Genomic DNA, 271,362 nt, shown 5'->3' with positions numbered 1-271,362 from the left:
TAGTTCTTGGGATAATCCATTTACCGAAGGGTGGAGTTTTTTGAGAAGCTTGGAGCATTTATTTTGAAGCTTCACAGAAGAAAAAAGGCATCGGGTTTTTTGAGAAGCTTGGAGCATTTATTTTGAAGCTTCACAGAAGAAAAAGGGCCGAGATGAAGAAGCAATCTGTCCGACAGCTACATTTAGCTTCTTAGACATTAAAATAATTTCTTTCTTTCTTTCTTTTTTCTTCCTATGTTCTAATTAACCACAGTAGATATTTTATGGGATTATCTCAAAGCATTGTTAGGTGTGGAGCTTAATTATTTTCCTGATTGTTTAGAGGTATCACCGCGTTGGACCCCAGCCCCTAACGGGGGCAATGCAGCCCCCTCTCTCGTGGGGTTCAGGAGTGCCCGCAAAGCTAAAAATAGATATAAAATTGCCTTGTAAAATGTTGTAATTTCTTATTCAATCTCAGTGGTTCATTAGGCGAATGATCTAAGGCCAGAAGTTATGTTAATTTCAGGTTTTTTTACATTAGAAGGCAACCTTCAGTTTATATGAGGGAATTGTATTGTGGTTGTGGATCATTATTCTGAGCAAGAGAGTGGACGAATCATTATTCTGAACTAGAGAGAGGAAGTTGTGTGACAACCAAAAACCAAGAAACAAAAGATCTGATGTAGGTTGTATCTCTTCATTTTGCTAGATAATATAAAAAGAATGATTAGTTGTTTCTTCATGAATGTAACCAAATTAAATGAACCATATATATCTTTCTTGTTTTATATTTTTGTTTTTTTGTGATCTCTTGTTTTATATTTTTCTATATTTATATTTCTGCGATATTTTATATATTTCATTGCTCAATTAAATAATTTCTAACAAACACACCATAAAATTCTTATCCACTAACCAATATTTTTTAAAATTCAATCCAAACCCATAATTTTTTTTTTTTTATCAACTATATTAAGTCTACTCCCAAACCAAACAATCCCAAAAATTAAAAAAGTAAAATCATATTCATCACAGATTGCGCAACAATCCAGCTGAGAGCCTACGGAAGCAACTCAGTCAGAAATCGAAGGAGCGAACGTCAACATAGGTGAAAGTTTTTTCAATTGGAGTAATGTAATGGTTAACATATCCACCGCATCGTTTTCTTGTTCAACTGGAAATGCAGGAACGGTCGACATGTCCGCTAGATGAGGCAAATGTTTTTTTTTCATCAAATTGAAATTGATTTTGATGGATGGAAATAGGGATGATATTGTATTGAGCCCCTCCAGTTTGTGGCCTCTGGGAATGACAGGCAGGCGGAAGAGGAAATGGAACCAGTGGTTGTTACACTTCCACTTACGCACTAACTAGAAAAAAATATTTATTATACATGGTAACCGAAAAGATGACAAACTTTAATGAAATTACAGCGGTGGATGAGGTTATACAACCAGGTATATTCTACAGCGGTGGATGAGGTTATACGAGCAAATATATTCCACTATTGTTTAATCATGTTCATTCATTTATTAAAAATTTAAATTTTCCCAAACCCTCATCCAATCCAGAGCTTGAAATAGGCATACCTATCTAGAAATATTAATATTTATTATTATAAAATCTAAGTTTCAAAATATTATATTTTGCTATAAATTCGAATAGAGTCAATTTTAAGAAAAATAGGGAACTTATTAGTAGTAATTACTGATATTGATAATTATAAAATGTAATTTCTAATATAAGATTGTACAATTTGTCATTTGATGGGTTCCAAAAGAAGATTGTACAAGCACGGAGAAAGCATTTTCTGGATGATCATGTATCACCCGCATTCGTTAGAGAAAGGGTGATAGTGGAGGACACCGGGAAGAATCCAAATGCCATTGTTAAAGCCAACTTGGCCTTTGCAGGTGCAACAAAATCAAACATTCAATGTTTGACATCTGAGAATGAGCAATTGGCATAGAACTTACAAACTGTCAGGCAAGAGGCATAACAACTCTGCGCAACAGCACAAAATGTAGTTTCCACACAGGTCTACTTGGAGGAAATGAGAGCAGCGATACTTGTTGAAGTATCAACACTTGGAGAAACCATGCGAAACCTCTATGAGGAGTTTTGGACCGTACATAAAGCAGTGGTTCGTCTGCATGGCCTACAATAACAGAGCAAAGATTTTGTTAAAACTCTTAAGAATGTACAAGCTGTTATTACCTATGTGCAAGAATGGACAATGTGATACAAAGGGGCAGCGCTTAACTTAGGGAAGAAAATGAAGCCACAAGCAGGGCTGGAGAGAGCGAGAGTTCGGATGTTGATGCAGAACAGCAAGCAGCTTGCCTCATTTATTGGTAGCATTCAAGCCTCATATATACGATTATTCAGTAGTTTGGATGTCTTGGTGAAAGCACACAAGATCCCATCAGTTGGTTCACTCACCAAAGCCAAACCTAGGAACCAAGTCCAACAAGAGATCGAAGATTACTTGGAGAAGCTACGACAGATTGTCACCAAGGAAGATTTGGAGCTGAACAGGCAAAACATGCAGAACTACATCGGTGGTCCTGTCCAAATTAGAACAATGTTGCTCACGCTTCATAGGGAAGTTGAAACTAGCTCTAAGTCATTATACCTGGATGCCATGGAGGCCAGAGTCTGCTTCTAGCCAGACACCATCACGCAGTTTGGGGATGTCATCGCACAATACGAGACTTGACACCAATATGTGACTAAGAAGCATCAAGTGGAAGTTGTTGAGCTAGAGTTTTCCCAAACTCAAGCATCATAGTATTTTGCATTGTTAGGTTGTCAAGTTGTCTCTACCCTATTTTGTCTTATATGGGTATGAGTGTAAAATGTAATATTATTTGTACTTATTTTGTAGAGTGAAATTCAAAGTCTGAATATTGGACTGTGAAGAGTCATGATGTAATGTAATGAGTCATTTGAAAGAAGTTGAAGAGTCATGAGGGTAGTCCAAAGGTCACAAAGGGGAATTGAAGGGTCACCCGCCCCCTTATTATAAATAGAACCTCATAACTCGTGTAAGGGGCTTTTGGGAGCCAATATTTTGGCTAGGCTTAGGCTTAGGAATAGCTTAGGAGTTTTGTGAGAGCCTTGGCTTCTCCATAGCGTAGAGCGAGTATACTTCTTTGGAGGAGCAAGTGTTCTTAACTTTAATGTTCCATTATTGGGGCTAGTGTTTTGTAAATGGTGTATGTATGAATGGAACTTTCACTAATAATAAAACTCAGACTTGGCACGCTTTCATGCATATGTTGTGAATATAGTAGGACTATTCTTGTTACCGTACTTCACTTTGCATGTTTTCACAGTGAAGGCATACATTACCACCCACTGTTGGGACTCCTACTCCAAACGGTGTGAGGTCTAGTTGGAACTTCATATTGGGGAGATCCCATGAATGTTGGCGGGTCCAACACTATCAACAATGTCATAAGCCAAATCTTTTATATGTCATTATGATTTGTTATGGATGTACACATGTTATATGTGGTACCAGGATTTTAGAAAAGCTTATATACTAGCAAGCATTGGTGTTCATATAGCACGAAATATTTGTAGATATGTGGTCAAGGATATGTGAATAACAAATGATGTATTTTAAAGGCTTGTGGCAGTAAGGATTACTTGATAGGTTTACTAAATTTGGTATAACTCTAGACATAGACTTGCCTTCTAAAACTAGCATATAAAACAATCCCTCTAACATTCATAGGAGGGGATGTTAGTGAGGGCCTTGTATAAAGTATTGAGCTTGTTGGTATCTTCCTAATCATTTCTTTTGAACCTTGGGTCATATTAAATCCCCCATTTAAAATCAAAGGGTTAAGATGGGGCCATGTTGGAAGGAATGCGCGCAAAAATGTTTTAGGAGGCTTGATGATGAAGAGCGAAGGAGGTTGTGATCGAGAGGCACACACATATAGTTATAAGAATTCTGGCACATGGTGAAGGAGGGGGCCAAATGGTAGGAACCAAATTGGCCAAAGAAAAACCAATGAGCAGTAATAGGACCAAGAGGGACAAAGAGACTCCTCTGGTTGGTCTAAAGGTGTTGGGCCCTAACTAACCAAGAAAAGAATTCAAACAATAAAAAAGAAGGGGGGGAGAACTCTTTTCATTTTATGCGGGTGGTGTGGCTCATTTTTAGGGTAGTGACCAACAACTGGAAGAGAAAAAACTAGCTAGTACTGGCTAAACAAAGCTTCTTAGGTTTGTGTGTAGTGACTTCATAAGAATTACATTGGGAAACCTATAGTCGTGGTACTATGTAATATTCTTAGTGGCTCCTCCCTGTTGCATTATACGAGGGGTGGGAATCTTTAAACAGGCGTTTTGTGATGTTATAACCAGGTATTATCACTTTATTCCCTTTATTGACTTAGTTGTAAATAAACTCATGAACTGTCCCTCTCCAAAACTCACTTTCTGATATGTTAAACTGATATTAATGCTTATGATCCTCCTCATTTTCATCATCATTCAAATTTTTATTAGTCTTGAGTAGATTTTGGGATTAATATAAATCAATCTTAGTGGTTAGAAGAAACTTTCTTGTTGGAAAGAAGCCACAATGTGTGTTATCTGGATTAAAATCATGAAAAATGTATCTACAATAGTGAGTCACTCAACCATGTGACAAAATGACTCACTAAGAAATACACAGTTAAAATAAGAGTTTACTGTGATGTTGAGACCCTTTTTACTAGTCAAAAGTTTACACACTTGATAAAGGGGTGGAGGATTACACCTCTGGAGTCCCCATATGTAGAGAGGGTTAGGGCATAAAGCTGCCCTAGTCTAGCCTTCTTGGTGGCAACCTTGCGACTTCAGTACACTTTGGATTCATTACATAAGGTGGAGTTACTGCAGAAACATCCATAGAAGGGTGGAGATCAGATTAGATCTCTGGAGTCCCTGTATCTGTACACTGTTATACCCGAAGGGTGGAGGTTGGATTAGATCTCTAGACTCCCTATATATGTACATTGTTATGCTAGAAGGGTGGAAGTCGGATTATATATTTGGACTCCTTGTAACTGTACAATGTTATGTTAGAAGGGTGGAGGTCGCATTAGATATTTAGACTCCCTGTATCTGTACATTGTTTTGCCAGAAGGGGGGAGGTCAAATTAGATCTCTAGAGTCCCTCTAGTTGTACATTGTTATGCCAGAAGATTGGAGGTCGAGTTAGATCTTTAGACTCCATATATATGTACATTGTTCTACCAGAAGGGTGGATGTCAAATTAGATCTTTAGATTCCTTATACATGTACACTGTTATGCCAGAAGAGTGGAGGTTGAGTTAGATCTTTGGAACCCCTGTATCTATACATTGTTATTCCAGAAGGGTGGAGGTCATATTAGATCTTTGGATTCCCTATACTTGTACATCGTTATGCGAGAAAGGTGGAGGTCATATTAGATCTTTGGACTCCCTGTACCTGTACAATGATATGATAGAAGGGTGGGGGTTAGATTAGATCTTTAGACTCCCTGTACCCATACACTGATATGCTAGAAGGGTGGAGGTAAGATTAGATCTCTGGAATCCTTATAGGTTTGGCCATTGGGACAATCTTCTTAAGCTAAGGAGTGAAAACTGCAATAGCAATCTATCTATGGTTAGGAGGAGAATTATGAGTCTGATCCCAATGCCTAATCTCAGTCACACACTATTTAGTGTTTTACTGATTATGATGTACCTATTTGTGCAAGGGTATAAAAATTGCAATGTTTTACATTTAGGCATTGATTGTTGAGTGTTTTGTCGATTGTGGGGTACATGTTTGTGCAAGGGTACAAACTTGCAATATTGTGTGTTTTTGGCATTGTTGTTAATTAAAGAAGTGGACTAATGGATGGAAACCTGCAATGTCTTGTCAACTCAAACATGATAAGTTAGGCATTGTTGAATTGGATGGTTATACAAGCCTCAGTCAAACAATATACAAACCTCATTGACATTGACATGATACAAGTGCTATGAAGGTCTCGTGGCTTCTTCAGTCTAGTCCACTAGTTATCAAGATAATAGATTGACATCTCCATAGACTTTATGTATAACACTTGCATGGTTTTATTACCTCGAACGGTGTCATGGTACTTATTGCATGAATGGGAAAAGTTAGAAGTGATGCCTAGCGTGGTTATGATGTCTTCATCAACATTACTTGTTTTATGGATAAATATGAGTTCATGGCATTTAAATATTGATGACCTACAATATCTCTATTATAATATTCTCTTTGACATAAGCCCTGCCAATTCTTTGCACCATCATTTGGTTCCATATATGGGAATGAACCCTAGTCAAGAGAAGCTCCTGCACATTTATTTGGCTTTCGTAGAAGGAAGTTCATTTGGAGCCTATTGTAATGACAACCGATAATTTTTGTACTTAAGGGTTAATGGTATAAAACATATTGCACCAGCATTGCATATTATGCAATATGTTGCCACGTAGACAACCCATGCCATAAACCTAATGCAATTGTTGTCGTTAATGATTATGTAGTCGGGCATGGGTTACACACACAACACAACGTTTCCCATCTCCTCAACACATGCGTTGAGGTTGATCATATGTGTATGTGCGTGCATAAAATACTTATGTGAACAGGGAGGGTGAAGGGGTGTTAAGAAGTTTTATATTCACCTTAAGTATTTGTCGTGTTTAATGTGAAGTTAGACATGGCCTACTTGTAGTTGGGTCGATGTTGTTCAATGTTGACCATATAGAAAATCCTGCCTATAGCTTATAGGAAGTCAATGCACGTGTGGGTTTAAGTAAACAATTGCATGAATTGTTATTGATGGTAATTTTGGAATGGGTTGCAGGCTAGAAAGAAAAATCATTTTGGAACTACCAACAATTGGAAAAAGGTATAGTTAAGCATCCAAATTCCAACTCAAATACAAGTATGACTTACCTTTAAAACTACTTATATATAACATAAGACACCTTTTAAAACTACCATATGTTTGATCAGTATGGCATATTTTTATATGAAGAGAATCCACCCCTTGTGGCTAGATTAAGTTATGTTATAACATTTTAACAGTGGATAGTTGATAGGTATCTACACTTTATATACCTAGCATTCCAATATAGTTGATGTCTAGACACCCACAAGCATGTTATCTTTAGAAGAAGCATGTAGTTGAGGGAACCCCATTTGATTATAAGATCAATTTCTTGAACACATCTTAGCCAAATGCTATATTTTGCACCCTAATAAACATAAACAAATATTCATCAAGCGTATTGCGGTCAATTCAATCACTTTTAGTGCTTAGTTCTTGGGGTTATACAAGTTTCCATTTTTGTGCTTCCAGTAGAGCTAATTACTGCATCAATGACTGGTTGGAAGTCTCAATGATCTTGATGGCTTACAGATTTTGTGAAAAACCTAGGTGAATTTGGCATAAAAGATACCCATTTGTTGTGACACCTAAGCCAAAAGTAGGCCACTTGTTAACAAGGGGTCATTTATCAATCAACGAAAAAAAAGAAACAGATATTTTACCCCATTTGGATAACTACACCATCATAGTAAGGTAACACATTAACCACCTCCAATTAGATAAGGGGGTGTGTTACAAAAATTCTCTTCCATTGCAAACCCCCCATTGGAAGGAACCTCTGCTTTTCCCTCTCCTTTGCTAGAAGTCTTAGCGCCCTAGGATAAATTTCTACTCTTGAAGGCTCCTTCGATATCCTCCTAAATTTTGTAGCCATTAAACCTTCGAAAGGGGCCAAGAAGCCCACTTTGATGCTTCGGTCTGTTTATAGCCTACGAACCATAGTAAAAGAGAACGAAATATACCCCCCTACTTGAGGCTTAGCCCTGAACCTGCCCCTTCTCTCTAAGCCCGAACGCAAATCTCTTCTCTCGAAAGCACATGAGAAATCCTCCATAGATAATATCTCAAGATGTCAAAAAACCATCCATGGGGCCTGTTTAGTCAATTTACTGTCCTAAATTGCTTGCATGAATTATCAATCGAGGTTTGTATACTAATGAAGTGTGATGCACTATATGTGCTTAGTTAACTTTTCTCTTACTTCGTTGTTTTGTATTTTTATGTTTGTTTTGGGGGTTTCTATTCTTTGATGTCTAAGAATATACAATCTATGAGAGATTTACACGGATCTAATGAATTTTTAAAAGAAAGGAAAGGTTCCTAAGTTAGTCTAATCTCCTGAAAATGGACCAAGAACTGTTTAACTAGTTAAAACCTAATAAGAAAAACAGAGCATCTATCTTATCCTACCATTTAGTCCTAATCCATGGATCTAATTCTTAAAACCAAAAGTGATATTGATGCAGAAGGTAATTCAGTAATTGCATTCATTTAACCATTCAACCATTCAATTTTGGAATATGATGGAATCAATCTCCCTAAAATGATTTTTTGGAATGTCAAGTAATGCAACTAAGTAAGGACCTGAAAGAAGAAAAGAAAAGATAAAAGCATGTAAAACTAAAAATGTACTAAGTAAACTCAATCACTACATGAATTAGATATTTAACCATTTAAGTTAGAATTATCATCATTTTGAAATGGCTTTGAGAACATCTATTAATACAACTAATTGACAGTTCTATGCTAAGAAAATGAGTAACAAAACAATAAGAAACTAAGCAACTGTGTATTCTTATTCAATCTTCATCCAGTCATTTTTCATAAAATATCTCAGAAGAACAAGGTTGTACGGTTGTGATTTTTATCCTTACACTATTGGTTACAAACTGAAATGAAACATTATTCTAAATTAGAGAAAATAGAGTAATAGAAATTAAACTGAAAACAACAAGTGAAAAACCTCCTTCAATGCAAGGGCCCTATGCAACTGATGTGGCTGGATGCTAGCTAGTTGTTACACAGTAATTTGTCACCGTCCCTGTTATCCCTTTCCCGCACTTTGGAGGACTCATTCCGGGACCTGTGAGAAGTGACATAACTTGAAAGCACTTGCATTATGTTCCCCTAAGTATGGACTTCATATGCCTTGAAGACATCTCCTGCAGAATATCCTTTAAAAGTCCCCTTTTTTCATTAGCGCGGATCCACAGTGTATCACCCGCGCCAATGGGGGAAATTCTCCAAAGAGGGCGCGCCAGTTGGCTCTCTATCTCAGAGTCTTACCCGCGCCAACCAAGTTAGGGAAAGCTTTTTAACAAACGCACGCCCGAAAGTTTTTTCCTTTCGACTCATGAAGCTTTTCAAGGATAATGCCAATCTCATAGATGTCGAGATTCATCGTATCTCTATCCATAATAGCTTTTCGAGGATAATGCCAATCCCATGGATGACTGGATTCATTGTATCTCTTCTTCCTCCTCCATCTATAAAAGCTTGTTCTGTTGCATTTGACAAGCTAGTTGGAGCATAGGGAGAATTATACTTTCAGAAGTCTAAGAGATTGTTGTAAGAGTCTTCTTTGCATTCATAATCAAAGAGAGAGAGGCTTGTTCCCAATCCCGACAAGCTTTGCAAGACATATGTAGCTGATCACCTAGCCAAAGGAGGATTTGACGTCAGAACTATTGTTGTATTCTTCTTTGTTGTTTATCAATAATAGATGACTATCATTATGGTTCCACTCTTGTTGTTCATTGTAATGATGTTTGAGTTATATCTTTTCTGACCGATATATAATTGCATCTATTGGATTTTATGCTTGTATTCGTGTCGTTCTTTGCATGTGCAGGTGTCCATTCACGAAGATCGTGAGGATCGTGACCGGTCGGAGCAAAGGAACGGGAGTGTCGACTCTTCTACAACACTAGCGTTGGAATCCAAGTAGGCTCTCATCATTTACCTTTAATTTGCAATTAGGAACCTGCGTGTTAGCATTGTTTGATTTTTGTTAGACCCATTTTGGGCTAGTGGGGATCGCCTCTGTCCGCAGAGGGGATTTACCTCGCCAACAATTTGGCGACTCCACTGGGGAGTTAGCTTGTTGTTTGATTTGTAAACTTTAGACGGAGCCTGAAGTACGGCCAGATAGCCTTCGAAACGCTATTGCTTTGCAATAGCGAAGTAGATCAACGCCACTTCAGTCAATCTCCGGTTTGGTTTACGAACTAAACAACTTGGAGTTTGTCTTGTCTCTTTGGTTTCTCTTGTTTTGATTGCTTAGATAGCTTTCTGGGTTGGATCCTCTGTTGTCTCTTGCTTCTTGGTCTGTCTGGGTACTGCTGGCCTAGTCTTGGATTGCTTGTTTTTTATTTTAGCATAGCAAACTTGATTGGCGCTCTTTTTTGCATGACAGTCGCGCCAATTGGCGCCACTTGTCAATGTACAGCCCGCGCCAATCCTCAATTGGCGCACCTTTTAGCCTGAAAGTTGCGCCAGCCCAGGGAAACTTTTAGAGTTTGCTTGTTTTGAGCCTTCCAAGCTTGGTTTTTGTGTCTGTATACTATCTTTCAATCACTTGAATGTGTTAGAGTCTTGTTTGATTGGTTTTTGGCCTTTACCCTTTGGGTGTTTGTTTTTTTCTACTGATTTCACATTTTAGCCTTAGGGCATCTAGTGGCTTTGTGCAATTGAGCCTTCCTTAGGAGTTTTGGTTCTCTATTGGTCCAGTCAACTTTTTGGTTACTCTCTTGCACTTGTTCAGTGATTGTTAAGATTTTTATTGCGTTATTCGAGTGATTCACTTCTTTTTCACTTGGATTCCGCTTGGCTTCGTATTGGGCTTAGATCACATAGCTCATTGAGGTCTTCGTGATTTTTCTTGGTATGAAAGATTGCCTTGGTGTTTCAGGGACTTGATTGTGTTTTCATTGAGTGAAATTTGTCTCTTTTACTCTTTGTTATTATCTCTCAAAATTTGTTTAGTGCACTTTGCCATTGAAAAGAAAACGAACAATCTCTTTTGCTTTGAATTAGTTAATGGAAATTAGAGCTTTTCGTTGTTGTTAGTGATTAGTGACTTTAAAGAAAAGTTTCGTTTATTGCCATTAGCTGCATTAGAGTTATTGTTGATTGTTTTATGATCATTTTGTTTAATTGAAAGATATCAACTCTCCCGTAGCTAGCGTTCATCGAATGAAATGATATATTTTGGCATATAGCTTGCATTTAGGAAATTGTGAGAGATTACATACGGTAGGGCCTGGAAACTGAAACCTAATCAAAGATCAACTGTAAAATGAACTGAATGAATCTAAAAACGCATTGGAACTTAACGCATACATCTAGAGGTCTAGGCTAGAGACGTGTTCCGGCGTCGTTAAACCTAGTCACTGTTGTTTCACATAAAGGTTGGGTGATTCCTCCTTTTGTGACTCAATAGTGTTCTAGCACAGATTTGTGCTCCCACGTACCGTCGAGTATATGGGGAGACCCCACTAGGTTATCATCGTTTAGCCACAGGAAGCCGTGTCTGCCGCCTTACAAGCCGTAACGCATCGAACACAGCATTCGGGAAGATTGACTGCCGTACGGAAAGTCCTTGGTTTTCATATGATTGCCAAGGTGTATATGCAGTTTTACGGATTGTCTGGTAAACCCTTTGCCTAGTTCTCCAGAGTAGTCACTTTTGATCCTTTTCAGACTCCCTAAAAGAAAAGGCTCGGCTGAGCATTTTGTCACTTCGGGCTCATTAAACATTCGAAGGAGACTAGAGTCATCTTTTTGTCCTTTTCTCGACTCTTAAAAAGTGAAAAGGTCAAGTTCGGTTCCTTTGTCTTAAAATTTATTCGGCCACGATTCACATTTACCCGGTTAGATCTTGTTTGCGTTAGCTTGAGTAGGCTTCTTTTTCGATGGCAACTTTTCCGGGGTTCACCAACCCAGGGATCCCCTCTGACGGAAACCCTGGTCATTTCGCTCCTTCTGGAATGTTGGTGCTCCTTACATGGCAACGTTGTCCCTCCCAGGGTTAACTGTTGGGTTGCCTGTTTGGTTGTTCCCAACCTCTTTGGTCCCTGCCATCTCAACTTCTGGTCAATCAGTCCCTCCACCTGAACAACATCATGTTGATTCTAAGGTGGACCTCTCCCCTTCTTCGCCTGCTTCTACGTCCTCATCTTCTACTTCGCCTGGTGAAAGTCTCAATTCGAGTAACCAGGTGGCTAAGAAGAAGAAGAAGAAGTCTCCTAAGGGAGAGGCTAAAAGTGCCGCTACTCCTCCGAGTCCACCTCAAGTCGGGCCACCTTCTGCTCCTCCGCGGAAGGTCAAGTTTCCTTGTAGATTGTGCAAGGATGACCACCTTCTTCGCGATTGTCCTGGCATTCCCAGGGTCTTAGAAGTATGGTCTCGCGATCCGGCCCGCCCCTCATCGTCCTCTGAAGTTCACGGCGATGCTACCCTATCAGTTGGAAATGGTAAGGGAAAAGGGAAGATTCGAATCCCCTGTAGACTCTGTGAAGGCAATTATCCCCTTCACCTTTGTCCACTCATGGATAAAGCCTCTGTTGTCTTGGAAAGTCTCACAGCTCCTTCACCCCAACTACCTGTTGGCTATCAACGTCTCTCTGCAGTCGTAGATCGTTCCCTTGCTGACAAAGAGATCGACCAAGATTCCTCTCTTGTCCAGACTCAAAAAAGTGACGCAAAATCCACAGAAGACTCCTTGATCTCCTTGGGAATGTTAGAGTTCCAAGATCAAATGTACAAATGATCTCTAGAAGCATCAATTACATAGATTTGGGCAGATTGGGGTTTATGACGTGTATGCCTAAAATCAAGGAAAAATGGACACTTTGCGGAAATTTCTAAAAAAGTGACTATGCAGCCTTTGAGAAACTAATGATGAATCCCTATTTTCTATGGATTTCTTTTCTGCTTTTTTCTGCGTTTTTGCTTTTTCATGAAACTTTCCATGCACATTGCCAAGGAAGATTGCGCAATTACGAGGAACTGGGCAACTTCTCGTCTCAGTGCATTGCACAGTTTCTGAGCACAAGGGTTGTATTACACATTTTCTGAGCTTAATGATGGGATTCCATCCATGACTGCGTAGTTCTCAAGATCAAGGCTGAGTTTCTAGTCAGGATTGTGCAATTTCTATCATCAAGTCCTTCCATGATTATGTAGTTTCTAGAGGCAAGCCCAAGACTACTGCAAGGTCAAGTCAGAAGGTTAGATTGTGACTTAAAATATCATACAAGTATGAAAACAAGAAAATACAAGCACATATGAAAAGAATAAGTGTTGATAAAATCATGAATACTTGACGACAATACAAGATAAGCTCCTGTAGACATAAGGGAAGGCTCGAAAATCACGGCATAGGCAAAATTTTGGAGGTTGTTGTAGCAGCTACAACAGAACCCTCCAAACCAAGAAGAAGGGGATGCCTCGGTCCATAATAGAAATTTAACCCACAAGCATAATGGTATAGAATCAGAAGTAATCCAAGAACTAGGACAATAGAAAAATGTGGCACACAAAGAGAATCGTATGGTGGGCACAAAGAGATTTCATGTTTTGAAAGTTCAGATTTATACAAAAAAATCTCACCGAAGATAACTGGAAGTGATTTGGCAATGGTTCCAGTCGACCCCAACTCAGGGAGATGGTAGTAGGTCCAGAAAAAAGAAAGGAAAGAAATATAAGTTAAGTGATTATTGTCACACTTAACTTCATAGGTTTCCGTTATTTTTTTAGTGATTTATTATGCACATAAGCCAAGAGGTTGCTTGTACTGAATGCGGTGAGGATTTTGTTCCTTTTTTAGATTTGAATAAACTTATGGGTTTTCCCCTTTGGAAAACATTTAATGTTTTTAATTTAATGTCTTCTTAACCTTTTCTATATTCATTTTATCCTTTAAAGTAGTTGCAATGGCTCATAAATTCTTAGTTGATGCAGATTTTTGCAATTGCTTCTTCAAATAAATATGACATTGTACTAGTTTAAGAACTAGCAAAAGAGGAAGACAAGAAAGATTCCCCCTTTGATTTAAATTTTTTTCCCTATTGTCTTTAACTACTATTCTATTGTGCATTTCAACATAAATGTACTTGAATGCATTTCTATAAAAAAGAATATAACTTAGCCAACAAATGTGAAAAAAAAAATGCTCTTTTGGTTTGACTATGCATGCTTCTTTTTCTTGAATACTTCTCATGTATTATTTGCAAAATACTAAACAGAGGAAAACAATTCTTTAACTTGTACTCTTATTTTTCCAGCATCCTACTCAATGCTCCTTTAGAACATGAAGTAATAGAGACAACTACTAAATAAGCAACAATTCCTAATAAGGAAGATATTTATAATTTAATTATCAATTAACGTCTTTTATCTTTTTCTCTTCTTTCTTATCCCGCCAAATAATAAAAAAAATAGCATGCATAAATAGTAAATGCATTTTTGTCCGAAGACCATATAATACTACAATGATAACTATAAAATATAGTTCAGCATTCTAAAACACAACCCCTAATAAGTGTGTCACCTTGGTAGGATAAATTAAGTTATCTTCAATGAAGAATGTAATGGACAATTGGTTAAGGGATAACGAAGACCGTATTAAGATTGCACAAAGAATGTTAGATGCTTTAGATATATTTGCTAACAACCCTAAATTTTCACTCCAACAATTACCCATTTAGATTTTCCAACATAGTTGGATCTCTTATACACAACTAAAGGTGTCAAGAACAACCAAACTCAACAATTTGTACGCTTTATTCAACACATATCTAACCCCTTGACATTTCTAGTTGAACTTCAACAAATTTGGACTTGAAGATGTGCAGAGATGTTTTAGTCACCTCTAAGATGATTTAAAAATGGCATGCCTTAAATTATATATGTGCCAACAACAACCAACAAAGTTGTGTTAGGCATGGTAATGACTTCTTAGATAACAACACAAATATATAACACAAGATTTTATATGATGAAGATAATATGTGATTTATAGTTCATTTATAGAAATCAACATAAAATGCATTGACACATTCCTGTATACAAGAAACTCTAGCGCCCTTATTTTATTTTGAGTGCAATTTGAGTTGGCCTTACTATGTGTAAGTATCAACATTGTTATTGACATTGGATGAATTAACCTACACTTATTTCTTTTTTGCAAGTCAATTATTGTATGATGAAGCAAGTGTCTTTGTCCATGCCAACTCCTTCACATGCACGTAGAAATTTTAAATTGTTTTGTCACCAACTTTTAGTGTATTATGTTAACCTCTTTATATATGTAGTTTCTACTCTGCAATTGATCCATGTGGATATTAGCGGCCACCCACATCTTCAAATATCTCAATAATTCTCTATCTTCTTGGTAGTTATCCTATGATTTTTAGGACCCAAATTTTTGGGGCCATTTTGAGGCCTTAAATGATGTTTTTTGGCAATTCAAGGGGCTAGGCTTTACCATGGCATATTTTGGCCCCAATAAAATGTTGTAGTCCTCATATACTTCTTTCCAATGGGAATTTTTGCACACAAAACAAATATTGTATGCAAAATTTGTGGCCCTTAGGAAGTTTATAATACAAACTAACCAACCCAGGGCTCATAAACCTTTTGGTGTTTTATCTTTTAGGGTTAGGTTTTTCGATCTCGAGAGTTCTTTCTTAATGTTAAAAGGCCATTCTTTTGGCCTTTTTTAATAGCTTTTTGCAAATGCGCATGGCCACCATCTCTCTCTATTCAAAGATAACTTCCACCATTCTATCCAGTTTATGTTCTATAATATTATATAATTTCATTTACTAATAGAAGTTGGGTTTTCACCATATTATTGTAACGTCGACATTATTATTTGTGTGTACTCCATTTAATTTCTCATATTATATTTCATTCCTTGTACAACCCAGATTGATGGTATTAGAGCAATTTGCTCCTTATTATTTCTCAGTGCATGTCCTTGATGAGGTCGAGGTAAAAAGAGTTCGATTTCAAATGATCACTCTTAGAAACCCATGTTACCTCCCATGGTGGAAGAAAAGATATTTCATGGAGTAGGTAATCCTATCAAGTTTTTTGTCAAGGAAGCACTCGTACGATAGGGGAATGAGATGATGGACGATTTCACCCAGATCCTTTAATGATTGCCAACAATGACAAAGGCACCTTAGACAAGTAGAAAATTTGGACGTGCGACACCATTCAAGCTAAACGTTAACTTTGATATCTCTTTATTCAAAGGAAAAATAGATGAAAATGCTTTGTAGAAATGGTTAAATTAGTTAGAGGGATATTACTCTATACAAATTTTTTATGACAATGAAAACATCACCTTTGCGTTATTGAAAGTTGTTCCCCATGTCAAAGATTGGTGGAAAGGTTATCAAGAGAGACACAATGTAGATGAGTCTATGATGTTCAATGAAGGAACAAATTGGGCCACTCTGTTGATTCTATTAAAGATAATTCCACCCTATAGGGTACTATGATGACTAGTACATGAGATGGACAACTCTGCAATAGGAGAGAGACTAGACAGTGTTGGTACACCAATAATTTCCACCTTGCACTCAAAGTGAGGTACCAGAGACTACGAGTGACACCTATTCTTGAAGTACCTAATGGCCTACATAGGTACATCAAAACGAAGATGGTTTTCGTAGACATCTCCTCACTATGAGTCTCTTCTTGATATGTTGCCAAAAATGAGTAGAAATTGAAGAATTGTAATAATTGGAATCTAGGGTCTACAAATTTATCATAAAAAAGGCCTGGAAAATGCATCCCTAACTCATATGACATGGGAAAAAGCAAGGAGATCCGACCTAAATACAATCAGTCAAAGTCGCAGGCAAAGAAGGGTAATGGGAAGTCAAAAAGGACACTAGAAAGTGGTGTGAGTTCCACAAAAACCCCTAGCATAACACTGATGAATGTCACTTTAAACAATCTTTGTTGGAAGAGCTTAAATAAAAGGACATAGAATGTAGATTTTATTTTAATTTAGAATAGGATAAAGGAAAGTAGATCATGGATACAAAACCTAATTCTACCATTACAATCACAAACATCTATCCAGATAAGCTTGAAGAGGGGGGGTGCCTCTTCCATTTATAGATGTGGGTGAAAGGGATGCTACTCCATTTGATTGTTGATAGTTGGAGAAAAAAGAACCCAATATAAACTAAGGTCATCAAAATATTGAAGTTATCGACAATGCCACACCCCCAATCATACATTATTGGTTATGTTGGTGCCAAAATGCACCACCAATAAGAAGTTGCTACTTATGGTTTCAAAGCCAAAGGAGGTTTCAAGGGAGCTTGAAGGACAATCTAGGAAATGCTAAATGAGCCCAAAAGGTCCAAGGTGAAAATTTAGCAAAGGGCCCCAAGAGGGAGCTCACAAAGCACACTCGGGAGGAGGTCCCTGATAGGCATGACAACGGGCACCAGAGTGGGAAAACATTGGAAAAAATGTCAGCCAATAATGCCAATGGCGAGCATCAGGGGGCAAGAAACAAAAACAACTAGGATCAACCAACAAATGAGCACAAACTAAGTTGCAAGGCTCCAGGATTGTACTGTGAGATTAGGCACAAATGTGATGGCTCGGAATCTCTACACCGTCGAACCGCACACCAGTTAATGAGCATGGTGGGTGTGAAGGAGGACACATGTCACTAGAATACGCCCTTTTAACCTCGACTAAACTTTCAACTGTGAGTCGCGGGGGCATACGAAGGGTGCCACCCTAACCCACCACGCCATGTCAACCCTCCACCTCACCACCAAGTCATCTCTCTCAATCAACCATTGTCTGCCACATGGTTCCACATTGGTGACACATGGTAGGGTCAACTACGTCATGCTAAAATCATCATGACATAAACATGAAAACAACCCTAAAATGGCCCAATGGTGTCCTAACATGTGTCAAGTAAAAGTGTTATAAAAAGGCATGAGAACCATTTTTGTTTTTATTTTATCTAAGTGGTCCCCATGTCACACTCTTGGCACACCCATGAGTGTGACAAGCTTGAATCTGACCCCTCCAAGCTCAAACTCATAGCCTTGAACAACCAAGAGATTAAACCCTTATACATCCTAAGAAGCCCCAAAATTGGCAAATTCAAACACAAAATTCTCTAAATCTCCTTAATTTGATACTCACATACACCTAAGCGAGCAACGACTCACCAAGTTCAAATTAATTTTCCCTCCATTTTAATAGTCAAACTTATTGACCCGCGTGGAAGTTTCATATTAGCCAATAAAATCCATCTCATAAACCTAAAATCTTCCGGCCTCTTTCATTCCACTAAGCCAACCGATTTATCCTCAAAAAAATACCTTGTATTTAATGGATGCACCACCAATATCGAGTTCCTCTAATGTTCCAATGGATGAAAAGACTAAAGATCATGATTTTTATGACTAGGATGTAGATGTTCAAGATATCGTCATAATGACTTATGACATGAGAAAGACCATATAATTGGTACACAATGCCTCTAATTCAATAGGGGGTCACAATAGCCTATTTGAATCGAACATGGTTCTGGCAACGTTCCCCCAAGTATACCATTTCCTAGAGACGGTGAGATGGTGTGCTAACTGATATCTACCAGATCAAAGAGTCATCATTTCTACTCAAGGAGATAAGGCAATCATTAAGGTCACAACATAGGCTATTTATGATATGTTATCATTCCTGGACAACGCAAGCATGTAGAAGTTGGACAAAGAAATATTAGAGCAGCAATGGAAGGGTCTCTCCCCAGGGGTCAAGTTGCAGATGATTGATAGAAATGTCAAAGAAAGAGTATTTTCCCCTTCCAAGCCTCCTCCCTATCCTATCATGATATTTGACTTTATGCCCAAATATATATTTTCGTGATTTCTCAAGTCCTTGGTCTAAATATTGATGTCCAAGTAAATTAGTTGGACCTAGGTTTCCTGGTTACTTTATGTCATCCGATCACTAAGGCCTGCACAAAATATGACTTCCCTAGTTCTTAACTAATCAAATCCATGCCTAATTCATAGATTTTGAGGAAGGGAGGTCTAAGTTGATATCAAGCCTATCTGGTATATTTGTTTATTCACCAAAATTATTCTTACCTTGCGAAACTAAAGCCCAAAATGGTTAATTAACAAAATACCATGTTACCCGTCTTTGAGTGGTTTCCCATGGTGAGGAAACCAAAAAACAATCAAGGCTTGTCGAGGTATGTATCATCGTTAATGTTTATTATATATACTTTGTTGCATGGTGAATCTCTACCTATAGACCCTAAGTTACTTAGGGATATATTATAGTTTAGTGTTGACACTAGGGTGGGTGACTAATACCTCTTTGATCAGTACACAATCATAAGGATATATGGATTTGAAGAAAGACCATACTAGTTGCCAAGATTTCTGACTTTGTGCATCTTCGCTTTGAAGTATACAAGGTGAAGGTTTAGTAGTGACAACTTACACTTCACTTCTAGAAAAGCAGTTGTCACATTCAACCTCCCTCATGAGGTGGGGCTATTTGTGGTCAATACAATGAGTGTCCTAAATGTATTGCAGAATATCCTCAAAAGCTTCAATTTCCTACAAGTAGGGGCTGGAAATATGACCCCCAAAATATCATATATGAAATAAGAAAGGATAAGGAAAAAATAAGTACATAAGCATGACCCCAACCCTATAGTGGAAGAATGTTCAAATAAATCCACATGGGAGGGAGTCAAGGCCACTATAAATCATGTAGATTCAAGCACATTTCGCCTCTCGAGAAAGAAAAGAAGCACATTAGAGCCCATGGATATAGACGAAGGAGAGGAACCTAGCTCCAAGAGGACTGACGGAAGAGAAGAAAATGGAGATGAAGAAGATTATGAAGATATAGAATCCCAAGCTTTGGTGTTATATAATAGCCTACTAGAAAACTAAGCAAAGCCAACGTTCAATATTGAGCACATGACTTATGCTATGTCGACATCTAAAACAACAGAGTCGGGTGAGGTCCCAAAGCCTGGCCAAATGTCAGTTGCGGAAAAAATTTCAAGCAATTATCAAACAATCAACGAAACAAAGGAAAGGGGATATAAGAATAGTTGAGAATCAACCACTCCCCAAAATGCAAGTCAAAAGTGCTTTAGATCATGAGAAGGGGATTTTCAAATTGACATTTTTGCAACATAAATCAGATATAGTTAGGTCCATGGAGGATTATGAGGTCCACCAAATGTCCCTACTAGTTAACCATGTTCCATCCACATATCTCATGGAACTAGACATGTAGGGCGCACACATGATGCGTAGGAAGTTGCACAGGACAAATTCCACAACAAGAAAGTTGCAAGAGATGTACAATCAGACAAGTGGTTAACAAAGGTACAATAGAATGGTGTGTATATCTAGGAAAACCAAGATAACGAATCTAGAGGATAAGATCACTCATCTAGATACATATCCTCACGACTTCAAAAAATGGAAATCTATGTTAGATGATAAATAAAGGGCGATAGTTTCCTTAAAGAAGCAATTGAAGATATTGGATGCAAATCATGTGTAAATTAATGAACTAGTAGAGGCAGAAGGGGAGAATCAAGAGATAAAGGAAAAGCTCTATGATATGAGAACAAATAATAAAAACTATAGAGACCAAATTGTATTACTAGAGGCACAAGTTCAAGGAATGAAAAAAGAAGTAAGGTGAGACATCTAAGTCCCACCAAAATCCTAATACTTTGGCAAGGCAAGTTGAGTCAATGGTGGTGTCAAATGATGCCGAGGAATTTCATACTCTACTCTCTATTCGAGAGTAAGTATTAAAGAAGAAAGAAGAAGAATTGGAGAGTAAAACAATAGAACTATACCAGAAGCAAGAGGATTACCAACAAATTGAAGTAGAGTTAGATGTGTTGAAAATAAAGCACCCACGTAAATCCTCATTCAAAGTCGTAAAAGAAATAATTTGGGATAGAATTTTAAAGATAGTGGAAAAATGTTGGAATCACATGGAGCTACTTCAAGAGAATATATATATACTGTCAAAAGGGATAACAGAGAGATGAATGTAATAAAGGACAATATTGGAGACTTCCCCACCAGAGCTCTAATAATCATAGATTTCCTCAATATAGGTTTTAACCCTTTACAGAAATTACCTACAAACAAATTATTAAAATAAAAAAAAATATAAAATGGCGAGAACATAAAATATACACAAAGATTTTCTCCTGGAACCCAAACCGAGAAAACTAAATTGATTTTTCATTATATTTCTTTCAATGTTACAATACATTATATACATGTCGAAGCATTCATAAACCCCAATCCATTAACCCTATATTAGAACATAATCGTAGTTCCCTTGATCGGATCTACAAAATACCATGGGAAAAAACCATCATGCCCAAAACCATGCGCGAAAACCATGTGCAAAACCATGGGTAGGTCCGCCCACCATCCTTGGGTCCACAGGAGTGCACAAGTCATTGATCTCGAGCTGCAATGCCCATTGTTTCTCTACACCAACTTCTCAGTGCTCACATCCTTTGTCAATGCATTTGCAACATTCTTCAAAGTGCCTACCTTTACCAACAACACCTTTTTTCTTCAACCATATCCGTCACAAAGTGATAGTGAACATCAATGTGTTTTGTCTTCAAATGATAATCAGGGTTCTTTGCCAACAAAATTTCACTTTGGTTGTCATAGTCAATCCTTTTATCTCACTAAACCAACCCCATACTTGAACACAATCTCTACAACCAAACTGCTTCCTTGCTTGCATGAGTGGTTGCCATGTATTCAGCCTCTATAGTTGAAAGTGCCACCACACAGTATCTGTTTCTTGTCCAATTGATTGCTCCTCTAAATAGGTTAAGGACATACCCACTTGTATATATTATATTATCCATGTCTCCATCCCAATCTACATCAACAAATCATGGTATGTCCAACACTCTATCCAATCCTAGTCTTCCTTTATAACACAAACCATAATCACCAGTGCCATGCAAATACCTGAAAACCTGCTTCACTATTGTCCAATGCTCCTTCTTTGGTTTTGACACAAACCTACTCAATACCCCCATTACATATGCAATGTCTAGTCTAGCGTAGACCATTGCATACATCACGATACACACTTCACTCACATATGGAACACAACACATGTCCTCTTCTTCTTCCTATGTCTTAGGACACTATTCAACAAATAACTTTACACCTACAGGATCAGGAACCTTCGTCAGTTTTCTATATTGTATATTAAAACTTTGCTATAATGTCATGACATACTTCCTCTGGTTTAACCAGAGCTTCCTCTTTGTCCAATCTTGTTTAATTTCCATGCCCAAAATATATTTTGCAGTACCAAGATCCTCCATGTCGAATTTAGAGGGCAACTGGGTCTTCAAATTCTGGATAATTTCGTTGTCATTTCCAATCAGCAACATATCATCCACATACAAGACTAGATAAATAAAATTGTCACCAATTTTTTTAAAATACACATAGTGATCCACTTCGCTCCTTGTGAAGCCAAGTCCCCATATATATGTATCAAAATTTTTATACCACATCCTTGGTGAATGTTTTAACCCCTACAGAGACTTTTTTAACTTGCATACTAGTTATTTCTTACCCTTCAGTGCAAATCCTTCTGGTTTCTTCATGTATATCCATTCTTCCATATCTCTGCGATGAAAGGTTGTCTTCAAATCCATCTATTCTAAATCAAAATAAAAGGCAACAACAACATATAAAAGTAATCGCAAGCCTCATTTTTGTCTAAAGGTGTCATTTCTTCAACCATGGCCTCCTTCCAAAGTTTTCCATCTTCTGAATCCACTTCCTCCCTGATAGTTCTGGTATCATCATCAGTTATAGACAAAGAAAAATTTGAACATAAAGAAGATGGACAATACCTCTTTGGTTGCCTTATCTCTCGAACTGATCTCCTAAAAAATGGAGTGTGTGACTCTTCCTCTTCTAATTCTTGTTCTTCTATTGAGTCTAATTCTTCCTCCTTCATTTCAAAGTCTATCTTCTCTGGTTTCTTTTCCTTTAGCAGGACTTCATGTTTAATAACATCTTTCACCTCTCTAAACACTAGATCTTGGTTGTACATTACCTTCCTTGTTGTTGGGTTCCAAAGCTTATAACCTTTTAAACCATTCTTATACCCAATAAAGATGCACCTTTCATATTTACTATCCAACTTGGTTTTTTCTCCTTTGGAACATATACATATGCATCACAGCCAAATACCCTGAGATGTGAGAAAGAGGAATTCTTATGAGTCCATAACTCATGTGGAGTCTTATCCTCCAACACTAACAAAGGTAATCTATTAAATAGATAGCATGCAATATGTACTTCCTCCGACCAAAATTCATGTCCTAACCCGACACCATTGAGCATGCTTCTTGCCTTTTCCATCAACATCATGTTCATTCTTTCTGCGACTCCATTTTATTGAGGTGTGTATGGAGTAGTCTTATGTTGTGCTATATATACCACACTTCTTACATAACCCTTTGAATTCCTTCTTCCATAACTCTCCAGCATTATCTACCCTCAACACCTTAATATTCTTCTCTGTCTGATTTTCCACAAGAGCCTTAAATTCTTTAAACCTATCAAAGACTTCATATTTCTTCCTAAGGAAATACCTCCATGTATTCCTCAAGAAGTCATATATAAATGAGACATAGTACATAGACTTACCCGGTGATGTATCTGACAAAAGTCCAAACACATCACTGTGCACAAGCTCTAATATCCCTTTCGCCCTCTTAGCGCCAGAGGGGAAATTTACCCGATTCGACTTCCCATATAAATAATTTTCACAAAATTCAAAATCCAGAGAGAAATTAGACATACCTTCTACCATACCATTACCATGCAGTATGCCAAGGCCCTTCTATTTAACATTTCCAAGTATTTGATGCCACAACATAGTATTTTCTCCATAGACCACTAGATTTTCTCCTCCACTTTCAGGAACCACAAAACTTTTGCACCCATCAATAACAATTCCACCCATAAGCTTGTAGAGAGTTCCAATCTAAACTCCCTACATCATCCATCTTTCTTACAAAAAAAAAATTTATAGGCAGAGTATGAATGTGCATTAAACCATAAATGATTCTAATCCTTCCACCTTGTAACTTAAACTTGACTTTTCCACGTCCTATGATTTTGGCCTCCCTATCATTCCCTAGGAAGAAATCACCACCATCATATTTATCGTACTCGCAGAACCACTCGTTATGGGGAGTGAAGTGAAAGAATGCACCTAAGTCAATCATGCCTCATGATCTACATGTGTACTTGAAGAAGAATCCAAGTACACATCCCCATCTTCATCTGAGGTGGTTTTCACCTCTGAAATAGCATCATCAAATCCCCTTCCTTTCTCAAGAGTTTTAAATCCACATTCCTCCTCGTAGTGCACTTCTTTTCCACATTTCTAGCATACCTTTATAGGTTTTCCTAGAGATTTAGATCCCCCACTTGAGGACTTATTTCTATTTCTCTTATGGGACTGTCCTTCTTACAAAAATTAAGTTTATAGTGAGAGAAAGAATGTGCAGAACACCAAAAAGTGTTCTAATCCTTCCACCTTATAACTTCAACTTGACTTTGCCACGTCATATGATTTTGGCCTTCCTATCATCCCCTAGGAAGAAATCACCACCATCATATTTCTCGTACTCATAGAATCACTCCTTATGGGGAGTGAAGTGAAAGAATGTACCTAAATCAATCAACCATGCCTCACGATCTATGTGTGTACTTGAAGAAGAAGCCAAGTACACATCCCCACCTTCATCCGAGGTGGTTTTCACCTCTGCAGAATGAGCATAATAAAATCCCTTTCCTTTCTCAGGATTTTTAAACCTACATTCCTCTTTGTAGTGCACTTCTTTTCCACATCTCTAGCATACCTTTATAGGTTTTCCTAGAGATTTAGATCTCCCTCTAGATTTAGATCTCCCACTTGAGGACTTATTTCTATTTCTCTTCTGGGACTGTCCTCTTACAGACAAGACATCTACATTCTATCTCTCCATATTTTTTCCATCTCATCTCCTCAGACAAAAGGGATGAGAATATTTCATCAAAGTTCAAGGAAGTTGTATTGCTACCTATAGCAACAACCAGACTGTCCCATGAGTCTGGTAGTGAACACAATAGATTGATGCACTTATATTCATCTAAAATTTTAAAATCAACAAATAACGACTGACTCACCACAATATTGAAGGCATTTAGATGCTCTGCCATCGAGCCTCCATCCTTCATCCTCAAGTTATACATATTTTTCCACAAGACTAGTTTGTTCACGTGATGCATAGATTGATATAAAGTCCCTAACTTGCCCCACAAAGACTTTGATGTAGCTTCCCCTAATACATTCAACAATATTGAATCTAAGAGACACAATCATAGTGTGCTCTTCACCCTTCTGATCTAGCTTTGTGGAGTCTTTTGTCGACATTCATACTGGTGTTGTACCTAGATCTATTGTGATCCATTGATCTCTATCCACCAACAGATCCTCCATCTTGACCTTCCATGACTCAAACTTTGTCCATTGAATTTCTCGATCTCTATTTTTCCACTTTCGCCATCTCCTTTCACCACAAGAATCGATCCTGTAGATCTCCCATTGTAAAAAGGTCTACCACAGGCCCGAGAAAAACCCATCAACCGAAAAGGTGTCCCCTTCAAGCTGAAATAACTCTAATGCCAGATGTAGGTTTTAACCCTTTACAAAAATTACCTGCAAATAGATTCTTAAAACATAAAAAGTTTGTAATCTAGAGAAGATAAAATATACGCAAAATTTTCTCCTAGAACCCAAACCGGGAAAACTAGATTGATTTTTCATTACATTCCTTTTGAATGCTATAATACATTATATACATGCCAAAGCATTCATAAACCCCAATCCATTAACCCTGGATTAGAACATAATCGTAGTTCCCTTGACCGAATCTACAAAATACCATGGGAAAAAACCATCATGCCCAAAACCATGCACGAAAACCATGTGCAAAACCATGGGTAGGTCCACCTACCATCCTTGGGTCCACATAAAAAATAAAATCTCAAGGCGTTGCCACCCCCTCGGCTGCACCCAATGCAACTTAACAATTCCTAGGTCTAATCGTGGAAAGAATATAACACATTACAAACACTCAATCACATGCCTAAGGAATGCATCACAAAATTAAATATGGATAAATCTAGTATAGTGGCAAGAGTAAAATACATTAAGAGGAAACAAAAGTTGGTGACAGTGGTAGATAAGAAAGCAGGAGTAATCACAAAGGAGATACATATCTTCAAGGATAAATGTGAGATTCTAACAAAAATAAATTCCCACCTTTCTTTGATGGAAATGGAGACTTGTATCCCGAATACTCTCTTGTGAAGAGCTTATTCAAAATCATAAATGATCAGAAAGGATTTGGAGAATAAGACCATGCTCTATAGTGAAGAGGCATTCACAACCTTTATGCAGATTATTTTGAAATTTTGTTCATTTTAAAAAGCATTTTAAAGGAACAAGGCGAAGTGGATTATGAAGCAGTCACTAATATGGAGGGATCCATTTTGGATACACAAATGTTTGACATCCCATGTTATGTAACCATATCATAAAATCAGAAGAAAATATAAAATAAGCCTCTTTGAGGGGTCAACCTCCTTTTACATCGCATAAATGAACAATTCTTGGATGATTCAAATGATAATACCTCCTTGGGATATATGGGAGTCCAAAGGGTCAAAATATAATTAGGGCTTACATAAAAATAATAATGTAAGGGCACAACAATAACAATAATGGGATTCTATGGGGTAGAACAATAACGATAGTGAGCTCTATGGGGTACAACTATAACAATGTGGGGGCTACACTAGTATTATAGGGACCTAACATTGAGGGGTCAACCTCCTTTTACATCGCACAAATGAACAATTCTTGGATGATTCAAATGATAATACCTCCTTGGGATATATGGGAGTCCAAAGGGTCAAAATATAATTAGGGCTTACATAACAATAATAATGTAAGGGCACAACAATAACAATAATGGGATTCTATGGGGCAGAACAATAACGATAGTGAGCTTCTATGGGGCACAACTATAAAAATGTGGGGGCTACACTAGTATTATAGGGACCTAACATGCCCCTCTCCTTCAAAAAAGTGTTTTCCTCAACGCTTGAGTAGTTCTAGATTCTTCTAAATAAAATACTCATCCTCCCATGTGGAGTCTTCAACAGGTAAGTTTTTCCACTTAATGAGATACTCTGAAATTGATTCTTTCTGTAGATGTCAGATTCTTGCTTTTGTGATTGCTTCAGTCTCCAATATGATTTTTCCTTCCTTGTCAAGTTCTGACAATATAGTTTAAACTAGAATCTTGTCACCTATAACCCTCTTTAAGCATGAAACATGGAAAATTGGGTGTACTCACGAAGATGCAGGCAACTCCAATTTGTATGTCATAGTGCCAATCTTTAGCAACACCTTGTAAGGGTCGTATTACTTGGGTGATAATTTATTATCCTTCTTGGCTTGCTTAACAAACATTTGTTTGTATGGTTGTAGTCATAAAAATACCCAATTTCCCACATCAAAACTTCTTTCATTGCAATGTTGATATGCATGTTGTTTCATTTGATTTTGTGCCAGAGTCAGATTATCCTTTAATAGTTGTAGAACTTGTTGTTGATGCTCGATGTGATCTTCCACTACTTGAAACTTAGAATTGTCTCTTAAAGATAATGTGATGAACAGTGGATGATATCCATAAAGCACCATAAATGGGTCATTTTTGTTGTGGTATAAAAGGAAGTGTTATACCACCATTCTGCCAGGGGTAACCACATGATCCATTGTGTTTGCTTATCATATACAAAGAAACAAAGATATCCTTCCAAAAAGGTATTCACTATCTTCACTTCCCATTAGATTGAGGATTATAAGATGATCTACAAGTTAATTGAGTACCAAGACAAGAAAATAATTGTCCAAAAAATTCTAGTGAGGATCTTTATTACTTACAATAATATTTCGGTTTCCATATAGCTTTTGAACTATTTATATAAATGTTGTAGTGATTGTACTGGCTTTGAAAGGATGCTATAGTGCACAAAAATGTGCATACTTAGTAAGTCTATCAACTACCACCATGATGACACACACTCTTTTCTTCATACTTGTAAACCTATGATAAAATCCATTGAGACCTATTCCCAATGCTGACTTGGAATGGATAATGGTTGTAAAATACCTGGGGTCTTAATTGTCTCAACTTTATGCAAAAGGGGAGGTTGAAGGGATTTTAAGGTCAATGCAGAAGGATAAGAGCCTAGGCCCGGATGGATGGACTGTGGAGTTTTTTCAACATTTCTTTGATTCCATTGGGGATGAACTTACAGGGGTAGTAGAAGAATCCCAGGTAAAAGGATCAATATACGAACCTTTCAATGCCACCTTTTTGGCCTTAATTCTGAAGATGGAGGATCCTTTGTCTTTTGAAGACTTCAGACCTATATCCCTGTGTAATGCATTTATAAAATTATTGTAAAAGTAATAACAGTTAGATTGAAACCTATTCTCTCAAGGAACATTTCAAAAGAGCAATTCAGGTTTTTGGATGGTAGACAAATCCATGAAGCAGTGGGAGTAGCACAGTAGACTTTTCATAACATCAAAAAGAGTCAGAGAAAAGGAGAAATTTCCAAAATAGATCTTTCTAAATCATATGATCGAATTAGCTAGATTTACATTAGAATTCTAATGACTCACCTGGGGTTTAACATTGGGTTCATAAACTGGGTGATGGGATGTATGACAAACATCAGTTTTGCAGTCCTGATCAATGGGGCAGCCACATTGTTTTTTCAGAGCCAGAGGGGCCTTCATCAAGGATGCCCCCTCTCACTACTGTTTCTCCTAACAACAAAGGGACTCAATAAAAAGATATTAGAAGCAAGGAGAAAAGGTGATATAAAAGGCATTGAAGTGGCCGTCAACCTTCATATATCTCACTTGTTGTTTGTTGATGGCATACTTCTCCTCAATGATGGAATCAGAAGTGAAACCCGTAAGCTAAAAGCAATCCTTGATCTATTTTTAAAAGCCATTGGAATGTGCAATAATATTCAAAAATCCTCCTTGATACTTGAAGGTTTCTCAAGGGCGGAGATTAGAAGGATATCAAAGGACCTTCCTTATGAGGCAAAGAGGATGTCAAACAGTTTCAAATATCGGGGGTTCCACTTAAAGCCAGATACTTACATGATACATGATTAGTTTTGGTTGGTGGCAAAAATCGAGAACAGGGTAAAACGCTGGAGCTACAAATGGTTGTCGAGAGCAGGAAGGTTGGTATTAATTAAGTCAGTACTCATGGAAATCCTGGTTTACTAGATTGCCTTAACATGGGTGCCCAAAGGAATTCTTGTGATGGGAAGGAAAGTTTGCAACAAATTCTTGTGGTTCGGTTCAAAAGAGGACTCAGTCCTCCCATGGGTGGCTTTGGAGAAGGTGGCAAGACCGAAGGAATGGGGTGGGGTGGGGTATAAAAGACCTCTTAGCCTCCCCCCCATCTTTAGTATCAAAACTGGGATGGAGGCTTCATTGGGGGAATTTTGAGGTCTAAAAAGAGCCTCTTAAGAAAAATGTACAACCAAAATAAACTTTATAAGAACCAATAGGATTCAATATGATGATGTCAACCATGGGGGAAGATTCACCATTTTTGGAGTAAAAAAGTAAAAATTTTAAAAAATAATAACATAATAAAACTATTTTTTCAACTCATGTTTTCAACTTATCTCCCGAAGAGTTAAATCAAATTTCAAGCGGAAGTACTCGTTGGACACAAAATTTAATTCCTCATCCAAGAAGTACCCATGTTGCATACTATTGATGGACCCTGCTACAAGAAAAATGAGAAATACATGAAAAAACGTGGTTGCAATAAGTTTTTCATGTATTTCTCATGTTTCGTGTAGTAGGGTCTATCGAAAGTATGACACATGGGTACTCCTTGGACGAGGAATCAAATTTTGCATCCAACATGTGTTTCTGCTTGAAATTTGAGTAAACCCATAGGGAGATAAGTTGAAAATACGAGTTGAAAAATAGTTTTTTCTTTTTTCCCTCTAAAATTTGATGATGTAATCAAATCTTATTTTATTATTTCCACTATTATTTTATAATTTCCTTAGGAGGCCCATTTTTACCTCAAAACTCCCCTAATGATATCAATGGAAAATCTATGGACGACGGTGGTCAAAAGGAAATATATTGATCCGATCTCAATGGATGAGTGGCTCAAAAGGCCAGATAAGAGATACCCCCAAGCCTCTGTTGTGTGGAAAGCAACACTAGATTTGATCAAGATCATTGGACAAGGGCTCTCCTGGCATGTTGGGAATGGAGAGCCAATAAGGGTGGGATAGGATCCATGGGTGGAATGCAAAGAAGGATATGCCCTATCTCGGGAGATCATCAACCATTTGAAATTGAGAGGGGTTTATAACCTGTGCCAAATAGAGAAGTTAGGACAATCAATAAGCTGGCATCAAGCCTGGATTACAGGGAGGGACTTACATCTGGAGCCCCAATGGGTTGAGGAATGGCAGAATTTTATCAAGGAACTTCAGAGATTGAATGTACGCCTCAGAAATCGTCCAAACAAACTGAGATGGGTTCATGCACCCACAGGAAAATACTCACCAAAGTATGGATACTACTATCTAATGTTAAAGAAAGGATGGGCCGAGCCAAAGTTGTGGTCTAAATCCATATGGAAATTAAAATGCCCATCCAAATCAAGAATTTTCTTTTGGTGTATTCTGAGGAATACAATACCAACATGCGATAGTCTTCAGAAAATAAATAAGATGGGACTAGGCTGGTGCTCGTTGTGCAAGAAAGAAGAAGAGTGGTGCAACATTTGTTCCTAAAGTGTCCTTTCAACAAAAGAGTATGGAATGAGACTTTGAGGTTGACAGAGAAATCCTAGAGGTGGGATGGAGAAATTATTAGAGAAGTGTGGCAAAAATGGTGGAATGACACTCCGGAGGAAAATCTGAATTTTTTTTACCTTTAATAATATCTTGGGGCACTTGGCTGGCCCGAAACAAGAGTATATTCAAGGAGCTGGAACCATCACATGAGCACATTGCGATTGAATGCGCTTCAATCTATGAGAGAATCCACTTACCAATCCCAACAAAAAATGAGAGGGGGATTAGGGAGGAAAATATCAAGGGACATATACCTTGGGCATGTTTTGATGGTGCCTATGATCATCGGAATATATGTGGGGCAGGAATAGCAATCCATATAAAGGCACAAAAAATCTTAAAAGCCTCGATGGGTCTTGGAGCAGGAACCGAAAATTATGCAGAACTTCAAACCTTGAAACTTTTACTATGCTAGCTTATACACCTGGGCTTGAGATCAGTTCATATTTTCGGTGACTCACAAAATGTTATCAAATGGTTTAATGGAGAATTTAGATGTCAAAACTATATGTCGAGTCCCTTGTTAGAAGAAGTGTTAAATTTGAAACAACATTTTAATTCTATTACTGTGTGCCATATTTACAGGGAACAGAACACAATCGCAGACCTCCTATCTAAGGAGGGTTTACAACAGGCTGTGGACGGCTGGAGCATAAAAGAAATATAACTAGATATGATCTGTGTGTTGGATCAAGCACCGTTTTTGCTTTGAAGCTCTATATTCAGTTTCTCTTTTTTGTTTTTTCATGGTCCTCAGTATGAAACTATATTATGGTTTTGATCGAGATGTAAACAAGGATTTTTAAAGAAACAATTAAAACCCTTGTCTTTTACTATGCATTTTAAAAAAATAAAATTTTTGCAACATGACAGTAACTACTTCGTTTCTTGTTTGGGTTGTTTTCCTCACATATAAGGAGGCCCAGGAAATTGAATCAGCGCCTTTTTGCATATATTGGGGTGGTAGAAGTATGTTTATTTGCTTACCAACCCAACTTTACACTCTATGTTTTGTCGATGGATAGACAGTATTCTAAATGCTTCAGTGCATATACTATGTAACTTTTCATTGCCTTAATAGAAAGTTCGATTTTTTCTCTGATTAAAAAAAAAAAAAAAGAGATAATGGTATATATATCTATTTGACAACATATAATAGGGAAAAAATGGTAAGATATTTGAATCTAAGCATTTTAAATTATCTAATTATAATTCCTTCATTTTAAACTAAGTTTTGTATCTTTGTGACAGAGATAACTGCTTATTCCCAGTGTGTCGCCATTGTTGTAGTGAAAACACAACACGCCCATTTTATTCTATCACAATAGACATGGGGACCCTTTTTACATTGTATGTAGACTTTGAGTGTGATTACTTCATTTCAAGTCTAATTTGCCTTTTATTTACACTTATTTTTTTATTATATATTTTGCCTAAGTTGGATTAAGTTTGTTTGTTGATAAACTTTGTAAATAAGTTTATGTTTAAAACATCTTAGATTAATAAAACATAGCCCCTGAGACCAAGATCTTCATTATTATTATTAGTGGCTATATTTTCCAAAAAGTGGCTTTGGCTTATATTATAAAGTGGTTATAACATATCGAACCTTGGAACTTATTGATATCGGAAGATTCCTTTCAAAATCCCCGATATCATAAGTCCTGGCCCCATTTATCAGTGGTTGTAGTTTATTAGATGGAGAACCCAAATAACACATACCATGTAATCCTCCTCCTCTCCTTTATATCGAAGAATCCCATATCAGAGTTTTGTTATGTGTCACCACTCAAAACCTCTGAGCTTCGATATACGATAACCATTCTCCTCCAACCTCTGACTTCCGATAACCATTCACCTCCGATATTTCTAAAGGCCTCCACTCTGATATGCCGATATATCACTCTGCCAATCTCTGATCTCTGATAAGCCTTCACTCCAACCTCCGACACGATATTTTCTCAAATATCTGGATCCAATATGTGTACTAACGTTGATTAATAAGAATATCGTGTCTGTGTATCTAATCAAAACAATTGTAAAACCTCTGATATTTTGGATTCGATATAGTCATTACAACGAGTTTAATATGATTTCGCATCTGCTCCATATCGAAGCTAACCAATATCGCAAATACTTTGTGTTGTCTCATTTTAAAAGTTGCGATGAGCTTTTCTCAGATACCACATGGTTCTTGCCACATGTCACTCCTACTATGGTCGCTATTATTATTATCATAAAATGCCACTTAATTAAAATTAAAAGGTATTAAGGCATATTAAAAGTCATATGTGATTTGAGTCTTCCGTTATTTTTGAATGGCTAATTTCAATTTCTCTGTTACAGGGAAACACTTGGGCCAAATCTAATAGATCATTCGATCAACAGCCACTCAACCACATGTCCAAATCCAAACCAAAATAGATAGTGGAAATCAAAGCAAAAGCTTAAACGAAGACTATTACTGTGAAGAGCGTGACCTTGTCAAGCAATCTGCTCAGTGGTCATTAACATAAGCAGACACCTAATTATTTTGCTTTTATTATTATCTCAGTTGTTGAGAGATACATGGAGTTGTTGTTATTTCCACGATTTCACCTTAAGCTCTCTATAAATACAATGTCCTCGACAGGAGAAGGGGTTGCGATCACACACAGGGTGTTCTGTAATAATTCGATTTGTGCTTTCGCACTATCATAGAGTGGAAAAAGTTTTATCGTAGAGATTGTAGAGGAGTTAGGGCTCTGCTATAATTGCTTTGCACTATTGCAGGCAATTTTATTAAGGATCGGAGCTACTCTCGGAATTGTGGTAATATAACTTTGACATGGTTTTAATTGATTCTTGTTCTTGTGTACTATTACTGGAATGTAGGATTATTGGCTCACTGTTAAAGTTTCATTTTTTGGTTCTAATCTTTATTCTAAACAATATTATGTTTTTTCGATATTATGCACTATTGTTGTGTCATTGATATTTTGCTATTGAAACTTTGTTAAAGCTACCTTTGCAGGGCAGAATGAGATCAAAGTCAATCTTAATTCATTGAAGTATTCATGTGGTGATTGATAACTATTTATCATTCATTTGTAGGCTTATTTTGTTTTCACTTGTATTAGTTAATGTGAACTACTTCCTTTAATTAATACAAAATCACATGATGAATTATGTCAGTTCTTTCCCCTTGTTTTAGTTAACTTACTCTTGGATTAGGAGAAGGTTATGCCATTATAGTTCGAGATAGGTTTTTCATGTTTTAGATTAGTTCTGCATCTACATCTTAGTTTGCATGAAGTCCTCTCTCAAAGAGGCAAACTTTAGTTGTGGCTTGGCTAAGCCCTAGATCAGCTTAAGGATCACTTTCTTGCCTGATCAGCAAGAGGACTGATTTGATGTCTCTTCTCTATTGGTAGGTGAAAGTCATATTTTAAGTCAGTGGAGATAGAGAGAAGGTAACTAGACCTAGTTTAACCAGCATGCATCACCATTTCAATGGAAAAGGAGCTACTCTAAGTTCCTGATTGGGTGGTCTCCCTTATAGTGTTGTAGGTAGAGATTTTTTATCCTTCAACACCTTCTAAAGTGGCTTGCACCCATAAGTCGACAGCCTGATTTAAGTCTGTATCAAGTCTGTTATATGGGATTTACAATTATGGACAAAAGTATCTCCCCTAGATCGGTGACTAACCTAGAACAACAAAGAGACAAGGAACTCAATGCTTTTCCTTAAAGTATAGATGACAGAGTGAGGCCTACCTATAATCCTTCGCACACTTTTCTCTTTTAGCTTGGAAGCTCCAATTCCAACTATGACTGCCAAAATTAGAACCTGAGCAGTCAGATACCACAAGCCAAGAAACTACGAGATTTATGCAGTATCATCTAAATACTTCAATAAATAGATCAACGTGGTATTGAAATATATGAAATAACAACATCAGGAAAACAATGAATTATTTGCATTAATATAAATGGAACGATATTACAACGATAAGTAGTAGTGGATCTTGTAGAAGAGCTCCTCCAAGTTGTTGAATTGTCCTATCCTTGTCACAATATGCACCTCAAATCACCCTAAATGCATGAGATAATAACTACTCACTACAACAGCATGAGGGCAAAATCACTCTCCAAAAGCCAGCCCCCAATCACATATAAGGTTCGGAAAATATAAAGAAGTAGGGTAAGTTGGGGGTTCTTATCTAGTTACCAATCTAGGGTTTGAGATCCACCTTTGATGGAGGGATAGGATCAAAGGATAAGTGGTGAAAACTCCAAAGTAGGGAAGGATAGGATCTTAATTTTTTATCCAAGGTAAGTAGTTAAAACAACTTCTGGAAAATTATAGAAGGGGAAGCTTCCATAATATCAATCAGTCTCCCAAATTTCTAGAACCAACATAGGTGCAAAGGGGGGAAACCTGCTAGTGACCAACGCAGGCCACAATGGAGCAACCTGTAGCTGATCGCACCCTAGTAGCCATACAAGGAGCATTGGTCCTAAAACTAGCTCAGATGATGCAGTTTAGGGCTGAAATTCTGAGGGATGAAGGGAACATGCCTAGGGATCTGTGCAATATGGTGACAAGGGGGAATAGGATTTTGATTGATCCCATTAGGAGGCTCACTAATTGGATGTGAAAAAATGGCCTATAACAGAGTTGGTGTAACTCAACGAGGTCAACTTGAGTTCAAGTATGAGGAGATCTACTCTTGTTGTCAGTCTTTTCTTTTGCATACAACCTTCGGCACCAATTGTAGAGGTCCTTTGGCAATGTACACCATAATATCTCCTACTAATCACTCGCAGTCTCTGCATACAAAATTTATTCCTTCACTTGCTTCACATTTTTGTGATGGAGCTGCACTTGTTGAAAGGTAAACTGCTCTACTTGTTCATGCCACCAGTCTTGTAGACCCTTCTTAAAAATCCTCCACACCATGTTCCAGATTCCTTTAAAGAATTTCAGTTATCAACAATGGAACCATTTGTTGGCGGAAATTTATGAAAGGGTAGAGAACCTGGGGTTGGGCACAGGGGCCAACAAAGGGTCCATTGTAGTCTAGTGTAATGATGACATTTTCACCTTAATCAAGAAGAATAAGGCGTCCCACTCGAGGCATGTCGCGACCTTACTTAGTTAGGCGATTAGAACCAGACATCGAGAGGAGTTGCGCAAGGACTAACAATTCCATTTAACTTAGAAATTATGACATGAAATGTATAACCATCGCAAAAGGAAACAAGCAAAGCATTAAAAGGAAAAAAGGATATACACATTTATTAATAATAATTTTTTTAAAGATCCCCATAAAACCAACACATGAAGATCCATAAACAACCCCGCGAGTCCTTTGCATTAGCTTTGGCCATTAGTACATCATTACATTCAGGCTTTGAGGCCTTTCAGATAGGAACAGGAAATCAAAACATAAACTAACTCAAAATCAAGTAAACACAAAACAATGTTAAGCCCAATAGAATCAACAACAACATCTTTTTCTTGGTACACAAGTCTTCTATATTCTTGTTTGCTTTTTTATTCAGCTTTTATGCACTCTACTCACCTGAACTATTGGTTTCTTCCTCAAATTCCATGCCATTTCCTTCTCAGTTGCTTCTATGGCTCGACTGTGACTGCTTCCTCTCTTGTTGACGATTGTTTCAGATCATCTGTGGTTGCATGTCTCCCTACTTTCCATTCGCTTACCTTCTGTGATTGACAGATCTTGGCGAATTCCTTCTCTTTCCTCGACTGCTTTCTCCACAACTTCCCGTTGGTCAAAACATGTCAAAAACTTTGTCCCCCCCCCCAAAAAAGGACCCAACACTTGGTGCTTCTTTACCTATTATCCCAATAAATAGATGCACTCTCTTGGAGAATGAGGAAATAAAGCATTAGATTCATGAGCTTATCGAAAAGGGATACATTCAGATGAGCTCCTCACATTATAAGAGTTCCATTGTGTTGGTGTAGAATAAGGATGGTACACAAAGACTCTATATTAATTACAGATCCCTGAACAAAATCACTATTAAGAACTAATACATGATCCTTAGGATTTGGAATCTTCTTGACCGACTCAAGGGTGTTGGGTTTTTTAATAACATTTATTTGAAGTCAAGATACCAACAGGTTCCAATTGAACAAATTGATGTATGGAAAACAACATTCAAATCTAAAGAAGGCCTTTCTGAGTGGTTGGTCATGGCCTTTGGCTTGACTGATGCTCTATCAAGGTTCATGAGGATGATGAATGATATCATACAACCATTCACAAACTATTTTGTGGTTGTATATTTCAATGACATCCTCGTCTTCATCAGAACTTAGAAGGAACCTTTGTAGCACATTCAGTAGGTCTTGAGCACCCCGCGACAACACATGTTGTATGCCAATATGGAGAAATTCTAGTTTGTCATGCAAATAACCAAATACTTGGGATACATTGTCGATGACACGAGTTCTATATGGACCCTACCAAGATCCAAGTTGTTCGGGATAGGCCAACCCCAATGACTCTAACAAAGCTTTGTAGCTTCGTAGGCCTTACTAAATTATATTGAAGGTTTGTGTTGGAGTTTTCTTATATTGCTTGGCCCTTAAGTAAAGTGACCAAGGGTGGAGAAAAATAAAAGTTTTTTGGCCTCACTCATAGAAGAAATCACTTGGATATGATACACTGCCTTTTCTTTGCACCATTCCTCGCCCTACTAGACCTGTAATAGCCATTTGAGATTGAGATAAATGCCTCTAACTATGTTATTAGTGTGGTCCTCACTCGACAAGGACATCTAGTGGCTTATAACATTGAAATATTCTTTGATACAATCCAGAGATACCCCTTCTATGACAAGGAGATGTGAAGATACCCCTTCTATGATAAGGAGATGTACTCCATCGTGTAGGCTTGCCGATAATGGAAGCAAATTATATTCCGAGGAAGGAGACAATAATCCACACTAATCACAATCATCTGCAATTTATTCAAACACAATGAAAGTTATAGAATGACTACCACAAAAATGGTCCACATACCTCCAACAAGTCCATTTGAACATCAACCACAAGAATGGTAGGACAAATCCTCTCGCAAACTGCCTCAGTGGACCCTTAGTTGTGGCACTAACCACAACTCTTAATTCTTGTGGGCACGGTACTTCTAAGTGACCACAACTATACAACAATGACTTTGACTTCACAACCACCTACTAGATGTTTATTGTAGCTAAGCAAGTTCTAGACTTCCATCTCCAGGATACGCTCTTGTGTTACCTCAACCACCTTTATGTTCCTTCATGTGAGCATGCCAAGCCAATCTAGGAGGTACATTACAGTTGAGTAGTAGGGCATTTTGGTGCGGATAAGAAAACAACAATATTTCAAAAGTATTTCTATAGGCCATAGCTTCAACAAGATGTCTTGTTGTATACCAAATCATGCATTACCTCTACCATTATTAGACCAACTATCAAGAAGAAGGGGTTATACACTCCTCTACTACCCAAGACAAGCCCCATGAGTTAGTCTCCATTTATTACATGTTTTCCATTCACCATGCATGGTAATGATTGTGCATTTGTGGTTGTCGACTGGTTCTCTAAGATGGCCATTTTCGCACCATGCAAGAAGAGTATCACAACTGAAGCCATTGTTAAACTCTTCTTCAAGAATGTTTGGGTTAATTTTGAACCACCTCAAACAATTATTTCAGATAGGGACAACATGTCCCTCAACACCTTTTAGTTCATCCTATGGTCTCTCATGGTTACCAAGTTGACCAAATCAACTACCTTTGATCCTCAATCACATGGCATCTTGTACAAGTTCGCTCTACTAAACCTTTCTTCCTCTTTATGCATCATAGTAGAGATTTATGAGGCCTTAATGAGTGTATACTTTTATTTTTTTTGTTTTTGAGGCATTTTCAACTAATTAACGATATCTATGCTTCATTATTCCCTTTGAATCACTTCAAACTATTTTTTCAAACAAAAGTTACACAATTTACAAATACACACCTTTTAGAGCTTGATTTCGAGCTTGAGATAAGTCTGAACTTGAAACTGTTGTATCTCTGTGATTTAGCCTTTCAAGGATTTAAATTGTGTCCCGTGATATCCCTTTGTGTCTTCTTTCAAACCCCGCCAGTTACGTTGAGATTGTATTCTTCAAGTTAAAGTTATGTCAATTCTCCCACAATGACCTAGTTATGGATAGGTTCAGTGGAGATAACTTGTAGATGATGTCACGTGACATTGTTTTAACCTTAAACCATGAAATTGATACAAACAAAAAACTGAAGCCCGTGCACTTTCAGTCACTTTTTACGAAATTGAAATCCAATGCTCGAAGAGAAAGTTATGACGATTTTCCCTGGGACACCTATTTGAGACTAAATTTTGGAGAATGTAGAAACCCTAAATTCCCTCGACGATATCTCTGAAAATGTACTGAAACAAGATAAAAAAAAAATTACACGAATTTCACCAAGATTTCGTCTCCACGTGGTAAAATTTTTAGCTTTTGAAGCCTCGCATAAAAAAAAATGATAGCGAAAATACCAAGATGTCTTGTTTGAAGCAGGAAAACCCTAAGATCCAAAGTTGTTATACCAAATGTTATGCAACCAGGAAGGAAAAAAAAAAGATGAAGCTTTTAAAATAAGCCTCTTGGAGGGGGAAACCTCCTTTTACATCACATAAATGAACAATTCTTGGATGATTCAAATGACAAGGCCTTCTTGGTATATATAAGAGTCTAAGGGGTCAAAATATAATTAGGGCCTATATAACAATAATTGTAACAACCCTGGTGAAAATTCCATGTAATAAAAGTTAAAAGCAATAACCACGGATGAATGGGACACTTATTTCAAGCTGAATGTTGGGCAAGACACCTTAGGGGGTGTTCATTTGGTTGTTTATGGCTAAGGAAATTAGCAAAGGCAATGCCTAAGGCTTTGGAAAGGCAAAATGGCATTTTTGGCACAATTATTTATGAAAATAATAGAAATTAGGAGAAAAAAGAGGTGAAAGGTGTTGCATGTGAGGAGGAAAATGAAGGAAAATAATGGAAAATGAAGAAAATAGAGGCCTCATTCATAAAAAGGCTTCTAAGGATCAGTTGGTAACCTTTTAGCTTTGGAGCTCTTTCATTATTCTCTCTCACTTGTACTCTTGGAGTTTTCTTGGAGCACTTTGGCATTGGAGCAAGAAAGGCAAAGAAGGAAAGGGGAAGCAAAGATCAAGTAGAGAAAGGCAGGATCAAGAAGATATAGCAGGCTTCATTGCAGGTATCGACTTGCATGTGTATTTTCCTTACTAGATTTGACATGCATGGGATTGCATGTGTTTCTTTTCTACCATGGCATGGGTTTTGCTAGGTGTGACCGTATTTTCAACCTAGCCTTGCCATTTCCTGATAGCTTTGATGAGATGGGTTCTCTCATTCGGTTTATGTGGGATGGCCGTACTGGATTCGAAGATGAGTGGGGTGGATCTTCGAATTTGAAAAACACGTGGTGTAGTGGTCCCTGAACCGGACAAAGGATGCACGAAGCCACTGGCCTAGTAACCCGTGAACCAGACTATGGATTGCGGTAAAGCCAGATTGTGTGCCTCAGTGGGCCTAGGAATCCTTGTCGGTGAATGACAGGATATATGGTAAAGCCAATAGGTGGATTTTCTCTCCGTTGGGCCTAGTGATTCTAGGGTTGGAATGCATGGTAAAGCATGGATAATATGTCTTGGTGTAGGGTCTAGTGATCCCTGGATTGGACTGCGGATGCACGGTAAAGCCTGAGAGACTAGGAGGTACTCAAATTTCTCATGGTGTAGGTAGAGAACTTTGGTAGCATCCACATTGATTGGTGTTTTTGATGTGTTTTATGAGTCCCGCATTCATGCTTGGAATATGGCATGGGGGTGATTGGTTGAAGAGAGACTTGGCTCAGCCAATCTATGGTCGGGTGGAACGTGGTAGTCCCATCTCCGGTTGGTTCATTGTATTCATTAATGAAAAATTGATTTCCTTGATTTTCATGTGTAAATGTACTGATGTATATATGGATTTTGATGGCTGATATTTTGATTGTATTTTTGTTCCTATTATGTTGGATATATGCACATTTTATGACAGCAGCTATGTATGGCTCTCAACATGTTTTTACTTGTATATGAATGGATAATGTATCTATGACCTAATAGATGAATATGCAACAAATGACATGAGGGAACAATGGTTTATAGCGATTCTAAGATAAGTATGAGATCCCTACACTTAATTCTGTTATTTACACCTGTAGGTTACATGTTGATGATATGTTTGACGAAATGCCTGTCATGGATAGTAGGGTTTTGGTTAAGGTCTTTTTGATCTTTTTGCTTTTGAATCATTATTTCCCTGTACTTTTCTTGATTTCAAGCTTTCATTCCATTCTGGGCAGTGGCATGGGCTCTGGGCCTGAAAAAGTGGCTTAAATCTTGGGGTCACTGGCACAAAAATGGCAAGTTTGGTCCACAGTAGCTGGCATTCAAGCCTATGAGAGCGACTTTAGGTCTCTGGTCTATCCCTTGCCCATAGCATGAGAGGGACTATGGCCTCAGAGGTCCATAACAACAGTGAGATCCAGGCACAAGCTATCTGAGTGGCTGACTTGTCTCCTGAGGGTTCTGTCGATGATGTTGGATGACTGTGTGTGATATTTCGTCGATTCCACTTTCTTAAGGTTACCTAGGAGGTCGAATATGATCATAGTAGCCTCTCGTCTCATGTTTACCACGGTTGGCATGGTTACTTGGGTGGATGTGGGAGGAGGGTGTTACAGAGTGGTATCAGAGCATGGTTCAACTCTTGGACTGGATGGGTTGAATGTGTTAGTCATGCATGCATGTTAGTTGCATGTGTGTCTCTTACGCTTATATACTTGTTGCAATTTCTTGATGTTGGATTAGAGTTATAGTATGGTTATCATGGAGAATTTGATGTTGATTTCGTGAAGAGTATTTGGCATGAGTATGTGACTGACTGTATATGGTTATTTGTCACTCACATGTTGATTTTATGTCAACTACTTACATCCTTGTATGTTACATTACATTTTGAATATTTTGATTACATGTATCAATCTTGTAGGTTGATTGCAGGAACTAATCGATTATGTCGACTACATGTGTTTATGCCTATTTGTAGTTGGCTAGGCATTGCTTATGCATATTGTCGGTCGCATTTAGCAATGTGTATAATGGAGTAATGGTTGTTGTTATGCATGAGATCATAGCACACATTGTTGATATGGCCTTGCATTGAGAACTAGATCCTAACTAGAGTGATGATTATGTGTTGATACAATTACTTGTGAATGTCTATACATTGTTATGATTATGTTATACATGTATCAAGTTGATTTGGTGATCTTGTAGACAAGGTGTCCTCCCCAAGCTATACTAAGGTATGTTGGTTTATTGTGATTTGGTTTATCTGACATATTATGCATTGCAAGAAGAGAAAGATGAAATGGCTAGAAAGGTGGTAGATTATGTAGAATCTCCCTATGCATCATATGAGCAACATGGTGTGCGGCATACTTATGATTTGGCATATACATTGGGAAACTTGAAGGAAGAGATAAGGATTTGTAATACAGATAATGATTGGATCATACAGGCACAAGAGAAGTGAGAAGAGGTCAATGCTATACTTCTTCAGAGTTTTTCAGAACTGCAGCGACAAGGGCTGCTTCAGATCAGCCATGCACATGAGGATGGGACTAATGGAGCATATGGCAGTAGATCTCTTGGTAGACATAGGTCGGATAGATCTGACACAGTGAGAGATGCCAGGTTGTTGAACACTCCGGAAAGGAGAGATGACGAGTAGATGTATTATTATAGTTCAAGTTTTGATAGACATCATGATTGTCATTGCTATCATCCTTACAAGAGGAATGATCAAGGATACTTGCCATATTAATTCAAGAAAGAAAAACCACCTACTTTTGATGGAGATGTGAAGAAGCTGGAAGATGCAGAGGCTTGGATACTTGGGATGAACAAATTATTTGAGTTGCATGAGTACACAAATAACATGAAGGCTAGAATATTTATCTTTATCTTGAAAGGTAAATCAGACATATGGTGGGAAGATGTTAAGCGGGTTAGAGACATCAAGACAGATGACTTGATTTGGCGAGAATTCAAGAGGATTTTCAGGAAGAAGTACTTGTCGAAAAGGTACTATGACAGTAAGGCTAAATAATTCTATGAGCTAAAGATGGGATCATTGACAGATGAAGAGTACATGACTGATTTTCTATAACTATTAAGGTATGTATCGTATTTTACTGATGAGAAGGCTAAAGTTAAGAGATTTGTTAGTGGTTTTCCATTAGTATTTAGACATCGGATTGAGTATGATAAGCCTCATTCACTTGCGGAAGTTATTGGGAAAATGAAGCATTACTATGAGCAATCAAAGCGTAAGAATGAATCTCAGCATAGATGGAAGGGAAAAGACAAAGGTAGAGGTAAATGGCAGCCTAAGAGGACAAGGTCTCAACATGAAGATGGGAAAGAAAATGTGGCTCCGCAAAATAGATTTAATGCAGCTAAACAAGGACATGGGTTACAACAGCAGCAACATCAACATAGAGGTGAGGGCATTGGTTAGTTGGAATATTGGACATGTGGTGAGGAACACCTTAGGAGAGATTGTCCATAGCATTAGGGTGGAAGGCCCAAGATATACAATGCATAAGAGGCGCACACTGTTGGGGTTGTTGGCCAGAGTATTCCACGTATCTATGCAGTAGTGGACAACGGCAAGTAGAACACTAGGCATCTATCATTGAGATGGACGGTAAGCTCTGTGATCAAGTTTTTTCTATTTTGATTGACCCTGGATCTAATTATAGCTATGTTAGTCTTGGCTTGGTGGATAAGTGTGGTTTGAATAAGGAATTGCATGCAGAGTCTTGGTTAGTGAAGTTGGATACAGGTACAAAGAAGTGAGTTAAGCTTGCACATTTGATTTAAATGGTATGCCTACAACAACATATGTGAATGTGTTACCATTAGGATCATACAGTATGTTGTTGGGCATGGATTGGTTGTATCTACCTAGAACTAAGGTTGACTGCTATGACAACGCTATTGAGTGTGTTGATGACAATGGAGAACCAAGAGTCTTGCAAGGTAAGAAGAAATCCACATCAGTTAAGATGATGACAGCTATGCAAGCAAAGCGTAGCCATAGGAAAGGGTGCAAGCTATTTACAGTACACATTTCTAGCGATAAGGGTAAGGAGGTTGAGGATGCAGATGTGTTGAACAAGTACTCAGTTTTGTAGCAGTTTCAGGATGTATTTCCTAAAGATAGTACAAAGTTTCTACCTCACAAGGAGGTAGACTTTTCTATTGAGTTAGTGCCTGGGGCAGATCTAGCATTGAAAGCACCTTACAGGATGAGCACACCTGAGTTGGTTGAGTTAATGTTGCAGTTGAAGGAAATGTTGGACAAGGGATACATTAGGCCAAGTGTATCACCTTGGGGTGCACCGGTCTTGTTTGTGAGGAAGAAAGAGGAGTGCGAGGCTAGCTTTGAGCAACTTAAGTAGTTGTTGACACATGCGCCAGTACTATAGATTGCAGATCCGGACAAAGAGTTTGGGGTATGCACAGATGCTTTCAAGAGAGGGCTTGGCATAGTCCTTATGCAGGATTGACAGGTGGTATGTTATGAGTCCTGGAAACTTAACAAGCACGAACATAACTACCTGACACATGATCTTGAGTTAGCAACGATTATACATGCACTAAAGATGTGGAGGCATTATCTTCTTGGCTGGCGGTTTGTACTTATGAGTGATCACATTGGGCTGAGGTATTTGTTTGACTAGCCGAATCTGAACGCCAGACATGCTAGATGGTTGGCCACGATCATTGAGTTTGATTTCGAGATCAGGTACATCAAAGGTAAAGAGAACATGGTGGCAGATTCTCTCAGCAGATGGGTACATGTACATAACTTAGTTGTTGTGAGCTCCTATGGGACGAACTTAAAGGACATGATCTTACAGGCAGGTCAACAAGATGCCAGGTATATGGAGATTGTGCACATGTTGTGGCAGGGTGATAGTATAGGTACAGGTACAGGTCATGGTACATATATAGGTACAAGCACATGTAGTGGTACAGGTGGAGGTGCACAGAGCATGGACTATCATCTTACATCAAATGGATTGGTTAGGTTTTGAGACAGGATATATGTACTAGATATCAGTGAACTCAGGAAGGTGATTTTGAGGGAGTTTCATGCAAAACCATATTTAGGTCACCCGGGTTATCAGAAGACACTGAAAACAGTGAAGAGATATTACTATTGGCTGAATTTGAAGAGGGATGTAGTAGAGTTTGTGGCTAGATTCTTTGATTGTCAGTGAGTGAAGGCAGAGTGTAAACATCCAGGTGGACTGCTACAGCTGATTGCGATTCCAGAATGGAAATGGGAGGTCATTTCCATGGATTTCATTATAGGGTTTCCAAGGACAATGAAGCAGCATGATTCCATCATGGTCATTGTGGACAAGTTGACAAAGGTTGCATAATTCATTCTGGAGAAGTCGACGTACTCAGCTAGCGATGTGGCACAAGTATTCATCAAAGATGTGGTTAGACTACATGGCATTCCGTAGAAGATTATGTCAGAAAGGGATGCAAAGTTCACTTCCAAGTTTTGGAAGGAATTATTTGCAGGTTTGGGCATATAGTTGGCCTACAACACAACTTATCATCCGCAGACAAATGGATAGATAGAGAGGGTCAACAGTATATTGGAGGACATGTTGAGGATGTATGTGATGCATCAACAATGAAAGTGGGAAGAGTATCTCCCTTTGGTAGAGTTCACATATAATAATGGTTATCAGGAGTCATTGAGGATGGGTCCTTTTAAGGCATTGTACGGGCGGAGTTGTAACACTCCCATCAGTTGGAGTGACCTGGTTAGCAGAGTATTGATTGGACTAGATATGTTTGGAAGACATGGAACAAGAGATGCATATGATCAAGAAGAATCTAAAGGTAACACAGGATAGGCAGAAGATTTATGCAGATAGGAACAGGTTGTTCAAGGAGTTCCAATTTGTGGAACAAGTGTACTTACGCATCAAACTGAAGAAGAGCTCCTTATGGATTGGCTCATGTGACAAGTTGGCACCACGGTTTTGTGGACCCTTCGGTATCATTGAGAGGATTGGGCCAATAGCCTATCGAATTGCATTGCCTCTGACAGTGAAAGTCCACAATGTTTTCCATGTATCTTTTCTTAAGAAGTATGTTAAGGATGTTGATCATGTAATTGACTGGTCTATATTGCAGGTGGAACTAGATGGAGAATTCCAGTCGGAGCCTCGGTGTATATTATAGAAAAATGTGCGCATGCTCGGAACCGAGCAATCAAGTAAGTTAAAGTGCAATGGAAGAACACTGGGCCTGATGAACCTACATGGGAGATGGTGGATCATATGTAGGCCATGTATCCTTCCTTGGTTTATGGTTGAGGCAAAGCAACTTGCCATGGTGGTTTGGTATTTGCTTATGGTGGTTTGGTATTCACTTATGGTGGTTTGGTATTTGCTTATGGTGGTTTGGTATTCACTTATGGTGGTTTTGTATTTGCTTATGGTAGTTGGTATTTTCTTATGATGGTTTGGTGTATGATTTATGGTGGTTCGATATATGCTTTATGATGGTTTGATATATGCTTTATGATGGTTTGATATATGCTATATGATTTGTTGATATGTGCTTAGATATGATGACTAATATATGTTTGATATATGTTTTGGTATATGATTTGGCATATGTTTTAGTATCTATATTTATGGTGATGTTGCTATATGTATCCATGTGTATGGATGTAAATACCACAATGAGCTGTGATATAAAGCTTCACTATGCGATATGTTGTCATGATGTTTTCATTTTGAGCAGTTCTTTCATTGTAAATAATGCATCGAGATGTGTTATAAAGCTCCATGAGTAGTATGTCTTCTTTCAGCGGGTTGCTGAGGTATATGTGTGATTGAACACCGAGGACGGTATCCCCCAAGGGGGAGGGTTCTGTAACAACCCTAGTGAATTCCACGTAATAAAAGTTAAAAACAATAACCACGGATGAATGGGACACTTATTCCAAGCTGAATGTTGGACAAGACATCCTAGGGGGTGTTAATTTGGTTGTTTATGGATAAATAAATTGACAAAGGCAATGGCTAAGGCTTTGGAAATGCAAAATAGAAATTTTGGCACAATTATTTATGAAAATAATGGAAATTAGGAGAAAAAGGAGGTGAAAGGTCACGGGTTGCATGTGAGGAGGAAAATGAAGGAAACTAATGGAAAATGAAAAAAATAGAGGCCTCATTCATAAAAAGGCTTCTGAGGATCCATTGGTAACTTTTTTTCAGTTTAGCTTTGGAGCTCTTTCATTATTCTCTCTCTCTCTCTCATACTCTTGGATACTTAGAGTTTTCTTGGAGCACTTTGGCATTGGAGTAAGAAAGGAAAAGAAGGCAAGAGGAAGCAAAGATCAAGCAATGAAAGGCACGATCAATTAACTACAACAGGCTTCATTGCAGATATCAACTTGCATGTGTATTTTCCTTGCTAGATTTGGCATGCATGGGATTGCATGTGTTTCTTTTCTACCATGGCATGGGTTTTGCCAGGTGTGACAGTATTTTCAGCTTAGCCTTGCCATTTCCTGATAGCTTTGATGAGATGGGTTTTCTCACTCAATTTATGTGGCATGGACAGATTGGATTCGAAGCTGAGTGGGCTGGATCTCTGAATTGAAAAACACATGGTGTAGTGGTCCCTGAACCGGATTGAGGATGCACGAATCCACTGGCCTAGTAACCCCTGAATCAGACTGTGGGTTGCGGTAAAGCCAGATTGTGTGCCTCGGTGGGTTTAAGAATCCTTGCTGGTGAATGGCGGGATATACGGTAAAGCCAAGAGGTGGATTTTCTCTCTGTTGGGCGTAGTGATTCCAGGATGGAATACACGGTAAATCATGGAGAGTATGTCTCGGTGTAGGGCCTGGTGATCCCTGGATCGAACTGCGGATGCAGGTTAAACCCTGAGAGACTAGGAGGCACTCCTCATGGTGTAGGCGAAGAACTTCGGTGGCATCCACATTGATTGGTATTTTGATGTGTTCTATGAGTCCCACATTCATGCTTGGAATATGGCACGGGGGTGATTGGCTGAAGAGAGACTTAGCTCAACCAATCTATGGTAGGGTGGAACGTGGTAGTCCCATCTCCGGTTGGTTCATTTTATTCATTAATGAGAAATTCATTTCCTCGATTTTCATGTATAAATGTACTGATGTATATATGGATTTTGTTGGCTGATACATTTATTTTATTTTTGTTCATATTATGTTGGTTATATGCACATTTTATGACAATAGCTATGTATGGCTCTCAGCATGTTTTTACTTGTATTGAATGGATAATGTGTCTATGACATAATAGATGAATATGCAACAAATGATATGAGGGAACAATGGTTTATAGAAATTCTCAAATAAGTATGAGATCCCTACACTTAATTATGTTATTTACACCTATAGGTTACATGTCGATAATATGTTTGATGAAATTCCTGTCATGGCTAGTAGGGGTCTGGTTAAGGTCTTGTTGAGCTTAATGCTTTTGTGTCATTGTTTCCTTGTACTTTTCTTGATTTCAAGCTTTCATTCCATTATGGGTAGTGGCCTTAGCTCTAGGCCCGAAAAAGTGGTTTAAATCTAGGGGTCGCTGGCACAAAACTTGCAAGTTTGGTCCACAGTCACTGGCATGCAGGCCTATGAGGGCGACTTTAGGTCTCTGGTCGCTCCCTTGCCCATAATATGAGAGTGACTATGGCCTCAGAGGTCCATAACAACAGTGGGACCCAGGGACAAGCTGTCTGAGTGGTTGACTTGTCTCCTGAGGGTTTTGTTGATGATGTTAGATGATTGTGTGTGATGTTCCATCCATTCCACTTCCTTAAGTTTACCTAGGAGGTTGAATATGATCATAGTAGCCTCTCGTCTCATGTTTACCCCGATTGGCATGGATACTAGAGTGGATGTGGAAGGAGGGTGTTACAATAATAATGTAAGGGCATGACAACAGTAGTAGTGGGCTTCTTTAGGGCACAACAATAACAAAAGTGGGCTTCTATGGGGCACAAAAATAACAATATGGGGGCTACGTTAGTATCATAGGGACCTAAAACATATCTTGTGCATGTATAACTCTAGGAATTCATGTACATGGAATGAAAGCGTTCCATATGTTTAACATAACTACAATAGATCCCTCCCCAAATATATTAGCCATAATCCTTTTCAGGCATGCTTGGGGTTCCGACCATTGGCTCCAATTGATGTAGTTATTCCCATTGCATTTTCACCAACATATTCCTCCCACACTCAAGTTGAGGTGGATAAGGTAGCCAAAATTTTGAACAGATCCAACACCTCCAATAATAGGTCCATGACATCTAGTATAAATTCAATTCCAAGTACAAGTAGCGACATGACCAACACAAGGTCCCACATAAGTTTTAGGTTGTAGATAAGGCATGGTTACATTTATATAAAGAGCGCTTCATAGGCCCCCATAGGAAGCTCAAAACCACGTCGGTATGACCTTACACAATCATAAAGGTCGTGGATGAAAATACTTTTGAATTGAGCATCCCCTCTTTAATTGGCTTGCACCTAATATTTAGCGTGGAGCAGCCTTGACCATATTTTCCACCTTTGTTGGATGCCTCACAAACAATCGAGCAATTGCTCCCCACAAAAGTCAATATTGATTGCATTAAAAAAAGTAAAACATAATAAATCATGGACACTAAGACAACAAATAACTGACATCAACACATACAAATCTATTGAGTTGTCAAAGTAGGGAAACTTATTCACCAAGGTGTGTGGCACACCTGGAGCCAAATTCAACAGAAGTTTTTTCCATATGATAAGGGAAATTTACACAATGGAGACATTTCTTCCTAAGGGGGGAGGACCAATTTAGGTGGATATCAGTGACCACCCATCTCTTCCACTGTCTCAATGGTTTTTTGTCTTCTTGACAAAATTTCTATGATTTTTGGGTCCCAAAATTCTATGGACGATTTGAGGCACAATTGGATATTTTTTTTTCGCAATTTGAGGGGCCAGGGTTTGCCATTGGATTCCATAGTCCCATTCAAAACTTGTAGTCCTTGAATAGTTCTTTCTAACGATCTATCGTGCACCCGAGATAGATATTGTATGTAAAAGTTGTGCCCTTGGGAAGTTGATGTACCAACTAATCACCCCGAGCCCTACAAACATTTTGGTGTTTCATATTCTATGGTTAGGTTTTTGGACCTCCAAGGTTCTTTCTTTATGTGAAAAGGCCATTATTCGACCTCTTGTAATATCTTTTGGTGAATGCACGTAATCGCCATCTCTCTTTGTTCAGAGGCAGCTACCACCATTCTAGCCAATCTGCATTGCAATATTATGCTATTTCATTTATTAATAGAAGTTGGGTTTTCACCATATAAATTTAATCTATGCTATATTATATATGTGTTTTCAATTTACTTTCCTACATTTCATTTCATTCATTATACAACCCAAATCAACAATGTTTAGCTCCTCATCTTAGCATCTCCAAACTATTTTTCAATACTCAAAATAAAACACCAATGTTACAACACTTCAATTTGACTCATCATTTATTCATGGTTCCCCACTTTAGAGCCTACTTGTATTGAGTTGCTATACTTTGGAACATCAAAGATAGATAACGTTGAGTTAAGTTAAGCACTCAAGACAAAAGTGTTTCACACCTTTCTACACTCAAATCATGCATCGATCCAAGCAATTGATGGATCCACAAATGCTCACACACATTCATTATGATGTTATTCATTCCTTCTCCAAATGGTGTTAAAGGGATGAAACATCTACTTCTATAATCTCATGCTTGCTTTATGTATGCACAATAGAACCAAAGTAAATAAATATGGCACTTTTAGATATGAATTTAATAATAACCCCCATATCAAGATCCTCTTTTACTCTTCCCAATTTTTGTTGTCCATTTGATCCCTCTTGGGCGAGCTTACCTTGCCCTTATATCTACGATGGCTACACTATATTGAAACAAAAAGGGTAAAGATAGATCGTAGATCACTACTAATGTAGTTGAGCTCATGGTAATCCAAAACACACACACACACATACACACAATATCTATTTCGAATTAGAAGGGGATCTAAAATTAAACCCATGAAAGAAGACAAGTGAATCACCATGTTGGGTGTACCGTATGGGTATGTGGGGGTGTAATTACCACTAGAATAGGGATTTACAATAAAAACTGTTGAAAGAGAATTTATTTTAGCATATCTAAGGCTTAGCCTAAAGCAACACATAGATTATATATGAGATTACCCATAATGGACACCCCCTACAAGCCTTAATAAGGGGTGTGTGTCAATTCAAGATTGTGAAAGGAATTTCCCTTTAAAAAAACTTGATGTGATCACTTACATTTATGGCACTAGCCTATGGACCTAAATATTGTGACTTTTACTAGATGAGGTTGTAGTATGCCTATCACTATTGAGTTCAAGGAAATATAGTGAAAGCCTCGTATTACATTGTGTCATACTTGGACTCTATATTATTCATTCATTTATTTATCTTACAACCATGCATATTTGTGTGTCATACATTTGATTGGTTTTCACATATTTGAAATGGGGAGTAGTTTCCTTCCCATGTTAGTTTAGCACATAGAATCAATGACTAGATTATCATTAGGCTATGCATTTTGATTTAATTAAGTTAGTTAAATATCTATTTAAGATGAGTTTCCCATCATAAATAGTATTTATAGAGATATTTAATGCACAACATGTTTTTTGATGTAGATGTACATTTACAAAGGTTGAGTTTGACATTGGAATCCCTCTAGGGTCTTTGTTGTGCCCATACCTTGTAAGCTTGATTCTCCACAAGGATGCATGCTTATCTTAATGGGGACACAAATTTATATAATGAAATGTAAGCACCTCAAAAAACCTTGACTTCATTGGTGCATTACAGTTAAAATCCATTTTTACCATTATTAATAGGGTCTTGGATCAGTGATTAAGCAGGAGCGGTGATATCACCTCCATGAAGGTTTGGAGCTCCTAAAAAGACATGTTTTAGTACTTGTGGGTTGTCTCCTAGTGCAAGCAGGCCAAAACATGTGGTTTGGGCCAAGAACAAGTCTTGGGTGACTTTGGTATAATACATACCCCCAAATTCTCAGTTGAAGGATTCTTCATTGAATATTGTAACTAGAATACACTTCGTTGCACTTTAAATATACATTCCTATATAGAAAGACACATTCCTTTATACAAGACACTCTAGTGTCTCTAGTCAGTTTTTAGTGCAATTTTTGTTGGTCTTACCATGTATAAGCATCAACCTTATGATTGACCATGGATGAATTAGCCTATAATTATTTCTTATTTTACAAGTGAATCACTATATGACGACATGGTTGTCTTTATCCATTCCAACTCCTTCAAGTGCATGCAATACTTTTGAGATGTTTTGGTCACCAACTACAAATTTATTGGGCCATCCTCTTCATATATGTAGTTTTTTGTAATGTTCTAATTGGTCCACAATGTTTAGTTCCTAACTGTAGCATCTTCAAACTACATTCGCACTCAAATTACAATATCCATGCTATAATGTTTCAATTCAACTCTTCATTTGTTCAATGTTCCCCATTCTAGAGGCAAATGACATTGAGCTGCATATGCTTCGAAAACAGATATTTTTTTTTTGAGTCACATAATGTTGAACTAAGTTAGGTGATTGAGATAAAAGTGTTTCATACCCTTTGCACCCTTGAACTATGCATGAATCTATGCAAATAAATGGATCCACAATAAGTCTAAGTGCCATTTAGGAGAATTGGTGTGATCACCTATATTTGTGGCATTGAGCCATGGACCTAAATATTGTGACTTTGACTAAATGAGATTGTCGTATACATGTGACTATTAAGTTAAAGATAATTGAGTTAGAGTCTTATATTATATTGTACTATACTTGGATTATATAATATTTATCAAATATTATTACGACCACACATATTCGTGTGTCGTGCATATGACTGGTCTTCACATATTTGAATTAGTGCAGTCATTAGCCTTGTTGTGCTAGTTTAGTGCATAGTTGCGATAAGTAATTGAGGGTTAGGTTATGCATTTTGATTTATTGTTAAATATCTATAAACTGGGTCTTCCATGATATATATTAGTTCATAAAATATTCAATCTATACAATGTTTTTTGATGTATATCTATATTTACAAGCATTGAGTTTGAGATTTGATTCCCTCTAGGGTATTTGGTGTATCCATGTCTTGTAAGTTTGCTCCTCTACAAGGATGCATGCTTATCTTAACAAGACACCCATATGACTAGGTTGAATGGTGGACTCTCGCATTGGGAAGCATTTGTTAACAAGTATTGGGGCCTCACCTAGGTTCGAAACTTAATTTACCTACCTGACATGCTTATGGGCAATTGCATTAGGCTGAAGAGTATAGTGGCAGTGCCTCTTACTCGACCTTATTCCTCCTTGATGAAAGGCGACAAGACTTCTGATCCTCTTGCGAAAAGAAGCACCTCATTGAAAACCTCAACTTTGTTGGTGCATTATAGTTAAAAGAACCCCTTTTTTTAATCCGTTATAGTCTAACTATTTGACATTTTGACTATTTTGATCATAATCCAACGATATATTTTTTAGCGAAATTATGATTTTTCATTGTTTAAAATGCATTTTTGAATGCATATGTGGATTCAACTACCTTAAAAACCTTGGGGCACTCAACTTGTGTAGATTAAATAGGTCGAACTTATAATTCCAACAAATTTTTGTTGGATTTTGAGCAAAATCAACCATAAAATATTTCTAGAAAAGGGCTAAAACATCGAGGAGAGACTACTTTTTCCCCCTATCAATAGGGTCTTGGTTTTGTTGTTAAGTAGGGGTGATAATGTTACCTCCATAGAGGTTATACACCCCTAAAAGACATATTTTGACCCTTGAGAATTGTTTCCTCATGCAAGTGGACCATTTAAAGTGGTTCAAGCCAAGTACAAGTCTCGAAAAACTTTGGTAAACAATACTCAAAGTTTACAATTGTAAATAATTTATTTCACTAAAAATGATTTACACAACATTATTTATAATAGAGTTTAATTGTTCTAAGTTTTTGCCTTTGTTATCTAAAACTTATACAATTCTTGGTGAGATTGTAATTTTTTATTATTTGAATTTCATTTTTAAATCCAATAGATAGATTGAATATCCTGAGAGATTGTGAACAAATTGCTATCAAATTCTGAGTAAAATTCACTGAAAAAATATTAAAAAAAATCATAAAACAACTAAACTAATGGTCAATCAACCATTTCTAACCATTATCCACAAATGCTAGTTGACACAAACCATTTTTAGTTATTAAGAAAAAACCACCCCACTTGAATTAATGGCTAATGGTCCATAAAAGGATAAACTTTCAATCATACAATATCTTCTTTTTTTTGTCGTTCAAAAAACTTTCATTAGATTTTCAGGAAAGCATAGCTTACAAAAGCAGTCTCAACAATCCTCTTTTTCTCATTCCAACTAGAATTATTGAGATTAGGGACTGGAGGATACCATAGAAGACACTTTACAACTTTTATTTATGGGAGATATTGTAGGCATAACATACTAGGAGAAAACAAAAAAGAGACCAGAATTGACAACAACATACCAAGGAGGGTGATGGAGGGCGGGTGGGGGGGAATACAGGGAGAGCTGCGAAATAACCAACACGATCATGCATATGAAATCAATATGTTCCACTCGCACTTCCAAGCTGCGGAGGTGGTCATTCCTGCGATGATGGCTATGACAAAGGCTATCCAACTGTTCCTGAATTTCATTTTGGCTATATTGAATATCATTGAGATAAGCCACAATTTCGATGCGGTCTTTGTACCCCTGGTCCGTGACAATGTCTATGTTGATTTGGATATTTCGAACTTGCTTTGCAATGGACTCCATAGAAGCATAATCCATTATGTTATCTTGATAGTGAGTTGGAGAGAGAACTGCAGCATCCTCGGTTTCCCAATTGACCGAGTTGTTAGAGGACGAGTTATGGCTTGACACATGACGCCTTGCATGGAATTACTGACTGCCTCTATGGCAAGGTCAACCCTGTTGGCGGGGCATAATATGTTTGGTAGGAGGTGATAGACGATTGATAAGTAGGGTTGAGGGAAGTCCTTCATGAAACCCTGACCAAGACCAAGAAAATGATACCTCGAATGGGTACTAACCAGAATCCAAAACCCACAAACTTTGAAACAAGAAGGGAAAGAGTCAGCCCAGGCCCTAGACTGAAGAGCTGTCAGGGACATACAACACCCACTAATCAATTGACCCACTGAAACAAACGACACGACCCCAAGTGCCCAAAAAAAGTAATTCAGTAACACTGACCCTGAATGGGCACCCAAACAACCAACAACACTGACCAGAGACCGATGTAGCACCCCCACACGAATAGAAACCAGAGGTAACTTCCGCCCAGGAACTAACAACGAAGCAACCACAAATAAGCAATGATGGAGCCCTCCAACTATAATGACATACATAATAAATTATGAACACTGATACCTTACCCCACAAAACGAAGGTAAGATCCAGGAGCTTCAGCTTTTTTCTTAAAGGCTTGTAGCAGAATGTCCCGAAAATGGCATGGAGTCTACTCGATACCTTGTCCACAAGGGTACCCAGATCCCAGAGGCAGGTCAGAAGGTCGAATCCAACCCAAACCGAAACAAAAAGGGCTTCCACTTCGTTGCTCAACCAAGGCTGTGACCAAAGTGATCCTCCATGGAACTTGTCTCACGCACCTTCTAATCTCATTCTGATCCAAATTCATCGCCCAAACTTCCAAATTAGAGAAGAGCGCTCGCATACCCTAGAATTTAACTGTTGAATATGCTAGGGCAATCGTCACTCAAGTGGAGTGAATACAGGAATGACACATAAATGTTGTTTTAATGACCGTGTGAAAGAGGAGCGAACCCCAAAAACCTCTCATGTACTAGGTATGTACACGATTAATCACCCCATCGAGAAAATCATACCATATCTTTATCTAAAACCATAAATCTATTTCTTTACCTCCAATCAAAATAAAAATTTAGTCAAATAAAAATAATTCTAAAAGATACTCAAATATTATCTATATTAAATAATTTTAAAATAATAACATAATTATATGTTTAATGTAAAAAATATAATATCCTCTTTCACTATTTACTTTTTGCCCATGAAAATATAAGCACCATCCCCTCCCCACTCATGCGCACTCATACCTCATATTTTGTGGACCTTTCTCAAACTATTAGCCATTAAAGATTGTCTTAATGGTCATGCGACATTTCCTTTAATTGCGTTTTGTTCCCCAAGATTCTGGCTCATGGCTCAAGATTTACCTTTCTCAAACCATCAGCGGTTAAGGATTATATAGTGATGTGACATTTCCTTTAGTTGGGTTTTGTTCCACAAGATTCCTGGCTCAAAGATTTACCATTATATTGTCCACGTCATGGCATCTAAGCCACTTCCATGGGACTGCTAGTATACGGTGTAGCCACGTGGCAAACTTATTAACCGCTTGCATAGCGTGGTAAAGAATAGCGTGGCAAAAATATTTTTATGAAAATAGTTGATGGAGAAAAGAGACGTAGCCGAGCAGTGTGCTCGTTGATATTTATGGACTAGATGTTATCCTGGGTCTTTACGGTTTAGATGTTATCCTCGGCTTTACGAGCACAGCCAATATATCAAATTCGTACTAAATCTTCAACCTTCCATAGGGTTTAGACATTATTTGTTTGCGGTCATCCCTTCCGCTTTCCATCTCTTTGAATTTCAATTGTTTGATTTAGGCTCCCTGTTTACTGTAATTCATGGTCGTGTGATACAAATTAAGCTAGTTGATGTGATATGCGAGCGGGGACGTAATTTAGGGTGCAAAAGATCGAAGGACCCTCGAGTCTGTGAGGTAATTTCAATCTCAATTTCATGCCTGATCGGTTCTTATTTTTGAAATCCTTTCAATTTCTGCGTTTTTGGTGAGTAAAATTTCCGAAATTCAATTTTATGAAATATTGTGATCTTTTCAACTATTTTTCAGTGTATGTCTATGCCATATGATCATGCATAACCATGGACACACATTGTGAAATTAAGAAATATTATGATGAATCAGAAAGCATATGTGAAAATTTGAGACCACGTTCTTGTCTATGTATTTAATTTATTATGTTCAACGTCCATTTAAATCTCTGATTGACTGTAAATTGCCGAGATCAGTGTGTGAATTTGGCAATTGTAGGTGAAGAAACTTTCTACGAACCCTTGTTTGTTCCATAGAGCCTCTAGAGCCACTGTGCACGCACTATACTAATTAGAACAAACTTGTTTTCTTACAATTTTAAATTTAGTTACTTCTCCACAAGCTTTCTGAAAGACCTCAAAACACTAAGCACGCAAAAGCAGGAAGGAGTTTCAAGTAAGCACGCAAAAACTGGAAAGTTCGTTACAAATGGTGTTTAACAGAATAGTGTGAGAAAATTCAGCGTGAATGCCGAGTCGATCTGCAAACTAGATGCCACCCACGAAAGGCTGCATTGAGCTGTTTCATAACCGTAATTTTGAAGCGTGACCCAATGTATTGTATATACAGACCTCTTCGAAACACTATGGGGTTATGCAACCAGAAAAGAGAAAAATAGAGCAGCAAGGGAAATGCAAACAGTGCCAGAGGGTTTTGGGATTTAAACCACTCCCCCCGCCATGCATATCTGATCCTCAGAATGCATCACTGAGCTATGTCAAAAGTAATTCGACTGGCATGCACATATTAATTGACCCTACCACAAGGATATGGATATATATATATAGTATATACACCTTTGGAATATTCTGGTTCTAATTCTCAATACCAGGGTTGAAGCCATCACATCAAGGCTAACATATCATTTGTGGAAATTGAACTTGGAATTCCTCTCAACCGCTTGAATATACCCAATTGAAGGTGTTTATATATATATATATACCCCTTCAAATAATATAAAATGAAGGCACCACAAGAGAATGCACGCAATACATCTCCTAACTATGTCTAAAAGCTTCTGGAGTTCTATATGTTGACCTGCCTAAAGATACCAGAGGGAACTGCACGGAATATTTGACCTATATACCTTCAAATAATATAAAATGAAGGCACCACAAGAGAATGCACGCAATACATCTCTGAACTATGTCTAAAAGCCTCTGGAGTTTTATATGTTGATCTAATTAAAGATACCAGAGGGAACTGCACGGAATATATTGACCTCCATAGGTGACAGTAAGTGTTTGACAGGATTAATATCTGCATTTTTAGAAAACACAAGAGGGAGCAACAGAGACACCTCTGAACAAAGTTTTAATCTGTATTGAACACATGATACTGATAGCTTGCTAGTTGGATATAAGGCAAATCGGTTTATAATTATATAAAATGCAAGGTTTCTTCTGTTCACTACAGCTGGTGCTGGTACAGTGTGACTGGGATAAGTTATCGATATGGTTTCCATCTCAAATGGTGCATCCTGGCCATGCTCTATGCTGGTTAAGATTATGCATACAGGCCTTCCAGTTAATCCTAAAGAGAAGCTCTGAATTTAATCATCCATACAAGTATTGTTTCAGGCATGCAGTTATGTGATATGTCTCATGAGATTACTGATGTGATGGAGTTAACTGCGGATTCTGGATGTTGAATTTTAGGCAGCTACATGCAAGATTTATTTGAGATGAAATTTGTCTAGTTGGATTTTAGGTTGCTACCTATAATATTTTTCACCAAGAATTTCAGTTGTAAATTGAAAAAATCCTTTTTCTTCAAAAGCCAACTAGCAAAATGTTCATTGAATCCTCATTCAATAAGCATGAACGACATTATGCCTTGAAGAGGGCTTGAACCTCCATGCTCTTAAGCATGAAATTTTGAGTCTTGTGTGTCTATGGGATCTATACTGATTCTAGAGCTGTATGGCTGGAAGATCCCACAAGATTCCTATGTTAGTAGGTTTGCAGTGGACATGTATCTCCTTGGGTACTGGAACGATAGAAGGAAAAACGTTCTAGGATTTCAACAATTTTTATTACAGGAGCTTAATTATGCATTGCCTATAAGAGCATGCTTGAACGCTTGTTTTGAGCATGAATGATAATTGACGAGACCTAATCTTTAAATATTTTATGATTAATATATAACTTGTGCACAAGGTCCCTTGCCATGTATTTTAGCATCCTAGTTTGAAGAATATAATATATGAAATGAAGTTTATTTTAGGAGTTGAAGATGACCCATATTTCCAAAGCTTACAATGTATGTATAAAAGATGACCCATATTTCTCTTGTTGTCCTTTCTCTTTTGACATGTATTTTTTCTTTTTGAAAAATTGTAATTTTTATTCATAGCTGGATGGATATTTACATTCTTATGGTGCTCACTGCAGTCTACCCAATAAAACAGTCTCAGAAATATCTGCTGCTACTCAAAACTCAGGATTACCTGAGAAAAGACACATAATCTGTCTGAAAAAAATACGTCCTGATCAAAAAACTCCTACATATCTAAACTATTAGAGTGTTCTGTCCAGTTTCCTGAACTTTATACAAGTTATATGAAAAAGGATATATGCAGATTCCTCCAAGGAAAACTAAATCAATAGTAAAAGCCCTATAAAACTACAGTTTTGACTCCAGTGTTTCTTCCAGTTGTATAACTCCCACCACTTATTGTACCTACATTGATAGTCCACATGCAACCGTGTTCAATTCTTGATAAATGTGTTAAAGAAATGCTTTGAAAAGGACCAGAAATGTCTTTCAGATGATCTGCTAGAAGTCTTAAGAGTCACATTCTGAATCTGGCTAGCACATCTCATCCAATCGATTACAAGCAAAGAGTCTCCAGATACCTGCATTCTTTCTATCCCTTTATTGTTTGCCAATTTTAATAGACATCTTAAAGCTGAGAGCTCTGCTGAATTGTTAGTACTTGACCCCAGACTTGCTTGGAATTTAATAAAATGCTTGTCTGTGATGAATAATATTCCTTTGGCACTACAGAAATCATAAGGACCCCGTTTAGCCTCATTAAAGAAACCCCATGGATATGTTTTGCCTATTAACAGATAACCAATTTGCCTTGGCACTCTATCCTTCAGCATCTCTTTACATCTCTAATATATACCATAGACCTGTGAGCACACTTGAAATGTTGGCCCTTAGTTGTCATTAAATAAGCTATAATTACAGGAAAGCCAGATGCCCCATAATACTAAACTGCAATGCCTGAATGCTTTTAACTCCTTTCTAAATCATTTTCACAGACACTGCTGAATGGATGTATCAGTCGGGAGATTGGAGATACCAGTCAGCTTCTCAACATCCTTCCAAATTTGACCAGCACAAGGGCAGTGAATCATTAGATTGCCTATATCTTCCTTTACTTTCCCACACAAATAACATAGACTCCGGCCACTCTTACCCCTTTTTTGAATCATATACCATGGTGATACTCTTTTTAAGAGCCAACCATACTCTGGCCATTCTTACCCCTTTTTTAAATCATATCGCATGGTTATACCCTATTTTTAAGAGCCAACCATAAGAAAACCTTTCTTTTGGGTTGGCTTTAATTTATAGATTTTTATCCACCACCAGGGCTCTAGTTTTTGACCCCCTACAATTAATACTTTGCATCCAAGTCTAGCAGAATACATCCCTGATGCATTATCTTGTGCCCATGGGAATGAGGCAGTCTCATTCTATTTCTTATGTAGCCGTCCACTGATTCGACGTGTTCTTTATACTCTTCCCGGGATTCTTAATCCAGTCTATGAAAGATCCGGGGGGATATACTTCTGTTCGGCAGTTCTTTCCCAAAAACTGCCTTTAGTCAACAAATTCCATGAACTTTTTGCAGCAATTTTTTTTCCAAACAGATGTGTATGCTGTATAACCCACCCTACAATATCCTTTGGTTTAGTAATATCTAACCATTTAGCTAGATGAATTCCTTGTGTATCTTGCCTGCCTTCCCATAAGCAATTGTGTTACTTAACTAAACTTTCCAGGACTCCCTTATGAATGGAGGCAACTGAGTGTCAATATACGGGGATTGTTTCCAGAACAGACTTAACCAAGGTTAATCTTTCACCCCTTGAGAACCATCTATGATACCAATGCAATATTCTACCGTGAATCCTTTCAATTAGCCATCTCCAATATTTTTTACCATAACTATTCGGCTAAAGATTGAAAACCCAAATACTGTATACCTTCTTGGAAATCTATAATTCTGTAGGGAAACAGAGCGACTAATATTTGAATTTTTTCCTTCTCAATCTTCAGTAACTAAATGAAGATTTTTGTACATTTACCTCCATCCTAATGGCCACGCAGAAAGTATTTAGTATGTCCTTAACCTTTCTGGCTTACCTCAGTTCCATTTAAAAGTAACAGAATATCATCCACAAATAAAAGGTGGTTTAAGAGGATTGATCCTATTGGTATATCTTGTAAGTTTCCCCTCTTTTTGGCTTCCATGACAATTCTATTCACAGGCTTGAAGTATTTTGAAGTTGCCCCCTTTATTAGTAAAGAAAAATTCACAGATGACATACAAACCAATGTTGCGAGCATTGCAATCGGGATTAAATCGGTGAGGGGAAAAAATCGGAAAAATTGGGAAAAAATTGGTAAAAATCGGGAAAAAATCGGCAAATACAAAAATATTCAATTTTTTTAATATTTAAAGCATCTACAACATAAAATAAATGCATTGACACATAAATATGATAAAAGAACTAATATATAAGATGTGGAATATCATTTCTAATGCTACATCACACATAACAGTGAATCATGTCTTGACTCTTGAGTAGTAAGTCCTGAGTCCCAACTCAGCCTCAAAATATCAACAAAGAATATAATAATGTATCTCATATCATGAGTCATAATGTCATATACAATGAAATGAACCAAATAACTAATAAAACTGATTTCCTTTGCCTCTCTTGCGACAAAATGCAATAGCTTTCCCTCTATATGTGGATGGCGGTGGAGTTGGCAGTGGACTCCGCTGTGCTTTAGAAGTTGAAGAACTAGGAGCTACAAGAGGTAGACCATGTCCTCTACTGATGACAGGGGTAGCATGGGTAGGTGGTGTCACCTCCTCCTCCTGTTGCTTCTCCTCCTTTTCTTCTACCCCCTCCACTACTTCCTGCGCTAACCAATCAATGACAGAGTCCATGAGAGGCCTCTCGGCCTCAATTTTCCATGCGGCAGTGGTGTCAATCCCATCCAATGAGATGGGCTCCATATCAGGTCTCCTCTCAAGTTGCCTCAACCACAATCGAAGTTTGTAGTAGACGTAGACCATGTCATTAAGTCGCTGGGACTCTAACTTGTACAAGGGTCATAAAATAATAATCATAAAAAAATATTATTTAATCATTTCGAAAAATTAATTGGAAATTGGAATATTTTAAGTTTTAACCTGTTGTGCTTCTTGGTGTATATTTTTTTAAATACACTCCAGTTGCACTCGCATCTTGAGGAGCTACATGTTTGGCTGAGCACTCGAATGGAAAGGCTTCGTAGATTGGGTACTCTGCCACCATAGCTTCTGCACCATACATCTATAACAAAATTACAAATAAGATAAACATAAGAAGAAAATGAAATTTGAAAGTTGAAGCAAAGTATGAAGTTATGAACTTGAAGAAACAATGAAATTTGAAACAAACTAGAAAATACCTGGCATTTTAGTCTTGCTATCAACCACAACCATGTCAAACCTAAATGTGCCACTTGCCATCCTGTATATCTCCATTTCTTTGGAGATTTATGCACATTCTGTTGGAGATAGCACCATCCTTTGAACACAAGTGAAGAATCCATCCATGACCTCAACATCAAATAAGAACCCACAGGGGTAAGCAAATGCGGGGTTTAGGTAGATCCCTGCAGCATGAATGGGACGATGGAGTGTGTTGTTCCATCATTCAATCACTTCCCATAGGAGGAGTTGTTTCTGAAACCCCTCATCTCCCTTATCATCATAGTAGGTCCGAATGGATTCTTTGGCCATGTCCATGGCCTCATACAAGTAGCCCATTGTGGGCTTGTCACCATCAACTAATCGAAGAATTTTTACGAAAGGTTTAGTAATACTGCACACCTCCTGCACTCCCGCCCAGAAACTTTCCTGGTATGAAACTAATTTGCATATGGCATCTCCCTCTGGTTTGCAACTAAATGCCAAAGCATGCTACTGATATGAAAGAAACATTCTCTTCACATCCCACATAGAATTCAAGAGAAATTGAAGAGATATGAAACTGGTGGCAAACTGTGTAATGGCAAGGCACACTAACTCCTTGTTATTGGTGAATGTTCTCATCAAATGAAGCATAGATGCATGATTATATATAAATTTTGTAATGCTTTTTGACGTGTCAACAATATCTTTGACAAAAGGAATTTTTCCTATGTCCTCCAACATCAAATCAATGTAATGTGCAACACAAGGTGTCTAAAATAAAGTAGGATGCCTCTCCATAAGCATCTTGTCGTCAACAACATAATTTGTAGCATTCTCTGTTATGACTTGGACAACATGTTATGGACCCACCTCCAAAATAAACACATCCGACAAATTACATAATAATCGTGCATCTTTGATATGTGTAGATGCATCAACAGATTTCATAAACATTGTCCCCTTGGGACAATTAACCAAGAAGTTTATAAGGCTTCTACCCTTTTGATCGGTCCAACCATCTGACATCACAATGCATCCTGTGTGTGCCCATGATGCCCTAAACTCCTCCAATCTCTTGGTGCAGTCAACCTTTTCATTTTGAAGAATGCGGCCTCTAAAGTCATCATAAGAAGGGACTTTGTACCCTGGGCCAACAATTGCAATAGCATTAGTAGCAGGCTGGAAAAATGGATTATTCCTTGCAACGTTGAAAGGAATATCACTCCAAAGAAGAAACTTGCCCAACAACTTGTCATAATAACCATCCCTAATCATATAGTGAAGAATCTCCCGTGATATACCAATGGATTCATGTATTTGCCTGCCTTTGTGGAAACAAAACTATTTTGTTGATATCGTCCCTGACAACACACCTTTGAACCTTACTGTTAACACTTTCGCTATTATTTTGTAGATACAGTTGTAGAGTGAGATGGACTTGAAGTGATCAAACAATCCATTCTTTCTTTCTTTCTTTTGAATGAGTGCTATGAATGTTGTATTAAAGCACCTTGGCATTCTTCACCTTTAACAAATTTTCCTTGATCAACTCATAAAAACCAAGAAAAAATTAAATAGTCCATCCATCGGGGCTTGGGATTTTGTCTTTTTTTGAAAGCAGGCAGGGTAGTCCTTAGCTCCTTCTTATAAATTTCCTGTAAGAGCTCCTCAGTTTGTTCTCTCACACAGTTAGGCTCTTTGTAAATATATTGAGAATGCCTAACCCTTACTCTAGCTATCTTCCCATGACTTCTTATTCAGCTCCCTTCCTCATCCTTCATGTCTCATATGGTGTATTGCCTTTTCCTATAATCTAAGAAATGAGAAAAAACTGGTGTTCTCATCACCATTTTCTAGTTAGACTTCTCTAATCTTCAATTTCCATTCAATTCTTCTATTTGACAACAACCTCCTTACTTTGCATTTCAGATCATTCAATTCATTTTTTCTTTGTTGAGGACACCCAAAATATATTCCAATGCATCCTTTTGAGTTCTTTCTCAACATCTTGTAAAGCTTTGCCCCTAGATTTATGTCTTTTAGCTGCCTGGTCCATCATAATGTCCCCTCGACTCACTTTTAACCAGAATTTGAAACTCACCCTCCTCCATCTAGCTAGAATTGAATTTAAAAGGGGAGGGTGGTTAATCATTTCTTGATTCAACTGAATAGATATTAGACAATGGTTATAGATTCCACCCTTGCCCACCCATAATCTAGATTTATTTATCTTCACTTTTCGCTATTGAGATATGCAAATTTTGCCCAACCACATCGAAACATTGTCATTTATAAGTGTTATTTGTCCATGTTGTAATGATATTGACTCGTTCAACATTAGTGAAACCTGCCCGCTCAAAATTGTATTTGAAAAAATCCCCTAATCTGTCAATTCTTGCTAATGAACCTTGTAGTTCTGACCTATTCCAAGTGAAGTTTAGGTCTCCCCCCATAACTTTAGTCTTATTTTGGTACATTAGGAGCAAAATATCTTTACCAATACCTTTTTTTGTCATCATATGGCCCATAAACGTTAGGACACTTTCATTAATACCCAAAGCCTTGATTTTAAAATTGGTACTTCATCTTGAAGACTTGAATGAATTGAAAAAGCATTTGTCATAGTCACACTTGAACTTAAACTAGTGACAACACCACCTAGCAAGTCAATCAACATCTAAAATTTGGAAATTCCTAATTTTATAGACATGGTTTCAACAACCCTTTAGTCTTATTCCTAAACCCCATGGATTCTTGAATAATGATAATGATTGGCTTCTCGAATCCCAAACTCTACTAGCTTAAACAAGGCCAACTTCTAAGGGGCATTGCCAATCCTTTAATGTTCAAAGGCATCACAATCATTTTCAACTTTTTTTAAGGGTTTGGCTATCTCTAAGTACCCCTATGATTTGTCTTTGCCATGAAGAGAATCTCCCCATGCATTTTGATGTGCAATATGGATATTTGATTTTCTTCCTACATAATGGTGCTCTTAAACCCTAACTTTGTTAAATCCCAAATCCTGTAAAACCTTTTCCCCTTGGTACCTCTTCTCTCGTCCTTGGTCTCAAATAATCGGTTTGATGGCTTTTAAGAACCTTCTAAATTTTCTGAATCTTCGAGGGAGGTTCTTTGGACTCAAGATTGGACAATGCTTCCAAATCTTCTTTCCCACGAAGTCCCATAAACTAGATTTTGTCCACATGGTAAAATTTCTCTTTTTGGTGTTCCAGAAGGATTTATGGTTTTGTTTGTAAGGTTTTGCGCAAAAGACCCAAAACCAAAACCATTTTTATTAATATTCTGAGTGAACTGGCTAGAAGTGCATACCTTTTGCTCCTCCTAAAGCCTTAAGAGGAATCTGTACAGGTACCTCAGGCTCCTCTATGTAAACTTTTCTAGCTTAGGTGACTGTTGTCTTGATGTTCTCTCATTAAATAACTCAAAATATAAGTTATTTAACATTAAAATAAACTTTAGGGATTTAACCTTCTAATAAGCTTTTCATTCCTTTGGTCAAAGCTTACATGATGACCTTTGCAGCCTATTTGAACCAACCACTGCATGGTCAATAACATCACCTCAAACAATTGTGTACAACTTGTGTAAAAGAGGTTACAACTACAATATGGTTTCTTTGCTTTTGCGATTCCTAGATAGAAAATCATTCTGTCTATCTTCTCAACACTGAAGCACACTCCAACAATCTACAAAAGATTGTATCCAACCAAAGTTGAGGGTGTATTACTTATGCATAATGGCATGATAGCTACAATAGTGGTATGACCTATATGCCTTGTTGTATTTGTTGGTCATGTTGACACAAAATCTAGCAGGCCTTGGAGAGGGGTACCCTACAAGACCATAACTAGACCAAGTGACAATAATGGGGTAATAGCCCACTATCACCATAGCCAAAACTCCTTGCTCTTTATGGACTTTCACTAATGGAAGGAGTCCCAGTACGTGTCACCTATGATGGATATTCTAAGAATAAGGGTATTTGGACGACCAAGAGGCTTCTAAGGGAAAGACTTGACTTAAGTACGAAGCCCCAATCAATGAATGAAGGCAATTCACTTTCCTTAGAGGCGCCAATTTTGTACAACACAAGACCTAGGGCTTGATTGATAGGTTGATGGTTGGAACTTGGGATATCCCAAGGTCAAGATGCAAAGAAAGGGTTTCCTATGATGTATTTTAACAAGGATAAGTCACATGAAACCCTCCATAAGCCCCCAAGTTGAAGCTAAACCAAAACTAGGGTTTACCCTAGGGAAAGAAACTAAGGCACGAAAAATTATGGACAAAATTGAAGTGAATTCCTACCAAAAAGGAATGATTTTGTGGCAACCATGCACTCTTGGTATTTAGAATTTTCAAATTCCAAAATTCCTCTTCCCAAGCTATTCGTTCCAAGTCTTGGTTGGCCACTTGGCCTTAAGAGGGCCGAAATAGGCAAGAGTGAGAGAAGGGGAAAATTTATGTATAAAAGTTTGTTTGATAACCAAAGGATGGCTAGTGCCTATTCCTAGGGTGGATGGAGTCCATGGATGTTTAAGGTTGGCTAATCTTTGCAAAGGAGTAAGGATATTTTGATGCCTTGGTATCAAAGTCTAACTATTATCTTTGTGAGGCACCAAAGGCTCTTGCGAGAGCTAAAACATGAGTTCCGAAGGGGAATACCATTCACATGTTATATAATGAGTAATGCATGCTAATGATATCTAGCTTCTATATAATTAATTTTTAACAAATTAGGGCACAATAGAAAAACCTTAGACCACCAATATATTCTATGCATTAGACATAAAGGAAAGTTGATCAAATACAAGGCAAGTTGATCAAATACAAGGCTTACTTACAAGATAACATGCATGAAATAATCCATCAGTGGTTCAAGATAACTTCTCCAAGGACGGAAATAACTCCAATACAAATTTCATTCCATAGGTCACATTTCTCCCACTAGTAAAGAAGGCTGAAATTCTCCTAAGAGAGGTCGGAATCTCCAAGTGATGATGATGAGAATGAAAATATTCCTCTCCTCTATTTATATGAGGAGAATAAAGTTTTAATTTTTCCTAGAAGCCCCTAAAGACAAGTAAAATCATAATAGAACCTTGGGTTACAAGCCAACCCAACTAGCTTAGACAATAAATCAAGTAAGATCCCACATGTGTGAATTGTAGGACATCATAAAGCTAATGTCATCAAGGAAATGAGCTCCAATAGGCATGCATTAAGGCTGTTGAGTGCTAAACAAGGTGTAGAAAGCTTGAGGGTTGGCCCTCAACCCTTTGTCAATATTCCTTTGTGGACCCCAAAATCCAACTTGGGGCAACAAAGGTGTTCTCATGGGTTTCCAAATGGTCATAGTGTAAGTATCTGCTCCAACTTTGAGAGCTTCCAAGGTGTTCCTAGCCCTCCCATGTCTTAAGGGGTGAGACCATCCTCATCTGGGCTTTGGGTCAATTGGCACCCCTCGTAAAGTGATAAGGTCGGCCTGGGGCCATGCTGAGTTTAGGTGCATCATCCCAAAAGTCATCAAATGTAGGGCAAAGTGCCAGAACATTTTGGGTGTTGGAGGTGTCCAAGGGTGTCTGTGATGCTTTTTTGTTGCTTGGAGTCCCATGGCTTTCAACGCTTCACCTGTGGGTGTCAATATACTTCTCAAATGGATTGGATACTTGTGGGTAAGGTGCCCAAAGCCTAGGCTACAGAACCACCTGGCAATTACAACATAAAGTCTAGTGAAAACAACCGGTCATTAGGTACACTAATCATTTTTGCATCTAAGTAAACCAACCTTGACTATAAAGGGCTATTTGACACTTCAAATAATGCTTTCCTTTCAAAATTGAGGTTTTGAACTTGCGATGGTGTTTTCTCCCTCGGTAGGAGTGGCTAAAGGACAACTCTATTATGTATTTCCAACCTCTTAGGGGAAGTAACATTTCCTCAGTCCACCCTTCAATCAATAGGTGTTATGTGAATCATAGTGGCAAGAGAGGGGAGAAGACTTCATAGCCAAGTGCCATGGTCAAAGGGACTAGCATGATGGGGATCCACATCTTGAGCGTATAGGTGTGAGGAGGGAGCAATCATGGATGCATGAGTTACCAACCCGACCTTTGTTTTTCCACCGCTCTTGTGTGCCTTTTTACTTTTGGTTGATTTTTCTTTGTATTGTTGCTCATAGCTCAAAGGGTTAGAGCTTGCCTTGTATGATGATTAACAATCATATTGCTCCTTAATGATGAGGCACCTCATCACCCATTGGTGTTGGAACATGTAAGGTTTCTTTCATGATTTATACGAACAATATAGTGCTTAGGAATCGGGTGATGGCCATAACGGGTGAGGTAGAGCTCATGTTGGGATTTTTCCCATGTGCTTATGTGTATGTCTCGACCATCTTTTTCATTTTGATATTCTTTCTTTTATTTTTCTTGTGGTTGTTATATGCTTTTTCCTTTTCTTTTAGCTGCATCAACCTCCCAGGGCACAATTTCGGGCCCTACCCAAGTATGTGGATGTATGGGTACCAAATCCCAGATAACTAATGGTCAGTTGAACCCAAAGAATGGAGGTGGAATAAGGGCTTGTAATATAATATAGAAAGTGTTAAGTATGGAATAGGGGAGGTCCCCTTGGACAAGGATTGGAGATTCACCCCTCGTTTAAGGTGAGGGAACATGATCACGGTCAAACCCCTCCTCCTTCCAGGTCACCCCATAAACCATCTCAAAAGCCCGAATACAAACAAGCATTAGCATCCAATTGCAAAGTGAATAAAATGTCGTTTGAAAGGAAGCCCACCTTTGTCCATGTGCTCTTGTCAGATGGGTGAGAAGGCAAATGAATGATGTAGGTGGTGGAGATAAAAATGACATGTCATAAGCTAGTGGTGGTTGTTAGGGGTTGTTGGCTGGTCGACTGGATGTGTAGAATGAGAGAGCAAATTCCTCCTATGGGGTCACCCACTTTTGGTGGGTAATAGATCACTTGAATGATACACTCTTCTCCTTGAATGCAATCTTCCTTTTTTAGCTGTCTTGCTCTCTTTTCATGTATGATGAACTTCTCCTATCTTTTCCTCTTTATGTTTAGAGAGAAGATACTTATCTTTCCAATCCTAGTTGCCACATATCTCACATATCTTCCCTTTCTTTCACTTGTTTTCACACTTTTTGCAGGGTTATTTTCCATGTTTTAGAATGGTTTTAAAGCCTCCTAGTTAGAATGTTGTAGGACATATAGGTGTGCTTTGCAGATTTATCATATTCTTATGTTATGTTTAACATTCCTTGGTTGAGTTCTTCCTTATGACATACATGTTGAGGATTATTTTGGGGGTTGTTTGACCTTGTTTTGACTACACGAAGGCCTAGTATTGGAGTGCCCAAGATATTTTGCTTGGTTTCAGACTTGGATGATGATTATCTTGAGATATGCTTTTGATATATGTGGAATGCTCTCATATGAGATCACCTAGACATCTGCAATGAGTGACTTCTTCCAGTGAGTAGCACAATAGAAGGTCTAGATTTTCCTCCAAATCTTCTTCAGGGGATCATTCTATCTTGAGTTTTCTTCATGAAACCTTGGATCTTAGGAGAGATAGATGTAGTCGTCCATGACCTAGTCCGTAGATATTTTTTCTTTGTACAACCCTCTCCCATTGTGACTGCTTGCACTTGGATTCAAGGGTTTTTTCATGTTTTAGAATATGGAATTCATGTTTTCACTTTACTTCTTGTTATTTATGTCAGAGACATTTTGGTATTACTACTTTGTACTCAATAATCCCATCGACCTTCTTTTGTGGTCATTTGTTGATCACTTGGATGACTGGGTATGGATGGTGGTACTTGGCTTGTTTTGACTAAAACAAAGCCCGTTTCAGATTTGCTCAAGAAGTATTAATATATTCAATGGGACAAGGGGGTGACAAGCATTTAATGATATCAAGCAATCCATCTCAAGTGCCCCATTGTTGGTGAGTCTAGACTATGATAAATATTTTCAGATATTTTCATTCACTTCCAACTATACTTTGGCACATTCTTGAAAACATTGGCATTGACAAAGACTCAACTAAGGTCTAGAAAACATCTTCTCAGAGACATTGGTGAAAAAATTGGTAAAAATCGACAAACTGTGACAAATATTAAAACCTACAAAATATATTCATTTTTACAAATTTAAAAAATTTGGAAAAATCGAGAAAAAAATCATGATTTTTTTTTGGGCCAAAAAAATTGTGATTTTTGGCACATCACAAAAAAATCGACGATGTTATCAACATTGTAGTGGTAGGAATTCTTCTCTATCAAAATAAGATTATTATAAAGGACCAATTGTCTTCATGAGTAAGGGGTTGATGAATGCTTTATTAGATTACTCACTCATGGGGAAGCCATCATATGCCTTGGTCAAAGCTCTAAAGCATTTTAGAGATTGCATTTGGAATGAAGGGTGGTTTCTTATGTTCCTTATGTAATGGTGAAGGGGATACTATCCTAGCAAGAATTAGATGGAGGTACGAGTAAGTGGATCACAATGATCTGGGAGTATGGTTTCAAACTTTCAAGCTAAAACCAACCAAGTTGGTTATAGGTAAGGGTTTTGCTAAGTTGATGGCTGATCTGATCTTGCAAATTCTTGATTTTGATTAGGCTAGCATTGAAAGTTAGATTGTGGTACTCAAGTGTCATGATGAGCATGATATTACCTCTTATTTGTGCAATATTGCTTTGCTACCATGTTAATTTTTAATAACAATGGTATGTTCTATTCTTAGCACAAGTTACTTCAATGTTCTTTAGTAGCCCATGGCATGTTCTATTCTTAGCACAAGTTACTTCAATGTTCTCTAGTAGCCCAATAACAATATCCAATTATTTCCATTAGCAATCACATCAACCATTAATCGCATTGATAGTAAATGTAGATAGAACATAAAAAACACAAGTTGAAGACAAGCCAAGACAAGAGGACATCGTATATGGCGGATGCCAGGGAAAAAACCCAATGTGGGGAAAACCCTTTGATCAAATCTTTTTATTATTATTCAATATTTCAGCAGAGAGAGTACAAAAGTCATATAGACTAGCCCAATACAAAGTCAAATCAGCGCTGTCAAATTCTACAGTCAAACTTCAACCCTAACCAGAAAGTCAACATTGGTCAAATCAACAGCAAAACACCTCCTTTGAAGCTCGGTCAAAGGTAGTTCAATTCGGCCTCCAGCAAAGGTCAAAGTCAACCCAAAACAATCCCACAAACTCTGGTCAAATTTGGTCAAACAATATGAGGTCCTATGGTCAACGTAGGTCAAATAGTCCCAAACTTCTCGATTTTTGTGCCAATCAATGCAGCCTCAAGAAAGCGAAATTATGCCTCCAAAAATGTAGTCAAATTTGGTCAAAATAGTAGTGGTCAACACTGGTCAACAATCTGAAATTTTCGGTTCTGTTTTAGCCCAGAAAATCAGTCCTCCTAGCTGCACGTGAGAGAGAGAGAGAGAAGATGCCCAAGCTGTACAAACCAATCTGATGAAGAGAGAGAAGAATGTGTGAGTGAATGATGTCCAAATGAGGTGTGAGGTCTCTTCTATTTATACACTTTGTTGTGGGTGAAGAGACACATCTATTGGGCTTCTTGAGCCTACATTAAGTTGAGGCCGACCTGAACAATTTGTACATGTGAGAGAATAAATTCAAAATCACACTTCTGCTTGTCCGAATGAGATGATCTTTATATCAATCTTGGACCTCTCGAAAAGAGGAATCCAATGCAATAATCATCTCCATCATATGAGTTGTCCCAAGGTGGAATTTGGCCCTAGTTGCCAATGTTATCACCATCTTAATGAAAATCAACGGCGATCTTTGAACTTGTAGGCAGCCGAGTATTTTTTCATTCAAATAGGTATAGAATGGAGGATTGTAATTGATGTTGTTGAGAAATCAATGCTTATAGATTTCGGGTTTGATTCCTCTTTCTTGATAATTACTTATGAATTATGTTGGCTTCTTTTACTTCTTTATTAGTTTATCTTTCATCAAGCAATTACCAAATTATATGTATATGAAGACCACAAGAACAAGAGACACAAGATGTAGGCACTCAACCAGGGAAAAATCCCTACAAGGTGAAAACCAATTCCAACTCTTCCACTAGTAGATTCAGATCAAGATGAGACAACCAAGACTTCTTAGACCTAGACGAAGACCTCTTCCAACCACCAAGTCAGCCCTCAAAGTCTCAAAGTGACAGCTTCCCAATAGCAACTTCAATCTAGAATTTCACCACCCAACAACAGATTTTCGACCCCCAGCTCCAGAACTTCAGACATGCAGCAGACTTAGAATTTTGGCCACAGCAAATTCCTAGAAACTTTAGATGTGTGAGAAATAGATAGCCCAAAAACTCAGATTAGGTCTTCCCGGCTGTTTTTGTCCTTCTCTATTGACTTTGCTCCTTTTCTGCTTCTATTCCTTCAAGATTGAACTTTTTGAGTGAGTGTAACAAATAGGTCGAATTGCCTCTCTATAGCCTTTATGTTGGGTCGAATTTCCCTAATGTAGGTCAACTTCAGGGAGACAAAGCTGACTTGGGGTGGAGGTGAAAAATAACATTTTTGGCTCAAAAATAATTCTTTTTACATGATACAAAAGCCTAATAAGGGTCTAATAAATAAAATTGATAATGACTATTGACTCAAGACAAAACCTAGATGCCTTCAATGGAGGCTTTGACCTAGAAAATGATGGCCCAAGCATGAAACCCATGCTTTAATAAGTCATTTTCTTTAATAATAAAATTTCCTTTGACAAGTAAAATTATGAAGACCGACACTAGTTACATTCTTTAATGCTCTCTCTTAACTAGGGATGTAATCATAATTACATACATATAAGAGTACATGGAAGATCTCAAAATGATATGAACTATGAAGAGTTCTAGCACACGCAGTGCTACAGATTATATACCTGACCAAGGTATTCTAATCGGTTGGGACTAAGGTGGACTTAAGCTATAGTCACTATAGGTACCATCAGAGTTTTAAGCTCTACCACCAACCCAGGGATCTAGTTGCATATCCAAGGTCGGAGTTCCATGACCAATGCCACCTGTTAGGATATTCTGACACAGGAAATAATTAAGTATAACTTGGTCTAGTGTATAGTTAGGTAAAGTGTGTTTCTTTAGTATATACTTTTTGTAACTTACAATTTGACGGTCACGTATGTTCTAGACATGAAGTGATCTGACGGTTCATTCTCTTCTCGGTATTACTGACACATGATTAGTGGCTTAACACCCGATTGGTCCATGATCTCTATTTTTGGATCTAGACATCAACACATAGGTCGACTAGATGTCCTCTCAAGCATCTTGCCATAAGATGCTTCACCTCTCCCTATCAACTAAATCTATAACATCAACCGATCCTAGCATGCTTCTAAAATATTCAAACTTATTATTCGGAAGAGATTCGTCAACACATTGACTACCTGTTCATTTGTCGGGATATATTGTAGCTTCACGACCCCATCTTGTACCAAACTCCTAATGTAGTGGTACTTGTTGTTGATATGCTTCGTCCTTGCATGAAATACGAGGTCTTCAGACATCTTGATGCTGCTTTGATTATCACAATTTATCACCGTAGGATCTAGAGGCTTTCCAAACAAATTTGACAATAATTTTCTTAACCAAACAACTTCTTTTCCTACTTCACATGCAGCAACATATTCTGCTTCAACACTACTTAATGCAACAAGATCTTGTTTTCTACTCATCCATGAAATCATTGCAGATCCCAAACTGAAACAACCACCGGTAGTGCTTCTTCCATCAGTCTCACTACCACCCCAATTGGAATTGGTAAAACCTGTTAACTTGACTTCCTTTCCATCATACTTTAGGCAGTGATGAATTGTGCCACATAGGTATCTCAAGATATGCTTGGCAGCTATCCAATGGTCATGACGAGGTTCCAACTGAAATTGACTAAAAAAATTTACAACAAAACATATATCGGGGCTCATATTCACCGAGTACATCAGAGAGCCAATCAACTTATGATTGCTAGCACGATCGATGAGACTAGAGTTGGAGCTTCTCAACTTCTTGAGATTTGTGATCATGGGAGTAGTCAGAGGCTTGGAACTGAACTTTTTTAACATCTTGATTATGTATTTACCTAGACCAAGATATATCTTACTGGGTTTCTGCCAGACTTCCAAGCCCAAGTAATAGTGCATGAGTCCTAGATCTTTCATTTGAAATTCTGATGCCAACATTTTCTTGCATTTTAGAATTCTGCACTTGCTTCTAGTGTTCCAAGAACCATCAAATGATCATAAATTACCACTGTTTAGAGTATACAACATAAGTGTGCTATCCAGGGAAACAGTGATCCAATATGAATTGACAGTGAGCAAATCTTATAATATAAATTGTGATCAGTCAACAATACTCAGAGAAGCATAAAGGATATCAATAGTGAGACACTTTTACCACTGTATATAGAATAGATTACCACTAATGAAAGATAACAATTTAGAGTGCTCCATATAGTGAAGAAATAAAATGCTAACAATGATTATCCAAATACTCATACAGTGTGTAAACTGTATAAAAATTGAACCAGTAGTGAGAGGATATTAAGCTTAGTCGGCTATACTTAAAACATATGTTGGCTCCTTCCTACCAAAGACATGATGGTTCAGGAGGTTTGACTACTATAAATTAGAAGCTGTCTTTCCATTTGGCATCCAATTTAGTGAAGGAAAAAAGCAGATATATGAACCTGAGGCAGAAATGGTTCATAACTTGTGAATCTTGGAGCTAATAAAGAGAGCAAGACGTGGACCTTTCTGTTGGGTTTTTTATTTGTCATTTCTGTTTTGTGTTAAGGATTTTGGTGGTTATTTCTTGTTGAATTTAAGTCCTTTTTGTGGCATATTTTGGAAGTTATTTCAGCCTCCTTCTAACCTTAAAACTCAGCCTTGTTGAAAATCAGACCTTCGCCACTTAACAGTTATCCTGTAGCTCAACCATGAGACTGGAAGTTCAGTCCTAAGCTTGAACAAAACTTTGGCCCTAAATTGCAGGTTCCTCAGAACAGATTTTCAGCCCATTGTGGCTTGGCTCTAAGGCTTGAACAAACCTCATATTTCAGCCCTTTGTGGCTCAGCCTTGAGGCTAGAACAGACCTTAGATTTCGGCCCTATGTGGCTTGGCCGTGAGGCTAGAACAAACTTCAGAATTTGGTTTTTTTGTGGCTCAGTCTAAAGGCAAACAATCTTGAACAGAACTTGGTCTTTTGGAGCAAACCTTGGTAGATCTCTGGGTTTATTGAAACAAGGAAGGGGCAGTGTTTTTGGGCTTATTGGATCAGTCTTTGTGAGAAGATCTACTTTGTCTTGGAGCATATCTTATAAACTTGTCTTGAACAGACCTGTTTGACCTAAAAGCAGACTACTACTTCGCCTCTCTTGGAGTAGATGTTTGAGGGTATTTCTGAAGCAAATAGAAGGTCCCTTGGAGCTGAGAATTGAAGACCTTGAAGCCATTATTGGAGTAGCTGTGAAGAGCCTTATTGTGTTGACTTGAAGATTGTGTTGGAGTAGACTTATTGTGAAGATCTGAGGCAACCTTGAAAGCACTATAGAAATCAATCTTGGAAGCATCATTGGAGACAACTTGGCACTCTATTTAAGGCAGTCTTGAAAGCATTATTGGAGTTAAGCTTGGAAGCAACTTGGAGCAGTATTGAATGTTGTTTCGGAACCACTGTTGAAGGCTGTTTTGGAAGCACCATTGAAGGCATTCTTGGAACATTATTGTTGAAGACACCCTAGTAAAGCATAGTTGAAGATCAACACTTGAAGACTTGTTTTGTTGGAGTAGTCATCCTTGGAGCATAGTTGAAGACCAACACTTGAAGACTTGTTTTGTTGGGGCAGTCATACTTGCAGTATAGTTGAAGATCAACACTTAAGACGTGTTTTATTGGAGCAACCATAGAATTCTTGCTGAAGCAGACTTGAAGTTTTTGTAGAGGTAGATTGGAAAGGACTTTGTAGGCCTATTTTGGAGACATTTTGCAGAAGTATTTGAAGTTTTTGATGGAGTCTTGAAGCAATATTGAAGTCACTTTGCAGAATTAAAGTAAATTGAGAGGGTTGGAGCATTAGAGGATTGGAGTCCTCATATGAGGTTGGAACCTCGTTGAGACCAAGTAGGAGTCTAGATTGATTTTTGAGGATTGGAGTCCTCGTAAGAGGTTGGAGCCTTGTAAAGACGAGGTTGGAGCCTGGATTGAAGTCCTCATTCATGATTAGAGCCTTGAAGAAGTTAGAATTTTGTTGTATTGCTTTGAGCCTGGATTGTTGAAGAGGATTAGAGTCCTCATTGTTTTTATTAATAAAATTATTCTTTATTCTCTGTCTTGTGTTTTGGTGTTATTTGTGAAAATATCTTAATCAAAATAATCATTTGTTTGTCAAGTGGTCCGAGTTCATCAAAGATTACATCATGCTTGACCTGTGGCTTGAGAAATTGTCATGCCCCTTCCAAAATTATTTTGGAGTAGTATTAATTTCTACATCTTAGGGCTAATTTTGGAGGTGATGGGGGCTCGTTCAATTTTTTTAAGAGGCTAGAGTTAGGAGAAGTTATTTCGAAGTGTTTAAGTATACATGGGGGCTACCAATACTAGGGGAATACGCATTCCCTAGTTCGATTTTCATGGGTTGGAAATCGATGGGAAAAGTGCTCCACGAAATCTATATAAGGAAGGCAACTCTCCTCATTTGGATATCTTATCTTTTGACATATTGAACTCAATCTTAGTTGCTCGAGCTGCTTAGTCGGGTTACTGTACTGTTTAGCACACGAGTGTCTTTGAGCGGAGATCTCAACCCTTGCTTTGGTGGACTTCGAGTGCTAGCCTTAGAAGGGAGTTCTTCTTCATCTCAGTTCGTAGCAACAACAAAGGAGACGAGTTACAACAGGTGTAAGTCGAGTACTAGCAGTAAAGGGAGTAACAACAACACAAGGATTGCACAGTCACAGCGTGAGGCGCTCTGGGAAGTTGGGGAGATAGAAGCATTCTTCATCATTTTCAAGAGTATAGAGGGCAACTACAAACAAGAGGACCATCCTACACGTATCTCTCATTTCATCACACACAGGAATGCGTCATCTCCTCCATGACTGTGTGCAGTCATTGGAGTGAGACTCTTTAGGGCAGCACCATTCGGGGGAGTTTGGTTCTGGGACGCTGTGAGATCATTTGGAGGGCCATTTGAGGATGATTATTGGAGTTGGTAGAGCAGAGATTGACAAGATCAATCACAACAACAAAATTCGAAATTGGAGGAGGGCCAAGCTGCGAAGGGTCAATTTTTGAAGGTTGGAACCAAGGGAAACCCTTTCTGGGTTTTGGGCAAGGATCACACTTCTAATTTTATATCATTTCCTGGGCATATCTAAGGGGTCAAACAAGGGTCCCAACTCAGCCAACAACTAGAGAGCTAAGGGGAATTTGGGCCAAAATTCCAAGGTCAACATTTGGCCAATCCCTTTGTGGGTTATTCTGGGTATTTGGTGGAGAGGCCGAGGTTAATTTCCCGTAATTTTCTGAGCACCGGAGGTGGGGTTTCTAGTAGAATATTTGTAATAGACAACACAGTTTCACAAGGGCAACGCAGGGCTTGATCACGTTTGCCATTGAAGCAAGCCCAGGTGCACCACTTCCACATTATTGTACTTTTCTCCCATATTATAATAAAATGGTTCAGCTGTTCGTTATTCCTAGACTTTTGGTGGGTGTGCACTGAATGTTTCGATTTTATGGTGTTGTTTTTATTCTTTACTTTGCATAGCACTATTTTTCCTAGTTTGGAACATTACAGAAACCATGACCCAGGGGCATCTACGTCGTCAAAATCACCCGAGGATTGCACTCAGCTTGGGACCCACCAACCCTTAACCTGACTAGATTTTTGACCACGGAGTTTCGAACCGGTGACATCCACATCACAAAGTGACTTAACAGTACACCCCATCATCATTTATTCTACACCCTGTGGGCATCTTGACTGGAATAATCTAACAATTGAAAGAAATAGTGATTCCCTCCACTGTCCTCGCCCGCCCCACACTATTTCCAACACACTTTTCATTCTCATTTGGCTTTAAGAAACTGAAGAAGAGATGCTTTCAAAGCTAGACTACTCAAATGTGCAATTTCATCCATGACATAAAGCTAGACAATTTATACTCAACAAGCAATGACAACATACACTCAACACTGCAACAATGACATCAATGACAATGATAATAACGTCAATGACAACATACACTTGGCAAATCTGCCAACACACTCAAAATCTTGGCATGCTTGCCTAGTGTGCACCCTTTGCATATACCATGCTGCTCAATATTAAACTTTAGAAGACCTGTAACTATCTCCCTTAGAATATGCAATGCCCTATGATGTAATTACTTCATCCTCTTGTGCCACATCTCACATAAGTTTTCATTGTTATGTGTCAAAGCTTGAATAGGTTCACCTTGCAACTTGTACAAATGACCTTCTCTAACCCCTATTACTTGCACTATATTTGGGTTAGAATTCTTCGGCCTAATGAATACTTGTTGGTTCTTGAAATCCACTGCAAAGCCGTCATCCTCCATGTACAAAACTGAAAGAAAATTCTTCCAAAAACATAGAACATACAGAACATTTTCAAAATCTAAAGAATTACCTGACTTGAGCTAGAAGGGAATAGTACCAACTCTTGTTACTAAGTGCTTGGCATCATCACCAAGCTCAACATGTACTCCTAATTCTTGCTTGTTTAGAATAGAAAACAATTGTTGGGCTGATGTCATATGTCGAGATAACCAACTGCACACGTATCATGCATCCCACAGAATCACACTGGTAAAAATGTAAGATATCATCGAGAAGTCCTTCTCGAACTTGGTAGCAAACTTGCTCATCTAAGTTTTTGCGGAGACTGCCACCTATGCCTGTTGCTGCTTCCTTTATTCTTTCTCTGGACACTATGATGCATAATGACTATGCTTATGACAAATGAAGCACCTGATTTTACTCAATTCCTTCATTCCTGACTGTGAGGTTGAATCCTCACTCTTTCCCATACCCTTGCTAGGTCCTTTACCTTTGCTATTAGTTGAATGATCAAATAGAGCTAGGTTCTCATCACCATCCTTCTTGCTGGCCTTTGATTCCATCTGAGTCTTCTCTTGGATACAATCATCCCAAAGCCTCTTAAAACTAAAAATGTCTTTCTGAGTGCAAATACCTTTGACAAATGGTGCCTATGAAGATGGAAAACCATTCAGTGCAAAGTTCACTAGATTAGCATTTGCAGTCTTCTCCCTAATTGCTGCAAGCTGATCACAAATGTGTGTGATCTTCATAAGGTGGTCATCGTGTTTGATCTAGTCGTCTCTATGGATTTGGGTCTCCCTCGCAATATCATTTCCCTGTTAATGTATAAAGCATCGAGCATCTCCTTCGTCGTATTCTTGTCAGATGCATAAGGTATCAGATGTTCCTTTATGGCATCCAAGATTATTCACTCGGCCTTTATGTTGTGAGCTGCCAAGACTTGCGGATCTGTAGACGGAGTCGCAATGCCCTTGTCAATATTTTAGAGATAATTATCTTTTTGGAAGAGTGTAACTCTTACTTTTCATGCTACAGAGTTTGAGGCACCATCCAATTATTTTTCAAACTAGAGGCTTGCTGTTGCCATCTCTGAGATCTATTGCACAAACTCCCAAATTAGAAAAAAACTTTGAAATTCTCTTACCTGCTGGTCCTTATTTCAAGCAATAGATTCACTGAAACAAATCCCTAAGAATCTCAATTAGAGATCAAACATTCATACCATATTAGAATTTCGTGCCCTAGGTGACTAATGTCCTCACAATCTCAATCAAACAAGTAGATTTAAATTTAATTAATGCTGAAATTAAATTTCCGACCATAGCATCAACCACACAATGGCTAGAATATAAACAACATAATCATAAAAATTAATTTCACACACATTTTGGTAGTCACTCCTTCGAATCAGCTTTTCATTTTTGCAGGTAATTGATTAATCGTATGGCACAAAAAATAAATGGAAATCGATACAATATAATGCTGAAAATTAAAAATCAGATCTAGAGACGTGTTAAAGCTCCCATTAAAAATGGCAAGAAGAGGCAAATCTAATGGTCAGTGCAAACCCTATCCTAAATCTTGAAAAACAAACAAAATGGAAGCTTAATTTTCTATACTTGCCTAGGAGTATGGAAACATTTGATTGGAATCAATCTACTCTACAATCACAGCATTAATGGTGATGAAAACACTTGATTTCCCCTCCTTAGCTTGGTGAAAGACGGTGAGAAACTCCTCTGCTGTTGACACCCTCTGTTTTTGAAAACGAGGTTAAAAAAAGTGAAAAGTTGGATCCTAAGGGGTTAGTGATGTGGACCTTCAATATGTTCCTCTGATTTGGGATATTTTAGTAATATATCATGATATTTTAAAATTTTGTGAGATTATCATAAATTTGAAAATATCACAATATTTTGAGGCAATAATATCTCCACCTTGGAAGTATTGTGATGTGGCTGATATCTTCGTGATATTTGCAACAATGGTTCTATGTGATTGAAACTGATCCACATCCATGCTTTAGTTTCTCAACTTTCATTTAGATCCGTAGCCCTTGGGAATTGTATTCAGTGATCCCTGCATCTTTTTTCTTGATTTCAGTGTTGATTGTACTGAACTGATACACTTAATTCCATGTGCATTAGTATCAAGTTCATAAATTCCCTTAGTTTTTCCTGTTAAGTGTCAAATACTAGTTTATCCTGTTAAAGTGTCAAATATTTATCCATCTCTGTTATTTGAGTTTTCCACGTCATTTCCTTTGTTATCATCATGGTTACTATTCTCTGTCGTTTTGTGAATATTTTTTTCTGGGAACTTCATTTTGTGCCTCTTGTGGGAATGCAAATTTATAGGAAATTTACTGTGGTTAAAATGAGGTAAAGAATGTCTGCATTGATTGAAAATCATCCAACTGTTCTTATATGGCTTTTACATGAACCATCCTCTGGAACTGTTTTATGCCTGATTTACTTCTGTTAAGACATTTTATCTGACACATATTTGAAAATTTCCCTTTGTGAGCTGTGCATTTTTGGCTCTCTCATATCTTCATTGATATAATCCATTTCTCTTTTATGGAATGACTTAAGAGACAGCTTCTTGTCACTTGTTTGTATACTTGAGCAGTCTTTGAATCAGTTGCTTACAATTTTGGATGTTTTCTGTAGGTAGCTTAGCTTGTTTTGGATTTTATTTGTGTAGAAACTTACAGTTCTATTTCTTGCATTTTGACATATGCATATTAGTGTATTTCCTTATTGGTTGGCCAGGTTTGCACATGTGGAAATGGCTTCAAGGAACACATGTGCTATGTCTGGTTCAAAGTCATCATCTAAGGGCGATGCTAGAGATTGCAAGGTATGGTTAGAAATTGTCCAATGTGGCCCATTGTATTCACTACATATATAATCTTGCTTTTTGTTTTTTAAATAACCTTGTAATCAGCTGTTGTTTATACTTTATGGCTTCAGCTTTTATATCTTCTCTTTGTAAGTTACTATTGGTAATTTCACTCTAAAATGATCTGGAGAGTTGCCTTAGGAAATGATCTGGAAAGTTTTTTTTCTAATATTTTAAAGTGACTTCAAAGATAATTTGCAGCCAGTGTATGACTGGAATCAATCAAAGTTCAGAAAGACCATTTAATGGATAGCTCAATTAGATCTAAATATTCTTAGCACAAAACTTGAGATATTGCCAGCAAATTTCAGACTTCATTTTTTTTCTTCTGTTTTTCTTATTAATCTAACCTTTTTCCCTTTTTTATTTTTTATTACTGATTCATGTCTTAATTTTGCAAAATGTCGTATATTTCCAAAAAACTTTACAAAAAAGACTGGAAGGCTATATACAGTGGTGATTATTTAAAAAATACAAAATACCACACTAGTTGTAGAAGATATGAAAACATGCATATTTATTCATAAATCAAGATATATATGGCATCCATTGTACATCAATGATTAATTATTTGAGTATCAACCATCTAGAATCTAGATTCCTCTCCTTTTGTCTAGCCTTTGCCTCTACTTTGATTCTCTAGGGATATTAATCAACATTGGCTCAATTTTGATCAAACAGCCTAATCCAAGCCTTATAATGTGGTAAAGAAAGCTTAGCATGCTTGATCAATGATTTTGACTTGAGTGAAGGTTACAGTTTTGCTAAAGCCATGACAAAGGAGTTCAACAACCAACACCACCAACACTGGGGTACATATAAGGATTGGTGCTCTTGATTAAATGACAATCACATACTCTCATACATGATATATTATAATGAAATGCCACAATCCCATTGATCTCGAAATCCTGAAAACTGTTAATTGTGCTGAATCTGGAATGGGATGTGAAATTCTATTTCTCCATATGAAGTTTGATGAGGTTGGAACCACTCTCAAACATCCGGAGTCATTTTATGTTTATGTTAAAAATTTAATTAAAGGGATGCATCTAGGAAGAATTCTAGGGAGGAAGCATCTAGGGAGCATCAAGAGGGCACCTTAGGAGTGTTAAGGAAGAATAGTTCCTCACATAACAGTTCAAAAATTCCAAAAAAAACCCCACATAATTGTGTGAGAGGATTTTGGTACCGCTACAGACCCGTGGTTTGGGCTTGTGGAATTGTGTCGGAATCATCACGATTCCAAAAGCCCAAGAACCACGAAAAATGGGTGGAACCACGGTTTCGCCTAAGGATCGTTGACGGATTCGTCTGAGACACAGATCCGCCTCCTGAATTGGGGGGAGGGGGATGGTTCCTGCAACATTGCTTTTTATGAGGTTCGATGACATTTGCTGAACATATTTACATCATTCGCACAACTTGCCTTTTGTTCTGTTGCCTCTCTTGACGGGCAATTTTTTGGATCATGTCTTGATTTTATCGTGATTTTTATGATATTATCATGAATTTTTCGATTGATAATTGTTGATTTTTATTGGCGATAAAATCAGCGAGGGGTAAAATTGATCAATGCGTGGTTTTTTTTTTCAAATTTATTGTGATTTTTGTAATTATGACAAAAGGAATTTGATTTTGGTGGGTGAGGCCTACGCCACTCATATCCACACTAGCTTTGGGGAACAAGCCCCATCCTGTACATAGCAAACACCAACTTTGTTGTCATTAACTTTTTATTCAAAAGACCCCCAAAAATGTTGTTGAGTACACACGTGGGGTGTGGAAAGTGGCTCGGCTAGTCTAGTACAGGTTGGGTCGGTCCAAGCCAGTCTGTGTTAGCCCTTCATATGATAAATCAAAATTTTGCTAGATTAGCATAACCTCACATTCATGACAAATGCTCAAGTATGGCACCTATATTCTTCCAACGTATTTTTCTGCAATAAAATTCAGCCAGTTAAGGCTGATTTGTGGCATCCATAGTAGCCCCCATTTCCTTACATTCTCATGCATTTGTACACTTTGATCTATGCTTCCTTCACTTTCAATTTTGGAGAGCTACATCTATTTGCATAGAAATTTCAATTTTGGAGAGCTACATCTATTTGCATAGAAATCAATGTATTGTTGGCACGTTGACCAGAGTTGATGCAAACTTCAAGTGCAGACTTTGACCAAGTTTGACCGTTGTTTTCATGACTGTTTTGGGCTGACTTTGACCACTTAGAAGTTTGAGTTTAACTGGGTATGACTGAGCTGCATTGAGGGCAATTTGCTGTTGTTTTGACCAACGTATAATTTCTGGTTATGGCTGTTGACTGCTGCAAGAAAATTTCAGATTTGACAGGGCTGCTTTGATCATCATTTGGCAAGTCAATTTTGACTTTGTTGTACTTTCTCTCTCTCCCTTTGCTGAACATTTGATATAATAATAAGAAGAATTGATCAAAGGGTTTTCCCCATCTTGGGGTTTTTCCCTAGCATTCGCCAAATCTGGTGTTCTCTTGTCTTGGATTGTCTTCTGCTTCTTATTGTTTTTGTTCTATCTACAGGTACTGTTAATGTGATTGCTATTGGAAACTAAATAGTAATTGTGCTAAGCATAGATAAGGTAAGATAAGATAATTTTATTAATGTCCAACAAATGACCAAAATAGATCAATGGTACTGTCGGTTACAATGATTACATCATGCCAAGCCGTTGGACCAAATGGTCCCCTTTAACATTTCTTTTAAAAAGAAGAAAGTACATCTATAATCTAAGTAAATGTAAATGTAGAAGCTAGAAGCTCTCGGCTTCGAAACAAAGCACTGCGATGAAGCAGAGAATGAGAAGAAGAAGAAGGAAATAGGGGGGAAGGAGTCTCTTGCCCAATTCGTACTCTTAACATTCGAGGTCGAGAGAAGAAAATTGAGAGAAGCTTGTCCAAGTCTGTTGTCCTATGGGCATACTGGGCTGTCGCCGCTGTCGCCTGGAGGTTCTAGGGCGCCTCTTAGGGGTGGATCCAATCCTGGAACGTTGGTGCAGTTTGGTGGGTCGGCCCCCCGGGACCGCACTGATCTGGTCTCAGTGTCTGTCGGTCGGTCAATGGTTCTTTTGGTGCCCCGTGCTAGTGGTAGCGCCCTAAAGAAGTCCGTGATCTTCTGCGTGGTGTCCGATCTGGTGGGGGGTGAAGAAAACGGGCCCGAAGTCTGAAGGCCTCCTGGAGATAAAGTGCAAGGCATCTTTGATCAACATATCTGAGGAAGCTGGTCAAAGTCTGAGAAGACCTGAAGAGACAATGGAAACGACCTTGAATCTCGTAGTAAGCAGGGCATCCGAAGATGAAGTGTGTCTCTGTCTCCATCTCCTATAAGTGACAGAGTTTGCAAATCCTGTCTGCCCTATCGATGTGGTGATTTGTCTCCACCCGGAGTCTGTGAGACCCAACTCTAAGTTGCCCGAGGAGGATTCTATGAGCGTGCATCCAATGCTGGAATGTGTACTGGGGTCTGAAGCCCATCCCTGATCTCCAGGGAATGCTCCACGTAGAAGGCCATTTTTGGATGCAACCCATTGGGAGGATTGGTCCATGTATTCTGAATGTACCGTCTATAAATATCCTCCTTAATGATTTTATTCAGCTCTTGCTGATTGGGAAGGAGGTGGCCTGGAGCATTCAGGGAGTACTGAAAAGGAGTGAGATGGTCAATCTGGATTCTTGAAGCCTCCAGAAGCTCTGTCACACCGGTGTACCAACATTTGGATTGGCCTGTCTACATATGGGCGATGTTCTCCGAGGAGCAATATGATAAATATGGGTATCTATCACGACCCTTCCTTGTGCCTGCCAGGCCTCGGAGCCTGTGCAGGAGCGACACTAACCTGAATATCACCTCCAGGCGAAAAGGTTGAGCCCCAAACTCTGCTAGAATGATGTGCTGAGGAACTGTTTGCTTGCACCTAATGAAAGAGCGCAAAAGGAGTGTCTGGACCCACTCTGCTGAAGCCCAATTTGACTCTAGAAGAGAGGGACCCAAATCTCTGAGTCGTAAAGCACTGTGGGGTGAATCAAAGTGTCCATGATGCTCATTTTGGACGAGATGTCCTGGAAATGGTGTCGGAAACACTGCCTCTCCAGAAGGGCTAGGGAGCCATACCCTTTGTTGATCTGAGGCTGAAGGGCTGGCCGCACGCTGAAGCGAGGCCCTGAAAACTGAACTCCCAAATATGTATAGGTGTTCACAATCTTGATCTCATCTCCTTAAAATAGCAAGTGGAAGTCTGAGGTTTTCTTGACTCCATTGAAGGTAATCACTTTGGTTTTACCCAAGTTCACAGTTAGATGCCTCCGGTCGCAAACAGCTGCGAGAGCATCCAACTGTCTCTGAGGGCCTTCTTGGGAGGAGGCAATAAGGGCAATATCGTCTGCAAAGAAGAGGGTGGAAATCAGGACTTGGTGAAGAAGACACCCATCTGTATCTTGGATATGTTCTCGGAGGAAGGACTCAAGCTCATCGATATAGATCCTGAATAAAGTAGGAGAACATACCATTGTTAACTAAAATTAACATGGTATCAGAGCCGAGGTGAAGACAAAGCCCAATCAAGAGAGAGGAAAGCAATCACTACGAGATCTGTTGGACAAGACTATTGAATAAGTCTCCATGGCATCTACATCTTACTTCAAGACTGAGGACAAGATCAATGAAAAATTTGATTATCATGCATGGAAGATGACTTTGGACTTGACTTTCGAAGAGCATGAAGTATTGACCTGTGTAGAGAAAAGTGGTGGAGCCTCCTTGAAATGCACCAGCTGCTGCTAAGCCAAAGTATAGAAAAGGTGAAGTCAAAGCAAAGAAAATTTTGATTGACTCCATTCAAAAGCATTTGGTTGCCTATATTTCTGATTTGACATCTTCTAAGGAAATATATGATAAGATGGTTGAGATGTTCAAAGTGAACAATGCAAATCAAATCCTCTTTCTCAAAAGCAAGTTGAAGGATATTGAAATGAATAAAGGGGAATCTATCCAATCCTACTTCATGAGAATAAATCAAATCAAGAATGACTTGCTATTTATTGGAGAAGTTATTTCTGATAGGGAGCTCACTCTCATTTCTCTTGGAGGTCTTCCAAGACCATGGGATGTATTTTTCACTACCATTCACAACAGTGATAGGATTCGATGAGTTATTAACTAGATGTTCTCAAGAGGAGACTAGGATGTTGGAGAGGGATAAACCCTCCAATGGAAATGAACCTACAACCTTCTCTGCTCATGCAAAAAGGAAGAGTAATGTTGGTCCAAGGAGACAGGGTCAAGGATTCAAGAAGGGATTCAAGGAAGAAAAGGAAGGTGCTACAATTGCAACAGGTTCGACCACTATGCTAGAGAGTGTCCTCACAAGAAGAACCCTCCAAGGGTACAACAACCACAAGAATTTCAAAGGCAATGGCGGTCAAAGGAACAACAGGTTCAACAAGGAAGGAAAGAGGAATGCTCCTGCTTGAAATGGAAATGGTCGATTTCCCAAGAGGACAACAAATGCCAAGTATGATGAAAGTAATGTTGTAGAAAAAGAAGATAAGTTTTATGTTATTTCCGCTCTATCTACTACCTCTCCTCCGAATACATTGGATCATTGGTTGATTGATAATGGAGCCTCAAGACCAGCGTGGGTGACACAAAGGGTCTAAGGGCAGACGCAGAGGCTAGCAGAGTTGACACAGGGCCAAGAGGCAGCGTTGGGAGGATTTTCGTGGGGCAGACTAGGTGCTGGTGAACCGGATTGGGTGACGCAGTCCCTATCAGAGTGACACAGTCCCTATCAGAGTGACGCAGAGCAGTGGAAGCTGCAATTGTTGCTGCGGGATCGTTCATCCGATGATTATTCAGCCAAAATATTTGTCTTCGAGGAGAGGTACTACTGCCGAGGGAATTCTCTATTGGGTGAGCCATTTCTGGCACACTAGTTGTATTCTGAAAACTGCATAATAATAAAACCCTTTGAATAGCTGCACCGGTTTTCCCGCATTGGGTTTTTCTGGGGACATTGGTCCAAAAATAATGGTGTCACTTGTGTGCTTGTTTTCTTTCAGTTGATGATTTGCAAATGTTGATACTGTACTTGTGTTTATTTTTAGTATTTACATGGTAAATAACTTGTTAAGTAATTAAACAAGTAGGCAGAAATAAACTAGATAGTACAGGAAGAATTTCTAACAGGTAAACTTAGAAATTCCAACAGTTACAATGATAAATTACAAGCTTGAGTAGTGACATGAAGTTATGAGTTTTGATTTATGGACCATTGTTGGCTATGAGATTCAATGAGGTTCGCCGAACCTCAATTTTTTTTTAAGGTTCGTCAAAATTTGAACCTCAAGGTTAAAGTTCGACGAACCTTGTGACATAGCTTGGAACCCTCATGATCCTCCTGAATCCATTGAAAATGGGAATGGACTTGAGCTCCATCTGCTATATCATCATGGAGAGTTAAGATCCATCGAGAATTCATCACGATGGTCCCATTTTATATGCGTCCAGGCATTTGCATTTATAAGGTTTCCATATAGAGTGAGTTTCATCAGATTCCAGAATGCTGCTATTTTTATTAGTTTGATTTTTTCCAGTATCCAGGGATTCGGAGCCTTATGTTAGAGATGATTACATAGTCATGATCCTTGTTAAAAAGGGAATCCAATTAGATTGCTTTTGTTCCCATGTGAGATGATGACTTTTACTTGCTTTTTCTAGAACATAGATTGATGCTTCATCTCCTCATGGTAAGTGTTTCCCGCCTTTTGTCTTTTTGCCTTTTTTGTTGTAAAAACTGCTTTCATGGGCATGTCTATAATGAGCAGTTTCTATGTATAGCATGAATTGAATGTCATGTTTCCAAGCAAGCAATGGTGGTGTGGTTCTAGGTTTTATTGGTATAATAAGTGAGAAGATAAAATTATTGTTGAACATGTTGTTTTTCCCATCAAGTTGACACATGGCAGTTGATGGAAGCTTTCCCTTGCAAATAAATTCCAATATGGGCAAACCTAAGTTGAATTTGTTGTAGTTGAGTTAGGGAAATTAAAGGTTTGAAATCAAGGGCGAAAGGTCAGCTAAAGGGAGAGGGTTTGATTCGTTAGGCTGGCCATTTGGAGACAAACTCAATTTTTTTGTATTAAATATCTTATCAATGCATGCAATGAAAAGGGTTAAAAGCAAACTGCTGTTGCTAAATATGAAACAAGGAAAAGTCTCAAGCTAAAGCAGAGGTTGCTTAAAGAGCAAGATAGCAAGGCTAACTTTGATCATATCTGTTCAATATCATCTTCGAGAGGATTATTTCTTAGCAAATTTGTGTCATTGTGTGTCAAGGGGATTTGCTCTGCTGAGGAGATAAATGTGACACTTTATAGGCGGTGACCAGATCAATTGAGGTCACAATTGATGGTGAACTAGATTTCAACAGAAACAGCATGAAGGGTGCTCTTCTAAATGATCATTAAAAAATGTCTTTCATAACTGTTGATAAAAACTGGGCACAAATCTGGACTAAACTTGACATGGCTGCTGTGCCATTGGGACCGATTTCTTTTACAGGAAGTTTATAGCTTGCAGATACACGGATACCAATTTGAAATCATGATGTGCAGGCAGCCTGAGCTCACATATTCTGCATGAATGAAATGAGAGGTAGTGGTGGTACCAGTATGAGAAAGGAAGACCATCATCCTTTTTGAATTCTTCCTTAGAGGCATGGCTGGAGTAATTAACTGAGTTCTGGGTAGGAAGACATTGTCGTCAGTGAGCTACAACGATCCATCAATGTGTTTTTCTGTTAGTTCTTCTACCAGATTTGGCAAGGGATGGCTCAGAATTGTTGCAAGTGATCTACCAAATAAATATCATGGAGAATTGTCGACTCAAAATGGCTGTCATACATACTAGGAGATGCATCACAGATCTGATTTATGGCTGCTGGTTGTTTACCTTGTTGCTGTAGCTGATTGGAATGTTTCCTTAAAGAGTTCATGCTAGTAAGGTCATTGCAGACCATAAAAGGAATCTGTTCATAGTCATTCAAATTCCTTTCTGGTAGGTTGTACTTGTCATATCAAAGGACTTACCCATAGCACGATAAATGCACCGGCAAAGAAAAAGATAAGTAAATGCTTCTAATCTCAATGTCTAGGACACTTCTTTTGAGGATAAAATCTAATCATTATATTGAATTTGCAATAAATATTCTTACCTCCCCGAAGAAAAAAATTCTTCTTGCCATTGCTAAGCTCCCTGTGAAAATTCGAGAATCCCACCTGAATCAACTAGTGCAGCAGCTGATTAAACTTCACCTAACTGTTAATTACTGAAACAAATTATTCGTTGTTTCCTACAGTAAATATCGAAGCTATAATACAATTGCAGCCTTCACTTAATTAATTAATTTTGTCTAAAACAAGAACAGAACAATAGAGAAAAATTCACACAAATGATAGTTGTTTTTGGAGAAATGTCCTTGGAAAACCCCAATGCGGGAAAACCAGTGTAGCAACTCTGAGGGTTTTATTATTATGCAGTAGTTTTTGAATACAAATTTGTATGCCCTTTCGACAATCCAGTTACAGAGAAAATAAGCTGGCAGGAAAACTTAGTGAGATTATCTCACTGTACATGGCAATTCTCTGCTGATTCGGCAACTGAACCAACTGTCCCCAGCTATCTCTGCGTTGGCCCCGCATCAGTCTCAAAGGCTTTGTGTCAGATCTGCACTGAATCTACTTGCCTCTTGGAGCTCTGACGTCAACCCTCCTGGTTCAGATGTCAATTCCTTGGAAAATCTCGGACTTCTGCTAGAAGACTGCGCTTCTTCTGCGTGAGCCCTTCTGGCCAACGTCAAGCTCTGCGTGGGCCCTTCTGGCCCAACGTCAACCCTTCGCGGGTCTGCGTTGCCTCCTCCTGGTGTCTCTCTTCCTCTTTGCTGCGTATCTTGGGTCCTGGAGAAGATACTGCAACCCAACTATCCCTGCCCCTCATTGCAAAAGCTCACTATCGAAATTCTCCAGGCATCTCCTCTGATCTATCATAGAAAATTGAACTGCTGAACTCTCTATGTGTGTTTCCAAGTGACCCTCAAGCCTCCTTAAATAATCTCCTCGTTGACATTGAATGGCTCAGATTAGAAGCTAATCAACGACTAAGATCATTTATGGTTGATCCTCGTCTTCTTCTAGAAGTTACACCGATGATTTATATTAATACCCTTCAATTATTTTATTTTCTTAAGTTTAGACTTAGGGTCCCATAAAAAATAATTAATTATTTTAATCAAACAGTTTTTGGGTGGAATTTCCCAAAATGCTTTATGGGTTCTTTGGAATACATGTGCCCAAGCCTCCCTGCAAAATTTGAGACTTAGAGCACATCCGATGCTACCAGAAATCAACACTCCCTCTTAGCGAGGAATGTGCTCTAGCAATGTAACTCGCTAAAGCATCACTCTGTTCTGTAAGATTTCCCTCTGTGCTGCTGATGTCTGACATGCTGTCCACCAACCACTGCGCAAATGCTGCATTTCTACCGCTATTGACCCTGCCACTCTCAACATTGCATCTGTACTACAACTCCCTCTAAATTTTTGCATTCGTTCTGCTGCTGGCACTGCCACTGCCAAATACCTCTGCACTGCAAACTGTTGCGGCTACTGCATCAACAATGGAAAAACATCCCAAATTACTGAACTAACTGTGTTTAGTATGATACAATGTGAATGCTAGAGCCTGACAGCTACTAGTCTCTGCACCGATCCTCTGAATATTCTGCGCTACTGCTAACCTTTGCTCAGTGCCATCTGTATTGCTGCCAACTCTGCTCTGCGCTGTTCAATCTTTGGCGCTCCTAGCCACTGCAACTGTCTCTCTGACATTCCTCGGCACGATCCGACACTAGTTCATCTTGCTACTTTTGATCTAGGCTCTTGTAGCAAGGAATTGATCCAAGAGGTGGGCACCTCAAGGATCTTGCCCATCTGTAGCTCTTTCAAACTATAACTCCAAATTAGCCCTTTGAAAATCTGAAAATTCAAGCTTACTCCCTTTTCATCCATTGAAAATTGCTTACTTTTTCAGATTTGAGAAATTTCATGATTGAAGAGAATTTGCTGCTTTGCTTGGAAGGCATATGACCCAAGGTTACTTGGAAGCAGGAGCTGGGAGCAACATTTTCAAAAGCTCTTGGTTTGGGAGCAAATTGGGAGCAAATTTTTCTATAATATATATTTTTATATATTTCGATGCATATATGTCAACAAAAGCATGTAGAATGATGAATTAGATATAAAAAGCATAAAAACATGGATTACAGCATATAAGATCAATCATCTAGAATTTATAATCTTCATCAACCACGTCCACAAGTTCTCATTTATATAGCATGTAAGGGTGCACATAACCAAAATTGCATCGAGTGTAATCCATCTCTAAACTGAAAATACATCAACAAATAGGCTCTAGATGGCCTCTAGCATCCAAAAAAATCATGCTACAACAAATAGCTACATATCATCAAAATTATTGCCTATCTTGGGATCTTTGTCATTAATATCACCCTCTAAGCAATTAACATAAGATAGAAAAAATGTAGCATGTGAAGTCAAGATTTTGTTTGAGTGATGGGTACATTTTTAGTAGGGTCATGATAGAGGAGTTCAACAACCAATGTCACTAACATGAAGGTACATAGAGGGCTTGGTGCTCTTGATTAAATATGAGTTCCATACCCTAGTACATGACAAAATCCAATGGAAACATTGTAATCCCCCCAATCCTGAAATCCTGAAAAATTGATAAGTCTGTTGGATTTTGAGTGAGATCTAAAATTCTACTTTCTCCATATAAAATCTAATGAGGTTGGGACCACTCTCAAACATCTTGAGTCATTTCATGGTAATGCTAAAAATTTAAGTAAAAGGATGAAAATGAAAGATAAAGGACAATGTCACTTTTACTTAAAATTACCATGAATTGCATATCAATACTAGGGCCATAAGCTTGAATATTAGGTTGCCCTACTCAAAAATCTTGTTTCTTCGAAAAAAATTGCGTTTGGAACATCTTTTGGACAAATTTTGGGAAAAAAACTAGGGAGTGATTTTTTTTTTATGGGAGCACGACGAGAGCGAATTTTGGGAGCTCGCTCTCGATTAGCTCCCACTCAGAGAGCATGCTCGGAGCAATTCGAAGGGGAGGGAACCACTCCCTTGCAACCCTGATACGACCTACCTTCCATTTGGAGTCATCATATAACTGTTGTTATATGAGAGGGGTCGATTAGGTATAGAGGCAATTATAACTAAATCCTTAAAAGCAGTTACAGGAAAAGCTTAGAAAGCAGTCAAGGGAGGAGTAAACAACAAAATGGTTATAATTGGTAAGAATCCAAAACCTTTCCAACTTGACAACCTTGCTTTCCTCTTTTTAGAAATCTTCTCAAGGCGAGTTGGCTTCGAGGGGGAGAGTTTTCTATTCAGTTTTAAAAAGGGATTGAGAGGTTAGCTAGTTCATTTTGGAGAGAGTAGTAGCAATGGATAGCCTCTTAATCTTTCACTCACTAGATTTTGACCACCAACTCCACTGCAGGCAAGGAATTCATTGGCAACCTGTCACCTATCACCAATTATGATCCACACAATCTCTTGGGCAATACGTGGTTTGATATAATTATGCTTTGTTTTAGCAGTCTAAATAATAAATATCTTGGCTGTATTGATTTAATTGTTCTCATGGTATAATGTGGTCTTTTGCGCATTTATTTTGAATTTTATTCTGCACTTTTATTCTTGCCGTAATCATTTGTTTATGTTGTTATAAACATCTTTGGAATATGATCATTTCAACCTACCCAACTCTTGATTGTTTATGGATAGTTTGAGAGCGAGTTTTTTCGCGCGATGATTTTCATGGAATATGTGTAGATTTATTTATCAGGTGGAAACATACATTCATTAGGGAATACCCCCTTGAGACTAAAATAGTACTGGTCAGAACATATTGGCCTTCCAATTGTGACAGTGGTTGGTTTTCCTTCAATTGTTGGAAAAACTTTCTTGTAGGTTTTCATGATAACATGTCTTTATTATTGAATTAAGGCTTTTGTGATCCATATCCAATTTTTGAGAGATGTTTTTGGCGATAATCACATCAAAATTCATTTGTCGATGCGTTTCGAACCAGCAAGTGTGGTTCATCGTCAGGACAAGATGAAGAATCAGATCATGGTAACCAATTAAATAGAGAGGTCGACCATTCAAACGGCTAGAAAGAAACAACTATTTTTGACCAAAAGAAACGACTACATTTGACTGGGCTTCAGCTACAAAAGACTGGACCAGGAGTTAAGGGACATTTTTAATTAATTATAAAATAGTTTATTTATTTATTTATTATTATTATTATTTTAAATTAACTAAATTTATATATAACCTTATAAATATATTAATTTTTTTATATATACATATAAATTAGTTAGATTTTATTTATATTATCACTCTATATAACTAAGAAACGTATGCTTATCTAAAAATACCATGTGTTAATTAAATAAAAACTAACTTAAAAATATATATTAGTTAAATATTATGTATTTAAACGAAGAAATTAAACTTAATACATAATTATTAAGGGGAATTTTTCTTCTTTTTCGTTAATAAAATGTATATAAACTTATCTTAATACTATTATAGGAATATTATGAGATTAAATCATAATAATATTAATAAAGATAATAATAAATAGATAACAATAATAAATACTAAATAAATAAAGGAAAAATGGAAAAACAATAAATAAATAGAGAAGGGAACATAGAGGAAAATCAAACAATTCAAGAGACGAGGGAAAAAAATCAAAACCGTAAAACAACAGACAAAGGAAAAAGGAGATAAGAAGTTCGATCAAGGCAAGAAGGAGACCTAATGAAGAGCACGAGGAAGAGGAGGTGAAACAAGCAAAAGTAAATCAAAACCTTTGGATCTGTTTTGGGTTACATCTCTTCACATGTGCGAGATCTAGGGCATCACCTTGCTGTAGTAAGGATGAGTTGCAGAAGAAGCCAAAGTTTGGGTGACAAGAAGTTAATTTTGCAAGCCAAGTAATCAAGGAAGAAAAGGCTGCCCTAGCGAAGAAGAAAAGAGGCAAAAATCACCATAATTCCCTCACACATACCACCTAGGGTTTTTTTAGCAAGGGTTGAAAATTGCAGACCGAAATTACAGTCAAAAGTTGCAAGTCCGAAATCTTGGTCAAAGGAGAACTGGATGCTGTTGGAAGGAACATTTGACTTGGGTTGACTTTAAGAGAAGGAAGTGCTTCAAGGAGAAGTTTGACTTGGTCTTCGAGGAGTCTTGGTCAAGGGTCATAGGTCTTGGAATTTGTCGATTGAAGTTCTATAAGAAGAGAAGAATTCTTGTGGGTTTTCCTTTCAATAGGAGAGGTTTTGGCCCTCAATGATAGCATATATCTTGTGTCCTCTTGTCTCGTTGTTCTTTATTGTTTGGTAGTTGTTTGATAGCTGTGTCCTCTTGTCTCATTGTTCTTTATTGTTTGGTAGTTGTTTGATAGTTGTGTCCTCTTGTCTCATTGTTCTTTATTGTTTGGTCCTTCCTCCAGCGCTTTCCTTCCACTGTTAGTAGATCTTCTAGAAGAGATATTTTATCTTTTGTACTTGGTGATATCCTTCACCTAAGGATACTCCTTTCTTCTCTTGATCATCCGAGTTACTTCCTGATGTATAGTGGTGGGCTTAGTGTGACAACACTGCAGCCCTAATTCTCGCATGTGTGAGAGGTACCCTAGAGAATTAGGGTCCTTTTCCTTCGCTAGAGTGATAGGTTTCTTCGCTTGACTTGGGAGGCCTTGTAGGCCTAGTTTCAAACCCAAACAAGACTAGTTCATGGAATTTTTGTCCTTGCTGTCATACCCACAGACTTGACCACCCTTTCTTTGCACGTGTGACTATTTCTAGCCCTAGAAACAATCCTCTTCACTTTGGCTTTTCTCCTCCTTCCTTCGCTGCACTAGGAGACCTCTTCTTTGTCCTTCGTTACCCTTTCTCTAACTTCTTTTCTTCGCAGATTTCAGAGATGTTTGGTTGACGTTGTAATGGAGTGGACAACTTCTATTGATAGAGGATTGTCTCTCCTTTTAGGCAGACTAGAAGGACGACTTGAACACTGTTTGCAGGCCGACTTGTTATGCTTACTTTATATGGCTTCTTTGGTAGTGTCACATACTTGGAAGTTGGAGGAGACTCTTTGATGGTGCCTTTGCTATGGAGGAGACTTGACTTTGCTTGGAGGAGACTCTTTGATGATGCGACATGCCCTTAAGGTCTTCAACATTTTTTTTGACTATTTGACTCACCTATAGCACTTTAAATTGTGCTTGACCTATTTCAACGAGTAAGAAACTCATTGACATATATTATAAAAATAATATTTCTTTTCTTGAATAAATACAAATATCAAAAGTACATTTATGAAGAATGAACCTAGTTACATTTCTTTCAACAACCGGCTGCCTAAGAGCTAGTCAAAGGGGTGTTTGAGCAAAACATGAGATTCTTCAGAAGGCAGCTAACCCAGGAGGAATTGCAGAGGATTTGTGGTGACCAACCATGCAACAAGAATGAGCTGAAGAAGAAGTGTCTTTGCTTCTTCTACAAGGAAATTTGTGGACCTGATCAGTCATGCATGAGTGACATGGAGGAGATGGCAAAGTTAGAGAAGTAGGAGGTTCTTTCTGACTCTCCAGATGAGGACTCTGCTTTTATGGTTGAGTCCATGGGTTCTTACGAGGATGCCTATGAGGAGCATGAGTAGCCATATGGGGTTGTTGATAGCGACCCGAATATATATTCTTGTGTGTGATGAGCAGTCAGTGGACCCTACGGGAGACATTCAGGGAGATGAGTCACCAGTGATGATTCAATATGAGCAACATATGTTGAGGCATGAGTCAGATGAGGAGGATGATATGCATAGTGTGCGGGATTGACCATTTTTGGAGGGTCAGCTAGTGGCTTATGTTGAGCCCATGTTGAATGAGGATGAGTAGTCGTCCTTTGGGCCAACCATTGGCGAAGATCAGGCAGATGTACAGACAACCAACGTGGTTGTACTACTTGCATAAACTTGTTTTTAGGAGGTGCTGGATCCTGACAGAATAATTTTGTGGGAGGTTGGAAGACTGGAGGAGCATGGAGTTTCCAGTCAGATGAGGGAGTATCTTTTGGAGATGGTAGTGCATCTATCTTTGGGCCTACCCATTGATGAGGAGCTGATAGGTGAAGTGGCAGCCAATCGAGTTGTAGTATTTTCAGGCAATAGCCTCCTCCAGGAGTACATAGAGAGCGCTTGCAACATAGGTGATCCGCTTTGGTCTATTACAGAGCGAGAGGCAGGATTACTTAGACAGATCAGGGTGGTTGACCTGGCAGGGTTACATGATTTGGGCACAATACAACATAGGGGACTTATTCCATATACAAGTTTCAAGACTTATGTGGCATTGGGATCCTGGCGGATCTATTCATGACAGATTTAGTCAGAGGTGGCTTTGGGATCTAGGTATTGAGGGATCCAATCAGGTTTGGTTAGCATTGAGGCATGGTATCACCTAGTGGTTTGTATGGGATCTCAGTATTGGTTCTCAGTTGTACTAGACCTCCAGATTAGTCGATAGATATGGATTGCTTGAGGGAAAGCAATCTTTGGGTGGGAGGATTTGTCATGTTCCTTTTTCAGGGATCCCTTAACGCTAGTCAGGATGGACTTCCAGGGTTGGAGGCAGCTAGGTCACAGGAGCAGGTTTACTCCATCAGCGGGCCCAGGGACTTTTGGAGGGATTTTGAGGAGTTTTTATGAGGTTTATTGTCATTCGCTCGACATATTCCATCATTCGCACAACTTACCTTTTGTTTCGTTGCATTCCGACAACTTTAAGAAAACAGGGTTATTATGGAACCTAACTCAATTAATTACGCTTAAGGAGGCATTCCAGGAGGAATACTTGACAGAACACCTTAGTGCAATAGCTAGTTGGAACTAGAACGAGATCTACAGGATGAGATGGTGGGAAGTGACTTTCAGATGCTTGAGTGATGGTGGTCGATTTACCATTTTCCTGAATTAAAAGGATATTTTAATTGAGTAAAGGAGGGAAACTAAGTGATTAAATAATAATAAAATAAAGGCTTTTAGAGGGGGTTGATGGGATCTATACAAGAGGAAGAGGAGACCATTTGAGGACATCTTGGATTTATGCATGTGGTCTTTAGTGAGGTTTGGAGAACCTAGTTCCCAACTTCTATAGCCCTAGGACAAAAAGCCTCGGGTTTCTATTATTTGTTGGACGAAAACTCAACACTCTCATGGTGCTTCAGTGGAAATTTTGGAGAGCAGATCGACAGTAGTAGTTTTGTGCATTGGAGCGGGGATCACACAAAACTCTAATTGGGGTGATATTTTTAGTTATAATTTGGAGGTCGGGTTAACATTGAAGCAAATTATATGGAGACCAATTTATTCATCTAAGCTATGTCTATGTAATCTTAATTCCTAGTAGTAAAATAAGCTGAGCTTGTTTCCATTTATCGTGTTATTTGAGATGCCGTGTTTTTACTTGTCATATTTTATTGGCAATTTTCTATTAAATGGATGCAATTTATTTCTATGAAGAATGTTGTTGAAAATTAGCCAAATTTTCCATGTGGGATATTACAAGATGAGGATCATATTTGTTCTTTCTGGTAATTCTAGTGGTCTCTGTTCCAAAAGTTGTTGAAACCATACAAAGTGTCCTAATGAGTAATACAATTATCTTCTAATAAACTGGATGAAGAAAGTTGATATGCAAAGCCAACATTATGAAGAAGTATAGGAGGTTAGAACAAGAAATGGTTTAGTTATGAAAGATGGATAAAATCAACAAGGGTCTGGAAAAGCAACAAATCGTAAAAATAGGGAAATATTGGTAAAAAGAAACAAACATTGGCAAAATTAAAATAATACAAAAATATTCATTTTGTTTTCAATTTCTATAACATCTAAAGCAACAAAAACGTCCAGTGAATGAATTGCCACATAAATATGAAAACAAAAGTAATATATAAGATGTATGCTACTACATCACATATCAACACTGAATCATGGATCCCGACTTGTCTCAAAATATCAACAAAAAACATAGTAAATATATCTCATCATCATGTGTCATCTTCAACGAAATTAGATACATAAACTAGTGGTTCCTATTGATTTTTGTAGCTTGGGAGGTACTCCAAGCCTTGAGGATTGAGGGTTTGGAGGAAGGAGCTCCATAAGTGGCTTTGTGGACTTGAAACCAGAGCCTGGGGTTTTGTGCCCATCGGTGTTTGGGCCAAAACTATGACGAGACATTGACATGTGATAAAGGGAGATGATAGAGGATGTTGAGACGAATCCAACGGATCGAGAATCATCGAATTCCAAATTGTCAAAGTGGAGTTACGAATTTTTGAAGTTTGTGTGTGGGCTTGCACATGAAGAGTTCAAGTCGGCCTAGTGTTAAGAAGGCCTAATGACAATTGTTCAAGCCCTAAAGGATAGACGTTGGAGCCACATGAGTTAGTATAAAAAGAGATCATGTGTGGAGTCATTTGATCATCCAAGAGAGCAACATAAGATCCAGTGAAGAAGGGCAGAAGGAGCTCGCATAAAAGGGAGGACAGTTTTGTTTCGGTTTGCAAGTAAAGGAGCAACCAAGCGAAGTTTCGGTTTGCAAGTAAAGGAGCAACCAAGCGAAGGAGGAGAAACCTATGCGTGGGGCTTCTCCATGATTGATTTGGTGCCGAGATTACCTTGCAGTAGGGCCGAGTGGAAAGGGAGAGAGCTGGGCTATATTTGAGTTCTATTATGTGTGTGTAATTACCTTAGAAATAGGCTGCAACACAAGATTTGATGCTACAGGAGGGGCAGAGAGTCTGAAGTAACCTAGAACAGGGGGTCGAGAGGCCTTCTAAGTGTGCAAACCTATCCTAAAGGATAGCGAGGGGCATGAGCATGAAGTCTGAGGTGGACCGCAACAGAAAGGAGTTGTTTTGGGCTAGTTGAGTGTGGGAATACCTCCTTGAAGTAGGCCGAAATGATAACAGTGTTGCGATGCGTAGGCCACAGGCCTGTAATGCATGTTTTGAGGGTCAAACAAGCCCTAAATAGAGCGTTGTAGGAGCCTATTCACATAGCGAGTTACCAACATTGTGAAGGGAAGGAAGCCAATTAATTGAGGTGAGTTTTGGTGGAATTGGTGGGCTGCTATAGGCTACAGGAGAAGCCCTAATCAGTGACCAAAACTCTGTCCATGAACAACAACCAAGTGGTATCAATTCTTTAGAAGTGTATTCCCCACCATTGTCGGACCTTAGAGTTTTTATCTTTCTTTCGGTCAGGGTGTCCACTTCGAACCTAAACTCCTTGAAGTTTTCAAACACTTCATCTTTTGTTTTGAGAAGGTAGAGGCATGTCTTTCTGGAATGGTCATCAATGGACGTTACATAGTAGATGACCTCCAAGGGATTTGTCAGACATCGGCCCACACACATAAGAATGAATGAAGTCTAGTATCTCTTTAAACCTAGTTTCACTATTCAGAAATGGCTTTCTTGTATGCTTTCTCAAAGAGCATCCCTTGCACACACATTCATGGTCTAACTTCATATTGGGGATGCCATGAACCAATTGACTAAGAGAAGGGATGACCTTATACTTGAGATGGCCATATGTCCTATGCCATAGCTCAATGGGATTGATTTCCATGTGAACCAAAACTTGAGGAGGTGGTGTAATAACTCTATAAAGCCTTCCCTCGTGAAATCCAATAACCCTAGCTTTATCAATACTAGAGTCTTTTCCCCAAACCAATACTTTTCCATCCACAAAAGAAACTCTATCGTCTCTATCTTCTAAACAACAAATGAAAAGAAAATCCTTTTTCAAACTTGGAATATATGGAATGTTGTTAAGGTGCAACTTCGATCCATTTTCCAGCGTAAACAATGTTGATTGCAACCCTCTAACAACATAGCTTTTGTTGTCACCCAATTCCACTGCATGAGAAGATGGCTCCTTTGATAGTGTATGGAGTTTTTTACTTTCTCATGTCATGTGTCTTGAAGCTCCACTATCAATGATCCATGCATTGTCATTACTAAGAGAACCTGTAAGAGTAGCCAAGAATCCTTTACTTCTGAATAAGTAGTGGATGAATTTCTTGATCCAGCTTCCAGCAGTGTTCATACCCATTCTTATGTAGTTCATCAAAGAGGGTTTGATTCCTCTTTCTTGATAGTTACTTGTGAGTTATGTTGGCTTTGTTTACTTCTTTATTATCTTATCTTTCATCAAGCAATTACCATATCAAGTGTGTATGAAGATCACAAAACAAGAGACACAAGATGTAGGCACTATGCCAGGGCAAAACCCCCCTCGAGGGGAAAACCCAGTAAAAATTTCTCTTCCTTCAATAGTATTATTTGAGACTCTTCAACCTAGACAAAGGTCAAACCTTCCCTCCACACTAGGTTAGCCTTCCAGAACTTCGACCCAACTCGCACTTCCTTTAGGATTTTTCTTCCCACTTCGCACTTCTCTAATTTCCTTAGAGATATCGAACTAGCTTGAGATGAGATGATCCAAATGAATTCGACTTCCTTCTATTTATAGGCTCCAAGTGAGGTTGACAAGTGTTTTTAGGCCGACTTGATCTCTTCTAGGCTGACTTGGTGTGGAGGTTACATAAATTATTTTTGACTTAATACTAAACCTTTTTACATGATTCAAAAGCCCAAGAAGGGTCTCTTTAAATGTACAATGACTCTATAGACTCAATATTAATCCTAGGAGTCCACAATAGGGTCTTTGACTAATATAATGATGACCCAAGCATGAAACCCATGCTTTAATAAGTTATTGATACAATAGTAAAAATTCTTTTCTTTATTCTTTTGACAAGTACATTACATGATGACTCAAATACATTAATGAAGACTACATTTTCCAACATTGTTCACTATGGAGCTGTGAACAACTCGACAGGAGTCTCAATGTGTTGTGCCCTTGATAGATTAAGGCACAACTAGTGAGAAGATTGATAGTTGAGGTTAAGTGGCAAGATGGATTTGTTGTATTGATAGAGGCAAGAGCTGTAGATCAGGGGCCGAAGGACTCGACAGGGATAAGGTATGACCTAGGGGAGCTGTGAAGTCGACTACATTAGCCAAATGGTCATAGTATCTTGTTGAGGGTAGAATGGTTGTCGATGGATTGACACCAAGCTCCAGTTTGTATTCTTGTATCAATGGATGTATGAGGACAATTATCCCTAGTATAGGAGCCCTAGACTATTGTATTATATATTCATTAATATAACGAATTTGGGTTGAAAAATGTAAAAAATTGTCCATATTTTGTGCACTAGTAGATTTACTGTTGTTTATATTCCACTGTGCAAAGTAGTATCGTTGTGATTCTTGGTTTGGTAGCATCAGAGATTTAAGATTCTATCCCAGACACCAAGATCGTGGAAAAACAACATGGTATCAGAGGGTATTTAAGCTACTTTGAGGGACAGTGAATCATAATGTGAACAGCGAAGCAACTCAGAGGGAGTTGTGGGTGTCTAGATGATGGAGCAAAGGGTTCAGCTGAAGAAATGGAGATGTGGTCTTGACTAGCTTGGCAGCGAGATTGGCTGGGAGTTCTGGTGGATTGGTGGTGAGCTTGGTGAACAACAGTTTGTTGTAGGGCAGATTGTTGATCATGGACTTCTAGATATTTGTCATGGATGGTTGGGACAACTCGCATATTTCTTTGGCATGGATGAGATCAGGTTGATCGAGATGGCTTCAGGTGATGGACTACAGGTTGGCAAGTTAGAGTCTTCATTGGATCATGATGTTGCATATCCAAGATTGGAGGGATTTGCACGAGTGATATTTGATCCAGGAGGATGAGTGCTTGTAGGATTGACCTAGTGGAGATCGTTTAGGTTCAGAGGGAGTCTCACCTTAGAGGGAGCAACCCTATGGAGGTTTGGGATCTTCAGGTTCAGATGTGATGAGGCAGAGGCACTACTGAGGTTGTTTGGTTCATTCTACAAAGTATGCTGCAGTGATGGATGCCAGATGGGCTAGTGTTATCAGATGATGATGGTTACTTCCTAGTCTTGGAAGTACCTCCCTTGCTAGGAGGGAGTGTTGATTTTTGTAGCTTGGGAGGTACTCCAGGCCTTGAGGATCGAGGGTTTGACGGAAGGAGCTTAACAAGTGGCCTTGTGGACGTGAAACCCAAGCCTGGAGTTTTGCACCCATTAGTGTTTGGGCTAAAACCGTGACGAGACTTTGACATGTGATAAAGGATGTCGAGACGAATCCAACACATCGAGAATCATCGAATTTCGAGTTGTCAAAGTCGAGTTATGAATTTTTGAAGTTTGTGTGTAGGCTTGCACATGAAGAGTTCAAGTCAGCCTAGTGTTAAGAGGGCCTAATGACATTTGTTCAAGCCCTAATGGGTAGATGTTGGAGTCACATGAGTTTGTTTAAAAAGAGCTCATGTGTGGAGTCACTTGATCATCCAAGAGAGCAACATATGAGCAAGCGAAGAAGGGTAGAAGGAGCTCGCATAAAAGGGAGGACAATTCTGTTTTGGGCTGCAGGTAAAGCAGCAGCCAAGCAAAGGAGAAGCCTATGCGTGGGGCTTCTCCATGATTGTTTTGGTGCTGATATTACGTTGCAGTAGGGTTGAATGTAAAGGGACAGAGCTGGGCTATATTTGAGTCCTATTATGTGTGGGTAACTACCTCAGAAACAGGTCGCACCTCAAGATTTGATACTATAGGAGGGGCCGAGAGTTGGAAGTTACTTAGCACAGGGGGCCGAGAGGTCTTCTAAGGGTGTAGACTTGTCCTAAAGGATAACGAGGGGTAGGAGCTTGAAGTCTAAGGTGGACCATAGCAGAAAGGAGCTGTTCTGGGTTAGTTGAGTGTGGCAATACCTCCATGAGTTAGGACGAAATGATAACAATGTTGTGATGAGGAGGCCGTAGGCCTGTAATGGGTGTTTTGAGGCTCAAACAAGCACTAAACAGAGAGTTGTAGGAGCCTATTCACACAGTGAGTTACCAACCTTGTGAAGGGAAGGAAGCCGCATTAATTAAGGTGAGTTTTGGTGGAATTGGGGGGCTGCTGTGGGCTATAGGAGAAGCCCTAACTGGTGAAAAAAACTTTGTCCATGAACAACAATCACGAGGTATGATGTTTCTCCATTCTTGCCTTGTGTTGGGTCAAGGGTTGACCAGATTGGATGATAGATCTTGTAGCTTGTAGTAGCCAAACAAGGAGGGGCAGACTTGGAAGTTAGATGCCCTAACTAGTGGCAGTTCTATAGTGATTGTTAGTTGGTGTATTGAACACTTGTTGGACAAGGAGCACGAATCTTGGAGGAATGTTGTAGGAGTTTGGGAGGAGACTACAACATTATGATTGCATCCCTTGGCAAGAGGTCAACAATAGCATGTTGCAGATGTTCTCTTGATGGTGTCTTAGAAGAGGAATGATTGATGGAGTTTGTTAGCAACGAAGAGGAAGGGTTTCCTAGGTGATGGATGCCCTAACTAGGAGCATTGTGCACTGTTGTAGGGCAGCGTGAGAGTGGACAAGGATCGGGCATTTATGGTCCGTTGGAGGACAACTTGATAGTGTCCAAGTTGGAGTGCGGTGTGCACCATCTTCATGGGCTTAGATGGTTGCTAGAGTGGCAGTTGTTGAGCTCAAGGGTTAATGATCCAGAGGAGCAGTTGAGCAACCCTAGACTTGTGTGTGGGGAAGAACTTCTATAGCAAATGACGGGCAGTCCTCCTCTCCTGTGTTTATTGTGGGAGATGGACATCTTGCAATGATAGGTGGCAGCCCTTCGTGCCCTATGATGGTCGTCATTGGAGCAACGCAAGAAGACCATAGTGGGTTGAAGTCCCTGAGTAGTTGAGGAGCACCAATGGGCATTAGATTAGGGTTTGATTTCTCTTTCTTGATAATTACTTGTGAGTTATGTTGGCTTTGTTTACTTCTTTATTATCTTATCTTTCATGAAGAAATTACCATATTAAGTGTGTATGAAGATCACAAAACAACATAGACAAGATGTAGGCACTATGCTAGGGCAACACCCCCATCGAGGGGAAAACCCTGTCAAAAATTCTCTTCCTTCAATAGTATTCTTTGAGACTCTTCAACCTAGACAAAGACCAAACATTCCCTCCACACCAAGTCATCTTTCCTGAACTTCAACCCCTTCGCAGCAACACTTCCTTCCCAGCGACTTTGATTATGGAGCAACTCACGGCATCAGGCAACAACTGGCAGCAACAATACTTGGAAGACTTCGATCTACCAAACTAGGGCATGAAACAAAGAGATAATAGCTTCAATACTTCGATTTTCTTCTTCTCCTTAGACTTGACCCAATTCGCACTTCTCCAGCTTCCTTAGAGATATTGAACTAGCTTGAGATGAGATGCTCCAAGTGAATTCAACTTCCTTCTATTTATAGGCCCTAAGTGAGGTCGAATAGGTGTCTTTAGGCCGACTTGGTGTGGAGGTTACATAAATTAGTTTTGACTCAATACTAAACCTTTTTACATGATTCACAAGCCCAAGAAGGGTCTCTTTAAATGTACAATGACTCTATATACTCAATATTAATCCTAGGAGTCCACAATGGGGACTTTGACTAATATAATGATGACCAAAGCATGAAACCCATTCTTTAATAAGTAATTGATACAATAATATTTTTTTTTTTCTTTATTCTTTTGACAAGTACATTACTTGATGACTCAAATACATTAATGAAGACTGAACCTAGTTACATTTTCAACACTCCCTCTTAACTAGGAAGGTATTCGTAATATACAAATACAATGGAAGATCTCAAACTATATGAAAAGTGGAGTTTAGGCACTGCAATGCCAGGGACTAGATTCCTGACCAGGGCAATCTATTCATTGGTCTCTCAACAGTTTAGGCACCGCAATGCCACAGACTAGATTCTTGACTAGGGCAATCTATCCAAGTGGGAATAAGGTGGACTCAAGCTTTCAGCCTCTCTAGGTACCATCAGGATTACTTTCTAACCTTCAACCCAGGGACCTAGGTGCTTATCCATGGTCAGAGCTCTACGACCAACGCCATCCTCCCTACCTTGGGACCTAGACATCAACACAAAGTGTCGGCCCGATGTCCTCCTAGGAAATGCTTCACTCGCAAAGCCTCAACAAATCTTTTCCAATCTCTTATCATTAATACAATTAGCACTATTTTCTAAACCAAGCATGCTTCTCAAATACTCAAACTTCTTATTAGGAAGAGCCTTTGTTAGTATGTCTGCTACCTGTTCATTTGTCGAGACATACTCCAACTTCACGATCCCATCCTCCACCAACTTCCAAAGAAAGTGAAACTTATTGTTGATATTCTTCGCTCTAGCATGAAACACGGGATCTCCAAACGTCTTGATACAACTTTGTTTGTCACAATTAATCACAGTTGGAACCCAAAGACTTCTCGAACAATTCTGATAGAATCTTCCTTAACCAACCAACCTCCTTTCCTACTTCACATGTGGCCACATATTCTGCCTCAGCACTACTTAAAGCAACGAGATCTTGTTTCCTACTTATCCAAGAAATCATAGCGGCTCCTAGACTAAAACATCCTGCGGTAGTGCTCCTTCCATCAACCTCACTACCACCCCAACCTGAATTTGTATAAACAATCAACTTAATTTCTTTACTATCATATTTTAGGCAGTGATGTGGTGCCACAAAGATACCTCAATATGTGTTTGGCAACTATCCAGTGATTATGACGGGTTCCAACTGAAACTGACTAATAATGTTTACTGCAAAACATATGTCTGGCCTTACCAGGTACATTAGGGAGCCCACAAACTGACGATAGGAGTTAGGATCCACGAGACTAGAGTAAGAGCCCCTCAACTTCTTAAGATTGGTGATCATAGGAGTAGTCACTATCTTGGAATCCATCTTCCCGAATTTCTGCAGCAGCTTGATAATGTACATTCCTTGCCCCAAATATATCTCCCCAAGTTTCTGCCATACTTCTAGACCCAAGTAATAGTGCATCAGTCCTAGATCTTTCATTTCAAATTCATCGGTCAACATCTTGCATTCTTGAATACTCCGCTCCACACTTGTAATGAATAGACCATCCACATATAGTAGAATAATGGTGGGATCATTATTCACGACCTTGAGTAGAGATTTGGATTAGCCAAACTCTTTACAAAACCAATTCTAAGTATATATGCATCCATCCTTGCATACCATGCCCTAGGTGCTTGCTTGAAACCATATAGGGCCTTCTTAAGTTGCAAACATGAGAGTCCCTGCTATTAACTTCAAAGCCTTTAGGTTGTTCGATATACACTTCCTCATCAATGGTCCCATTTAGAAACGCAGTTTTCTTATCCATTTGATGGATATTCTAACCCATTGTAGCAACCAATGAAAATGGAGATCTAATGGTAGTGTGCGTTGCTGTGGGTGCAAAGGTTTCTTCATAATCAATGCCTTCCGTTTGAGAGAAACCCCTTGCAACGAATCTAGATTGATATTTGTCTATACTTCCATCAATAACATGATTTATTTTATAAATCCATTTGGAGTTGACAATCGATTTTTCATTAGGTCTAGGAACAATTTCCGAAACCCCATTCTTCATAATGGATTGATATTCTTCTTGCATTGCCTTTTTCCTAACTTCTTGATGAGCAGCTTCCTTGAATGTAGATGGTTTGGCTTCAATCAACTTCATCATATATGTAGCATAACCAGAGTATATTTTCGGTCTCTTACTTTTCCTGAACATTCCTTTAGCTTCATATCCTTCAACATCTTCTAATGTAGCTTTTAACCAATTTGGCCTCTTCCTAGTGGTTGGGATGACCACAGATTGAATAGGCTCACTTGGTCCTTCTTCTTCTTCTTGATTTGCAGTAGGGTTTTCATGATGATCTTCATCTTCTTCAAATATTGGAACTTCTTCGTCATCGGAATCAATAGGAATATCCTATGATTTCTTGGAGGCTTGATTTTCATCGAATATGACATTCCTGCGTACTTCGATATGTCTTCCTTAATGTAGATTCTATATGCTTTCGAGGAGAGACTGTATCTAATGAATATTCCCTTGATGCTTGTAGAATCCAACTTCTTTTGCTTTTCCTTTGGAACATGGATGTATGTTGGACTTCCAAAGATTCGAAGGTGATCTACACTCGGCTTCTTTCCTGTGAATACTTCTTCGGGTGTTGTATTATTAAGACTTCTATGAGGACTTCTATTTTGAATGTATACAGTTGTCATTGCTGCTTCTCCCGATAAGAATTTTGGTAGTCTTGATCAAGGAGCATTGTTCGAATGGCTTCTTCAATTGACCTATTCTTCCTTTGGCCACTCCATTTTGTTCGGGATAATAAGCAACACTGTTTTCATGATGATCTTCATCTTCTTCAAATATTGGAACTTCTTCGTCATCGGAATCAATAGGAATATCCTATGATTTCTTGGAGGCTTGATTTTCATCGAATATGACATTCCTGCGTACTTCGATATGTCTTCCTTCCTTAATGTAGATTCTATATGCTTTCGAGGAGAGACTATATCTAATGAATATTCCCTTGATGCTTGTAGAATCCAACTTCTTTTGCTTTTCCTTTGGAACATGGATGTATGTTGGACTTCCAAAGATTCGAAGGTGATCTACACTCGGCTTCTTTCCTGTGAATACTTCTTCGGGTGTTGTATTATTAAGACTTCTATGAGGACTTCTATTTTGAATGTATACAGTTGTCATTGCTGCTTCTCCCGATAAGAATTTTGGTAGTCTTGATCAAGGAGCATTGTTCGAATGGCTTCTTCAATTGACCTATTCTTCCTTTGGCCACTCCATTTTGTTCGGGATAATAAGCAACACTGAAATTTTTGAAACATATTCACTAAAAACTCAATTCTTTTTTCAATTTTGGTGAAAAGCTTCTATTTTTAGAAAGTCTTTGACAGATCTTAAAATCAGATCTGAAATAGTGCTGAATATCCCATCATAAAGTGTGCTAAAGAAGCTAACTTAAATTGTTGGTTAATTTGGAAATTTTATGCTTCAATGTGTTGAGTAATTTTCATTATTTTGGAGTGGTTTATGCACTGCTGTTATACATTGGTAAATCTGAATTTTCTGAAGTAGTAGTGTTAATATAAATTGTCATCAGCAACTTGATTAACTCTTTTTATCATTTGTCATCTTGGGTTATTTGATATCTTGCAAATTTGCACTTATATCTGTAAGCAATTTATCTTGTTTAAGATTTGTATTTCGCTATTGTTAAGTACCATTAAAAGGGTCTCTAATCAATGTACTTAAACAACTTAAGGGAATCATAACTCAAGATAAACCTCACTCATAATCTCTTGCATAAGCATCTCACATAGGCAATGGGTGTCCATCTGGTCATTTGGTTTCAATTCATAAGAAATAAGAATTTGTGATTCCATTAAGGCACTGGTATCATAATAGAAAATCTGATTAAATCATAATATCGCTTGATTTCAACCAAGTGGCTAGGCCACTCATCCGTGTCTCCCAAGAAAGTTGATTCTCAACTTGATTTCCCTCACCTCATTCCATAGGGACTACCCCCCATAGTGTGTTGTTGGGAGACAACTAGAACGGAGTGGGTGGGGATCATAGTGACAACCCCCGTCCTGAGCATTGTCGTGGGGCTTGTACAATCCGGTGACAACAGAACCTAAATTTGAATTTGATAAAAAAAATTGAGATTTGCACCTACGGATTATAACTACTTGACATTATTGACTTCCTTTTTAAAATTTTAAAATTTGAAGATGTTCTCCGTGATTTTGTCGTTGAAAAAGGTATGAAGGAGGTGTTTCTAGTGCTTATTGCCTTTTGGCCTAAGAAAACACGCGAGACCCAATTTTTAGTGTGATTTTATGAGTTATTAAAGTCATGTGACTTTTTAGTCACTTTATGAGGTACAAAAAGTACATGGTACTTTATAATATTAAAGTTACTTTGTGTTTTTAAAGTGACTTTATGAGAAAAAGTTACAAGGTACAAAAACAAGTTATAAAGTGACTAGGGAGGCTCATTAATGAAGGGGGAGACATAAGACGGGGTCAATGGGAGATTAGATCTCCACCCTTGATCAAGGAGTGCTGAGATCTAATCTCAGCCCTTGATCATAGGGTTAGGGCTTCTCTTCATTAGAGAGACTAAAATTGGAGAAAAGGCAAAGGAAGATTCTCATTCTTCAAGTGTAGAGTTGGAGAGGAGGATGAGATAACTTCTACTAAAGGAGGCTGAGAAAGCTTCTGTTGAAGGAGGCTAAGATAGCAAGGAGGTTGAGATAGTTTTTGCTGAGGAGAAGGCTGTGACAACATTTGTTGAAAGATAAGAAACCAGATTTGACCTTAACCCTCTTTTTGTCTCGAATCAGGGGAATCAGACACGATTCAGTGGGACACATGTCCTCTGATCGTGTCCGGGGACTGAGTCCGTCGTGTCCTGATTCTGTGTTGATTTGGGGTAGCATCAGATGTGCTCTAGCCACGAAATTTGGTGGAGAGGTTGGGGCACATGAGATCTACAATACCCAAAAAGGGTTTGGGCAAATTCTAAACAGACCAGGAGATAATAAATAATTAATATTTTTAATGGAGTCCTTAAGTTTAAACTTAGGGAAAATAAAATATTAATGTGTATTAATATGAATCTATGTTAGAGTGGTCCAAAAGACATGGATCAAGCTAGATCCAATCTTAGCGATTGATTAGGGACTTAATCTTGATTGTTGAATCGTCAACAGGAAAAGTATAAGAGGAGGCTTGAGGGTCACTTGGAGATCACACCAGATGATCAGTCATTCTATTCTCTAAAGCGGGGTTTGCTAAGAGATAGAATCAGTGATCGGGAGAGCAGTTGAGGGGCATTGAGTACAAAGGAGCAGAGAAGGCAGACACTGTGCCGGGAGAGTAGCGCAGCAGCCAAGGAGGGTTACGCAGAGCCAACAAAGGCTCACGTAGGGCCACGCAGAGGTAGCCAAATGCTGCGCAGAGCACCAAAGGGGCCAGTGTAGCTGACACAGAGGCTCCCAGAGCTGAGGTAGGGCCTCTTGGGGCCGACGCAGGCCAAGAAACGCTGATGTAGGGCCAGCGTGAGACAGAGAGGGGTTGATGCAGTCCAGATTGGGCAGACACTGGGGTTGCAAGAGAAGTTTTGTGCTGAGGAGCTGCTGGAAGGGTTTTCCAGGGTTTCAGCCAGGGGATTTCTCTCAAACTGTGAGGTATAGTTGCTAAGGAAATTCTCTGTTGGGTAGGCCAGTTATGGCACCCAGATTGTACTCTGATATTGCTTAATAAGAAAACCTTCAGATAGTTGCACCAGTTTTCCCACATTGGGTTTTTCAGGGACATTGGTCCAAAAATAATGGTGTCATGTGGTGTGTTTGTTCTTGTTTCTTTTAGTTGCTGATCTGTAAAATGTTGAGCATGCACTGGTGTTTATTTTCAGTGTTTACTCTGTAAATAACTTGTTAAAGAAAAATTAACAAGTAGGTAGGAATAAATCAAAAAAGTGCATGAAGGGTTTCTAAATTAAGTAAACTTAGAAACTTCAACATGGTCTCAGAGGATTGCAGATCACAGGAGGACTAAAAGACATCAGCCGAGCAGAGCAATAGCAGCAACTGTCCTGAGGTGACAGAAGATGGTTCTAGCAGCACAAAAGCTTAGGGAGTGTGACGCAGAGCCATCCAGAGCCATACAGAAGAAGCTGAGAACTGCGCAGAGCCTCAGAGAGGCCAGCGTCGATGACGTAGAGGGCCAGAGGATTGACACAGGGCATCCCAGGGCTGACGCAAACTCATCCAGGGTGACACAGAAGTAGCGTGAGGCAGAGGGGCTGACGCAGTTCATAGAGAGGCAGTTGTTGGGGTTTAGAAGGCTACAGGAATATTGCAAAGTGGAGCTAGTGAGGTACTGTATTCAGAACAGTACTTGACAGAGCAGGGCCAAAGGAGTTGTTACCGAGGGTTTCTAGCCGAGGAACCCGGATTAGCAGTGCAGTTGCACAAGACGATTAGAGTAGGGGGCATCTCAACAAGCGGCAGAAGGATTTCCAGGAGGGAAATTAGGACTCAAAGGGAGTCCAGAAGAGAACTTCTAGACGAGAAGTAGAGACTCAGAGGAGTCGAACAGAGAACTTCCAAGAGGGAAGTAGAGGAGCATCATGGCACTACACGGGGTGAGAGACCAGGATAGACTGGACGGAGCATGGAACTTCGCAGTCTGGAAGGCCAGAATCTTATCAGTGCTTGACAGGAATCGTGTCAAGAACTTTGCCTTGAAGGTTATAGCTATCCCAGTCGACTCTAATGATAACGACAAGTACGAGGAGGCGATGGCGAGGGCCAAGTGTATTATCCTTGACGGGGTCAAGGATCATGTGGTACCACATATAACCAAGAAGGAAACGACAATTGGGATGTGGGAGGCTCTCAAGAACTTGTACCAGCGTACTTCTGTGCAGAGAAGAATGCCGCTCGAGAACTAGATGAGGTCGTATCAGATGAAGAAGGGTCAATCAATTGACTCCTTCCTCGGAGGACTGAATGAGATCCGAGATTAGTTGACTACTATTGGAACAACACCGGATCAGGAGCTTATGGTGAGGACAACGCTAAATGCTGTCTCAGAAGAGTGGGAAGAGTTTGTCCAGAGCATCCTAGGCAAAGGGACTCTCCTACCTTGGGACGAGATGTGGGCAGCTCTTCGCCAGGAAGAGATCAGAGGGCAGTCAAAGACAGGTAGCAGCAGCAAATGGATCAAGGTCAAGCAGGAGGAGGAGGATGTGGCCCTAGCATCTGAGGGAAAGTAGGAGAAGCAGAAGAAGAAAGATCTCTCCAAGGTCAAGTGCTTCCACTGTGGGGAGATGGGTCATTAGGCAACCGAGTGCCCAAAGAAGAAGAGAAAGGGAGAGTCTTTCGAGACTAAGGCAGTGCCAGCAAGTTTTGACAGACGATGACTGTGCCACGAGTGCACACGCACCACTTGAGCGGAAGTGGGGATACATCGAGTTGTAGTTAGGTGGACTACAGGCGATGAGGGGCAGGATCCTTGAGGTACCCAGCCTCTTGGATCAGACCTTGTTACGGGAGCCCCGACGAGGAGAAGCAGGACTGGTTGAGTCGGGTAGAGACGGATGCGGATGGAGTGGCAAAGAGAGCTACAGTGCAGTAGTCTCGAGACAACGCAGAGGTAGCAGGCTGCAGCAGTGCGAGAGGCACAGGAGTGTTGCACTAGTGCAGGAAGGCACAACGAGGTGTGCAAGGCTGCGAGATGCAGGGAGTTGTTGCAGTAGCGCAGAGGTCAGAGAGAGGGAGCACTTGTCAACGACAAAGGGAGCTTCAGCATCAGTGGGTGTCGCTAGCCAAATAGGGAGGTCAATTGGGAGATCAGTTACTTCTCAATAACTGAGTTGTAGTGACTAGTGCAACAATGGGTAGCATGATGCAAGCATGATGAGAGGTGGTGCAGTGCGGATGCAGTGCTGGGAGAAAGGACCAATAGCAGCACAGATGTAGAGGGAGCTGTCGTATAGATGCAGCAGTGGCAGTGGCAGAACCATGGGTAGCAGTACAAGAGGCAGCAGTGCAGAGGATGTTGGGTAGGAAGGCCTAGCACCAGCACAGGTACCGATGCCGGATGATCAGAGTAATACTCAGTGAGGAATATTGCTAGAACACTGTCCTCGCTAAGAGGGAGTGTTGATTTGGGGTAGCATCGGATGTGCTCTAGCCACGAAATTTGGTGGAGAGGTTAGGGCACATGAGATCTCCAATACCCAGAAAGGGTTTGGGAAAATTCTAAACAGATGAGGAGATATTAAAATAATTAATATTTTTAATGGAGTCCCTAAGTTTAAACTTAGGGAAAATAAAATATTAATGTTTATTAATATGAATCTGTGTTAGAGCGGTCCAAAAGACATGGATCAAGCCAGATTTAATCTTAGCCGTTGATCAGGGACTTAATCTCGGCCGTTGAATCATCAACAGGAAAAGTATAAGAGGAGGCTTGAGGGTCACTTGGAGATCACACCAGATGATCAGTCATTCTATTCTCTAGAGCGGGGTTTGCTAAGAGAGATAGAATTAGTGATCAGGAGAGCAGCTGAGAATGCAGAGATTGTGCCGAGAGAGTAGCGCAATAGCCAAGGAGGGTGATGCTGAGCCAGCAAAGGCTCATGCAGGGCCACGCAGAGGCAGCCAAGTGCTGCGCAGAGCACCAGAGGGGCCAGCGTAGTTGACACAGAGGCTCCCAGAGCTGACGTAGGGCCTCCTGGGGCTGACATAGGCCAAGAAAGGTTGACATAGGGCCAACGTGAGATAGAGAGGGGCTGACGCAGTCCAAATTGGGCAGGCACTAGGGTTGCAAGAGCAGTTTTGTGCTGAGGAGCTGTTGGAAGGATTTTACGGGGTTTCAACCAATCGATTTCTCTCAAACTGTGAGGTATAGCTAGTAAGGAAATTCTCTGTTGGGTAGGCCAGTTACGGCACCCGGATTGTACTCTGATATTGCTTAATAAGAAAACCCTCAGATAGTTGCACCAGTTTTCCCACATTGGGTTTTTCCAAGGACATTGGTCCAAAAATAATGGTGACATGCGGTGTGTTTGTTCTTGTTTCTTTTAGTTGCTGATCTGTAATATGTTGAGCATGCACTAGTGTTTATTTTCAGTATTTACTCTGTAAATAACTTGTTAAAGAAAATTAAAAAGTAGGTAGGAATAAATCAGAAAAAGTGCATGAAGGGTTTCTAAATTAAGTAAACTTAGAAACTTCAACATTCTGTGACACATGTCCCCCTGATTAGTGTGTTGCACAACCCATAAAGGGCGGTTTTGGGCCATTTCAGCGTCACTTTTCACTGTCTCTCTTGCTATGTGTGTGGGAGTGAATAACAAAGGGTTTGGGAGCATTTTGGAGGTGAGTCAAGCAACATGTAAGTCCATTTTGTTTCCATTTTTTTTGCATTTTTATTACTACAGTTTGCATGTGCATTTTTTTCTTCAAGTTTATGCATTTTTTCTTTATTTTTACAGCATTCATTGCTCAATCAAGAGCAACATAGAAGGGGTAAAGGAAGGAAAAGAATGTCCCAATTGGAGATGCCCCTCCTATTCCAATTTCATCAGGGTTTGCAAGTGTTCCCTCTATTGGAAGTGGGACTACAACAACAATTTCAAATGTTGAGGGAAGACAACAGGCTCAAGATAACAAATATCCCTTGTGGAAGTATGTCACAAGAGAGCAAGGGACATGCAACAAGTTGATGGGAGGAGGCAATGTTGCTTGGAATTTCAACTATTGCAACAATCATTTCATGAGCACATACATATTACTGTGTGAAATCTCATTTGTTGGCTTTACCAAGTTGTGGAACTGCAGCATGTACACAATTGTCTTTAGCTAAGAGGAAAGAAATGGAAAAAGAGGCTAATGTTGGTATGGCAATGGTGGCTGCAACATCCAAAAAAAACAAGAATGATGATCCCCTTCCATTCTCGAGGAAAAGCAACAACAAATTTCCATTTGAGAGTTTTGGTGGGGGACAAGCAACAAAAAGAAAGGCAGTGGCACTTGGTCAAATGGACAATATTTTTCAGAAATAGAAATGGGAAGAGCTGATCTCACCATTGCATTCTTTTTCTATCAGAACTTCATATCCTTTAATTTTGCATGCTCACCTTTATTTATTAAGATGTGCCGAACTCTAACTCAAGGGGCTCCATCAAGGTATGTGCCTCCTGGGTCAGAGGAACATAGAACCACATTGTTGACTAAGGCAAAGAAAGAGGTGGACAAAATGTTTGAGCCTATTAAATCAACATGGCCAACATCTGGGGGTAGTATTGTTTCTAATGGATGGACAGATCCACCACGCCACCCACTCATCAACTTCATGGTGTCTTCCTTGAATGGTCTAGTTTTCTTGAAATTAGTGGATGCACTTGGACAATACAAGGATGCACAATATATGGGTGAGTTCTTCATTAAAGTTATTGAAGATGTAGGTGTTGATTCTTGTGTGCAAATCATTACAGAGAATGCACCTATTTGCAAGGTTGCTGGCATGATTATGGAAGCTAAATATCCACAAGTATTTTGGACACCTTGCATTGCCCATTCCTTGAATTTAACACTTAGATCTATTGCTTCTAATATGCTTTGGATTGAAAGTATTATTGAGGATGCACAACATATCCACAACTTTGTACAAAATCATACAAATTCCCTCACAATCTACAAGGAGTACACCAATCTGTCATTGTTGAAGATAGCAGATACACAATTTTCTTCTTCGTTCATCATGTTGAAGAGGTCGAGGGAGGTCAAGACCGCTCTTGGGGCCATGGTTATTTAAGAGTTTTGGTCTTTCTAGAGAAAGACAAATCAACCAGCCTCGAAAAGAGTCAAGGACACAATGTTAGATGATGCTTGGTGGGAGAGGGTAGATCTACTTATTAAGACCATGGACCTTATCATTTCTTTGCTACAATTTGTAGATACAAACCAACCCATCCTAGGAGAGGTTTATGAGGGATGGGATTCCATGATTGAGTCAGTGAGGAACATTATTTTACATAGTGTTTACCTGGAGTATGAGACATCATTAGAGGCCTTATTCACCACCATACAGGATATTCTTGTCAGCAGATGGGACAAGAATTGCACACCTTTGCATTGTTTGGCTCACTCATTGAACCCAAAATACTACAACCATGAGTGGCTGAATGGTGGACCTTCCCGCAGATTCCCTCCTCACATGGATGGTGAAATTTCACAAGGGAGGAAGGATGCATTGAGGCAGATTTTTCAGGATAGAGCATCCCTTGATGAGGTGGAGGATGCCTTTGCAGAGTTTTCCACTGGCACTGGTCGATTTGCAAGATATGATGTGATTAGAGATAGGGGGGCTAAGAATCCCTATTCTTGGTGGGCAACTCATGGGGAAACAAGTCCTCCTCTACAACAGTTAGCCATGAGGCTCATCTCTTAGGTGACTTCATCCTCTTGTTGCGAGAGGAATTGGAGCACATATGAGAATTTGTATAATGTCAAGAAGAGCAGGCTTGAGCAGTCCAGGGCAGAGACAATGGTGTATGTGCGCGCCAACCTTCCTTTTATTTATAGGAAGGGGGATGAGTGGTTGAAGGTAAAGACAAATATGTGGAATGTCGTTCTTGATGATATGGGTTTTGACAACAATGTTGAGTTGGCATTGACCAATTTGGATCTTAATGAGCTAGTCCTAGAGCCTGTCACTTTTGATGATGGTGATACTGTGGAGGCATCATCCTCCACACCCGCAGATGCGGAGATGACATTGGATATAGAGGAGGATGCAACAGAGGAGAGCAATGGTGACCATGATGATGAAAGTGATGTTGATTTTGATGATGATGATTGATGTCTCATGAGCTACGTACTGCCTTGATGCTTGTAGTTGTTTTATATTTGCTATTTCTATTTACCATTGGCATTGCTACTACCTATGTAACACATTTTGATTTTGATGACTTCACGAGAAAACTACAATATCTAGTCTTTCTTCTATTGGATCATTGATGATTATGTCACAATTGTATTTGTATGCATAATGTTACTTTGTAAAACTTACATCTAGATGAAGATCTATGTTTGAATCAATGAATTTGTATCATGAATGAGAATTTGTGTAAGAAATATCTAATTTTTAATATATATATATATATATATATTTTTTTGTTTGTTTTTTTAATAAAATAATATATAATGTACCCTGTTCCGAGGGGTCAACGTACCCGTGTCGGACACTTGAATCCTCGTGTCCTTCGTGTCCTGTGTCCTCGTGTCAGCTAAGTCACATGACACGAGACACAAAGGACACATAAATACGAGTATTCTTCACGAGATAGCGACCCTGGAAACAGGACACAAGGGACACATTATATATATATTAAAAAAATACTAAAAGATAGTGTCTGATCCATATAGATATGAATCATGATGATATCTATTTAGTATACACTATTTCTATTTAGTAATTTACTAGTTAGTTTATTAATTTACTACATAAATGATGTTCACAGTTCATTGTTCATTGTTCATGTTATAACTTTTGTTAATAAATTCAGACAGGTTTGATCATGTTCAAACTTCACTATTTGTGCAAACTTCACTCTTGACCAGAGCATTAATCGAGCTTTCCCTCCCTTTAGACCTCAAAGGTGTTGTGAGGAGTGAGCACATGACGGGGAGCTAGGCTTTTTATTTCAACACACGATCTATACGTTGTCACTGGTCATAAAATGTGGTCACTAGTGTATAATAAAGTTAAGCTCCATAGGCTATAACACTACTTACAGGAAATTTAAGTGTTCCAAACTCTCAACAAAGCATGCAAACTCTTGTCTCCTGCATCTCGAGGTCTAGGTCGATGTGAAGTTGTGTACTATGCTCTCAATGTGAAGTTGTGAGCATTGCGCATGAATCTGATGGAATTCCTCACACTGCACAACAAATTTGATTTCGGCAACGAACAAACTCGACTTCAGCGGCGAACAATGACAAAAATAAACCATGTTGTAGGTTTTAAATGTCACTTTTCATGGGTCACGTTTCCTAAGAACCAAAAGTTTTAGGGCACATTTTCGCCACATCCAAAACACGTGTCTCGATTGGAGGACATGAAGAAAAACGTTTTCGACACGTTTTAGGGCATGTTTCGTGTCTAACATGTGAAATACAAGACACGAGACCCCGAGGAACGTGTCTTGTGACTTAGCATGTTAGGTGACTTAGGTTGAAAGAGAGAACCAACAACGGTCAAGAAAGACCACCTATTAAAACCGATTTCCCAGGCTGAGACACTAGAACACATACCCAAAAAAGTGCAAGAGTTTCCAATGCGGAAATCGAGGAGAGATGTCTCTTTAGTGCACAGAATTCGAGGTGTTTCAGCTCGGTTTCGAAGGGAAGTCTTAAAGCATTTATTATGGAGAATCTGGTGTGAAATTCTAGGAGAAATCAGATTTCAGTCGATGTGAAATTCTAGGAGAAATCAGATTTCAGTCAACGTGAAATTCTAGCAGAGATTCCTGGTTGGACTCGCTGAAATTGAGGCAGGGATTGCTGAAGCAGTGACATGAATTTCAGAGCAAAGGAGATTGACAGTGGCCCAAAATTCAAGGAGAAAGATACTTAACTACGGCACAATTTATGAGGTCTGAAAATTTGGGCAATGGCATGTATTCCAAGGACATACACTGCTGGAAAGTGCACAAATTTCCAGATAATGGCTTGAATTTCTTGGTGGATGGCTCAAGTTTCAAGGGAAGAGATAAGTACTTTGATGTCCAATTAATGCTGTAATTAATTCTTTGAGATAAGCAAATAAATGCTCCGTCAAACTGGCTTTCCCCATAGGGGTTTTTCCAGGGTCTGAGATTGACCTAAAATCAAGTGTCCATTTATGTGTGTACTTGTCTGGAATTCATTTTATCAGCTGAAAGTAAAAGCGGAAGTGAAGTAGTGGTAGCCTAGCAGTGTTTAGTTTGAATTTAATATTCTTGTTTAAATGCAAAAGAACCATGGGTTTGGGCATTGAACAATGATGTGTAAAACACATTGAAACTGGAGGGACTACAAGGACCTAAAATTTTCTATATTTGCAATATATTTCTATTGTAATTTGTATGCTTAAATTTTGATTATGTTTTAATTTTGTGATTTTTCAAAGATTACAAGTATTTGACATTATAGACATTCTTTTAAATTTTGAAGATTGAAAATTATGCCATTTTTTTTTGCATTCTCAAACTACTATGGTATATGTTTATATTTAACTAATGTCATTGATAATTAGATGTTAATATGATTAAGTTATTCATGTATGTTTACTAATCAGAGTTCTTACTCATGTGTTTATTTATTGATTTTGATTTTTTATTATTTTATGTCATATATATATATAGATAAATTGTTTTTATTATTATTTTATGTTATATATGTATATATATTGAAAAATATGTATAGTCGAACTTAATGCCAAACCTCATCGGAAAATTCGAATTCGAATCGAACTTGATCATTGCCAAACTCGAATTTGAACTCGAACCGTGTGACATAGCCCTAGAGTTGAAGAACAGCCAACCAGAAATGTGAGGAAGATCTACTATGGTGACAATGTGTAACCTTTCTAAGTTCACAAAGCTAGCCCCTTGATGCTCATGACTTTACATCATATGGGGGTGCTAGATTTTGTTGGAATGCAGCTGCATATATTTTCGCACTGTGTACAGACATATTTTTCGCACTTGTACAGACATATTTTCACACTCTCTGTACAGACATATTTTTGCACTGCGGCCATCTGTACAGCCATGACATCATACAGGGGTGCTAAATTTTGTTGGAACTTGGAATGCAGCCACACATATTTTCGCACTCTCTGTACAGACATATTTTTGCACTTGTACAGAGTCACAGACGTAGATGGGAATCTTTTGATTGGTAAGGAAGGGCAGTAGCGACTGACTCCCTAAGGTATGCGGTATCTTGAAGGTATGGTTCCGGTATCTTGCGGGGATATTATGTATGTTATCCTTGGGGAGATCGCTAAGTATGTTACTATAAGGATTTCTTTCTTGGGAAGGATACTGGCATCGTACACAAGGAATAGGTCTATCTGTATTCATCATTACACTGTTTCAGATCAATGGGCTTAGTAGTATCATTTTTCGTATCTAATACAGGTGATTCTCTATACAAGCCATTTGCACACTCATTGCCCCGATATAATGGTATTACTAGATAATATCACTCTAATACAGGTTACTATCCTATTCAATGCCCTTTTTAGTATCATTCTAATCGCTTCTCTTAATTCTATACAGGAATCTATAAAATGAACTATAAAAATTAGGCATATATAATACACCAAGCATATAACTTATATGGAATTAGTACTCCTATCTGCCATATTTCACCAGTTCCAGGTATGGATTGGTGATAGAACCAAAGGTGATGAAAGGCAATCGTGTGACTGGTAACCCCATTGAAATGACAGTATAAAGGTATAGTAATAACAGCCATGGTAACCACTATGATCTTGTAATATAAGAATAGCTAATGGTTCAATTCCACGAATATGACAGATATAAGGAACATACACCAGTTCAAGCTATGTGGTATATAAGGAATACCATTCTCATCATATATCACATAAGAGCCACTAGTATCATAGAGCATAGAGAGATAAGTCAAGCGATAATCAGCTGCTTAGTGAATAGAAGTAAACCCATTACATATGCTCACATGAAGCTGAGGGAATCCGTAATCATTACATAGCCTATAAACAGCGGAAGATGTATGAATCCCATTACTTTGACCATTAAGCTAGTATGATAAGAGTATCAAAAAGGTCATCTTTATACGAACATAATTACCAACTTGGTCGTTTACATATACATGGGAATAGTTATACAAACCTGATTAGGCTTAGCTTAGAGAGTGTTGCAGGTACAATAAAGCTTAGACTCCTAGCTTACATTACCATTGACTCTTCTGGTCTGAGTAAGCTAGTAGGAACTCTTTTACCATGTAGTGTATAATGAAATTATTTATAATTACATTTGTAATTGTTACTGAAGCTACTCTTTGTAGAGCTTTAACTATGGATAGACAAATCACAGCTCATAAAAACATTGATGACTAAAGTGAGAAAATATATTTTTTTGCGACTTACGTATTAAATTTTCAGGTTTGAAAGGAACATATTCTATGCCAAGACCATCTTCTGTCTGTTTCACACCACTGATCTCCTAATCTGAGGGTTTGTATTCTTAGGTATTTGACTAACAAAAATGGCCATCCCCAGCAGTCATGGACACATATATAGATTAAGCTTAATTGTCGTATGCTTTTAGTAAACTGCAGTTCTTGGATGGCTTTTATGTAATAGTTATGATGTATTTACTGAAATTTTTATTCACTGAAATGGGTGAGGGAATTGATTAAATTGGTGGAGGGAAGAATTGTTGGGACCATTTTCCTGTTCTCATTATTTATCGTGATCTGAAATAAGGACTAAGACCACAATGTTTTGCAGAAAATTGAGGAAGGAGAGCAAGCCAGTCAACCTTTGGGGGCTGTTGCTTCTACAATAAATCAGCTGAAGAAGCAAGTTCAAGCTAATCGAGTGACATCTATAAAAGTATGTCGAAACATGTTACTATAATTCATTTCAAATGTTGAACCTTTAGATTTTCTCTATTGATAATTTTATTTGCTTTTTCATTTTTTAATGTAAGCAATGCTTTTCCATAGATTTTATTTTTTTACTGTATTCTCTAACCTAATTCTTTATTGGTTACACAGGAAAAAATAGAGTGCAATGAAAAGGAGTTAGCAGGATATACTGATAAACTTCAAACACAATCACACTCCAGGAAAACAACGAATTTAACGGAACAGGGTAGTACTAAAGACATGCTTACTTTGAGGATTGAAAGTGCACTTTGTAAGTTAAGTGGTCTGGATTCCACCTCAGGAGATAAAGAAACAGTAATTTGCCATGAAGAAGGTAGCAATTCATCCTTGATCCGACCAATTAAGCTTCCTTTTGTGGAAGTGATCCCGCCATATACAACATGGATCTTTCTTGACAGGTATCATGGAAAGTTGATTCAAATACATGACTCACAAGTAGAAATTCTTCTTGTTTTATGATTTTCAAAATTATTGAAAAGGATTAAAAGTGTTTGATTGAATGCCAGGCATCTGGTTTCCTTTATGTTACTATAAAGCCTTTTGAACTTTTTGAAAATAGATGTGTGAAACTATTGATATCCCAAAGGCTTTATTCTAACTGGCTTTTTTTCTCTTCTTTCAACACTACATCGAATTCATGTTTAAATATTTGATTGCTGAAATGATTTCTAGCCTCTTATTTTTTAAACTTTATCTTGTTATTGACCGCCGACTTGTGTGAAGTTGATTTCTTTTAGCAATTTTTTACAGTGATTTCTTTCTATTCAATAAGAAGCTGTTAGCAAATGACCTTTCTCCGAATGTCTAGATATTTAGGGAAAATGTCTATAGGATGAATCCTTTGATGGGATGGACATTTTCATTGCCATAGCTGCCACCACAAAAGCACTAAAATCTAGGTCTCCATACTGTCATTTTACATTCTAGTTAGCTGTATGTTTTTTTGAAAATGTAGCATATGTTACGTTAAACATCAAGGTGCATGTATATCAATATCAACACTTCAAGAAATCAAAGAATGAGCACACCAGTGCCCTCATCCTACATATGAAAGGAGTGCTAGCATATCTTCTTTGTGTTGAAAAGTGTATCCAGGTTCGGTCTTCATAATGACATGAAATTGTGATATTTGTGAATGATGTAAAGAAGAAAATAAAATGTTTATTGACGTGCTTCATGGGTTTCATGAGAAAGGGATTTTATTTTTAGATGGCTTCCATTATGCGCCTTTAGGATTTGTCAGTAAAAGTCAAAAGAGTCAATGTCATGTATGAAGAACACTTCTTGGGGATATTACAAATGTATACGAGTCTATAGAATTGTCTAGAATCCCTTCAAAGACAAGCACAAGTTCTCCTCAAGTCAGCCTCAAGATGAAGTAAAAGAACTCATGCCGGCTCACCTTATGGAGACACACCTATTCGGATAGCATAGGTCGACTTATTTATATGTCACGAACCTCTATATATACGTGGGCAGGGTCTAACAGTGAAGAAGTTCAGATCTCACTCTGAAATTTGGATGGGCAGTCACAGCGAACAGTTCGTGTATCTCTCTGAAGTCTTGGATGAATAGTGGCAGTTATCAAGTTTGGATCTCCACTGAAGAACAAGTTCGATCTCTCTGAAATTCGGGTCACAGTCACAATGACAAGAAAGGAGTCTAGTTCGGATGTCAAAATACATAAGGAACTTGGATTAATGATGAAGGAACAACACAAAATTTTTTAGGGCTAATCACAAGAGTTTGAAGGTCTGAGAAAGAGTCTCAGTGCTAAAGTAGAGATACACAGTTCGGACAAGGGTACATATAAGCTACAGTTCGGTGCTATAATGGAGACCACAACTCGGTAGAAGCTACAGTGTAGTGGCAATGATTTGTGCTATGCTTCGATGCTATTATAGTTCAGTATTACACAGTGAGAAAGTCTCTACACTACCATAGAGAAAGGGTCACAACCAACAAAGAGATCTCGGTGTCATGTCAGTGACAAAGTCTCGGTGATGATGGTATCTCGGTGCTAAGGAGGTTGAAGAGGAAGAGAAGTCAGAACTTGTGTCTTGGTTTTGGAGGGGCTAATAGGTCAAGGGTCTTGGTCTTGGTATTCGTCAATTGGAATCTCTATAAGAAGAATTTTGTTTAGGTTTTCCACTCAAAGAGTGAGAGGTTTTGGCCCTGGTTCATAGCCTACACTTTGTGTCTCTTGTCTATTTATGTTCATGCATTGGTAGCTGTTTGATGAAGAAGAATACTAAAAGCTTAAGCAAAAGAAAGATTCTAATCTAATGAAGCTAAAAGGCACTCACAAGCAGTTACTAATTAAGAGAAATCACCTAACTATTGATGCCCTAGATTTCTCAACACTTTGGATCTAAGTGGAATAGAATCAATACCTTTCGTACACGTGTAGTTTGTCACTGAAACTCGAAGAGTCCAATATGATTGGTACTTATAAACATCTCTTAGGTAGAATGGAGTGGTGTCTTGTGAAAAGTGGGATGAAAACAATGTTTCCATGAAAAATAAGCTTGTTAAGTCAGATAATGTTCCATGTGTTCATGTCAGATCGCTGCACCATCCACATTCCTTGAACATCAACCCCTTTCAATGAAAAGGAGAAACAAAAAGATTATACATAGAAGCAATTTATGTCCAGGACAATTTGGCAGCTGCACAACTACACAACAAACTCATTGGCTTGGCGTCTTAGCATGTAGAAGATATTTGATTGCCTTTTTTGGTGCTTGCTTGGTGGAGTAAGTGATAATATGATTTCTTTCCTAATGTTAACTTAGGAAAAGTACAATAATTAATCTAATTAATTATTATGGACTATTATGCCAAAGTTCTAAGGATAAATAAGAAATTTTTTTAAGTGACTTGGATATATTCTCAATTGTCGATCTCAAGTGAGTCTTAGGATTTAATCCCATGCATTGATCACCAAGGATATTAGGGTTAGGGATTTTGCCTTAATGAAATTATAAATTTAGCCTAAGGGATAGGTGAAGGCACACAATTGTAGAGGAAGCAATATTCTCTAGAGTGAGAGGCTCAACTAGATTGAAGAGAAGTGAGGAGAAGTGCAACAAGATATTTCAGGAGAAATTCAAGAAGACCAAGTCCAAGAAAAAGGGAGGCCGAGTTGCTGAAGAAGAGTGCTGAATTGTGGAGGTGGGCGAATTATCTAGGGAGGCCTATTTCTCTAGTGCGCAGGGGTCATATGAGACAGGGAGAAAGAGAGGCTGATTTGTTGATGAGACAGGTTAATTCTCCAGGGCTGATTTGCTTTAGATAGTTTGAATTCTTGAGGCTAATTCTCCTAGTGGGGCCAAGTTTTTCTAGGTTCCTAGTAACTGTATTTTTCTATGTATCCTTGTGGGTGTAACTCAAGATTTTCCTGAGAAATTTAATATGAAGGAAGATTGTGTTTACAAACTAGTGTGATTGATCTCCTTGTGAGGTGTTTATTTTATCAACAATTTCATAAATACTACACATTGTTGAAGTATATCAGATCCATGGTATCAAAGCAATAGAAACTCAGAGTTTTCTTGAGAAATTTAATAAGAAGGAAGATTGTGTTTGGTACAAATTTTCTATTATAGTGTGATTGATCTCTCCATTTTATTTTCGCTACATTTTTTTTTGAATTAATATACTAGTGTTTTTATTTTATTAGCAATTTCATAAATGTTTGAGATAAATATTTTCATCATTTTTAATACATTGTTGAAGTAAATCATATCAAGTAAAGCATATTTGGTATGAGAAAAATTAACATGGTATTAGAGCGATAGAAACTCTAAGGGAGAGATTAGATATCACAAGGGTTTTATGACAACCTAATTTTTTATTTGTAGCGAGGGTTTTGTGGTTGAAGTCGATCTGCTAATGTCTCATCATCAAGTCTAAAGATATGAAGACAAGCTGGAGGGGGCTGTAAACTTCAGTCCATGGAAGGAACAAATCACCCTTGTCTTAATGGAAAATGGTTGGTCGGAAATTGCAAGCTAGCAATTTAGATTCCTCAGAATGCTACCCAAGTGGCTGAACTCAAGTTGAAAGATATAAGAGTCAGGAGCATCATTTTGGATGGTGTGAAGGATCACATAATCCCTCACATAATGAAGAAAGATTCATCCTATCAGAGGGTGGTTGGCCTTGACTAAGCTGTATTGGAGTGACAGGGAGAAGCTGAATAACATCAAGATTAACAAATCTGAGATAGTGGCCTCATACTTCACGAGGAATCAACAGGTCCATGAAGAATATTCAATTGTTGGGGAAGAGGTGGATCTTGTCAAAGTAGCACTAAAAGGGTGTACCAAGCAGTGGGTTGCATTTCTGACAGGTATCCTAGCCAGAGATAGGCTTCTTGATTGGGCCATATTGTGGGATGATTTCACCCAAAAGGAAATTTTAGAGGAATCCATAACTGGTGGACAGTGCAAAGGTGGAGATGAGGAGAACCTTGCTCTTCCCGTGAAATCAAAGAAAGGCAAGGGTAAAACAAAGAAAAACTAGAGTGGAGGAGCATCTTCACAAGGGAAGAAGGACATGGGCAAAGTCAAGTGCTTTGAATGTCATAAGTTCAGTCATTATGTCAGAGAATGTCCAAAAAAGAAGAAAGGCAAGGGGAAGACAATAATAGCCGCATCTGCACAACTGGATGAGTTTGTTGAGAAATTCGAGAATATTTTGTCTTTCTAGCACCATTACATGAGGGGTGTAGTTTGTGGATAATGTAGCCTCTCGTCACATGACTAGTTCTCATAATATCTTTACCACTATGGCCAAGGAGAATAGAGATCTACATGTGGAGCTTGGTGACGACACCAAGTATGTAGTGGAGAGCATTGGAAGCATACAATTCCAGCTAAATTCAAGGAGTCCTATGGAGGTGAAGGAGGTAATGTATGTATCTAGGCTAGAGAAAAGTTTACTCTCAGTTTTGGCCATGGAGGATAGAGGACTTGAAGTTGGGTTCACGAGAGGTGAGGTAACTATCAGGTCGAAAGGTGTTGATCCTAGTGCGAGGCAAGTCATAGATAGTAGGGAGAATAATATGTATCAACTAAGAGGACAACTAGTGAAATCTCTGACACATAGCAATAACAACTAGAGTGAGATTTGGAAGACGAGAATGGTACATCTACACTACAGGGCTCCACCACTGTTATGGGAGATGGTCAGTGGTTTTTTGGAGTTCAGTATAGAGCATGATGTTGTGTCTAAAGGATGTGCGCTTGGCAAGTAGGCCAAGACAACATTTCCTAAAAGTGAGACTTGTTGCACAATTTTTGTCAAAGCTTCAAGGAAGTGGAAGTAACAATTTTTAACATGATCCGATCATTTATCAACATTTTATGTGTCATTATAAACCCATTCTGCAAGTTATTTAATGTAAATGATGCTAGTAAGACCATGAATGTATGTAACAACCTAGGTAAGCCTATTATTTTGGCGAGAGTTTCATCCTAGGAGGTTTTTCATCGAACTAACTCATTTGTGTTTTTAAACATGGATGGTTGGCAGATTTTTTCCTTCCAATCTCACCCCAAAGCTAGGGTGGAATTCTTCGTCAAAGTCTTAGGTGAAGCCTAGCGTTCTAGTCGAGTCTTATGTGAAAGTGGTTTGAGAATAATTTAAGCTAGTTACCTAAATTATTTTATTACAAATCACTTGGTCTACTAGATCATGTTGTGTCGTAGATTGGGTATGTAATTTGAGGGTCTAAGCTGAATAGGTATTCCCCCTTTGAGGGTTGAATTATAAAAAATCTTATTTAAAAAAATATTTTAGTGCATGGTCCCTCATACTTAGACACCATGGTTAAAATATTAGAGGGTAGAAAAAATATTAAATCCCCTCAAGTGTCAATTAATTAATTTGTTGGTAAAAATAATTAAATCCCAAGCCAGAAAATTAATTAATTAGAAGTCAAATTAAAATGTCCTAGGAAAATTAAATTCTCCGAGTGGAAAAATTCGTGGGTCTTGAAGGAATTAATTTTTGGAGGTACTCCACCAAGGGAATATTGGATATTTCAAGAGAAATTGGACCCTTGGACTTTGGTTGTTAAGTCAAAGTCATTTTTTGAGGAAATTAGCTCAAAATAATTAATTTTGAGCTAACACAAATGGAATTAAATGATAAATTCGAAAATTCATCAAAAAATAAAAATTCAATGGCTAAGATTAAAAGACGATCAAGTATTTATCAACGACCAAGATTATTTTGACAAGGATCAAACAAACTAGCCATTGTTTTTCCACTTGGAGGATTTATCTATAAATTAGAGAGTCATTTGAGTCTCTAGCCCTCTGACTTTTGGCTAAGAAATTGCTGCTGAAGCATTGATGTAACAATATTGTCCCACTGGGAACTTTTATTTCTATTATATTAAAGACTTTGGGGTGCATTTCAAGGTGTTCAATGTTCCTTGATTTGTGGTATGTGCTGGCTACGAACTTTCCTATGTTGTGCTAGTAAATGATAAAATTTGTTTTTCATTAGATGGGGATTCTTAGATGATTTGATTCGCCATATGATTAATAGATTTTTTTTGAGATATATACATAGTGTTTGCAGGTACCCCAATCCTTGGTCTCCAAGTTCACAAACTGTGAGAATGAACCAACTTTGTTTGGATCCCAAATATTTATGTGGTTGATTTAAACTTCGCTAAGGCGATAGTGTGCATTGGGTTTCTAAAGTATTTTTAGCTATTTATCAAAGAAAAAAGTTTCATAATTTTTTTTTCTCCAAATTTATTTAAAAATCTTTTTATATTTGTAAATTAACTTTGTAAATTATTTTTTTTGCTAATTGGGGTTTTGGGGTTTTGAGGTTTTGTACAGATTTGGGGTTTTGGGTGTTTGTGAATCTACTTGTGCATGTGAAGTCAAGAGAAGGAACTGGAATAGAGCTAGATCTAGGCCCTTGAGGGTAAGATCTAGTCTCTAGATTTTTTGTAGGGCCAACCATTGGAAAATTTGCAGCAAAATTCAGAGCTGAAGCAAATAAAATTTTTAGAAGCTAGGGTTTCAAGTTTCAGCCATCTCGGGCCTAGATCCAGCCCTCCCAAGGCCAACGTCTCCCTCTCTACCCCCTGCGTTAGCGTAAGAAGGCCCTGGGTCATCCTTTTTGGCCTCTTGGAGGCAAGCCATAACCTCTAAGCACCTCAGCCCTCTCTTTAGCCCCCTGCGTTAAGGTTTTAAGGCCTTTTAGGCCTAGCCATGGGCCTAGGAGGCCTCAGCCCCCTTCATTACCATAACCGATTGCCTTTTGGGCCTGTCGTGGGCTTTTCAAGCGCTAGTTTTCCCTCGAGCCGTAGCGTAAAGCCCTTATGGGCATCTCCTTCTCCTTTGCCCTTTTCTTGGTGGCCCTTTTTGCCTCCTCCTCAGCCTTCGTTGGTTTCTCTTCCTTAGCCGCTGCCCTCTTGAGCCTTTCCTTAGCCTCTAGCCCTAATTTGACCCGTAGTCATTTCTGAAAATTTCGGGATTGAATACTTAGTGAGTTTTGCAAGTAGTATTAGCCCTAGATTGGTGTTTTTAGTTGGCATATTCATTGAAGAATTTATGGGCATATTTGACAAGTGATCTACAAGGCCTTGGGCCTAGGGTTTGCTCTCTAAACCCTTATTTTTATTTTTTTTGCTAGTGCTGTTATGTTCATTTTATAACACTGATACATAGGCCCTAAAATCAGATTAAGTTGGTCAAAATATTCTAAAATTGCAAAATTTAAATTTTCCTAAATTTTGGCCACTACTTGGGCAATTGGTCAATTAGTCTAGATCCGATTTTTTGCTCGCTGGAATTTCACTGCATCGCTGAATATATCAGATCTGAATTTTTCTAAATAATTCACGTAAAAGGCTCAAAAACTCAATTTTTTCAGTTTTGGCAATTTTTCCAAGTTTTGGGCTAAATTTGGCTCTTTTTGTGGCATAGCTAACTCGTTGATTTTCTGATCTAATAATTGTTGTAACAATTCTTTCAGATCTGATATTTTCTGAATATCACACCTAAAGGTCCTAAAAATTCAAAGTTTTCAGTTTGGCAAAGCTAATTTTGAACGTTTGGCATGTTTTGGTACTTATTGTAACATTGTCATACCACTGTTCACACACTTTCTTACTGCTGTAATAAGTGAATCATATCTGAAAATGTTATGAATACTGCATCTTAAAGTGGGCCAAACTCATTGACTAATCATCGGAGAATTTTCTGTTTCATATGCTTGATAAATTTCATGATTTGAAGTGATTTTCTTACTGCTGTCATAAGACTAATAAGTGTTGAAATTTTTGAAGTGTTACTACTGATTTTGGATATTTGGAATCTAACATTCGCTTGTCTTGTTTTAAGTTACAAGAATGTCCAAATTTTACACTTCAAATACTCATACACTTGAGGTCTAAATTGCTGATCTTGTTGATGGTATAAGCATTTGGAATCTAATTGGCATTGTGATAAGAACATCTTGAATAATTGTGGTTGACATCTTGTGGTCATTTCCTAATTGATATTTGGATAATTTTTCCTAATTATCTTGTGGATTGATTCATTGGCACTTGTATCCTTAAACACTTGTCTTGTTTTAAGATTGTCTTCTAATTGTTCTTAAGTACTCTCGTCATTAAGGGCTAATCAAAGACTAAGTCAATCTTAACTCAAGTAACTTCACTCAACCATCTTGCATAAACATTCTAGTTTTAACTTTGCACTTATTTGTTAGTTTTTGTAGCATCAGATTTGTTCTAGCCACAAAATTTGGTGGAGAGGCTAGAATGCATGTATTCTCCAAAACCTAGAAATCGTTTATGGAAATCCCACCTAGAGATGACTTAATTAAAATAATTAATCAGTTTTTAATATTTCCGAAGTCTAAATTTAGGAAATATGATTAATTAAAGGGTATTAATTAAGTCATGGTGAGAATCTTCTACAAAAAGACTTGGATCGAGTTCTAGTTAATCTTAGCCATTGATTAAGTTTTAATCATGGTCGTTGTTGTCTCAACGAGAGATTATAATAAGAAATTCGAGGGGGCTTGGAGAACACACACCAACAATTCGATTTCACTGGCAGATCGATTTCCAGAGTAGCAACGCCGAGTTCCCGGAGAGAGAGTTAATGAGCTCGAAGTAGTGAGAGAGGGGCAGGGATAGTAAGGCCAGAGGAAGATTTTCCAGCTCTGGTGAGTGCATTGCAGAGAAGTAATGAGTGACACAGAGAGGCAGCGCAGAGCCACGTAGAGGCAGAGTAGATCCACGCAGAGGCAGCGCAATGTGTCACATGGGATTTTGTATTTTGCTTGGGAGAAGTAGTGATTCGTATATAGGGTGGGAAGGTTTGAAGATAGAAAAATGGTCAATTTAGAATACTTCTAAGCCTTGCACCAGAGTTGCAAATTAAATTGTGGAGGTCTTCAAGTTAAAACCCCTGGGTACACAACCCATAAAATTAGTCCGACGAATAAATAAACTTAGGGGATGGAAATTACTTCTTTTAGCCACAAATAAAAGATAAAAATTAGAAAAACACATTTGTAGCTTATACAAAGTGGAAACAAGATATTTGGTAAAAATTCACCTTGTAAAGTGGAAAATCTGTGGTAAAAAATTTGCTATAGCTGTGCTATTTTGCGGATTTTCACAAATAAACTTGATACACCAATATCGATATAGAAAATATACTAAAAAAATATAGATATCAATTCCTTGGTTTAAATCTAAAATTCTGCTCTTTTACCCCAAGGATTCACCAGCTATAATTATAGGAAGTTTACGGCAAGGTATTGTAAGAAATAAAAGGGATTTTAATTTTTAAAATGAAATGGTTAAAAAGCGAGGGTTACCTTTTCTTTTTAACTTACCAATTTGTAGAGTTGCAATCACAACCCTTGTTTTGTCAACTTTCCTTTCAAGACTAGAGATGAGTGAGGAGGTGGGTTTGAAACTATCCCACTCTTAGTCTTGAACCACCTGCAAGAAAATCAACTTCTATGGCAAGAGTTGTATCAATAGACCACAACCTAGTTGGAGATTCTAATTAGATGGATTGTTGACACATGGAGAGTGTATTTTTGACACTAACTAAGGGTGAGGTGAAGGTTTGAGCTTTCATCTCCCCTTCCATATGATCGTCTTTCCCCTAATGGATCGCTGTAATAGTGTTGTGATGATAGAATATACTTGCATATTAGTCCTAGAGAACAACATTATAATAAAACGTTATGGAGGAAGGATGTAGAAGAATCAACTTAATACGTGAGTATTTTTGCAAGCGAGTTTATTTATTGTATGGCATCAAATAATATCACAGTTAATAACCTCAAATGGGAGGGGTAGCTAACAATTTCTAACTTTCTTTGCTAATGACTATTTTCCTTCTTCCTCTAAAATAATATTTTCTTAACTTGTGATCCACAAATTGGAGACTAAGTTGACTTGCATAAGATAATTGTTTTATTACGTGATGTTTTCCGATAAAGTGGGGTGAAATTGTCTCACAAATCCTAAGAGAGCTCAACGTTGCACTAGCAGAGGATCCAAAGGTTAACAAGATGAGGAATAATAGCCCTTCTAGCCCCATCGATCCTCTAGAAGACTCCAACCTTCCATCTCCATAACTAGACTTGCCTTGGTACTAGAAACTGCCCACCTTGGAACTCTTACTACTTAATGAAGTCTCATTACTTGACTTATAACAACTATATTTTGTTCACATTCTTATCTCCTTAGTCTAAGACACCTCCAATCTTCTTCTTGACCTTTCCAACAACTGTCTCACCCTTTGACTTGACTTTTCTATCCATAGTAACTTGAACTTCACCACCTTTTCTAGATCTGCAACGCCTAGTTGATTTGGCCAAGTGATTCCACTGATTTTTGTACTATCTTCCATGTAATGACTAGGTCTTTCTAGTACCATGTGTCCATAGCACTGCCACATCATCTTTGTCAAAGCTACCTCATCACCCTTGAAACTTAGATCTCTAACACCCTTGAGGATATGCAAAAACTGAGACATGGGTTTTGTTTCATCTACTCAATTCACCACTTTGGAGTCTGCACATATTGCATGTCCAAATCATCCTAATCCTCCTCCACCTCGTTTTCCAACTGGAATCTTGCAATACTTGTTCTTGAGCTTCGACTAGTCATAACTTTGTGCCTTCGCCAATTGCAAAAGTTCCAAATGGCATGTCAACCTCTCATCAAGCTTTGCAATATGCGGCCAAGTTGATTTTTTGACTTTTGGAACCTATTTGCATTAAGAAATGTGAACCACTGTGGGAAGCGTGAAATGATGCTAATTGTGAGACTCTCACGTATGAGAAACATCTAAGGGATAGCCAAGAATTATGTCAATCTCTTCTTTAAATATAGTTACGACATTCAATTGAGATATACATTCATAATTGTCAATTATTACTCGCAAGTTCATAATTCTATGTTTCGCTTCAAAATAAGAGGCATCTTTATTCTCAATTATATTGGGTTCTAGATGTTGGAATTTCCAAGTCTGACACGTTAGAAACCCTTCATGCACTTTACTGATTTATTCCAACCTACTTGTTCTGTTAATTAACAAGTTATTTACCATGTAAATACTGGAAATAAATACAAATGCATGCTCAACACATTACAGATCATCAACTGAAGGAAATAGAAACAAGCACACAAGTGACACCGTTGTTTTTGGACTAATGTCCTCAGAAAAACCCACTGTGGGAAAACTAGTGTAGCTATCTGAGGATTTGATTTATTAAGCAGTTTCAGAATACAATCTGGATGCCAAATCCGGCTCACCCAATAGAGAAAAATCTCGGCAGTAGTACCTCTCTACTCGGAACCCCGGATAAACACTCCGGCAGCTCCACAACTCCAATCTGCCCCACGAAACCCCAACGTCAACCTCTCTTTGGCCAAGTGTTAGCCCAACCTCACTCCTGCTTGGCCTGCGTCAGCCTCTGGAGGTACTGCATCAACCTTTTGGCCCTCTGAAGCACTGTGCAGCTCCTGGTTGCCTTTGCGTGAGCCCTGGCTAGCTCTGCGTGAACCCTTGGTTGCTTCTGCGTTCCTCTCTTTGGCTACTGCGTTGATCCTCCCGGTGCTATCTCTGCCTCTCTGCTTCTGTATTCACTACCCCTTAGCTACAACTCTGATCACTCTCTCAACTTTCTCAACAAACCCAGCCCCAGAAAGTCGAAATCTTGATCTCTTGGCGTGTTCTCCAAGTGACCCTCAAGCCTCCTCTTATACTTCTTTCGTTGACAAATCAACGCCCGAGATTAAGTCCCTAAGCAACGACTAAGATTAGATATGGCTTGATCCATGTCTTTGGGACCATTCTAACACAATTTTATATTAATTCACATTAATATTTTATTTTCCCTAAGTTTAGACTTAGGGACTCCATTAAAAATATTATTTATTTTAATATCTTCGAAACTGTTTAGAATCTGCCCAAACCCTTTCTAGATATTGGAGATCTTATGTGCCTTAGCCTCTCCACCAATTTTCATTGCTAGAGCACATCCGATGCTACCCCAAATCAACACTTCCTCTTAGCGAGGACTATGCTCTAGTAATACTCCTCACTGAGCATCACACTGATCATTCGGCATCGGTCCTTGTGTTGATGCTAGGCTTGCTGCCCAGTCATCCTCTGCATTGTTGCATACTGTACTGCTACCCATGGCCCTACCACTGCTACTGCTGCAGCCGTACTGCAACTACCTCTGCATTCGTGCTGCTATGCATGGCCCTGCCACTGCCACTGCTACATCTGCACTGCAACCCCTCTCATCATGCTGCATATAACACTACCACTGCTAACTGCTACACTGCAACTCAGTTACTGAGAAGTAAGTAACAGATCTCCCAACTCTAACATCTTTGTCAGGCTAGGAATACTCCCGATGCTGAAGCTCCCTTTGTCATTGACAAGTGCTCCCTCTCCAACCTCTGCGCTGCTGCAACAACTCCATGCATCTCGCACCGTTGCACACCTCTCTGTGCCATCCTACACTGGTGCAAGACTCCCGTGCCTTTCGCACTGTTGCAGTCTGCTAGCCTCGCGCTGTCCTGGGAATCCTGCATTGTAGCTCCCTCTATCGCTCCATTCGCATCCGTCTCCACTGACATCTCCAGTACTACTACTCTTGGGGGCTCCCGTAGCAAGGTCTAATCCAAGAGGCTGGGTACCTCGAGGAACCTGCCCCTCATCGCCTATAATCCGCCTGACTACAGCTTGATGTCTCCCCACTTCTTCTAAAGTGGTACATGAGCTCTCATGGCACAATCGTCGTTTGTCTCCACTTCCTCCTCTGCCCTTGCTAGCGTTGCCTTGGTCTTGGAGGCCTCTCCCTTGGGTCGCATAATGACCCAGCTTCCCACAGTGGAAGCATTTGACCTTGGAGAGGTCCTTCTTCTTCCGTTTCTCCTGCTTTCCCTCAGATGCTAAGGCAACATCTTCCTCCTCCTTCTTGATTTTGATCCTCTTGCCGTTGCTTCCTACTTTGCTCAACCTTCTGATCCCTTCTTGGCGAAGAGCAACCCACATTTCCTCCCAATCTGGAAGGATTGCCCAGTGCTCTGGACAAACAACTCCCAGTCTTCTGAGACTGCATTTAGGGCTGTTCTCACCATCAGTTCTGGATTCAACGTTGCCCCTATGGAAGTCAGCTGATCTCGGATCTCCTTCAATCGACCGAGGAATGGGTTGATTTGTTCTCCCTTCATTTGGTATGTCCGCAACTGATTTTCTAGTATCTTCTTCTTTTGCATAGAAGTATGCTGATACAACTTGGTCAGGCCCTCCCACATCTCCTGTGCTGTGTTCTTCTCGGCAATATGTCGTACTATATGATCCTTGACCCCGTCAAGGATGATAATCTTAGCCCTCGCCATTGCATCATCGTACCTATCATTATTAGCCGGGTCAACTAGGATAGCTATCGTCCTCAAGGCGAAGTGCTTGACACGATTCCTGTCTAGTACGGATAAGATTCTGACCTTCCAGACTACGAGGTTTGAGTCTCCGTTTAGTCTGTCCTGGTCTCTTACTTCGTGTAGTGCCATTTCGCTTCTCCTATACTTCCCTCCTGGAACTTCTTGGAATGACTCCTCTGAGCCTTGATTTTCCTCCTGGAAACCCTTCTGCCAATGTTGAGATGCCCCTCTCTAATCGTCTGTCCAACTCCAACACTGATCTAGATTCCTTGGCTAGAAATCCACCTCGGCAGAAACTCTCGTTACCTTGGTCTTGCCTTGTTAGGTACTGTTCTGACTATAATACCGCACCAGCTCCACTTTGCAACCTACCCACAGCCTCCCTCCTAAACCCCAACAACCTAAAGGTTAGAACTCCTAAGCTTTGCGCAATTCCGACACCGTCAAATTAGCCTCCTCAGCCAACTGTGTCAGCCGTCATGGACTCTACGTGGCTCTGAGTGAGCCTGCCTTTGCCTCCCTCAGCCTCTGTGTTGCCAGGCACTGCGTCACCCCTTCCTTGCTGCTACTCTGCTAGGAACAACTTCTGTCACTCGGGACAACTGTTTTCTGCTCTTGCTGCTCTGTTCGGCTGATGTCCTCAGTTCTCTTGTGATTTGCAACCACGCTCTGATACCATGTTGGAATTTCTAAGTCTGACACATTTGAACCCTTCATGCACTTTGTTGATTTATTCCTACCTACTTGTTTTGTTAATTAACAAGTTATTTACCATGTAAATATTGGAAATAAATACAAATGCATGCTCAACACATTACAGATCATCCACTGAAGGAAATAGAAACAAGCACACAAGTGACACCGTTGTTTTTGGACTAGTGTCCCCGGAAAAACCCAATGCGGGAAAACTGGTGTAGCTATCTGAGGGTTTCATTTATTAAATAGTTTCAGAATACAATCTTGGTGCCAAACCCAGCTCACCCAATAGAGAAAAATCTCGGTAGTAGTACCTCTCTACTTGGAAGCAAATATTCCGGCTGAAACCCCAAATAAACACTCCAGCAGCTCCACAGCTCCAATCCGCCCCATGCAACCTCAGCATCAGCCTCTCTCTGGCCCAGCGCCACTCCAGCTTGGCCTGCGTCAGCCTCTGGAGGCACTGTCAGCCTTCTGGCCCTTTGCGTCACCCATGTTGGCCCTCTGAAGCACTGCGCAAGACCTGGCTGCCTCTGCGTGAGCCCTGGCTGGCTCTGTGTGAACCCTTAGCTGCTTTTGCGTCTCTCTCTTCAGCTATTGCGCTGATCTTCCTGGTGCTATATTTGCCTCTCTGCTTCTGTATTCACTGCCCCTCAGCTGCAACTCTGATCACTCTCTCAACTTTCTCAGCAAACCCAGCCCGAGAAAGTCAAAATCTTGATCTCTTGGTGTGTTCTCCAAGTGACCCTCAAGCCTCTTCTTATACTTTTCTCGTGGACAAATCAATGACCAAGATTAAGTCCCTAATCAATTGCTAATATTAGATCTGGCTTGATCCATGACCCTTGGACCATTTTAACACAATTTTATATTAATTCACATTAATATTTTATTTTCCCAAAGATTAGACTTAGGGAATCCATTAAAAATATTAATTATTTTAATATCTCCCAAATTGTTTAGAATCCGCCCAAACCCTTTCGGGGTATTGGAGATCTCATGTGCCTTAGCCTCTCCACAATTTTTTGTGGCTAGAGCACATTCGATGCTACCCCAAATCAACACTTCCTCTTAGCGAGGACTGTGCTTTAGTAATACTCCTCACTAAGCATCACTCTGATCATCCGACATCGGTCACTGTGCTGATGCTAGGCCTGCTGCCCAATCATCCTCTGCATTGCTGCATCTTGTACTACTACCCATGGCCCTGCCACTGCCACTGCTGCATCTGCACTGCAACCCCTCTCATCATGCTGCATCGTGTTGCCTATAGCACTAGCACTGCTAACTGCTGCACTGCAACTCAATTACTGAGAAGTAAGTAATTGATCTCCCAACTCTGACATCTTCGTCAGGCTAGAAATACTCCTGATGCTGAAGCTTCCTCTGTCATTGACAAGTGCTCCCGCTTTGACCTCTGCGCTGCTGCAACAACTCCATGCATCTTGCACCGTTGCACACCTCTCTGTTTCTTCCTGCACTGGTGCAACACTCAAGTGCCTCTTGCACTGTTGTAGCCTGCTAGCCTTGCGCTGTCCTGGGAATCCTGCACTGTGGCTCCCTATGTCGCTTCATCCATATCCATCTCTATTGACATCGCCAGTACTACTACTCTTCGGGGCTCTTGTAGCAAGGTCTAATCCAAGAGGCTGGGTACTTCGAGGATCCTGCCCCTCATCGCCTGTAGTCTGCTTGACTATAGCTCGATGTCTCCCCACTTCTTCTGAATTGGTACATGAGCACTCATGGCACAATCATCATCTGTCTCCACTTCCTTCTCTGCCCTTGCTGGCGCTGCCTTGGTCTTTGAGGCCTCTCCCTTACTCTTCTTCCTTGGACACTAGGTCGCATAATGACCTAACTCCCGATAGTGGAAGGATTTGACCTTGGAGAGGTCCTTCCTTTGTTTCTCCTGCTTTTCCTTAGATGCTAGGGCAACATCTTCCTCCTCCTCCTCCTTGATTTTGATCCCCTTGCCGTTGCTTCCTGCCTTGCTCAGCCTTCTGATCTCTTCTTGGCAAAGAGTAGCCCACATTTCCTCCCAATTTGGAAGGGTCGCCCTGCCCAGTATGCTCGAGACAAACACCTCACTGGATTGTGTTCAGGGCTGTTCTTACTATCAATTTTGGATCCAGCGTTGCCCCTGTGTAAGTCAGTTGATCCCTGATCTCCTTCAATCAACCGAGGAATGGGTTGATCTATTCTCCTTTCTGCATCTGGTATGATCACAGTTGATTTTCTAGTAGCATCTTCCTCTACACGGAAGTATGCTGATACAACTTGGTCAAGGCCTCCCACATCTCCTATGCTGTGATACTCTTAGTCCTCGCCATTACATCCTTGTACCTGTCGTTATCAGCCGGGTCAACTAGGACCGCTATCATCTTCAAGGCGAAGTGCTTGACACGATCTTTGTCAAGTATGAATAAGATTCTGCCCTTCCAAACTATAAAGTTTGAGGCTCTGTCTAGTCTGTCCTAGTCTCTTACTCTATGTAATGCCATTTCGCTGCTCCTCTACTTCCCTCGTTGAAGTTCTTGGTGTGACTCCCTTTGAGCCTTGATTTCCTTCCTGGAAACTCTTCTGCCAATGTCGAGATGCCTCCACTTTGATCGTTTGTGCAGCTGCACCACTGATCCAGATTTCGCGGCTAGAAACCCTTAGTAGCAACTCCCTCCTCCTTGGCCTTGCCCTGTTAGGTATTTTTCTGAGTACAGTACCCACCAGCTCCACTCTGCAACTTACCCATAGCATCCTAAACCCCAACAAACTGAAGGTTAGAACTCCTAGGCTCTATGCAATCCCGACACCAGCAAATCAGCTTCCTCAGCCAACTGTGTCAGCCCTCCTGGCCTCTGCGTGAGCTTGTCTTTGCCTCCCTTAGCGTCTGCACAACCTTTTCTTGGCTCAGTCTTGATGATGCAGACATTGCGTCACCCCTTCCTTGCTGCTACTCTGCTAGGAACAACTTCTGTCACTCGGGATAGTTGTTTTTTGCTGATGTTGCTCTGTTGATGTCCTCTGTTCTCCTGTGATCTACAACCACGCTCTGATACCATGTTGGAATTTCTAAGTCTGACACGTTAGAAACCCTTCATGCACTTTATTGATTTATTCCTATCTACTTGTTGTGTTAATTAACAAGTTATTTACCATGTAAATACTGGAATTAAATACAAGTACATGCCCAACACATTACAGATCATCAACTGAAGGAAATAGAAACAATCACACAAGTGACACTGTTGTTTTTGGACTAATGTCCTCGGAAAAACCCAATGCGGGAAAACTGATGCAACTATCTGAGGGTTTGATTTATTAAGCAGTTTCAGAATACAATCTGGGTGCCAAGTCTGGCTCAGCCAACAAAGAAAAATTTCGGCTATAGTGCCTCTCTACTCGGAAGCAGATATTTCGGCTGAAACGCCAGATGAACACTCTTGTAGCTCCACAGCTCCAATCTGCCCCACGAAACCCTAGCGTCAGCCTCTAGGGACTGCGTCAGCCTCTCTTTGGCCCAATGTTATTCCAGCATCACTCCGGCTTGGCCTGCGTCAGCCTCTGGAGGCACTGCATCAACTTTTTGGCCCTTTGCATCACCCACGTTGGCCCTCTGAAGCACTGCGCAACTCCTGGCTGCCTCTGCGTGAGCGTTGGCTGGCTTTGCGTGAACCCTTGGCTGCTTCTGCGTCCCTCTCTCCGGTTACTGCGCTGATCCTCCCGGTGTTATCTCTACCTCTTTGCTTCTGTATTCACTACTGCTCAGCTGCAACTCTGATCACTCTCTCAACTTTCTCAACAAATCCAACCGAGAAAGTCGAAATCTTGATCTCTTGGTGTGTTCTCCAAGGGACCCTCAAGCCTCCTCTTATACTTTTCTCATTGACAAATCCACGACCGAGTTTAAGTACCTAGTCAATGGCTAAGATTAGATCTGGCTTGATCCATGTCTTTTGGACCATTCTAACACAATTTTATATTAATTCACATTAATATTTTATTTTCCCTAAGTTTAGACTTAGGGACTCCATTAAAAATATTAATTATTTAATATCTCCGAAACTGTTTAGAATCTGCCCAAACCATTTCTGGGTATTGGAGATCTCATGTACCTTAGCCTCTCCACCAATTTTGATTTGAGAATTCTCGAACAAATCTGTTAGAAGCTTCCTTAACCAAACAACCTCCTTTCCTACTTCACAATAACCACATATCCTGCTTTAGCACTACTTAAAGCAACGAGATCTTGCTTCCTACTCATCCATGAGATCATAGCAACTCCTAGACTAAAACATCCTTCGGTAGTGCTCCTTCCATTAGTCTCACTGCCACCCAAATTAGAATCTGTATAACCAATTAGCTTGATATCCTTACTATCATACTTTAGGCAGTGATGTATAGTGCCACGAAGATACCTCAATATGTGTTTGGAAACTATCTAGTGATCATGACGAAGCTCCAACTACAACTGACTAAGAATGTTTACTCCAAAAGATATATTTGTTAGGATATTCCAACACATAGGATATAGTTAAGTTCAACTTGGTCTAGTTTAGAGTTAGGTATAGAGTTAGGTAAAGTGTGTTTCTTTACCGTTGTACATATTGTAACTTACAATCCGACAGTCACGATATGTAGTGATCCGACGGTTCATTCATTGACACCCGATTGGTCCATGAGTTCTATTTAAAGCGCATGGAGGGTCATTGTTCGGGTAATCCGTGCATGAGAGAAGCTTATGTAAATTTTCATTCTTTGATTAATAAATTGCCTGTAGTACCCACGTTGGGACAGGCCGTGGACTGTTTCCCTCCTTGCACTTTGAGGGTTTTAACCACGTCAAAAATACTGGTGTATTGATTTGAGATCTAGTTGTGAGCGGTGTCCTTTTGGTGTTCTTTCTGAGGAACTTACCCTGTAAATTCCTACATGGTATCAGAGCTATTTGAGGACCGCGTCCGTTGGTGATCCAAATCTGAAGCCGGTAGAACTGCATGCGGCTGTCGTTTCCTAGATCTGCTGTTTCTGACTGCTTTCGGGCCGAGAGGACTGCTCTGTTGCGTTCGGAGCATCTGTTCCAGTGAGGAACCCCTTTCGTTTCACGCGAAAAGGTTTCCGGTAGCCCTAGCTGCGTCATTTTTCAGATCGGGAGGTATACAGTGTTTTTTGCAGTTTACTGTTATTTTCTCTCTGCTTATTTCGGTTTCGGTTTATTTAGCCCTTTTTTTTAACCGGATCTATACCTTTCATTTCTGCGTATGCTCTTTGCCCTGCGACTCTGTGCGATCTGGGCAAATCAGAAACAGAAAGGAAGGATTTTTCTCATGCGTATGCTCTTTTCCCTGCACCTTAGTGTGATCTCGGAAAATCAGAAACATTGAGAAAAATATTTAGTTTTTCGGCTAAAGCTAACTTTGAGATTTTGTTTAAAATTTCTAGTTTTTTGGCTAAAGCTAACTTCGAGCCGCAAGGTTCGTTTTTCTTTGCATATTCATGTTGGGTTTTGTGTTTTGTAGGGAAAAAGGGCTTTCTCAAGGCAAGCACGCAAACCAAGGCCCCCCCCCCCTCTCTCTCTCTCTCTCTCAAATTTTTTGTATAGATCAATTGGTTCAAAGCTATTTTAAGAGAGTAGAGGTCTTGGGTTCAAGTCTCCATTTTGTGGGGGCGGATTTTTTCATTCCCGCACATTCGCGCACTTCGCCGGCAACTTCAACAATTTTTTTTCAAAAAGCCATAACTTCTTCATCCGGAAGCCTTTTTCAGAGCCGTTTTTTTTTAAACAGCCTATTTTTTCGAGATCTATCCATTGGAACACTTACTTTCAGCATCTTCAGCTTCATTTTTAAAAAAAAATGGAAAGTCCATGCTAAGTCATTCTTGACAGCACTAACTACTTCCAATGGGTAGCCTACATGGAAGATTTACTTAGAAGTAAAGGTCTCTTCAGAATAGCCACAGACCAAGAGAAGAAACCAAAAGATGAAGACAAGGTTGCAAAATGGGAAAATAGACAAGATCAAGCACGTGGTTTGATAGGGATGTCTATTTCTCCTGATCTTAGATTCCACATTGCAGACCTTGAGACTCCTCATGAAGCATTAGAAAAACTCGCTAAAGTTTTTGGGATTAAAAATGAAATTAGAGCCCATCAACTTGAAAATGAGTTGCTTACTTTGGATCCTAATAATTTTTCTTGCATTGAAGATTTCTTGTCCAAATTCAAGACCCTTAGATATCTCTTGGAAGGTGTTAAAGTTAAGAAAGAAGATGGTAACCTTATTTATTCCATCCTTACTAAGTTGGGACCAGCCTACTCTGTATTTGTTTCCACTTTCCATTCTACAAGGGAAGCTTTCATTTGTCAAGGAAAAGACTACAAGGCCCCTTCCTTTGACTCCTTTTGTGATTCCTTAATAAGAGAACAAGAAAAACTCTTACACCTTGGTCTTCTTAATCTTGGAAACTCTTCCACGAAAGCGTTAGCCGCCCAACAACAACCAAATTCAAAGAATCCTAAGAAGTCATATCCTCAAAAGAATGGTCCTAAACCAACTCAGCCTCAAAATGAAAGATCATTTCAGCAAAATGATAAGACCAATAAAAACAAATGGAAGAAGACTGATAGACATTGTAACTTTTGTAATCGAGATGGCCACTTAGAATCTAAATGCTTTAAGAAGATGGAAGCCTTGGAAGCCGCAATGAAGAAACATAACATCCATGTGGAGCCTACTTCAACTTCAACTTCTGGAATGGCACTTTCTGCATGTCGTTGTCAATCATCTCAGTCTGGTTATGCATTAAATGTATCTTCTTCTTCTTCTCATTCTCATGAGTGGCTCATTGATTCTGGAGCCTCTTATCACATGGCCAAAAACCAAGTCATGTTTTCTTCTTTAAATGATTGTAACACCAAAAATATATATGTTGGTGATGATAGATCTCTTAATGTTGTAGGGACTGGAACTGTTCATCTAGACAATGGTCAGTTTAATGATGTATTATGTGTTCCAACCTTATCCTGCAACCTTCTATCTGTCTATCAGATAACTCATTCAGGTGAAGGTAAAATTGTTGAATTTTCACCTCATGATGTTGTAATCAAGGATCTAAAAGATCCTAAACAGATTCTTGCTACTGGTCTTGCTGATGAATTTTCACCTCATGATCGTCTCGTTGCTAAGGGCTTTTCACAGGTTGAAGGCATTGACTACACTGAAACCTTCTCCCCTGTTGCCAAAATGAACTCTATCTGCCTTGTTCTTTCCCTTGCTGTCTCTTTAAAATGGGAAGTCCATCAGATGGATGTTAAATCTGCCTTCTTGCATGGGGACTTGCAGGAAGAAATCTATATGGAACAACCCATTGGCTTCATACAAACAGACTCCAGCCTTGTTTGTCGACTTAAGAAATCCCTTTATGGCCTCAAGCAAGCTCCTCGGGCGTGGTATGCCAAAATGGATAGCTTTCTTTTAGAATTTGGCTTTTCTAGGTGTCATTCTGACAATACTGTCTACACCAAGAAAGTGGGCAACTCTCTTATCATCCTTGTTCTTTATGTTGATGATCTTATTCTTATTGGTAGTGATCCCAACCTTATAAACCATGTGAAAACCAGCCTTAAAAAGAAATTTGAAATGACAGACTTAGGACACTTACACTATTTTCTCGGTCTTCAAGTCTTGCAATCCACGGAGGGTATTTTCCTTTCCCAGTCCAAGTATGCTTGTGATATTCTTCGTCATTTTCACATGGAAGACTGTAAGCCAACCCCTTCTCCCTTTCAGTCTGGAGTCAAACTTTCAGTCTCTTGTACTTCTCTTGAAGTTGATGCTACCTTATACCGTCAACTTGTAGGAAAACTCTTGTATTTAACCCATACTCGTCCTGATCTTTCCTTTGCTGTTGGCCTTGTTGCTCGTTTTATGCAAAACCCCCGTGAAAGTCATTGGAAAGCAGCTAAAAGAATACTTCGTTATGTTCGAGGTACAGTACAGTTTGGGATTCATTACAGTGCCAAAGCAGCTCCTCTATTAGTTGGTTTCACTGATTCTGATTGGGCTGGTGACCCTGATGATCGGAAGTCTACTGCCGGTTATGTCTTCACTCTTGGTTCAGGACCTATTACATGGGCTTGTAAGAAACAGGCTGCCATTTCTCTTTCGTCAGCAGAAGCAGAGTATCGTGGTGCCGTGGAAGCTAGTAAGGAAGCCTTGTGGCTTCGTCAGATCCTATCAGAGTTTGGCTTTGAGCAGCAACATCCAACCACACTTTGGTGTGATAATCAAAGTGCCATTTAGCTATGCAAAGATCCAGTCCAGCATCAGCGCAGCAAACACATTGAACTACACATGCACTTCATCAGAAAGCTCATTCATGACCATGTTCTTGAAGTGCAATATTGTCCAACAGATGATCAGGTTGCAGACATCTTCACAAAGGCTCTCACAGAGGCGAAGTTCACTACACTTCGATATATGCTTGGAGTTCAGGAAGTTGTCACTAAGGGGGGATAGGCTCTAGTGCCTCCTTCCTTCTCTTATTGTGTCATATTTGTAAATCCTTCAATCCTATCCCAAGTTGTTCTTAAGGGGGGATGTTAGGATATTCCAACACATAGGATATAGTTAAGTTCAACTTGGTTTAGTTTAGAGTTAGGTATAGAGTTAGGTGAAGTGTGTTTCTTTACCGTTGTACATATTGTAACTTACAATCCGACGGTCACGATATGTAGTGATCCGACGGTTCATTCTCTCCTCGGTATTACCGACACTTGATCCGTGGCTTGACACCCGATTGGTCCATGAGTTCTATTTAAAGCGCATGGAGGGTCATTGTTCGGGTAATCCGTGCATGAGAGAAGCTTATGTAAATTTTCATTCTTTGATTAATAAATTGCCTGTAGTACCCACGTTGGGACAGGCCGTGGACTGTTTCCCTCCTTGCACTTTGAGGGTTTTAACCAGTGTTGTTAAAATCGCGATAAAATCGCGATTTTATCGAAAAAGCGCGATTTTTTCATTTACCCGATTCAAATCGCGATTTTTATGCATAAAAATCGCCACTTTTTTTTATAACGATTTTTATCGAAAAAATCGCGAGTTTTTGAAAATATCGCGATTTTTTCGAAAAAATCGCGATTTTTTGGGTAAAAATCGCAGGGCACGGGGGCAGCGCTCTTTTTATATGCAAAATCGATTTTTATTATGTCATTTTGCTGTTTGCGCGCGGAGGAGGAGGAGAAGAGGTGAGGGAGAGGAGCTGAAGGGTTTCCGTCGGATTTGGGAGCGAATCGAAGCGTTTTTAAGAGGAATCCAAGCCTAGATCACCAATTTGTCCATAAAAGAGGTATGTAGATTAATTTTTTTTGGTTTTGCTTCTATAAAAACTTTGGTTTTCATTGTTTTTAAAGAATTTTTTGAAATTTTTCATTGATTTGGGATGGGTAATTTGTTATGACTATGAGAACCAATTTGTTATTTTTATTTTCTCATTTTTTTTAAACATTGTTTATTTTTTTTGAATTTTCATTGTTTTTTGGCATTTGGTTGGGTAACTTGGGTTTAGAAATTGGGATTTTGGAAATAATTAGCTTGTAATTTTGCAAATGCTAAATTGTAATTTGTATTATCATTTATGTAATCCTAAATTCCTATTTCCTAATCCTTATTTTTCCATAGGTTTGCAAATTCAAAATTCAAAAACAAACATGCCAAGGAAATTGGATCCTTTCTGGGAATATGGTGACCCTAAAACTCCGAATGATAGACAAAACTTGTATTGCAAGTTGTGTGGAAAGGAAATATTCGGGGGGGTGTACAGGTTGAAGTTCCACCTTGCACAAATCCCTGGACGTGATGTGGGGCCCTGTCTAAAGACAAATGCTGAAATTATCCAAAAAGCCATGAGAGCATTGGGAGAATTAGAGCACACTAGAGACGCCAAAGAAGAACTCAAAAGGCAACTAAAAAGGTCAGCTGACGGAAGTGGGCCAAGTGGCACAGGTTCTACTGCAGCGTCAGTCAATCCGGTAGCTGCATCATCATATTTTGTTCCTCGAACCACACCTGGTTCACAACCAACTATTGGTTCAATGCTAAAAAGAACTGAAAAAGAAAAAGCTGACAAGTTGATGACAAAATTTCTCCTCTGGAGTGATATTCCTTTCAGCATTATAAGGAATAATCCATTTTTCCAACCTACTGTTGATGCTATTGCCAGTTTTGGCCCGGGGTACAAACTCCCTTCTCTTCATGATTTCAGAGGCCGGCTTCTTCAAGATGAAAAGCGTGACTGCACCCAAAGATTGGAGGATTTTAGGGCATCATGGGCACAAACAGGATGCACTGTTATGTCAGATGGTTGGACTGACCAAAAGGGGAGAACCCTTATAAACTTCTTGGTTAGTTGTCCCAAGGGGACTATGTTTATCAAATCTGTTGATGCAACTCATCAAATCAAAGATGCAAGAACTTTATGTGATTTGCTGGATGTGTTTATTTTGGAGGTGGGTGCAGAAAATGTTGTCCAAGTCATAACGGACAATGCTGCAAATTATGTTGCTGCTGGTAGAATGCTTATGGACAGGCATCCTGCTTTATTTTGGACACCTTGTGCTGCCCATTGTATTGATTTGATGTTAGAGGACATTGGGAAAATTCCCTTTGTCAAAGAGGTTGTTGACTCATCAGAAAGCATCACAAAATTTATTTACAATCACACATCTGTGCTTAGCTTGATGAGAAGATTCACCAACAACAAAGAGTTGGTGCGCCCCGCCATTACACGGTTTGCGACGAGTTTCATATCTCTTCAATCCCTCGTGAATTCTATGTGGGATTTGAAGAGAATGTTTCTTTCAGAGGAGTGGCGTGCTTTGTCAATGAGCCGCAAACCAGAAGCAGAGGCCGTCTGCAGACTAGTTTCATACCAGGAAGACTTCTGGGCGGGAGTGCAGGAGGTGTGCGCTGTTACAGAACCTTTGGTAAAGGTTCTTCGGTTGGTTGATGGTGAGAAGCCCGCAATGGGCTATTTGTATGAAGCCATGGACAGGGCCAAAGAAGCCATTCGGTCCTACTATGATGACAAGGGAGATGATGGGTTCCAGAGACAACTCCTTCTATGGAAGGTCATTGATGAGCGATGGAACAACACACTCCATCGTCCAATTCATGCTGCGGGGCTTTTCCTGAACCCTGCATTTTCTTATGCATGTGGGTTTAATTTTGATGTTGAGGTCGTGGAAGGATTATTAACCTGTGTCCAGAAGATGGTGAGATCTTCAGAAGAACGTATGGAGATCTCTAGACAAATTGAGCAATATAAGTTGTCAGGTGGCACATTTGGCTTTGAGATGGCTGTCATTGATAGGACGGTTAAAATGCCAGGTATTTTTTAGTTTGTACTTTGTAACTTTGTTTCAAATTTCATTGTTTCTTCAAATTCCATTTTTTTCTTATGTTTATTTAAAATTTTATTTGTAATTTTGTTGTAGACGCATGGTGGAAGATGTATGGTGGCAGAGTACCCCTTTTGCAAAATCTTGCCGTACGCATCCTCAGCCAAACATGCAGCTCCTCGGGATGTGAGCGCAATTGGAGTGTATTTGAAAAAATACACAACAAGAAGCGCAATAGGTTAACACTTAAACATTTAAAATATTGCAAATTTCCAAATAAATTTTTGAATTCATTAAAGTTTTAAACAATATTTTTTTTATAATATTAATTATTAATTTATTATTTCATGAACTTTGTACAGGTTGGAGTCCCATAGACTTAATGACATGGTCTATGTCTACTACAATCTTCGATTGTGGGTGAAACAACTAGAGAAGACACCTGATACGGAAGCCATCTCATTGGATGGGATTGACACCACTGCTGAATGGAGGGTTGAGACCGAGAGGCCTCTCATGGATCCCACTGAGGATTGGTTAGTGCAGGATGAGGGGGAGGAGGAGGGGGAGCAGGAGCAGGAGCAGGAGCAGGAGCAGGAGGAGGAGGAGTTGGAGGAGCAGGAGGAGGAGGTGACACCGCCTACCCGGGCTACCCGGGCTACCACTACCAGAGGACGTGGTCTCCGTCCACCTCGGCCTCCTGTAGCTGCTACTACTAGTTCTTCAGCTTCTAGAGCACGTCAGACTCCACTGCCATTTCCACCACCACAGGCACCAGCTTCTACATCTAGAGGGAAAGAGAAAGTTGTGCCATTTTCTCGCAAGAGGGGCAGAGGAAATCAATAGGATTAGACTTTCATTTTATTGTATATGACATTATGACATGATGAGATACATTATCATATTTTTTGTTGATATTTTGAGGCTGAGTTGGACTTGGGACTCAGGACTTACTATTCAGGACATGATTCAATGTTATGTGTGATTTTAGCGCTAGAAATGATATTAAACATCTTATATATTAGTTTTTTTATCATATTTATGTGTCAATGTATTTATTTTATGTTGTAGATGGTTTAGATATTAAAAAAATTGAAAAAAAATGAATATTTTTGTGCCAAACGATTTTTTCCCGCTTTTTTCCGATTTTTTCCCGATTTTAACGATTTTTTCCGCTTTTTTCCCGGCGCCGATTAAATCCCGATCGCGATGTGTGCAACACTGGTTTTAACCACGTCAAAAATACTGGTGTATTGATTTGAGATCTAGTTGTGAGCGGTGTCCTTTTGCTGTTCTTTCTGAGGAATTTACCCTGTAAATTCCTACAATATTTGGCCTAGTATTTACCAGATACATTAGGGAGCCCACCAACTAGCCATAGGAGGTAGGATCCATGAGACTAGAGTCAGAGCCCTCAACGTCTTGAGATTGGTGATCATAGGAGTAGTCATCGGCTTGGAATCCATCATCTCGAATTTCTACAACGACTTGATAATGTACTTTCCTTTCTCCAAATATATCTCCCCAGGTCTTTGCCATACTTCCAGACCCAAGTAATAGTGCATTAGTCCTAGATCCTTCATTTTGAATTCAACTGCCAACATCTTCTTGCATCCCTGAATTCTTTGCTCCACACTTGTAATGAATAGATCATCCACATATAGTAGAATAATGACAAGCTGATTATTCATGACCTTGATGTAGATATTTGGATCAACAAAACTCTTTACGAACCCAATTTTAAGTAGATATGTATCCATATTTGCATACCATGCCCTAGGTGCTTGCTCTAAACCATATAGGGCCTTCTTATGTCTGCAAACATGAGAGTTCTTGCTATTAACTTCAAATCCTTGTTGTTCAAGATACAGTTCCTCATCAATGGTCCCATTCATAAATGCGGTTTTCACATCCATTTGATGGATATTCCAACATATTGTAGCTGCCAATGAAACTAGAGATCTAATGGTAGTGTACCTTGCTATGGGTGCAAAGGTTTCTTCATAATCAATGCCTTCCTTTTGAGAGAAACCCCTTGCAACGAATCTAGCTTTATACTTGTCTATACTTCCATCAACAACATGTTTGATCTTATAGATCCATTTGGAGGTGACAACCGATTTGTCACAAGGTCTAGGAACGATTTCCCAAACCCCATTCTTCATAATGGATTGATACTCTTCCTGCATTGCCCTCTTCCAAACCTCTTGATGAGCAACTTCCTTGAATGTAGATGGTTCGACTTCAATTAACTTCGTTATATATGCAGCATAACCAGAATATGTTTTCGGTCTCTTACTTTCCCAACATCAGAATGAATGAGGTCTAATATTTCTTTAGACCTAGTTTCACTATTTGGAAATGACTTTCTTTTATGTTTTCCAAAGAGCATCCCTTGCACACACCTTCATGATCTAACTTCATATTGGGGATTCCATGAACCAATTGACTAAGAGTAGGGATGACCTTATAATGTAGATGACCATACCTCCTTTGCCATAGCTCAATGGGACCGATCTCCATGTGAACCGAAGCTTGAAGAGGTGGTGTAATAACTCTATAATGGCTTCCTTCACAAACTTGAATAACCCTAGCTTTATCAATGCTAGAGTCTTTTCCCCAAACAAATACTTTTCCATCAACAAAAGCAACTCTTTCCCCTTTATATTCTAAACAAGAAATAGAAAGCAAATTCTTTCTCAAACCTGGAAAATATATTATGTTGTCGAGATGCAGCTTCGATCCATTTTCTAGCTTCAACGATGTTGATCCTAGGCCTATAACAACATAGCTTTTGTTGTCACCCAATTCCATTGCATGAGAAGATGGCTCCTTTGATAGTATATGAAGTTGTTTACTTTCTCCTGTCATGTGTCTTGAAGCTCCACTATCAATGATCCATGCATTGTCATCGTTAAGAGAACCTATAAGAGCAACCAAGAACCCTTGACTTTTGACCTTGTTGAATAAGTAGCGGATGACCTTCCTAATCCAGCTTCGAGCAGTATTGATACCCATTCTTATGTAGTTCATCAAAGAGGGAGAATCCATGTTCATTCCTATTGAGCCAACAAAGTGATCATCAACTTTTCTTGACCTTAGCTTTGATACCATGTTGGGAAATCGATACAAGTAGATTAGGGTTTGATTCCTCTTTCTTGATAATTACTTGTGAGTTATGTTGGCTTCTTTTACTTCTTTATTATCTTATCTTTCATCAAACAATTACCATATTGTCTGTGTATGAAGAACACAAAACAAAAGACACAATATGTAGGCACTATGCTAGGGAAAAACTCCCCTCGAGGGGAAAACCCAATCAAAAATTCTCTTCCTTCAATAGTATTCTTTGAGACTCTTCAACCTAGACAAAGACCAAACCTTCCCTCCACACCAAGTCAGCCGTCTAGATCTTCGACCTCTTTGTAGCAGCACTTCCAGCCCTACAACTTCGACTATGCAGCAACTTACGGCATCAGGTAGCAACTGGCAGCAACAACATGTTGGAAATAATTCTGAGAGGGGGGGGGGTGAATCAGTATTATCAAATCAATATAACTTTTTCATTTCCATATCCAGATCCAGGTATAGATCAATTTTTCAGACTTTACTCATACCCCAGACTACAGATCTGATCATGCGCCAAGGAGATCTCGACCCATCAGTAGATCCGCCTTATAAAGCTCAGGTTCCTCCTTGATTCAGATCCAGCTATCACTCACCAACCGATCACCAGAATTTTAGATCTTGCTCTCCTTAAGATATTCAACTCATGAGTACTCCCTCCAAATGATCTCCTTCCCTTTTAATAGTCCAGGCCTTTCTCAAACCATGGACCAAAACCATAGAGATCCAATACTAGGGATCCAAAACCGGGGTTCAAACCTTTAGATGAAAAGCCACGGACCAAACCATAGGTTCAAAAAGCGTCGGACTAAATACCATGGACCGCTCGTAAGATTTCCCACGTGTGCGCAATTTTCTCTGCATGAAAGTGCGTGAACTGGGGTACGCACCTTTTGCACTGTGAACCTGCGAACATGTCCGCACCTTCTAAACGATGCGCCTGCGGAACCTGCTGATGACCGTACCTTTTGATCGGCGCACCTGCGAACTTCTTATTTTCTTCATTCTTTGTAGGCTGATCATCAATATTTGCTACTGACTTGTTGCACTATGATCTGTCATCTGTATGAGTTGCCATCAAGGACAACACTTGAGCCATAATGCCAACAATCTCCCCCTTTGGACTTGATGGCAACAATACCAACTCACTCTCCCTCTTTGACATCAAGGGCAAAGGGCGGACCAAGATATTCTCTTTCCTTGATAACCATTCCACTGTCCATACTCCCCCTAAGTATCTGCTGAAATCTCTGAATGAGCTCCCCCTTTGTATGTGCCAAGGTGTACCAATCTGATCATGCTTCCTCTGAGTATTGCTGAAGTCTCTGCTCTGCTGAAGAGCGCTGTTCATGCTCCCCCTGACTGTAAGCAAGGTATGGTGAATGATCAGCTCCATAAGCATCTAGACCAACAATCCTGTATATGCCCATTAGTGTAGATAGCATCAACCTGTGACAAGATATGTCAGCATCAACTTCATCCTTTTGAACAGAATTCTGCATATGACATACAGAATCATTCACATTATATCATATGTGAAAAATACCATAGCCATCTCATCAAGATCTGCATGATTCAAGTATCATTACTTGGGAACATCTGCATCAATCAACATCTGTAATTATCAACCTATCATCATCATGTCTCCAACAAATCATCCATGTATCCAGCACTATGTATCTTGAGCTCAAGATCATTTGTCAAGACTTCTTGATATCATCAACCTCAACAGTCCTTATCCATATGAGCACCAAGAACTATAGAATTCTGCATCATAAATGTATTATATGACCTTTATTCATATGACGACAGCAACATATGAGTGACTCATCATCAAGTAATGTGAATTCAAGGTAAGCACCATACATGCATCATCAGAGAATTCAAGGTAATCCCAAGAATCATATGAGACAACTCACAACTATATCATAGCAAGATATACCATTTAGCCATGTAATCATCATTACCAAGGACTACCAACCATAATGCCAACAATGCATTATTGAAAGTGTATGCTCCCCTTGAACCTGTGCCATCTTGTTTATTGTCAGATCTGATCATGCATATATCAGCAAGAAGTATCAAGGCATCAACGAGTTAAAATCATTCAAGTGTCAAGACATTCCTACACAACATCAACAGATTGCAACCATTATGAAACAGAGCAAATAATGGACTGAATCATATCAGACCCCTTTTCTTGAGTCTATCCCACTGCTTTTCCTCAAACTAACATATACGCGACTGAGCAGTAACCAACTCGCGTATATACACGACTTCCCTTTATCAAATTTGCATATGAGATTTATGACATTGAAGTTTTACACTTTCGGCTCCCCCTGAGTCTGTTATGTCTGTATGTTGTGCTGTGCCACATCTCTCTTGCCGTACTTCTTCTTCCATATCTTTAAGTGTGATGATGTTTTCTCCTTTTGGTGTGATGCCCGTACTTTGCTCCTGCATTCCTTTGCTATATGTCGAAGCTTGTTACATGCATAACATCTTACATGTTTCATATTCCTCCTGTAGCAATCAGCAGCTTTGTGACCAAACATATTGCAAGAAAAGAAATATCCCTTAAAGTACCTGGAACGTGATGATCTTTCTGTGTGATGGTCTTGAACCATTCTTCTTCTGCATCTGGCTGCAACATGTCCAAGATTATGACATACATAACATTCAACATTATTCATTGGAGGAGTAAAAGATTTTCTTTGAGGAATTTCTTTCCTTCGCTATTGATGAGGTTGACCTTTCATCTCCTTGCTGGGCATTTCAGATTTTACATTAGAGTTCCTTGTATTACTTTGTGAACTAGATTCTCCTTCAACAGATTCATGAAAACCAAGACCCATTTTGATAGCAGGAGACCTTTGACTACTAAGAATATCATCCAAGATCTTAGTGCTATCTTGAAATCGTAAGAGCTTATCCTTTTCCTTTAAGTTATCTTTTAGAATATTTACCTCAGTCCGATGTTGCTCTTCCTTTTCACGATAGTGCTTATTCATGTCTTCTTCAGCTTTCCTTCCTTCTTGCAACTGATGTCTTAGTTCAAGAACTTCATTTTCTTGTTTTTCAAGAGATTGGAGTAGTTCTTTATTCTGCTTCTTTGATTCTTCAAGATCTTCCTTTAGCGAGAGGATCGTAGCTTCAAGCTTTTCATAATAACTGGATCTATCTCTGAGTTTTTTGATTGTTGTGCTCCTTTCATTGACTTCATTTCTTAAAGATGTCACTTCATCCTGCAACTTTTGATATTTGTCCTTGAATAACTTCCTTACCTTGTTTCCTCCTCTAGCTGAGCTTTTAGTTTGGTAGCTTCTTCTTTGAAGACACATTCCCTTTTGTTCAATAGATCTTGTTGATCTCTAATTTTGTCTGTAAGTCTTTTAAATTCTGCCTCTATTTGATATCTTTCTTGCTCACCCATAAGAGCAAATTTAGTTGTTTCGCTATCACTTTCATCATTTCCAAATGGATAGATACCTGTATCACCAGAGGATAACAAATTCATACCTGATAGATCATTTTCTTGTTCATCTTCATCATGAAGTGATTCTGAATCTGAAGTGCTTCTTCCACATATTCCCCAATTGATACTCTCACTGTCATAGTTCTTCTGAGATGTCTTCTTCTTCTTAGGTGCTTTCTTCTTAAGCTTCTTTCCCATTGTTCTACGGATCTCCTTCAAGCGATCAATCTTCTACCAAAGGACCTCCTCTGATACCAATTGTTGGAAATAATACTGGGGGGGGTGAATCAGTGTTATCAAATCAATATAACTTTTTCATTTCCATATCCAGATTCATATACGCTGCTTCCACAACTATGATTAATGCAATCAGTGTATATCCAGTAAACTTATGATTCAGTTAGTTGATCCCTAATGAGTGCATCAGAACATTATTAACCATATGAACAATAAACAGGAGCATTAAAATAGAACAGATCATCACACACAAGAAGCACACATGAACACCATGATGTAAGGTGGAAACCCAATGTGGGTGAAAACCACCTGCTGCAAGTTGTCTCAATCTTCTTTTAATAAGAAACTTCTTTTACAATAGTTCTGTACTGGTGCAGTCTTATACCAGTACGCAGGCTTCTACCTGCAGAAGGCTACAACCTTCTCTTGTTCTCCAGATTCTCCTGGAAGGGAGCTACAACCCCCTTTGCTCTTGTACTAGCCGATCCATTTACTAGTACGTAGGTCTCGACCTACTGAAATGCTCCAACCTTTACTTGTTTTCCAACTGCTACTGGAAGGGAGCTACCACCCCCCTTTGCTCTTGTACTAGCTAAGATACTAGTACGTAGGCGCCAGCCTACAATCTTCTCTCATCCGGGTACCACGTTTCATACATTTTCAGACTGGATACTCCTGAAGCACAACACATAATCTGAAGGCCACATTTCATCCAATTTTCATACTGGACCCATCAATATCATTGAAGCACATAATCAACCAACATCAATCTTTACATCACTTAAAACTGAATCAATGAAACCCCAATATATAGAATCAATCAAACTCTTCTCAGAATGTTATAACCAGAAAACAGTAACAGTAACCAGACATTAATTCAGAACCCTGAACACAACAGTAAAATCAGCTAAAACATATTTTCTGAGAAGTCTGCAACTTGACCAATAGGAAGCCTGCGGGTATCCGCACTTTCTCCGTGTCTGACCTGCGGATCACCGCACCTGCGTCTCCGTCTCTCCTGCGCACCTCTGCACCTGTTCTTGTGTCTCTCCTGCGCACCTGCGCCTGTGTCTTTCCTGCGCACCTCCACACCTTCTGCTGAGAATCACCTGCGCACCTCCGCACTGCTGCTGAGAATCGCCTGCGTACCTCCGCACCTGCTGCTGCGAATCACCTGTGCACTTCCGCACCTGCTGCTGCGAATCACCTGCGCACTTCCGCACCTGGGCTGTGTCTGGACTGCGGTCCTCCACACCTGCAGCCGTGTCGCACCTGCGATCCTGCAGGTATAGATCAATTTTTCAGACTTTACTCATACCCCAGACTACAGATCTGATCATGTGCCAAGGAGATCTCGACCCATCAGTAGATCCGCCTTATAAAGCTCAGGTTCCTCTTTGATTCAGATCCAGCTATCACTCACCAACCGATCACCAGAATTTTAGATCTTTCTCTCCTTAAGATATTCAACTCATGAGTACTCCCTCCAAATGATCTCCTTCCCTTTTTATAGTCTAGGCCTTTCTCAAACCATGGACCAAAACCATAGAGATCCAATACTAGGGATCCAAAACCGGGGTTCAAACCTTTAGATGCAAAACCACGGACCAAACCATAGGTTCAAAAAGCGTCGGACTAAATACCATGGACCACCCGTAAGATTTCCCACGTGCGCGCGATTTTCTCTGCATGAAAGTTTGTGAACTGGGGTCCGCACCTTTTGCGCTGTGAACCTGCGAACATGTCCACACCTTCTAAAGGATGCGCCTGCGGAACCTGCCGATGACCGCACGTTTTGATCGGCGCACCTGCGAACTTCTTATTTTTTTCATTCTTTGTAGACTGATCATCAATCTTCGCTACTGACTTGTTGCACTATGATCTGTCATCTGTATGAGTTGCCATCAAGGACAACACTTGAGCCATAATGCCAACACAACACTTGGAAGATTTCGATCTCCCAAACTAGGGCATGAAACAGAGAGAGAGTAGCTCCAAAACTTTGATTTCCTTCTTCTCCTTAGATTTGACCCAACTCACACTTCCTTTAGACTTATTTGACCCACTTCGCGCTTCTCCAACTTCCTTAGAGATATCGAACTTTCTTGAGATGAGATACTCCAAATGCATTTGACTTCCTTCTATTTATAGGCTCCAAGTGAGGTTGAATTGGTGTCCTTAGGCCGACTTGATCTCCTTTAGGCCTACTTGGTGTGGAGGGTACATAAATTATATTTGACTCAATAATAAACCTTTTTACATAATTCAAAAGCCAAAGAAGGGTCTCTTTAAATATACAATGACTCTATTGACTCAACATTAATCCTAGGATTCCACAATGGGGACTTTGACTAATATAAAGATTACCCAAGAATGAAATCCACGCTTTAATAAGTCATTGATACAATAATAAAAATTCTTTTCTTTATTCTTTCGACAAGTACATTTCATGATGACTCAAATACATTAATGAAGACCGAACCTAGTTACATTTTCCAATAGTAACATAAATGTCTATTGACGATATAATTTGATATTTACTACTTTATTACTAAAGCCATGATAGAAGTATTTTTTGTTTGTTTGTTTGTTATCTTCATAGTCTTCTTTCAAGGATTATTGTTGTGCGGACAATACGTAGGGCTGACTATAATCCAAATTTTAAACCTTGTGACAATGACCATGCAACGAATAACATTACGACATTGGGATAATGGTTTTGAAGGTTTGAGATCAATAAGTCCACTAAACTAAGGATCACTGGAGAAAAGCCCTTTTTTATCATAACACAGATTAAATACAGACGACGAGAGAGTTAATGTTAAACACCTAGTCCTACGGGATTGGGCAAAATTATGTAAATATTTAAATAGAAAAATTTGAATATGAAAAGACCCTGCAATGTGGGTCAATGTTATCAAAACCAGTAAACCCCCGAGATCGGGAACCAAACCGAAACCGGTAAGAAAACCAAACCAAAAAACTAGTCAACCAAAACCACATAAAATATTCAAATTTTGAGGAAAACCACATATATTCATGTGTATCCATCTTAATCCAAACAATTTATACACAAATAAGCAGAAGCTCTCATTTATAAAGCATGTAAGGGTGCACATAACCAAAATAACACCGAGTGCAATCCATCTTTGAACTGAAAATACATAAAAAAAAACAAGACCTAGATGGCCTTTATCATCCAAAAAATATCAAGCTACAACAAATACCTACATATCATCAAAATATTTGCCTATATTGGGATCTTCCTCATCGATATCACCCTCTAAGAATTAAAATAAGATAAAAAATTCTTAGCATGTCAATTCAAGATTTTGTTTGAGTGATGGGTACATTTTTTAGTAGGATCGTGATAGAGGAGTTCAAGAATCAATGCCACCAACATCAAGGTATATAAAGGGAATGCTCTTGATTAAATGCTAGTGCAATACCCTCATTCATGATAAAATCCAATGGAAACATTGCAATCCCCCCAAGCTTGAAATCCTGAAAAACTTTTAAGTCTGTTGGAGTTTGAGTGAGATCTAAAATTTTACTTTCTCCATATGAAATCCAACAAGGTTGGAACCACTCTCAAACATCTTGAGTCATTTCATTGTAATGTTAAAAATTTAAGTAAAAGGATGAAAATGAAAGATAAAGAAGAATTTAACATTACCACGAATTGCATAGCAATAATAGGGCCATAGGGTTGAATATTATGCACCTATTGTGGGCTAGTGCCTAACTAAGACAAAAATTAAAAGAGAAAAAGAAAAACATGCCCCACTGGTTGCGTTTTACGCGGCTTTACCATACCAAACCAACCAAAAACAGTTCAAGCACTGGGTCGAACCAGTTTTTGTCTCAAAACGGTCGGACCAGTTTGAACTAGCTGGTCCATCCTGATAACATTGATGTGGATCCCAAGGGTTGCCATTCTAATTGTATATAATGAAATTCATTTTAATGGAATGTAACTATTTGGGAGTTACCATATTGTCTTGAAATGGTATTAGAGCATAGGTCACAAAGTTTAGGCACTTGCTGCATGTAATTCCTTCTCTGTTGATTCCCAGTTTGTTATGGTCCAGACCTGCACCAAACTGTTTCTCTTTCCATAATGCCTTGCTCGTAAATTTAATCCTCGTCCATCAGTCTCTCTGACCCGTGGACCTATCATATGCTCAGGGTCCTTGACAATCCTTGTTGTAATGTCTCTCCTTGCTCATTTCGGTTCAGTCCTTTCTAAGCGTTAGTGATTCCCGTTGGAAAATGGAAAGTGGCAACTATTAATCTTATTTTCTTTTAACCTTTATATTTTCTTGTGAATCTTAATTATCTTCTTTAGTTAGATCTTTTCATCAAACAATATCAAGAACAATAACAACAACAATAGGGGACGTAGATATTAGGCTCTTAGCCAAGGAAAGAAACCCTCCAAGGGGAAAACCCAAAAACTATTCTTTTCTTAGAATCTGCTTCAATTGAGATACAAAGATCCAAACCCTAGACCAAGTCCTTCTCCTAGTACCAAGTCAACCCTTCCTCAAGTCCTTCCTTGATTCTGCATCAAACTGCTACACATTGCAACTTCGACTTGTCAACTTTGATACTGCTACTCAGCCTGCAACTTTGACCCTACAATTTCGGTCTTTCTGCTTCCAAGGAAACCTTAGATTAGCTTCCTATTGAGACCTTCCTAAAGCAAGACAACTCCTCCTAAGCTCAACGAGGTCTAGATAGAGTATCCTTCCTTCCAACTACAAAATGCTGCACTTTGTCCTATTGCAACTCGGTCTTGTAATTTCAGCCTCTTCCTGCAGCACAAAAAACCCCATAATTTTGTGCGCATTAGAGAGATAGAGAGCCTAAAACAAGAAAATTTCGTCCCTCCTTCTCTTCCTTGGCCTTCGCTCCCCTTTTTGCTCTTCTCAGCTACAAATCTAACCTCTTGTGATATCGAATTTGTGGAGTGTGTGTCCAAATAAGATCAAACTGTTTCTTTATAATGCCTTCTCAAGGGGTCAAAACTCTCTGTTAGGCTGACTTGATGTTGCCAGGGCCAACTTGTACTTTTGGAGCTTCCAGGACTTTCTAGACTAAAAATAATTCTTTTTACAAATATATTTTGCCCATAAGGGTTTTATAAACATGATGTTGACTCCTTTGACTCATGACAATAAATCCTAAAGACCTAATAAACTTTAGAAGCATGAAGAACAAGCTTTTACCTAGAAGACCGTCAATAATGAGCATGAAACCCATGCTTAAATAATAATATCTTTTCTTTTCTTTTCCCGTTTGTTACATAGGATACATATTGAAATAAGTACAACAATTATGAAGACCGAAACTAGTTACATTTCTCAACACTCCCTCTTAACTAGGAAGATATTCATAATTGAACAAATAGTACAACATCATATCTCAAATTGAAGAGTTCTCACAAGACGAGTCAGATTGATAATCCATATTATAAGGAGAATCATCATGACCAACACTCTCTGAGGCCTAACTATACAAGCTCTACTTAAATTAAGAGCATATTATGCTGGGAGGCTTTACGTGTGATACCACACTACCTCTACATGGTACATACTGCAACATGTAGGTGACCCTCAAAACAGGGACAACATGAGAGTTTGAGGACTCAAACATGCCCAGACAACAATGCTAATAATTGGGACAGTAATAGGGCATGGTGCTGCAATAGCAATTGGGACAACAACAAGACATGGAGCTGCAATAGCAATTGGGATAGCAATGACAGTGATGGGACAACAGCATACTATGATGGGACAACAATGACAATGATGGGACAACAACATACTATGATGGGACAGCAATGACATTGATGGGACAACAACAAAAACAATGGAACAACAAGCTAACATGGAATGGCTATGTCATTAATAGTGTGACAACAGTATGCAACACAGGACAACAGTGGCTATGATGGTGAAACAATGGCACATGGGACAGCAGTGCAACATAAGGTGCAACAGTATGATGTGTACAACATGGTCAGCATTGTGATGATGGGTGCAACACGGTGAGGTGCAACATGATGATGAGATGCAGCACAATGATAGGTGAAGGAGTCACCGTGGAGAATCAGTTGAAGCAGCATGTCTTCAACTGATTTCATGTATCATCTTCTTAGAGATGATCTATGCTCTTATCTAGATAAGTCAAAATGTTGACTCCTGTGTAAATTTTTTATCTATCTTTCTCTCTCTCTCTGCTAAACTATTGAAGAACATATAAGAAGAATTGATCAAGGGTTTCCCCACATTGGGGTTTGTCCCTTGCTAGCGCCATATCTTGTGTCCTCTTGTCTTCTGTGATTTATGTTTATGTTCTATTTGTAGTTTACTTTAATGCTAATGTGATTGCTAATTTGGAAAAGATATTGAGCTAACTGTGAAAATTGAAATAAATTGCTCTAAGCATAGAACATACCTAAAATTAACATGGAATCAGAGTTGAAGTGAAGACAATGCCCAAGCTAGAGTGAAAGAGCAATCACCGAAGACAGTTAGGAAATGACAAAAGGATCAGTGGGTTCCTCATCCCTCTTCAAATTCACCGAGGGTGAAATCGAAGCAAAGAATATTATCAGAATGGCGCAATGAAATATGGCCTACCTAAAGATCACTTCATTGGGAAGACCGGATCTCAGGGTGGAAGGAAAGGCAGATAACTAGTTCGACCATGATGCGAAGGAGTGTCCGAATGGCAGGACACGTCACTTGATGATGATAACAATCATTTCAGGGACATCTTCGATGGGTAGAGGAATGACAGGTAATGTAGGTCATCAAGGAAGCGACCGACTCTTCAGAGAAAGCAAGGAACCCCGGGTATGAAGAATCAAATGTTGTTTTTGATAAGATAAAGAAGCGCTATCTTGTATTGGCCCTTTCCTTTAGATTCTTTGGGAATCTGGCTTATCGATTATAGTGCTTTAAGGCACTTCATCAAATAGAAGGGTGCTCTATCTAATTTGGTAGAGATGGAAACAATTGTGGGATTATACTTGGAGCCGATGCCACCTATCCCTGAAAGGGTGTAGGAAATGTTACCCCTCAATTGGATAAGGGTAACCCGATTCATTTACAAAATCTCTTTTATGTACTTGATCGCAAGAAGAACCTAGTGTCCATTTTGGCAATGGAAGTCAAAGGCTACAGGGTGGCATTCATCGATGGAAAGGTACGTGTTTGAAAATGAAATTTTCAAAGATACTTTTTCTCATGGGTTCAGGGTTGGCAATTTGTATCAAGTTGCAGGATGGTCCATTGGGGATCATGTCAATTGACATATCTCATCTATAGCACTGGAGGTCTACTTATTATGGGACCCTACCCGATGTGAGTCAAATGGTGACAGGGATGCCTGAATTCAAGAAGAGCATGAAGGTACATGTCTGAGATGTACCGAATGAAAATCTTGCAAGGGGATCATTCCCCTCATGTAGCAAGTCCACAGATTTGGAACAACCTGAGGGGTTTGAGATTCATGATCAGGGATCTCATTTATGCAGGTGGAAGAAAGCTCTCTATGGCTTGAAGCAAAACACCACGGGCCTAATATGAGAGGATTGATAGCTGTCTGATGAAGCTGAGATTCACTAAAATTGAAGCCGATCCAAATAATTGTTTGAAGGTTGTGGATGATAGACCTCTCATACTGGTACCTTCTGAGACACGACCTATTTCTGACAGGTGCAGACCCTCTCACTTGAAGAAGTAAGAGGGAGTTGGATTCCAGATATGGAATGGTAAACTGCAAGCCCGTGACTACCTCGAGGACCTTACATTTCAAAAGTTATATGGTGGTGATGTGAGACCAAATTTGGGAAATGCCTTTGAGTTTCATAAACTCATTTGCATTGATGTTCTTGGTGAACTTCCATCCGTATATATGCTTTGCAGTTAGCATGGTGAGCTCATATTTGGTTGAGCCTCAGTAGATTGGTGCTTAGAATCTTCTGAGATATCTTCAGGGCACAATCTCTCATGGATTTAGATACACTGCTGGAAATATGAAGCTGCATGATTATTCGAATGTTGATTGGGTAGGCAGTGTGGAGGATCGATAGAGCACTTCCCAGTGTTGGTTCTCTCTGGATTCTGCTTCGATATCATGGATGAGTAGGAAGCAAAATTCGGTTGCTATAAGTAGCGCCGAGACCGAATACATAGCTATGAGTATGATCTCGTATGAAGCTGCCTGGTTGTGGAAGCTCATTAGTGAGCTGTTTGTACACATGATGAATACCACTTTGATTCTTTATGACAACCAGGGGGGATTTGATTGTTGCGGTATCCCGTATTCGATGATTGCTCCAGCAGATAGACATCAGATACTACCTTATCTGGGATATGGTAAGTCGATGAGCGAGGAGGCTCCATCGCATTGAGACTAATGTACAGGTCGCGGACACTTTGTCAAAGCCTTGGGGAAAGGTCAAATCTGTGATTTTCCCGAACGACTTGGAGTCATTGAGAGACCTTTGTATAAGGGTCCTACATGTTGCATGCACTGAGCTTTGGAAGCTCTGGGGGCTTGGGGTACTTACTGGAGCGACATACGACCATAGGGCGACTCATCCCCCCCTGGTGGTGCGCTATGTATAGGGTGACAGGTTCAACCTTTCCCTGTGATACCTTGTGGCGACTATGGAATAGGATGATTAGTTCTCTTGTGGGCTGGGATGATTAGTTCTCCCATGGCGACTGTGAGCCAGGATGATTAGTTCTCCTGTGGTGATCGATGGATAGGATGATTCGTTCTCCTGTGGACAAGATGATTAGTTCTCCTGTTGAGGCATCCTACCCATGTAGTCTGGGACTCATGGGAAGTACCTCTCATCTGATCAATGAGCAGGGAAATGGGGTTAGGGACCATAGTAGTACTATCGATGGACGCATCGTTGTATCTACCATACTCCCTATGCTAGGATGGCCTCCATTGATCTAGGATCAATGAAACTGATTATGAGTGGTTTGAGACACTCTTTTGCGATATTGATCTAGGATCAATGAAACTGACTTCGGGTCAGTAAGAGTGGTATGACACACTCTCATATGAAATTGACTTCGGGTCAGTAGAAAATGGTATGAGACATTCTCGATCAATTCTTCTTCTTCATGGTTCAGCAGAGCTCAACTAAGAAGAGTAGAGCAAAGTAGAGCAGAGCAGAGCAGAGCCGAGCAGTGTAAGGCACTGATGCCAGAGATAGTATAGTCAGACAGATGGATTAGCGGATGGAGTTCTCTTTGGTTGAGAGGGAGTGTTAAATTGACAACTAGGGACAAAATCCATGTGGGTCATCTTATTTATGGCAGCTGATATTTTTCTTGGATCCCTTTCATCGAAAGGTGTAGGGTTGATCTAAAGATCATTCGATTCCGATAAGTATTCTTGGAGATATGAATTTATTTGTGTTATAAGAGAATTCGTCAAGGTCGGCCAACAACCAAATAAACCCCACATGTGCTCAACATTTTAGTATAAAAGGAGATGACTTCAAAGTCATTTCTCACACACACTTCTATCTTGATTTCTCTCCACTTGTCTTGGGTTTTAGTGGAAGGTAAATCTAGGAGTGGAGGCCCTAGATGTTGGAGGAAAGAAGACTAAGGGAGTTGCCCTAGCCCTAAACGCTGTCAAAGAAGAAGTCAAAAACACTGTCAAAGAAGAAGCCAAAAACGTTGTCAAGGAATCGTGCTCTAGCCGTAGTCTTGGAGGAATCTTATCATAGCTAAGAGAGGCCCTAACGTTGTCCAAAAGGAAGCCCTAGACGCAGTCTAAAAGAGGCCCTAACATTGTAAAAAAGGCAGCCCTAGACGTAGTCTAAGAGAAGCCCTAAATGCTGTCCAAAATGCAGTGCTAGATGCAGTCTAAGAGAGGCCCTAACGTTGTCTAAAATGCAGCCCTAGCGCAGTCTAAGAGCAGCCCTAAACGCTGTCCAAAGTGCAACCTTAAAAGCAGTCTAAGAGAAGCCCTAAATGCAGTCTAAAGGGAAGCCGTAAACGCTGTCTAAAGGGATCCGTAACGCTAACTTACGGTGCCCTAGATGTAGGCCTAATACGGCTGAAAAGGTGGGCTGTAAGTGACCCTCAAAACAGGGACATCATGAGAGTTTGAGGACTCAAACATGCCCAGGACAGCGATGCTAATAATTTGGACAGCAGCAAGACATGGTGTTGCAATAGCAATTGGGACAACAATGACAGTGATGGGACAACCACATACTATGATGGGACAACAATGACAGTGATGGTACAACAACATACTATGATGGGACAACGATGATAGTGATGGGACAACATCATACTGTGATGGGATAGCAATGACATTGATGGGACATCAACAAAAACAATGGGACAACAAGCTAATGTGGAATGGCTATGTCACTAATGGTGGGACAACAGTATGTAACATAGGACAACGGTGGCTATCATGGTGCAACAATGGCACATGGGACAACAGTGAAACATAAGGTGCAATAGTATGAGGTGTACAACATGGTCATGAGGTCCAGCATTGTGATGATGGGTGCAACATCGTGCAGCATGGTGAGGTGCAACATGATGACGAGATGCAGCACAATGATAGGTGAAGGAGTCACCTTAGAGAATCAATTGAAGCAACATGTCTTCAATTGATCTCATGTATCATCTTCTTAGAGATGATCTATGCTCTTATCTAGATAAGTCAAAATGTTGACTTCTGTTGTAAATGTACTATCTTTCTCTCTCTCTGTGTTGAACTATTGAAGAACATATAAGAAGAATTGATCAAGGGTTTCCCCACATTGGGGTTTGTCCCTGGCTAGCGCCACATCTTGTGTCCTCTTGTCTTGGCTTGTCTTCTGTGATTTATGTTTATGTTCTATCTGCAGTTTACTTTAATGCTGATGTGATTGCTAATCTGGAAAAGGTATTGAGCTAACTGTGAAAATTGAAATAAATTGCTATAAGCATAGAACCTAAAATTAACATATTCTTATCTTGGATCTCCAATCCTGAGTCCTCAAAGAATATCAGTCCTCTTTGACCACTCTTCTCTTGCATCTCTGCCACATCCTCAAAGAGTGCCGATACCTTTCCTTTCTTGGATGTTTTATCCTCAAGGAAACCACATATACTTATCCAATCCTCTGTCATTCTCTCTTCATCACTTGAAGAGGAGAATGCACATGTTATGTCCAACATCACTCCCTCTCAACCAGAGAGGATATCCCTATTCTCCTTTAATCTTAAGAATAGAACCTTGCTCCTATACAAGGAGACTCCTTTATTGTTGGAAACACTGAGAGGGGGGGAGAGGGGAGCGGGGTGAATGAATATTCCTTAGCAATTAGCACTTTTAAATCTTTTCAGAGCATTAGTTAATCTTCAATTATTATTAATGTTTATGCAGTAATAATAGTAAATAAAAGAACACAATAGGCACAAGAATTTTTGGTGGAAAACCCTCTTTGGGTCAAAAGTCACCGAACGATTTTCTAATAAATTCGTTAATCTTCAACCCCAACTGAAATGAAAGCAACAACTTCCTAGAATTCTAGAAAAAAATTCTTCTCCAACTCCCACTGGAAGGACACCCCAACGCCCTAGTTTCCTCAGTAGTCAACTGAATGGATGCCCCAACATCCTAGACCAACCTACTACCCTGAAGTGTTCACAGGCTCCAGCCTATAGGCGACTTCATGCACTTGCCTAGCACCTCCTTGCCACCCTATAGTGACTGAAATGAGACAAGAGTGTGGATTCCCGTACCAGGGACAATGATCTAAGATACAATATGATTTACAATGATTTTGACCGAACACCCAATCACACTATGACCTACAACCCATCCATGACATCATCCCAATAGAGACTCCTCTACCTCCCAACAATGCCTTTTCAACTCTAGGCAGATTGATTCTTTTACAGTGACTTTTCCAATGATTACACTTTTACAAATGACCCTTTTACAACTTTACAATGATGACTCTTGGCCTTGACACTTCTTCACACTATACTGATGGCTGTCATGTCTTCAAAGGATGTCCCGCTGCAATGCTTCATTTGATTTGATACTTATCCTCTTGAATTCTTGCTTGAAGTTGTACTTGAATCTTCTTCTACCTGCATGCAAAATTTGCCCGACGAAACCAATCCCAAAACAAAACAAAATACCCTTCAACTTACCTTTGCCTGCAAAACACATGTAAGTTCATAATAATGAATAAATATAAATTAAAAGTACAATGTGTCCCTGAAGTGTGCTTGTCACTTTTGTTCTTGATTTGTTGCAGTAGTAGACAAAGACTCCCACTCTTAATATAGGCCTGGACTCTATGCAAGACTATATCCAAAACTGACCCAAAGATATATAATAAAAACTGATGATAGACCATAGACTTGTGATGGACCAAGTTCTAAGTACAACAACAGAGACCATTCTATCAACTATGAACTTACAACATCATATAGATTTAGCAAACTTGGTGTAGCATCAAGAATACGTAGTATTAAGAATAGGAGATCTGAAAAATTAATATTGACATATAGAGACATAGAGATATAACCGAGAAACTCTATATACTTACGTTGTCCTGCAAAAGCATAAGTCAGAGATGATACTCAAAATTAAAATGTAAACACTAATCATACATACCTTGTTGTAGGAGGCTTACCCTTGACTGTTGATGTGTGGTCCTTACTGCAGTGATCCTTGAATGCATGCTTTTTCTTGCCTTCTAGGAGCTCGATATTGAATCTGTTGTATCTATGTAATTTCGGATCTCCAGGGTCTGCCATGTCGTCCTGTGGTAGCCCTCTACGACCTCTTTGCAACCCCACATGTTTGATCAAGATTGGATTCTTCAAGAAAGAGTTATGCTCAATCTCCCACAATGACCTGATTATAGCCTGGTTCAGCAGATCGAACTTGTACATAGTGCCACGTGTTACTGTTGTGACCTTCGGCCTCGAAAATGTTACTTAACAAACTACAGTCCGTCATATTTCTGCGACTATTTATGAAATTTGAATCCAATGCTCAGAGAGAAAGTTATGATGATTCTACCAATGTCACTCGTTTGACATGGAATTCGGGAGCCTCAAAAAAACCTTAACTTCATCAAGATTTCATCTCAAATGGGTTTTGATTTCGGCTTTTGAAGCATCGCATGAAAAAAAGTTAGATAAAAAATGCCACGATGACTTGTTTGAAGCCACAAAATCCCTACTAGAGGAGGATATGAGGGTCATTATTTATATGAATGCCTTGAGTTGGGAGGGTCCTCAACAAGTGAAAGTTGGAGGGATTTTAGGAGGAAAAAACATTATTATTTATTGACTATTCAATAACCACAACTAATTATGAGTGCCATGCCACAACCCCATAGGGTTTTAGCCCACTAACTGGGGTTACTAACTTCAAACATGAATATCTTTCAAACCGTGAAGAATTACTTGCCGTGCCATATATCAACAGAAACATTTCGATGAGTAGAATCCATATAGAAGGTCCTTGACTTGGAATAGAGTAAGTTGTCAAGTCAAAATTCCCAGGCAAGATCGGGGTATCCCCTCGTGCTGCTTGGATTGACATCAATGACAACCACTAATCAACAATCTCCCCCTTTGGCATTGATGGCAACACAAGTACTCCCCATGCGATCATGACACCTCTTCCTACTGCCTTCTCTCCCCCTTTGTCATCAATGGCAAAGGGTAACTCCCCCTGACAAACATCCATTCCGCGGACCTGTACACACCTCCACTCCCCCTTTCTACTCGAGTAGATAAGAGAAAGAGTCTAATGAAAACTTGGGAGAATCCCAAGATTTTGGCGAAGATACTCAAATGCTTCATGAGGTAATGGTTTGGTAAAGATGTCAGCAATTTGTTCCTTTGTGCCAACATATTCAAGCTTGATATTCTTTTCGCCGACTTTCTCTCTAACGAAGTGATATTTAATCGGAATGTGCTTCATTTTGTAATGCATCACAAGATTCTTGGAGATACAGATGGCGCTGGTGTTATCGCAAAAGATGGGAATAGGCTCATCAAAGTATACTTGAAGATCTTGCAAACTTTGCTTCATCCAGAGAACTTGTGTACAACAAGTTGTTGCTGCAATATATTCTGCTTTTGCCGGGGATAACGAGATTGAAGATTGCTTTTTTACTTAACCATGAAACAAGACATCCACCTAGATAGAATGCTGCTCCACTGGTGCTCTTATGACCCTCAACACTTCCTGCCCAATATGCATCTATATGAGCTTGGATAATCAAATCATTTCCTTTGGGATACCATAGACCATATTCCGCTGTGCTCCTAAGATATCGAAGAATTATTTTAACGATAATAATATGAGATTCTTTTGGTGCTGCTTGGAACCTTGTTGCTTGTCTAACTGCCTGCATCACATTAGGCCAGGAGGTTGTCACATATAGGAGACTACCAATCATGGATCTATACAACCTTTGATCCACATCCTTTGACGAATCTTCTAAGCTTAACTTGCAACCTGTTATCATGGGGGTAAGGACTGACTTGCAATCTTCCATCTGGAATTTTTGAGCATTTCCTTGATATATGAATATTCCTTTATCCTGCTGAGGAATCTGAAGCCCCAAGAAGTATGTCAGCTCGCCAAGCATAGACATTTCAAACTCACTTTGCATTTTTGTGGCAAAGTCTTTACTTAATCTGTCATCATTGCTTCCAAAGATTATATCATCCACATATACCTTGATAATCGTTAGGTTATCTTGATCCACTTTCACATAGAGATTGTTGTTAGCGCTTCCTTTCTTGAATCCTTGTTGATGTAGATACCTATCAAGACGAGCATACCAAGCCCTAGGAGCTTGCTTGAGACCATATAGAGCATTCTTTAATCTGCAGACATTGTCTTCTTTGTCAAAGAGAAAAAAGCCTTTGGGTTGTTCAATGTAAACTTCTTCCTCCAATTCACCATTTAGAAAAGCTAACTTAACATCCATTTGGTAGACCTTGATTTTTCTCAAGCAAGCACAAGCGAGAAACATCCTGATAGCTTCCATTCTGGCAACAGGAGCAAATGTTTCTTCAAAATCGATTCCTTCAACGTGTCCATATCCTTTGTAGACTAATCTTGCCTTGTTCCCGGTAACCTATAATCCTTCAATTGTTTTGCAGCTTGCTCCCCCTGAACCTGTAATGAAACTGCCATCTTGTTCAAACTACATTCCTATCATTCGTAGACTTGTGCCATATACTGCTGCATAGACTCCTCCTTTACAAACATTAAGGAGTCAACAAGCAAGATTGTTCAAAATAGTGAGTCACCTAACGGGCCATCTTGACTTGAGTCATTATTTGAAGCAGCTACTAATTCCTCATGACCTTTTGCTTTTAAAAATCCTGAAAGCACAATTGCTAAAACCTTGTTATCTGCTTTGTCTTCCGGTATGTGTTTCCTTTTCCAGACCTTCTTATTCCTGCAATCTTGAGCGATGTGCCCATAGTTATGACACTTGAAGCATTCAAAGTTGTCCATAGGTGATTCCATCTGATATTTGCAACCGCGAGCACTATGGCCATAGTTATGGCATTTGAAACATCCAATGTTTGGCCCATCTAGCACATATTCTCTTCTTACAAAATCATCGTGGAACCTGTCTCGTGATCCTGCAAACTTTCTTCTAGGGTTTTGCAGATAATGATTGTACCTGTCAAAACTGAACAATCCCTAGCCATATGTTCATAGTTAGCACATAAAAAGCAATAACCATTAAATAAATGTGTGTACTTGAATGGTTCATTCGAATGCGATGGCCCTTGATAGTTGTACCTGTCAATAACTTTACAATCCTTGGCCATATGTCCATAGTTAATGCATGAAAAACAATAACCATTAAATAAACGAACATACTTGAAAGATTTTTCATTCTTCTTTGGCTTTTCACTTTGATCAACTTTCTTCTTAGAATCATCCAACGAAGATGTGGAGCTTGTACCTTCATCAACTAGAGCTTTACCATCTTTAATTGCCTTCATTTTTTTCTTCATCTGTCTTATCTTGTAAGTGTTCTTTTTGCGATCCCTTGAGTTTGTTGATCTCATCATGGGTTGCATCAAGTTCTTTTTGCTTTTTGCTTCCCTTTTCCTCTTGGGTTTACCTAGTAGATATTGTTGTGAAATGCTAGTGCATGATTATAAAATCATAGATATGTATATGCGAGTATGCTAACTTAATTGTTGATACTCATGCTTTAGTTTGTGAAATCTAGGGTTTGTAATAAAACCCTAGTAGAGATTGATATTCTAGGACTTGGTGATATTGTTTTAGATTATTGATATGATTTAGCTTTGATGACAAAATCTAGGGTTTGCAACAAACCCTAGTAGAGTTTGACATGTAATTCTAAAAGAATATTGTTGAAACTTTAGATGTATAGCACTATGATTGGATTGTTATTTGATTGAGTCTAAGGATTTGTGTATCGAAGATGGAGTCTAGGGTTTATGACAAAACCCTAGCAAGAAGTTGAAGTCTCGTATGAAGATGTGACCCTTGCTAATTATGAACCTATCTAGGTTTAGGCATATGATGTCTAGAGTTTGAATGTTTTGATGCTTCCATTGTAATGCTATGTTTTTGATATAGTTAACTTCATGCTTCTATATATTTGGTTGTACTTGCTATTAATGTTTTGCAGGTATATTATCTTAAAGATGTTGAAGATGTTCATAATTGAAGATGATAATAATAAGCATGATGAAGGAAGCTATAAGAATGACGATGATCAAGATAACCTTGATGACATGAGAAAGAAATGAAGGCTTGAAAAGATAAAAGAAAAAAGTTGTTGATCTCCCTAAGTTGAGTGCGAGTTTGGATAGAAAAAGAGGTATATCTCCCCAATTGAGAGGTAGGGCATGCTATGACAGTCATAGTGAATACCTTGAAGAAATAATGAAGCCGAAAAATGAATGAAAGTACTACAGATGGATTTTCAAAGACCTGAAGAGTACTGAGTCTATATATGGTGCTACTGAAGAAGTGTAAGAAGAAAGCTTCCAACAAGTTGTATTTGATAACTTGATGATGATATGAGTAGCATCAGAATGATTGAGGACCCCGAAGGTTTGTATTTAGTTGTATATATCTTTGAAGGTTTATTACTAATTGGGGTTGTGATTGCGCATGATCTCTTTGTAAAAAGGTTGAACACATGAAGCATGCTTGGATTGATGGTTATATATATCTGATTTAGTTAATAAGGAGAGATGAAGCATCTTGTGGCAACACGATGCTTGGGGGGACATCTAGCCAATTTATGTGTTGATGTTTAGATCCTGAAGTAGGGAGGGTGGTGTTGGTCATAGAGCTCTGACCTTGGATACAAATCTAGACCCTTGGGTTGGTGTCAGAATGGAATTCTGGTTGTACCTATAGAGGCTGAAGCTTGGAGCACACCTTAGTCCCACCCGATTAGAGTACCCTGGTCAGGTATCTATTCTATTGCATTGTGTGTGTTGTGAATTTTTCATAGAGTATATCACTTTGATATCATACATGTACCTCTATATATATGTAATAATGAATACCTCCCTAGTTAAGAGGGATTGTTGAAAAACGTAACATGATGATGATGATGATTAACGTCCACTGAGACCAAATTGGTCTATCGGACCTATACTTTCTTAATTTCTAATTGTCTGGCTCCTTGTCTTTCTTGGCGAGATTGGTGATGTAGCTTTCTTTTTCTTCTCTACAGTCTTCCAACTTTCTTTATCTTGCATCTCCTTCATCTCTTCTGGTTCTTGGGACATTGGTGTCTTAGCTTCGCGATCTATTGTGTTCGTCCTTTTGGAGATAGTCGGAGAAGAAGTTTGGTCTAGGAGATCTGTTTTGCTGTTAAATGAAGATTTATTTTCTGCGTTATTCGAAACCGCATAACTGTCGATGCTTGAGGGGTTGTTAAGTTCACCTTTTTGTTGTTGGGCGGGGCTTTCCCCCTGCTCGTCTTGAGAATTGTTTCTATCTTGCCCGATTGCTTGTGATTCAGAGTTTTCTCGAGAGTATTCTTCTTGGATGACAGTGTAGTGTTCTTTTTGTGCTCCTTCCCATCATGTAGATCTGTGGTGATTTTTTCTAGCAGAATTTTTCTGGGAAGCTTTTGGGCAATTTTTGGCAAGGTGGCCTGTCTCAAAGCAAGATCGACATCTGAAGAGGACACTTTCATAATCGAGTTTCTGGTTCCACACATAGTCTTTACTTGTTAGGTGTATTTCAGCTGGGAATCCGGCGCTGAAGTCCATTTCCACACATATGCGTGCATATGTGGTTCTGACATATTCCTCTGTTTCTGGGCACCTGCAGTAAAATTTCCCAATTGCATTTCCAATGGCTTCTAGCGAAGAGAGATTCCAGAGATGCAAGGGTAGGTTTGGCAATCTCACCCAAACTGGTGCTGAGGTTATGACTGCTGTTGAGGGATCGAATGATGGGTACCATGGCCTCAAGAATAGGCCTGATTTATCCCAAAACCAAGGGCCAGAATCTAGAATACATTGTCTGCTTTCACGGTTTTCAAAATCTACTATAAAGAAACCCCTAGCACAGGGGTAGATATTAATTGCATCAGGAATTAGAGGCTTCCATACCTCTGAGATCCAACTGTGGAGAGCTGTCAGCTGTGGCCAAAAACCATTGAATCGGCATACTAGGGCACTTTCAGAGAACTTCAAAGCCTCATCGTGTGAAGCCTGGACCAGCTGGACAGTGGGAGCTGGGGCTTCACTGACAATATGGGCAGGAGCTTGCCCCGAGGCAGACAGAGAGCCAGCAGCTATTTTTGCGAAGCTGGGAGCCATCTAGAAAATGTTATCCTTATCAAACGAAGTAACTTTGACTCTACGGAATTAGGGTTTGCCGTAGGGTTGAAGCATACACGAAAGTTCTTAATCTGCGGACGTTCTGAATCTCCGAGCTTCTGGCGAATCGATTCTGTTAAGGGCCGCAGATCCTAGCCTTCAATACACTGTCAAAAAAACGAGAGTGAACCGCAGATCTAGAGTCTTTGCCGCAGATGTCAGATCTAGACGAGCCGCAGAGTCGAAGATATCTGCTCAAACCGCAGAGCCGAAGAAATTTTGGGCCGCAGATGGAAAAATAATATAGTTTCACCGTGATCGAAAATAATATAGTTTCACCGTGAGCCGCAGATGGAAAATAATATAGTTTCACCGTGAGCCGCAGATGGAAAATAATATAGTTTCACCGCAGATCTAGACGAAGACGAGCCGCAGAGCCGCAGATCTAGCCGAAGACTAGCCGCAGAGCCACAGACAAAGACTTTTTTATTATAAAAGAAATTGACTTATTAAAGCATGGGTTTCATGCTTGGGCCAATGTTTTTAGGTCAAAGCCTCCATTGTAGGCTTCTAGGGTTTGTGTCAAGAGTCCTTGTCCTTGTCATAATGTAATAGACCCTTCTTGGGCTTCTTGAGTCAAGAGAAATTTATTTTTATGTAGGTTAGGCCTCAACTTGGACAAGTCGACCTAATTGAGAGGCAGAAACCACTATATAAAGGCATCAACTCGACCTCATTTGGAGCACATTCTCAACAAGTTTGATTTGTAGTTGCTGGAGGTAGAAAAGGGCACAAAATTCAAGGAAGAGGAAGGAAACCCTAGCGAAGGAGAAGGAAGTTTTTGTCAAGCATAAGAAGTCGAATTTTCTCTCTTTGTCTCACATGTGCAAAGTTCCTGGGTTGTTGGAATGGACAAAATTGCAGTGCTGTTGCTGGGCCGAAATTCTAGAGTAGTTGGAGGTTGAAATTTTGTATTGCCGCTGGCCCAAAATTCTGGAGTAGCCAGGGATTGAAATTTTGGATTGTTGTTGGGCCAAAGTTCTGGAGTTGTTGGGTCGAAATTCTAGATTAATGCGCTATAGCTGCTAGACAATAAGAGACTATTGAAGGTTGCTAAATCATATTGGAAGGTTGACTTGGCAGAGGAGTAAGGTCTTTTGTTTAGGTCTAAGGTCTTGGTCTATCTCAATTTGATTAGTGGAAGAGTTTGACTGGGTTTTCCCCAAGAGATGGGCTTTGGCCTTGGCTGAGTGCCTACATCTGGTGTCGTTGATCTTCATCTTTTGATTTGATGATTGCTTGATGAAACGATGATAAAAAAAGATAATAAGAATACAAGAATAACACAAGTAATTATCAACATAAGGAAATTTTTTTGCCTTCCTAATTTTCTAACAACAGAAAGGCTATAACACTACAGATAGTTATTTGTGATTGAGGAAGTTATGAACAAGAAATTGGATATTTTGGAAAGTGCTGAGGCTGAGTTTGGTGTTGTTGGAGAAGTTGAATAAGGAAGCTTCCATCAAGATGCATTTGGATATTGCGATGACCTAAGAAGCATAAGATCAGTTAAGTTGAATACCTCGGAGTTTTATGCTAGCATACAAAGAACATGTACTTTGGAAGTTTGATAATGGGTGGGGTCGTGAAGCGACAGTACGTGCCAACAAATGATCAAGTAGATGATGTGTTGATGAAATCTCTTCCCAACAAGAAGTTAATTTTAGGAGCATGCTCAGATTAATGGATGTATTGATCTCTTCCTGAAAAGTTGGTGTATTAATAAATGTCTTTAATTTGATTGAGAGGGAGAGATGAAGTACGATAAAACTGTTTGTATGATGGTGCTTGGGAGGACATTGTGGCCTGGTTAGTATTGATATCTTAGTTGATGTCTAGATCCTAGAGAGAGGTTATCGGTTGGAGCTTCGGTTTCTTGTTGATACTTGGATCCTGTAAGGGTTGGTGTCAGGGAATGAAGGCCTATATGGTATCTATATCCTGTTGGATGGATACCAGGGTTGTAGCTTGATGGTACCTATAGTGGAAAATGCTTAGATGACACCTTATTCCCTGTTGGAGGATACCTTGGCAGTGAGGGTGTCCCAAGCATTGCATATGTTGTTCTACTCTTCTTAAGAACATTTCAAATTAAGGTCAAATTTGAGTCATGATGTAATGTATTTTTCAAAAAGAAAGAAAGAAAATTTATTTATTAGCATGTATTTCGTGCTTTATTTGTTTTATTTCTAGGTCAAATCACCCATTGAGTGCTTCTAGGGTTTATTTCATGGGTCATTGCCCATGTCATTTTGTCCTAGACCCTTATTGGGCTCATTATGTCAAAGAAGAAAATTATTTTTATGCAAAAAGTGTCAATTATCACTCCTCCACCAAGTCGGCATGCCTTCCAATCAAGTCGGTCTCATTGAAGGAATTCGACCTCACAAAATGACTATAAAAGCAGTGCTACTCGACCTCATTTGGACATTCATTGAAGAAAGTTCGATCTACAATTGTAGGAGGAAGAAAGAAGTGCGAAATACCTAGAAAAGGAGATAACCCTAGTGAAGGAGAAGGAGACATTTGTCAAGGAAAAAGGAAGCCAAATTTCTCTCTTTTCTGCCACATGTGTGAGTTTTTGGGTTGCTGCAGGAGGGCCGAAGTTGCAGATCTCAGTAGGGCCGAAATTCTGAAGCAAGAGGGTCGAAAATTTGAGTTGTTGAAGTTTGTCTAATCATATTGGGAGGCTGACTTGGTGGATTGGAGGTCCTTTTGGTCTGGTCAAAGGTCTTGGTTATCTCGTTTGATTTGGTTCTAAAGGAAGAGGAGAAATTTTGGGTTTTCTCCTAGAAGAGGGGTTTTAGCCCTGGTTGAGAGCCTATATCCTGTGTCTCTATTGTTTTGATATTCATGTACTTATGTTTTTGGTAGTTGCTTGATGATAAGAAGATAATATGAATTTAAGGGCAATCACAAGTAACTATCAAGATAAGAAAATCTTTCTTGCCTTTTGATTTTCTAACACCTTATACATTTTGGAATTTGGTATAAGCACCGATGCTAGTGAATTGTTTATCCTAGACAATTGCCTTTTCATTTAACATTGTCACAAGGAATTTGAGGGTGCTATCTGATGAGGGTTTCAGTGCATTCTTAATTATTTCTCTAGTGGTAGACAAAGTGCTAGGGAAAGTTTGTGCATCCATAATAATGTATCTGTATTTGTCAATTTATCCCTTAGTGTCAGCCTGCAAACCTCAGTCATGTGATGATAATAATTAAACGAAACTGGATGGGATGAAAATCATAATCATTGTGATGAAAATCACAAGCGTAAGCCTCATACCAAATGGGGGGTAACAGATACAATGCGGATGTTGAAGTGGAAGTTACAGTATTAGGGCCTATTATGAGGGTGGTAAGTTGCTTGGGAGTATGGAGCTCAAGCCAATATTGTTATCAAATGGAAACTTTGTATTAACCTGTAGGTTTACTATGACTTTTGAATTTATTTTAGTGAGTTTTCAGCGTTTTTGAGAGCACATCTGGTATTGAATTTTATTTTAAGTTCAGTGTGAATGGTTATTATATTAGATAGTTCTGTTTTCACTGTATGAACACATTTTGGATAATGAGATAAGTGAAGGCAATTTAGTAGATTTTCTGCTTTACTTTCAACATTTAGTGCAAAGAAAATGTTTACTATCTCAAGCTCTTCAAGCCAAGCTAGTTTTCAAATGGAAGCTTTATTTTGACACTTATTTTTACCAGGGTTGTCAAATCTATTTTTTGGATTGTTTTTAGCATTTTCCAGAGTTCAAGTAACGTTGAAGCTGTATTTAAGTTTATAGTGGTTATTATTTTCTCACAATCTAGTTTTTAGAAACCCCTACCTATTATTTATGCTAGTTGTCCCCCTTTTTTTAATCCAAGTCCACTAATGAGCTCATAGGGAGTGAAATTAGTTTTCACACATTCTGAAGTGTGAAGAAATGCATATGCCAAGGTTTTATGTAAAGAGTTTTTTCATTTAAAAGAAACTTTGAACCTTTAAATTATAATCTTTAGATTATAAGTATTAAATTATAATATAGGAAAACGTTCTACATTAATGCCATATGTTCTTGCACTTAAACATTGAGGAAGAATTGAACTTTTGATGTTTTATGAGCCATGCATTTGCTGTATTGATATGTTATTGCAATATTCTTGTGATTGGGTTAGTCTCTTTGATGGTTTCTATATAGTTCTTATCATCGTAAATTTTATGCAGTTTTTTCTTCTCATATTTGGAGATTTTTCTTTTTTCAATTTTTCTCCGGTATTGTGTTATCATGATGTAGATTTCTTTGTTTTAGGTTGTTTAAAATATTGGTTTTGTGGTGTAGGAACCAAAGGATGACAGATGACCAGTCAGTAGTGGGAAGAAGACGTATTTACTATGATCAACATGGGAGTGAAGCATTGATTTGTAGTGACAGTGAGGAGGAGGTAGCTGAAGAAGAAGATGAGAAACATGAATTTACTGAAGGGGATGATTGTGTTCTACGGTATGTAGAGATCATAGTTTTTCTATCATGATCAGTATGCTATCTTTTATTTTCTCTGTAATGTATGCTATCATTTATTCCCCTTTTTAATTTTTGCAAGCAACAAAAAAATTCTTTATCATAAAACACTGGTAGTCACCGATGTAGAAAATTTATGATCTGCACCCTTAACTCAGTTTACAAGTTTTGATGTGTTTGTTTAGGCCAACCCACATGTTTTGTCATGCTGATATAAATTTCTGTATGCATTTATTGTAAACATTAAAAGAGTGTTTCGACTATTTTTCACTTTCTTGTCAGTTGGTAATTAATAAAAAAAATTAGACAAACATTCGCACATATGAGACACTTATTTTTGGTCAAACTGACTTCGGAAAAACCATACGGTCTCTTGGGAAAATCGGTCTTCAAAGGAGGATTTATTTCTTGAGAAATTTAGACTAGGTGCATAAAATAAACACAGTACTTATCTCCCTTTTCTGCTGGAGCATTAATTTCAATTTTTGGAAATTTGTTCCTACTGAACAATTCAAATTTTCAGCAAATTTAGTGCAGCTCAGTGCCTTGGAATTTGTGGCCAAAGTCAACCTCGGAATCTATGCAAACCCAACCTCGATTTCTGTCCCTGAAGGTGACTTTTAAGTTTTCTGTGTTGAAAATTGTGCCAGATAGTAGCAAAATCCCTCTTGGATTTTTCGCGCTGCCTGAGTCTGTTGTCTTGAAATTTGGGCCTCGAATATCGGGCCTGACAGCAACAACCTTCTCGAAATTTGGGCTTGTCTTGCTCCTCGAATTTTGTGCCCTCGAAATTCGTGCCTCCATGCCTTGAGTTTTGTGCCTACTGTAGAGCTGTTGTTCTCCTCGATTTTCGTGCTACTGTGCTTGTCTCCTGGGAATTCAAGCCCTTCTCTGGCTACAAGTTCTCTCCTCCATGAAGTTTTTCCTCTTCTCTCTTCTCCTCATGCTCTCTCAAGTGTGAAGTGAAGAATGAGATCCATTTTCTCTCTTTTGTCTCCTTGGAAAAGATTGAATCCCTAAACATAAGATCCAATGGTTGAGATTTCATCCTCAAATCTCAAGATGTGTGGTTGAGACCAATTCTACCAAATGACCCCCCTCATACATTGGCCTTATTGACCACTCTATGTCAACGACCCCATAGCAGTACACCCCTTTTTTCACGAAAGGGATCCATCGTGTTCGAGTGTTCGTGCCATTCAGACTTCATCATCAGCTAAGAGTTTTATGAATATGTCAACCCATTCTGCATAGGTAAAATGTAAATAATCTCAGTATGACCGCGTCTGTATGTAACAACCTAGGTAAACCTATGGTTTTGTTGACGATCTCTATTCTAGGAGGTTTTTTGTCTCTTTGATTCATCTGTCTCTAGACACAAATGATTGGCAAGGTTTTTCCCTCCACTCTTACCCCAAAGCTGGAGTGGATTTTGTTGCTAAGATCTTAGGCGGGTCTTAGTGTTTTAGATCAAATCTATATAAAAGTGATTTGAGAATAATCCTAGTTAATTGACTAGATTATATTACAAGTTAGTTGGTCTACTGGATTATATTTTTCTGTCGCAGAAATGGGTATTTTTTGAGGGTCTATAACGAATGCGTTTACCCCTTCATGTGTTAAAAGGTAAAATCTTGATTTAGTGCATGGTCCCTCATAATTAGATAGATACCACGGCTAAGTACAAAAGGGTTGGAAAAGTAATTAATCCCCTCATAAGTCAATTAATTAAATTTTCTGGCCAAAATAAATTAAAAATCATAAGTCATAAATTTAATTAATTTTATGTCCTATGTATTTTTAAAGGTGTACTGGGCCAAGGGAATATTGAAAATTTTAAGAAATCTTGGACCTTTGGACCTTGGTAGTTAAGTCAAAGTCAAATTGAGGTAATTAACTCAAAATTATTATTCTTGAGTTAATTAAAAAAGAATTAAATGAAAAATTCGAAATTCCTTGAAAAATAAATAATTTTGACAGACGAGATTAAAAGATAATCAAATACTTTTCAATGGTCAAGATTACTTTGATGGGGATTAAGTGAACTAGCTGTTGGATAATTTATCTATAAATTAGAAGTCAGTATCAACCTATTTTTCATCCGATCTTTGAATCGTGCACTAAGCTCTCAAGCTCTTGTGTATATTTTCTGGAATAAATGCAAAAGTCTTTGGGGTTTCAACTTGCGGTGGTATTCCTCTTCATGAATTTGTGGTAACATTGTTTTAATTTTTGATTAATATTATGTGAAAAATATCAATCAATAACTTTCTTAGAACAATCTGAATACATGTATCTTATTTAGTTTGTTAGATCTAGGGTAACATTTTTATGTCCTAAGTATTTTTAAAGGTCTCGGGGCAAGGGAATATTGAAAATTTTAAGAAATCTTGGACCCTTGGACCTTGGTAGTTAAGTCAAAGTCAAATTTTTGAAGTAATTAACTCAAAATTATTATTTTTGAGTTAATTAAAAAAGAATTAAATGAAAAATTCGAAATTCCTCAAAAAATAAATAATTTCGACGGACGAGATTAAAAGATAATCAAATCTTTTTCAACGGTCAAGATTACTTTGATGGGGATCAAGTGAACTAGCTGTTGGAGAATTTATCTATAAATTAGAGGTCAGTATCAACTTATTTTTCATTCGATCTTTGAATCGTGTACTAAGCTCTCAAGTTCTCTTGTATATTTTCTGGAATAAATGCAAAAGTCTTTGGGGTTTCAACTTGCGGTGGTGTTTCTCTTCATAAATCTATGGTAACATTGTTTTAATTTCTGCCTAATATTATGTGAAAACTACCAATCAATAGCTTTCTCAGACAATCTGAATACATATATCTTGTTTAGTTTGTTGGATCTAGGGTAACATTTTTAATTTTGATTGAATTAGCAGGTATCTCTCTTTCTTCAAAATTTTATTGTTATACTATTTATCTACTTGGTTTGATGGTTGATCTAGTGTTTACAGAAGATCTCTAAGGTTTTCATTGAGCATTTGGGGATAGTCCTCAGTTGGGCCAACCAACTCTTAACACATTTTTGAAGAACCTACCTCATATAAGCTTCAGGATTTATCTAACGATTAATTTTTTATGCATGAAGTTTTTGAGCTATTACCTCTAACAAAAAACCAAAATCTTTTAAATATTTTGTGGAAAAACTGATAGATCTGGTTAGTAAGAGCTTTAGATTTTCAGATCTGGGAGCGGAGTTGGACTCATACTCCTCAGATTTGATAAATCTGCAACTTTTGTGCATAGATCTATAAATATTTTGTATAGATCTAAAGTTTTTCTAACTTGGGTTTTGGTGTTTTTATTCATTTTTGTATATGTTGGGTTTCTTGGGTATCTCTATTTTTATTTTATACAGGGGATTTTCTCAAGCTACCGAGGAAATTAATTTTTTGGAGAAAGAACATCTCCAAGCAAGACATCTAATTTATTGGCAAGATTGTTCAAGAGGAAATGGCTGAAACAAGCCATATAGGCCTAAAGCTAGTTCCAAAAGGCCCTACAATGCTCAACCAGAAAGTGAGCTGTTGACTCTAGGGGGTAAAACTTTCAGGGTTTTAATAATTTTTGACTAATTCATTTAGGCTTTTGCAGAAATTTGAAATTTTGAGGCCTCTGTGGCCTAATCTTGGGTTGATTTGCCCCTGTCTTGGTTCCATTTTGCTCCGCTGCCTCTTTCATCCTGAGCGTAGGGCCTTTGGGCCTCTTCGTCTCCTACACTGACCATTTCAAACCCTCACCTGTCCTCCTAACCCTCTCTGCAGCCTTTTCCCTTGCTTTTCATTCCCTTATTCCTCCTTATCTTCCCCTGCATCTTCCCCTCTACCCTCACGAGTCACGACAACCTTGTTTTACCTCTGCTGCCCCACGGTAGCCATCCTAACCCCTGCCGTGAGCTCTCTTGGCTTGGCCGTGGGCATCACTGCCCTCACAACTCTCTCCCCTGCCTCTGTCATCCTTCCTTGTCTCTTTGTGGCCTTCTTGTTCCCATCTTCCTTAGCAACCCTCCTCTAGGGCCTCCCTCCTCCCAACATAGGCATATTTCTGCCTTCTCTCACTGCCACCTTGGCCTTATTTGCCTCTATTTCTCTCTGATTGGGCATCATTAAAATTTTTGGGCTATTCCTTTGATCGTTTTGGCAGAGACAGTGGTATTATTGTGTGTCTACAGGTGGTCTACCCATTGGAGAATTTTCTGGGCATCCTCACTGGTTTGCTTCTCTAAACTCTGCTATCTTACATTTTGTGGCATTCTGAACACTACACAGCAGTGGTAATATTGTTTCTGAAATTAGCATCAAGTCAAGTGTCTAACACACTAACAAATCGTTTATGCAAATTGGGCATGTGTTTTTGACTGTCATTCTCTTTGGGACTGCATATAGGGTCTGATCTTAGCCATTATAAAATTTTTCTGAGCTCATTTGACATTCATCTCTCGCTTCCTTGGTATTGGGTCTACATTATAAAGTGGTTTGTTTGGGCTATTTTCTGATTGGTTGCTATCATTTACATTTCGAAGTGCTCTTCTTTGAATAAAAAGTAAAGAGGATTATATCTTGTTTAAACATAGCATTGTTGCCTCTAATAATAAATCTGCCTTGATTGAAATTGCATATTGTCTAAACAATAATTTCTCCACCTGGATATTGTTCCCTAGTTACAAATCAGAGTTACAGTGGCTAAGGCATGACATTGAACTGATCTGAAACATTATTTTGTCAATTTCATAATAACCACCATTGCGCTCTTGCATGAACTTGTCTTGTTGGGTCTCTCTAGTTTGGCATCTCATTATGTTAGAGGACTGTTATGGTCATTTTCTGCTGCTCCTTATAACTCATTAATTGCATCCTTAAGTGTTCACTGGAGTGCTTTCATATAAATCAAGGGAAATAAAAAAATTTAGCACTGATTTGTTTACTGCTGTTCCAAAATAATCGTGGTTCATTCAAAATCATTGAAATACAAGTGGTATACAAAATGCTCATTGTTGTTTTTATATGTTGATATCGTTTGTCATGGTTATATTGGAATGAGTTACTATCGGTTTGACATCCTAACACATGTTGCAAGCTACCAAAAGCTTCAAGTTTCTGCATTAAGAATGTTGGAATTTCTAAGTCTCACTGTTAAAAACCCGTCATGTGCTTTTTTGATTTATTTCTGCCTACTTGTTCTGATTAATTAACAAGTTATTTACCATGTAAATACTGAAAATAAATACAAGTACATGCTCAACACATTACAGATCATCAACTGAAGGAAACAAAACAAGCACACAAGTGACACCATTGTTTTTGGACCAATGTCCCCGGAAAAACCCAATGCGGGAAAACTGTGCAGCTATCTAAGGGTTTTATTATTATGCAGTTTCTAAATACAATCTGGGTACAAAAACCGGCTCACCCAACAAAGAATAATCTCGGTAGTAGTACCTCTCAGCTCGGAAGTAGATATTCTGGCTGAAACCCCGGATAAACACTCCGATAACTCCCAGCTCCAATTTACCCCACGAAAACCCCAACGTCAGCCTCTAGGGACTGCGTTAGCCCTTTCTGGCCCAGCGTCTGCCCAACGTCACCCGAGCTTGCCTTGTGTCAGCCTTTGGAGGCACTGCGCAACTCCTGGTTGCCTCTGCGTGAGCCTTGACTGGCTCTGCCTGAACTTCTGGCTCGCTTTGTGTCCCTCTCTCCCGACTTCTGCGCTGATCTTCCTGGTACTATCTCTGCCTCTCTGCTTCTGTATTCATTGCCTCTCAGTTGCAACTCTGATCACTCTTTCAACTTCCTTAGCAAACCCTACCCCAGAAAATCAAAATCTTGACCAACTCGGTGTGTTCTCCAAGTGACCCTCAAGCCTCCTCTTATACTTTTCTCGTCGACAATTGAATGGTCGAGATTAAGTCGCTAATCAACGACTAAGATTAATTTTGGCTTGATCCATGACTTTTGGACCCTTCTAACACAATTTATATTAATTCATATTAATATTTTATTTTTCCTAAGTTTAGACTTAGGGACTCCATTAAAAATATTAATTATTTTAATACTCACAAACTGTATAGAATCTGTCCAAATCATTTTTGGGTATTGGAGATTTCATGTGCTTTAGTCTCTCCACCAATTTTCGTGGCTAGAGCACATCCGATGCTACCCCAAATCAACACTCCCTCTTAGTGAGCATTGTGCTCTAGTAATACTCCTCATTGAGCATCACCCTGATCATCCGGCATCGGGCCCTGTGCTGATGCTAGGCCTACTGCCCAACATCCTCTGCACTACTACATCATGTACTGCTAGCCATGGCCCTGCCACTGCCACTCTTGCATCTGTACAACAGCTTGTTTTGCATCCGTGCTGTTGCCCATGGCCCTGCCACTGCCACTGCCACTGCTGCATCTGTACAATAGCTCCCTTTGCATCCATGTTGCTGCCCATGGCCCTGCCACTGCAACTGTTGCATCTGCACTGCAACCCCTCTCATCATGCTACATCATGCTGCCCATAGCACTGCCACTGCTAACTGCTGCACTACAACTCAGTTACTGAGAAGTAAGTAACTGATCTCCCAACTCTGACATCTCTGTCAGGCTAGAAACACTCCTGATGCTGAAGATGCCTTTGTCACTGACAAGTGCTCCCTCTCTAACCCCTGTGCTGTTGCAACAACTCTGTGCAGCTCGCACTGCTGCCTCATGTTGTCTTGCGACTCCTGCACTGTAGCTCCCTCTGTCGCTCCATCCGCCAGTCCTGCTACTCCTCTTGGGGGCTCTCATAGCAAGGTATAATCCAAGAGGTTGGGTACCTCGAGGATCTTGCTCCTCATCGCCTGTAGTTTGTCTGACTACAGCTCGATGTCTCCCCACTTCTGCTCAATGGCGTGTGAGCACTCATGGCACAGTCATCATCTGTCTCCACTTCCTTCTCCGCCCTTGCTGGCACAACTTTGGTCTAGGAAGCCTCTCCCTTGCTCTTCTTACTCGGACACTGGCTCACATAGTTACCCAGTTCCCCATAGTTTAAGCATTTAACCTTGGAGAGGTCCTTCTTCTTCTGTTTCTCCTACTTCCCTCAGATGCTAGGACAGCATCCTCCTCTTCCTCCTTGATTCTGATCCTCTTGCCGCTGCTTCCCGCCTTGCTTAGCCTTCTGATCTCTTCTTGGCGAAGAGCCGCCCACATTTCCTCCTATTCTGGAAGGGTCGCCTTGCCCAGTGTGCTCTGGATCTGGAAGGGTCGCCTTGCCCAGTGTGCTCTGGACAAACACCTCCTAGTCTTCAGACACTGCTTTCAGGGCTGTTCTCACCATCAATTCTTGATCTGGCATGGCCCTTATGGAAGTCAGCTGATCCCGGATCTCCTTCAATCGACTGAGGGAGATGTCGATCTGTTCTCCCTTCTGCATTTGGTATGACCGCAATTGATTTTCTAGTGGCATCTTCCTCTACACGGAAGTATGATGATACAACTTGTTTAGGGCTTCCCATATCTCATTTGTCGTATCTTTCTCGGCAATGTGTGGTACTACATGGTCCTTGACCTCGTCAATGATGATGCTCTTGGCCCTCGCCATTGCATCCTCGTACTTATCGTTATCATCTGGGTCAACTGGGACCACTATTGTCCTCAAGGCGAAGTGCTTAAGACGGTTCTTGTCTAGAACAGATAAGATTCTGGCATTCCAGACTACAAAGTTTGAGGCTTCGTCGAGTCTGTCCTGGTCTCTTACCCCGTTCACTGCCATCTCGCTGCTCCTCTACTTCCTTTTTGGAAGTTCTCGGTGTGATTCCCTCTGAGCCTCGATTTCCCTCTTGGAAACCCCTCTGCCAATTTTGATATGCCCCTACTCTGATCCTTAGTGCAGTTGCACTACTGATCCGGATTCCTTGGCTAGAAATCCTCGGTAGCAACTCCCTCCTCCTTGGTCTTGCCCTATTAGGTACTGTTCTCACTACAGTACCCCACCAGCTTCACTCTGCAACTTATCCACAACCTCCTAAGCCCCAACTAACTGTAGGTTAGAGCTTCTAGGCTTTGCGCAATCCCGGCACCAGCAAAATCTGCACCTCTTGGCCACGGGCGTCAATCCTGCCTGATTGAGAAAGATGACCGGGCACTGTGTAGGTCGAGTCTGCTCCCCTCTGCCACTGCGTTGATCCTCTTCTCGACTCAAACTTGATGACGCAGGCATTGTGTCACCCCTTCCCTGCTGCTTCTCTGCTAGGAACAACTTCTGTCACTCGGGACGACTGTTTTCTGCTGCTGCTGCTATGCTCGACTTATGTCCTCAGTTCTCCTATGATTTGCAACCACGCTCTGATACCATCTTGGAATTTCTAAGTCTAACTGTTAGAAACCCTTCATGTACTTTTCTGATTTATTTCTGCGTTCTTGTTTTGATTAATTAACTAGTTAGTTACCATGTAAATACTGAAAGTAAATACAAGTACATGCTCACAGATTATCATCTCTACTGCCCCTCTACCACCTACTACTCAGCCACTGGCTCGATCTCCACCACTGAATCACTCTTGCCACCGGGAATTTAAGCTGTCTAAGCAACTGAGTATTTGCACTAGTGTGTTCTCCATGTACCCATCGACCTCTTCTTATAATCTCTAGTTTGGACTCCAATGGCCAATATTAAAACTTAATCGATGGCTGAGATCATTTCCAAGTTGATTCGTGTGATTTTGTAGAGAATTATATTATGAAACCAGCTCACAAAAAGATAGAAAAGATAGATCAACACCTTAGAATTCAGCCTCTTCAAGGGGGCAACCTCCTTTACATTACACAAATGAACAATTCTTGGATGATACAAATGACAAGACCTCCTTTTTATATATAGGAGTCTAAGGGTTCATAATATAATCAGAGTCGACATAACCATAATAATGTAAGGGCACAAAATAACAATAGTGGGCTTTTATTGGGCACAATAATAACAATATGGGGACTACATGGGCACAACAAGATAATAATGGGGTTTCACTAATAACAATAAGGGGTTACACTATAGTATAGGGACCTAACATGCCCCTCTCCTTCAAAAAGTGTTGTTCTCAACGCTTGAGTAGTTCATGATGCTTTTGTACAAAATTCTTGTCCTCCCATGTGGAATCTTCAACAAGTAAGTTCTTCCATTTGATGAGATACTTTGAAATTGATCGATTTCGTAGTTGTTGGGTTCTTGTTTTTGTGAATGCTCCAGGTTCCAATATGATTTTTCTTTCCTCGTAAAGTTCTTGAAATATTGTTTGAACTAGGATCTTTTGCAACTTTTGAATGAGGGGCCAAACTTTTTCGTCCTTCTTCTATTCATCCCTTGCTTCATGTATCCAATCTGGTTAGATAATAGAAATAGCACAAAACAATGCCTCCACATCCTCATCCTTTTTTGAGAGTGCATCTGCAACAACATTTTGCTTCCCTTTTTTGTAGATGATTTCAAAGTCATAACCCAACATATTTATGACACATTTTTTTTGTTTTTCTAAAGATAATCTTTGTTTTAAAAAGTATTTAAGACTATCATGATCCATTTTTACCTTGAAGTGTCTTCCCATTAGATAAGATTGCCATTTCTTAAGTGCATGTAGAATTGCGAACATTTCCTTCTCATAAATTGCTTGCTTGAGATGTAGCCGTAAAAATACCCAATTGCCTACATCAAAACTTTTTTCACGGCGATGTTGATCTGCCTATTGTTTCATTCGATTCTACACCAAAGTGGCGTTATCCTTTAAAAGTTGGAGAACCTGTTGTTGATGCTTGATGTGATATTTCATTACTTGAATCTTTTTCTTCTTGATATGTCCTTCTATCTTGAGAGTTTGAGGAGTGGTAATTTCTTCCAATGCATTACAAGATATGGTTGGATTCATTTCTTGATGCTCGATGTGATCTTTCACTTCTTGAACATTTTTCTTCTTGATATGTCCTTCTATCTTGAGAGTTTGAGGAATGTTAATTTCTTTGAATGCATTACAAGATATGGTCGGATTCATTTCTTGATGCTCGATGTGATCTTTCATTTCTTGAACATTTTTCTTCTTGATATGTCCTATCTTGAGAGTTCGAGGAGTGGTAATTCTTGCAAATGCTTTACAATATATGGTCGGATTCATTTATTCTTTCTCTCCGGTTGGTTCCTGGTGTATATCCTTTGCTTTTGACGTTTCTTGATCTTTTTTTTCCTCCTCTTCACAATCAATGTAAAATAATTTCTTCTCAGCACACATGTATTTTTTATCACAGTTGTAACAAAACCCTTTTGCTCCTTTTTCTTCCAATTGTTGTGGTGTCAACCTTGTTGGTTGTGGAAGGATAGGAGAAACAGTACTTCCATCTTTATAGTTTTGAGGGGTAGACTTCCTTGTTTCCATGCTTCCATAAGTTGCTTGCTTAGCAAGCAATGCTTCATCTGAGGTTTGGTATATTGGCAGTGGAGCCTCTGCGCACATGACAAGAATACGAGAATGTTTTTGGAGCTATCAGGAAGAATGGATGAACTTCCAAATCACCATGGGAAACCCGTCAAAATGTACCCCCGTAGGGAGAGGTACTATAGTCTTTCAAACAAAAGCAGGGGATCGACTTCAAGCGACCAATGTGCTGCATGTGCCAGGATTGGGGATGGACTCAAGGGCTATGATGTTTTCTTCATTGGGAAGAAAGTATATTTCAAACATCTGAGTTGGAAAAAGAAGTCCCAAACTGGAGTTAGAAGTAACAGGTTGTATAAGTTACAACTAGAATCTCCAATGGTAGTGATAGGCAACAATAGGGAAAAATATTTGAATGAACTATGGTACAGGAGGATGGGACACTTACACTATGGGGCTCTAAGAATTCTCGGAGGTACCGTCACAGGAGTTCCAAAGTTGAGTACCAAACAAGACGATGTATGCAGAGGTTGCGCACTAGGCAAGTACGCCAAAGCATCTTATTCTAGAAGTAACAGTAGGGCTAAGAGTGTTCTAGGATTGATACACTCAGATATTTGTGGACCCATGCCCACAAAATCTCTTAGTGGTGTCGAATACTTCGTCACCTTCATTGATGACCATTTCAGGAAGACTTGGATCTACATTCTAAAAACCAAGGATGAGGTTTTTGATCGATTCAAAGAATTTAAGGCTCTGGTTGAGAATCTGAGAGGAAAGAGGATAAAAGTATTGCGCTCAGACAATGGTGAAGAATACATTAATAAGGACTTCACTAATTTCTGCGCAAGGGAAGGCATCAGAAGAGAATTGACAACTCCTTATAATCCGAAGCAGAATGGAGTTGGAGAGAGGAAGAACATGACTATTTTTGAAGTGGCAAGGGCGATGTTGTATGACTAGGATGTTCCCAAATTTCTATGGGTAGAAGCATGCAACACGACAATGTATATCCAGAATAGGACTCCTTACAGGGCATTAGGTAAGATTACTCCGGAGAGTCTCTTCACTGGTAAGAAGCCTGAGGTGATTCATTTCAAAATATTTGTGAGTTTGGTATATTGCCATATACCAGAAGAAAAGAGGAAGAAATTGGTTCAAACTATAGAAAAGGGATATCTAGTGGGATATAGCGAGAATGCTAAGGCATATAGAGTCTATCTTCCGGGAAATAGGAAGATCATAGTTCGATAGGATGTAAAGTTCATTGAGGACAAAGCCTTTAGGAAATCCCGAGAAATGCCTTCCAAAGAGCAGTCAAAGGATGATCCATTGGTCCAACCACGATCAGCACCTGCACTAGTATTTCCCCTAAAGACAAAATTCTAGAGGTATCACAACAGGTGGAGTCGCAAGAAGAGGAAGAGCAAATAGATCTACCCACTACTAGTGGAAGAACGAGCTGGGAACTTCGACAAATTCTACGAGATGCAGAGGATTTCGTTGGAGCTCCTAGGAATGAGAAAAGGGAGTGTGGACAACTAGATAGGTACCAAGCCTTGGTGGCTCAGGTTGGAGAACCCTCTAGTTTTCAGGAGGTCGTTCAACATCAAGTATGGTAGATGCTATGGTGGAGGAATACAGTTTCGTAATGGTCAATGATGTCTGGGAAGTGGTGCCTAGGTCTCAGGATAGGTTAGTTGTAGGTTCGAGATGGATCTACAAGGTCAAATATGCTACAGATGGCAGTGTGGAAAAATACAAAGCCAGGTTTGTGGCTAAGGGGTATGCTCAAAAGGAAGGGATAGACTACGAAGAAACCTTCGCCCCAGTGGCCAGGCATACTTCTATTAGATCCGTGATATCCCTTGTAGCACAGATTGGGTGGGAGAATCACCAGATGGATGCCAAGACTGCATTCTTGAACGGGGTAATAGAAGAAGAAGTATACATTGAACAACCAGAGGGATTTGAGACACATGAGAAGAAATCTCATGTATGGAGGTTGAAGAAAGCCTTGTATGGGCTTAAACAAACGCCTAGAGCATGGTAAGGTTGAATTGATGGTTACTTGTAGAAGATGGGATTCGTCAAGAGTGACGTAGATCCGAACCTCTACTATCTGATTGTAGAGAATGAGCCTCTTATTCTGGTGTTATATGTGGATGATCTTTCTCTAACAGGTTCATCCAGGCTCATCAAAGATTGCAAGAAGACCTAACTACAAAATTTAACATGAAGGATTTGGGGTAGATGCATTACTTTTTGGGGTTGGAAGTTTGATAGCGGAAGGATGGAATTTTCCTTAGACAAGGGAGATATGTTACAAAAATTCTGAAAAGGTTCAGAATGCAGGACTGTAGACCTACTGCTACTCCAATGATTACCAATTGGAAGAAGATTGATGCATCTGAAGATAAAGAAGCTGATCCCACCTTGTACAGGAAGCTCATAGGGTCCCTGATGTATTTGGTCAATACCAGGCCATACATTTGTTACGCTGTCAACACCCTCACTTAGTTCATGGTGGAACCAAAGAGGGCGCACTGGGCGGCAGTCAAGCATCTTCTCAATATATACGAGGAACAGTCGAGCATGGACTTATGTACACCCAAGGCAATGACATCAGGTTGAGTGCGTTCATTGACGCAGATTGGGCTGGAAGTTCTGTAGATCGGAAAAGTACCACTGGGTACTGTTTCAACATTGGATCAGGAATGACCTCCTGGTGTAGTAGGAAACAAAAATTCGTAGCTCTGATCTCGATTCTCAACTGAAGCTGAATATATGGCAGCTAGCACAACATCGTGTGAAGCCATATGGCTTCGGACGTTGCTTTTGAATCTACTCAGGAGAAGGATGGAAGCGACCAATATATTGTGTGATAATCAATGTTGCATCAAGCTCTCTAAGAATCTAGTCTTTCATCATCGGTCGAAGCACATTGACATCAGGCGTCACTTTATCAGAGTTTGTGTCCAATGAGGGGCAGTACATTTACGATACACCCTGACGGGAGAACAGGCGGTAGACATTCTCACCAAGGCTCTAGGAAGAACAAAGATTGTTTATTTCAGGGAGAATATGGGGATGATTAAGAATCCGTTTCAGTAGCATAAGCGGCTAGTACAGGGAGTTGCAGTGCAGCAGTGGCAGTGGGCAGCATGATGCAACATATTCCGAGGGAGCTGCAGTACATATGTAGCAGTGATAGTGGCAGTGTAATGGGCAGCAATACAGGTTGCAACAACATAATAGATGAGGGGTAACAGGGCGAGCATCAACAACGCAGAGGACCGATGTCATGGATCAGTGTGATACTTCTATTGGGAAGTATTGCTAGAGCACTTTCCTCGCTAAGAGAAAGTGTTGATTTTGGGTGGCATTGGATGTGCTCTAGCTTCGAAATTTTGTGGAGGGGCTAAAATACATAAGGTCTCCAAGACCCATAAACCGTTTGGAGAAATTCCATCCAGATTGCGAGTTATTAAAATAATTCGTATTTTTTTAATGGGGTTTCTAAGTCTAAACTTAGGAAAATAAAAATATTAATGGTTATTAATAAAAATATGGGTAAGAAGCTTCAAAGAGACGAGGATCAAGTCTGTTTTAATCTTAGCCATTGGTTAGGGACTTAATCTCGGCTGTTGAATCATCAACATGAAAAGTATAAGAGAAGACTTGAGAGTCATTTGGAGATAGACGAGGCAAATACTCAGTAACCTGAGGGAAATCGATTCTCAAGGAGGAGTTTGATTTTAGTGGGAGAGTTGCAGGGTGAAGGAAGAGGAGGGCATCAACATCAATCAAAGACTGAGGAGGAGGTGGCGCAGAGCAACAAAGGGATAGTGTAGAGGGAAGATTAGAGAGACAACACAGCAAGGGATGCAGTCCGTACGCAGGCCTCATGCAGAAGTGATGCAGTGAAGGCTGAAGGGAATTTTTGGGGTGTCAGAATTTCTCTAGAGCAAGGGGAAAAATGTCTCAGGTGTTTCTCTCAGAGGTGCCTCTATATTCTGTAGAATCATTCCTTGTAAAGAGATTGTTGCTGAAGAATAATAAATAAACCCTCATTTGCTGCAACGGTTTTCCTGCATTGGGTTTTTCCGGGGACAATTATCCAAACATAACTATGTTGATGTGATTGATTCTTGTGCTTGTATATCACTGTTATTTTCTCTATGCTATTATGTGACAACTGCAGTAGAATTTATTTTAATGTTTACTGAAGGGTTTTGTAAATAACTTATTGAAGTAGGAGAAATAAATCAGTTACTGCGGTAGAATTTTGTGTTAGAAATTTTCACAAGAAGAATCCAGAATATCATTAGTAAAAAAGAAGACAGAGGAAGAAGAAAACACCTCAAATGTCTATTTTGCATCAGGAGTGCTTTTGCATAAGGACTTAACAGTTGGAAGGATACTCCAATGTTTGAACAAATGTGGAATGCATGTAGTCAAGAAGAAGTCAGAATGTTATTAGTAAACAACAAGGAGGAGGAAGAAGCAAACACCTCAAAACATCTCATGAGAGGTTGAAGATATTGGCAACATTGGGTTGAGGATAATTGAGGGGCAGTTTCTAACTCTAATGTGACTTGTTTTTACTGCACATTTTAAGCACCATATTAGCTATGTATGCATCTCTTTTTCAATTTTGTTCACATTTACTTGGGATGTAACAGGGGATATGGTATACCTATTTATGCTGTTATTGGTGTTATAATTTTGGCCTTTTTATTCATCTGATTTCAATCATTTCATTAAATGTGTGTTTTTGCAGGATGACAATACAAGAACATGGGCAATGTCAGGCTGTATTAAATACCCTTAGTCAGCATATTAAAGCTAAACCTTCTGAAATTGAGGTAATAGTGGCATGGATACTTACCCTGTAGATATTTTTAAAATGTCTTTATCTGTTCCCATTATCTTTTTCTGCTGTTTTCTCTTTGTTTGAGGAAAAGGAAACCTTTAAGTTTGCATTCATGCAGCATATAGGTTCTGTTACTATTGATGGGTAGTGTGATTGGTACTCTTACTGAAATTAGGTGGTAATTTGTTTGGGTAAATCTGCTAGCTGCAATTTGACTGCCTTACAACAACACATCAATTCTTTATCACTTGCCTATTTATTTTTGCTTCCTTTACAGAGGTATGAATCAAAATCAAACATCTTATGCAGGCAAGATTTGCATATCTTATGGCGCAAGACAAAGAGAAACAAGAGAGTCTTGAAAATGTTGCAACTGCTGCAGAAAGTGCAGACTTTGGGGATATATTTCTTGGAAAGGATCTAAATGCTGCTTTGGATTCATTTGATAAGTTGTTTTGCCGGCGATGTTTGGTGTGCATTTAAATCCCTTCAAAATTTTGATTCAGATTACATTATATATTCTAGTTATAACTGCCACCCAAGGCTTCTTTTCCAAATAGTTGTTTATCTTATTGTAACTTTATATGTTAAATGTGTAACACATTTCAGCATGCAGGTTTTTGATTGCCGCTTGCATGGGTGTTCTCAGGGACTTGTTTTACCTGTAAGCTGGAATTCTACATTCTTTTGATAGTTTATTCTGCTTGCTGTTTAGGATGGTTTTCATGCATCGGTGATTTCTTTGGACAGAGTGACAAACAGCTGCAATGGAGTAATCCTGAAGAAGACAACAAGACCCCATGTGGACCTCATTGTTACCTAGTGGTATTTGTTTTTTTGTTTGTCTGAATCTCTATACTACCACTTCAATATGATGCAATGTAAATTTTCTAGGAGCTTATATTTATATCTTTGTATAATGTTCACTGTTCCAAAAGTTCGCTGTTACGTTCATGTTTCATTTTAGCTACTATTTTGTTGTGTTATTTTCTAGACATTTTAGCAATGAGCTCTCCTGTCTTGCATCATGGAGCATAATTCTGAATTTTTGTTCATCTTTTATTATTCATGCTTAATTTTTTTCTTCTTTTTAAAATTGACTGAAATTACATGTTGACTTTATGTTTTGTTGTGACTGCTATACTCCTGTATTGATGAGATACACTGTTTATTCAGGCACTTAAAGATAAAGAAATGGAGGTGGAGAATCCTAATCTTGAAGCCTGTGAGGAAAAGCCCATTCATTGTGCTACCAAATATGAACCAATGGAATTATCTTCAAAGGAAGTTTCAGGTGCTGATAGCCATAACATAGGTGTGCAAAGGCCAAAAGCTCTTTTTATTGAGGGTACTTGTTCTAGTGAGAAGGTTGCAGCTGACAGCAGTCATGGGGAATCTGATGCTGGAATAGAAGGTTCTTTCTTTCAATATACTGAGTCTCCCGGAACGGGGAAAAGGCGATTAAAGCATGGAGGTGTTTCAAGGAGAAATTATAAGAGAACAGCTAAAGAAGTTTCAGATTCTGTGAGGAAGAGACAGAACATGATTGTAGCTTCTGATACAGATTCTGTTGCTAGTGGAGGTACAACACCTTCAGATATCAATCTCAGCTCAAGCGCAAGGCATTCTGACACTTCTAATTTAAAAGCCTATCCAAAAAAAATTTCAAGAACAACTTCAGCAACAAAATGGTCCAGGAAAAAGGATTCAAGCGATAAAGAAGATGTTGATATGAATGGTATTAAGCGGGAAAATGATGTTGGGGATGAAACCAAATCTGTAAATGACATGCAACTTGATTCAACAGAGAAACAAGAGTGGGGTGCCTGCAATAAGGATGCAAAAGTAGATATAAGTATTGATATACGTGATGAAAATGGATGGAGCGCTATAGAGAAGGGTTTGTATTTGAAGGGCATTGAGATTTTTGGCAAGAATAGGTTAGTAATAATTTTGCTTCTTGTTCTTTAAATTGTTCATTTTTCCCTTCAGTTTGTTTCAGTAAATTGTGGCTTCCTTTTCCATTTTCCCTGTTTGGAACTATTTGCAAGATCATCTTTAAAGTTTGATGATAGAGAAGCGTATACATACAAAGTGTGTTGAGATCATTACGTAGAATATGTTAGAATGTGGTCTTTTCTGTATTTTGATTCCATTATGATTTAGTGACACCCTTATATTCTTGACTTTCTAATCCTTGATGTTTTATCAATATTAAGTCATTTCGCTGGAATTTTTCCTCGTAACCACTTTCTCTATTCCAAAACTTCTTGGTGGCTGTTTATTTGCATAATCTTATATAAAAGTTTCTATCATTTTTCTTGGTAATTTTTTGTTTCCTTGATTCAAATAAGTAAAATAGTAGCTAAATTAAAAGAAATATTTAAATGATGATCAAATAACTATAGAGTGAAGAAACTCCCTCTTGCTTTGTAGGATGGAAGACTTTGGAGTGGAAAATGCCTAAGTCTTGGATTTCTATGGCTTCAGGAGTTGGTTGATCTTGTGGAGATTTCCCCCACTTTCGGATGGATTCCTGTACACAAAAAACAATTCTTTACCACACACTTGAAAGAGATATTAGTTCATACATGGATTAGAGCAATATAATAAATAGGATAACCAAACATTTCTCTTAAAATGAGTTGGAAAGCCTATACCTAAAATATAACTCTAAATCAATGAGTGTGCAAGACAGGTTGCACACACCAATCCAAATAAAATGGAAAAATACAATCTAATATTTATTCAATATGCAAAAAGAAATGAACATAAAATCACTAACATGAAAAGAAGTCACTTCATAATGCCAAGAGAACATTCACCATGTATCTCCAAAGTCTTGATTATATCAAAAATATGCAAGTACAAATAGACAGAGTCTCCTTAAGCCCAATAGATCATAACATGATACAATATGAGAGCCCATAGCCTTATTATATAGAGAGTTTGGAGCAAAATTCAAGGAAGAATGCATGTGAGAACTAAACTTGGAGCTGTGTGATCTCCTTGGGAACTGTGTGATCTCCTCCAAAGGAACTGCGTAATCCTCCAAGAGAAGTGCTAAGTGTAGAAGCACTCGATCTAACAGTGAGAGAAGGCCCCATGAAATCCTCAGTCCAAATATTCCATAGAATATTCTTTCAGTGCATGAGTTCCTCTAATAAATTCGATTTTCCACATGTGCAATTGTTGCTTTATCTTTGGGAAATTTGATTTTGTGAAATTATTGTGTATTTATGATGCAATGTGCTCAGTCATCCTCCACATGTCCGTTGACTCAACTCTTTGACTTAGGATAATTTCCAATCTTTTCCATGTCATTTTGTCACATGGAATAATTTATTTATTTCTATTTTATTAAATTGTAGCCTAATTAAATGCCACAATTTCGACAAAACTTAGGAAATGTGGGTTTTGAGGGTCCAGAACACATTATTATCTCTTCAAAGTGTGTCATAGTAGAAAGTTGAGGGCTTTTGCATCACCCTCTCTAGAGCTGTGCTATCTCTCCTGGTGTTGCTTTGCCTCTCTGTTATGCATTCTCGGCCTTGAACTGAAGTTCCTCTGCCGAACTTCCCCTCTCACTGCAACTCAGATCACTAGCTCGACTTTCTCAGCAAACCTCGCCCCAGAAAAATTGAACTCTTGATCTCTCAATGTATCTCCAACTGACCCTCAAGCCTCCTCTTATACTTGTTGATGAATCAATGGCCTATATTAAGTCCCTAATCAACGACTAAGATTAAAACAACCTTGATCCTCGTCACTTAGAAGTTTCTCACACATATTGTTATTAATACCCATTAATAGTTTTATTTTCCCAAGTTTAGACTTAGGAACCCATTAAAAATATTAATTATTTTAATAACTCCTCATTCGGGTGGAATTTCTCCAAACGATTTCTGGGTTCTGGAGATCTCATGTATTCTAGCCCCTCCACAAAATGTCGGAGCTAGAGCACATCTGATGCTACCCAAAATCAACACTTCCTCTTAGCGAGGAATGTGCTCTAGTAACACTTCTCAACAAAAGTACTACACTGATCCACTGCATCAGTCCTCTGTGCTGTTGATGCTTGGCCTGCTACCCTTCATCCATTGCATTGCTGCATCTTGTACTGTTGCCCATGACTTTGCCATTGTCATTGCTACGTCTGTATTGCAACTCCCTCTTAAAATGTTGCATCATGTTGCCCATAGCACTGTCACTGCTAATTGCCGCACTGCAACTTAGTTACTGAGAAGTAAGTAATTGAAACTTCACCCAAAACTGACATGTTGGTCAGTCTGGATGCCTTGTGATGTTGAGGCTACCTCTGCTGCTAATCTGTGCTCCCTCTGTTGCTACTGTGCTGCTACAAACTGCTCTGTGCCTCTCGCACTGCTACAACATCCACTGCAGTGTTGTTAAAATCGCGATAACATCGCGATATTATCGTTTTATCGCGATAATTTCCTGTTGCCGATATTATCGCCAATTTTTTTTATACCCGATTTTTTGGAAATTATCGTGATTTTTTCCAAAAATCGCGATTTTTTTCTGATTTTATCGCGGGCAATCGGGGCAGCGAGGTTTTACAAGGGATGCTAAATGTTCGAAATGCAAATTTTTTTGAAAGAAACAAATAATTTTTGAGTGGGGCAGCTTAATGATCAAGTCTAGGCCTTAATATTGATATGCTATTCATGGTAATGTTAAATTCTTAAAGTAAAAGTGACATTCTCCTTAATCTTCATTTTCATCCTTTTACTTAAATTTTTAACATTACCATGAAATGACTCAGGATGTTTGAGAGTGGTTCCGACCTCGTTGGATTTCATATGGAGAAAGTAGAATTTTAGATTTCATTCAAAATGCAGTAGACTTATCAGTTTTTCAGGATTTCAGGATTGGGAGATTGTAATATTTGCAGGTGACACCACCTACCCGGGCTACCCCTGCCACCAGTAGAGGATGTGGTCTACCTCCTATAGCTCCTATTTCTAGTTCTTTAGCTTCTAGAGCACAACAGACTCCACTGCCAACTCCACTAGCACCAGCATCTACATCTAGAGGGAAAGGGAAAGTTGTGGCATTTTCTCGCAAGAGGGGCAGAGGAAATCAATAGGATTAGACTTTAGTTATTTTCTTCATTTTATTGTATATGACATTATGACATGATGAGATACATTATTATATTTTTTGTTGATATTTTGAGGTTGAGTTGGGACTCAGGAGTCAAGACTTACTATTCAGGACATGATTCAATGTTATGTGTGATTTTAGCACTAGAAATGATATTAAACATCTTATATATTAGTTCTTTTATCATATTTATGTGTTAATGTATTTATTTTATGTTGTAGATGGTTTAGATATTAAAAAAATTGAAAAAAAATGAATATTTTTGTACCAAATGATTTTTTCCCTATTATTTCCCGATAATTACGATTTTTTCCAATTTTTTCCTCGCACCGATATTATCCCGATAACGATTAATGCAACATTGATCCACTGCGCTGCCTCAGACTTTGGCACTCTAGCTCTGTCACTGTCGCTCCATCACACCTCGCTCCAACCGACACTCGTCATTGTGCTACTGTCGTTAAGGGCTCCTGTAGCTGTATGTGATCCACGAGTTTGGGCACCTCAAGGATCTTGCCCCCCATGTAGTCCTCTCGATTACAACTCCATGTCGCCCCACCTCTTCTCTAGAGGCGTATGAGCACTCGTGGCACAATCATCATCCTCACCTTCCTTGTCAGCTTTCACTGGAGCAGCCTTCGAGTCAGAAGCCTCCCCCTTACCCTTCTTCAGGGGGCACTAAGTGGCATAATGTCCCAGTTCCCCACAATTGAAGCATCTGACCTTGGTTATGTCCTTCTTCTTTCTCTTCTGCTGCCCTTTCTGTCCCAATGATGCGAGAGATGCATCTTCCTCCTGACCCAGGCTCCCTTGCCGCTACTCCCTGTCTTGGTCAACCTCCTGAGCTCTTCTTGTCGAGGAGTTGCCCACATCTCCTCCCAATTAGGGAGAGTCGCTCTGCCCAAGATACTTCGTAAAAAAGTCTCCCAGTCCTTAGTGATTGCATTTAGGGCAGTCCTGACCATGAATTCATGATCTGGTGTAGACCCCACGGAAGTCAACTGGTCGCGAATCGCTTGCAACCTGAGAAGGAAGGGATCAATCTCCTCTCCCTTCTGCTTCTGGTACTGCCTCAGCTAATTTTCTAATAGCATCTTTCGTTGGATGGAGGAGCCCTGGTACAAGGTGGTCAGCGCCTCCCACATCTCTCTTGCGATGTCCTTCTCAACAATCTGTGGTACTACATGATCTTTGACCCCGTCTAGGATCATGCACTTGGCCTTCTCTTGGGCCTCCTCGTACTTTTTCAACGGATTAGCGTCGAATAGAACAACAACTGCTTTCAAGGCATAGTCCTTGATTTGTCTAGGATTGCCAGGATCCTGGCTTTCTAGATGACAAAATTGGATGCTCCATCCAATCTGTCCTGATCCCTCAACCCATTCACTGCCATCTCTGCTAAAAAATATGACTAGTTCTCTTCTTCCTCTCTTGCTGTCATTCTAGCAAGATTTGACTCTGGATTTCTTTGGCGCAAGAAACCCTCTTAAGGAACAAGCACCTCTAGACTCCTTCTGAGTCCTGATTTCCCTCATGGAAATCCTCCGACCAAATGTCGAATCACTCCTCTCCAATCCTACTTTGCTGCTGCAACTTGGGTCTAGATTTCTTTGGCTAGAAATCTGTCAAGGCAGTGACTCCTTTTACCTTGGCTCTGTCTTCACAAACACTGTTCTGCACCAGCAGAAACAACGTCCCACTAACTCCTCATATTGAATCTGCTCTGCTCCTCCAGCCCCGAACTCGCTGATTCGAACCTCTCAGGCTCTGTGCTAGCCCAAAGAGATGATGCAGTCACTGCGTGGGCTTCTCTCTGGCTCTACGTCACCCTTTGTAGGCTCAAAATGTTGACGCAGGCACTGCTTGAGCCTCTGTGTCACTCCTTTGGCTATGCGTCACTCCTGTAGCTGCTCCTCTGCCTCTGAAATAGTGCTATCACTTGGGACATCTGCTTCTCTAAAACAAATTCTCTGGATCTCTTGGTTGGTGTCTTTAGTCTCCTGTGATCTGCAATGCTCTGATACTATGTGAAAATTTCTAAATCTACACATAAAAAATCCTACTGTAATCACTGGTTTATCATCTCCTACTTGTTCTTTACATTTAACAAGTTATCTAATTATTTAAACAACGATGAAAACACTATTGTAGACTACACATACATACAAATCATGAACTGAAATAAAATGAGACAGTCACGCAAGGGACACCTTTATTTTTGGACAATCGTCCCCGGAAAAACCCAATTTGGGAAAATCGGTGCAACATATAGAGGGTTTGTATTATTAAGCAGATTTCTGAATACAACTAGGGTGCCAATTTTGGCTCACCCAATAGAGAATAAACCTGACAGAAGTACCTCTAGTCGGAGACAAATATTTTGGCGAATCCAACAACTGGATGATCAAACCCCACAGATGACAATGTTGTCCCCAGTGTTGGGCAGCGATGGCTGCTCCAAGCTTTGCGCTGGAATTGCGTCACCTCCTCTAGAAGTTGCGTCACCCTCCTAGTGAGCCCTTCTTGCTCAGAAATCGATATGTGAACCGCTGCTCTCTTTGCCTCATAGAAACCCTAGCGTTGCCTCTAAATGACTGCGTCAGCCCCTCTGGCTTCTGTGTCACCCTCTCTGGAGCTATGTTGTCTCTCTTGGTGCTGCTTTGACTCTCTGCTGTGTTTCTTGGTCTTGGACTAAAGTCCCTTTGCCAAACTGCCCCTCCCACTGCAACTCAGATCACTAGCTCGACTTTCTCAGCGAACCTTGCCCCAGAAAAATCGAACTCTTTATCTCTTTGTATCTCCAACTGACAACTCTTGATCTCTCATTGTATCTCCAACTGACCCTCAAGCCTCCTCTTATACTTTTCCTGTTGATGAATCAATGACTGAGATTAAGTCCCTAATCAACAGCTAAGATTAAAATAGACTTGATCCTCGTCACTTAGAAGTTTCTCACCCATATTCTTATTAATACCCATTGAAAATATTAATTATTTTAGTAATTTCTCATCCGGGTGGAGATCTCATTATTTTAGCGTCTCCACAAATTTTCGGAGCTAGAGCACATCTGATGCTACCCAAAATCAACAGTTAGCAGTGAGATCTTAGTTGATGTCTAGATCCCTGTGAGGGAGGGTATAGTATGGAACTCCGGTTTAGTGTTGATACATGGATCCCTGTAAGGGTTGGTGCCAGGGCATGGAGGCCTAGATGGTATATAAATCCTTTTGGATTAATACCAGGGTTGTAGCCTGATGGTACCTATAGTGGCAAGTGCCTAAATGACACCTTAGTCTATATTGGGAGGATACCTTGGTAGTTAGGGTATCCCTAGCATTGCGTATGTTGTTGTACTATTCTTAAGAAAATTTCAAATTGAGGTCAACCTTGTACCAGTTGAACAATTATGAATACCTCCCTAGTTAAGAGGGAGTGTTGAGAAATGTAACTAGTATCGGTCTTCATAATTGTATTTGAGTCATGATGTAATATATTTGTCAAAAGAAAGAAAAAGAAAATATTTGTAAAAAAAATTATTTATAGGCATGGGTTTCATGCTTTGTTTATTTTGTTTCTAGGTCAAAGCCTTAATTGAAGGCTTCTAGGGTTATGTCAGGAGTCTTAGTCCTTGTTATCATGGAATCGGCCCTTCTTGGGCTTTGTGTGTCAAGAAAGAATATTATTTTTATGTAAATTGGTCATCGAAACCACCCTCCATCAAGTCGTCTTGCCCATCTTCAAGCTGGTCTCAATAGGAGCTTCGAACCACGATAAATAGAAGATAATTCGACCTATTTGAAGCACCAATTGAAGACAAGTTAGATTTGCAGTTAAAAGAAGAGAAAAAGAATGCGAAGAAGTCTAAAAGTGAAGGAGGAGGAGACATTTGTCTAGCAAACGAAGTTGAAAATTCTCTCTTGTTTACCCACATGTGTGAGATTCTAAGCTATAAGAAGGCCGAAGTTGCAGATGATGCAGCAGGGTCGAAAATCTGAAGTGGGAGGGCCGAAATTTGATCTTGAAGTAGTATTGAAGCAGTTTGACTTGGGTTGACTTTTGGAGTTTTGCTAATCATCTTGGGAGTCTGACTTGGTGGATTGGAGGAGGTCATTGTCTTGGTCAAAGGATCTTGGTTATCTCATTTGATTTGGTTCTTGAAGAAGAGAAGGAATTTTTGGGTTTTCCCCTAGGAGAGGGGCTTTGCCATGGTTGAGTGCCTATATCATGTGTTCATTCGTCTTCATGTTTTTGGTAGTTGTTTGATGACAAATAACATAATAATGACCAGAAGAAGAAGAATCTATTTAATCAAGTAAAAGAATGTCACAAGCAACTATCAAGTTAAGATAAATCATCCTAAGAAGTTGCCATAAGGATTTCTCAACAAAGGTCTCCTCTTATTCAATTCCCTCTACCTATGAGAGTCCTTGTGCCACAAATCAAGCTTTTAAATTCTCAATGCTGCAATTCGTAGCATGCTTGATCTTGTAGAGCCACTTGGAAGTCACCATTGACTTCCCCTCAGGTCTCGACACTATCTCCTACACATCATTCTTAATGATGGAAGCATATTCTTCCACCATGGCGTTCCTCCAAAATTGTTGGCCTACAACCCCCTCATAACTAAGATGGATCGGTCTCTACAATGCTACTCACCATAACCAAATAGCCACCAAATCGCTTTGGTGGTCTGCGCTCCCTACCTAACCACTTGGGCTTTATCACTGCCTCTTGGGCTTCCTACAACGTATCACAAAGCCATTTTGGCTTTCTCTTCCTTGAAGTGGCCTCTTGTACTAGTGTGGGAACATCTTGCTCTGAAGTCTATACCCCTGACGATGATGCCCCTATGGTTGGTGGTGAACCTATACCTTGGGAACCTGTGGCCTATGCCCCTATAACATGTGGACTCGTCACCCTTGAAGCTTGTAATCCTCTAGACCCTTATGGACCTGTATTCGATGGTCCCATACTTTGCGGTGGACTCTCCTGTTGAGGATTTTGTTGCTCTACCTGATCCATTTCTCATGACCTCCTCAAGGTTCTCTCCTCAAGTCTCAAATCCTGCCTCAGAACAAACTTCCTCTTGGTAGGAATGTATATGCGATAGCTCTTGGAGGTCTCATTATGCCTCCCAAAAATACCCTTCTTATCTATGGATTCTAGCTTTGTCCTCTTCTCCTCAGGGGCATATAAATAGCTTAGGCACCCAAAAATCCTAAAGTGCCCAATCTCAGGCTTGTTTCCAGAAAAAATTCTCCTCAATAGTCTTTCTCCCCAACACTCTGTGTGAACTCCTATTTTACAGATACAATGTAATGTTACACGCCTCAACCCATAGAACAAATGGTAGCCTCTAATGATGGAGCATGGCTCTCATTGCCCCAAGAATGGCCTTGTTCCTCCTCTCTGCAACCCCATTTTGTTGTGGGGTGTAAAGAACTGTCATCTCCCTCTTGATGCCCGCTCTAGCACAAAAATCCTTCACCTCATTGGAGGTATACTCACCCCCATTGTCAAACCTCAACACCTTGATCATCTTCCTTGTCTGGTTCTCCACAAGAACTTTAAACTCTTGAAATCTCTTGAAGACCTCAATCTTGGTCTTCATGAAGGAGATCCAAGTCTTCCTAGAGTAGTCATCAATGAAAGTGACATAGTACTCATATTTGCTCAATGATACCGAAGAGATTTGATCACACACATTAGATTGAATCAAGTCAAGTATCCCTGCCACCTTGCCATCATTGCTTGGGAAAGTCGTCTTGGTGTATTTTCCCAAAGCACACCCCTTACACACATCTTGGTGCTCTGTACTGAACTCTGGCAATCCTATGACGATCTCCCTCAATACTCTCGAAACCCCATGGTGCAAGTGGGCCATCCTCTAGTAGGTTGAAACATAAACTTATATAAATTTCCATGGAAGAGTCTAATCACTTTGGAAAGTGATACTGGAACCCCTGGGATACATAAGAACCTATCCATCTCAGAACACCGACTCATCCATTTTCCTCAACATTGAACATTGATTTCAGGTTCTTCTTCAACCCTAGAACATATATGACCTATATCACTTTCAAGCGAGGCTGTGACTCCCTTTGGAAGGATGCGGTCCCAACACCAACCATTCTGACCGTGGCGTCATCTCAAAGCACCACCTCCAAATCTACATCCATCTCTGTAAGACTTGTAAAATGATCCCTGATCCTTCTCATGTGATGTGAACCTCCATTGTTAATGTACCAAAAACTAGAGGATGTGATCCTTGTGGCAAGACTGACCACCCAAGAAAACTCCCTATCAAATTTGGTGGAAAACTCATCCACCTCCACTGATGCTGCAACACCTTTCTTCATGTTGGGACACATCACTGCATAAAGCCCCATCTCCTGACAAGCAGAGCATCTTGCTTTGCTCTTGTCCTTCTCCTTTTAGTTACGCTTCTGCTTGGCTCCACTCATGGAACCCTTCTTGGCCTTCTTCTTGCCCTTTGATGCTATGGCAACATTATCCTCATCTTCCCGACCACATTGCCTACCACTCTTGGCACTATGTCTTATCTCCTCTTGATGGAAATCATCCCACATTCTTCCTCAATCTGGAAGTTTCTAATAGGAAATTATTCCATCAATGAAGGCATCCCAACTCTTGGTAAAACTACTCATGGTTGATCTAACTAGCTTCTCATTAGAGATGGTTTCACCCACGACTGCCAACTCATCTCTTACTTGGGTGACCTTCATGAAGTATGAGGATATAGTGTCGGTTTTGTTCATCTTGGTTTGCCTTAGTTTTTCCCGCAAACCATATTTCTATTCTCATTAGTGCTTTGGAAAAGTTTGATTAAGGCTGCCCATACAATGTTGCACGAAGTGGGGCCGTTTTTTGGAAGCGAAGCGTCGAAAGTGTCATTTTCCAAAAGTCTAGGAAGCGAAGCATATCAGAAGCATCTATTATATGTACATATTTTTTAATATTTTTTTGTATTTATATTTAAAAAACATCCAAAATACCAAATTAGTTGTAGAAGATATGAAAACATGCATATTTGAACATAAATCAAGATAGATATGGAATCCATTGTACATCAATGATTAATTATTCGATCATCAACCATCTAGAATCTAGATCCTTCTCCTCTTGTCTAGCCTTTGCCTCTACTTTGATTTTCTAGGGATATTAGTCAACATTGCCCAATTTTGTTCAAACAAACTTATCCAAGCCTTATAATATGGTAGAGAAAGCTTAACATGCCCGATCAATGATTTTGACCTGATTGAAGGGAACATTTTGTGAAGGCCATTGCAAAGGAGTTCAACAATCAACACCACCTTACCACCTGGCACCAACACTGGGCTACATATAGGGTTTGGTGTTCTTGATTAAATGCCAATCACATACCGTCATACATGATATATTCTAATGAAATTCCATAATCTCATTGATTTGAAATCTCGAAAATGATTAAGTTTGTTGAATTTTGTTTAAGATATGAAATTTTATTTTCTCCATATGACATCTGATGAGAGGTTGGAACTCAATCATCTTGAGTCATTTCATTGTAATGTTAAAAAGTTAAGTAAAAGGATGAAAATGAAAGATAAAGAAGAAACATTACCATTAGGGAGCATCTAGGAAGTGTCTAGGGAGCATCAAGGGAGCACCTTGGGAGTGTTCCAGAAGAATAATTCCTCACATAACAATTCGAAAACCCAAGTCAAGTCCAAAAAAAACAAGTCTACAGAATTGTCTGCCTTTCTCTTGTGAAAATTCCTACACTCGAAGGAACCCCTGTTGCATCAAATCTGAATCTACTTCACCTACTTGATTTTTTTTTAAATTACATTCATCAAGTTATTCTTTTGAATACTGAAGAAAATTACTTCTGCAACCTACACTAATTAAATATTTGATCTCATGAAACAGAAACCAGATCAAAGAACAAGATACATAGGACACACTTATTTTTGGACACAATAGTCCCCGGAAAAACCCAATGCCGGAAAACCGGTGCAACAGTTCTGAGAGTTTATTATTATAGGAGAAATATCTTAAAAAAATCTAGGGTGCTCATCTAGCAATCCTTTACAGAAAAAATACTGGTGGAAAACCTGAGTGAGTTTTAACTCACTTCACTTGGCAGAATTCTGGTTGATTCGGCACAAGATTGACTAACCCCAACTATTTCTGCGCTGGCTCTGCATTAGCCTTGCGTCACCTTCTTTGACCTCTGCGTTAGCTCTCCCGACAATTCCCGACTATTTCAGCTATTCCAGTAGTTTTGGATTCTGCGTGACAGGCATCTTTTCTGTGTTAGCTCTCCCGGCTACTGCGTTGCCTATGCATCAACTCTCCGGCTATTCTGGCAGTGTCGGCTATTCCGACAGTTATGGATTCTACGTGACAGGCAACTTTTCTGTGTCAGCTCTCCCGGTTACTATGCTGCATTTCTGCAAGCTCTCTCCGCCTCTCTGTTTTGTATTTTCCAGAAAGCCCTTCTCCTGGATTCTCTCTGCCCCTCAGTTGCAAGATCTCCCCAATCGATTTTCCTCCTGAGAACTTCTCACCTCAGAAAATCGATTTCCTCAATCTCTCTATTTGCATTTCCAAATGAACCCCAAGCCTCTATTTTATACTTTTCCAGTTGAGTCTTCAATGACCGAGATTAAGTCTCTAATCAACGACTAAGATTAAAACATGACTTGATCCGTCTTCTAGATCATTTTCACACATATTTTGATTAATACCCATTAAGATTTTAATTTCCCTAAGTTTAGACTTAGGAACCCCATTAAAAATATTAATTATTTTAATAAAATACAATCCGGGTGGAATTTCACCAAACGGTTTGTGGGTTCTTTAGAACTCATGTGCCTTAGCCTCTCCACCAATTTTCAAGGCTAGAGCACTTTCGATGCTACCAAAAACTAACATCTCCCAGATCCATTTGCGATTTGCGGTTGATCTATTTCATAATCACACATCAAGCCGCCATGGTTCAATTTTTTAAGATCCGCGAAAAAAACGAGGATTGGTGATGGATTTGTCCGGAATGAGAATCCACCTCGAGATCTGGGGGGAGGATCCTACAACATTGTGTACACATATCAAAGGCATAAGTCTTCCCTGAAACATGGGGAATAAGGTGGTCTTTAATAGCATCTAGAAGGATCCTCTTGACCTTAACATTCTTCTTGTTAAAGTCAACTAGTAGTATTGGATCAGTGGGGGGAGCTACTGTACTCAACAATATTCCACATTTCAAACTCCGGAAGCACCAATACAAATGTCTCCATCCATGGGCTAAAGTTTTTAGCCCCACTCAACCCATCTTCCACCCTCAACCCTATTTCCATGACCTCAACAACTCAACATAGATCTTGTCCCAAAGGTAAACTCAACTCCCTCTTAATTAGACAACCCTATTTAAACATGTTGTTTGGTCACTATTTATTGACAAATCTGCTCACCAATGCTCTGATACCATGTAGAAATTTTGCAGGCCCTATTACTGCTCAAACTAACAGGGGACTTAAGGGGGATCCATAAAGGGAAAATGCTAGGCCAAGGGCAACAAATGGAGAGTTAACCCACTATCACCTCAGTTAAAGCTCCCTTCTATTTACAAACTTTCACCGATGAGAGGAGACTCGATATGTATGGAGTCACCAATGAAGGATAAGTCAATGGATATGAGTGACCCAATAAACCATTTCCAAAAAGAGTTTGAAGGATGGAGCTTGCTTACTTTCTAAGCAAGGTACTATGTATTCTAGGGAAAGAAAGAGAGGATTTGAGGGTTAGGTTTATGGGATAAGGCTTGTGAAGGAGTTCTCCAATCCCTAAATCCATGTTAGAATTGGTATCTCATATAGTTATTGAAGAATGGTCTTTCGAAGGAGCGGGACCACACGGAGCCAAGTGGACCTAGTTTAGGATATGAGGAAAGAATGTAGCAACCAATGATATTCTTAGCCTAGACAAGGTGGAGAAAGGATTAAATAAATTATTTTCACTTGAAGATGTTGTTTTGACCCTATGAGGCACTAGCCTTGGGGATGGCTTGGCTTCCCAACTCCACTATCAGAATGGCTTCAAAATTGGAGGAGATCTAGGAGATCGAATTTTCTTGATGGCTAACTTGTCGGGAAATTGATGCCCTAGGTACCCTAACATGTCTAGACTTGGAACGAGGCGAAAGAATATGAGTTTTAGTGACCACCCTTGGTAGATCAGTGCCTTAATATTTGGGAGAATGGAGTCTATGATGAGTATGAGTAGGAGTTCTTGGTTCTCAGTCAAGGAGGCTTCACGATCACTTCACTAGCCTTCTAGGTCAAGAAGAAGCAACCTTGCATCTTTTATACTTCGATGTGCAAAAGGAATGGCTTATCAAGGTCAAATTCATTGATAGAATTACCCCTAGGAGATTTCGCTCATATTACATGGCCCATATATTGTGAGAATGCTATAATAGAGACAAATTCCACAATTTTAAGATGCAGTGATTAGCCCTAGAACAACGAAAATCCCAATCCAACATATATGACAAAAATAAACAAGAATAACATTAAAAATCATGTACTTACATGTAATAGAGTATATCCAACCATTTACAATTGACAATAGAGAAGCTCCAAGAGAAGATAGACCAATATCCACACATCAAAACTCATCTATAAAGCTCCAATTCATCCTCTAGAAAAAGTACAAAAATCTTAAGAGAGATAAGAGATCCTAACCAAAGTGATGATGAGCAAATGAGCTCATCTCACTTGTATTTATACATAACTTAGGAGTTCGAATTAGCCTCCTTGGCCTACATAAGCCCCAAAAATAAAATAATGTTATAATAATTCAACTTTTGGTGACAAGCTCAACAAACTAGCTCATAAATGAAAAAGTAAGCCTCTCCATGGGTGCCAAAAGTAGTGGACAAGGGGTTGGCCCATTGTAATCCAAATGACATGTGGGGGCACACAAGTGTCCTCATGGGTCTCCAAACAAACTGAAGATGCCTGTAGATCGCTTGCAAGGGCTAGGATGATGGTGTAGATGATGCCACATCATCGTGCTAACTCTTGGATCATCTGCCAAGTGTATGGTGTAGATTAGGGGTCAGCTGGGCATGATGGATCAGGTGCATCCTCTTCGTCCAATAAGTGAACCACGAGCAATCTTTAAATCACTGTGGGGATCCATGGAGTGCAATCTACTGCTGTGGAGGCCCATGGATGTAGCCTTATGGAGGATTAGGACCCCGTATAAGGATACCAAACCCAAGATTTAAACAATCTGCAATCGTATTAAGATCCAATGCGTCTCCTAACATTTCAGTGAAACAATTCATTAGAGAGATCGACTAAATGAGCTTACCAAATCATGGACCACAGGTGGGGATTTCATAATGGCCTGCCCTTCCATAATGGGCTTCAGGATGTGCCAATGTCTCCTAAACTCCAAATGGGGTTAAATAATAATCCTATTAAGTGGTTTCTACTTCTAAAGGGGATAATATAGTCCAGGTACATCCTTCAAAATGTGGGGGCATGTGAAAGATAGGTGAATGAAGTAGGGGATGAGAAGGGGCAACCCTGGGTCACATGCTGGGGTACAAGGGTAGTTAATAAAAGGGAAGCCCACACTTGGGTTTATAATGTATAGGAGGGAGCAATCGTGGTATATGAGGTGCCCTGACCTTGATTTTTCCACCCTTCTTTATATGTCTTTTGCCTTTTTATGATTTTCTTTGATTAACTGCTTGAGGCTCAATGGGGAAGAGCATGATGTATAAGATATAGCAGTGAATATCCCCTTTTAAGGTGAGATGGTTCATTGCCCACTAGGGGTTGGGACAATCATGGGTTCCTATATGATGGAGGTTCATAGAACCTTTAGGAACTAGGGTGATGGCCATGATGATGGGGTAGAGCTCATGTATTGGATTTTGCCCATGTGCTAAATGTATTTGTCCCGACCATCTTTTGCATTTTGTGGTACATTTTCCTGTGGAATGTGGCCATATGTGCTTTTATCTTTCTTTTTGCCGCTTCAATCTCTGAGCTTCATTCTAGGCCATGACCCAAGGTGTGGGCAAGAAGAAGGGGCATGCTAACCCTAAGTGGACCAAGGCGGGAGAAATGATGAATGTGGTAGTAATGAATGGAAGGAGGATAATATAAGTGGATAAGGGAGCGGGACTACACAACCAAAATCGGGGTTTGCCATGAAATACCATCCCTGGAGCCAAATGGTCAGTAAAAGAGATCCCACAGGACTAGAATCCAAGGTTAATACCTAAAAGGGGTGTAGAGCACAGACCTAGCCCATTCTTTCCGCCGAATCCTCTCATTAATCCATGCCCAAAAGTGTCCATGATAAACAAACTACAATACCCAATTTCCAAATGACAAGGCATACCTTAGGGTTCGGGAGGCCCACCTTCAAACATACAATCATGGTGGATGGGCAAGGGACCACATGGTTTGCTCAGGCAGAGAAGAAATGACACAATGAGTTAGTTGGTGGCTGCAAGGGGTTGCTAGCTGCTGGTTGAAGATCATGGAGAAATTTTTTTCTCCTAGGGACATTACCCACAAAATGTTGGGTAACAGGCCCAACCTAGTTTCATGTTTTAGGTGAAAACACATCAAGTTTAATGCCCAACCCACATGTTTTATGCTGTTGGCATAAACATGAATATATTTCAAAACATGAAACACTTGAACCTACTCTATTGTTTCACTTTTGCTGATTTTGGGTCCAAAGACCTTAGAAAAACCCCGAAGGGAAAACCAATGAGAGAGAGAGAGATTTTTATTTCTTATCAGAGAATTTTTATAGCATTAATTAACAACAATTAAACCTACTTGTTTCCCTCAAAATTTGTGCTCATATTTCCTTGGAGAAAGTGCTGTAGTCGCTACCTCAAATTTTATACCTCACAGTGTCAGAAATTCATGTCCAGCTCACACAACAAATTGTTCCACTACTGTACAATCTGACAGAAATCAATTCTCCATTAGTATCCCTCAGTTCGTGCCTTTGCCTTGAACTTTGTGCACTGACAGTCTCAGAAATCTTCCCTCAATTTCAGAACTGACACCTTGATTTTTGTGCTCCTGACAACACTGTAGACACTTCTGACAGCCTCAAAAATCATGTCCTGTTTGCTTAGAATTTAGTGCTGGCTGTCTCGAAATTTGTGCAGCGATAAAGGCAGCCCAGATCCTTGAATTTTGTGCCAGATCTGACAGCAATAATGTAGAAATTTCTGTTTTCCCACCCCGGTTTTCAGTTTCTCCTTATTTCTCCCATATAGTTAAATGCCCTTTCCCATAACCATACATTTAACAAGCTGAAAAAAATAAATTTGCTGAAACACACATTCTGGAAATTTTACAGAATGCTGGAAATTACAGAAATAAAAATCAGCAGTAATAAACAGCCATTAAAACATTTAAACACTGAGATTTTTGGTCAATGAGACCCTGGAAAAACCCCCTACAACTCTTGGGGAAAACCAGTTTGAGAGCTCTTCTTTATTTCTGAAAATTGCCTTTTACAGTGAGAAATTTTCAGCAAAAAATCAGCAAGCAAATTTACAACTTATCTCTTTTCCCATGCTTCACAGCAAACAGGACAGCAATAAATGCTGTACGGTCTCGATTTTCATGCCCATTTTCAGCATTAAATGCTGTTGTATGGCCCTCGTTTTGCGTGTAGAAAAACCAGCAAACTGCTCCTCGATTTTTGTGCAAACCTCTCCTCGAAAATCGTGCCAAAATCTGCCTTTCACTGTGTGTTGAATCAGCTGTACAAATCTGCTCAACCGCTGCCTTGGAATGTGTGCCAAGCTGCTGTCTCCTTCTCCTCCCTGCTCAGAAATCTCTCTTGCTCTCCTTCTCCCAATCTGCTTATGAAAGAATTGAATCGAATGTGATCTTTTCCTCCTTTTCCTCCCTTAATATAACTCCAAATGACTTTTGGGTGACCCAAGTGACTTTTGGGTGATCTCTAAATCCAATGGCTGAAATAGATTTAGATCAATGGCTGAGATTAAATGCTCATTTAAATCTCACTTTTTATTTTTTAATTCACCCCACTTTAATAAAGACCCACTTAGTCATTTATTTCCAAAGTCACTTTTCCTTTCTAATTTTTCATTGACTTTATAAAAGTCACTTTAAAATTAGACTTAGTAACTTTATCACTTAAAGTCACTTTTAAATTAGATTTAACTTTATAAAATTATAAAGTCACTTTAGGAGAAAAATTAAATTCTTTTGGACACTTTTCCCTAGGCCAAAGATCAAAGCCTAAGGGAAACACCTGTCCTTCGGTACCAAATTTCAACACTCCCTCTTACCGAGGAAGGTGTTCCTCACCACACCCATCTTGTCTCTGAAGTAGACATGCTTGCCCCATGGTAAGGCTTTGGTAAGGATATCTGCAACCTGCTCATCAGTGGAAATATACTCAAGCTTCACAACTCCCTTCTGAACATAGTCTCTGATGAAATGATATCTGATCTCGATATGCTTTGACCTGTCATGAAATACTGGATTCTTCGTGAGTTTAATGCAACTCTGATTATCACAGTAAATCACTGAAGGTCTCAGCGGCTGACCAAATAAGCCAAACAACATCTTGCGAAGCCAGATAGCCTCACAACTATCTAGACTGGCTGCCATATACTCTTCTTCCGCTGAACTCAGTGCTACTGACTGCTGCTTCCGGCTGAACCATGACACTACTGCTGAACCCAACCCAAAACAGCACCCTGAAGTGCTCTTCTTATCAGAAGCACAACCTGCCCAATCGGAATCAGTGTATCTTGCCAATCTCACTCCATCTCCCTGCCTGTAGTCCAGACCATAATCCACTGTCCCCTGCAAGTATTGCAAAATGTGTTTTGCAGCCACCCAGTGAACCTTCCTAGGCTCACACATAAACTGACTCATCGTGTTGACTGCAAAACAGATATCTGGTCTAGTGTTGACCAAATACATCAAGGAACCAATCAGCTACTTGTACAATGTGGGATCCACCAACTCGGAATCTGAAGCATGAAGCTTCTTCCAGTTGGTGATGATCGGTGTCGACTTGGGTCTACAATCCTCCATGTGGAATCTGTTAAGGATGTCCACAATATACTTCCCTGCCCTAGGAAGAAATGCCCCTCCTCCTGCCACACCTCCAAACCCAAAAAGTAATGCATCAAGCCGATGTCCTTCATCTCAAACTCCGTCGCAAGATATCTCTTGCAGTGCTCTATGAGTCTCTCTGCACCTGTAATGATCAAGTCATCCACATACAGCACCAGAATGAGAGGCTCCTCACCAATCACAATAAAGTAAAGGTTCGGATCCGCCTCACTCTTCGTGAAACCCATCCCCTGCAAATATGTATCTATCCTGGAGTACCAAGCTCTGGGAGCTTGCTTCAGGCCATAAAGGGCCTTCTTCAGTTTGCACACATGGGACTCCTTCCCATGCACCTCAAAGCCCTGTGGCTGCTCAATGTACACCTCCTCCTGTATGAAGCCATTGAGAAATGCGGTCTTCACATCCATCTGGTGGATCTTCCAACCCATCTCTGCTGCTATCGATATAATGGAGCGGATCGAAGTATATCGAGCCACGGGAGCGAAGGTCTCCTCATAATCAACTCCCTCTACCTGGGAGAACCCTCTAGCCACAAACCTCGCTTTAAATTTCTCAATGCTGCCATCTGCAGCATGCTTTACCTTGTAAAGCCATCTAGAAGTAACCACAGATTTGCCCTCAGGCCTCGGCACCACCTCCCAAACATCATTCTTCATGATAGAAGAATACTCCTCCTGCATGGCCTCTCTCCAGACCTGCTGGCTAGCTGCCTCCTCATAGCTAGAAGGCTCAGAGTCAAGGATGCTAGTAACCATCGCCATATAGCTACAAAACCTCTCAGGTGGTCTACTCTCTCTGACCGGCCTCTTCGGCTCAGCAACAGATGTGGCATCTCTCAAGGTGTCCTGAAGCCACTTGGGTTTTCTCTTCCCTGAGCATGCTTCTCCCATAGGAGAATGAAACTCCTCCTCCTCATCACCATCAGTAGCCTGAACTCCTGACTGTATGTCTGCTGTCCTCCTGCTTGCACCTGAACCTGTAGAAGTTGAGGCACTGTGTGAACTGTCCATCAATGGACTCCCTAGTGAACTGCTCTGTGAACTGCTCTGCATGCTGCTCAGAGCACCACCCCTCTGGCTCCGCGAGCCACTGCTCACTGACGGACTTGACATCCTCATAGATGTACCTCCGTATCCTCCTGATCCCTGCCCACTGGATCCCTGCGACTGACTCAATTGCTGCTGAGGGTCTGGCTGATCCAGATACTCTAACTCCCATGACCTCCTAAAGGCCCTGTCCTCCTCGAACTTCACATCCCATCTGACAACAACTCTCCTCTGTGCAGGAATGTAAATCCGAAAGGCCTTTGAGGTCTCACTGTAGCCCACAAAGATACCATTCTCTGCGGTGGGCTCTAGTTTGGTCCTCTTCTCCTTGGGTATATAGGAGTATGTAATGCATCCAAAGATATGAAGATGACCAATATCAGGCTTCTTCCCAGAGAAAGCCTCCTCCGGAGTCATGTGCCCCAAGGCACGATGCGGACTCCTGTGCTACATCCTCATCCTGCTCAACTGGCTTGGCTGCCCCAAGCTGACCTTTCCTGATCTCTGTCTCAATGCAATCATTCCAAAACCTCTCCCATGTGGGAAGGGTCTCACGTGCACAAACCCCATCAACAAAGTTCAACCATGAACGGGGAGGCCATTCACTGCAATCCGAACCAACTCAGTGGGTGGAATGGCCTCTCCAATCGCTGCCAACTCATCTTTCACATTAGTAATCTTTGTGAAATATCCAGCTGCACTATCATTACCCATCTTAATGTTCTTCAGCTTCTCCTTCAGGACCATCTTCCGGTTCTCATTGGTACTCTGGTAGAGATTGGACAATGCTGTCCACATCTCATGGGCATTTCTCTTTCCTCTCACATGAGGAATGCAATGGTCTTTGATTCCGTCTAGAATCAACCTCTTACCCTTGTTGTTCTTTTTATTATAAGCTGTCAACTGAGTAGCATTAATAGGCACAACAACAGGGTTCTGTGTGGTATGCACCATGATATCTCAGACTTTTGCCTCCTCAAAGATACTCTGCATTCTCTCCTTCCAAACGCTGTAATTTATATGCCCATCCAGCCTATCCTCCACCCTCAATCCCAATGACATCCTATTGTCCTAAAACTGAAAAATAGCACTGCTGTAGTAAAGATAAAACTGTTGTTTATGAAAAAATCAGCTTGCTGGAATTTTCTGAGTGAAAAATCAGCAACTGTAATTTTTTCTTTTGCTGTCCCAAACTGCCCTTCAGCACTCAAGCTCTGATACCATGTAGAAATTTCTGTTTTCCCACCCTGGTTTTCAGTTTCTCCTTATTTCTCCCATATAGTTAAATGCCCTTTCCCATAACCATACATTTAACAAGCTGAAAAAAAAAAATTGCTGAAAACACAAATTCTGGAAATTTTACAGAATGCTGGAAATTGCAGACATAAAAATCAGCAATAATAAACAGCCATTAAAACACATTTAAACGCTGAGATTTTTGGTCAATGTGACCCTGGAGAAACCCCCTACAACTCTTGGGGAAAACCAGTTTGAGAGCTCTTCTTTATTTCTGAAAATTGCCTTTTACAGTGAGAAATTTTTAGCAAAAAATCAGCAAGCAAATTTACAACTTATCTCTTTTCCCATGCTTCACAGCAAACTGGAAATTACAGCAAACAGGACAGCGATAAATGCTGTACGGTCTCCTCGATTTTCGTGCCCACTTTCAGCATTAAATGCTGATGTATGGCCCTCGTTTTGCGTGCAAAAAAATCAGCAAACTGCTCCTCGATTTTTGTGCAAACCTCTCCTCAAAAATCGTGCCAAAATCTGCGTTTCACTGTGTGCTGAATCAGCTGTACAAATCTGCTCAACTGCTGCCTTGGAATGTGTGCCAAGCTGCTGTCTCCTTCTCCTCCCTGCTCAGAAATCTCTCTTGCTCTCATTCTCCCAATCTGCTCATGAAAGAATTGAATCGAATGTGATCTTTTCCTCCTTTTCCTCCCTTAATATAACTCCAAATGACTTTTGGGTGACCCAAGTGACTTTTGGGTGATCTCTAAATCCAATCGCTGAAATAGATTTAGATCAATGGCTGAGATTAAATGCTCATTTAAATCTCACTTTTTATTTTTTAATTCACACTTTAATAAAGACCCACTTAGTCATTTATTTCCAAAGTCACTTTTCCTTTCTAATTTTTCATTGACTTTATAAAAGTCACTTTAAAATTAGACTTAGTAACTTTATTACTTAAAGTCACTTTTAAATTAGATTTAACTTTATAAAATTATAAAGTCACTTTAGGAGAAAAATTAAATTCTTTTGGACACTTTTCCCTAGGCCAAAGATCAAAGCCTAAGGGAACCACCTGTCCTTCGGTACCAAATTTCAACAAATAAATGCCTGTCACTCCCCTTGATGTCTGCACTTAGCCTGCTGCCATAAATGCACTGAATTGCTTTGAAATTTGTGCTAACCCAACGGCAATTTGTGGTGGAGAAGTACCTCAATTTTTGTGCCTTCTCAGCCTAGGAATGCATGCCTTTTTTATGAAAATTTCTAAGTCTGACACATTAGAAATCCCTACTACATTATCTGGTTTATTATCTCTTACTTGTTCATTCTATCAACAAGTTATTTATTAATATAAATACCGAAATAAACACAAATGCAACATTCACACATATACAGATCAACAATTGAAATAACTGAGACAATCACACAAGGGATACCATTATTTTGGGACAATCGTCCCTGGAAAAATCCAATACGGGAATACTGGTGCAGCATAAGGGTTTATTATTTTTGCGGTTTCTGAATACAACTAGAGTGCCATAAATGGCTCACCCTTCATAGAATTTCCTTGGCAGAAGTACCTCTCCTCGGGGACACCAAGGTACTTGTCCTTGGAGATAGATATTCTGGTTGATCAACAACTGGATGATTGATCCCATAGCAACTTAGACAGTGCCTTAGTTGGACAATGAAAGCTGCTCCAAGCTTCCTTCTTGAATTGTGTCACCCCCCAGGGACTGCGTCACCTTCTACAGCTTTGCGTCACCTTCTACAACGCTGTGTTTGGCTCTCAGCTCCCAGTTTGCCCCACGAAAATTCCTCAGTGCTGCCTCTTCAGCACAGTGTCAGCTTTGCAGCTCTCTGCGCTACTTGCGTCAGCCTCTGCTGCATCTGCTTTAGCCTCTTAGCCCTCTGCGTCACTTGCGCTGGCCTCCTCAGTCTCTGCGTCAGTCCTGGCTGCCTCTGCGTCAGCGTTCCAAGGTTCTGTGCTGTCTCTTCGACACTTTCTCTGCCTCTCTGATACGTATTCTCGGCCTTCTGTCGAACTGCTCCTCGCTGCAATAGATAACTAACTCGATTTCTCAGCAAACCCTGCCTCAAAAAATTGAATTCTTGATCAACTTGGTGTATCTCCAACTGACCCTCAAACCTCCTCTTATACTTTTCCTGTTGACGAATCAACGACCGAGATTAAGTCCCTAATCAACGGCTAAGATTAGATTTGGCTTGATTCTTGTCATTTAGAACTTTCTTACCCATTTTATATTAATACACATTAATATATTAATTTTCCTAAGTTTATACTTAGGAACCCCATTAAAAATATTAATTATTTTAATATCTCTCCATCTAGGTGGAATTTCCCAAAACGATTTTTGGGCCTTGGAGATCTCATGTGCCTTAGCCTCTCCACCAATTTTCATGGCTAGAGCGCATTTGATGCTACCACAAATCAACACTCCCTCTTAGCGAGGTATGTTCTCTAGTAATGCTTCACCACAAAAACATCACACTAATCTTTCACACTAGTACTTGTGCTGATGCTTGGCCTGTTGCCTCACATCCATTGCATTGTTGCTTCTTGTATTGCTGCCCATAACACTGCCACTACCACTGCCACTACTACATCTGTACTGCAACTCCTTCTCAACATGTTGCCCATGTTGCCTCTAGCATTGCCACTGCTAACTGCTGCACTACAACTTAATTATTGAGAAGTATGTAACTAAATTCCCCCAAATACTGACATCCCAGTCAGTCTGAAAGCCTCATGATGCTGAAGCTACCTCTGTTGCTACCCTGTGCTCCCTCCGCTGGTACTACGTTGCTACATAAACCTCTATGCCTATTGTACTGCTACAACCTCCATTGCGTGGTCTCAGAATTCTGCACCCAAGCACTGCCTTGCTGCTCCACTACAATATGCTCCACTTGACATCTCTCATCATGCTACTGTCGTTAAGGGCACCCGCAGCCAGATGTGATCCAAGATTTTGGGCACCTTAAGGATCCTGCCCTTAGTATGTAGTTTTGACTACAACTCGATGTCTCCCCACTTCTTCTCTAGAGGTGCATGAGCACTCATGGCACAATCATCATTAGTCTCGACCTCTTTCTCTGCCTTAGCTGGAGATGCCTTTGAATCAAAATCCTCTCCCTCGTTTTTCTCCCTCGGACACTGGGATGCATAATGTCTCAGCTTCCCACAATGGAAGCACTTAACCTTGGAGATGTCCTTCTTCTTCCTCTTCCCTTGTTGTCCGACAAATGCTAGAGCCGCATCCTCCTCCTCTTTCTTGATTCGACCTCCCTTGCCATTACTCCCCGCCTTGGTCATCTTCCTAATCTCTCCCTGGCGAAGAGCTGCTCACATCTCCTCCCAACTGGGAAGAGTAGCCCTGCCCAAAATACTTTGGACAAATGTCTCCCACTCCTCAGAGACTGCATTCAGGGCAGTCTTGACCATAAATTCTTGATCCGGTGTAGACCCCACGGAAGCAAGTTGGTCGCGAATCTCTTGCAACTTAAGAAGGAATGGATCTATCTTCTCTCCCTTCTGCATCTGATATGACCGCAATTGATTCTCCAATAGCATCTTTCGCTGCACGGAAGAGCCCCGATATAAGGTGGTCAGGGTGTCCCACATCTCCTTTGTTGTGTTTGCCCTCGCCATTGCATCCTCATACTTCTCGTTCTCAGCTGGGTCAGCTGGGATAGCCATGGTTTTCAAGGCAAAGTCCTTGATGCGATGTCGATCTATCACTGCCAGGATCTTGGCCTTCCAGATGATAAAGTTGGAAGCCTCGTCCAACCTGTCCTAATCCCTCAGTCTGTTCACTACCATTTTAACTCCTCTTTTGGACTCCCTTTGAGTCTCGATTTCTATCCTGGAAATATCCCTCTAAGCCCTGAATTCCCTCCTGGAAATCCTCTGGCCAACTGTCGAAATACTCCTCTCCAATCCTCCTTTGTTGTTGCAACCCAGATCTGGATTTCTTGGCTAGAAACCCGTCGAGGTAGTGATTCCCTCTACCTTGGCTTCGTCTCCTTAGACACTGTTTTGCTTCGACAGAAATAACGTCCCACCAACTCGTCAAATCACAATCTGCCCATAGCTCCCCAAGCCCCGAAAACTAAAGAAATTGAGCCCTTCAGGGTTCGCGCAATCCCGACAAGGGTTGAATCTGCTCCTCCTGGCCACAACATCGATCCTTCCCCCTTGAGAAAGATGATCGGGCACTACGTAGGTTTGATCTGCCGCTCTCTGCCTCTGCGCTGACCCTCCTCCTGGCTCAAAATGCTGACACAAGCTTTGCGTCACTTCTTCTCTAACTGCTTATGCTTTGGAACAACATTGTCTCTCGGGACAACAACTACTGCTGCAAATTTCAAATTTCTGCTTGTGCCTTCAATCTTTCTGTGATCTGCAATCCTTTGATACCATGTGGAAATTTCTAAGTCCAACACATTAGTAATTTCTACTGCATTACCTGGTTTGTTATCTCCTACTTGTTCATTCCATCAACAAGTTATTTATTAATATAAATACCAAAATAAACACAAATGCATCCTTCACACATATACATATCAACAACTGAAATAATTGAGACAATCACACAAGGGACACCGTTATTTTTTGACAATCGTCCCCGGAAAAACCCAATGCTAGAAAATCGGTGCAGCAGATTTGAGGGTTTTATTATTATGCAGTTTCTGGATACAATAGGGTGCCAGAAATAGTTCACCCTCCAGAGAATTTCCTTGGCAGAAGTACCTCTCCTTGGAGACAAATATTCTCGCTGATCACCAACTGGATGATTGATCCCACAACAACTTAGATAGTTCCTTAGCTGGACAGCAAAAGCTGCTCCAAGCTTCCTTTCGGAACTACGTCACCCTCTACGGCTCTGCGTCTGCCTCTCAGCTCCTAGTCTGCGCCACGAAAATTCCTCAACGCTACCTCTTCAGCGTAGAGTCAGCTCTGCAGCCCTCTGCTGCGTCTGCGTGAGCCTCTTGTCCCTCCGCGTCACCTGCGCTGGCCTCTTTAGCCTCTACGTCAGTTCTGGCTGCCTCTGTGTCAGCGTTCCAAGGCTTTGCGTTGTCTCTTCTACACTTTCTTTGCTTCTCTGATATGTTTTCTTGGTTTTCTGCTGAACTGCCCTTCGCTGCAATAGATCACTAACTCGATTTCTCAGCAAACCTTGCCCCAGAGAATCGAATTCTTGATCAATTTGGTGTATCTTGAACTGATCCTCAAGCCTCTTCTTATACTTTTCCTGTTGATGATTCAACGGCCAAGATTAAGTCCCTAAGATTAGATTTGGCCTGATCTTCGTCATTTAGAACTTTTTTACTCATTTTATATTAATACGTATTAATATTTTAATTTTCTTAATTTTATACTTAGGAACTCCATTAAAAATATTAATTATTTTAATATCTCTCCATCCGAGTGGAATTTCTCAAAATGATTTCTAGGTCTTGGAGATTTCATGTGCCTTAGCCTCTCCACCAATTTTCATGGCTAAAGCACATCCGATACTACCACAAATCAACACTTTTTTGTTGGAAACTCACTGTTGTACTTGCTTTCTCCTACTAAACTTAACCCTCTAAGCCTCCTTTGCTCCTTGTCTCCAAATCTCATGAAGCAAGTGTTCAAATGGTGCCTTTTTCCCTCTCTTCTCTCATTAAGAAGAGAGACTAAACCCTAAGATCTAATGACTGAGGTTAGATTTTAGCCATTTAGATCTAGGGTGGAGATCTAATCTCTCATCGACCCATGAGACACCGTTTCCCCTTAGTCCCCTTTTCATTAATTACTCAAACGGCGCTTTTTCATTAATTACTCAAATGATGCTTTATGACTTTATATTTTATAAAGTCACTTTATAACTGTCATGTCTTATAAAGTCACTTTATGACTTTATCTCTCCTATAGTCTCATTAACTTTAAGGAACACTTCTTGTTGGTACTCCTTTTCTAACATCGTGTCCATGTTATCATGCACTGTGCTGGTTCTCTAAGCCTTGAGAATTCAAACGAAAACACAAAATGAAAAATTATTCTCATCTCAAGTAACGTCCACTCCTCCATAGTTTGAAATCATGCAGGCATTCCACTAGCCCTCTCATCACGCTCATAATAGTTGTATTTCTGAATTCCCAAACTCCTGAAACACTGCAATTCTCTGAATTTCTGAGATCCCAAACTTTTGAAGTGTAATTAGTGAATTCCAGAATCACTTGGACAACAATCCATATTGAGTTAAACCTTCTCGAATTTCTTTCTGTTTTGAAATTCAACCACTCAGAATAAAAATTCACGTTCTCACCATCATTTGTTGCCTTTGTGTCATTGGCATTACCAATTTTTAAAATATTTCCCAAAGGAAATAGTCCATATCTGATCTCCTATGAACTGAATGATATCTGAAACATGTTCTCAAAAAGAAAAAAATGTGTATATGGCCTTCTCAAGAATGGTTTTCTGTTTCTGCCCCTCTTATTTCAAGAATAAAAGCTGCCAATGATTATATATGTATTCACTATGGATACTTTTGTTCTTTTTATGATTGTTGTTGAGCTGATTACTGAAAGAGTAGAATGCTTGTAGACACCTCACTATAGAAACTAGGCCATTGTGTCACAGACTATTTTTCCCTTTAGGTATATCTGTGACGTCTATACTAATAAATGCTCTTCCTTGAATATGCAGTTAGTGCCTGTGCTTTCTGTTTGAAAGTGGCATTTTATCGCTGTCATATCTCCTCAGGGGAAATGGTCTTGGCTGCTATGTAAACTTTTCTACCTGTCTTGAACTTGTGCATATACTGAAATGAATGACCCAGGGACTTGATGACTTGTGTATATGTGTCTATGGTAAGGTTTTGCTGGGGTTGTTTCCTCAAAATGTTTACAAATGTGGATCTACGACCTATATTTTATATACCTTAAAAGTCCGCAAACACTTGTTCACTTTTATACCTAAAAGTCAACACTTGTTCACTTTATGCAAACTCTTGTATAGATATGTTACCGGATCCGTCCACCCTGGCAAATGGATTCGCGGATCCCGGATCAGAGATTCGGATACGGATTCAGTTGGATACGCTAGAAAACAGTTTTTAACGAGTGAAAATATCTTTAACGAGTTTTTAAGGCTGATTTCATGGTTTCAAGGAGGGAAGAACTAATCTTCCTTGGGAAAAATAATCCCAAATTATTCTGGAAGGAGCTCCAACCGAAAAAGATACAAATTGGAAATAATATTACAGCTTCTAAATGGTTTGACTATGCAAGACAACTCTATGAGCAGGTTCCCAAGGTTGACCCTCCCCCCTTGGTCAACACGGATACTAAACTCTTCATGGTACAAGAGGTAGAGATGGGTATCAAGAAGTTGGGTGTTGGAAAAGCAAAAGACTTAGATGAACTCCAAGCAAAATATCTAAAGTGGGGCTCAAAGATCCTTGCACCTCACATTACAAAAATCTTCAACAACATCATACAACAAGGGCTCCCCACAGATTGGACAACTAGTCTGGCAATACCTCTTTTCAAGAGCGGTGACATCAATAATCCCTCCAATTATAGGACCATCATGATAAACCCTTTGTTTGCAAAGCTATTTGGAAGCATGCTAGAAAACAAAATTAGCAAGTGGGCAGAAGAAAGAAATAAGCGTGCTAAAGGGCAAGCAGGTTTTAGACCTAAGCATTCAACAGTTGATCATTGCATAACTTTAAGGCACATCATTGAAAAAGTTTGGGAGAATAAGGAAGAAGTCTTTTGTTGCTTTGTTGATTTCAGAAAAGCGTTTGACTCGGTTCCTAGGGATAAACTTTGGCAAAGAATGGAGGAACTTGGGGTTCCTAAACATTTGAGAGCAGCTGTGCATAGGCTGTATGAAGAGGTGAAAGTCAAAATTAGAACTTCGGCAGGTATTTCTGAAAGTTTTAGAAGCGATATCGGGGTCAAGCAAGGTTGCCCACTGTCTCCTACCCTTTTTGGTTTATATATCGACAAGCTTGAGGAGTGGTTAAATTCGCAAGGGGGTGATGGTATCTATTTGTGCAAGTTTGTTATAAGGCTTCTTTTGTATGCAGATGACCTTATTCTGATTGCTAAATCGGCGCTTGGTTTGCAAGAGCACTTACTATCCCTTGAGCATTTTTGTAGAAGTGTGGGGATGCAAGTCAATATCAGCAAAACGAAAGTAGTGGTCTTCTCTAAGAAAAGAAAACATAATCAACATAAGTTCTACTTTGAAGGCAACATTCTGGAAGAAGTTGCGGAATACAAATACCTCGGAGTTGACTTCAACAAAAATCTAAGCTGGAATGGTTGTAGAAAGAAAAGAACTTTGGGGGGTTGGAAAGCATTTTATGCTTTTCAAAATAGGTGTAGAGAGGTAGAGTTATGGGACTGGAAGACCACTCAAACTCTTTTTGGGCTTCTAGTGATTCCAGTGATTCTATATGGTTGTGAACTGTGGGCTATCAGTACTTCCGACATGCAGTGGAGACAAATTGAGAAAATTCAGAAGCGTTTGATTACAAACAAATTTAAGATTAAAAGTGCAGTGCCTTATGATATCTTGTTAAGTGAAACAGGGGCTGCTCCTATTGAAGCAATTGCTATGGTGCGAGTCATAAGTTATTTAAAAAAAATTGAGCAAATGGAAGAGGGTAGATGGCCTAAGGTTGTCTTTAATGATAGATTGTGCAAGAGCAAAAAAACTTGGATGCAACAAAATAACAAATGGTTTAGTAAATGGGATATTTGCTTGAACGCGTGCCCCATAAACAACAAAGAGATAAAAGATTTTGTTATGGAAAAGTTCCACAAACGTACTTGGGAGAAGGAGCTAGGAAGAAAGAAAAATTACTATATTGAAGTGTTTAATCCCACTCATAATCATCAACCAAAAGCATACATAGAGGCCAATATCTCTTGGAGAGCCAAAATTCTTATTGCTCAGTTAAGGCCTAATTCTCATCAACTCCGTTGTGAAACAGGGCGCTGGAAAAGGCCAAAGGAAGTGTGGGAGGAAAGGGTATGCATTTTTTGTTCTTCCGGAAAAGTGGAAACAAAAAACATTTCATTTTAGAATGTGAGGCCTTCAAAGACAACAGGGAAAGTTATGCAGATACGCTGGTAGCTAGCTCTTGGGATAATCTATTTAACGAGGGGTTTGTCGAAAAGACGGGAGCATTTATTGTGAAGCTTCACAAAAAAAAGGGCCGAATACATCAAGCAAATGAAAAAGCAATCTGTCCCATAGGCTCTCTTTAGCCTCGTGGACCTTAAAATAATTTCTTTCTTTCTTTCTTCTTGGTAATGTTTTGACCTGGCAGTTTGCTAGAAGTCGACAATGCATTGCACTCTAACCTCAACATGATACTCCTATAGCCTTGGCTGAAGTTCGATTTTCGGAGTTTCTTTTTGAGTAGGTCTTGAAATAATTGTCACACTCACCTCATTGCCACCATGGCCACCATAGTGTTCATCCTAAAAACTGAACACTAACAATATAAGAGTTTGGAAATCAATAGCACTTAGATTGCGAGGAGCTGTAAGAGCATTTAGCTAACTTCAAAGATGTAAAGATGTGCCGAATCTGGTTATGGATCCATATAGGTATTTAAGATGTTTAATGGAGTTTTGAAGTCAGGGAATCACCATAGATACAGCGTATGACGCTGTTAAAGCCAGGATGTCAGCGCAAGAAACTACTCCGCTGCATTTGGCTTTCACTGCTTCTTTGATTTTGTTGATGATCTCGAATGCCGCGACTCTGAGAGTCAGGTTTGGAGTAGGTCAAACAGCACGTGCACGTTCAGCGAATAAGACAGCCAAGATGTATGCGATTGGTATTAATATCATTGGTTTTGGGATTTACAGACTTGGTAGTATGACGCCGATACTGGGTTTTTATTTATCCGCCCGGCATATGAAGTTTCGCACATTTGAAATCATATAGTTACATGGTGTTTGTATTTTGGATATGTTATGATATTAATTTAATTATAAATATGTTATACTTTATTTACATTAATTTAATTATAACTTTATAAGTCTGTTATATTTTATTTACTTCTTATAAAAGAACTCGGAAAGTTACATGGTTATTTGTTTAGAAATCTTATAAAATATGGTGTTTATAGTTTAGATATGTTATAATATTATAATTTAATTATAAATACGCTATATTTTATTTATATTAATTTAATTATACTTTTTAGCTACGCTATATTTTATTTACATTAATTTAATTAAAACTTTTAAATATGTTACACTTTATTTATTTTATTTTATAAAATATTATAATTTTATAAAATAATTTTCTGATGTATATATATTATAAATTAATTATTCAAAATATAAAAAATTTGCTATTTTATTTTCCATATATATTATAAATTAAAAGTATTTAAAATATATCAAATTGTTATGTATAAGTTTTAAAATATGTAGATTATATTTTATATTGAATTTTTATAGATTATAAGCTTATTATTTAATTCATATAATGTAATATGTGTATTAAATTATTATTATTTATCATTTAAATAGTTTTGTAATATATTATAGTTTATAATTTATTTTTTATAAAATAAGTAATGCTATTTTAATTATGAAGTATTATATGTTTTTTTTTATAAAATTTGTCGACACAATGCAGCTTGAGTGTGCTTGATGGTTAAGAGCATGTGTTTTCTCCTACGAGGTCATAGGTTCAAAACTAGAGGGGTAGAGTATGTATGCCTTCGTAGGCTTAGTAGTCAAATCTCTTGTCCCACAAACAAGGGGGTTTCATACACCAATTTGGTGTTTAGCTTGGCTGTGACTTTAAAATTGGATAATAATAATAATAATATAAAATCTATTGTTGTTGATGGGTAGTGATCACAATAAATTTGGACATTAATATCAGAATATTTATTATCAAAATATATTTATATTAATCATAGTTGCCCTTTCCTTGTCGTATCTGAATCCTGGCTTTCCAAAAATGAAACAAATACAGATCCGTATCCAAATCCTGGCTTTCCAAAAATGAAACAAATACAGATCCGTATCCAAATCCTGATAACTTAGATCTTTTGTGCTTGTAGACTAAATAGCGGAAATCACATCTCTCTGCTTGCATCTATACTCCACTCAATGTTCTTGTTTTACACAACGTTAATTAGAGTTCCCTTTTGTCCTCTGTAGATACACAATCTTCCTCATTTGTCATGGACTCCTATACTCCACTCAATGTTCTTGTTTTACACAACGTTAATTAGAGTTCCCTTTTGTCCTCTGTAGATACACAATCTTCCTCATTTGTCATGGACTCCATAAGTTGCAGGCTCATAGGATTTGGTATCAAAGTGATACCATGTTAAACTTTTATGCACCACGAGAAAGATGCAGACATGATTAGAAATAGGATTTGGTATCAAAGTGATACCATGTTAAACTTTTAAGCATCACGAGAAAGATGCAGACATGATTAGAAATGGACTCATATAAAAGTATATTCTGTTATTACGGTGAAATCAATTGATACGATGGGGTTGATCCCTTTTTATGTCATTTACTTGGTCGTTGTGTGATTGGTGCAACCTAACCACTTTATTTAATAATATCTAATTCTCAATTTATTAGTCACTTATATGAACACGAGTTTTACATTAGATTGTAAACACTATTGAGGTGTTGTACTTGAACATCCATTCCCTCGATCAAGTAAATTATTGCAGACATATTGAGAAATATTGAAATCATTCATGGTATTGTTGAAATTTTGAATTAAGGATCTAGTGACTTTATTGGCCCAGTATTATGCCAATAGGTGTGTATTTTTGAAGAAGATTTCTAGAATTTTAATTTAACTATCAATAATTATTAGGTGGATGACGGAGATTTAACCTCCATGGAATATTTTAGAATATTCATAATAGTATACATAAATCAACGGTTGAAATTTATCTCCAAAGTAATTATGCATTTTTTTCCCTTTAATTAAACTGATTAATTAAAAAAATGTCACATGAACAAGTGTAATACGAAGTGAGTTACGGTTTTTTGGGTACGTGGTATTCATAAGCCATACTATTGGTCTATTGTATTGTAACAAAGCCTATTTACAGATTAAAAATCTCCATAGTAAAGTGAGGGTAAATCTCCATGGTTAAGCATCTTGTTTTATATATATATATATATATATATATATATATTAATTATTTTTATAATAATAATAAGAAGAATAATTTAATTAGTTTTATGATTTTTAAAATTTTAGCAAGGAACGTAAAGCAAGTGTTTTGATGTTATTTATGTATTGATGCTTATCTGCATTTACCAGCCATTTAATTTAAATAACTACACTGGTGTAGTTGTATATCACATAAAGCAACTAAAATGAAAAATGTGAAAGGATTCATGTTTTCCTATCTATACTTTTAGAGGAAGCCTTCACACCGAGTAGCGATACAAATTAGTATTTACAATATAAAGTCCTCACATGTTTTTCAATTTCAGCTAGAGGAAGCCTTCACACCGAGTAGCGATACAAATTAGTATTTACAATATAAAGTCCTCACATGTTTTTCAATTTCAGCTGATAAATATATGGAATAAAAATCTGTATATAAACAACAATCAGTTAACTGCAGTTATGCATTGTGGTACAAGCATTCTAAAGTTTTCTGGTCCCATCATTTTCTATTAACAGAGCTGTGGTTACACTTATATTTGAACTCACTAATCGCGACTTATGATGACTGTCAGTATGGTATATCTACATAATGATAATTCATCATCTCTTTAGCTTGCTTTATTTATTCTGTTGTTCTCAATTCCTTTTTTATAACCATTGCAGAGTTTATTCTGTATTGTTGGAAATTTTGGTTACCAACTTTTACCGGTGTTCTGTGGTTCTTGTTGCTTTTCAGTGTTTCACACTATTTTTGTGCAATATCTAGGGAATAATATTTATTATTTTGTCCCTACAGTTGCCTGATAGCACGGAATTTATTAAGTGGCCTTAGAACGTGTTCAGAGATCGCTGAATACATGTCCCACAATGTATCTGCAATACAGCATGGAGTTGGGGATGTATCAACACTCCACTCCGATGGTAGCAGGAAGACTGATTGTGGTGATATTCTGGTTAGTTGGTCTTAATTTTCCCTTAATTTTACTGAGAACTTGTTTGTTGATGCCTGTTTTATTTTATACAAAGATTATATTAAAACTAACTTTTAGCAGGAGTCAGAAGTTCGGACAAGAGCAAGATTTTGGCGTAGAAAAGGTAGAGTGCGCAGGTTTAAGTACACATGCAAGTCTGCTGGTCATCCATCAATCAGGAAAAGAATTGCAGATGGAAAAGGACAGCCATGTAGACAATATACACCATGTGGTTGTCAACTGACATGTGGAAAGCAATGCCCTTGCCTCCGAAATGGGACTTGCTGTGAAAAATATTGTGGGTAAGACATAGAATATCCTTTCTTTTGTAGAAATGAAAGCAAGATCTGTCACTATTTGTCATTCAAGCTGTATACTCTAGTCTTGGTAACACGGGTTTTTTAAGTCTTTCTGCTAAACCTTATTAGTTTAAACTTAAACCACATGGTATAATAAACATCCCTTTTGAAATTTAATTGAGCAAGTACCAAGTTTATTTGCAGTGCCTACAGTGGATGATCTACCTCATACGCTTGTGCATTTCGTGATGGCAACTGGAGTTCCAACCATTGTTGTTCACAAAGAAGTAACTCTAGAGTTGATCCTTGCTGTTTGAATTCATACTTTTACATTGCAAGGAAGTCAACATCTGTCCATGCATTTGTACATTCTCTCAATGCTTGTAGCAGTGGACTGGTACTTCTACATTGGCTAGATGTCAAGCATGCAGGAGTTGTCCAAAGTCTCCTTAGCATACTTTCTCAATTTATTAAGTTGCTTTTGTAATTTAGCCTAAGTCTAACTGAGGAAAAACACGTAATTAATTATGTTGGCTATCGAGCTAAAAAAACTATGGAAAAGTAAATTATTTACTTTAATGAATTTGTTTTAATCTAAACCATTGATCTCAAGTGGGTTAGGAATTAATTCTAGCCATCCATCACTTTGGAGATTAGGGTTAGGGGTTTAGCTCAAAGTGAAATTATAAAAGCAAGGCTAAGGATAGGAGATAGACACAAGAGGGAGTATGATACACCGAGCTAAAGAGAAAGGAAGTGTTGCAGCAGTGGAGAAAAATCCAGAGAAGGAAGATTGAATGGAGGCTGAGTCCGTACTAATTGTTGTGCACATTTTGTGTTTCTCTGTGGGCCATTTTTCCTGTAATGGAGCCCTTATTTATTGTGAGTAATAGAAGTGAAGAGTAAATTGGAGGATTTGAAATTTCTGCTGTGTAATTGATTTTATACTTGAGCTTCTGCTGCATTTTTGTTGTAAAAATACCAGTGCATTTTTTTATTCAGCAAACCAGAAACTGGTTTAATTAATTTCTGGGTATAAAATATTTCTGGGAACATTAAATCAGATCTGGTATTGGGGAAATTAAAAAACATTGCAAAGCTCATGAGTTGAGCTGTGATATCATTAGTGTTAGCAAGGCTGACTTAGATTTTCTGTGCATGGACAGTCTTAACTTTGTGGATTGTTGGAACAACAATATCGAGTCTAAGTGAGGAATGCCAATCAAGTTCTGTTATACATATGTATCAAAGTATTAAGTGGAAAAAAATAATGCAAAAGTAGATGCAATACTGTATAAATGAAAATGTACATGCTAAGTGAGAATTGGCTAGTAAAACCATGAAAACAAAAGCAAAAGTAGATTGAAAAAGAGTTAGGGAGAAAAGACCAGGAGAACGATGATGAAAAAGAGTTGAGAAAAATGGGAGGAAAAGTCAACTAGCTTTCCAGAGAACTTTGGGAGAAAATGAACCAAAACCATGAAATCCCTAGTAGAATCTAATGAACCAGCCAAATATGAATTTACATTAAGCTTTTCAATGAAACCATAAGTTCAGAAAGAGTTACGTAAAGAATATATATTAAAAGGGTAAACTGATGAAGGTTATGGATTTGGATATATTAAAAGGGGAAACTGAAATGGGCTAAAGATTTCCTACTGTCCAGAACAATGTAATTGATCAAGTAATGGCTGTTGTCCAGTAATAGTATAACTTGTCCACATATAATTATCTGTCCCTTATTTGATAAATAGATTTCTTATAGGAAAGTGATTAAAGGAGGACAAAAGTTGCTATAGGCCTGGGTTAGCTTCAACATATATAATCATAATCAAAAACATCATAATTATGAACAAATTGTGAGACAAGAATGAATGAATTGTGATAGAAGTAAAGGATATATTGATATACTTATCATACCCATCACTACGAGTTGTAGATTTTATAACATCAATTTAATGATTATCATATAATATTCAGACACACCATTATCCAATGGTGGTATAGACATATTTGGTCCCTTACAAACATGAACTAGAGATAGCCTATTCAGCAACGTTATCAGAATTGGGCTGGTCATCGAATTGGATGGCCCTAACCCCAAAAACCTGAACCAAATTCGAACTGGGAAAAAACAAATCACAAAACCGGTTGACCAAAATATACATAAAATATTCAAATTTTGAAAAACAACATATATATTCATGTGCATCCATATGAATCAAAACCATTATACACAAATATGCAAAGCTTGTCTCGTGTAAAGCAAAGGTGCATATAATCAAAATAGTTTTGTGTGCAATTCATATATGAACAAAACACATAAACAAAGAGGGCTTCAAATAGGCCTCTAAAGTCCAAAAAAATCATCAAAACACATAAACAAAGAGGGCTTTAAATAGGCCTCTAAAGTCCAAAAAAATCATGCTAATAACTATATATCATCAAAATGATTGCCTATATTGGGATCTTCATCAAAATCACCCTCTAAAGCATTAAAATAAGATAGAAAAAGCTTGATATGCCTAATCAGTGATTTTGCTTGAGTGAAGGGTACATTTTTACTGGGGTCATGATAGAGGAGTTCAATAATCAATGCCATCAACATCGAGGTACATAGTGGGCTTGGTGCATTTAGTGCTCGTCATATACCCTCATATATGATAGAATATAGTGGAAATATAGCAATCTTGCCAATCCTGAAATCCTGAATACTGTTTAGCTTGCTGAATTTTGAATGGGATCTAATTTATTACTTTCTCCATATGAATTCCAATGAGGTTAGAAACACTTTAAAACATCATGAAACAATTAATGACAATGTTGAAAATTTAAGTAAAAGTTGACATTCTCCTTCATCTTTTTTTTAGAAATTTAATATTACCATTAATTACAACGTTCAGTTTTTTGTTTACACTGTTATTGTTTTAGTGATCCCTAGTCAGGTGTACGACATCGTACAGAAGTGGCTGGTTTGACGACTTAGGAGCAGTTCTAGAATGAAATCAGCCATTTCCTGTCTGTACCATCAATGGACCGATATGGCCCTAGAACTGGTCAGACTGGCCCTTTTGTGGGTTCTCGTTTGGTTCTGATAACATTGTTACTGACAAGTAAGCTACCATCCATTGTTTGTATAGAGATATTTGGTTCATTACAAATATCAAGTAGAGATGACTGTGGATGGCCAAAGTCAATTTGGTGCTAACATTACTAAAGAATCTGAGTGAGCCGGGTTTTCCAGGAGATTCTGTGGTGAGGATGATAGCAATGTCTGAGATCGCATAAAAAGGAAAATCATCTGCAGCTCTGGGAAAAATTAATTTATGCTCATAAATTTCTTGATATTTTGATGTTGGTGTCAAGTACAGCAACAGAAAGAGCTGGTGACTGTTTGTCTTGAAAGGAAAGTCTTCACTAGTTTTAAAACATCTTCATTTTCTATAGAATTTGGTTTCTCTTGGTGATCATTCGTTTCTCATCCTATACTTCCCATCGTGAACATTATATATCTTTAGTCATTAACGTGCATATATTATGCTAAATGATGTTTGTTTGTTTGTTTATTTTTTATTTTATATCTGTGGTGAATATGCACCCTTGTGTTGATGAGTTTGTAGCATGTAGGTCTTCAATTAGGGAATTGTGCTTAGCATGTTTTGGATTATCTCATTGTAACTATTTTCATTGTATGCAGATTATTTATTTATGTATGCACGTTTGTTTCAGTTCACTTATATTCAACCATTTTATGATTGTTTGTACAGGTGCTCAAAGAGTTGCAAGAACCGCTTCAGAGGTTGTCATTGTGCTAAGAGTCAATGCCGGAGCCGACAGTGCCCCTGCTTTGCAGCTGGGCGTGAATGCGACCTAGATGTGTGTAGGAACTGTTGGGTTGGGTATGATATTTTTCTCATGAACTGCATCTTTTCTGTTTTTTTGTAGATATCTACTGATCATGATATTTATTTGGAGCTTAAGAAAGTTATTGGTCTATCTGTAATAGATGAGAACTCCGTATTTCATTGAGAATGGTGGTTGATCTATTATTTCGATGGTAGGCCAGCTTAAAAAGGAAGTTGGAAATAACTATTAGGAAAACCAGACTCAGTATTCGATGATTGTCTAGAGATGTCCAATGTAACCAGGATACAATAATTGAAACGCAGCTGGATTCTTCCTAGTGCCCGCCTAGCCTTCTCAGAGTTATTTATCATTTGAAGAGTTAGGTTTTTGGCCAAGTTTTCCATGTTTGAATGGCCCAAACTTTCCATTCGTCTTTGAACTATTGTCTTTGAACTGATGACATGGAAGGTTGTAATGTTTGGTGCGGTTGCTTAGTTTAATGCTTTCTTAATATTTGAAATGGGTTGGGCCATTCATCGATAGTCTCTATAAGTTATCTGCAAAGCTTGTCAGGCAGGTCTGTCTAATCTTGTCTTCTATTTTAATGTCATTTTAGGAAAACTAGAATCCGACGTTGCAATATCAACCTGATTGTTTTCATTTATTGAAATGGCATATTATAATAAAATTCTCTGTTATGCTTGGTCTCTGGAATTTTGTGCGGTCAGTACTTCTCTATACTTTAGCGGAGTTTCTTTTCCCTTTATTTTTTATCATCTAGCAGATACACTTGAACTTAGTATTGTGAGCATGTTTTGTTGGCATATTAACTAGTGATTTAATTTTTTGTTTCAGTTGCGGGGATCGAACTGATCCACCACAAACAGGAGATAATAATAATGACTGCAAAAACATGAAGCTGCTTCTGAGGCAGCAGCAACGAGTACGAACTTCCCCTAATTGTCTTGCCTTTCAAATTGGTTCACATATATCCTGGTTTTACATCAGTTGTTATGCATGACAAGAGCTTTTAAGGTGACCTTTCAAATTGGTTCACATATATCATGGTTTTACACCAGTTGTTATGCATGACAAGAGCTTTTAAGGTGAATTTGTTTGCAACCCCTGGTGCAAGTTGTCCAAGATAATAGTTATGGAGAAGGAATTTAAATGCTTTTCACAGAAGAGGATATCTTCTTTGTACCACGTCTTTCTGCTGCTTATCTTTCTTATCTAGTTTTTCCTTTCAACTTTGTCAATGATAATGGACATTATATGCTTTATTATGTAGTATATGCTTACCATATGTTCATGCAAAAGGGATGCTATAGCTGTGTAGCATGAATTCTAGAGTAATGAAATTTTATGTCCAGGTGCTGCTTGGAAAGTCTAATGTTGCTGGATGGGGTGCATTTCTAAAGGTAATTTATCTTGAATTATTTCCTAATAACAAGGACAATTTTCCTGCGTACATTGCTGGTTTATATTCTTTGTATTTTCTTCTTAATCCAGTCAATCAAATGCCTGTCTTAGAGTATTTTGGTATGTTTGCTTCAGAATCCAGTGAACAAACATGAGTACCTTGGAGAGTACACTGGTGAATTAATTTCACATAAAGAAGCTGATAAACGTGGAAAAATTTATGATCGGGAGGATTCTTCGTTTCTTTTTAACTTAAATGATCAGGTGAGTAGCTCGCATAGATGTGAATTAATTTCGGATAAAGAAGCTGATAAACGTGGAAAAAATTATGATCGCGACGACTCTACGTTTCTTTTTAACTTAAATGATGAGGTGAGTATCTGTCTTTCATTTGTATGTCTTTTCTTCTCATCTAGGTCAGCCTCATCTTTCAAAAGATATAGCAGTTGGATTACATTGTGTACATGTTTCCCGAATTCCGTAAATGACATACTTGCCTCTAAGATTTAGGGTTATGCCACAGTTAGATGAATGTCCTTTTAAATACTAAACACTAAAGCTTTGTTTGGAGCTGTTGGATTGTAAGAGACCGTGCCCACTTCGATGAGTCCTATAAGTTAAAGAAATTCCCATTTTTTCTTTCTGCATCAGAAAACTAAACTGTAATAAATAATGAATCCATACAGGTCATTCCTCCTCTATTTAAACTGCAATAATTATTGATACATGGATAACAAAATTGTCTTGGTTTTCCTTGATGTATTTCGTTAAGAAATATTCTCATCATTGATCGCTCAGATAAAATTTTGTGTCGACTTTGTTTTTTGCATTTGCAGTTTGTTCTTGACGCATACCGGAAAGGAGACAAACTTAAGTTTGCCAATCATTCTCCAACTCCAAATTGTTATGCAAAGGTATGTATTGTTGTCACTCAAGTATGGCATTACCGTTTCTACAAAAATTACCATAGGAAGATTCGGTTATGTTTATTGCTTTAATATGTGCAACTTGCAGGTAATCATGGTTGCTGGAGATCATAGAGTGGGTATTTTTGCAAAGGAACGCATTGCATCTGGTGAGGAGCTCTTTTATGATTACCGTTATGAACCTGATCGAGCCCCTGTGTGGGCAAGGAAGCCTGAGGGTGCAAACCCAAGGAGAGAAGAAACATCAGCTCCTCACGGCCGGGCAAAGAAAATTGCTTGATGTCCTTCCCTCTTCCGAGAGGCAGGAGTACCTTATGAGTCCATGGTTAAGAGCATTCAAAGAATGTCCTATATTCGTTGTAAACTAAAATTTAGCATTGTTTGACCTGTCCCAAGGTTATATGATATGAATTTTGGAAACCTAATTTTGTAATTGTGTTATTAATAAATGATCTGTCAATAGGCTTTACATATTAGTCAATTTAAAGAATTTAATTGGTTCTTTATATATCCAATGATATCAATAATATCAAAATGAGTGCATTATCTTCTCGGGATATGGATTATATATGTTTCCAACCTACATAACCGATTTGGATTTGCAAAGTCGAGTAATCAAACTTATAGGCTTTACTTGATGAAAATTCTAAGCTGTCTAGAGTCAAATACTATTTCCTGCCCAGCTGAATCAATATTGCCTTCGAGTTGGATCGGTTTAATTTTAGTTTTTGGTTTCCCTTTTATCCTTTAGTTGGACAGAACTTTAACAGGGGGCAATCCATAAGCATCCCACAGTGGTGCATTCATTGTATTTGGTGCGTTAATTTCATTACCATCTGATCAAGAAATGAGATGCTGCATTTAAACCAAACAGTGCTGGGTGCATATTGGGTGTATATGTAAAATTATTTTTGATAGAATGAATGTTTTTATAATAAACAGATGACAAATGATCTTGCTAGACAATTGAAGCATTCTCAATTCTGTTGCAGATGTGGACATAAAATCAAAATTTCTTCCCCATTTATAGAGGAGGGACGCCAGTTTATAAGAGAAAGATCGTAGAATCAATCGTGCCAAAAACAATTCAAATTTACAAATACAAATACAGATATATTATATTAGTATCTATATCAGTCATAGATAGATTATATCAGTATCCAAAATGGTCATCCTTACAAAAATCCACATGGTATTGTGGTTACACCAAAAAAAATATGACACCCCTATGCTTGGTGGCCTCCAAAATATTCATTGTCCAACCTTGTTGAGTTGCTTGCTTGATCCAAGTAGGTTGGTCTACCTAATAATGAATGATTAGGGTGTGTTGGTTTGCTGCCATATGATTGAGTCCAATTTGCCCCTTGTAGCCATGGAGGAATTGAATACCCATAGCTCACACTTGTGCTACTAACCCCTACATAATATGGTGGTGTTTGATAATCATACATAGGATTGACACTTGCACTAATAGAACTATAGTGAGTGGGAAAAACCCCTTTTGATAGCGAGGGACTTGGATGTTAATGAAGTTTTGGAATAATGGTCTATTATCTGCAATATGGTCCAGTGTGTTTGACATCATCCTAGTTTCATTGACTATGCTTGCATCATTATCAACTCTATTTGTCATCTCGTGTCCTTTTTGAAGCAATTGTTGAGCTTTTTTTATTCATTTTCTTGCCTTGCCAATTTTTTTTTATGACCCTTATTGGAATTTAAATGCATGATAGAATTTTTGAACATGATAATTACTTGTGACTGTTTATATATGTTTTTCATTTAGCATTTATTTCATTCATTAGGTCATCAAGCAATTATACAAGTACAATTCACAAAAAGACAAGAGACACCAGAAATTAGGCCAAAGGCCAAGGCAAAACCCACAAGGGGAAAACCCAACAATTATTTCCTTATAGAATCTTTATCAACAAGAGAAATCTAAGTCACATCTAACCTTACTAGTAAATGAATTATCCAATTGCCAAGTCAACCCTCCAAAAAATCTCAACATGAAGTCTGTCACAAGACAATACATAAATTTATTCATAAGGTGCCATCAATCTGTCAATAGTAGGGCTGAAATTAGGCTTATAGTCCAACCTCAATTCATAGAATTTATGTGTCTCTGATAGCTTGCTTACCACATAAGACTGTTCCCTCAAATGACTTTGTATACCACAGAAGTTTGGTGCCTCACATAGCTCGTATATCAGAAAAAAGTAGTCCCTCAAATAGCTCGCATATCACAGAGTTAGGTGCCATAGGAGATTCACATATCATAGAGAGAAGGTACCACATAAACTCGTATCATCACAAGAAGTATAGTGCCACAAGAAATTATCATACAACTAAAGAATAGCTCTGAATTCCCATCTGTAGATTAGATCCGAATTGATGGTGGGGAATAGATGCTAATATATAATTCTTTCCATGTCTGAAAAGGTGCCTCTAAAGGTTGAGCCGACTTGTCATTCGGAAATGTACATAAAAAAATTTAATTTTCTTTTCAAATGTCCAAATGTCACATGACAAAGACAATTTTTCTTTTGACTTAAATAAATTATTTTTGACTCTTTACAACATCATACAATTTGTCAGGCCAGGTTAACTCCAGAAATTAATGAGCGCAAGAAAGAACTGATGATCTTATTCATTAGCCAACTATTATTTATATACATACATAAAACAGATCAGTTCATCTTCTAGATGACTGTCCAGTTCACCCATCTGTTTCGGATTAGGTGTCAACATTCCCCCCCTTAATCTGAAGGGATGTTGGTGAGTCCAAGCATCGTTCTGAATCTTTCAAGCTTTTCTCTTCCAAGCGCTTTGGTGAAGATGTCTGCAATTTGCTCGTTTGTGGAACAATGACGGAGATGAATTGTTTTGGCCTCAACATGATGTCGGATCAGATGATATTTAGTATTGATGTGCTTAGTACGATTATGGAACTTTGGGTTCTTGGCCAACTTTATTGCAGAGGTGTTATCAATCATGAGTGGAGTTGATTGTATTTGTTTTACCTGCAAGTCTTCAAGAATTTTCCTGAGCCACACAATTTCTTTCGTTGCTTCAGTTGCTGCCACATATTCTGCTTCTGTTGTGGAATCTGCTTGTACTGATTGTTTGCGTGATCTCCAGGAAACAGCTCCTGATCCAAGACTCATAGCATATCCTGAAGTAGATACCCCAGTTTCTTTGTCTCCATCGAAGTCTGAATCAGAGTATCCAATCAAGTTGAAGTCGTCTACCTGTGTATACTTGATTCCAAGGTCTTGAGTTCCCTTCAAGTACCTTAGAACTCTTTTTGCAGCAGACCAATGTCCCTCACAAGGCTTTTGCATAAACCTGGAGAGGATTCCAACAGCAAATGAAATGTCTGGTCTGGTAGTAGTGAGGTAGATGAGACTTCCTACAAGCTGTCTATACTTTGTTGCATCCTCAAATTCCTTTCCTTCAGTAGATGTGAGCTTCAAGTTTTGTTCCATTGGAGTAGAAAGAGGATTGCACTCTGTCATGCCAAATCTGTATAACAAATCTCCAATGTATTTCTTTGGAGAAAGAAATATGGACTTTGGATGTTGGGTTACTTCAATGCCAAGATAGTAATGAACATAGCCCAAATCAGTCATTTCAAAAAATTTTCCTAATTCTTTCTTTATGGATGCAATATAGCTTTCATTGTTCCCTGTCATTAAAAGATCATCTACATATACCACAAGATATACAACTATTTTGCCAACTTTCTTGACAAATAAAGTTGCATCATCAAGATCAAAATGATTGAAGTTGAGTTTTAGAAGATGCTCAGTTAGTTTTTCATACCAGGCTCGTGGTGCTTGTTTGAGGCCATACAAGGACTTCACAAGTTTGCATACTTTGTGTTCATGTCCTTTCACAGCAAATCCTTCAGGCTGGGACATAAAAACATTCTCTTTTAGATCTCCATTCAAGAATGCAGTTTTTACATCCATTTGATGGACTTTCCAACCGTTCTGAGCAGCTAGTGCAAAGAGTGTCCGGATGGTGGCCCATTTTGCTGTGGGAGCAAAAGTTTCCTCATAATCGACCCCTTCCTTCTGTGCAAAACCTTTTGCCACAAGCCTAGCTTTGTGCTTGTCAAGTGAGCCATCAGCTTTGTACTTGTTCTTGTAGACCCACTTGCAACCAATTGGTTTTGTTCCAAATGGAGGATCAACCAGCTTCCAAGTGCCATTCTTTATGAGGGCATCATACTCCTTCTGCATCGCTTCTTTCCATTCATCATGAGAAGCAGCTTCTTTGAAGGAAGTTGGTTCAAAATCTGTAGACAAGTTCAATAAACAATCATAAGTAACATCCATATCAACAGGTGAATTAGAGTTATCTACATCACCTCCATCTTGTTGGTTTGTATCTCTGGTTCCTGTTTTTCCAATTTCATCAGGATGAACACTTTCAAGTGTCTTTGTCAGCCACTTTGGGGGACCTTTCTGAGATGGTCCAGGCTGTTCTGTTGATTGAGTTGGGTCTGAATCAAGATTGAGTCTCCCAATTCTATCAATTACATCACTTAAAGCATCATCCGTTGTTGGAGTGTCATGCAGGGGAGATTGTTCTTCAGAAGAAGATTCCACATGTTGATCTAGTATAGGAATCCCCCCTTCAAGATGTGGAATCTGATTATCAAACTCTTGGAATGATTTCGGTTTTGTGAATCTATCCAAGCGATCTAGTTGCCGCTCAACAACACTACCAGATTTGGATGATTCAAGAAAAATGACATCTCTAGATAAAACAAACTTTTTATTTACTTCATCATAAAGGCGGTATGCTTTAGATGTGTTTGAATACCCCAGGAAGATACACTTACGACTTCTAGCACCAAGTTTGTTTCTATGTACCTTTGGTATTAAAGCATAACAAGTGGAACCAAATATCCTGAGATGTTTTACCGAAGGAACATGTCCATACCATAATTCATAAGGAGTCTTGTTTCTTATAGCACTAGATGGACATCTATTCTTTATATATGCAGCACATAGAACAGCATCAGCCCAAAACATTGTCTTTACATTTTTGAAGAAAAGCATGGATCGTACCATATTAAAAATTGTTCTGTTCATTCTTTCAGCTACACCATTCTGTTGAGGATTATAAGGCACAGTTGTTTGATGTTTAATCCCATGTTGGCGAAGATAGTGTTCAAATTCATTTGATGTATATTCTTTTCCATTATCAGTGCGAATAGACCCAATATGAGATTGTGCATCATTTTCAATCCATTTATGAAAATTCTTGAATGTTTGAAAAGCATCAGATTTGTTCTTCAATAAGTAAACCCAACACATTCTGGTGTAATCATCAATAAATGTCATGATATACTTATTTCCATTTGCAGAAGGAACAGGCATTGGACCACATAAATCTGAATGAATAAGTTCAAGCTTCCTATGTGCTCTTGAATGTGAATCATGAAAAGACTGCTTGCTATGCTTTCCTAGAATGCAAACATCACATTGTTTATGTTTTCTAGGAATTGTAGGCAAACCAGCAACACCATTTTTCTTCAACAAGCGGAGATTATCATAGTTTAAATGTCTAAATCTAGCATGCCATAATAAACTTGATGGAAGTGTACCTTCATCATGATGAGAAATATATGAAAAATGCTGTGCATGAGCAGAGGTTCCTTGCAGTTTAAGAAGTCTTTCTTCTTCTATACCCCTCATGACAAGTGAATGGTCAGATGCCTTTCTTACCTCAAGCTTTCCATCAAACATATGAATGGAGTGACTTTGCTGGCGGATGTGGACCAGGGACAACAAGTTTCTCTTGAGCTGTGGGAGATATAGAACATGATCCAGAAGAAAGTCTGGAAGACCAGGCAGTTTAAGCCTGACTGTGCCAAGCCCTGATGGCTTGATTTTTGACTGATCTGCAAAGTATACTGCTCCATCAACATTATCAGTGAAATCTTCAAAAAAATCTTTCCTATGAGTCATATGGCAGGTTGCTCCTGAATCAAGCAACCAGTCATTTTTCGAAGTAAGTGAAGCATTAAACAGATCTTCATTTACTCCAATGTTACATTGTGCCTCAATATAGTGAGCGGATTCAGGTTCTTTACCTTTGTCTGTGTCATCAGTTTTACCTTTCTGCTGATTTCTTCCCTGCTCAATCTTTTCCCATGGTAGCTTGCATGTAGAAGCATCATGAGATCCATTTTGTTTGCAGCGAATGCAATGTAAGTCTGCCTTTTCTTCTTGAGGGTGTCTGCCCCCCCTGCCTCTGAAATATCTTCTTCTTTCTCTTGAATGCATACTGTAACAAAATATCTCTGCTGATAAAAAACTTTCCTTTCAAATCCCTTTAATGTGTGACAGAAGGCATCAGAATTTCATTGAAATATTATAACACTTTGTGCTTCAATACAGCATAAAAACAAACTGTGCAAATGTTCTGACTGATATGACTTTGAATGCTTTTGAAACTGCTTATATAACCCCTTTTGAAAAACTGTTTACAATACAAAAACTGCCATCATAAATACATATCAACGGCACACATTATACTGCCATTAAAATCATTTCTCTTGTCATTCTCAAAATTTTTGAGATGAATCAGGTTTAAAGTCATATACATAAACAAACTGCGCAAGTCATTTGGTTATATGCATAGTCAAACTGCGCAAATCATTTACCATAATCAAACAGAGGTGCAAAAGGCTCTCATTTCCAAACTTCGGCAGCTTGTAAAGGAATTTTCTGAGTCCCAATAACTTCATAAAACAACATATCACAAGCATACCATGTAGGAACGCATCAACAGGAACGCATCAAGCACAAGCAGCAGTTCAAATGGAACGCATCAGAGGAACTCATCAACACTTCAACACTTGAATATACTTCTGTCGTAGGAACGCATCAGAGGAACGAGGTCTTCAAAACGATTCCAAGAGCTCGGCTTCGTATGAGCAACGTCCAACGACCAAATCAGGGGAGTCCACAAATGTTTCCCATCGAATATTTCCCATCGCCCAAAAAACCAGTTTGATTCAGCATATACCAATTAAAATTAGCCAGATGAAATTGTGAAATTCGAAGACGCTGTGAAGCGAAAAGGCGGATAAACAACTCAGAAAATCTTACGCAGTTGTATGAAAGTTAGCTGAATCTCTCTTATGTGCAAACCCAACATCCGAGGGATACACTGAACGTGGACTCTATATATAGAAAACCTCGGAGCCGTGTACGAGTATAGACTGGTAATCTATTTGCAGCAGCAATCAGGATTGGCCTCGCTAATTTGAATTTGGGAAATTTGACGTGGTCTCAATGAAACGAAAACTCGCTATACTGCTACTGCTTCTAAATCGACTGAGGATTTTTACTTTGAACGAGTTTAATATTCCTTTAAAATCTGATTCGAATAATTCAAATACATTCAGAATGCCACACAGGTATGGACATGCTACAGGGTGTATAATCATGTAAATGGGAGCAACGTATAACAATTAAAATTGGGAGCGGATACCACCAATGTATGAGGGGACCGATGCTGGAGTGTATATGGGAGAGCAGCGTATAACCAGAAGCAACTGAGAAAAGAAAATGGTAAACCACGTATCACAGATTTGGTTGGGCAGCTAAATAACAAGAGAAGTCGGATATGCCATCATAAACAGTGGTCCAAAAGAAGATGCTACTCGAATTGGTTCAGCTGGTGTTGTTCGACAGTGCAAGGAAACCGAAGGTCACATTCAACAGCTTATTCCACGCTCACTGCACAATGTCAGGCATAACCGATACATTCAGGTATGCGCAGAGAGGGGCAAACGTTTATAAAAAACAATGCGCAGTCTCTGGCAGTCAGAGAGCGCAGGGCATTCAATAAAAATCAGAAACGTATTGCAGTCAGGGAATCGCTCAGGATGATGCAGCGCTCAGCAGGAGTTACACTATTTTGGGACCTGTGCTCTGATACCATGTCAGGCCAGGTTAACTCCAGAAATTAATGAGCGCAAGAAAGCACTGCTGATCTTATTCATTAGCCAACTATTATTTATATACATACATAAAACGGATCAGTTCATCTTCTAGATGACTGTCCAGTTCACCCATCCGTTTCGGATTAGGTGTCAACACAATTTCAACAATTCTCTTACCGTACTTTCTCTCTTTCAAGCCTTCCCTCCGCTCACCATTGCGTTGGTTAAATCCCCATTTTTCAGTTTTAATTCCTAAATTTCAAATTTATTTTATTTGGACTCAACTGATAGTTTTATATAGTCTTCTAAGGTTAGTACCTGTGAACATCGACCCAAACAAAGGTTATTTGTTGCTTTTTGCCTTCTTTTGATTAGCTCTCTCTCTTCTAGTAGTTTTAGGAACCAACCAAGTAATTGCTCCTCCTTTAACACGTGTTGTTCCTTGCTTGACACTTGCCTTTCAATATCTAGAACAGTTGATTGAATTATATTGTTCTCTTCATTATGTACAATACCTTCTTCCACTGATCTATTGTACACAAGAAAATGAACAATTTCATTGTTTAATTTTGTTGGTTGTGAAGACATGTTCATGCTTTCTTCATTGGTTCTTGAGACAATGTTTGTTAATATTCATAATGGATTAATAGAGTCATTGAAAATATCATATGTAGAAGTTGCATGTGCTTCAGTTGGTAGAACAACCTCCATGTTACTGTCATTTGGTTCATGATTATCTGTGTTTCACTTACATGATCATCATGATCATCACCGTAGAAGTTTCATTGAGAGAGGGAAATCATATTGTCAATTGGAATTGCGTTTTTTTGTTCATCCACTTTTTGTGCATCAGCATGTGCTTGGACATTCCCCCCTTCTTGACCATCCACTTCAAATGTCTTGCTACAAGTGTCATGCATAAGAACATCATAATTAAGTAGTTAGATTTCAATCCTCCTAAAGCCAACCTTGATATTTGATGGTGTGAGAGCTGTTATAAAGGCTTTACTTGCAAGCTTAGCTAGCTCAAACTTTTTCACCTCAACTCTTTGATTCTTTGCCATCCATGAAGTTCGCTTTGACTTGAAATAGTTTTTGAAATGCCCAAACACACTCACATCAAGGACTTGCAATTTGTGAGTAGTATGAGAAGACAATGTTAATAACTCAATGCCCAAATTGTAAGCCGCCTCAATCATTTGCAAAACAATGTGGCTTCCATGGCCATCTAAAACCAATAAGTGTATGATTTCAGGTTAGACACCACTAGGTATAGATGCAACAAAGTGACAAATCCAATTCCAAAAAGGTTCTTTATTCATCCATGCATGGGGATGTGCAACCATGAATGCACATGGTTCACAATTTTGTATATAATTTTTCAGTTGAGTTTTACCCTTGAATAGATAAAATCTCAAGATTGAAGCACCAATTGTATTGACACAACACAGAATAGTTATCCATTCCTTGCTCTTAGGAAAAATCTTTGACACATTTCGGCTTCCTCTCTTAACAATTACTTGCATGCCACAATTTTTTCGTGCATGTAATCTTGTTTCATCACAACTCCATACATGATATGGAGCATAAGAGTGTGTTTTGTATGCACTAGAAAGAGTGTCATAAAATTTAGACACAATTGCAAGATGTAGATTTAAATCTCTATCTCTGTTAAAGCCCTCAGTGTTACACAATACAAGGTCTAATGTATTTTTTGAAACCCAAACCCGTTGGAAATATTGAGAGGGGGATGAATCAATATTTTCTTTCAATTGTTATTATTATTAGTTACATTCTTCACAATTTAATGAGACAAATGTATAAGAACAATTTTATTGAGTATAAAAGAATAGATACAGTGTATGATAATTATGATAATTATTCCTAATCACCAACTTGGTTTTGATGAAGCTTCGACCTCTAGGGCTTCGACCCTATCTAATCTAAGGCACCTACCTTGCGTTTAAGAGCACCAACTCCAAGAACACCAATCCTGTTGTTTAATAGAGAATGTGTAAGGTACTTACTTCAATGTTCTTGATATATTCTTCAATGTCTTCACTACTTCAGCAACGAAAACACTTTGGCTTTGCTTTGGACTTGTCCTTGATTTACTTCACTGTTCGCTGTTCAAAAAAGAACTCTTCATTGTCCAGGCTTATAAGATTACAGTCAATAGTAATTCATGATCTTTTGCAATATCCGAGTTACCACAGTCCGAGCTATAAAATAGCAGTAAATACTTGAGAGAATGCAAGTAAGGATTTTTTGTAATGACCAAAGTATTTGCTCCTCAGTCCGAGTCTAACTGAGGTAATGAAACTACTGAAACAGTCGAAGAAGTGCCAAAGAACGTTGCTTGGTTCTGAAGGTGTAAGGCTATAGTCTCGAGGCAAGCCACTCCCATTAATCCGAGAATTTATGTAACGATGCAATAAAAAACAAGACACTGTCCGATCTTATTCACGCTTATTGTAACTTGGTTGACCCATAAAATGTGTTTACTGTATTATTTATTTAGAAATATGTGTTTTCCCGTAGGCTGTATGAGATATGCGTTTTACCGTTCCAGAAATACGCGTTTATCCATAGGCTGTCCGAGATATGTGTTTTACCGTATTTTTACTTACGTTCACGAGATGTGAACCTTGGTTTATCTGCTGTATATGTCTTCGTTGTAATTCTATCTCCTTTTCAAATGAGATTGTGCCACAATATGTACACGTAGAATGTTGTCTACGTCCGAAGGTGGAGCCGACCAGTCATGCCGACGTGTAAGGTTTGAACAGTGAGATACACAACGTCGTCCAATGTGTATTAAAAAAAAATCTACGCCCAAAATAAACTTTTGGATATGTATATGATCGTTTGGTCATTTAATTAGATAGGAAATATATTTTTTTAATTCTTTTTGCTAATTGGTAAAGTGTCACGTGTTTTGGTTTTATTATGAAGTTGCATCAAGTAAATTGATGATTAAGTGAATTAGGAAATTTGTGGAAAGAGTTAATGGGTCCCATTAAAATGATATGTATTTAGAATTTCATGTAATAATTTAACGTATAGGGTTTGGCTAGGGTTTTTAGGGATGGATTCAATTAAGGGTTGACTTAGATTTTAGGGCTTTGCACCTAGGGTTAGGATTTTAGGGTTGTAGCCTTTTAGGGCTTTCACTAGCCATTAGGGTTTAGGTAGAAATTTAGGGTTTCAATAATCAATGATAGGGTTAGGGTTACATCAAGGTTTAGGGAATGTATCACCTGGATAGTTGCCATTTCCAACAATGCCATGTTGACATCAATGACAACCTGGTTTAACAAAACCACCATGATTTACCAGGGAAACCCATCTTTAAACGGGTTTGGCCTCCCCTGACATATTTGAGTAACTGTGGATTTGAGTTGTATCAACTCTAACCCATGTCCTAATTGGGTCATCTCCTTACACCACTGAACCACCTTAGCCTCCTCCTCTAAGGTTATAATTGTAAGAGGCCTTCTATGTTTTGTATGAGTGAGCCCATTTACCTAATAATGACATTCACATGATCCACCTTTTCCTCCTCTGATGAAGTGCATCGTAGCTAGGCACCTCTAGTCACTCACCTCCTTGTTTTCCTTGTATGAGCAACATAACTAACTCTTGTCATAGCTGTAACTACCTGCAAATTTATTACATGCATTTAGTTAACAATAATATATTATATAAGCTTATAGAAAGGTTTGAATTTTATTTTCTTACAGACTATTAGTATTTATTATTTCCTACAAGCCATTAACAACATGCCAGTTCATTAAATTTTTTTAGGAGATTTCAATAAAGAATTTGCAATAACATGGATTAGAATAGAGACACAATTCACAATTAAAAAAATTAGCAGCTTAATATATTTTTGTACATATGCCTTTTTGAAGAGAAGGAATTCATGATGTGCACTAGAAGTAAGGGCTCTAATCCAAATATTGTCACTATATTTCAAATGGAAAATTACTGCCAATGTCTTGAAATTTACCAAGACTTTGTTGTATGTTTTTAAATATACTAGTGAATATTTTTGATAATTTGTTTTGCCACTTAAAATATTATGAATGTATTTCAAATGGAAAATTATTTCCAACGTGTTGAAATTGACCTAGACTTGGTTGTATCTCTTCAATTATATAGGTAAATGTTTTTGATAACTTGTTTTATGGCTTAAAATAAAATGATTAGACATTGGAGGATTTCAAATAAAACAAGTGAAACCAAGTTCTTTTTCTGGTTAAGATTTTGGCTATGTTGTTGCGATTGGATTTTATACTAGTTTTCCTAAAATTGGGAAAACAAATTGCTAAACTTGGATATTGCTAAAATTAGAACTACAACACTTTATAGCACATAGCTGCCTTATATAATCAATGTGCCACACTTAGTTCTTTTGCAGACCATAACCCTGGTCTATGGTCAACCGCAAGTTGGTGATGATCAAAAGAGTTGGCGAGTGCATCCAAGTGCCTCTGTGATCCATTAGGAGAGGACGCTAGGAATACCATGTCATCAACATGAGAATTAATGAGACGAAGGCATGTTGTAAGATATACTCATCACCAACTTTTGTATTCTTTTTAAGAAACTTTTCAAGTTCAAAATTTAGACCCCAGATAATGTTGAAGAGAGTGGATTGTCCTGTTTGACTATGATAATGCTCATAATACTACTAGAAAGATCATGTGCCATGTGGAAATGGTCCACTATTGTCTCGTTGAACTTCATGATAACAATGACCAAGTTTGGTACTTCAATGCCACAACCTCTTAAACAAAATGTGCATGGGCATGGAGTCAAAGGTCTTTCTAAGTGCACAAAACAACAATAGACCTTAGATGATCTTTGTTTAGCCTTCATGATGATAACTCAATGGATATAGATGTGATCTATAGTCTTGTAATCCTCCTTGAAGCATGTTTGACGTCTAACTCTATAGTTCTTTCAAATTACTTTGATAAAAACATACTAAGAACAACAACATGAAATTTTGCGCAACTGTGCCCAGTCATAGTAGTTTACAAATTAATTAAGTTATAAATAATATGAATACTATGTGGCTTCAAGAAGTTGGAAAACTTAAACACACCACATCATTAAAGAGATCTATAATAGGAAAGGTAATACAATAAACACCATGCTTGAAGGATTCACTTTTTAAACCCCCTGAAGTCAACAACTTTGCTAGTGCTTAAATTTTGAATGGCTTTCCCGAGACATTTGATTAAAAGTGAGAAGAAGTTGGAGAGAAGATAGTCACTTAATGAATGGTATGAAATATCATAAAGTGATATGGCATGAGAAAGTTGATATTGGGGATGAACATTTGAAAATGGGTCTTGCCTTGGAAGGAGGGTATTGTGTCATTTGTAAGCCACATTTTTGTACAAAGAGCCCATTTTTGGATGATATTTCCTTGAAACATAACAGTTTATTTCCTCATGATTAGAGAAGTGACTAGGTTTGAACATGAATAATGTTATTTTCCAATCTTTGAACTAGATATTGGGTCTATTTCCCTCAAATTTTTTTTAGTAGTTGGTTACAATAGATCTTCTATGATAAGTCAATTATGCCAACTACTAGAAAACTCTACAATGAAACAACAACAACTTTCAAGAATAACCCTTCCTGGTATGCAATGTAAATAGGTTTTCTCCTCTTCATGGTGGTAGATTTACTGAAAACACTAGAACAAGTTGAACTAAAAAAACAAACCTTGAAATAACTTGGTTTCAAATTAAGGCATACTCCTTCAAATGACACTGCAATCTATAAATGTTTAGACCCCAATATCAAGCATGTGAAAATATTGAACCAACAAGAACTCTTCAAATAGGGGACAAGAACTTAGCAACAATCTATTCGAAAACATAATGAAGAGAAAAACTCTTAGGTTCAAGTGGTCTGGAGGAAGAAAGCACCCCCAATTGTGGATGGAAGCTAATTTTGAAGAGGAAAGACTTGGGCAAGCTTAGGATTTGAACAACTGAGTTTACAACCTCCTCTCCTCTTTCGATTCATTCCACATATGTTCTTCTTTTGATGCCTTTTTGACAGTAACCTTGTAAAATCAAATCTATAGGAGAAGAAATTCATTATGTGCACTAGAGATAAGGCCTCTAATCAAAATACTATGGCTGTATTTCAAATTGAAAATCATTGCCAATGTGTTAAAATTAACCTAGACTTTGTTGTATGTCTTCAAATATATCAGTGAATGTCTTTGATAACATGTTTTTCCACTTAAAATACTATGATTGTATTTCAAATGGAAAATTACTACCACCGTGTTGAAATTAGCCTAAACTTGGTTGTATGTCTTCAAATATATCAGTAACTGTTTTTGATGACTTGTTTTATGACTTAAAATACTATGACTGTATTTCAAATGGGAAATTATTGCTAGCGCGTTGAAACTGGCATAGACTTGGTTGTATGTTGTCAAATATATCGTAAATGTTTTCCACTTAAAATACTATGACTATATTTTAAATGGAAAATTACGAGTGCGTTGAAATTAGACTTTGTATCTTCAACTATATTAGTAAATGTTTTTGATAACATGTTTTATGACTTAAAATAAAATGATGTTGAGATTGGGGATTTCAAATAACACAAGTGAAACCTAGTTCTTTTTCTAGTTAAGATGTTGACTATGTTGTTGGGACTAAATCTTATACTTAGTATAGGACTGGAACCGTAGCTATTGGCTATGATGAGTATGTTTTCGGATATGGATCATCGACATCAATGATTGGTTTAAATACAAATGATTCATCCTTTAATGGTAATCCTAAACCCTAGTATGGACCTAAGCCCTATATTCCTGCACCGTCGTCAATTGATTGATTCTCCTCTTAATCTATTAAGTAGTATTATCCTCTTAATTGTTCCAACCTACAAGGATAAATGTTTTGTACAATTCAATGTTTTGTTTGGATTTCATGGTTTCTCATGACATTTTGTGCATGAGTGTATACTATATAGGATGTCTTGGAAAAAAAAGAAATAGAAACAATAACAATAAATGGTTTGAACAAAGATCAATTAGTATGAAAACTGAAATAAATACTAGTAAGATTCAATCACTAAGAACAAAGATCAATCAATATGAAAAATTGAAATAATTATTGTGATAAATAACCTATTTATATTATGCAAAAACTGAAATAAATAACCGATATATTGTGCACTCTCTTTGATGGTATGTCTCTAGGTCTGATGAATAGTTTGAATGTTTAAAATACAATTTCAACAAGGGTTGTCGTTCTTTTATAGTTATTTGTTCTTGTATTTGACCGGTAACAATGATTGACATGGATTGCAATCTCTCAAATTTGAATGTGAGTTATGGATTGATTTGGATGTGATCTAATCGGTGAAAATTTGTTATGGTTGATCCTTGTGCTTTGATATGTTTTATGGAAAATTTAATGGGTTGGGCATCATTTATTGAACTCAATGGGTTGAATTGTTAAATAACCAAGTAGCTATGGTTGACATCTATCAACTTTGTATATGTGTAGGTATGAATGTGTATTGGTATACTTAGCTCCAATTCAATTCAGTGGGGGTTGAAGTGATGACTTTGTACTGGTGGATTAGACCATTTTGGAATAATTTATAGTTTTATTTGTTTTGTAGTTGAGACATGATGTTTTGTACTCTTAATATTGAAAATACTATTTATGGACAGTTGGACAGTTGTGGGCCCAATCAAATATAGGCAAGTTTTGGACATAATTAAAAATATATTCGCACTTAATGTTATTTATTTTTGTTTAAAATATTGATAATATATGTGTCAAGTTTTGGTGGCTTGGTGGGACCAGTACTATGACAACTATTGGTCCATGCAAAAGAATAGACATCTCTCCCTTAAGTTGATTTATTTGATGGTAGAGAAATTAAGAATTTATGACAATCAAACTTGACGTTTTCGGCTTGCATCAAACATGTACTTAATACCATGATAATCCAAAGATGTCACTTCTCGCAAGACTTTTCTTACTTCAGTTTGATTTCAATTCATGGCAAAATCAATTGTTGGAAAGTCTAAATGAAACAAGGGAAACAATTGTGACAAATGTAGCTAAGGTGTCTTCATATTTGTGGTGAAAAACCTTAAAATTTAAAAATACATAATCCATGCTAAGTTTCTCTTAGTCGATAGGAGGGTGACAGTGCCTTTTAAAACATGACACCGTGGTATGTTAGGTGCACACAAAATATTATATCCATGAAAAACATAAAATTTCAAAATGTTGTATGAAATATATGTAAATTGAAATGAACATCAAATTTAATCATGATTCAGATTCACAGTTATCAATTGACATTGAACAATGATTATGATATCATATAATGATAATAAACTTGAAAATAATTCATCATTGGCCAAGAATGTGAAAAACTCTACATACTCCAATTGAAGGAGAAAAGAGGAGAAACACGAAGTACAAATTGAGAATTGAAGTTATACTTTATTATATTTTGAAGAAGTGGGTCACTCACATGAAAATATATATAAATTCCTTTATCTAAGTATCATTTGCCAAAGTTATTGACGAAACACAAAATAAAGTCAACCATTGAAGAAAAAGGATGGATTATAATTTAGAAATTAAAGAAGGAATATTTTCCTATAAAGGTCTTTCAATCACAGTTTGCATATTATTTACACTAAAAGGGAGTATCCAAGGGAGAGAGATTAATATCGCTACCAGTGTAAGCGACAAAGAAAATTACATTAGTATTGATTTGGCGAATCAACTATCAATTCTAGAGCCAGATCTTGGTGAAAGAGAAAATATTTCTGGCAAGAAAAAATATGAAATCAATGATTTACAAGTGATAGTTGATCATTATGAATATATATTTCAATTCAATGTTGTAACTATGTATAACGAAGAGATTGACATAATTTTCGGTGTACCTTGGTTTAAAGAACTGGGTATGTTCATGCTAAACATATATTTTTTTAATGTTTCCTTATAACAAGAAGATAATCACATTCCAGGACATGACAGTGAAATCAAAATTGATAATGCCTTCATTAGAAGAGTTTAAGGATATTTCAAAATTGATGCTCCAAGAAAATTAAAAAACAATATCAAAGAAGTAGAAAGAGCATTAAGAAAGAATCTACGATAAAAACGAATAAATTTGTCATTTAAAAGATCATAATCATAAACTACTTGTAGAAATCAAGAAATGTAAATCTGCGAAGAACAAATTAGAACAAGAAAATGAAGCACTAAAAAAGAAACTCAATGGACGTTTACCAGAAATTGAAGAAAAATGAACATATACCAACCCAGGCAAACCAATTGAAGTAAAAACATATTCATATGTTGCAGTTCAAATGACAGAAATTTCAAGTAAATATATATTGATTAACCAAGTGACTTTCATACCTGAAGGAAATCATATACCTCAAGTAAATCAAGGAATCACCACAAATAGGTTAAGGGAGGATTGGATCACAAGAACTCCTTATCGACACCCAAACCATAAAAGCAGACATCTCAACTAGTCTGCATATCCATATCGCTTAGACAAAAAATAAGTGACTTACATTTCTAATAATATCGGTGTCACCATAATCCAGTCTTATAATAACAATTCATCTCAAGTTTCTAGTAATCACAAGATTTCATAGAAGATTAATTTGGGATGGTTAGATGATTTCACAGTAAGACAATTCTATACCACACTAAGAAGTTCATATTGTCTTTTATCAGCAAATATGACTAATTCGAGAATTGAGAAGATGAGAAGACATGAGGAGGCAAAAAAAAATATAAAGGATTGCCATCAATAAGCTTTGAGGAGAAATATTTTCTAAAGGGGAAGACAATTTTATGAATATAAATAATTAATTAATAGTTAATAAACTAAAGAGACATGTCTCTAAGGACATGACTATTCATGAAGGGGAACCTATCTAGGTATATAATCATACCCTCATTTGTAATCATAATATCTCATATCATTTATCATATCACTTGCATTCAAACATATATATATATATATATATATATATATAGATATATAATGGATGTTTTTATATTTCATATATTCTAAATATTTTGTTGCGTACATGAAACATGTTCATTACAGTTGTCTATGTATTTCCAACTGTTGCTACTCTTAAGGTGCCACGCGCGCCAAGCACTCCTACAACCTAGCTTTGATCTCACTAATATGATCTTCTCATAGTTGAGCTTTATAATGATACTTTGGGTTCAGAAAATACCCAGTGGCATGTATAAGATAATGGAGTTGATTGTTCCATCTGTTGTCAGTGATCTCCCAAATTGGCCCATATTTACCTACTCTATCCTTGTAGGTTGCCTGTATTTGCACCTTTTCTCGATCCATAGCCTCGTAGATGTAGCCCATGGAGATGCATTCCAATCATCACTAGAAAACATTTTTTGCAAGTTTTTTTGTCAGGAAGTGAGAGATTGCAATATGAGTAAGTGAGTTGCAAATCTCGTAATGGCAGGCCTACCAAACTCCTTGCCCCCAATGTTTTTCCTCATTAATCTCAATACCATGAAGTTGTAGATATATTTTTTGATACACTTTCATTGCTCTATAATTTTCTTTACCCACTCCACTTTTCCTATGTCCTCAAGCATCAGGTCTATGTAATGTGAAAGACACAAGGTCCAAAATATGGTCATATATTTGGACTTTATCATCTTTCAAGAAAGAACATAATTTGAGGCATTATCCATGATGACATGTGCAACATTATGCTCCCCCATTATTGTAGCCATCTTATCCAAAATAGGTTGGCATATTTCACCTTATTAAATGCGTCAACCAATCTCAAAAACATGGTTCCTTGAGGGAAAGAGACAAGGAAATTCAGGGTAGTGTGGTTTTTTCCATCAGTTTATCCATATGACACGATGGAACAACCTATTTTAGTCCATGACTCTTTCAATTAAAACAAATATTCTCTAATGGATGAAACTGATCTGAATCTTGGCAGGGGGCCAAGATATGAAAAAATTGAATGCCTAGAGAGAAAAAGACGACAATAAACCACACAAAGAAACTTTTTATTAAAATGATGAACATTGTTACAACTACTAGATTGTGTGGAAAAATCTACCTTTTTACAAAGTGATGCCTAAAATTTATAGCCTTTTGAGTTGCAATACCATGGGTGTATGTAACTTCCCATTCACATCATTCCTCCCTCCTTAGGAAGAAATGGTCCCCATTGCATAGAGTTCCCTCCTGAGAAGTTTTTGTTGAACATGAGCCAATGAAGAGAATGGTTATTTGGTTGACCAATAACCGTGGGTTTGTGGACGATCCATAATCGTGGGTTTGTAGATGACCCAAAACCAAGAGATGTTGAAGGCAACAATTTTGCTTGGTTGACCCATAACTGTGGGTTTGTGGATGACCCATAACCATGATGAACGGATATCTGAGGATAGAGATACCTTGCAATGCTTATGGGCCAATTGTGATAATTACAACGTGCGACATAGCAAATAGACTTCATTGGCAAGGGCTTTGTGTGGTTAACTGTTAATTTTAGGCAGCAATGGTATGTTCTATGTTTTAGAGAAATTTTACTTCAATTTCTTTATGATCCCAATATCAATTTCAGTTTAGATATCACATAAACATGTAAGTAAAATGCTGATATAACATAAACATAAATAGTAGAAGACAAGCCAAGACAACAGGACACAAGATGTGGCACTAGCTAGGGAAAACCCCAATGTGGGGAAACCCTTGATTAATTCTTCTTTTAGTCTTCAATAGTTTAGTAGAGAGAGATAGTAAACTTTACAAATCTGATGATTTATAACAGTAACAAAAGAGCCCTAACCAGAAAAGTCCACGCTGATCAAAAGGGCATATTGGACCCTCAAATATTTTGTTAACTTCAGTCAAATTTTACCTCCAAACAACAAGATGAAACAACCCTCAAAACAACCAAATTCTTCCTAGTAAAAGTTTGGTCAAACAGTCAACCTATGGTCAGCCCTAACCACAATCAACACTAGTCAAACAGTGAATGGATTGCCTCGATTTTTGTGCCCAGAAATGCGGCCTGCTCAATCGGAGATAACCCTCACAAAAATGTAGTCAAGTAGTTCAACTCTTGGTCAAAACAACCCAAAACAACGTTCTGGAAATTCGGTCAAACCTGTTCAATGCTGAAACAGAAAATGCACTTCCTTTCCTTCGCACGTGTGGAGAGAGTTCGTACCCAATCAGATGAGGAGAGAGAGAGATGTGTGTAGATGAGTGTGTCCAAATGAGGATGAGGCATCATGTATTTATAGGCTAATGTTGAGGATGAATAGACTTGACTCTTGGGCTTCTGAGTCTACATGAGTTTGCTGGTAGACCTTGACAATTTTTCCATAATCAAAATAAATTCATAACGTCATTTGTACATGTCAGAATCATATGATCTTTAGACCAATCCTACACCTCTCGGAGAGAGGAATCAAAAAAAATATCATTTGTCATAAATACTATGACCCATGTGGAATTTGGCCCTAGTTTCCAATTTTAACACTCCCTCTCAACTAGGGAGAACTCAACTTGCTAATCCATTTGCCAATCTGTACTATCTCTACCATCAATGCACTGTTGAAATATGAAGAAGAAAAAGTGATTGAGAATGTAGCATACCATTTCATTGATGGTGCTAGACCCGCTAAGATGTTAGGGGATCTCCCCGGTAATAAGTCCCAACTAGACCTCAGACCGTTTGGTGTAGGAGTCCTAACAGTGGGTTGTATGGTATCACCTTGACCACGGTTGTGCGCAGAGGCAATTAAGATGTCCCTATTGGTAGTAAGGGTGTGACATGCGCGACAATCCAAGGAAGGTGCATGAACTTTTCTAACACATGGAAAGTGAGGTGAGTGTGTTAGAAAGTGAGGTGAGTGCACCCCTTGGAAACTTGTGAAAGCACGCAGCTAAGAAGGGAACACACGAGCAAATATGCATCACAAACTGGAAAGAAAGTAAGCTAACAATCCAAAGTGATGGTAGACCAACAACACATATCAGTAAGATTCATACATACTTATACAGAAAGAGTCCATACATGCATGTGTAAGAAAACAAGTACATATATCATTAGAGTAACCAAGAATGCTGAAATACAATAACAACATATGCATGAAATGTGCCAGCTTTGTTATATTAAGAAGTGAAAGCTCCAATCATACAATACAACCATGACCGACCACTAGTCTTGATAGCGGAACGTTACAGTCACTGCCGCCTTCTCATCCAAAGAGATATACTAGCTCTGCACTATGGAGAAGCCAAGGCTCATTACAATACTCTCTAAGCTTTCTCTAAGATACTCCTATCTGAAGCTTGGTTGACCAAAAGCCTCTACAATGAGTTATGAGGCACTATATATAGAAAAGGGTGGGGTGACCCTTGACATTCCCCTTTGTGACTGTTCACCCACCCTCATGACTCTTCAACTACTCTATGACTGTTACATTCAACTATCGACACTTGAACTTCCACTTGACAACATGTTACATACAGTCTGCACATGTACCCATATGAGACAAAAAAGGTTTGAGCAAGCCATGCAAGCTATCACTAGCACTCAGATAGTCATGGTAAGACCAACTCTTCGACATCCTTGCGATGACTGACGGTGGCGAACTTATGCCAAGCTTGGTCATCTATGACGGTGTCCGTGCTCTTCAATGGTGACATCCTACTGAAAACAAACTCTTGCCTCTGTTGCATTCGGGTACAATGATATGGCTACTCTATCCAAGTTGTCTGATATCATGTGCATCATCCTCTTGAGTGTAGTTGGACCAACAACATACTGCTGCATAGTGTCTATGCTGATCTCTGAGTGTTTGTTGGTGACCATGCACATCAACTTTTCAAAATACATGTTTAGCTCTAGTCGGACTTGCTTCTTGTCTTCACCTTGGTGAGTGTGACAAATGGGTGAGATTGCATGCATGCACACAATGACATCCATGCTCCTGAATACCCTTGCATGTGATCGACAACACTAATCATCCTGTCTGCTCCATACCAGCTGCTGAATGGATCTATAGCCTGTATGGGTGCAGTTTCATCAGTCTGTGGATATTGTGCCTCTTGTTGTACTTGTTCCTGTTGCAACTCTTTCTCTCGTCTATGTAGCTCCTGTTCTTCCTTGAGTTGCTGCTTTAGCACCTGCAACTCCTTCTCTGTTTCTCTCTTTGCCTTCGTGCGATCCTCTTGTCGCACTGCCGCCTCGTAGCCTCAATCTCCAAATATTCTTTCATCACAAGTGGATCTTCTTGAGCTTGCAACTTTGTTCCGCTTATGCGTTGTCAACAACCTTCCTCTTGCGTTTGTCGCATGCAAGTGTGCTACCTTTTGTTGCTGCTAATGGTGTTGCTCGCTGTGACACTGCTGCCATTTCATCTTGATATCCTTGTCCATGAACAACTTGATGCCTTCATAGATAGGAAAGTTCATAGACACTTGATTGACTGCATCCCGAGTTGTGCTTTGAACGGTGTCTTCGACTTTGCTCTCCTAGAAGCCATTGTACCTGTGTTGCTAAGATGTAGATGAACACCTGTGATACTTGGAGACATAGCAACACTCATGACAAGAAACCTATTAGTTGAAAACCAAAACAAACTGGAGAACTGACATGCAACATACTTGTGTGACTATCTGTGAAAATTGCTCAATTTTCACTGGGAGGCTGGGAGACTGACTGCCAATAAAACGTAAGGCACAATCTGGCCTTTTAGGAGGCTGATTAACAGTTGGAACTACGTAATGCATAGTCCAGCCTAGCATGTTGAGGACTGAAACTGCACAATGGGGAATTTCAGTTTGCAGTGACATGAAAACTAGCAAACTACATTGCGCAGTTTCTGGGGCCAGCAAGGCACTGCCTCCTAGAATTTTTCAATGCAAACCTGGAGGTTAGTGCTTGGCCAGATTTGCACAATTTTTGGAGGGAAGGCAGATCCTTTACTTCCAGAAATGTGGAATGATAGTCGGGCAAGGCAAGGTATGGCCTAAGGTAGCCCAGACCCGATAACGGGTGATTGAAAACATGAAGTCTGAATGCATGGTGATACTGAGTGTAAACAAGAGTGAATGATAATGCATGCAAATAGTAAGTGCAGGATTCAAAAAATGGGAAAAATAGTGTCATGCATGTGACAAAAGTGAGACGCGAATGAAAACTGAAATGATGCTTCTACAAGCTAACATACATTAAAATGATAGCAAGCACTCATTGAAATAAAGCAGAGAACACTCACACAAACTGAAAGAAAAGAAGCGACATAAACATAACACAAGACATGAAAAATAGACTTACTCTGAAACAACTACGTTGAAAGTTTCGAAGACTCCTGGATGCAATGTGGGATGTCAAAGCTACAAGATCGATGCGAGAAATGAGTTCTGTAGCATTCGGTTCATAAGTTTTGATAAGATCGAGGTTATGACACGCATGCCACAAATCTAGGAAAAAACGACACTTGGGGAGAGGTTTATAAAATAATCTTTGCATGTAACCTCCAACTGCTAAGAATAGATCCCTAGATTTAGGGATGCCTTTTGCATGCTTCCTTTTGCTATTTCAGGAAGAGCAACCCATGCATGCAAATTAGTTTTGCTCGGTCCTGGAGGGAACCTTTCAACTTGAAGGCACATGCAATAGCCTGCTTGACTGAGAGAGGGATTTGTGTAGTTTCAGAGATGAGTTGGGTTGGCTGTCCTAGAGGGATTGCAAAATTTCTGGGAGGAGCAGGTGACTGCTGCCTGGAATTGCGCAATTTCTGGGAGGAGCTGGGCTGGTTGTCCTAGAGGGATTGCGCAATTTCTGGGAGGAGAAGGTGACTGCTACCCAGAATTACGCAATTTCTGGGTTGAGCTACAGTGCTGGGCCAAATTGTGCAATTTTCCTAAGGAAGACTACCTGACTGCATTATGCAATTTTTGAGCCCAGCAGATTTGCACAATTTCTAGAGGGAAGGCTAGTTTCCCTCCAAAATTGCACAATTTTCTAAGGGAGCTACTCAAGCAGAAACTAGCCCAATTTTGGAGTGGAAGCCTATGAGGGGAGTGAAGAAAACTAACATGCATAGGATGGAAAGCTGCTGAAAAACCAATGAAGCCTATGTACTTGATAGTGCAAGACATGTTGCTAGGATGGTTGGTAAGGAGGCTCCAAAACGAAGCTAAGGAAAAATTTTGGAGGGTGTTTGTAGCTGCTACAACACTTAGCGACACACTGGTAGAAATCCAACTCTCTGAATGGACCTTGTTCATAAAAATAAATTCTAACACCTCTGGAAGTATTGTTCAGTTCTATGTTCGTCTTGGTTTCCACACTTGCTTGATTGTAAAATGTAGTATCTACCAAGCTCTTGGTCGGTCGGAACACATTCTAAGACAGGCCAACGTAGTTTTTTCGATTGGGGATGAGGGGAATATTGGTGCACAAGCTCTATGGTCTTCATATTTTTAGTTTCATCTCTGGTGTTGCTCTGCTGCCAACAGGCCTGGACAGTACCCTGGCAGAGTCATGCAGGAACATAAGCATCGCTCCACTGCCAGCAAGCCTGGTTAGTACCCCGGTGGAGTTACTTGTATCATCTCTCTACCCAGGAAGCCTTTCTCTTCTTTCGCCTTATTCATTTTTCATTTTTTCGAATTTTTTCACATTTTCATTTTTCGTAACTGTGCATAACACTTATTCATTCTAGAGGCGAAAGAGGGATCCCAACTTATTTAGAGAAGAAGAGGTTATTTCTTCAGAGAATTAGTTTTTATGTACCTCTGATGTGCTTGTTAAGTTTTTCCCTCTCACCTTACTCTACTTGACTGAGCTGATAAGGATTGATCCAAAAACAACCGACTAGAGTAGGTGCCACTAGTTAGCGTGCAAGCATTGTGTTTTAACCAAGGTTCACTTTGAACAGCACATATTTTCTAGTATCATGAATTGAATATAACAAGTTCTTCATACAGAGTTAGGACGACAGATAACCAAGTATTGATAATTGCACAAGTCCTCTTCTACTTTACCCAACTTGTTTCAAGAGTTGCACATGGTTTCATGCGAAACTAACCTACGAGTGTAAAAAAACAAGAAAACAAGAGAAAAAAGGAAAAGAAGAAGTAAATGCATAAGAAAAGCGAGTAAGAAAACAAGTAGGCAAACAAACAAACATGCACAGTAAGAAGAAAACATGCATGCAACAAACAAACCAAAATCAAACACTACTCCTACTCCTAAGCTAACAGTGCATGGGTCTGCTTATGTAAAGTGATACTTCCAATGCATCCACCGACACATTGGTCGACCCATGTTGGTGAAGGCATGGTTCGCGAACAATGCAGTTGCACAAAACAGTAAGCATGAAAGATATAACAATGAATACAAACACACCCGGGTTTAAGTGCATCCATAGAAAAGAAATGAGTGAAAGCACATGACATGCACTCTGTGGACTTTCCATGGTGTTGTGCTACACTGCGTGTAGATGTTAAGCATACACATTCTCTTAACTATGACACGCAAGCAAACATGAGAAAGGTAGACCACTTACATTGTGCAAGTGTGTTGTTTTGTAAGATTCCTCTAATGCAAGAGCGATGGGGTCGTGTAGTTCGAGTGGAGGAAGCGAAATATGGGTTTTTGGTTGATCTTCAATGTAAAGCAGAGAGTGATGAGGAGCCTTGCATGTTTCAACAATTTCCTGATCGGAAGTGAAACCAACCTCAGGACAACAAGGACCTGACATAACCATCAGCTCAAGCTGAAGTGCCTCGATAGTCTGCAGGGTTTTGACTTCGTCGACAGATAGATCATCGTAGACAGATTAACAACGATTGAATCAATATCATGATCAGATGAAGAAGTAGAGAGATCACGACAACCAAGATCAGAAAATTCAGGATGTTTGTCGGCATCCTCATGATTTGATGAATTGTGTAGAGGGGTAGATGAGAAACAAGGATGTTCACCCTCTATGTTTTCAGAAATTTTAGATGATAGATTGGATAGATTTTTAGAGGAAGATATGTCCTCTCCATAATGTAATGATAGAATGACATTTGACGTGTCCTGTGAACGATGAGAAGTAGAAACATTTGCAAATGAGTTTTCAACGGGGAAATCAACAGTGGCAGAATCATAAGGGATGTCAGGATATAGTGGGTGAGGCGCGGATGGAAGGGAGTCATCCTTCACCACGAGTTCTTATTTAGCTTCCTACACACAATCATCATGAATGATGGTGCAGGTTGGATACATAGCACCAACTCCATCGACAACTTGATCCTCGTTCACAGCAGGTGAAGAGTCTAGAATGGAAGAACACGAGACAGTACAATCTGGAGGATCAACAGAATGTGGGGATGAAGGTTGAGGGAACGAATCTACGTGACAAATAATAGGCTTGCAAGACAAATTTGCACAAATATCAATAACAAGTGGGGTGGGAGGATATGATACTTCAACATATGTGTGTGCATGATCTCCCACATCACTCTGCGGTGGTGGAGCTGCTTGATGAGGTGAAGACGGATAGTCACTTGTGACAACAAATTTGCTTACCTATCTTCGAAGTGTGCTGAGTAGGGTTTGAGTGATTTCAAGAATTGCGTATTTTTAGATATTTAAGGAAGATACTCAAATCTTCCATCGAGAAATTCCCAATCAATTTCATCTTTGGGAAATCGGTATGCAAGATTACAAAAGCGTGTGTGAAACTGTTCAACGGATTCATTGGGTGCTTTTCGTAATTCCATAATTTCTTTGTCGAGTGATTTACGGTTAAAGTGATTGAAAGCACGATCTATCTCTGCGACCAGATGAGAAAGAGAATGAATAGATTTTTCAGGCAGCATGGCACACTAGTGCATTGGGTGCCCTCGAAGCATGTAGATGAATAACGTGCAGATCATGTATCCTTCAGAGGTTCGATGTCTTTCACATGAGCCTACAATGCCGACCGCATGCCTAACCAAGGCTACGTAGCCTCCACCATTGTATGTTTTATGTGACAAGTTATCCTAGAGCTCTTCTGAGATTTCAAAGTTGTTTCCATAAGACATACACTCCGGAAGAGAAACTTTGTAGTTAGTCATGATGGATATGCAGAGATTCAAAACAAATCTTGAGGACTCAACTTGTCATCTGGCCCTCCTCCTAGCACCAAAATGTTGATGGTGCTAGACCCACCTGTTAGCGCTTGAAATTTCACCTCAGGCTGAGAAAGGTAAACCTCAAGGCTACATCAAACCATTCAGCCTCGTAGCTAGCCCTACGGGGCAGGAGAAGGCTCTCTCCGGTCAATCTCGGTAAATCTTCAATGGGATGAGATGACCAACAAGGTAACAATGATATTAGGCTAGTAAACTGATTTGAAGGTTGATTTGGGGGTTTTTGGGGTTTTGGTGGCAAATTGAGGAACTGCAATTTAGGGTGCGGGGATTGGACACAGTTTCTGCAGGGGGGTCTTTGGGGCAAGGTAGGAACCTGTATTGATGTCTTTAGCTGAAAGGGATGATTAAGAAGAAAGATGAGAGGGCTAAAGAGAGCAAACAATGGATTTGAATTCTCTTTAGACAACAGAAAACATAGAAATTAAACAAATTTAAAAGCAGAGCATGGCCAGCATGAATTCTAACTTTATCACTTCATTTGTTTAATATGCAGCAGTATAGAAAGGAAATGAATCACATAACAAAGCTTACAATAACATGTAGAAACACACCATCAACACATGAGTCCACAAGAATCCCAAAGATGACTGCAAAACCCTGGTCTTCCTTAGCCAAAAATTGCAGAGATACAAGTGAAATATACAATGATAGCTCCTCCCTCAAGAGTCCAACCATGAAAATGAGCAAAAGAGTGCATAATATAGATGATCTAACCTCTTTCCCCACCTCTAGGGGTCGAGCTCCCCTTCCTAGGAGCTGTTTCAACTACTTCTAAACTTAGCACTAGATAATAGGCAGTCATAACAACTTGCCTCTATAAGCTAGGAAACCTATCCATACATTAAATATTTACCATTTACATTCAAGAAACTTCTAGAAGTGTTAAAGAAGAGTAAAAGTGTCTTTGAGTCATGATAGTTACATAAAAATCCATCATCTAGAACCCCAAAAAGTCAAACTAGGTGAAAACAGTGATTTTCTGGCCAAACTGGTAAAATCTGGCACAAATTCCTCAACGGGTCGTGCACACTTTCTCAACGGGTCGCGCACTTTGGAGCTCTGTTTGGAGGCCTTCCCGGTGTCAGAATGAGGTGCAGGATAGCTCGTTGGAAAGGTCTCTTAGTCTAATTTCCAACCCAACTAGAATTTTTGGATTTGGAGGTCAGTTTCCTAGTCAAAAGTCAATTCTTCCAAGACTACTTCTGCAGCTCAAAAAAGGGGCAGAAAGTCAAAATTTGGCTGTATTTTGACCTTTTGGAGGCCCAAAACTCCATGAAAACTCAAGTCCATCCATAGGCATGTGTAAATTTGCATGAAAAATCCAAAAATGTTGAGTTTTTGCAAAACGGAGCTACGATGACAAAGGGTCTCACCGGGGGTGAGACCCGTTGAGAAGCCAAAACCTGTAAATTTCCCAAAAATACCAAAATTACCCAAAATTCTCCAAAATTTTTGGGATTTGTGCTGAAGATGATGCTAGCGAGTGCCATGCTCCTTGAGGGATGCCTCAGCCAAGATACGGAGTGGATTTGGCCTTTTTCTCCGTTTTAGTGCCTCGGTCAACCTCCTTTGAAAAACTTTCATTTTAGCCTTGCAAACATGCATCCTTGCCCAATAATGATTTTTCATGTTCCTTAGCAGCTTTTTCTCTTGGTTGGCCTTAGCCAACAGCCTTTCTAAGTGTGCATTCACCTGGATGAGCATGGACTCTCGTTCCGCAAGCAATAGGTCACCGGGCCTCCTTCTTTTCAAGATTCGGTCTCCTCGAATCCTCCATAGCTCATCAAGGACTTTCTCATATCTCCCCAACATTTGGAATCCCTGTAGTCTGTGCAATCACCTCGGGTGTCAAAGTGAAATCCACCTCGGCAAGATTGACATGTCCTTCATGCAAGTGCAAGACAAAGAACTCATAACAAGACATGTACTGAAAGCAAGAAACTGCCAAAGGACAAGCTTGTAGACCTGCCAAAGAAGTAGGCTCCTCTCTCCTGTGATGGCCACCTTTTCCACCTCTATGTGGCCTCCTCTGTACCTGAACCTCAGAAGATGATGAATGGTCATCACTCTGCTCATATGTTTCAGTGTCTGACATGTTTGAGGAGCCATTTAAAATTTCATCCACTTGCCCAATTCAACTTTTGCACACGAGAGCCATCAATCATGACAAACCACCAACTGAAGTGTAGAAGGCCTACCTCAAACAAATTTGATGATTTGGAGGAAGATTGAGCAAGTCTGTGGTCACTTGGAAGCTCACTGGCAATTTTTTGTGGAGAAATCCTCAACGGGTCGCGCCCCTCCCAACGGGTCGCGCACGTTGATTTTTTACACTGCAGGAGGGCTCTCAACGGGTCGCGCACCTCCCAACGGGTCGCGCTTTTGCAGGAGGATTTTGGAGGCCTTCTCTGTGTCAGAATTGGGTGTAGGATGGCTCTTTGGAAATGTCTTTGAGTCTACTTTCCAACCCAAGTGGAATTTTTCAATTTGGAGTTGATTTGACCTGTCAAAAATCAAATCTCCCAAGACTGGTCAAAAAGTGCCAAATGAGGCTGCCTGAAAGAAGAGTACTGTTGCAGTCAACTTTTGAATGCCTTCCTCAACCCCAAATTGAGCTCATGATAGCTCATTGGAAAACTATTTGTGTCTAGTTATCATTTTACCCATCAGTAAAATCATTTGGCCAACCCAGCTAGGAGAAAACTTGATTTTCCCAAGGTCACTTCAGAGGTGTCTTTGATTCTCCTGAGGCAACGGTATTCTTGACATTTCTCTCAAACAATGACACCTGTGCAAAAAGTGAAGGAGGTTTTTCTTCTTTGGCATGTTATGAGAAAAAATTTCTCTCAGTTTTCCAAAATTCATCTTTGATTGCTCTGAAACATCATTTGAGTGCGACTTGTCCCGATGTGTGAAGCAAGGAATTTTGTCGAAATGGAGCGAGATGAAGGGGATAGGGGGCTTCTAAATTCTTGGGGAAATTTGTGGGAGTGGGGAGGGATGTTAGGAAGCAGGGGAAAGTGGAATCTCAGTGATTGAGTGAGGGGAAGGGGTCCAAAAGGGCAAAACACAGGCCCAACCTAGAAAATTGCCAGGTTGTAGCTAGAAACTAGGGTTTGTGGAAAAATGAGGAATTTGGCAGATCTAAGGGATGGGAAGTGTTTTATAAGGTACTTTAAGGATAGGGGAAGGTGTATGAACATATGGATACAAGTTTTGCTGATTATTTAGCCGCCCAAAAGAAATTGCCTTCAAAACCCTAGGAGAGGGAAATGACCTTGCCTAGGCACAACTGAAGCATGAATAAGTTGTAAAAAAGACTCATTAGACACTGACATGATAATGACAACCCTCTGAATGATGATAGGCTCAGCTGAATGATGACATGGACTGACATTTGGGCAAAGCCTAGACCTAATGCCTAGTGACCAAATTTTACTTGAAGACTCACTGAAATGACAAAATTTGACCTTGACACTTCAAAATCACTTTGTAAGAGCACATTTGATCACTGGAGGAAGGCTGGAAAGACTGACACTAACATTGGCTCCAATGGGGATGGTAGCTCCTTGGAGGTGCCAAGAACCTTAGACCTCTGGGAGAGCAGACCAGTGCCTTACAATTATTGGGCAATGGAGTCAAAAACTCAAGCTGAAATGCATGACTAAAAACTGATGAGTTGACAACACAAATTGACTCTCACTCAACTAAAAACTGACTCGATACTTAAGCACAACCGACAAACTGAAAATGATGCTCAAAGTGGAGCTTATTCATCACAACCTACTCTAACAGTTTCATACATCACCTGATCAAGTGAAATGAAACAACCAATGTAACCAAGCAAGTATCCAATCTGCTGTTCGAATTCTCCACAAGTCCTCGCTTATGACCAACAAGAGAGAACTAATAAAATGCAACTCCCATGACGACTTAGAAACAGACCCATTGAATGATATGAATTCTCTATCCGCCTCCAAAAACACTGCATAAGGATCTTGAAATTCAAGCACACTGGAACCTAGCTCATCCAATGGATTACTTCTCTTTTTCTCATACCATGAATGCAAATTTTGATCTGAGCCTTGTGACAAGACCGTTGCTGAAAATGACAAAGAAACCGGCTGCCGGATCAAATTCATATCAGCACATGATTCAAGCTCACATGTAGTCAATGGAGAAAGGCTTTGACTGCAAACTTCATCCAAAACATCAGCTATTGGATCATGAAAAACTTGAAAAGACTGCTGCAATCCCATTTCTATTGGTTCCATTGTGATTACATGATTGCCTACATGCTGCTCATCTTGTTCTTGAGAGATTTTACGAGAATTCTGCCTTATAAACTGAAATGCTTCGAAACAAAAGGGTATAGAATCTTCCTGCATCATCGAATCAGGTATTTCGGCTGCCACACCTTCATCTATAATCTGCCCTTCAATTTCATTTGGTGGCTGCAAATCTGATGCTACAGGCTGCTCAAGAATTTTGTTATATGTCTCATCCTCAACATTAAATGATTTACTATGCAATCTACCCTTCAAAAACTGAATTGATTCAAAACAAAATGGTAGGGAACCTTCTTGTATCATTTGATCAAATATGTCAACTTCCATGCCTTCATCTGCAACTTGACAACCAATGGCATTTGGGGGCTGCAAATCTGAATATGAGAAGTCATGAACAAGGTTTTTATTGCCTTCGAGATGGTCTAGATCAAGACTTGTTGACAACTGATTTCTAATTTCATGGAAGTTGTCTCTAATGAACTGACATGAATCAAAACAAAAAGGCAAAGATCCGCCACTTACTTCAAACTGTGCTGCACTTTCCTCGTCAATGTCATAGCTGATATGTGATGGCTGAACATTGTATTCAAGCTGCTGAAAATGAACTTTTTCCTTCCACAAACTAGCTGCTTGTTTGATTGCAAAATTAGCCTCTGTTTGGAGAACATAATCATCTTCATACTGATCAAAACGAGGCAAATCATCACTATAAAACACATCATCAAGCATGCATGTCATATCAATAGATCTCTCTTCTCCAAGGTGATCTACAAAACAATCATTATCAGATCTATGACAACTAGGGTAAGAAACAAAATGTTTTGGATCAGCAACTTGTTCTTCTTCAATCAGCGAGCCATGATCATAAGCATTTCTTGTGTTGATCTTGTCCATCATCTTTTCCATGGCACTTACCAAAATGTCAACCTTCACCTCTAAAGATGCCGATTTTTCCGGATCTATGTTTTTCATTTCTTCTTCCTTCAACCTTGCCCTTCGAATCAGCAGATGAGCCTCTACACTTACTGCACTGTTTTGCATCTCGTGAAGCGTTGCAATATCCCTTTCTCTCAGCTGAAACTCCATCTCCGGATCAAAGGCGCCCAGGTAGTGCAAGAGAGCAGATCTAGTAGTAGGCCTTATATCAACTGGCATTGAATAATAAACTTGGTTAAATTTGGCTGAAAAATGTTGTACTGTCTCCCCTGGCAATCTTTTCAGCTGGTTATACTCTTCTACAATCAAGAAAAGGTTCTGCCCAATCATCCACCTATCGAGAAAAACTTTGACGAACTGCTGGAAATCTGAGATGCTCGCATCAGGCAGGGCTTTGAACCAACTCTTCACTTTGGCTTGCAAAGAAAGAGCAAAAAGCCTAATACTAACATATTCTTCATCAATTTCAAAAAGATCTAGAAAATTCTCAAAATTCTGGACATGGTGCTCAGCGTTGACATTCTTACATTCACCATCAAACATCGGCAAGTATAGATCATAATTTTTGGGGAAAGCATGAAGAACAGAAGGTAAAACAAGAGGTTTATACTGATCTGGAATTTTACAAGGTATAGGGGTATGTACAACAGGTATAGAATCGGTCTTGGTCTCTTGAGATTCATCAATCTGAAGATGGTCGTCACAAAATTTAAAAGAAAGGTCTTGATCAAGCTCAAAGGTATGCAAATCTTTGGTATTCACAATCTTCAAAGGGAAAGAATCAACTGCAGGCCGAGGATCTCTTCTCAAATACAATATACTTTGCAAAGCCTTCTTGACATTCTTGGGAAAAGAGAAGAAATAATTTATGACAAAGAACAAAATGTCTTGGATGAAATTCCAACTTGAATACCTGATATGTCCATGTTGTCCTTTCATGTTTCTGCTGGTCGGGATCATCCTCCAGTGGAGTCTCTGGATCTGATCTTGAAAATGATTTAGAGTCGCCAAGTGAATGATTTCAGCCTGTCAAGTGTCTGATCGTTGTCCACTATAAACAATCAGATCTGAACTTGATACATGTACTGGGGTAAAATGCAAATGAAGTGTTATATCCACAAGCTCACGGAGATGGACTGAAGCAGCGTTTATCTACTAACGCTGATGTAAAACAAGAGCGTTTTCGAAGGCTACCTGGCGTAACTTCAGGCTCCGTCTAAGACTTATGAAAGAACACGTCAATGAGCAAAGGATTAGATGTTCTCCCCAGTATGGTCGCCAGTATGTTAGCGCTTGAAATTTCACCTCAGGCTGAGAAAGGTAAACCTCAAGGCTACATCAAACCATTCAGCCTCGTAGCTAGCCCTACGGGGCAGGAGAAGGCTCTCTCCGGTCAATCTCGGTAAATCTTCAATGGGATGAGATGACCAACAAGGTAACACTGATATTAGGCTAGTAAACTGATTTGAAGGTTGATTTGGGGGTTTTTGGGGTTTTGGTGGCAAATTGAGGAACTGCAATTTAGGGTGCGGGGATTGGACACAGTTTCTGCAGGGGGGTCTTTGGGGCAAGGTAGGAACCTGTATTGATGTCTTTAGCTGAAAGGGATGATTAAGAAGAAAGATGAGAGGGCTAAAGAGAGCAAACAATGGATTTGAATTCTCTTTAGACAGCAGAAAACATAGAAATTAAACAAATTTAAAAGCAGAGCATGGCCAGCATGAATTCTAACTTTATCACTTCATTTGTTTAATATGCAGCAGTATAGAAAGGAAATGAATCACATAAAAAAGCTTACAATAACATGTAGAAACACACCATCAACACATGAGTCCACAAGAATCCCAAAGATGACTGCAAAACCCTGGTCTTCCTTAGCCAAAAATTGCAGAGATACAAGTGAAAT

The 271,362-nt window shown here is 39.0% G+C and overlaps 2 protein-coding genes across 6 annotated transcripts; both read left to right on the top strand.

Moving 5' to 3' along the window:
• Positions 1-56,860: 56,860 nt before the first annotated feature.
• On the top strand, positions 56,861-237,513 carry LOC149247234 (histone-lysine N-methyltransferase CLF-like). 5 transcript variants are annotated; one of them, XM_089458157.1, is made up of 18 exons: positions 56,861-57,170; positions 82,474-82,585; positions 122,952-123,056; positions 123,221-123,510; positions 179,286-179,447; positions 194,656-194,740; positions 195,058-195,219; positions 195,365-195,412; positions 195,499-195,573; positions 195,925-196,688; positions 230,338-230,494; positions 230,591-230,814; positions 234,579-234,710; positions 235,513-235,600; positions 236,031-236,078; positions 236,215-236,451; positions 236,916-236,993; positions 237,094-237,513. In XM_089458157.1, the coding sequence occupies exons 2-18, from the start codon at positions 82,514-82,516 to the stop codon at positions 237,283-237,285; spliced, it is 2,919 nt and encodes a 972-aa protein (XP_089314283.1). In that variant the 5' UTR covers positions 56,861-57,170; positions 82,474-82,513; the 3' UTR covers positions 237,286-237,513. The 5 variants fall into 5 exon arrangements, with proteins under 5 accessions (XP_089314283.1, XP_089314282.1, XP_089314284.1 ...); XM_089458156.1 differs by having other exon boundaries at positions 56,862-57,170; positions 82,498-82,585; XM_089458158.1 differs by having other exon boundaries at positions 56,865-57,170; positions 82,498-82,585; positions 230,594-230,814.
• On the top strand, positions 149,196-150,199 carry LOC149247235 (uncharacterized). Its single transcript, XM_089458161.1, has 2 exons — positions 149,196-149,413; positions 149,538-150,199. The coding sequence occupies exons 1-2, from the start codon at positions 149,286-149,288 to the stop codon at positions 150,019-150,021; spliced, it is 612 nt and encodes a 203-aa protein (XP_089314287.1). The 5' UTR covers positions 149,196-149,285; the 3' UTR covers positions 150,022-150,199.
• Positions 237,514-271,362: the final 33,849 nt, after the last annotated feature.

The sequence above is a fragment of the Pinus tabuliformis genome, chromosome 7 (genome assembly GCF_031772625.1).
Source record: "Pinus tabuliformis cultivar Carrire ecotype Pingquan chromosome 7, CPIR1, whole genome shotgun sequence".
NCBI classification, from domain to species: Eukaryota; Viridiplantae; Streptophyta; class Pinopsida; order Pinales; family Pinaceae; genus Pinus; species Pinus tabuliformis.
This window is presented reverse-complemented; position numbering and strand designations above follow the sequence as displayed.

Bases quoted from the DNA above. Each gene is read 5' to 3' on its own strand.
- LOC149247234 (XM_089458157.1), top strand. From the start codon at position 82,514: ATGGCTTCAAGGAACACATGTGCTATGTCTGGTTCAAAGTCATCATCT. The intron at 195,413-195,498 runs GTAAGCTGGAAT...TTCTTTGGACAG, and splicing joins CTCAGGGACTTGTTTTACCT to AGTGACAAACAGCTGCAATG. The intron at 230,815-234,578 runs GTAAGACATAGA...TTGTTTGTACAG, and splicing joins TGCTGTGAAAAATATTGTGG to GTGCTCAAAGAGTTGCAAGA.
- LOC149247235 (XM_089458161.1), top strand. From the start codon at position 149,286: ATGTATGGTGGCAGAGTACCCCTTTTGCAAAATCTTGCCGTACGCATC. The intron at 149,414-149,537 runs GTTAACACTTAA...AACTTTGTACAG, and splicing joins CACAACAAGAAGCGCAATAG to GTTGGAGTCCCATAGACTTA.